Source organism: Carcharhinus amblyrhynchos, chromosome 24 (genome assembly GCF_965287045.1).
Source record: "Carcharhinus amblyrhynchos chromosome 24, sCarAmb.v2.hapA, whole genome shotgun sequence".
NCBI classification, from domain to species: Eukaryota; Metazoa; Chordata; class Chondrichthyes; order Carcharhiniformes; family Carcharhinidae; genus Carcharhinus; species Carcharhinus amblyrhynchos.
In genome coordinates, this window is record NC_137347.1 from 16,015,608 (window position 1) to 16,298,015 (window position 282,408).

General features: G+C 42.0%; 2 protein-coding genes and 1 non-coding gene across 9 annotated transcripts; 2 read left to right on the top strand and 1 right to left on the bottom strand.

Moving 5' to 3' along the window:
* Nucleotides 1-45,887: 45,887 nt before the first annotated feature.
* On the bottom strand, nucleotides 45,888-231,034 carry zmym4.1 (zinc finger MYM-type containing 4, tandem duplicate 1). Of its 5 annotated transcripts, none has more exons than XM_080211717.1 (30): nucleotides 230,968-231,034; nucleotides 221,082-221,774; nucleotides 190,664-191,341; nucleotides 140,894-140,954; nucleotides 130,116-131,063; nucleotides 120,454-120,521; nucleotides 118,664-118,831; nucleotides 117,567-117,645; nucleotides 109,332-109,596; nucleotides 100,070-100,232; nucleotides 97,304-97,516; nucleotides 96,282-96,432; nucleotides 95,257-95,372; nucleotides 92,754-93,017; nucleotides 88,364-88,514; nucleotides 86,558-86,730; nucleotides 83,429-83,579; nucleotides 81,475-81,606; nucleotides 79,507-79,550; nucleotides 79,259-79,403; nucleotides 76,283-76,398; nucleotides 73,302-73,473; nucleotides 69,889-70,098; nucleotides 61,676-61,779; nucleotides 61,338-61,509; nucleotides 60,003-60,154; nucleotides 55,421-55,535; nucleotides 53,719-53,967; nucleotides 52,178-52,304; nucleotides 45,888-50,295 (listed from the first exon to the last, which is right to left on the bottom strand). In XM_080211717.1, exons 2-30 carry the CDS (start codon nucleotides 221,763-221,765, stop codon nucleotides 50,085-50,087), a joined length of 6,282 nt encoding a protein of 2,093 aa, XP_080067843.1. In that variant the 5' UTR covers nucleotides 221,766-221,774; nucleotides 230,968-231,034; the 3' UTR covers nucleotides 45,888-50,084. The 5 variants fall into 5 exon arrangements, with proteins under 5 accessions (XP_080067843.1, XP_080067846.1, XP_080067842.1 ...); XM_080211720.1 differs by having other exon boundaries at nucleotides 79,519-79,550; nucleotides 96,279-96,432; XM_080211716.1 differs by having other exon boundaries at nucleotides 96,279-96,432.
* Nucleotides 231,035-240,780: 9,746 nt separating this feature from the next.
* LOC145358023 (splicing factor, proline- and glutamine-rich-like) lies at nucleotides 240,781-258,146 on the top strand. Of its 3 annotated transcripts, XM_080211724.1 has the most exons (12): nucleotides 240,781-241,537; nucleotides 243,841-244,142; nucleotides 244,458-244,553; nucleotides 244,806-245,002; nucleotides 245,366-245,450; nucleotides 245,639-245,753; nucleotides 246,531-246,567; nucleotides 247,495-247,640; nucleotides 250,097-254,337; nucleotides 256,703-256,754; nucleotides 257,353-257,482; nucleotides 258,055-258,146. In XM_080211724.1, the coding sequence occupies exons 1-9, from the start codon at nucleotides 240,929-240,931 to the stop codon at nucleotides 250,229-250,231; spliced, it is 1,722 nt and encodes a 573-aa protein (XP_080067850.1). In that variant the 5' UTR covers nucleotides 240,781-240,928; the 3' UTR covers nucleotides 250,232-254,337; nucleotides 256,703-256,754; nucleotides 257,353-257,482; nucleotides 258,055-258,146. The 3 variants fall into 3 exon arrangements, with proteins under 3 accessions (XP_080067850.1, XP_080067849.1, XP_080067851.1); XM_080211723.1 differs by having other exon boundaries at nucleotides 250,097-256,754; XM_080211725.1 differs by lacking the exon at nucleotides 250,097-254,337.
* Nucleotides 258,147-271,799: 13,653 nt separating this feature from the next.
* On the top strand, nucleotides 271,800-271,872 carry trnav-cac (transfer RNA valine (anticodon CAC)). The gene has a single exon. It is a non-coding gene; the product is annotated as a tRNA-Val (tRNA).
* The last annotated feature ends 10,536 nt before the right edge of the window (nucleotides 271,873-282,408 follow it).

Sequence of the window (282,408 nt, forward strand, 5' to 3'; positions counted from 1 at the left end):
ATCAGAAGAACATTAAATCCAAAATAATAAGAGATAGACAGCTGGTAAGCATTATCACAGAAAGGACAATCCTCCACTAAATGGCTTATGTGCATGCAAACAAACCTCAAAAGAAATCAGGGACAAAATGAGTTTTTTTGTTCCCACAAAGCAGAGTGGGTTTCGGAATAAACTCCCAGCAAACCAGGTTTAGCAATGTTGATTATCTCCTTTTTTTAAAAAAACTGGCTCGAAAGTGGGTTGAAGGTTACAACAACAAGCAGAAGTGGAAACAATCCTATATTCTGTGTGACCCAGTCCTGTCGGAATGATGGAAATATCATCTGTGGAAAAAGAGTGGTCAGGTTCCAATACAACACAGGCTGTAAAGTGAGATTAACTTCCTGGAGGATTTCACTCAACTGTCTTCAAGGGAGAAATGTTGTGGCATTGTCTATATGTTGTTTAGGAAAAATAAACAAGTTATAAGAGTTGATGTGATGACTCAAATGACTTTTATCAATCTCATATTTTCTGTCAGCCTTATTGGCTTAGTGGCAAGACTCTTGTCTGAGTCACAGAATCTTTACAGTGTAAAAAGAGGCCTTTGGCTCATCAAGTCTGCATCAACTCTCTGACAGAGCATCGTATTCAGGCCCTCTTTCACACCCTATCCCCCGAACCCCACACGTTTACCATGGTTAACCCCATCTAACCTATACATCTTGGGGTATTAAGGAGGAAATCAGCATGGACAATCCACCCAACCTACACATCTTTGAACCGTGGAAGGAAACCTGAGCACCCAGAGGAAACCTATGTTGACATGAGGAGAACATGCAAAGTCCACACAATCAACCGAGCCAGAATTGAACCGGGTCCCAGTAATTAATGGTGTTAACTACTATGCCACCATAACACCCCTAAGGCTGTATATTCAAATTCCAGCCCCAAGACCTGAGCACAAATTTGGACAATCCAATGCATTACTACAAGGCCATAAGACACAAGATGTAAGAGCAGAAATGGGCCGTTCAGCCCATCCAGTCTGTTCTACCATTCAATGATATCATGACCAACCTGATAATTTTCAACTCCACTTTCCCATCTTATCTCCAGAACCCTTAATCCCCTTACTGATTAAAAATCGATCTCATCCTTTAACTACCCAACTTCTACAACCCTCTGCGGTAAAGAATGCCACACATTCACCACCGTCTGAGAGAAGATATTCCTCCTCATCTCTGTCTGAAATAGGTGACCCCCTTACTCTGAGATTATGCTCTCTAATCTTAGACTCTCCCACAAGAGGAAATAACCTCTCAGAACCTACCCTGCCAAGCCCCTGAGAATCATATATGCCTCAATAAAGGTTGCCCTTCGTTCTTCTAAAGCCCAGTGAGTAAAGGCCCAACCTATTCAACCTCTCTTCATAAGAAGATCTGGGATTGAAACTGAAAAATCGGGGAGTGGGGTGGGGGGTGGGGTGGGGGGTAGGATGGGGGAGTCAGCGGGCCAGCAATGGGGGGGGGTTGTAGGGCTGGCCTGTGATCTGGAGACTGGCAGTGCAGGGCTGCTGCGCACGTACTGATCTTGGTGCTGACAGATCGCTGCATGCGCGGTGGCCTGTTCAGCTCCGTGTTGCTGGCCTCCCGGGCAGGAATAGTCCCCACCCCTGACTTTCAGAGGGAACCCTGCCAGGGCACTGTGCAGATTCAATCTGAAAATCCCGCTTTAAAAAAAACAGCAGGAATTACTCCCCTTTTCACGTGAATTGGGAACTTTTCAGGACAATCCCTGCCCTAATTTCTCATCCGAGAGGCTGTTTTGCATGTGACAAAGATTCCAATATGGCATCTGGATGTGAGACTAAACTTAGGTGTTCTTCCAGAGAGTAAGCAGTGACACAGAGGGCTTCCTGCTGTAACGTTCTATGATTCCAGGTAACAAACTATACGGCAAACAAGGGCAAAGTGAATACTTTGAACCAAGTGTAAAAATTTAGTGGAACGTGATAGAATTGATAATTAAATCCAGTACTCAAAAAGGTTGGAATAAAGCTCTATTTAAACAGGCAGACAGAGGAACATCCATCCAGGACAGAATCATTTTGCATTGCCATCACTCCTTTCAATCTCTGGAAGCATTTTATTTCTCTGTTCTGCAATCTCCTGCCAAATAAAGGAATTCATTCTCTCAGATTGCAGTTTATCTACTTAACTGAAGAAATAACAAGCCAAACTCACATAGCGATAAAGGTTGCTATATCTGTAATTGTTAATTTTATAGCCCGCGGCTGGCAATCTCAGCAACGTCCTGTGTAGTGGTATTCAAGGTTAAGTGAGATGCCAACAGTGAACATCATCTCGCAGGGAAGATTTGCTTTGTGAGGGAGTATGACAGCTGCCTTGATATGGATAAAAGTCATAATAAAACCATGACTGGTACTGAAAAAAGGGCATATGGCTGAAAGAGGGCTGTTGTTCCTTAACTCCCTTCATAATTAAAATCCAAGTGTGTGCATGTATCTCAGATAGGACTTACATCTGGGTGGCACAGTGGTTAGCACTGCTGCCTCACAGCGCCATAGACCGGGATTTGACTCCCAGTTTGGCTCACTGTCTGTGTGAAGTATACACATTTTCCTCATGCCTGCGTGGATTTCCTCCGGGTGTTCCGGTTTCCTCCCAAAGGTGTGCTGGTTGGGTGCATCTCCTTCGGTGTATCCGAACTGGTACCGGAGCGTGGCGACTAGGAGATTTTCACAATAACTTAATTGCAGGGTTAACGTAAGCCTACTTGTGACAATAATAAATAAACTTAAACTCGCAGCATTAATATACGCCTACTTGTGAAACTAATAAATAAACTTTAAATACCACACAAGGGTTGTGATTTTCCAGCCTTGCTCATTCCAAGACTGGAAAATCCTGCTCGTTTATTTATTAGTGTCACAAGTAGGCTTACATTAACTCTGCAATTCAGTTACTGTGGAAGTCCCCTATTTGCCACACTGGTTTCTGGTTGGGTACACTGAAGGAGAATTTAGCACGCCAATGCACCTAGCTAGCATGTCTTTCAGACTGTGAGAGGAAACCGGAGCACTTGGAGAAAATCCCACCTGAGGTCAATGGACCTTTGCATGGTCCTGTCCCACCCGCTACAATTCCTGTGTCGAGTGGGATGAGAAAATTCTGCCCAAGATCTTTTCCATCCATCTTGGAGAGCAGGAAGGGTTTCTGTTAAATTGCATATCCCATAGACAGCAGATCAACAGTGCAGCATTCCCACATTACTGCACTGGAGTGTCAACCTTGATTTTGTAAGATCCGGGAATGGGAGTTGATCCCACAACCTCCTGACTCTGAGACTAGAGTGTTACCGACTGAGTCACAAGGCAGGCAGATTACAGTGTTCCCGGTAGCTTAAGGTTAACTGTGTCAACCTTGATTTACCAGATTTAACCCACTTAAAATGAGTGAGTAAAGCATCAGGGTTAAAATAACAGTAATTAGGAAATCTCAGCTCCATTGGCAATGAAAATTGAGGTTAATTCTGGACAAACAATTCTACATTTTCATTGAATTTAAAGAAACTCTTTTTCATAGAATCAACAATGTAGAAAGAGGTCATTTGGCCCATTGAGTCTTCACTGACAATAATCCCACCTAGGCCCTATCTTTTCCCCGTAATCCCACATATTTACCCTCCTAATCCTCCTGACATTAAGGGGCAATTTATCATGGCCAATCAACCTAACCTGCGTATCTTTAGATTGTAGGAGAAAACCAGAGCAACTGGAGGAAACCCATGCAGACTCGGGGAGAATATGCAAACTCCGCACAGACAGTGACCCGAGGCTGGAATTGAACCCGGGGTCCCTGGCACTGTGAGGAAGCAGTGCTAACCACGGTGCTGCTCCACTGTGTTACCGTGCCACCCCATTTTCTCCTCACAAATACAGAAAACCAGTGAATGGTGCAGTGGTTTAAGGGTCCACTCATTTCTTTACGGCAGGATTAATGGTAAGGATCTTATGCTGGCAAAAACGGATCTAGGCTGCAGTCGATGGTCCTCGGCAGATGAATCTCACAAGCTTGCGAGCCAGAGTTCAATCGATGCCTGGGCAGCTCAACTACTTCTGGTTGAGGCCAGTGGAATAAGGAAAAGTTTACCAGTAAATGTGTGGGCATTCCAGAGCAATGTTCCAGCAGAAATTTGTGAACTAACTCCTTATACACAAAGTACTGCCCAGTCTGGCAACAGAAGCTATTTTAGGAAGGGCTCCAGATCAGATGACAATGCACTACTTGAGTTTCATTGTGGCCAAAGTCTCTGGGTCTTTTGAACTGCTTGAGATTATTTTCTTGCAATTGTTCTGATTTATCCATTATTCCCAAGGAACACGGTCAAGGTTATTATTCTCCATGGGATACACTCCTAGCTACCCTCCTCTTTGGCGTTGTTGTTGCGAATGCAACAAATTCCTGTCATCTACAGCATGTTTTGTCAAACCGCTCATCAAATTGTTAACTCTTACGCAAGGCACTCCCAGTCTTCTGTCATCTCATATGTAGCACATACCCAACTGTTTCTGGATGTAACATATTCCTAGCCACCTGTCATCCTCCATATAATACACCATCAGCTGTCTATTACTTTGTATGCCCCATATACCCAACTAACTATTGTCTTCTGTGTAACCTACACCAAGTCATTCGCTATTCTAACATCCTCTAATTTTCAATTATTATTCTCGTCGTAATGTATACAGACATTAAGGCAGCTTTGCAAAAGTATACTGTTACCAGAAATAGGAATTTTACCAAGGATGTAATTCACTCTGGACTTACAAAGGTAGTAATAATAAGCAGTTGTGTTTATTAATTTCATTTTGTGAAATGCCACAGTCGCTTCAGAAATGACTTTCTTTTTAAAAGTATTATTTTTAGGCACTTATTTTTGTTGGAGTTATTCCAACGCACCTCTAGACAAGCTGGTCCCACAACCTTCCTGATCAACGAGAGTGACACTCAGTATTGTAAACAAACCATATCCCATAAAACATTTGTCAAATGAGGTCAGGTTGCAGGTGGATGGGAATGTGGAGCAACTCAGCGAGGCATTAATAAAGTAACTGTCATTGTGGTGTAATGGGAGTACCTATCTGCTTACAAGGACTGGAGTCATTGAGATCTTGTGCAACAGACTAAACCAGAGGGTAACAAATTAGCTGCTCATTTTGCATCAATCCTGATTCCTTTTCCAACAGGCTTAGAATCTCTTCAGTGCAGAAGGGGGTCGTTCGGCCCATCAAGGCTGCAATGACCACAATCTCACCCAGACACTGTAACCCTACATATTTACCCTACTCATCTCCCTGATATTAGGGTTAATTTAGCATGGCCAATCAACTTAACCTGCACATCTTTGGACTGTGGGAGGAAATTGGAGGAAACCCACGCAGGTATGGGGAGAATCTGCAAACTCCACACAGACAGTGACCCGAGGCCGGAATTGAACTGGGGTCCCTAATGCTGTGAGGCAGCAGTGCTAACCACTGTGCCATCGTGCCACCCCAGCTTCAGGATGAATAAAAGTCCTATAAAATATGAAAAACCCTGCTGATTTGTTGTCAGTAGTTTTAGACAGAGGTAAAGTTGCCATGGTCCCAGATCGAGGGGGAGAGCTGAACGGTGGTGATTTAAACCTGAGGGTCATCACACCTCAGGTGAGCTGCAAGGCATTCATGAATAATCTCTGCCGATATGGGGATTGAACCCACGCTGTTAACATCACTCGGCATCACTAACCAGTCAACCTGCAATTTATACTATTGTATAATGTCCATGTCTACTCCATTTCCTTTCCCAAAATGTGATTTAATTTAAATCGAAATTCTCTCCCCTGGTTTTGCTTTATTCATTGAGCTGGATCTGGGCATTGCTGCAAAGGCCAAAATTTATCACCTATCACGTCAAAACAGAAAATGCTGGAAAATCTCAGCAGGTCTGACAGCACCTGCGGAGAGAGAATAGAGATAACATTTCGAGTCTGGTTGACCCTTCGTCAGAGCTGATATTTATTGCCCTTCCCTAATTGCCGTCAGAAGTGGTGAGCCACCTTCTTGCATACGAAGTGGCTTGTTAGGCCATTTCAGGGGCAGCTGATTCAGATGTCAGGATTTTCCAGCCCCGCCGTGGAAGGATGCGCCTCAGGGGAAACACAGGCCAACTAAAAATCTATTGATTTTCAGTGGAACTGGAATATCCTGGTGGCTGGCGGGGCCAGAAAGCCAACCACAGCGCTGCAGGTTTGGAGTTGTATGTGGGCCAGACAAAGTAAACCTAAACCTGTGTGATTTCAAGAAGGAATTAGATATAGCTCTTGGGGCTAAAGGGATCAAGGGATAGGGGGGAAGGGGGGATCAGGAAATTGACTTTGATAATCAGCCATGAACAAAATGAATGGCGGAGCAGGCTCGAAGGGTCAAATGGCCTATCCTGCTTCTATTTTCTATGTTTCTGTGTTTTGAAAGGACACTGGTGAACGAGTTGAGTTTTTACTGCAATCCAGCAGTTTCACAGTCACCCCCATCATTGATACTCGATTCATTTAATTAACCAATTCTAAATTCCTCAGCCAGCACGGAGGCACTTGAACTCATATCTCCATAATCATTTATCCAGGTCTTTCGACTTAGTCCAACAGAGTACCCACCATGCTCCAACTCTCCTATAGATCCTCATCTGCTGCGTTAAGTCTGGCAGTGTGGGTTTTAGCTGCCTCTTTGGCACTTTGTTCAAATAACCATTCCTCAAGTTAACTATCCAGAGAATTGAGTGCTGGCAGGTTCTTTAATCATTTGGGAGTTACACCTGATCCTGCTCTTAACTTTAGCCATCATGCATGCGCACTTTCCAACAAAGATCAGAAATGAGATCAAGAGCAGTACTTTTTAAATTCTTCCCCCCTGTTTGGGTTTATGCGTTGAGGGGCTTGGCCTCCAGAAGTGGTGAGCCACCTTCTCACATACAAAAAATGAGAAGTGATTATTGTTCTCCCCCAGCCCTGATACTGCAGCCAATTGCAGCAGCCCAGCTAAGGGCAATCAACTCAGCACATTCCCTGATTCAAAAGTGGAATCTCCCTGAAAGGAATAACATCCCTTCAAATTACCATTAATGCCTCTACACCTTCAAGTTCAAAATCAAGGCTGATACTCCACTGCAGTACCGTGGGAGTGCTGCACAGTCACAGATGCTGGTTTTTTTAAATAAGATGTTAAACAGAGGCTCTGTCTCCCACTTATTTGGAGAATAGAACATTCTACCACAGTATTTCGAAGAAGCCCAGGGCTGGAATTCCTACCCCACCGTCGCTGCAAGAGAGGATGGAGAATTTGGCGTTCTGTTCACTGCAGCGGGATGGGAGAATTCCGGTTGCGAGTGAAGTCCGAGAATCCAGCCCAGAAGTTTCTCTCTGATGTCCGAGGCAATACATATCCGGTGATCAACATCACAAAAATGGATTGATCATTATTATATTGTCATTTGTGGCACCTTGATGTGGAAATGTTGCCTTGTTTCCCGATATATTACAACATTGACCTGATTCCAAAGGTGGGTGTGAAGCAATATTTGGAGGTTTTGAAATCATGAAATGTTCCCTTACAAATGCAAGTCTTTCCTTTCTTTCCTCTAATTCTAGCTTGAAGCTTCTCAGCTGTTCTCTTCTGTTGCAGAGGATGGAAGATCAGGAACCGTGACTCGATCTGCACACACAATACATTCCCACAGCGCTCTTCACCTCACTCCCAGGAGCACTGAAGAAAAAAGACCTCCCTTACATCCAAAGCTGCAGGAACGATAAGCTGATGAGAGCGAGCAAATTAATAGTGCACTGCTCCTAGTAGTTTACAGGACAATCCAAAATATAAAGGTCGCTAAGATTTGCTGAGGGCCATTCTTCCCCAGAGGGAAAAAAAATAGTCAAACAGGAATATAAGAATACTGATCCGAACTGGTCTTGTATACCTTAAAATGGAACATCAGTAAAACGGGGAAATAAGAATACTGGTCTGATCTGGTCTTGTATATTTTAAAATGGAACACTGGTTAAAATGGGGAAATAAGGATATCGGTCTGAACTGGCCTTGTACACCTTAAAATGGAATACCAGTGAGATGAGGAAATAAGAACACTGATCCAAACTGTATTTTTTCCTTTGGGGTCTATTTTTAAATTTGTTTTCATTTCATTAAACCTTATGAAGCAAGTTTCTTTGGGAATGTGAGCAAATTCAGACAAGTAAGCAGAAGCAGCCCAAAATTGTTTGAACCAGGAAAGGTCAACTTTCCCTCTGTTTACATCTGATAAATTGATTTCCCTCAAAATGGCTGACTTCATAGAGTCAAGGGACTTGTCTGTTTACATTCGAGAAAGCAAACAGAAGTTTCATTAAGAGGCTGCAGTGGCCTATGCTCCATCTAATAGGGGTCAGTGCCAAAGACATGGGAAATCACCAGGCGGGGGCAAAGCTGTTTGCCCTGACTGAACCATTCAAAAGAAAAATGTAAAAGACGGAGCTGGAAAGGGGCTCAGGGATTGTGCTGCCTTTTGTCCCACGTGCATGGTTTTTGAAGCAGGCTGCACAGAAACTTTGCTAATTTAAATGATTGCTGTCTTCGCTTTCAGCCAGTGTTGCAACTTTCCCAAGATCGTGACAAGCTGGCTTGAGTTAAAGTTAGCAGGCGCCACTTAAGTGCAGCCTACATCTCAAGTGCATTGTGGTTACTTCTTGTACTGGAGCTCATTCTAAAAGTCATCTTAAACTGAGGACCACTTAATAACGTCACAACCTGGCAGTAACCGGGCTCCAGAATGTTCTGACACTGCATTGCAGGAGTTAGCAAAAACAAAAGGTGTCATCTGTCCAGAGGAGGCCAGCAGGTCCTCCAGATAAATATTGGGAGTAGGTAAGTAACCATAACGGTCAATGGCGGACATTTAATCCATAGGATCTGGATGCAATGCTGGAAGAAGTTCAAATGCTTCTCAGATTTTCAATCCTATGAATCTTGTAACTCCTTTATCAAATACATATACTATTATAAAACAAAAATTAGTTTGTTGATTTCATTATCTTACCATAATGTGCCTCTTTTCAAATATATTAAGTAATTTCTTGGAGCAGACATTTCTTTTGGTAGAACAGTCAGACACATGGTGACTTGTGTCAACCTATTGTATTTTGGAGATTTCCCTTCTCTCCAAACATTTCTTTTATGCAGGCTAGGTCTAATCTTAGCCTTTTCCCTGTAACGTTCTGTGCTGAATGAACATTGCCCCAAAGAGAACGATCGTCTACATAACATTCCATGGGTAAACCGATCCCACATTCTCCCCTATACAAAATATCCAATAATATATTGGACAAGTAAACCCCAACATCCAGCGCTTCGACCAATGCCAGTGATTCAGCAGCTAGCGTGCTTTTTATGACTCTTTTTATTTTCTCGGCCTCCCAAGCAAATGGATAACACTTTTTTTTCCCCCACCAAGAATATGATGAACCCTGCTGTGTTAGACTATCCATTTCGGAGGTTGGCATGTGAAGCATCACTAGAAATAACCAACCACATATCTTTTGTCTCACCCAAGGCTGGGAACCTGAAAATGCATCTGATAGACAAGGGAATTAAGGGTTATGGGGAGAAAGCGGGAAAGTGGAACTGATCCACTTCAGATCAGCCATGATCTAATTGAATGGCGGGGCAGGCTCGAAGGGCTAGATGGCCTACTCCTGCTCCTATTTCTTAAGTTTCTTTTGCATCGTTCTGAATGTAGCTTTTTAAGTGTTTTATTTGCTTTCAGAATTTCCTCAACTAAAACATGTTTAATCATAGTACTTAGCTCTAACACACTACTGCTAGCGTTAGATTTAGTCTGAGGGCACAACCAGTTCAATTGCCCTATCAAATTTCTCAGTTGTTCTGTTTCTTCCTTGGTAGCTGGATCCTCTTTTGTGAGGATTGAACCGGAGTTCTAGGCATATGATTAAAAGTTTTCAGGATAAGACTGTTGATTCAGTGTCCCTCTTAAATTGTTTTGCTTAATATCCAAATCTATGTATTTAAAGACTCTGAAGCCTGACTTCCTACCTTGAATTTCTTCTGTATTTTCTCAATTACCTCTTGTTCAAAATCAACAGAGCCTCCCACAGGAAATAATTAACATCATGATGAAAATTCCAGCTAGTTTCTCCTTATGGTACCAGTAGAACACTGTGGTTTCTGCCTTCAACTGAACACAACCTGCTTTTAACAAGGCAGATCTAAGGAAAATGCCATACCCCTGACACATCATTCAATCTGTAAACAGACTTGTACAACTTTCAGCGCTTTCTGTCTACATCACGAGCTTCTTTGGGCGATTTCAGAAGAACTTCTCTTTCCACCTTGTAACAATGCAGCTTTTATATCAATCAATTTACACTCGCAGGAATATAATGGCAAAATAGCCAAGAAAATCCTCAAACTTACTTCCCCTGCAGTAGGTGAGTCCAGCCAGATATCTTGATCTGCCTAATCTCTCTTCAAAGCCTCGGGCTACTAATTTCACTTGGGCTTTATACATGGTGTTTGGGAGTACCTTTTTGGTACAGATCTACTGGTGAGATAAAGCTTGCTGTCACCTGTCAGGTACTTCAGCATATACTCCAAACTCTTTCCAACTTTCTAACTCTTTCTGTTTAGCTTCCTTTATTAGCTTATTTTCCAGTTTATTAGCAGCTACTGAAATTTTTTGGCCATAGGACTTCCATTTCTATTGAGAGTTGTAGCTTGTTCTCTAAGCCTCATTCTTATTAAACCAGGGGCCCTACTTACATTTCTGTCCCTTTCTAGACTATTACTGTATGATTTTCTTTCCCCCCCACCATAAGAGCAGGACTATTAAAGTTTATTTATTAGTGTCAAAAGTGGGCTTACTTTAACATTGCAATGAAGTTACTGTGAAAACCATCTAATTGCCACATTCCAGCACCTGTTTGGGTACACTGAGGGATAATTTAGCACAGCCAATGTGCCTAACCAGCATGTCTTTCTGACTCTGGGAGGAAACCAGAGCACCTGGAGGGAACCCACGCAGACACAGGGAGAATGTGCAGACTCCACACAGACAGTAACCCAAACCGGGAATTGAACCCGGGTGCCTGGCACTATAAAGCAGCAGTGCTAACCACTGTGCCACCATGCTGCAATTTGTCCACAAGTTCATGATTTTTTTTCCCTCGGGTCACAGCCACTTCCTGGTTCAGTATTGGACCTTCATACTACGTTTTTTGAGTTTTCACATCTTTACATGAAAAGATAAACCCAGAGGGCAAGATCACGAGCGAGTTCTGTTGCAGAACACAAAGAAAAAGCATTTTGATGCAGCAGCTTACAGAAGCACACTCATGGACACACACAATGAGCTTGATTTATTGGGAATTCTGTCAGAAAACCTGCGCGCATTGTCAAGGAGCATGGAGCGATCTGGCACCAACATAGCACGGGGCTTTGCACAGAGCTTGGAGATGGTGACCAATTACATTAGCACCCAATCACAATGCTTAATTTGAAGGTTGACTTCCACTGCAACAAAGCAAAAGCCACCCAACAACGGCAGGACGCAGATTGCCTTAATAAGCAGCACCCCCCAGCCCACCCTCGACCTGCTGCTCCCCCTTCTCCTGCTCCTCGGTCACCATGTACCTATTGGCAAAGGCTATACCTTCATAATAATGAAGCAGTCCAGCAGACTACAAAGAATCTTATTGTCTTCCAAGCACTGCTCCTCCAGGGGAAGCATTCCTTTGGCATGCCAATGATCTATTGCATTTGGTGACATGGTTTTAATTGCACGTATGCTAGGTGCCTGATTCATAAGCCATCTCATCAAAGGATTGCCCTTGTCACTTGATGAGCCACTCTATGTCTGGCATGATGACTGAAATGTAGCTGACACAGCACACTAAAGTTTATTTATTAGTCACAAATAAGGCTTACATTAACACTGCAATGAAGTTACTGTGAAATTCCCCTAGTCGCCACACTCCAGTGTCTGTTCAAGCCAATGCACTTAACCAGCACGTCTTTCAGAATGTGGGAGGAAACTGGAGCATCTGGAGGAAACCCATGCAGAGACGGGGGAGAACATGCAAACTACACACAGACAATGATCCAAATCAGAAATGGAACCTGGTCCCTGGCGCTGTGAGGCAGCAGTGCTAGCCACTGTGCCACCATGCTGCCCACAGAGCTACCATAGAATGAAACCATTGTGATTGCTGCATCAACCTATATGGTACGTGGCATATGGACATTGAGCAAGTGGAATCCTTGTACATCTCTGAGTTGATTTGTAAGTTTCTACAAAGTTAAGCGTGTGCACTCACTGGCACTGTCAGTGTGCACCATGTTGAAGCCTGCAAGCCTTGTGGAACCAGGGATTACAAGGCTGTATTCAGTGATGTATAAAATGGTAAGACCATCTCCTCTATGTTAGTGGCAGTGTGCCAAGCAACATGAACCAGAACTTTCACTCAACCAATCACAGCTGTGCTCACCACAGAAAATTTTGTGACCCAACTTGGAAGCTCTTGTCATTTTATCTACAGTTTAAAATTCCAGCACCTGTTTGGGTCAATGCACCTAACCAGCACACCTTTCAGACTGTGGGAGGAAACTGGAGCACCCAGAGGAAACCCACGCAGGCATGGGGGAGAAGTGCAAACTCCACACAGACAGTGGCCCAAGACAGGAATTGAACCCGGGTCCCTGGCACTGTGAGGCAGCAGTGCTAACCACTGTGCCACCGTGCCACCCACATGAGATGGGATTATTGTTAGTGTAGGCTCGATGGACCAAATGGTCTCCTTCTGCACTGTAGTGATTCTGTGATCAAAACGGGGCAGGAAATAGCCTGCTGGGAAGAACGATCGTGCAGTGGTTATGGTACTGCACTAGTAATGCAGATAGCTAGACTATTAACTAGGATGAATGAGAGTCCAAGTGTTACCAAGGCAGTTTGAGAATTTGAAATTGGTTGTAAAAGGTCTAAAAATAAAATGGACAGAAACTGTTGAGAGTGACTACAACAATGAAAACCCACCAGAAGATGATGATCTCAGCCCCTCTGGTTCTGATGCTGCAACACAAATACTTTTCATCTCAATGAAAGGCGCAGGAATGACATGAAGGAGGGGCACCATGATTACTCAGAACATGTTTCCACAGAACCAGTTGGATGTAAAAGGTCAGCAGGAAGACAGAGGATCACGAAACATCTCCCCTTTGCTACAGAATCCGGGAAGTATTCTCGCACGGCATTAATCTGTACATAGACACTGAGAGAGATTCCTGACAATGTCACAGCAGTCGCTGCAAATACCGGAACCAATGGTTTCATAGCATTGCAGCTCACTCTTGAGTTTGTGGTAAGATCCAAATTGACCTCAAGTTGGGGCCCCATGTCGAGGAAAAGTGAATTGAAACCAGTTGAAACAGTACCCACATTTAACAGGAACACCCATTGGGGGGCTAGGGGTGGTGGGGGGAGGGGGGGATGCAAAACGACTGGGTGATCCACCCATTTGGCTCCTGATTTGTCACCCAATATGGGCTGCGATGCGTTGGCATTTCAACGTCACTGTGTTCTGATTTTGATAACCTTGCTGGGATATCCTGGGATGCTGAATCCGGTTGGGGTGCATATCTGAGGGTTCGCATTGGCGTTTCTCCAGAATTCCCGCCCGTTGGTGCCTCTCGGAGAAACAATGGGCAGCCGTGTGAAAATGGAGATTGCAGATGGATGTTACATTGCATGCTTCCCAAATGTTGTGGCTCGCAACTACCTCTGTTAGTTTACAAATAAAGCAGTTGACTTGAATTGGGAATGGCTGGAGTCGACCGTGCCCCATCTTGTGTACCACATCAGATGGTCCCATCAAGTATTTGGCAGACTGACTCAGTACTTTCTGTGTGGCTCTGTTTATTGGCAATAATGCTGTGCGTGCACATGTTTAATTCCATTACACCATTGTAAGCGGCTGTAGGCAGTAGTCAGCATCTGCTTCTACTGACTGAGAAAGAATGTTACCCCGCATGTCTTAGCAATGTTCCTTATATCTGTGGTCACGCAATTAGTAATTAAAGGGTCTGAATCATCCTGATCATTTTACTTGTCTGATGCTTGATGTTATGATACCGCTTTGGACTTCAATCCCTTCAGGAGACAAGGAGAAAAAGTACAAGCTCACATTATTCTTAATAATGTTCACCTTCACGATAGCATTGGTACAAGAACAAGGCCTGGGATAGTTCCCGCTCACCCCTAACCAAAGTTCTTAGCAAAGTAAAATGAATTTGCTGCCAACTCATCACCTTTCCACAGCATGTAACGTTCTGTAGCCTTCAGAACAGGAACCCAAGTGTGATTCATCTGGCTAAAAGGCATAAAGCTGACTCGCTGTTGAATAAACAGAATGTGGATAACTAATTTATTAAACAACCATTACTACAGCTGCTACATCCTGACTCATTTCATTCCAGTTAACAACAATTGAAAATGTTAGGTCCAATTTACATTGTACAAGCATTCACATTTCAGTATAAAATGACAAGCTGGAAGCAATGGAACGGCATCATTGGTTTTCTATGCGTGCACAGACCAGTAAGCATGTATGGGTGGGTATCGGTGGCCATCTTGCATTGACAGGGGGACAATCTTACCAGCCTGTCATGTCGGTCGATGGGCAAGGTGAACTAGTAAGATCACGCGAGAGGTGAAAAATCAGGTTTCTCACCTCTCACAATCTTACCAGTCCCAGATTTCCGGCGTGATCAGCCTCGCACTGGGAAGGGTGGGAAGCTAATTTGAATATTAAATTCAAATTTTGATATAATTAGTGAGCCGGGACACAATTGTCCAGGCTCACTTGCCTTAACGGCCTTGTCAACGAAGGTCCTCACCAACGAGGATCACGTATGGTCCCCGTCAACGGGGACTTGACATGGTGGCCTCACTGTTAGTTCAGGAGACCATTGAGGCCCCTGGGTGGTCAGGGACAGGAAGGGGGTGGGGTGGAGGCAGTGGGGCAGTGCCCCTTGGTCAGTGCGTCATGTTTTGCATTAAGTGGTGTAAGGTTTCATTTGTGCCCTTGCCAAAAAAAACTCTTCTGTTTTCATGCTTGTTGGGTACTTGGAATTTTTTTTGACAAGATCACTCACAGTGTTTCCGTGTGCCACTTATCAGATTAGACAGCGTTTGTATCCCCTGTAAGCCTGCTTGTTCTGGTTGTCAAATTGGGCAGTGTAGTGTGAACAAATTTGAGTTGCAGTGTGGGAGCGCAGGGAAGGAAATGTGTTAGTCAGAGTCTGTAAGCAGCTGCAATGTAATTGAGCATGGCGTAAGGCGACTGCTTTACTTGGCAGGGATGTTCCAGCCTCCAATGTTCCTTGCAGTTTTAACTGGCTCGACTGAAACTGTAGGGATAAAGGAGCAAGCAGAGAATGGCTTTCAGGAGCAGTGATGGGCGTTTTTCACCCCAGAGTGGCATTGAGATAGGGCAATGCTGCATCAGAACTCCATAGTAACCTTGCATCAATACGGGATTGGCGCTGAATGCACAAGGTGTATATTTCATGGGCTGGAAGGACACATATCCAAAACGAAAAGACATTCACTGTTTACCATTCTGATTCCTTTTTTTTTGTGTGCACAAAACAACCTTACATAGACAGCATCACTGGTGATTTATATTGAGAGTGTGTGGAGAGTAAGTTGTAGGACTCTCAGGATGGAGAGGGTCCAGAACGCCTGGGGATTGTGAGGGGGGGCAATTGCTGTCTCAGGGGGATCAGAACAGAGGGCAGGATGTTCGGAGGTCATTGGACCTTAAGAGGAAGATGCCCACAGTCAGAAGGAGACTTTTGATGCAGGTCAGCTCCCCCCCACCTCCACTGTCTTTCTGCCCAAAATCCAACTATCTTCATCTGTGCATTTTCCCCTCCCCAAGCTGTCATCTATCCATCACTTAAGGGCTTTAACTAGGACAAGGACAGGCCTCCCCTTTGAGGCCTTGCCCACCCCAATGTAAAATTGTTACCTGGGTGGACGAGAACTTCACACTATCCCCCATACGCTCTCCCCCAACCCACCTCAGAGCCTGCTAGCGAGAGGTGGGAGGAGGTAACATTCTGCTCTAGTTTTTCAGATGTGCAATCACTCTCTGTCCTTATTTCACTTACAGACTCATGATCACAGGGAAACTGTGAGTCTCAGTCCGTGTGACCTGCGGACAAATTCATTGTTTGTGAGGCACTGAGATGCTCAAGAAGAGATTGGTTTGTGGCAGATTATGCCCGTAATTCATGAGCAGGGGAGGTATTGCAAAGCTGGAGATTTCATCAGTTAAACTCAATGCCATGAAAGATAACCATTCAAATATACATCTCAACATTAAATGTTGCCATCTTCTTTTGTCCCATGTCTGTGATCCTCTGTTGCTCTCACTTACCTTAATGTCGCTTGTGTTTTGATAAAGCCTTAAGTAACTTCTTGGTTATATTCCTTGTCTTCTCTGATCACCAGCATTCTTCATATGCCACTTTCACATCCACAGCTTCAAAGGACGTAATGAAGAAAATGAATAATTATATTTCGGACAAAATTCAGAATCTGAACAAGAAACTGCATTCCATGGATATTTAATACATTTTCATTTTGTAGATAAACTGTTTCATTTAGTTGTATTTGTAAAGTTTTCTTTCAGCTGTGTTTTCTATACTTTAATTAATTTCTATTTTTAATAATAAAACTTTGAAATCAGCTACTACCTCTTTCCACACATCATCACTGTGTGCTTAAGGCTTACTTGATTTGAGATGGGACTTCTGAGAGATATAGGGTGGGATTCTCTTCCCAAGCTGGTACCAAAACTAGAAAATCCTGCCCAAGGTCAACAGACTTTTGCATGGTCCACCATAGGAATTGTAGCAGGCAGGACAGGAAAGTACCCCCCATAGGGTAAGATTCTCTGGCCATTCACGCTTGTGGGATTCTCCTGTCCTACTGCAGTGAACTGAGATTTGTCTAACCATCAAATTCTCCATCACCCCTGGTAGCAGTGGCAGGACGTGAATGGTTGGAGAATTCCGGCCTAGGAATTCAGGCACCACATTTTAATTCAATCTTTCCCCAATTAGCTTGAAACCTAGCTCAGCCAGTGCCTTCACTGGATCCTCACAATCGCACATCTCCATGATGGGGTGAAGCACAAACCTTTGCCATGGGGTGGAGGGTCGCCATTGTTAATATTTCAGGTCAGAAAGGTCAACCAGGAGCCAACCTGAGATTTCTGCTTCCAACTAGTAATAGCCATTGCGACCAGAACCACTGCCAACCCCTTTTTACAAACAGACACAGGGTGACTGTTCAATAACTGGGACCAACTAGATTTCAACCTTCTCAAACCACAATTGACTATCTGTTTTCATGGTCTGGTTGAAATGCTTTTTCCCTGCTGAAAGGATATTTTCCACCCCTGCAGCAGACCAGAGAGCAATCTAATTTTCCAGCAGAAAGAAGAGTTGTTAAATCTGTCGGCAGTCATCTGGTAAAAAAAACAATCTGGAACCAGTTTGCGGTTTATTCACAAAACTCAATGCAATGTAAGTGAAGTCCACTTTTCCTCCAGACAGTGACAACTGCATCTTAGATATGTGCCCAAAGCTTTCCCCAATTGCTATCAGCTGTTCTTCATCACAACTAGAAAATACATTCGATTAGCCAAACCATTTGCAACATTAACATGGGACACCATTTCTGCACTGGGTTGCAGCACCTCTCAGTTGCTAAAGAGGCAAAATACCTTCAGGCATTTCTATGTAAGCTGGTCACAGAAATACCTAGTCATAAAAAAGCAATTAGCTCCCATAAATGTCTGGCGGATATCAAAATTCTGGAGTGTAGTAATGACTTCTGATCATACAGAACACAATTCTAGCTTAACATTAACAAATACCTCAATTTGGTGTTACTCATTAATTCTTTGGGACGCAGGCCAGAATCCTAATCAATTCCTCGCACAAGGGAATACTGCAACAGGTGACATGAAAGAGTGAGACAAAGATTTTTCAGTTGCCAAGCGAAGGTCATTCAGCAAGGGAGAGTAAAAATAAGTATAAAATCATGAATAGTTCTATTTTAACACCGGTCCTTTCAGTCACTGAGTTTTGAGAGCAAGGGGATGATTGTAAACCCTTCTGCTTCCCTGGCACACACCAGTGAATCAAACCTGTGTACTTTCATCAGGTGAATGGCCAATCACTCACGAAATCATCAGGGAGCCCCACTGCTGCGTGTTTGATCAAATTGAACTCAATCTATCTTTGAGTGGTTAGTGCAGGAAAGGGAAGAATCTGTGGCAACAGCAACACTATTGCCTTCGGGACAGAATATGAAACAGACGGCACTTCAGAACAGAAACAGACAGTGAGCAATATTGAAGGAATCCAGAGAGATCGCTGAAAGCATAGTCAACTGGTTAGGATTCAAAGAGGTTTGAAAAGATCAAGGAGAAAGAAAGACAAACGGAATGATTGAAAGAGGAGGTTTGAGAGAGTGGAGCCAAATGTTTTGCCACCACTGGAGCAGCACAGTGGCACCGAGGTTAGCACTGCTGCCTCACTGCTGCCAGGAACCCAAGTTCAATTCCAGCCTCAGGTCACTGTCTGTCTGGAGTTTGAACTTTCTCCCTGTGTCTGCATGGATTTCTTCTGGGTGCTCCGGTTTCCTCCCACACTCCAAGGATGTGCGGGTTAGGTGGGTTGGCCATGCTAAGTTGACCCTAGTGTCAGGGGGATTAACAGGGTAAATGTGTGGGATTACGGGAACTGGGTCTGGGTAGGATTGTGGTTGGTACACACTCAATGGGCCAGATGGCCTCCTTCTGTACTATAGGGATCCAATGATTCTATGATTCTATGATTCATTGATGGAGTTGAGTCTGAGAGTCTGTACACGCAGAAGAGCACTGGCTGGAATGTAAGCCTGGAGTTAAATGTGGAGGTGAAGTGTAGCGAGCATCAGAGTTTTAGAAATGCAAATATGGATGTTGAGCTTAATACATTGTTAGACATTGAGTTCGAAGCAAGTGGGACTTAAAGTTGGATAGAGTGTGTCCATAAGAGACTTGTTTGAGTTGGAGTTGGGAATGAAGTCCAGAAAATCAGGAACAGAGACTTTAGAGAAACTGAGCCCATTGTTAGGTAAGTTGTAGCTACAAGGAAGGAGTTTTGCCACAACTGTGCCACCCCAATGGTGGCAAAATCTTTGGCTCCACTCTCTCAAACCTCCTCTTTCAATCATTCCACTTGTCTTTCTTTCGCCTTGACCTTTTCAAACCTCTCTGAATCCGAACCATTTGACTATGCTTTCAGCGATCACTCTGGATCCCTTCAAATCTGTTCTTGGTGATGAAAGAGATGGGATAAGAGAAAAACTAATGATAAAGTCTCTGGGATCGGGTGAGGGAGGTGAAGAGAGGCAAGTAGGACACAAGTGAGGTACCCTCACCGACAGTCTCGGAGGTAAAAAGGGTCTTCACACTTGGTGTTGAAACGAGGGCCGCGATTCTCCCATTGGGGCCCACAACTTTTCTGGCAGGTTGTGGTGGGAGACGTGTCTGTGACCTTGACAGGGATTTGCGCATGTGCCGGGAACGCATGCCCATCTCCCAGGGCTGGCAAACAGTCGCCGGTCAGATCACACTGGAAATCAGTGGAAAGGCAGGTAAGTCATTTAAATCTATTTTTAGTATATTTTAAATATGCATTTTAATTAATTCAGGTCCTGATGGAATCTCCCATCCTGCCAGGTGTATTTCATTCCAGCAGGGTTCAGACTGACACCCCATGTTCAGGGAATTAGCAGGAGACCCCACCAGAATGAAATGGGGGGAGAATCTGGGCCCTATTACCATTACCTTCGGGACTCGAAACGTCAGCTCTTTTCTCTCCTTACAGCTGCTGCCGGACCTGCTGAGATTTTCCGCCGTTTTCTCTTTTAGTTTCAGATTCCAGCATCCGCAGTAATTTGCTTTTATTTTAATAAAAACTGTGCCCTGGTTCCTAATTGTGAGCGTCAAAATACGACACTCGCTATTGAATGTCTAGAACAGCCAGGAGAGATTGTTTTTTTTTTGTTTAAACCATTAGTCAGAAACATTCAATACTTCAGCAAAAAAAAACATGACTTCCTTACTTCGACTGCAGCCACCCAGCAGCAGCATTGTTCATTCAAGCAGGCTGCGGCTCAGCATTCGGACAATGGAAGTTCCCACCAGGAGCTAGTGAGGGGCTGCGAACAGTGTGTGAATGTTCAGTTAGAGAGGAAGCAGTTGCAATAGCCACAATCAATTCTTGTATCCTGAGATTGTGAACTACCTTGAAGTCAGTTTCCTGCATTTCTAAAATCCCCAACTTATCTTTAAACATGCTTGTTGTATTTGTTGTCTTCCTGGGTTTTCGACAGACAGGAGCTGCTTTCACTCGGAGTCGCGAAGGCTTTTGCCTAAGAGGTCTTTTAAAGAGAGCGCTCGTGCAACCATTTTCCCAGGATCTGTCTGCGACATTCCCGCACCTTAACAAGTTATTTCAGTCACAATAACAGTCTGGCTGTTTCTCTCTAGTCGAGATATGGCCCACCTAAGCTTTATAGTTTTATTGCCCTTTCAGTAATCAAGAAAACTGAGTAGCCAACTGGTTCAATTACATAATATCAGTCATTGGGCAGGATTTTCCAGCTCTTTCTGGTAGTGGGGTCTTCCAGTCCTGCTGAAGGCAATTCCTCAAGGATAGGTTTCCCAGTAGCACCTCCACTAAACTATACCAATGGCTATTGACATTGGCGGGACTGAACAATCTGCTAACAGCTAATGGTGGGCCACCTCCACCACTACATGGAAGGGCAAGGAAGGGTGATTGATGGAAAGTCTCTGACATTGAGGCTCAGCGTTCAATGCCAGTGATGTACGTCAGGTTTCAATGCCACTAAATCAGGTAGAACTGTAATTCAGGAACCAAGGCCGTTGTTTTCCATATCTTCCCACCGACGGGATACTTCAGTCATAATGAAGGTGACGCTCTCCCAACCCCACCCCCACGATGGGTTCCTCAGTAGCACGACCATCAAAAAAACGCCACAAATGTCATTGACTTTGGTGGGTCTGGACGATCGTGCCGGTGGCCAATGGCAACCCACCTCCACTGCCAGAAAACCCACGGCAGTTGGGCAGGAAAATCTTTATCCCAATTGACTACGTTATGATTTACTTAGATTTGTTCCAATGAGTTTTAACCTTTAATGGCAGAGGAAGAGCACAAAGATCAAATATCTTTCTCTTTCAGAGCCTTATGGACTTGAGACTAAATCCGGCAGGATTTTATGATCTTGCTCCCGAAACCGTAAAATCCCACCAGAGGTCAATGGGCCTCTCCATTGTCTGTTCTCAGCTGTTCCGATTCCTGGCGGGCGGGATGGTAAAATTCCAGCCATTAAATCTGATTCTCTCTCCGCAGATGCTGCCAGATCTGTTTAGTTTTTCCAATATTTCCTGTTTTTATTTTAGATTCCCAGCATCTGCCATATTTTGCTTTTATTTTATTCTTTCTTATTTGTAACGATCTGCTGGAATGAATTTCCCAGGAAGCATGTTTGGGACCACATTCATGAATGAACTCATTTTTAAAAAATGGCCAGATGTTGTAATGGGATGATGGATTACCATCCTGCAAGAGTAAAATTGAATGGGCTGAAACGCATTTATCCCGATTTATCAAGATGTTCACATATCTCTAGGATTAATAAAAAGAACAAGCACCTTTTCTGGCCAAAGGTCTTTCCAATATGATTTTCAGTCAATAAAGTGCTATTGAAATGTTAACACTGTTGTAACATTCAAACCATTTAAACCTTCTCCCTATAACAAAAACAGAAAAATGCTGGAAAATCTCAGCAGGTTTCAGATTTCAGCATCCTCAGTATTTTGCATAAATCTTCTCCCTTCATTGCATTTGGCTGACAAAGACTGCTGAGAAAAGTAGTTGATAATGAATTACGTGAGTCAGAAATGTTAAGGCAATGAACAAAATTATAATTAATAAAATCTGAAATTATCCAAATTTTAAATCCAGAAATTAGATTACCAGAATTGTATCCTTCTTAGAAATACATTTCCAGTTGTACAATATTAAATAGAGAAATATACATGGCCATTTTAAGATCATTCTCAAACTTGGGTCTGGCCAGCATTTATCACCGATCCCTAATTGCCCTTGAGCAGAAGATGATGAACTTCCTTATTGAACCACCATAAACCATGTGATGAAGGTACTCCCACATTGCTGTCAGGTGGGGAGGCACAGGAATTTTCCCAGGAATCATGAAGGAATGCAAATCTAAATCAGGATGGTATGTGACTTGGAGGTGACAGTTTTCCCATGCATCCTTTGCTTATGTTCATCTAGGTGGTGGAGGTCACGGGTCTGGAATGTTGGAGACGCACTGGCGAGTTACTGCAGTCCATCCAGTAATAGTACACATTCCAGACACGCTGGTATACGCTTAACTCAGATTGTGTCACAGTCTCTTTTCAAAGGAAACTTAAAAGAGGTACACAGAATACTTCATGGACGAGAGACAGAAGAAACAAAACACGACTTTTGGATGAAGGGGGACAACAATGTGATGGGTCACAGGTTCAGAGTTATAAAATATAAATTTAGCGGAGATGTAGGAAATTATTTATCTACACAGAAGTTAAAGATCCACTGGAATGGTTTCCGAGGAAGTGTATTTGAGACTGAACTAATGAATGAACTCTTTTAAAAAAAATCTAGATGTTGTAATGGGATGATGAGTTACCAACCTGCAAGAATAGCATTGAATGGACCAAAAGGCATTTATCAAGATTTATCAAGATATTCAAGTGGGTTACACATATCTCCAGATTAATAAAAAGAAAGAACTTTGTGAACTCAGGAGGTCCCAATGTGATTTTGAGTCAATGAAGTGTTATTGAAGTGTTAACACTGTTATAACGTTGAAACCATTTAAACCTTAAAATAAGAACTTCACCCACAAGTGCATTTGGTTGGCAAAGACTGCTGGGAAAAGAAATTGATTATGAATTAATCAGTGCTTTTACAAAGTAACTGGGTCAATACAGATTGAGGAAGGGAATCAAGGAGAATGTCAAAATTAATAGATAGCAATAAGTACAAACATTCCAGGCAAGATGATTTGTGGTTCAGTCATGAATTATTTAAGGAGTGAGGGTGACTGGCTAAATAATCTTTTTTCATCTCCATTTTCAAACATGCATCGAGTAAAGTTAATTTATTAGTATCACAAGTAGGCTTACAATAACACAGCAATGAAGTTACTTGGAAAATCCCCTAGTCACCACATTCTGGCACCTGTTTGGATACACTGAGTGCATGGCCAATGCACCTAACCAGCACACAACTTTCAGACTGTGGGAAGAAACCAGAACACCAGGAGGAAACCCACACAGACATGAGGAGAATGTGCAGACTCAGCACAGACAATGACGCAAGCCAGGAATCAAACCCAGGTCTCTGGTACTGTGAGGCAGCAGTGCTAACCATTGTGCTGTCTGCAATGGTTTATATGGACCAATGCATCTCTGTGATTATTCTATGACTAATAAATCGCTGTGATATTTATATAAAATAATAAACTCCATGAAACTGCACAAGACTGTGGCCTAAGTGAGGTGATCAGAATAGATAAAAGAGACAATAATGAATACACAGAACAATCTGATGAATAGATAGAATCAGATTGCAACACAACCTATTGGAGAAAAACAAGAGAAACTTACAACAAGCTGTTATTTGAGCACTGAGATTACTGACTTGAAATTCTTTTGGGATTTGTATTGTTTCTCTTATATAATAAATTCTAATTTTGTGATCATGATTTTTAATTTTGTGGCTGCTCATGTTCGGGTCATGCACCGTAATCTCATAGAAACTTATAAAATCCTGATGGGACTGGAAAGGCTAGACGCAGGAAGAAAGTTCCCAATGTTGGGAAAGTCCAGAACTAGGAGTTACAGTCTGAGAAAAAAGGGTAAGCTATTCAGGACTGAGATGAGGAAAAACTTCTTCACTCAGGCAGTTGTGAACCTGTGGAATTCTCGACCACAGAAAGCTGTTGGGACCAGTTTGTTAGATATGTTGGGAACTGGACCTTGCTTTTGTAGGTAAAGGAATCAAGGGATTGGAGAGAAAGCAGGAATGGGATACTGAAAGTGCATGATCAGTCATGATCATATTGAATGGTGGTGCAGGCTCGAGGGGTCAAATGGCCTACTCCTGCACCTATATTCTTTGTTTCTATGTAATGGGCACACAAAAGGATTGTAAGCGAATTTCAGCAATGTCAGACAGCAGATTGCCATTCAGTGTCAAAATTATCAACTTAATGTGAATGGAAGATTGAAATCTCTAATGCTAAATCATTCTTCCCAATGGCTGCCCTTTCCTCCATCACTTTACATATTTGTTTTAGTATTTCCACATCTGCATCTGTCTGGGAAGTCAGGACCTGTTAGTAGGTTACTGATTGTATTGCAACCTTGAGGAACAGGATGCATACTGTTGTGCAAGCAGATGGATGTATGGTAGTAGCATTTCATCAAGTGACAGTTCCTCTGGGAGCAATGCAGCTGAGAGATGGTGGAACTCATTTCTAGCTGTTACCTTTCAAGCCATTAGAACAGGCAAGAGAGGAACTCAGATTAACACCTCATCACAAAATCGACTGGGTGAATTTGTGTCTTTGCTGCCTGGTTAGTAATATTTGCCTGCCCATTACTGAAATTATCAACAGATTTCATATACAGGCTATGGGCAGCACGGTGGCACAGTGGTTAGCACTGCTGCCCCAAGTGCCAGAGATCTGGGTTTGATTCCCAGCTTGATTGACTATGCGGAGTTTGCACATTCTTCCTGTGTCTGTGTGGGTTTCCTCTGAGTGCTCCGGTTTACTTCCATAGTCCAAAAGCCATGCTTATTTGGTACATTGGCCATGCTAAATTCTTCCTCAGTGTATCCAAACAGGTGCCGGAATGTGATGACTAGGGGATTTTCACAGTAACTTCATTGTGGTGCTAATGTAATCCTACTTATGACACCAATAAACAAACTAAGCTAAACTAGTCAGTTGGCTTTTACCAGGTTACTGTCCATAAAGGAATGAAGATGTCAATCTAGCCCAGTACCGCCAACAATACTGCATTCTCTTAGTAGGGCACTGAAGAGTCAGTGTAGACCACGCACTCAGGACTTAGAGGCAGGCTTGGTCTCTCAGACGTCACAGTGCAGCCACTGATATAAACAGACACATCTGAGATTCCTTTGACTGTAAAGCATGGGCATCAGTCCATTTCCTACAATTCAGTAGATTGGTATAGAGGGATATGGGCCAAACATGGGGGCAACTGGGACTTTGCTTAGTGGGTGGCACGGACAAGTTGGGCTGAAGGGAATGTTTCCATGCTGAAAGACTCCAAGACCCTATGACACAGAGTATTCCTGAGGTGGTAACACAGTGGGATGTGATTGAGTTCAGCTATTTTTTCAGTTGTTAACCATTGTCTTCATGTAACTTTATTAATTCTCCTGAAAACACCAGGATTTGTTGTGTATGCTAATGCTGCTCAGTAGAGTTTCCCATCTAATTAAATTCTTGGCTATCTGAAGAAACATTGTTGAGAGGATCAAGCTGCGATATTGATAAGAACAACGTATAAATTTTTGAGCCTGTTTTGCCAGCTGTTTACTGATGTTAAACAGGAGATAAGGACTACTGAAGAAGGTCAGGAGCCTTTCAGATTGGCTGCATCTATAATTGGAGCTCATCAGCACTGGACATTGTAATGTCGACATGAGGAGGGGTACAAATGGCTTCTCCATTACTCCACCCCATGTCTGACCATAACAGGTTTTCAGTGAAGGATTGAGAAGGGTGAAAATATTTTATTCAAATGCCTTTGTTTAACTATTTACACACATTGCAAAAAAAAAGAGTCTGACAGGATTTCTTGAGGTTTAAAAAGAACCCCACCTGGGTGAAGATAGGGAAATATTTACAAAAATAAACTTACACTTCTTGAGCCTTCGCAACCTACATTTACAAATATAAAAACATGCAAAATTTACAAGTTATACGGTAGTTAGTTACTTTCTTATCCAAGTTACAGTTCAATGCTGAAAGGTAAAGAAATTGAGAGGTCACTGTTTATGAGTCCTTGTCTGAGGCAGATTTTTATCCACGATGACCTTGAGATGTCAGGAGTTAAAGCCAATGCATCACAGCAATTGCCAGAAACAATTTATTTTTAATCAATAATCTGTCTCTTCCAGAAGTTAATAGGTTTTGCACCTGATGTTCCGTTTGATGGAATATTCACCATTGCTATGCTGGATTTTTAAACATCAGGAGATAGGATCTTAACTGGGAAGGGGAGAGAAGGGAACTACTACTGCAGGGAACTAAACTGGCAGTTTTTCCAGTCTACTCATACAGTTTACAGCTTGATTGCTGTATTAAGAAGATTTCAAAATGGTTACCTCAATCACATGGCTTTTCTCTCCCTATAATGATTTCAGAAGGTTTTTGTTTATCTGATATCTGAACTGACAATTGCTTTTGTTTTGTGGCCATTGAGGGCTGTGAGTAGATTCTGTATTATCCCAGCAATTAACCCTCTGAATGAGTTATTATCCATCTTGATGAGATAGAAAGATATATCTCCATATGACAATTGTTCTAGCAGTCATTCTGTCTCCATGGAAAAGGAAGTCTTCTAGAGATACAAATACACTGCCCAAGATATTTCAGTGAATCCCTTTGACTTGGTTCTTGACAGCCTCAGGAGTGAAACTCCGGACAGTCATATGTTGCAACATGTCTGAGCCTTTATTGGACGGTGCATAGAGTATAAAAGTTGGCATATGATGTTGCAGTTACATAGAATGTTGGTTAGGCCACATTTGGAATACTGCATCCAGTCCTGGGCACCACACTACCAGAAGGACATGGAGACTTTGGAGAGAGTGCAGAAAAGGTTTACCAGGATATTGCCTGGTATGAAGGGTATTAGCTATGAGATGAGATTGAGTAAACTAGGGTTGTTCTCCGTGGAAAGATGGAGGTTGAGGGGCGACCAAATAGAAGTTTATAAAATTATGAAGGGTATAGATAGGGTGAACAGTTGGAAGCTTTTTCCCAGGTCAGAAATGACAAACACAAGGGGTCACAAGTTCAAGGTGGGGGGGAGGTGCGGCAAGGTTCAATACAGATATGCGGGGACATATTTTACACAGAGGATGGTGGAGGCCTGGAATGCTCTACCAAGCAAGGTGGTGAGGCAGACATGCTAGGATCATTTAAGACTTATCTAGACAGCCACATGAACAGACTGGGAATAGAGGGATAAGAAAGGATGGTCTGATTAGGAATACATGATCAGTGCAGGCTTGGAGGGCCGAAGGGCCTGTTACTATGCTATATTTTTCTTTGTTCTTCGTTCTTTGTTCCAAAAGACATGTTGGTTATATGCATTAGCCATGCTAAATTCTCTCTCAGTGTGCCCAAACAGGAGCCGGAGTGTGACAACTAGAGGATTTTCACAGTAACTTCATTGCAGTGTTAATGTAAGCCTACTTGTGACAATAATAAATAAACTTTAAAACATTAAATATCACGAAGGAAAATCCTAGCCAAAGACTGATAGGTAAATGTGTAACAAAAGGAATGGTTACAGCTACAGAGGAAGAGAAAATTTCAGTTGGAAAGGTCAAATTTGTATTTGATTTTAATTCCCATTTTTTATCAGTTAGCTGATAGAGTGTATCACTGGGTGTCGCATACCAGCGTAATTGGTAACAGCTTGATTTTCTTTTGCCGCAGTTAGCTTCTGGTCGCATTTACCATTCTGGAAATGTAAATATTATGTCATATTGTATCAAGCTAACATTCTAATCTATGATTCGGTTGTTTCAGATCTCTGTGAGACTTTACATAAACAGCAGTGTGTTATTATTGGGGAATTTGCAGCCTTTGAACAGGTTAGCAGGTGGAACTTTTGACTTATTAAAATACAGGCAGTACCCAGCAGGAAAAACAGGTTAACTATCTCAACAATTCAGTTCAAATTGTCCAATGTATACGAGATGGTCACTCTAAAAGAAGATGGATTTGGTACCCATGATGAGCCATTAGAAAATTGGCAGGTTAGGTACATTCTGTGATTAAAAACAGAAAATACTGGATAGACTTAACAGGTCTGGCAGCATCTCTGGAGGGAGAAACCTAATGGAACCTTAACCGAAAGAAAAGTTAATGTGTCAAGTCCATTATGACCCTTCTATGGAACACAGGTATTTTGTGTCTCCTGCCAATTCAAGATGGTCACAAGGATAATTACCAATACTTCTTCACATGCACAGGAAAACAATCATTCTGAGTCTGATATATGGCTTTGAATGCAGCGTTGAGTAGGCCTTGTGGCACAGTGGTAGTGCCCCTACCGCTGGACTAGATGCTCCGAATTCTAGTCTATGCCAGGACTTGTTGGTCACGAAATTGGTTCAGAAGGCAGTTCATTATTTTATAGGCGTTTATAAGGTCGCCCCTCAGCTTCCTACGCTCCAGAGAAGAAAGCCCCAGTCTATTCAGCCCCTCCTTATAACTCAATCCATCAAGTCCCGGCAGCATCCTAGTAAATCTTTCCTGCACTCTTTCGAGTTTAATAATATCAAATCACCCACATGCTTTTCACTGGCCCATAACCTCCGACTAGCAGCTGAAAGCCATAGGCCACCAAAGATAGGTAAGTTTCTTACGCACTTACCTGAAAAATGGCGACCTAACTCTCAATGGGAGCAGCAGCCTTTGGCCTTCAGTGGGACAACTTCCATAGGGTCGAGTTCGGCTCAGGAGAGAATATAAGGATTTCCTGTAAAGGCATGTTGAATTTTTTTTGCTATTTCTTTTAAGCAGTTAGTCCAAATGTTCCTGGTGCATTTAAGATGCCATTTTTAATTTTATTTATATGTTTGAAGATGAGTATTACTTAATATGTATAAACAATCATAGGTCTTGTGAGCTGTTTTAAATTGATGAAACTGTTAATTAAGTTTGCATTATATTACTATGTAACTTTACATGTGTCATGCTTTAAAGTGTTCACCTGTTTCAATTTAGAATATGGAAAGTGAAAATGTAATTGGGAAGAAGGGAGGTCAGAACTTCCAAGAATGTGATTTGGATACCTTTTTGCACGAGGTTGAGCAAAGGAGAGTTCACATTTGTAGAAAATCTAACCCACTTTGGGATTTTCGGCCTCGCTCGTGAGAGACTGGAAATTCCCGCCCAAGGTTAATGGAGATTTCCGTTGTCCGACTCTCCCCCGCTCTGATTCCATGGCAGGCAAGGTGGTAGCATTCCGGCCCATAGGTTTATTATTCTTATTCTTCTGTCTTGTACATGTTATTCATTTATAATTTAAATGTGTTCTGATGTTTCAATAAAGCAGTTGTAGAATTTTGTAAAGTTTAATGGAAAACATTCATTAACAAAAATAACGTTACATATACAAAACTTTGACACCATGTTAACGTGTAAGTAAACACTTAACTTTAGCAGCTGCAGTATGACATCTCAGGCGGAATTTCACCACTTCACTCGGGTAAGGCTCATAAAATCCCGCCTGATGTCAATGGAGAATTCCGTTCTGAGAGCCTCTCCTGCCCTGATACCAAGTGAGGCAGTAAAATTCTGGTCTTCATTTAATTGCTTCACCCTTTCCAAATTTCTTGCAGTAAAGTATATTTTTCTCTTTAACACAACGATCAATGACATTTTTTTTTACTTCAACACAACTGTCCTTTTGTCTTTCTGTACAAGGAGGTAATGGAGGGACAGAGGGATGTTAGGAGGGGAGGGAAAATGGGAAGATTTGGACATATTAATTGCACATTTTACATGAAGTCTGATTCTTCTTTCATGATCTCTGAATTTATGTTGAAGTCTCAAAAGAACTTCAGTGATTCTAAGAAGCCAAGCTGAAAGTGTGATGCACCAGCGATGGTGGAACATGATTCCAGATTTTCAATCTGCACTGGATTCTACAATACCTATCACAGAGATAGTTCACATCAGCTTACAAGAGACATGCACATGTCATTTTAAGGAATACACTTTCCTAAAGCATTTGAAATAGCCAAATTGCATATTTCCCACTGTAAACATATCACTCATTTCACCCTATAGTGAGCGGATTCTAAGGATCAACATTGCATCAGGGAGACTCTTAACATTGGGATAAACAACGTTGCACAAAGCAAAATCCAAATGAACTTTGGCTGAAACTTTCTTCAGACACTTCAAGCCCACTTTGTTATTTATGAAAGTACTTTTTAATAAAATTTACAGTGTGTCATAACAAAGTTGTATAAAAAACTTTCACTTTCTTTGCATTGCAAATATTTTAAACATCTTTAAACATATTTATCAAAATTAACCCACCCAAAAAAGAATGTCTGTTGCCTCTACTCACTGAAGCTAGAATAGGAAAAAAGTGTACAAGTAAATCATTGTAAATACTCACCTATCATCAGGGCAAATTATTGCTATTTTCCAAACACTTCAGCATGGTGCTTCAATCTTTCATCCCAACCAGAAGTTTGAACTTGGCATGCTTTCAGTATGCATGTCCATGCGTTGAGACTTCTGAATTGTCCTGGTGTGCATGTGCACTGTCTCCATAAATCAGGATTTGGGGAAGGTTTTGGCCCAATATGTTTTACACAGAGATCGGTTGGACAAAGTCATTCAAAACTAAATTGAAAATATTGTGCCTTCTTAATTCAATGGGTGGCGTACTGGCACAGTATTTATCACTGCTGCCTCACAGCGCCAGGGACCTGGATTGAATTCCCAACTAGGGGCCCTGGCTGTATGGAGTTTGCACATTCTCCCCATGTCTGCATGAGTTTCCTGTGGGTGCTCCAGTTTCCTCCCACATTGCTCGTTAGGCTGATTGGCCATGCTAAATTGCTTCTTAGTGTTGGGGGATTGGTAGGGTAAATATGTGGGGTTATTGGGATAGGGGCTGGGTGCGATTGTTGTCAGTGCAGGCTTGATGGGCCAAATGGCCTTCTTCTGCACTGTTGGTATAAGTCTCCCAGAGATGTGGCACACACATTTCTAAGAAAAACATTTTGTAGCTCTATAGATAGGTGTGATTAAGTTCACTGTGAATTTGCCACAGAACAAAACAGTACAAATCAGTGCACATGCACAGTGAACACAGTTAACCCAGTCAGATTGTTATTCAATGTCTCAGAGTTGATCCAAAAGTGAAGTACTGCTGGAAATGTGAAATACTGTAAAAATAGAAAATGTTGGAAATACTCAGCAAGTCAAACAGGGGCGCAAGTTAATGGCCAGAATTTTCCAAACCCTGCCACCACCTGGTGGGTCCAATGCTGAGGAAGCAGGCAGAAGGTTCAGTTGAGCCATGACAAGTTCAACCATACTTCTTATTGAAAGATTGTATGCTTTCCTGCTTGCGCTCTAAGACACGAGCAAAATCTCCCACACTTGATGTACATTTGCTAGTTTAAAGTCCAGATTCTGGAGGAAAACATCTATTGTTGGAACCCAATGTGGAAATGAAAATAAACAAGGCTTTTAAATGGAGATTAGTCTTACCATTGTATATTGCACAGTGAAGTCTGAGTGCAATAGAGGATTCTGGGATCTTGTGACAAACTAAGGATGGCGCGGTGGCACAATCATTAACATTGCTGCTTCACAGCACCAGGGACCTGTGTTCGATTCTTGGCTCGGGTCACTGTCTGAGTGGAGTTTGCACATTCTCCCTGTGTCTGTGTGGGTTTCCTTCAGGTGTTCCGGTTTCCTCCCACATTCCAAGGATGTGCAGGTTAGGTTGATTGGCCATGCTAAATTGTGTCCAAAGATGTGTAGGCTAACGGGATTAGCTGAGTAAATATGTGGGGTGATGGGGATGGGGCCTGGGTGGGATTATTATCAGTGCAGACTTGATGGGCCGAATGGCCTCCTTCTGCACTGTAGAATTTCTATGATTCTATCATTCTAAAGCCTCGGTTCAGTACTTTTAAGAAAATGAGACAGAAATATTATTGAAAGAAATATCTGTTGTTCAACACTGCCTTCTTCAATAATTGAGTGTATAAATGGTATTGCCAACTCTGACTGGGTGATGTCATCACATGACCTCTTCCCTTCAACTTCCCCTCCCCACACCCCTGCCATTGGTCATCAAACAGGTGGATCAGCCCGCCTTCCCAAATCTTTTCAGTATGTCCCAATTTAGAGTTTTGAAGATCTGGTTACCTTCGCCAGAGTAGTTAAGTGAGCACAGGGATTATGATAAACAGTTTTTGGTGTGAGTTAGGACAAAGGCAGCAGAGTCTCACATTTATGGAGGGTAGAATATGAGAGGGTAGCCAAGATTGTTTTAGAATAGAAACAAGAAAGACTGCAAAAAAACCTAACAGGTCAGAGAGCAGCTGTGAAGAGAGAAACATAGTTAATGGCCAGAATTTTACTGCCACACCTGCCACAGAATCGGAACTGGCACAGCTACAGAACGGAATTCTCCATTAGCCTCGGGCAGGATTTTATGAGCCTCGCTCGATCGAGGTCGTAAAATACCAACCTGTGTGTTGAGTCCAGTATGACACTTCTTTGGAATTTTTAATCAGGAATCTGAACTCAAAATTTAGAGTATTCAAATCTATAGGTAACAAAACTGTGGATGAGGGTTCCAAAAATGAGGCAAAGCAGAAATGTGTGATGCTAAGAGGTAAAAATGGGCATTTTTAGCAATTGAGTGGATATACAATTGAAAACTCATCTTGGAGGTCAACTATAACACCAATGTTGTAAATAGTCTGGTTCAGATCAGAAAGTATCACCCCATTAGCTAAGATCAATTATTCTCCTGCATTCTCAGCACGGAGCTACTTGGTTTGCAGACAATTTGGCACCATATAAACAGAGCTGACTTTGAAACATACCCCTTACGAGAAACATAATTTAAATACATTTCTTAAAGGGTCAGTATCATCACAACAGTGACTGCAGTGTGCATTGAGAAGATGCACTGCAGCAGCTCACCAAAGCTCTTCCGACAATGCCTTCCAGACCTATGACATCTACCACCTGGAAAGACAAGGGCAGCACATATACATGGGAACATCAACACCTGCAAGTATTCCTCCAAACCACACACCACCCTGACTTGGAATTATATCACCCCATTCCTTCATTGTCACTGGGTCAAAATCCTGGAACTCTCTCTGAGGCAGCCCTGTAGGTGTACCTACACCTCATGGACTATAGTTCAAGAAGACAGCTCCCCACCACTTTCTGAAGGGAAATTAGGAATGGACAATGAGTGCTGGCCTAACCAGTGACACCCACATTATGTGAAAGAATGGATATTTCTAAAAATTCATTTTATCAATTGCTCAAGAATGCTAGTGATTGTGATCTTCAAAGTATGGCGTGCTTGTGAAACAATACCTGGGAACATTGACAATCACTATAGGATTCATCAAACAATTTAGAGAAGGCTTTTCTTTTAAATGTAGCTCTGTGGAATCATTGACTATTCCCACATCTGCAGCTATAATCAGAAAAACTATTTCAAGCTCAGCTTTCAGCACAATACCCACCATCTCAAGGGACTTGGTGCTTGGTAACCAATCATTCATCTAGTGCTTCCTGAATGCCATTGCAGGCCCTTTCAGTTCCCTCAAAGATACTTGACACATAAACTAACTACATCTTCAGTCTTCACTGCATTTTGAAAATCATACATTCTTTTAGAAATTGCTTTTAATTTCTAATTTATTTTGTAGTATTAAATCGACTGAATGGGCGGGATTTTACGGCCTCACTCAGCCTGAAATTTCAAAATCCCGCCAGAGGCCATTGGACCTTTCCATGATCCACCCCCCAACCCGCTCCAATTCCTGTGATGGGCAGGGCGATAAAATTCCGGCCACTGAGTTCGAAACTACTCTGTAAAGATTAACAAACAAAACATTGCTACAAACATTGCTACAGGGGTGGCATGGTAGTGCAGTGGTTAGCACTGCTGCCTCGCAGCACCAGAGACCTGGGTTCAATTCCTGCCTTGGGTCACTGTCTGTGTGTAGTTTGCATGTTCTCCCTGTGTCCATGTGGGTTTCCTCTGGGTGCTCCAGTTTCCTCCCCAGTCTAAAGATGTGCAGGTTAGGTTGATTGGCCATGCTAAATTGACCCTTGTGTCAGGGGATTAACAGGCTAAATGTGTTGGGTGATGAGATTAGAACCTGGGTGGGATTGTGATCAGTGCAGGTGCGATGGGCCAAATGGCCTCCTTCTGCACTGTAGGGATTCTACGATTTAATTTAAATGATATGTTGTTTTATATCAAAACTATTGTTTTATATCATTGATGTAAAATGATATACTGTTGAAATAAATGTATACGGTAACAGAATTATACAAATTATATAATTATACAAGTGCACAAAATCTGAACTCTACTATTCCACAGAACAGTTCCAAAGCCATAACTTCATGTAACATTGTAAGGAAAGCTGCCAAAGAACATGCATTTTGCCAGAGTTAATGCATCCATCCTCACTAAAAGCAATGGCCCACTAAGTCAAGCACTGGCCACAGTTAAATGAGGTGCCATTGTATTGAATGCCCTGTATTTTTAGCTTCTGATTCACATCTCGTCCATCGTTGCGATCAACCCGGGGGGATCTTTCACACAATAGACTTTGTGAATATATTCTAAGCATCTCTCCCATCACGAGAACATTTCCAATGAGCTTCCCTTCTGGTTTTTGTACATTTCAGCTACTTCTAAATTGTCTTACAGTTCAAAGAAATATTCTACTCCTTAAGGACTAGAAAAAACAATGCAATCTGGAGTTCAGGAGGCTAATTAGAATTAAAGGCTCCCAAGGCAATAAATGTGAGAAGATCAGGACAATTCTGTCCAAATCTGCAAAAACATGATAAGAAATTTCAGCTGCTATTAGAGTACCTTCCATGTCATTTCCATATTTAAATGATGGGAAGTTCAATAGCAATATACTTCAGGGTTCAGGAATTAGTATGTATTAATTGTCTCCTGTGGTCTTCAACAACTTAACCTGTCACCTCTGTGTTTGTTCAACATATGGGAGTTCTCTCAACAATTGTAACCTCCTGAACTTCAGTGTTTATTGCTCAAAAATAGGATAAAATGTAATCTTAAAGGGTCAGAAAACAAACCCTTGAGGACCAACAAACAGATCATGATATCCAGCTTTGACAAAGGGTCACCCAGACTCGAAACTTCAGCTCTTTTCTCTCCTTACAGATGCTGCCAGACCTGCTGAGACTTTCCAGCATTTTCTCTTTTGGTTTCAGCTTCCAGCATCTGCAGTAATTTGCTTTTATTTGTCATATCAAGTGGCAGTATGCAATCATTACTAACAATAAGACGAGTTAGTATACTTTCTTTCTCTTGACATTCAATGCCAGTATCCATCACTCACAGCTCAGGCACCCAGATAAAGAATGGAGCTTCCCCAAACAATGTATTTTGATCCCAGCTTCTGAACCTTGTATTGCACCAGTCTGGCTTAAGTGAGTGAATCATGGTTTGAGCCTTGAACTTTCAAGACTCAAACTCAGGGGCAAGTGTGCTATTACCATCCTAAAACTAGCACATCTAAGTCGTCATTTCCTACTTCAGCTGCCCTTTTCCACATGCTACAATTGAACCCAAACTGAGAAATCCCAAGTCCCTTCAGCTAACATGCTCCTTTCAAGGCAACAAGGGATGCAAGGAAAGAAGATTTGGGGCTGAACACCAAGCAGAATATTTCATTTCATAGAATCCCTACAGTACAGAAGGAGGTCATTTGGCCCATCAAGTGTGCACCAACTCTCGGATGGAGCATTTTGCCCAGACCCTATCCCCGTAACTTCACATATTTACCGGCTAATCTTCCTGCTACACATCTTGGGACTCTAAGGGGCAATTTAGCCAATACACCTAACCTGCACATCTTAGACTGTGGGAGGAAACCAGAGCACCTGAAGGAAACCCATGCAAATGCTGCGAGAATGTGAGCCAAAGCTGGAATTGAACCCAGGTCCCTGGTGCTGTGAGGTGGAAGTGCTAACCACTGTGCCACCCTCAGGAATTGGGGAAGATTGTTAATGCCAAGGTGGTTAAAATAATGGTGAGTTGGCATCAACCTGAAAAGAAACCAGAGAGGTGAATATTAACCTCACCCATGTGGGGGGGAGGGGGTCAGCCAGCTATTTTACATGGTACCTAATTCTGCTCTCCACTGAGACTATCCAAATCCATTAGTTGGAAATATACAAGTTTTCTCGTCTGTTCTGAACACTGGGATTGACTAATTCAGCTCAGACCAAGGAATGAATACAATGCTTCCCAGCTCATTATTACACAATGCACTTACTGACCAACTCTTCAAGATGCAAAATGATTTCCACTCCTTGTTATTTTTAAGGAAACTATAGTGTTCATAAATAAGCCAGTAAAGTTTATTTATTAGTGTCACAAGTAGGCTTACATTAACACTGAAATGAAGTTACTGTGAAAATCCCCAAGTCATCACACTCCGGCGCCTGTTCGGGTACACTGAGGGAGAATTTAGCACGGCCAATGCACCTAACCAGCAAATCTTTCAGACTGTGGGAAGGAACCAGAGGAAACCCACACAGACACAGGGGAGAACGCACAGACTCTGCACAATGTCCCAGCCAAGAATTGAATCCGGGTCTCTGGCGTTGTAAGACAGCAGTACTTACCATTGTGCCACCGTAGATGGGGAAAGTGTCCTGCTAAGCACAGGGATCAGGAAAGTAAAGATAATTGAGAATATGAAACTCATTGAATCTGGGAGGAATGTACCCAGTGGAGTGACAGGAAGTGAAGTTAGAAATCCTGGTAGCGATCTCTCTCGGGAATTTTATTGAAGCCAGGGTGACAGCAAAACATCCTGGGAATGCATAACATGATATTCATTTTTAGCAAAGTATAAACATTGGGAATTATAGATTGTGCAAAAAATACCACAGTCTGTAATAGTTGAAGCAACAAAACAGAATCTAATTACATTCTGGCAAAAAAGCCAAGCTTTTAAATAGGGTGGGTGCTTTCAGCATCGGTTTGTGTACTAAATCTCACCAGCAAATTTATTTAATCCAGCCTACAAAACCAGGCCCAGTTCTATTCACCACATCATCACTGAAAAGGACCATCTAACCCATATTGTGTACTACTGCCCTGCTGTAGAATTCAATTGTCTCTCAAACAAATCCAGTATTTCTTTTCAGCGATGAAGAGTCATGTGGACTCAAAACTTTAATTCTTTCTTTAATTCAGTGATCCAAGACAGGAATTGAACCCGGGTCCCTGGCGCTGTGAGGCAGCAGGGTTAATCACTGTGTCACTGTGCCATCCAGATTTGTACAAGTTGGATTTATACAAGATGATAATTTTCCTTGCATCCACGAAGATGATTAAGATTTCTAACCAGGATAGCAGATTAGAGAGCACCTTTCTCTGTTATCGTTGTTGTGTGTCTTAGGTGTGGTGGACGTGGATCTGGATTTACAGCAAAGACTGAAAACCAGAATATGGTAAACTCTTTGTCTGGATGTTACATCAGCTGTGTATAATACAGTCTCAGCAGGAGGCACAGAGAACTATCTCTCTTCATGCTCTGTTGCCAAGTATGTGGGCTCACATTACCTCAGGGAATTCTGCCAGCTGTCCAAACATCTGCCACAGGGTCTCCAAATAAAATGCCCATATGCCCACAGGAGCATTGTCACGACTGTCCTCTCTCTTCCAAGGACTGTGACCCGATGCCTCTGACTCAGACATTATATCCTTCACCTCATCCTCGGGTGTGGTACTTTTACCACATGCTAGAGAAACATGCTAAATGTGCGCTACGTCCCTCTGATGTTCTCGATTCTGTGTTGACTAACTGTATGAGATGCTGCCTCCTTGGACATCACTTCCTCCTGGTGCCTGACGATGCGGATGAAAGAGGTGCCCACAGTTATGTGTGGTGTCCAAAAGTCGATACTTGCATTGAGGAAAAAGCAGGTGCATGCGATACGTGTGCCAAAATTTGAAAGGCATCTCCTGCACCATTATTGCACCCATACATCAAAAGGGTCTTAGATTGTCTACACATAGATTTTGCAGGACCAGTAGAAGATTAGATACTGCTGGTGGCAGTCGAGGAACACAAAGTGACCAGAAGTGATTGAATGAAATTGACGATCACAGAGCAACCTTGGACAAGCTCAATGACGTTTTCTAGATTTGGATATCAAACCAGCTTGTAAATGACAAAGGGCCATCGTTTGTGTCAAGGGACTTTGAAGAGTACTTGGATATGCATGGTGTTCACCATGTAGAGTCTGCGTCCTACCCACCCAGTGATAAATGGGCTAGAGGACCTTTTTGCACAGTCTGTTAAACACTCTTCAGAAGTTTCACAGGGTGGGGAAGTGGTCATTGGTGTGAAGATTGAACCAGTTCTTGAACCTTTATCCCCACCTCCATGCGATAACAAAATGCTCCCCAGTGTTGTTGATGTCTGGGAGACAGTTGCGTACAATGATTGATTTGTTGGGGCCTGATAAGGCAAGACAAATGGTGGAGAATAACCAGCATCGAGCTGAACATACCAAGCTGAGGGTGTTTCAGAGAGGAGACCAGGTTCTGGCCAAGAACTACACTTTGGGGGAAAACGGATTCCAGCTGTGATTGTAGCCAACACAAGGCCATTGTTTTACACAGTGGAAACTCAAGATGAGTTAATGTGGCGGGCAGATCAATTGTTGGTGGCCCCACACCAGAGGTTGGGACCCACCTACAAGCAGAAATTAGCCTGGAATCAATAGCTCTTCCATCCACCTACAAGCAGAAATTAGCCTGGAATCAATAGCTCTTCCATCCACTGAGGGAACTAGGACATTGGTAACTGACGGTGTGGGGGAAGGGGAGCTGAGCCACCACTGGTGGGTTCATCAAGACTATGCTAATCAGAGAGGAACATAAAGCCGGTTCCAGTTCCCAATAAACAACTCCCACGGGATCATTGTCCCCCTGACAGGTTGACTATGTCTACATAAGATGGACATCAGGGTGGGTAACTAACTGTAGACTGTACCATCCTGTAACTAACCTGAGGTTCTTCACCGAGTACCTGCATTATATAAATAGAAAAAAATGCATAATTGAGGTAAATAATTTTGGAATGTTGTTTATATTGTTATTTAGAGAGGAGGAGAGTTATTTACATTGGCACATAGTCCCTTTAAGTGAACATGTCCGGTGACATGCAGTGCGGGGTGAGCTGGTTGGGATCTGCCCTGACTGGGCAGTCAACATTTGGAGCGTGGAGCAAGTAGACTGAATAAAGATCTGTGATCTATGACGCCTGGTTGTGGAGTAGTTCTTGAAGACATATCTCAGTACTTAGAGATTTAACAATATTGGCCAAACAGAGCTAATCAAAATGAGCTCAAATGAGAGATAATAGAAAGGACGCCTACTCGTGTTGCAAATGTTTCCTTAGATATTTTCTGCCTTCCTGTCATGAAATCTGGGTGCATTTTTGCAGGCACCAGTGGTTCCTAACCACTTTGCTGTAACAAACTGGTGGGCTGTCAAGAACCCACTCCCCCCCCACCAAGTGTGCCACGAGAAAAGATTCAAAACTATTCAAAATTCATGCAGTTAATCTAACCTCTGTCTTGAGTTCTGTGGTCAGCATTTCCTTGGCCTGATGAGTCTTGGCTGAAAAAGAATCGCACTTGCACAGTTTAGATTTTTTATGTTGGCCAGGCCCATGCACATGACCAACAGGGCTTGGGGCTGAAGACATAGGCCCCTGGCTCCTGCACAAAACTCAAGAAGGGCTCAAAATACGCTTGGAGGAGCGGGAGAGATTTTAAAAAAATTGGTGAGAGGACGGGAAGAATTTAAAAACAAAGTTCCCAGTAAGGGAAGAAGACAAAGAAAATAGGAGACGCCTCAAAATCTTTTTATGGTATAGTGGTGTGCCATGACATATAGAAGATTGGGAACCATTGGTTTACTCATCAGTACTTAGAACACACGTCCCAAGATTCATGTGGTAGCAACTGTCAGGAGGCTATTCAGCTGCATGAGACATGTTAACTAAGTCAATTGTACACTCAATGCCCAGGTGGTTCATGGCCAGAATGGGCTCCAGATAATGATCAGGAACAGCACCTCATCATTCAGTTAGACATTTTACAGTTTGCAGCCTGACAATATCTTAGCTCCTTTTGCTTCCTTCTATTTTTTACCCTCGGCCCATCCTTTGATGCTTTTCTTGCCCCATCTCAATTTCCTTTGGCCCTGTAAGACAAATCTGCCATTCAATCTCTCCCAGCTTCCATCTGATCACAGATCACCCTTTTATTATTTATCGCCCATCCCTAAATGCCCTTGAAGAGATAGTTAAGAATCAACCACATTTCTGTGGGTCTGGAGTCACATGTATGCCAGACCAGGTAAGGATAGCAGATTTCCTTCCCTTAAGGACATTAGTGAACCAGATGTGTTTTCACTACAACTGAAGTGGTTTCATGGTCATCATTAGACTTTAATTCTGGATTTTTATTGAATTCAAACTTTACCATCTGCAGTGGCTGGATTTGAATCTGGGTCCCCAGAACATTACTCTGGATTAGAAGACTAGCGACAGTACCATTAGACTATCACCTCTTCCTTTGCCCTTGATCAAAACCTATGACGTCTCTAACTTTTCCCAGTTCTGATGAAAGCTCATGGCCCAGTAATGTTTACCATCATAGAATCCCAACAGTACAGAAAGAGGTCATTCAGCCTATCGAGTCTGCACTGACCACAGTCCCACCCAGGCCCTATTCCCCTAACCCCACATATTTACCCTGCTTTCTCTCCACAGATGCTGTCATAACCTGCTGAGTATTTCCAGCATTTTCTGTTTTTATTGCAGAATTGCTGATTTCATTTCCTGTCATGTACCAGGGTTACTTGAGGCAGTTGTTGCCCTACTGTTTTTCTGACAAAAATCTGATGAGTAGCTAGCTGTACCTGCAGTGAGTGAGTAAGAAGGCGCCACAGGTCTTGTGAAGGCTGGATTACAACACTTGGATATTTTTCAGTTCAACTGTGTCTTTGAAATTGTAAGTTTTAATTGTGAGTCATGTTCTTTCAGGTTTCCTTTAATTGAATTTGACCTCAAACTCCCTGATCAGTTTGGCCTCTGAATAAGGCTCGTTATGCTGGAATCCCTGATTATTGATAAACTTAGCTGGGTTCTAATCTCATTTACACGCGCAGAGTTAGGGCGTTTATACTGAATCCCCCTCACTACCGCCCTGCTATGCGGAAGTGAATGTTTGCATTCCAATTTCACTTCTTTTAAAAGCAAACCAAGAAAGCAAAATGCCAAAAACAATGAAAGCACCATTTATCAACCCTCAACATAATGCTTTTGTACTTTGGTGCAAATTGTACAGTGATAGGAGGTTGCTGTGGTCCTATTTTACTTTTGTATTTATACAGTTGTATCCTTGGTTGTAAAGGAAATTCTAAAGATTTGGGTGGCACGGTGGTTAGCATTGCTGCTCCAGGGACCTGGGTTCAGTTCCTGGCTTGGGTCACTGTCTGTGTGGAATTTGCACATTCTCCCCACATCTGCCTGGGTTTCCTCTGGGTGCACCAGTTTCCTCCCACAGTCCAAAGATGCATGCGGTAAGTTGATTGGCTGTGATAAATTGCCCCTTAGTGTCCTGACATACGTAGGTTAGAGGGATAGGGCCTGGGTGGGAGTGTTGTTGGTACAGACTCGATGGGCCAAATGGCCTCCTCCTAGACTGTAGGGATTCTATGATTTCCAGAATATCAAAATCCATTTGTACACCCACCATGTATGAAATTGTGAAATCTGTAATATATGCCGGTGTCATTTATGTTCACTCATGGGAGCTATGTCCTTGCTAAAAAATGGAATACTCTAACTTGTCACAAACATGGCATCAACATTTACTGTACTGTAACCATTCTATGGATCAGTTGGACACAGCTAAATGCTGTGGTCCATGTATGCACACGCTCAGTAGAGCACTTTCTACTAAATCAAGAAAAAAGCGCATTTATGTAACACCTTCACAGCAGTATAACGTCCCAAGGCATTGCATAAAGGTAGGTGATGGCCAAGCAATCTTAGCACTAGACTATTAACCCAGAAACTCAGCTACTGTTCTGGAAAGCTGGATTCGATGAACTGAAGGTGCTGAAGTGTTCTAATACTCATCCTGATTAAAAGGGTGGCACTCTCGCAACTTCCATTGGAGCTGTGTTCCCAACGTTGGATGGCCAATCAATACCAATTTATATCAATCAGCTCCCTACAGTCTCCACACTGGCACATCATTTCAGTTTTCTGCTGAGCAATTGCACCATTACATAACCTACAAAGTCCTGTGTCTTGTGATGCCACGAGGCAGCAGGCATTATACGATAGGACAAACAAGAATTATTTAACAGTTCAAATGATTCCTTTGGTTAGCAATCTAGCATGCCGCATTGTGTAATAAAAACAGAAAATGCTGAAATACTTAATTGGTCTGGCAGCATCTATGGAGAATTAGCTTTTCAGGTAGTGACGTTTCACTAGGATTGGAAAAAAATTAGGAATGTAAGAGATTTAAAGTGCACACAGACACAGAAGGTGGCAGTGTGATAAGAACAAAGGGAAATCTGTGATAGAATATAAAATCCCCACAGTGCTGAAGGAGGCCATTCAGCTCATTGAGTCAGCACTGATCACAATCCCACCCAGTCCCTATTCCTGTAACCCCACATATTTACCCTGCTATTCCTCTGACATTAGGGTCAATTTAGCATGGCCAATCAACCTAATCAGCACATCTTTGGACTGTGGGAGGAAACCCATGCAGACACTGGGAAAATGTGCAAACTTCACAGACAGTAACCCAAGACCAGAATTGAACCCATGTTCCTGGCGCTGTGAGGCAGCAGTGCTAACCACTGTGTCGCCCTGAGTGGAAGAGATTAGAACAGGAAGGGTGAGGGAAAAAGGAGGGGCATTTCCTGCATTTGAAGAGAAATCCAGACTCCCACTGTTAGCTTGACTACAGAGAGAGCAAAAATATGGGAAGCTGAACAGAAATGGCTGAAGGTTCTGCCTGTCATGATGTGGACAAGAGAGTTTGGACAATGTTCAGATGAAGATAAAAGGAAGACATATCAGAAACACTGGTATAGAAGCTGGCATCATGTGGCAGAGATGCAGATACTGGAAGAATGGAATAGTTTCCTCACAAAAAGTGGTGGGAGATAATCAAGGTCGGCATGGAAGTCAATGAACTTGCTGTGGATTTTGGTCAATGGTTTACTGAGACAGAGTTCAAGGAGGAGAAGAGTTGGAGTTGGATCTGGTGAAGATGAAGAAGGTTATAAGTTGGAAGAAAATTTGACATTCTCCAGTTCAGGGTGAGAGCACTAAACGGATTTAAATCAATGAACCTCCTCTGGACAGATCAATGTTCCTTTGCGTAACCCATTACCACTCCGTTTTCCTTTGCACCACAATGGCTGATCAGGTAACCCACACATTCTTGGAGTGTGGGAGGCAACTGGAATACCTGGAGGAAACCCATGTAGACACCGGGAAAACATGCAAACTCTACAGTCACTCAAGACCAGAATCAAACCCAGGACCCTAGCACTGAGAGGCAGCAGTGTTCACCAATGTGCCTACCACTGTGCCACCACGCTAAGGGTGTGAAAGACACTTTATGAATGCAATTTCTTTTTCTTCCTTTTTGTGATTCAGTCTGCACACAGAAGGCCCAGTCTAACTGAGCCATCATGGAGACAGCCATTCCTTAATCACGTTGTTCATGCCATTACTCTAAAATGCCAAGCTGCTGCCGACTTGTACAAACTGAGTCATTTGTCAAAATGATGTATGATAGCATGTCAGGGTTCGCTTTCTGCTTTATCTAATCAAACTAAAAGGAAAACAAGATTGTTTTGCTTAATTACCTGAAATATATATTCCTCTCAAGCACTGAAACACTTGTTAGATAACAAATCCCACCAGGTAAACAGGAAATGTTTGTTAAGATAAGCCTATCAGTCTGGAGGGAGAGGTCAGTCTAAAGCATCGGAAATGGCATCGCCTGCAGGAAGTGCCTGGTGCCATAGTTACTGCAGTTGTATCGTTAAACCTGGTATTTTACTTTTGCATCTAGTTGCTATTTCAAAATGCCTTATCTCAACTTGTCAATTAGGTGGTTAATTAGTTAATTAGCATGTACCAATTAAACAGATATTTGATGTATTCATGGTTAGAGGAAACCATAATCACTAAGCTTGTTTAATGTTTACTGGAGCACTTTGCTGGCCGTTCCCTTTCTGCTCTGTGGCCTTTACGAATGGCTCTTTACAATTAAAACATATGAGAAAACAATAATGATGATAAGGGTTATGAGAACTGCAGGTCTTTTAATGCCACTTCCATCATTTCCCTGTCCTATTCTAATTGTTATTGTTGGCTTTGCTTGTCAGGCGAATGATAGCAAACAGCGAGCTAGAGTGAGGGGAAAGGAGGTGGGGACAGAATGTTTTAGCAGATCTGGCAATAGTCACTGATTCTGCTTTGAAATATTACCTACTTGGGACAACTCACTCTCAAGACTGAACATAGGGGTTGGCAATCTCTACAATTCCTGCTGACGTTATTTTTATTAATTGTCACATGTATTGGGGGACAGTGAAAAAGTATTGTTTGTTTGTACACTATACAGACAAAACGCACTGTTCATAAAGTGTATAGGGGAGAAGGTGCAGGATGTAGTGTTACAGTTCTAGCTAGGGTGTAGGGAAAGATCAGCTTACTATATAATAGGTCCAAAGGTCTGATGCAGCAGGTAAGAAGCTGTTCTGGAAATCGGTTGGTCTGTGACCTCAGACTTTTGCATCATTTTCCCAGGTGAAGAAGGTGGAAGAGTAGGCCAGGGGCATGTGGGGTCCTTGATTATGCTGGGTGCTTTGCTGAGGTAGAAATGTTATTGAATATTTTTTTCAAACTTTACTGCTTAAAATTATAGTGGATGTGAGGGGGAACAGTACACATGATGCAGCATTTAAAAGAATAAACTTGCATTTACATTTAGTGCCCTTCACATTTGTAACATGACCTTGAGAGCAAAAAAGAGCTAATCCGTACACAGCAAGATCCCACCAACATGAAAAGAGCAATTAGGCAAAGGTGCTAAAGTACAAGTAGTTTTTATTTAAAGCCATGATTGTATTAAATGGCAGAGCAGGCTCGAAAGGCAAAATCGTCTACTTCTGTTCCTAGTTCTTACAATTTACCTTTTCTGCCATCTGCTTTAATACCACCTTAAGTTGCAATCCTTTGTTTTAAAATGCCTCGATCCTTGGGGAACGTTGCCATCGGTCTTTCTAGCATCCATTTTTCTCTTTCTCGGCATTACTTTGAGCTGACGCCAGAATCAAGGGCATCTCTGATATCCAGAAATCAATGGCAACAACGAGGCTAAGCAGCCAATCGCATTGAATAATTCTCACAGACAGCAAAGCAGAAAGTAACAAAAAAATTTAACCTTCATTTTTTAATAATGTTTCAGATAGCAAAATAAAGATGAGAACAGACACGAGATTACATTGCAAACTGAAATGTTATGTACAAACTTTAATCTGTGGCACGTATAATAGAGAAAGCTGACAATGTAAGATTAGACGTTTTTTCGGCCAGTTGTTTGTCAGAAATTGTAAACGTAATGTGCTATTACAAACTGAATTACACCTCATTCAATGAGGTAACATTATCAATGTATTTTCAGAAAGTATAAAAATGGTAGATCACATCAATTCAAATTTCCGACTGTGGAGACTTCAATGGTGCACTTTTGCGAAATAGCAGGGATTCACTGACAAATTTTCAATTTTCATGTTTAATTGTGCAGGTGCAGGCTTCGTCATCGGTTTCACAGTTGTAATGACAACAAACATTGATAATTTCCTCATTATTGCAGTAATGAACCCCAGAATTAACATATCAACTGCACAAGGTCTCAGCAGAACCACTTCAAGGCTGTGAAATAATTACAGAATAGTGCCTATGAACTGTGAGAATATCCTCCTTTTCCTTCTAGCCATTCATTCCTTTCTGTGGCTTCAAGTGTAATTTTACATTTAAAGATCATCATCCAAGGTTTTTCAAATCTAGCAGTCTGTAAATTCACTGATTTTGGGATTTTTTCCTCCTCCCTGCAATGTGATGCCAATCATTAAAAGTGGAATGCTCGACCTTTTAGTAATCAAATTATAATGTGGCTGCACATGCTGGAAGATACTGCTGCTTCATCCAACAATAATGAATCATTATTCCTTGAAATGTTAAGCAGCTATGGTATTTAAACACACCTGAGTATAGTAATTAATAAGTCATTTACCTATAAAGAGTAAGAGGTCTGTAACAATTCTCCTGTTGCAAAATAATCTCAACATCTTTTAAAAGGGACTTTCCAGTAATTTATACACGTCTCATTTCCATTACTGTAGACTTAATCTGTTTACACAAGACAAATTTTCTAGTTTGAGGACTGGTGGGATTTACCTTCCTCTCCAGAAGGTAAGACAAGATATTACCAATACCATTCTCTTCAATTTCTATGGAGAATTTTCTACATTAATTTTAACATACATCAGACAAGACCAATTGAACCAGAGACATCCAAGCAGTAATGAGTACAAATGGCTATAGATTAAAAAAAGAATTTTTATTCAGGTAACATAAATATTCACTTATTTTTGTTCATTTTACTATAAGTTGAATTAAGTTTGACTAAAAACTTTAAAAAGGCTCATAAATGACAGCAGCTGAATCCTGTAGTTCTTACTGATAAATATTAAAGGGACATAGTCGTTTGATACAACGTCTTGCACTTTATACTAGGTTTGTGAATAGAAGTGTAAAAAAAATCTACAGCAATGATCACAGAGTTCTTTACCTTTTAGAAGGATTTTTTTTAATATAAAAGGTAGCACTGTGCTAAAACATTCCTGCAGCTCCATGATCCTGGATACTCAGGCTTTTCAACTGGAATTTCAGGTTGTTGTTTCTGGTCATTTCACACATTCAGCCTGCCTGAAAACCACCCCACAAAAAAAAAATAGACTGTGCCCCTTTAAAATGTACTTACAGCACTGTGATATTATCTGAACAGAATTGAATTAGGGAAAAAATGCATTGATTATAAAATAACAGTCACTGACTTTTGGCCATTAAAAGTCATTATGCTCTTCAATGATTAGAAAAGAACTGCTGGTTCTATTTGGAATGAATCTTACAATGCATACAGTTTTATTTAAAACCCGATCACGAGAGGACCATTCACTTCTTGGGTGGTAACATTCAAGAGTTGCTCAGAAATTTGTAAAATACGTCAAAGTCTGAAAACCAAACTAGGTAATTCTTCCCCAACGCCAAACATTTCATCTCATCCTTTTTACTAACTGAAAATGTTTCAGAAAATGTACTTAGCTAACTTTAATTTACCTCCCCTCAGATTTACATGACTTGGTAATAGGCGAGAGACATCCTGCAACATTCAAGATGACCACTTGCAGTCAGATGAGATGATAGGCTAGAAACTCTAGCAATAGGCTAGAAACACTATCCTCTCATCTCTGGGGTCTGGAATTTGACCTAGCTAGGTCCTGACGCTGGTGATGGCTTGAAATTTAATGAATTCAAGCAGTCAGAACCCAGTGCAAGCCCTCAGCACAACAGTGTTCAGAATTCAGCACAAGTTAACACTAAATTAGTACTGTCACATAATGACTGGAAATGGAATATTTACATTATGCATTAGGGATGCTCTTCTAGATAGTGGTTAAGGCACATTGTTGGGACGCTGGAGTTTCACCCTGTATCTTAACCAATGGTTTATCCAAACTGGAGATGGATTACTGATGACACGAGGTGCAAGTGGAAAAATCTTCGGTTTCTCAGTTTAAGCTTTCTGCCAAGAAGTTCACTAGAAAGAAACAAACATAAACAATAGGCAAATCCAGAGGAAAGCCTATGAATTAGGGATGAGATTTTCCTACATTAAGATTAATGGATGAAAATTCACAGGAGTGGATAATTTCCAAATAGCTGCTGTTAGCAAATGCTGGGAGGGGGTGCGGAAATGGAAAATCTCCCTAAATCAGTCAGCTCCTTCAGGTGTTAAACTAAGTTTCAGTGACTGTTCCATCTTTCTAATCCTTAGTAAAATGAACTTAGATTTCTTTTGAAAATTAACTGAAATCAGGTTCACCAAAACACAGTGCCTCAGAATAAAAGGACACAAGTTTGACTGGTGAGTGCTTTCCAGTTCCAAAAGGAAATTTAAGGGTAAATTCAGTGATTCTGAGCACCTATCATCAAGCTGGGCTGGAAAGAAATGAAAATCTGAGATCGGGTACAGCACTGCAATAGTCTAAGTGGAGCTCCTTTGAACATAGTTCGTTGAGACTGTAAATGAATTCACCTGTCAGGTCATTAGTTAAATATATATCCACAGGAAGGGACGGAGAAAATTATAAAAAATAAATAATTTCCTCCTCCACCACTTTTCTACATCTTCTACTTGTATTTTTCAGTCCAGCAGCAGGTATGCTGCCTGGGTTGGGAAATTGTGAGTAAATGATATACTTTTGTTAATAGAATGAAGCAAAAAAAAAATTAAAACTTCCCTCCTAATGGGGAAAAAAACAATGCGTCTAGTTCACAGAATTTCCATGTACAAAACGTCTTTTGCGAAACTAAACTCAAAACTGTATCTAGTGTATTAACTACTTTCAAGTTCCCCATTGTATACGCAAACGGGGAACAGTGCGTTTCTCGGCTAATGTAGAGGTAAAAGGTACTTTCACACAAACGCCTGTTTACTACAATGCAAACTGTATTATATAACAAGGAGTACATTGGGTTTTTCTACAAATGTAATGAGTTCGGAGTATGTAAAGTCTGACCAGGCTTCACATAAGCAATTATTTTATACACAGTAAAGATATAAATGTAATTAAAATGTATGTACAAAAACATCGGCAAGAACCTAAACTTATAACAACATCCTTTTAGCTGCCCATCACCTTCAAAATATACAAATTTATACTCATGTGTACATCTACACCTAAACTTACAGCACACGGATCTCCTCTAAATGAAATGTGAGCACAGAACATTTTAACAAGGGGTTAGTAGATGCATTTCAATGTTATTTTTTTAAAAACAAAAATTTCACAGTTAACAGCAATCTAGGAACTAAACATTGTGTTTTCATTCATAGGTGTTAACATTTAAATGGCGAAATACTGTCTCTATGACCTTCAAACGTGGCTGCAACATTCTAAAGTGGTAGTATTGCCATTTAAATACTTCTTGGCGTGTTCCTTGCGCCCTCTCCCCACCCACCCAGTTTTCCCACTCTCCCTATAAATGAATTTGTTGCATTGGTTTTCACAATGAAAATCCAGTGAATCGGCGTGGGATAAAAACAAATCCACATCACTTGTCTTTAACAAAAAAATATTTAAACCGCAATTGTTTAAAAGCACCAAGATTTCTTGTCAATTTAATTATCAACATCAATTTTTTTTTGACCAGTGTGTTTATCAATCCTCCCTTTCCTGTCCCCCAAATTAACCCACAGGAAGAGTATGCTATACTTTTAGCAGTCTGTTACTCTTCATGGGTACATGCATTCTAAAATTCAGTGCTTAAAAATGGATAAAAATCTAGTTCATTCAAACGCATCTTCCTCTTCAGCATCCTCATGATTGACCTTTGCAAGTTCCTCGTGAACCTCCCTCACCATGAGAATACGAGTTAACATGGCATCCAAAATGGCAGGGTCAGTTGGTAAAGTTGAATACCACATGGGGCTATCAGGCACACACGAGCGTTCCGGCTGAAGGTAGAAAACGTCACTTCTTGACTTCACACTCTCAGAACTATTGAGCAGTTGAAAATACATCTGGTTAGTTAACTTTTTATTAATTATAAAGAACTATTAATTTTTTATTTCAAATAGAATGCCAATATGTAAACATCAATGCAAAAGCAAAATACTGCTAATTCTGGAAACACGAAATAAGAACAGAAACGCTGGAAATGCACAACAGATCTGGCAGCATCCGTGGAGAAAGAAACAGAAATAACGCTTCAGGTTGATGAGCTTTCAGAGTTGAAAAGAGTTGGAGATGTAACCAAGCACGAAAGCATGGTAGTAGGGGAAGAATAAAAGGGAATGCTAGTGACAGTGGAAGGCAGGAGAGATGAAATGACAACTATAATGGCATTGCAAAACAAAAAGAGATAGTAATGGAACATGAAACAAAAGATGAGTCTGGAGGAGGTGTAAATGGGAATAACAAAGCAAAATGCAAAAGATGATAAGATCACAACCTGAAATTGCTGATCAAGTGTTGTATCCAGAAGGACGTAAAGTGCATAAATGAAAGGTGAGGTGTTGTTCCTTGGGTCTGAGTACAAAAAGTTGGAGTGAGAGCAGAGCCGAGTATTAAATGACAGGTGACCACAAACTCAAGGTCACGCGTGTGGATCCGAACAAAATCACCCAACTGCACCCAATCTCCCCATTATCCACCATACGTTCACCACCTCCCGTTGTTAATGGACAACAATTCCTCATTCCTGGCTTAATCCCATTCCCCCAATTTCTCCATATCAGTCACAGTTGTTCTGACCTTGCAGCATTCCATAACAGTGCATCCAACATTTTTTTCTTTTTGCTCAAATAAGAACGCCACCTCAGCCTACTGTAGTTTTCAGAGTCCATTTTATTTCCTGTTTTCACTATTTCTCTTCCTTCTGAGGACCATGACAGGGTTCCCGATGCCCCTGCTTTCCACCCCAAGGTTTCCACATTCAACAGACAATCTTCATTGCACCACCTCCACCACTATACACATCTTCCCCTCTCCTCTCCCTTCCGCATTTCAAAAATCGCATTCCCTCCACAACATCCTAGTCACCCGCCGCACTCCCTCCCCCATCCCACTGTACGTTCCCATGCAAGCTCAGGAGATGTTACATCTGCAATTTTACCTCTTCCCTAATCGTCACCCAAGGCTGCAAAACACTCCATGATAGAACAGCAATTTACTTGTCATTCTTTCAATTTAATACCAGATAACATTCCAGTCTCCTCTACAATCAGGAGCCCAAACAGATATGTTGTAACAGGTTTGCCACACACTTGAATACAATCTCCAAGCACGACCCTACATTTCCATTTGCCAAGCATTTTAAAGCTCCCACTCTGGTCTCAGCTTCCTACACGGTTCCAACGAAGCTCAAGGATCAGCAGCCCAACTTTCATTTAGGTACTTCACAGCCTTCCCAACCCAACACCAAATCTAACAATTTCACGTCATAATCACCGTTCAATTTTTTACTTTTGTTTCTTGGCTTCATTTTCTCATTTTCAATGGCAGCTCTGGTAAATAATCTGCTAATACCATTTACACCTCCTCTCAAGCCATTTTTTGCTTCTGTACTCATTCCAATACTATCCTCTTTTGCTTTGTAACATTATCCATGTTGTCATTTAATGTCCCCTATCTTACACCTTTGCAGAGACTTCCCCTTTTATTATTTCTTCTTTCCTTGCCTCTGAACACACCTGTTTTCAGGTTGATGACTCTTCCTTGAAACCTGAGACATTAACTGTTTCTCACTCTCTACAGATGTTGTCTGCCTCCTGCGTGCTTTAAGCATTTTCCATTTCTATTGTAAACACTGAATTTGTTGCATTTCATATACAGTTAATTTCATCTTTCAAGACAGATTTTACAAAAATTGATAGCATACCATTTAGACAGGTAGAATTCGAAGAGGCGTACTGGACATCTGAGTGGATTATCAGTGTTTTCAGCCATTTCCATAGCACCTTCCTCCTCTTCTTCACTGCGTTTCCTTTTTCCAAATTGCAACTTATCTACATTAGAAACACAAATCAGCAAATACAACATTATCTCTTCTATCCCCATGGCATCATCAGTACTGGGTTTAGACTTGGTTCCTGTTTTTCTCAGCCTATTAACTTTCCTCTTTTGTTTCTATGAAAGATCTCAAAATATAGGGAAAAATTCAGCACCACACTGATTTGACAAGACACTGTTACAGGAATCCCTCAGGCTGCTTGACTGTGATCCTAAAGATAAAAACTGCATATTGTAAAAGCGCATTATGTCTTGTTTTAAATGAATTGTGTGTGTGTTGGACCATGTCACATCTCATCACCATACTCTTTTCTCTGTGACAATACAGACCAATGTCTTGATCTGATGCCCTGAACTGTCAATTAATTGTGTTTGACATTTGAAAGGCGCATTCTTTATCCATCTTGAGATAACTTGAATTTCCATAGAAATCTGGATTCCTAGATAACATTATCAGTTTCTTGAATTTCAGTCATTAAGGAAGATACAAGGGTGCTGCTTCTGATAATTTTCTACGTTGTCAAACTGAATAGAATCATTCCCCTTTCATTAACCTCTGCACAGATGGTTAAATGGGCTGCAGTCACAATAGCTGGATTATTGCACAACCTCTGCAGTTACAAACTTAAGGTTGAAACCACTCAAAACAACATTAAATTTTTGGTGAATACACTATTGGCAAAGCACTTGTGCCACCAATCACTTGCTGTCTGATTGCCTTGTCCGAAGTGCAGTTAACTATTACCTGAAGGGCTACAATTGCAAGAGAATGCACTAGGCCAGAGGATAACAGGACCTTGCATATAAATAGATTACTTCTGCATCATAGGAAATTCTCCACATGAAAAATACAAAACACTGAACAAGGAATCTTCTTACTACTGTAAATACTTAAAATCTTAACTGCTTTAAACATTATTCACTGGACAACTCCACTGTCCAGTGAATGGAGTTCATTGGAGTTATAGCTCCATTGTAGCTATAACTACAAAGCTATAACTTTGTAGTTATAGCTACAAAGTGGCATTCACATTGTACTCCACTGTTTCCTGAGCAACGTGCATTGAAATAATGGGAACAAGTGTGGAAACCCTACTCAGGTTCAGATAGTTCCATTGGCCAATGTAGATTAATGGGTAACTGTAGGATCAGCCACACAGCATTAGAGAGAAGTGTACTGTGAACTGGACAGCTTCAGTTCATGGGTAACGTTTAATTTGCAGGTCACAATTTGATTAACAAGCATGTGGCTAGAGGAAGACTTGAAGTTTCCTTACTTTATTTCAGCACAAACTATTTGGATCATTTTGTGCTCACAAGAACTAGCTGCCATTTTGTGATAGAATTTCACCAAGTGGTGCCCCAATATGCTGTCAAACATTTGGTAAGAAAAATAAAGTATTTTTGTACCTATATCTTTGTCCTTTTTGTACATGGGTGGGAAGAATCGAAGGTAGGTCAGTTTTGTGTTATGTTTCAGAGATTTTGTACATCTCATTACATGAGCAAAAGAAAGCTTCATATGTTCACTGATGCTTTTCAGCTGGAAGTACTTGGTGTTGAAAAATAGTAATGTGTTGAGCAGGACTGTCGGAGAATATGCTCCAAGTTGTTTACACTCCCATAAATGTTCTTCTTCAATTCGACAAAATAACTGGCCTGCAGACAAAACAGTGAGACAGTGAGTTCAGCATCAAGCACGGGGAGTATGCTGTTCATAAAGTAAAATACAGCTCAGGAACAGGTCATTGAGACCTCCAAGCCTGGACCGATCATGATGCCCTTACAAACTAAAAAAAGTCTTCTGCCCTTACTTGGTCCATATCTCTCTCCCTTCCTATTCACGTACCCATCCAGATGCCTTTTCCTTTCAACTTGTTAATGATTCTTGCATCTATCTCAAGAACATACATAGCACCAAAAGAGAGCATCTGGGATCTGAATGAACCGCACAAGGTTATATGTGTGGCATGGTGCTACAGTGGTTAGCATTGCTGCCTCACAGCACCAGGGATCTGGGTTCAATTCCAGCCTTGGGTAACTGTCAATGTAGAGTTTGCATGTTCTCGCCATGTCTGCGTGGGTTTCCTCCAGATGTTCCTATTTCCTCCCACACTCCAAAGATGTCGGGGTTAGGTGAATTAGCCATGCTAAATAGACCCTAGTGTCAAGTGATTAGTGGGGGGTACACATGGGGTTACGGGGATAGGGCCTGGGTGGGGTTGTGGTCGGTGCATTGTAGGATTTTATGATCTATGATGTGTCTTCTCAATCAACCACTTTGAAGGGCCGTGAAATTATGTAATAGTTACAAGCTCAATTACGTGTTGGCAGATAAACTCTAATCAAATTGAGGCATAATGTAGTTCTGGGTTACCATACTGTAACCATCCTGTGAGAAACAGGCCAATAATCCAATCATGAGGTTAACAGAAAACCCAAATCCTTAGTTTTGACATTTGACCATAAAGCCACCACTTTTTTTAAGCAGAATGGTTCACAGTTTTAAAACACATGAATTAGAAATTGGTACTTGGTAATTTATTTTTCCTCAGAAGGGAACAATATCAAAAATACTTAAGATAACTTTCCATGAGTGCATAGTGCTTCAAGGGGTAAAGCAAAACAAAAAGGGCTGAATTTCAAGTAGTCACGTATATAAATGTTCTTCCCCTTTGGTTAGGATTTTTTAGTGTCTCTAGTGACATAAGGCAAAGGGCTATTCGGAAACTCAAATTTGGAAGAAACACACAGTTGACTGAGGTGATGCAGAAATACCCCTACAGGAGGATGCCTGGAAGCCATAAATATGCATCTCCTGATCAAAGGAGTTAACAAAAGACTTTTTTTTAATATAAATGAAACAGTTACATAAATTAATGCATATAACGGAATAGAAAGCGCACTTCTCCAACTCTATGCACGAGAGCCGCATTGCCACTTGCCGTAACTCCCAATGGATTCCATGCTGTAATGTTATGCTGGAGTCTGCCCAAGAATAATGCCAAACTTAACTTTTTATGAAATGACTAAGGCACGCTACAGTTCATGTAAACAGACATATTATCAAAATGGTATTACTGTTCTCAAAATGAGGAGTACAGACACTTACCACTTGGGAGAAGCTGCGGTTGCCAAAATTTCAGAGCCTTCGTAAGTTCAGAGGTGAACTTTGAGTAGTAAAGGTCTGTGAAGATGTTATCAATCCGGCTGTTCTCAAAAATGTACTGAAAGAAAGCAAAACATCTGAATTTTGTAGTTTTCAAAACATTATCTCATTGGTCGAGAACATGAGCTCCCTATCTGGCTTCAATTCTTAACACAATTCCAGGAGGTCAAATGGCAATATTTAACTGACTGAATGGCAGAGGCCTGTTTAAAGCAAGAACGTCTTTAATAGCATTGTAGGACCATTTAAAATTACACATTGTTTGTGTGCTGAAGCTTCATACTGGAACGTTTAACAATGCTGCAGCGATCAATCTCTTGTCATACTCAGTTCCTGCCTAAACTGCAGAGCAAACACAAACTGCAGGTTAAATGATTCCTCAGATGAGGCAGAAAATCATTTGATGAGATACTTAGAGCAGTTGTTTCCAATCCTTTCAGTAACAAGGCAGACTTCAATGAAACAAACAATTCAACGGCACACACCTTTTTTTTCAGCTGAATCGAGTGCTCATTAAACACCCCAAAAAGGGGTAGTGAACTGAAAGTGGCCGATCACATATAAGGAGTAGGGCATAGGGTGTGCTACAATTTCAGCAATCGGCTACAAACGAAGTACTTCCTCACTAGGGTGGCACGGTAGAAGAGGGGTTAGCATTGCTGCCTCACTGCGCCAGGGATCTAGATTCAATCCCAGCTTCAGGTGAACGTGTGGAATTTGCACATTCTCCCAGTGTCCACGTGGGTTTCCTTTGGGTGCTCCAATTTCCTCCCACAATCCGAAGATGTGTGGGTTGGGTGCATTGGCCGTGCTAAATTACCCTTAGTATCAGGGAGATTAGCAGAGTAAGTGTGTGAAGTTACGGGGAGGGGGCCTGGGTGGGATTGCTACCAGTGTAAGCTCGATGGACTGAACGACCCTTCTGCCCTGTAGAGATTCTATGATTCCATTTTGCAGTCACTGATCCTGTGTGCTGGTTAAATCAGCATTCAGACTCAACTTCAGTATAATTCAGTGCAACAATAATTGCTGTTAAAATGCTCATCGGTATTACACATGAAGATAAACCAATCAATACCAAACAGAAAACAAGGAAAGATATTGTGGCACTGTACTATAACTGGTGCCCATACTATATGAAAATGAACTCTTACATTTACCAAGTGTCAAATCTAAACACCAAAGCTAGTTTATTGTAACGCATTGTACAAGCTTATAATTGCAAGACATGAATTTAATTTCACAGTCCTTAACAAGATTTATTTGTTCTCCTTTATGGATTGACATCGCTTTGCATTTCACTAACTCTTAAATATCCCTGCTGTGTACTAAATAATAGCAACATTTTTATTAGGTAGTGACTAGATACAAAAGTTTATATAGGCACGTGAAGAGGAAAAGATTGGGAAGATATAGATCCCTTGCAGTCAGCAACAGGGGAATTTATAATAGGGAATAAGGAAATGATTGACCAACTAAACACCTGTTTTGTTTTTATCTTCATAAAGGAAGACACAAATGACATACCAGAAATGTTGGGGAACACATGGTTTATTGAGAGGGAGGAACTGAAAGAAATCAGTACTAGTGCAGAAATGGTACTGGGGAAATTGATGGGATTGACGGTCAATAAATCTCCAGATCCTAATCATCTGCATCCCAGACTACTTAAGGAAGTGGCCCTGGAAATAATGGATGAATTGGTGGTTATCTTCCAAGATTCTATAGACTCTGTAAACAATTCCAATAGACTGCAGGGTAACTAATGTTTATTTAATTAGGGAGTTAGAGAGGAAATAGGGAATTATAGAATCCCCACAGCACAGCAGGGAACCACTTGGCTCAGAGTCTGGACAGACCACAATCCCACCCAGGCCCTATTCCCGCAACCCCATACATTTATCCTGCTAATCCCCTGACACCAGGGTCAATTTTAGCATGGGACCAATCAACCTAACCCACAATCTTTTAACTATGGGAGGAAACCACAACACCCAGAGGAAACATATAGACAAGGGGAGCAAGTGCAAACTCCACACAGACAGCGACCAGGGCTGGAAACAAATCTGGATCCCTAGCACTGAGGCAGCAATGCTAACCACTGTACCACTATGCCACACTTATGGACCAGTCACCAGACGTTGGTCTTGGGGAAAATGGGAGAGTCCATCATAAAAGATTTAATAGCAGACACTTGGAAAACAATGGCAGAATCAGACAGGGTTAGCATGGATTTATGAAATGAAAATCATACTTGACAAATCTACTGAAATTCTTTGAGAATGTCACAAGTAGAGTTGATGAGGGGGAGCTGGTGGATGTGGTTTATTTGGACTTTCAGAAGACTTCTCCATAGAAGAATTAGCATGTAAAATTAAAGTACATAGGATTGGGGGTGGTGCATTGAGATGGATAGAAAACTAATATTTTCTGAATGGTAGGCAGTGACTTATGGGGTATTGCTGGGATTTAGTTGAGGGATCAAATTATTTAAATGAGGGACCTAAATGTAATATTTCCAAATTTGCAGATTACAGAAAGCTGGGTGGGAGGGTGAGTTGTGAAAAGGATGCAGAGATGCTTCAGTGTGATTTGGACAAGCTGAGTTGAGGGAGCAAATGCATGGCAGATGTAATATCATGTGAATAAATCTGAGGTTATCTACTGGTAGCAAATACAGGAAGGCAGATTATCTAATTGGCTATAAATTGAGAGAGGAGAATGTGCAATGAGACCTGGGTGTCCATGTACACCAGTCACTGAAGAGGAGCATGCAGGTGCAACAGGCAGTAAATGATACATTGGTCTTCATAATGACAGAATTCGAGTACAGGAGCAGAGATGTCCTGCTGCAATTATACAGGGTCTTGGTGAAGTCATACCTGGGAAAACGTGTGCAGTTTTGGTCTCCTTATCTGAGGAAGGATGCTCTTGCTATAGAGGGAGTGAGCAAAGGTTTTCAAGACTGATTCCTGGGATGGCAGAAACGATGGCGAGATTGATGCAGTTAGGATTATATTCACTAGAATTCAGAAGGATGAGGTGGGATCTCATAGAAACCTCTAAAATTCTAACAAGACTAGACAGAGTAGATGAAAGAAGTATGGTCCTGATGGTAGGGGTATCCAGAACCAGGGGTCATAGTCCAAAAATGCAGGGTAAACCTTTTAGGCTGAGAAAAGAAATTTCTTCACCCAGAGAGTGGCAAGCCTGTGACTTCTTTACCAAAGAAAGTAGTTGAGGCCAAAACATTGTATGTTTTCCAGTTGGAGTTAGATATAGTTCTTGTGGCAAAAGGGTTCAAAGGATGTAAGTTTGGCATAACTATAAGGTTCATGGTGGGAGATACAGGAGTGATGCCTGAGGTAGATTCTTCACTCAGAGTGGTTGGGGTGTGGAATACACTGCCTGCTGTGATAGTGGAGTCAGACACTTTAGGAACTTTCAAGCAGTTATTGGAATAGGCACATGGAGCACACCAGAATTATTGGGAGTGGGATAGCTTGACCTTGGGTTTAGACATAACTCGGCACAACATTAAGGGCTGAAGGGCCTGTATTGTGCTGTACTGTTCTATGTTCTATCTATGATATGGGGGGAAGGTGGGATCAGGCTATTGAGTTGGATGAGCAGCCATGATCATAATGGATAGCGGAACAGGCTCGAAGGCCCAAATAGCCTACTCATGCTCCTATTTTCTGTTTTTCTATATTTTATAAAGATTACTCTGGGCACCTGAGTGAAAAGTTGTATTGACACAAACTTTTATTGTCAATATTAGATTGAAACTTTTATTTTGTTAATTTATAGTACCCAAATCCAACAAGTCTGTCAACCTTATACCACACATGATATTAATTGGGAACTGGGTTCTCCAAAACAGCATGTGTTATCACTATAGGGAAAATGGTCACTTTTTTAAAAGTGACGACTGATTTCAAACAATGAGAGTTCATGCTGACCTACACAGGAAGGCTTCTTTTATGAAAACAGAATTGAAAATTGATTATCTCCTCCAGACCTGAATAATTTGGACATTCAAAGTTTCTCATTATCCTTCTCCTGATAAGCTTCTTTGTTAAATCTTTAACCACTGTAAATCTTTGGTTGGCAGTCTGAATACTTTAAAAATTTTAAAGTAAAAATAAGTAGAAAAATTGAAGCCATCTCCTGATGACAAGAGCACGTTACATGGATCTATATTTATAAAGAAAAATCAACCTGTAAAAGTATAAAGTAATGGAGTAAAATCATTCTCTGGTTTGATGGAACATTACTGTAATTTTCCACTGCTTCTCTCGAACTAATTGCAGTTTAATAACAGACAGGTGCAAACACCAGTCAGTGTGACACCAACTGAAGGTCTTCCCACAAGACACAATTTAATACAGTCATCATAAAAAAATACAGGTCTGCATGGATATGTATAACTACATCCCATGTAACACTGTATCCTTTTAAACTGCAAAACAAAAGGCTCCATATGAATTCCATTCAGTTTAGTGTGAATAATATTGTGTAATACCTGCTGAATTCCTAGGCAAAGGTAGAAAATGCTGTCTGGCTCATATTTTTCTCCATTTGGTCGTCGTACTTCTCGAATAAATTGACAGAGTCCATAACTGAGCTCAGCAGCAGTACATGAAAGAATGTCCTCCTTTAGCTTAATTGGTCGAGCTGCACATAAATTTACATGGGTCATCAATAAGATGTCATCACCAATCACAAAACAAACATGGTTACTGAAACCAAGAGATTTGTTTTTTTTAAATAAGGGTACATCTGGGTTATGTTTCTATAAATCTCTAAACCATAAGTTTTTATCTGGGGTGGGATGCTATTGGAAGAAAGTTTAGATTAATGAATCTCCTGGCAGCTAGCATTAGCCTGGATGTTGGGCTGCACCCAAGAGCAAAACCCATGCCCACCACGTGCATCTTGATCAACGTGGAACGACAGTAAGTTCAAGCCTTCTTCCAGAATTTCAGTCCAGTCTATGCGGACACTTCATCAGTGTTTAAAGTCTCTCACTGTCAGAGGATACCACGATAAGTCAAGGTCCTAGCTGTTTATTTACATAAAGAATCTCACGGCACTCTTTCAAAGAAGCACAGGGAATTTTCCCGTTATTTTGGCTAATAACAATTCCTCCATCAACTCTCAAAGTAAATTAACTGATCATTTATCATAATGCTAACTGTGGGGCTTTAGTGCACATTGATAGCATCATATACCCCCAAATGAAGTATCTACATTTCATGCAGTTACTGTGAAACGTTTCAGGAGACCCTGAGAAGCTGAAAACACTATCAATGCAATTTCTTTCTTTATTTGCCTACAGGAAAAGAGGAATCAGAAAAATATGCAATTTCAAGTACTACAGCAAGGTGTGCCATCAGGGTACCAAGCCGAGATTTTGGCATTTGTCTCCAGGGAGTTAAGAGAAAAAAACTGATCAACATTCCACATTAGAAACCTCATTACTCAATTATAAGGCAGGATCAGCAAACCTTGGGGGCAGTTTGTATGCCATTCCCTTGGCTTAGATATGCTAATGTGGAGGCCTAAAAATGTAAAAAGCGAAAATAAGAAAAATATCAAAATTGAGATCAAAAATGACAGGTGGATCTACCACCATGGCAACGGGAAATAAGACTGGAACTACTTGCCAATGGATTAGTTACATACTTTTTGATAGACAATCAGCATATCAACAGGCACATGTTTTAGAAAACAATATACTTGTAATGTTCTCTCATTGTTGTCTTGGGTGATTTACTGAATAATGTGGAAGACTGGCTACAAAGAACTAATTTCAATTTGGATCCATTTGAGGTCAATGCCTCCTCTAACAACTTACATCCAAACCGCAGCTCCTCTGTGGGATCTCCTTTTTCGTTCCTAAACTGTACCCATCTTTTCCAAGCCTTCACACCATACATATACTTTAGAAACAGACCAACTTCATTTCCACCAGGTACAGGTTCCTGTAAAACATCTCTGGTGTACCCCACGATAGACTTCTTCCTTCCCTGAAGGAGTTAGGCAAAACAGCTCGTCAAAAAAGTTTAACGGCCAGAATTAACTAGAATTTGTACTTTTTAATGTGGGTCACTTCCCCAGTGATTAATAAATTTGCTATATAAATACATTAATCAAGTGCTGTAATCAAGCTTGATAACAAAAGATTAAGCTCACCCGTTTCCTTGGTTGTGGAATGGCATCTTTGTTCTTTGCACGTTGCCTTGCCCTGTGCTGCCGAGCTGTTGCCATTCGGTCTCGTCGAGATGATTCAAAGGTAGCTATTCCAAAATATAAGTGAAAAATTAATTTTGAAAACACTATCCAAAAGGATTTTTACATTGTTTGAAATGGAAAAGTAAGCAACTTTCATGACTTGAACCTTCATGGGAAATAGGGTTTGGGAATGATTCCAATGGACATGTATAAGAGCTTCTTTTCTCCTACAGATAAGCAGCTGACCAGACTAAAGGCAAATGATAGTCAACTAGACAAAAATACATAAAAAGAACAGTTAAAAAATTAAAGGTTATTGGGTCAGCCTAAAGGGCATTTGTGGAAGTAATGGGTAAAGCTTTTTCAGTTGTGTGAAAATCACACAACTGTCATAAACTGCATTGGACCACTGGCAGAAACTCCAGAAAAGGTTATGATGGACGTGCAGGCTACATCAGAAATATTAAAAGACTACTTTAATAATAAAGCAAGTAATTTAATACAGATGAACACATTAACTTACGTAAAACTAAGAAGCAGAAAACAGATCAGCAGCCAGCCTAATGAGATCTACCAAAGAGTCCTCAGGGAATTGCACAGATGCTCTGCAAGACCATAAAAATGAAGCTGCAATGGATGGATTCAGACCTATTCGGAGACTGGCCACCAATGCTGCCTGCAGTTGGGATTATTGCTGTTTACTATTCTATTCATACTTAGATATGGGTACTGAGGTCACAATCTGCAAGTTCACAGATAATGCAAGAGTCTGCATCAACGTTAGAACAACAAGCAATGCTCAATTCTTGCAGGCAGATCTTGATTTGCTGGAGGACTGGACTCATGACTGGTAGGTGTTGTTTGATTTGGAAAGTGCAGTTTTATGCATTTGGACAGGGCTAATGTATATCCCCTGCAGGAAAAAGCATTAAAGATGAGAAAGAGAGAGATATGGACAGCCTAAAGCAAAGACTTCAACGGCAAAGGCCTGAAACTATAGCAAGAACGAATAGAATTTTCACAGCAAGAGTTTGAGAGTGGGAGTTTAAGAGTTACTCTGGATTTGGAGTCACATATAGGCCAGACCAGATAAGGACAGCAGATTTCCTTCCCTAGAGGACATTAATAGGGCTGATGGGATTTTACGACAATGATTTCACGGTCACTATAACTCCAGATTTGCTAACTGAATTCAAATTCCACAATCCCATCATAGGATTCAAACTCAATTCCCCAGAGGATTAGCCTGAGACTCTGAATTACTAGCCTGGTGACATTAACACTGCGTAATCACCTGCCTGTTGCTCACATGTAAGATTCAGTCCTAAGATTTAACCAATACTATTCTTTAGACAGCTGTTAGGAGGTTGGGAATAGTTTAGAACAATTAGTTTTCCTGTTAGGAAGCATCTGGTCCTCACTTGGAATAGTTGATATAACAAACTCACTATGTAAAGAATCAGTGAACATGAAACCAAAATCTTTCTAACATATATGCAGCCACACATTTAATTATTTATAATACATTCAACAGATCTAAAGTGATGCCACTGTCAATCACATTGTAGATCAGCATTAATACTAAAGCTACTTATTCAAACATGTAGAATGACACTCATGCACGTAAACTGATGCTTGTGATGCTGCAATCGCATTAACCCGGATCAACGAAACAATCTTCTTTCTGAAGTGAACTCATGAAATCATAATGGTAAGTTAGCAAGTACATATTCAAAATGAGTTCAGTTCAGGATTGATACGTTCTGGACATGAGCAGAGGCCCATCACAAAATCAGAAGTGGCTTCTACAGAGATGGCTTAGTTTCCCAGACTTCATGGTCTTTACATGAAGTTCACTGTTATTCAATAACACTTGTATATCAAATCAATGTCTGTAAGCTTTGAATTATATTATTAAACTTATAAGTTGTTGTACGGGAAAATGGTTCAGAACAATATCAGAAAATATCACAGATCAGTACATTATTACGTGCTGTCTGCTTGTGGTATTGCTGAACTGTCATGTGGTGAACACGGTATCAACAACATTGGTCAGATCTTGTCTGAAATTTGGGTTCAGTTTTCTATTATTTTTAATCCTCATTCCAAACATTCAATTGGATCACCTTCTAAACTCAAGGAAATATAGCCTAAGTTTATTCAATCATAAACACAGTGGCTACAAGAGTAGGGATACTGCAGCAGGTAACTCGCCTCCTGACTCCCCAAAGCCTAACCACCATCTACAAGGCACAAGTCAGGAGTGTGATGGAATACTCCCCACTTGCCTTGATGGGTGCAGCTCCAACAACTCTCAAGCAGCTTGACACCATCCAGGACAAAGCAGCTTGCTTGATTGGCACCACATCTACAAACATTCAATCCCTCCACCACTGATGCTCAGTAGCAGCAGTGTGTACTATCTACAAGATGCATTGCAGCAATTTATCAAAGATCCTTAGATAGCACCTTCCAGACTCACGACCACTTCCATCTAGAAGGACAAGTGCAGCAGATAAATGGGCACACCACCAGCTGCAAGTTCCCCTCCAAGCCACTCACCATCCTGATTTGGAAATACATCGCTGTTCCTTTGCAGTCACTAGGTCAAGATCCTGGAATTCCCTCCCTCGCAGCATTGTGGGTGAACCCATAGCACATGGACTGCAGCGACTCGAAGGCAACTCACCAGCACCTTCTCAACAGCAACTAGGGATGGACGATAAATGCTGGCCAGCCAGAGATGCCCATGTCCCACGAATGAATTTAAAAAATCTGCATTCATCATTTAACCCTTTTAGCTTTGACATAGTTTTGGAAAATCAGCCGTGCACCCCCTTTCTGGGGCTGCTACATTTTTCCTGGACTTGCCTGAATGAGCACAGCTTCAACAATACCGAAGAAGCTCAACTTCACCCAAGACACTACATTCTGCACCCTCTCCTTTCCTTCTCTATGTTTTGTATAGTGTACAAGAAACAATACTTTTCACTGTATACTAAAACATGGGACAATAAAACAAATCAAAGACAAAGCAGCTCATTTGATTGTCATTCCATCTACTACCTTCAAGAATAATTCCCTCCACTATCAGCACACAATGGCAGCAGTGTGTATCACCGATAACATGCACTGCAGCAACTCATCCCTCAACAAAACCTTCCAAACCTGCAATCTCGGATAAGGGCAGCAGATGCATGTGAATACCACCACCTGCAACCTTCCCTCCAAATCAAATACCATCCTGACTGACTTGGAACTATATCGCCATTCCTTCACAGCTGACACGTCAAAATCCTGGAATCCTTTGCTAACATCAGTGTGTATGCACCTATAACACATGGACTACAGCAGTTCAACAAGGTAGCTCACCACCACCTATTCAAGGTAATTATATCAGTTTTAAACTAAAAGGATCAGCATTAAAATACACAGCAGGGCATGAAGTTATGGCACTTACATACTTTCAATTAGAATCAATACAGTGCAGAAGGTGGCCATTTGGCCCATTGAGCCTGCACCACCAACAACAATCTCACCCAAACCCCATGCCCATGTATTTATCCTACTAGTCCCCCGACACTAAGGGACAATTTACCATGGCCAATCAACCTAACTGGCCCATCTTTCGGACTGTGGGAGGAAACCGGAGCACTCGGAGGAAACCCACGTGGACACAAGGATAACATACAAACTCTACACTGTCACCTGAGGCCAGAACTGTACCTGGATCCCTGGCGCTGAGGCAGCTGTGAACATAGAACACTACAGCACAGAAACAGCCCTCTTGGCTGTGTCGATCCATTTTTCTGCCTCGTCCCACTGACCTGCACCTGGACCATATCCCGCCACACCCCTCTCATTCATGTACCTGTCCAAGTTTTTCTTAAATGTTAAAAGTAAGCCAGCATTTATCACTTCATCTGGCAGCTCATTCCACACTCCCACCACTCTGTGTGAAGAATGCCCCACTAATATTCCCTTTAAACTTTTCCCCCTTCACCCTTAACCGACTAACCATTGTGCTACTGTGCCACCCACCTAATGTCAATTAAGGATGCCAGAAAAAGTTAGGACTTGTCAATGAGTGCAAATGAATTTTTAAAGATGTATTCTTTTCTGCTAAAACAACCCGTTTCACTAAAAAATATTTTTTCATATATAGAGTCTTATTCCTTCACATTCTAACTGATGGAGACAAGAAAAATGTAAACAGTCTCTCTTTTTTAATTTTTGCTTTTATCTCTCTTGCTTAATCCTATCTGCCATTGAGGTAACTATTCTATATATTTATGGCTTACATTAGCCTCTATGTGCATCACTAAGGATTATTCAAAGCGATTGGTTAAGGAGGTTAACAGTGTTAGTCATCTTGTTCACATAGATCCCATATCCCCTGTAGAGATATCTGATTTCTAATAACTAACTTACAGCACAAAAATCTACAGAAAGTCTTTGGGCAGGTGTTATCAACAAGCAGGTGCTAATAATTTATGACTAACCACAAAATCCAGGCTAATAATTTTTTTGAGCCTGTATAATTTTAAGACTAAACATGACACGCTTATTTTTAAGTTCCTTTTCTTAAATATTGATGCATTTTAAATTTCCAATTTTCTCCTTATTGTTCCTAAAAATATTAACTAATGCATAGAAACATATATAGAAAGTAGAAGTAGGCCATTTGGCCCTTTGAGCCTGCTCCAGCACTCACTTTGATCATGGCTGATCAAATTCAATACCTTGATCCCCTTTCCCTCATATTCCTTGGATCCCCTTTAATCTCGAGTTATATCTGATTCCTCCTTAAAAATCACACAATGGTTGGGCTTCAATTACATTCTGTAGTAGTGAATTCCAGAGATTCACCAATCTCTGGGTGAAGAAATTTCTCTGTACTTCAGTCCTAAAAAAAGTCCTAATCCTTTATCCTCAAACTGCAATCCCTGGTTCTGGACTCCTTCACCATCTGGAACATTTTTTTGAATTTTATGCATTTTATGAGTTTCTATGAGATCCCCTCTCGCTCTTCCGAACTTCAATTAATATAATCCTAACCGATTTAACCTCTCCTCTTGTGACAGACCTGCCATCCCAGGAATCAGCCTGGTAAACCTTTGCTGTACTCGCTCTAAAACGAGGATATCCTTCCTCAGATGAGGACCTCAAAACTGCACACAATACTCCAGGTGGGGCCTTACAAATGCCCTTTACAATTGCAGTAAAATATCCCCATTCCTACACTCAAATCCTCTCGCTGAGACCACTAATATACCAGTTGTCACCTTTACTGCCTGTTGTAACTGTGAGCTTACTTTCAGCGACTGATGCACAAAGGCACCAGGGTCTGGCTGAGTATCCACCTCTCTCAATTTACACCCATTCAAATAATGTGCTTTCTTATTTTTACTACCATTAATCCACATTATACTACATATGCCCACTCATTTCGCCTGTCAAAATCACGGTGAAGCATCTCTACATCCTCTTCACAGCTCGACCTCCCACCCAACTTTGTATCATTAGCAAATCTGGAGATGATACATTTTGTTCCCTCATCCAAATCATTAATCTATAATGTGAACAGTTGGGGTCCTCGCAAAGATCCCTGCGCTATCCTACTAGTCAATGACTACCAACTGTATTCCTGCTCTTTGCTTTTTGTATGCTAACCAGCACAATGTTATAGCACCATTCCAAAGGTGCACCAGCATTCTGATATTTCATTCAAATGCTTATTCTGTGTGCACGTTTAAACAATAAACGTCTAAGGGGGGGGGGACATGACATCCATGGTTGACGAGGGAAGTCAATGACTGCATAAAAGCAAAACGAAAAGCATACAAAATGGCATATATTAGTGGGAAGCCAGAGGATTAGGAAACATTTAAAAGCGAGCAGAGGACAACTAAAAAAGCAATAAGGGGGGGAAAAGATGAAATAATGTGTAAGCTAGCTAGGAATATAAAAGAAGATAGGAAGAGTTTTTTTCAATATATAAACAGAGGGGCAAAAATAGACATTGGACTACTGGAGAAATAACAATAAGAAACAAAGAAATGGCACAGGAATAGTTACTTTGCACCAGTCTTCACAGTGGAAGACAGCAGTGCGATGCCAGAGCTCCAGGAGAATAAGGGGGCACAGGTGAGTGCAGTCGCCATCACTAAGGTGGTGGTTCTGGGGAAACTTAAAGATCTAAAGGTGGATAAGTCACCTGGACTGGATGGAATACACCCCCGGGTTCTAAAAGAGATAGCTGAGGAAATTGCGGAGGCACTGGTGGTGATCTTTCAGCCACCACTGGAGGTAGGGAGAGTCCCAGAGGACTGGAAAATAGCTAATGTAACACTGTTGTTTAAGAAGGGAGGCAGCAGACAGGAAATTATAGGCCACTTAGCCTGACTTCAGTCATTGACAAGATTTGAGAGTCCATTGTTAAAGATGAGATTGTGGAATACTTGGAAGTGCATGATAAAATAGGACCGAGTCAGCATGGCTTCGTCAAGGGGAAGTCATGTCTGACAAATCTGTTAGAGTTCTTTGAGGAGGTAACAAGGAAGTTAGATAAAGGAGAACCAGTGGACATGACTTATTTAGATTTCCAAAAGGCCTCTAACAAAGTGCCACATAGGAGACTGTTAAGTAAATTAAGAGCCCATGGTGTTAATGGTAAGATCCTGGAATGGATAGAGGATTGGGTGACTGGCAGAAGGCAGAGAGTGGCGATAAAAGGGTCTTTTTCAGGATGGCAGCCGGTGACTAGTGGTGTGCCTCAGGGGTCGATGCTGGGACCACAACTTTGCAACATTAATGATTTGGAAGAAGGAACTGAAGGCACTGTTGCTAGGTTTGCAGATAGTGCAAAGATATATAGAGGGACAGGTAGCATTGAGCAAGCAGGGAGCCTGCAGAAGGACTTGGACAGGTTAGGAGAGTGGGCAAAAATGTGGCAGATGGAATACAATGTGGAAAAGTGAGAAGTTAGAATACAATGTGGAAAAGTGAGAAGGTATGCTCTTTGGAAGGAGGGATGGAGGCACAGACTATTTTCTAAATGCTTAGGAAATCAGAAACACAAAGGGACTTGGGCGTCCTTGTTCAAGATTCTCTTAAGGTTAACGTGCAGGTTCAGTTGGCAGTTAGGAAGGCAAACGCAATGTTAGCATTCATGTTGAGGGCTAGAATACAAGAGCAGGAATGCACTTCTGAGGCTGGATAATACTCTGGTCAGACCCTATTTGGAGTACTGGGAATACTTTTGGGCCCCGTATCTAAGAAAGGACATGCTAGCCTTGGAAAGGGTCCAGGGAGTTCACAAGAATGAACCCAGGAATGAAGCATGTGTCGCATGAGGAGCGGTCGAGGACTCTGGGTCCGTAGTTGTTGGAGTTTAGACGGACGGACGGAGGGGGGTGCGGGGGAATACTGCAAGGCCTGAATAGAATGAATGTGAAGAGGATGTTTTCGCTAGTAGGAAAAATTAGAACCAAAGGGCACAATTTCAGGCTAAAGGGACAATCCTTTAAAACAGAGATGAGGAGAAATTTCTTCAGCCAAAGAATGTTAAACCTGTGGAACTCCTTACCGCAGAAAGCTGTGGAGGCCAGGTCATTGAGTGTCTTTAAGATGGAGATAGATAGGCTCTTGATTAATAAGGGGATCAGGGTTATGGGGAAAAGGCAGGAGAATGGGGATGAGAAAAATATCAACCATGATTGAATGACGGAGCAGACTTGAAGGGCTGAGTGGCCTAATTCTGCTCTTATGTCTTACGATCTACAAGTTATTTACCCACCGAAGATACCAAAGAATAATTTGATCTTGTTTTCATTTGATGTCCAGAAATAGACACTTTAAAGCAAAAGTCAACACATAGCAATGAGTCAGAAACTGTTTAATTTTGGCCTTTCCTACACCAGAAACAATACTTTATGCAATCCAGATTGACATATACTAATACAAGAGGCAACATATTGAATGAAAAAGTTTTCTTGCCACAGGCTTACTGAAGCACAATAGCGAATTGTCACAAAGTACTAGTGAATCTCAAAATTGTTGCAAAGAATTGTAAGATTTAAATATATGATTACTGCTTGGTGGGATGAAGATCTATATTTTATTTTTAAAGGCACAATTACTAAAATACATTTTTGTTATTTGTCTTTACTGACCTATTGATATGTCAGCTTCCAGATCGTCCTCAGGTCCTTCAGTGGGGTGTGACTCTATCTCTGGCTCAGTGGCTGGTGGAGGTGGAGGTACAGGTACAGGTCCAGACGTGATAGACTGCTTCAGAGTAAAGTTGCTCAGTTCGTCCTCCCAGCTATGTGGAGTAGACACAGCCTCTGACTCAAGATCCCCGCTGTATGTGCTTCCCTGATCTGAAAGGAGAACCATATTTATTCGCAATGACTATGTTATCAATTTTCCCAAATGACCTAACCTCAAGGAGAAAAAATACACATTTACAGCCTTTAAGATCCGGTTCGCTTTGGTACACTAACTGTAATGGAGATTGTACAAAGGTCTAGCGAAGCTCAAGTAGCAGCCCTGACGTCAAAAGATCACAACGGCAAGGCCAATTTTGATAGCATCAGGCAGGAAATTTCAAAAGTTAATTGGGGGAGTCTGTGGGAAGGAAAGGGGATGTCAGCTAAGTGGGAGACTCTCAACCAGGATTCAGGGTAAGCACATTCCTCAGAATAAAGGGCAAAGCTGGTAGAAGTAAGGAATCCACAATGACTCGGGAAATTGAGGCCCTGGTCAAGAAGGAGGAGGCACATGACATACATTGGAGGGGGAATCAGGAGGGCAAAAACGGGACACGAAATTGTTTTGGCAGATAAGGCAAAGGAGAATCCAAAGAGCTTCTACAAATACACAAAGGCCAAAAGAGTAACAAGGCAGAGAGTAGGGCGTCTTAAGGATCAACAAGGTCATCTACATGCAGATCCACAAGAGATGGGTGTGATCCGAAATGAATATCTGTTATCAGTATTTACTGCTGAGAAAAACATGGATGTTAGGGAACGGGGGAAATAAATAGTGATGTCTTGAGGAGTGTACATATCACAAAGGTGGTGGTGCTGGAAGGCTTAAAGCGTATCAAGGCAAATAAATCCCCAGGACCTGATGAAGTGTATCCTAGAACATTGAGAGCTAGGGAGGAAATTGCAGATCCCCTAGCAGAGATATTTGAATCATTGATAGCCACAAGTGGAGCACCTGAAGATTGGAGGGTGGCAAACATTGCACTTTTGTTTAAAAAGAGCTGCAGGAAAAATGCCTGGGAACTACAGGCCAGTGAGCCTCACATCTGTGGTGGGTAAGTTGTTAGAAGATATTTTGAGAGACAGAATCTATAGCATTTAGAGATGCAAGGACTGATTAGGGACAGTCAGCACGGCTTTGTAAGTGCAAAATCATGTCTCACAAATTTGGTTGAGTTTTTTGAAGGTGTTATCAAGAAGATAGATGAGGGCAGTGCATTTGTCCACATGAATTTTAGCAAGGCCTTTGACAAGGTACCACATCGTCGGTTGTTGCATAAGGTTAATCTCTCAGGATCCAGGGTGAAGTAGCTAAATAGATACAAAATTGGCTTGATGACAGAAGCCAGAGGATGGCTGTAGAGGATTGTTTTTCAAACTGGAGATTTGTGACCAGCGGTGTGCCTCAGGGATGTGTGCTGGATCTACTGTTATTTGTAATTTATATTAATGATTTGGATGGGAATATAGGAGGCATGGATAGTAAATTTGCAGATGACACCAAGATTGGTGGCATAGTGGGCAGTGAAGGTGGTCATCTCATTGCAACGGGATCTTGATCAATTAGGCCAGTGGGCTGACAAATGGCAGATGGAGTTTAATTTAGCTAAATGCAAGGTGACGCATTTTGGTAGACTGAACCAGGGCAGGACTTACTCAGCTAATGGTAGGGCGTTGCGGAGAGTTACAGAACAAAGAGTGATGAAGGCAGCACTCAGCATGCTTGGTTTCAAGTTGGTTAGAACATTGAATACAGGAGTTGGGATGTCTTGTTGAAGTTGTGCAAGCCATTGGTAAGGCCACACTTGGAATATTGTGTACAGTTCTGGTCACCCTGTCATAGAAAGGATATTATTAAACTAGAAGGAGTGCATAAGAGATTTGCTAGGATGCTACCAGGATTTGATGGTTTGAATTATGAGGAGAGGCTGGATGAACTGGGACTTCTTTCTCTGGAGCATAGAAGGCTGAGGGGTGATCTTATAGAGGTCTATAAAATAATGAGGGGCATAGATCAGCTAGATAGTCAACATCTTTTCCTAAAGGGAGGGGAGTCTAAAACTAGAGGGGACAGATTTAAGGTGAGAGAGAAGAGAATCAAAACGGTCCAGAATGGCAATTTTTTCACAGAGTGATGAGTGTCTGGAACAAGCTGCCAGAGGCAGCAGTCGATGTGGTACAATTTTGTCTTTTAAAAAGCGTTTAGACTGCAATATGAGTATATAAAGAATATAGGTCAAATGAGGGCAATTGGGACTAGCTTAGGAGTTTAAAAAAGGATGGCATGGACAAGTTGGACCGAAGGGCCTGTTTCCATGCTGTAAACCTCTATGACTCTAAGCGAGTTAATTGAGGTACCATTGTTGTTTGTGGATGAATAAGGTCCATTTAAGTGTCAGAAATGCAGCAAAATTAACTATAACCAAATGCATAAAAAATGGAGATGCAGGTAAGAACATCTGCAAGTGAGGATACAGTAAGATTACATACATCATTGGCAGTAGGTGGTAACTCAATAAATTGCCTGCGTCGCATATTAAACAAAAAGCAGTACAACATAAATACACACAGCTAACTGAGAGACTCAGTGATAATTAAGCTGCAAAAAATTGTTTTTTGAATTTTAAATTTCCTTTCTTCCTTCAGTATTATATGCAGACATGTAGGCAAACAATCTATTCCCAAAATTGGCCTGTATCCTGTTCTTGCACTAAGTCATGCTTATCATTGGTCTCCACTATAATCGTTCAACACTAATTTCCCCAAATTCTCCCAAAACCCCATCTTCAAATCCATGCTTATCTGTGTCCCACTCTATCTCTACAATTCCCTCTAGCCTCATGCCTTCTCCTGCACCATCATGAAACTTTTTGGAAGTCCATTTTCTCAACCAAACTTTAATACTAGTTTTTTTCCCATTCCTTTATTGCCTTTTCCCTCTCCTGTGTAAAATCCATTAGAATACAGTTTATATTTAAATACAAGCAACTTTTGTTGCCGATTACTATCATGCTATAACATTTACTTTACTCCCACTGACTTCAATAAGGCTGGAGATGAATTTTTAGCACCCAATTGTCTGTGCACTTGCATTACTGACCTCTGGCTACTTGACTATCAGAAACCAAGAGTTAAAAAGAAAGTTTTTAACTAAACTATTTAAAAAGGCTAAGTTTCTTCAGCTCCCTCAATACAATAGAAAATAAAAAATAGTACTTCTTTGGAATAGCTTTGAATGGATGATACAAGCAACCATCCTCCAATGCAAGTATAAGAGAGATGAATTAGAAATTGCATTTCTAATCTATACCAACCACCATGTGACACTGTTTTCTCTTTTTCCTCCTCTTCTGCAATCATTGCAGCCATTGTTAGAAGATCTGCTTCAAAGGGGTTTGAGGGAATCTTCTCCTTTATTTCCTGGATTGTTTCAATTATTCTGTCTGCACTGTCCAGTGTTGTTGGAATGAACATCGGTACTGGGAGCTGAAATGCAAGGGATTTTTTTTTTAAAATGAGTATGGGACTAGAGTTTCATTTTTGTTATTTGGCCAAGGGTTTCACACATCCAGTTTTTAGTCAATGGATTTCAACAGAACAAAAATCAGGCCGTTTCAATGAGCAATTGCTGATCCGTTCCAGCGTTCAAGTAAACATCTACCCCATGAAGTACTCATTGTACTTTGGCAATTACAAGAGACGGAAATGCTAAAGGAACCAGTTACAAGTATTTAACTTTACCCATTAAATTCTGTTGTTAAATTACTAGATGCGCCAAGTTTTATTTTGAAATATTTCCAGATCTGATTTTATCCGTTCTTGTATCATATCAAGTGTGACACATTGAAGTCTCAAGAAAACACTATTAGAAGTTCCACCAGTAATACATGATGCTGTATTAAGATCAGATTTGATCAGAGCCCCAATTCTGGATAATTTGGTCTCATATTTACAACATGTCCATAATGCTCAGGAGACAATCTCTCAGTGATAAGCACTTTCACGCTAACTAGGACGAAGTACTTGTATTAATAACTGTAAAAAAAAATCCACAAAACTTTGCACTATAATAGGCCACTTATTCTTTTTTAATTCGCTCACGGAATGTGGATGTCTGGGTGGGCCAGCATTTATTGCCCATCCTTAGGGCATTTAAGAGTCAACCACATTGCTGTGGGCCTGGAGTCACACGTCGGCCAGACAGGTAAGGATGGCAGGTTTCCTTCTCTAATGGACATTTGTGAATCAGATGGATTTTTATGACAATTGACAATGGTTTCATGGTCATCATTAGATTTTTTAATTCTAGATTTTTATTGAATTCAAATTTCACCATCTGCCATGATGGAATTTAAATTCAGGTCCTCAGAGATTACCCTGGGTCTCTTACTAGTACAACGACAATATCAATACTACACCGCCTCCCCAGACCTTCAAGCCTATTCTGCCAATTAAAAAGATCATGGCTGACCTAACACTTCTCAAGTCCACTTTCCTGCCTTAACTCCAGAATCCTTAATTCCCCTCCTTATTAAAAACCTATCAATCTCAGCCTTGAAAATGTTGGAGAACTCAGCCTCCACAGCTTCCTTAGGCAAAGAATTACAAACATTCACCACTCTTCGAAGAAATTCTTCCCCAAATCCTTCTTAAACAAGCACCCCTTATTCCGTGATTATGTTTTCTGTTCCTACACTCTCACGAATGGGAAGATCTTCCCAACATTTCCTTCGTCATAACGTGCAAGAATCTTGTCTGTTTCAATTATAATCACCTCTCATTCTTTTGAGCTTCAAGGCGTACAGACCCAACCATTAATCTTTTCTCATATGGCACTCTCTCCATACCTGGGATCATTCTAATAAACTTCTTTCATACTGCCTCCAGTGATAAAAATCTTTCCTCAAAAAGAGACTAAAACTGTATACAGTATTTTAAATGCAGTTATAGTAACATCTCTTACTTTTATACTCCAGTCTCCTTGAAATAAAAGCTAGCATTTCATTTGCCTTTCCTATAACCTCTGCACCTGTATGATGGCTCTCTGGGTTTGATGATGAAGGGCTTCCAAGTCTTTCTCCATTTAATAATCACATTCTTTCTTCCAAAATGAACAATCTCACATTTGCCCACACTGAATTCCATTTGCCAATTTTCTGCTCAATCACTTTACCTGTCAATCTTGCTAAACTATTTACACCAACCTTACAATCTGCCTTCCCTCTCACCTTTGTGTCATCCACAAATTTGGCTACAGCACAATCTCCTCCTTCCTCCAAATCATTCATGTATATTGTGAAGAGTGGCAGTCCCATAACTGATCCATGTGACACTCCACTGCTCATCACCCTCCAACATTTTCTAGCTGACATTGATAGGTCTTTAATCAAACGGGGAATTAAGGGTTCCGGAGTTAAGGCAGGAAAGTGGACTTGAGAAATGTTAGATTAGCCGTGATCTTATTAAATGGCAGAACAGGCTCAAAGGTTTGGGGAGGTGATGGTGTATTGGTACTGTCACCAAGAGTAAGACCTCCTGATCACTACTCACTCACGATTACCAACCTACTGCTTCCCCCTCCTGTAAGATTTACTTCATAACATTTGGAATGCACAGGATGACTGGGTATGGGCCCCCACCTGCAGACTGTCATAGTAATATTTAGTGAAAAAACTCCCATGCTTTCAAAACTTTACTGGAGGACAGCTCAGCCAAAATCTGCAATGTATCAGAGTCTCAGACTTTCTATTGCCTGTGAATTTCAATTCTATATTGCATTAAACTGGCTCATTTTAACTGACTGTGCCATGAGAAACTGCTGTAAATTATATCCTTACGCTGATCTTCTAACATGAATGCGATCAGGCATCATAGTTTATTGCATTCCTGACAATTATTGTTCTGATATTTGTGGTTGGGATGTCATCTAAACCACTTACTTGTTGCTATCCATTACTGCTACAACCTGTTCTGTAGTTCCCACATAATCATTTCTAATATCAAAGGCGCTCTGAAGTGAAGCCTCTTGTTTGGTGCTGTCCACGCCAATAGCTGACCCAAATAGAGATTTCTCAAAATGTATCAAAACTGGCCTGAGAAAGCTCCAAATTTAATATACCTTTAACATTACAAAACATAACTCCAAGAATTCAGTATCTCGAGGTTCAGGTAATGTCTAAAACCATGACCATTACTCCTCAGAATAATATATTACTGCCTTATATTACACTCCAACTTCCTCATTATATGTAAATGGGAAACCTTTTAACAGCCTATCATTTTGAGTTCGACTTACAGGCACAGGCATCCCTATTGGTAATGGTGTAAACTGCGAGTAAAGATGCAGAGGCACAGGAATATAGACTGGCACAGGGATAGGCAACACGATGACTTGTTGTTTCCAATCCTCTTCTGTAAGTAAAACAAAGATGCAAAAGTAGATCGTACCAATAATAAGAACCATGTGCTAATTTCTAGTTGGATACAAAATGTTTCACTTTTAATCAATTCCAGTTTCCTAGCAACATAAACTGTCAATTTCTACCAGCTTATATAGGTGAGGTGATCCATTTCAGATTTTAACACGTCGTAAATTAGATACTACCCTTTATTTAACTCACTGTACAGCCAATTCCAGGGTCACATTTCGATCTGCACAAAATTACAATTAATCACATTACTCTCTGTACAGTCCTATTGCATGCTAAATTCAGCAACCCAAATTGCGTCCACTGTACAAAATCACTGACCTCAGTGTAAATCATTTTGGAGTTAAGTTTTTAGGAAAGAATACTATAGAATTGCAATTTTGTGAAACACTGGCCCAGTTGCATTGCTTGGAACTGTAAACATCACTTACAGAAACAAGACTGTTGAAACTAAGACTTGTACATGTAGATTTTTTTCTCCTATCTCTCATAACAGCTTAAAATAACTCAATTTATTCCAGAGAAGAGGTGAGATTGACTGCGCTCAATATCAAGGCAACATTTGATCAAGTGTGGAATTGAACCCTAGTGGAAGGGATGTCAATGGGAATGGTGGCGGTGGCAGTTGTTGTTGTTGCACTTTCCATGGGGTGCAGTCATACCTAACACAGAAGTTTTTGACTGTTACAGGACAATCACCTCAGCTCAAGGGCGTAAGAATTAGGAGCAGGAGTAGGCCATCTGGCTCCTCGAGCCTGCTCCACCATTCAATAAGATCATGACTGATCTTTTCATGGACTCAGCTCCACTTACCCGCCCGCTCACCAGAACAATTCCTTTCCTCAAATATGTATCTATCCTTGCCTTAAAAACATTCAGTGAGGTAGCCTCAACTGCTTCACTGGCCGGGGAATTCCACAAATTCACAACCCTCTGTGTGAAACAGTTCCTCCTCAACTCAGTCCTAAATCTGCTTCTCCTTATTTTGAGGCTATGCCCCCTAGTTCTAGTTTCACCTGCCAATGGAAACAACTTTCCTGCTTCTATCTTATATTTCCTTCATAATCTTATATGTTTCAGTAAAATCTCCCCTCATTCTTCAGAATTCCAATGAGTATAGCCCAGTCTACTCAGTATCTCCTCATTAGCCAACCCCCTCAACTCTGGAATCAAACTAGTGAATCTCCTCTGCACCCCCTCAAGTGCCAATACATCCTTTCTCAAGTAAGATGACCAAGATTTTACACAGTACTCCAGATGTGGCTTCACCAGCACCTCACTGTTTTTAAACTCCATCTCTTTAGAACAAAGAACAAAATTCCATTTGCCTTCTTATTACCTGCTGTACCTGCAAACCAACTCCTTGAGATTCTTGCACAGGACACTTATGTCCCTCTGCATAGCAACATGCTGCAATTTTTTACAATTTAAATAATAGCCCATTTTGCTGTTATTCCTACCAAAATGGATGACCTCACAGTTACCAACACTGTACTCTATCTGCCTGACCCTCGCCCACTCACTTAGACTATCTATACTCCTTTGCAGATTTTCAGCATCCTCTGCACACTTTGCCACTCACCTTAGTGTCATCTGCGAAATTTTAATACACTACACTTGGTCCCCAACTCCAAATCATCTATGTAAATCATAAACACTTGCGGTCCCAACATTGATCCCTGAGGCACACCACTCGTCACACTGATCGCCAATTAGAAAAACATCCATTTACTCTTTGCTTTCACACCAGGGCAATGAACAAGGCACAATCATTTTTAGTTGCTTCATCAATGTCCTCCCCTCTATCATAAGGGCAAACATGGGGATGCCCACTGATGATTGCAGTGTTCAGTATCATTTGCAACTTCTTCGGTAATGACACTTCCTGTAGCCACTTGCAATATGACCTGGCTGACATCCAGCTCGACCATCTCCAACAAGGAAGAGTTTATCTAGCTATCCTGGATACTTAACAGCATTACCATTATCAAATCCCTCATAAAGGCCAGCATCAACCAGAAACTTAATTCAATCAGTCACTTGAACACTGAGGCTACAAAAGATGGTTTAAAGATGGATATTCTGTGGCAAATGACTCACTTCCCAATTCCCAAAGGACTTCTACCATTTCCATAGAACGATTTGGATTGTGATGGATTACTGCCTGGATGAGTGAAGCTCAAACAGCGCAAGAAACTTGACGCCATCCAGGACAAAGTACCCTGTCTGATTAGTACCAAATTCACAATCTCAACCTTAACACCTTCTGCCACCAGCACATTGTAACTGCAATGATCTACAAGCTGCAGTAATTCACTAAGGTTTCTTCATCAGCATCCTCCTAACCTACATCTACCAACTAAAACGACAAGGGTAGCAAGCGCACGGGGAAACCACGACCTCCAAATTTCCCTTCAATTTACACAACATGCTGTCTTGGAAGTGAACTGTCGCCCTGTCATTGCTGCTGGGTTAAAATTCCACAACAACCTGATCGAACAGTACTATAGCAATAGCTTTACCACATGGGCTGCAGTCATTTTAGAAGGTAGCCTACTAACACTTTCTCATGGGCAATAAAGGATTGACAGTACATGCACCATTTCATATACAGAATAAAGAACTCCAAATTTTGCCCATTTTGAACCATTCATTCCACCGGTCAAGTGAACTGTAGCACAAAGTTTTTGGAAACTGACTGTTTCTATATAGAAATAATAGAAATTTTCATTTAAATCTAATACTTCTTAACAAGTTAGTTCTATGTTAATCACTGCATCTGTACTGAGACTATTAAGGTAGATATGTCTGTGTGTGAACATACATTCACGCACATACTGTACCTGTCTGACAAGCCTTGGTCTGAGTGTGTGGTTTACAGGATGTTGCTTTGGTCTGCGTGATAGGTTTACAGAGTAGTGCTTTATTCTTGAGCACCTTGGGTGGAACAGCAGGTTGTAACCGAATGGGTTCTGTCTGAGTGCTGGCCTAGTTATCAAAAGATTGAAGAAACGCAATGTAAAGACAAAGTTTAATTGCAAACAATTCAGAATAGTCAAATTAAACACAAACCCCCAAACTTCTTACTTACCTCTCCACTAACCTGAGTTGCTGAAGTGGTTTGAGTTCCTCCTGCTAAAAGGAAACAAATAAATCTCAATACACAATCATAGCTGCTTAGATCTGCTGGAGAACACTGCAGAATTTATTCAAATACATAGCTGATAGGTACACAAGGCATACCTTCAACAGTGTAACCTCCTCTGAACAGCTTTCCTCCTATCCTGTCTATTCTTAACATTTAGCCAAGAAAGAGGAGATAGGTATACTTTTACTAGACCTCCAACATTAACAAGGGAAGCAAGATTAAGAAAATTGCCTCTGAATCTGTGGCATAGCTGTCTAACTGCTTGCGTTCACGTGATGTCCTCGACACAGAAAAATACTTCAAGGTGCTCCACTTTGATACAAACAAAAAACGGACAGTGAATTAAGATAAAAGCTTTGTCAAAGAGATGGGCCTCAAGCAGGGTCTAGAAAAAGCTACATTTCAAGGTGCCTAAATGTTTTCTCCACTGCAGGCCCATAGTAGCTCTTCCCCTCAAACAGAACTGTCACTTAGCAAGAAAAAATGCGAACTGGTTGGAGGGCAAAGTCATCAGTGAAACTACTGTCAAGCAATGGGAAAACGATAAAAATACTATGACTAAAAGGATCCTTTCATGATCATAGAGTACATTTGACATACGTCTATGAACATGCACATGAAGAAATCTAATTGTAAGATATCATGCAAAAGCCCATATATAGCAATTATCTATACTCGAGCCCTTAAAAATACAATAGCATTTGTGTTTTTAGAAATAGGGACAAGGTGTACAAACATGAAAAGACTGCGAAATTGCACTTAACAATGGTTAGTGGTGAACAACACATTCCTCAAAATGCATTAAAGCCACCATGAATACACAGTGTAAACCCACCAGGACGATAATAGGGATAAGAAACTATTGGTCAAGATACTGCAACTATTTTCACTGAAGCAAGAAAGTGGGTGAAATACAACAGAACTGTTTTAAATTAGAAAGAGTTTGAATATGAAGATACGACTCCAGTGATTGGGAAATATGCGATGAGGATCAATTTAAAATTGTCACAAGGAATGAATAAATCTCCTTACTCAAAAGAGCTGGTAACAGTATGGAATGTTTTGCCACTTGTTTTTGAAGTAGTTAAATATTTGAAGTAAGTGTAAGCACAAGAAATGGAGAAGTATCAGAGAAATTAGTCTTAGATTGCTTGAGTAAATATTCCATACACATGATGGATGAATAATCTCCTTCAGTGCTCTGTACTTCTACGATTCAATAATGAAGAACACTCCACTCACAATTCAAAGGAAAGCAACTGCAGATACAGGGGAACATAACCTGAACCATGTGATCAAACTGTTTGGGCTTTGCTTTACATTGGTCAGAGTTCATAGTTGTTATCCCCCAATGATCCTGTCAGATATGTCTGTATGGCGGTTAAACAAAGAATCCAGCTAAGATGACTAATAACTCCTCAATGTATCTGGTGGCACTCCTTTCACATAAAAAGGGCATCTGAAAGGGATGCTCAAAGGCCACAGAACCTGTAGAATTGCTTCATTATACTGTACAGGAAGTGGGTTTGGAAGATTCCAAAATTGGCCTGGTGGTTTGGGGATGCAATAAGATGGGTGACTCGCATGAGGATGGGGAAGGAAAGAAGAAATATATAGTGCAAGTCACCTGTTCAGATTAACTGCCTGCATCTGTCCATAAATACTGACAAGGAATCAATGGCAGAGACCTATGAGGTTGCCTGCTTACTTGATAAAAAGATGTATAAATTCAGATAGTCCGTCAGAACTAGGAGAATTAAAAGTCAAATCAAAATCTCTTAAGAGCAGGCAGTTTTAGCTGGGAACTGATCTTCCTCTCACTAGCATTCAGCAATTTAAATTCTCCACATACACAATGCTTTGTTAAAAGATGTGCAAACATTAAGTTTAAGCTCTTAGCAACCTGCATACCATTTAATGTTGTGGTTGAACTAGTAGAACTAGCAGCATTCTGTACTGGCGGGGTGTTGGCCAACGACATTACGTTTGCTATGACAGGAGTAGATTCCTTTCTCTGGACACTAGGAGCATTTGGTACCATTACTGTTGAAAGAAGATAGTGATTGTTTTTAAATCTTTCAATAATCATTCAGTAATGAAACAGAACATTCAATATTGAATAGTTTCCAGTTCACCACATGACACCAACTGAAGCTAAGATTCTGTTCCAAAAGATGCGTAACTTTTAAGTAGGACTATTGCGGTTCTTCACTATTATAATCAAATCAGAATTAAATTTAAGTTCATTTAGGGGATGGATTAAGATGGCAATAAATGGATATTGTATCTTAATATCAATTTTACATTTCAAGATGCCTAGAAAATCAAATTTTAGGGCAACCTACCACTGTATTCCGGTTTTACACAAACACTTCCCCAGTGACACTATTCAGTAAATCAAAGTACATGTCCCTGTTACCATGGGACATTCAATGATATTATGGTTGCTTATTGTGGTTAACCAAGGCAAATTATATTTAAATTCCAGATGCTAGGCTGTTACTGAAGATTTCAGGATTAAGTTGATCGAACTACGGCAGGACTCACTCAGTTAACGATAGGGCATCACGGAGAGTTATAGAACAAAGAGACCTAGGGGTACAGATTCATAGCTCCTTGAACGTGGAGTCACAAGTGGAGAAGGTGGTGAAGGCGGCATTCGGCATGCTTGATTTCATTGGTCAGAACACTGAGTACAGGAGTTGGGGCATCTTGAAGTTGGTAAGGCCACACATGGAATACTGTGTACAGTTCTGGTCACCCTATTATAGAAATGATATTATTAAACTAAGGGTGCAGAAAATATTTACTAGGGTGCTACTGGGATTTGATGGTTTGATTTATAAGGAGACGCTGGATCGACTGGGACTTTTCCCCCTGGAGCAGAGGAATGATCTTATAAAAGTCTACAAAATAACAAAGGGCACAGAAAAAGTAGATTGTCAACATCTTTTCCCAAAGGTAGGGGAGTCTAAAGTTAGAGGGCAGCGGTTTAAGGTGAGGGAAACAAAAGGGTTCAGAGGGGCAGTATTTAAACAGAGTGTCTGGAACCAACTGCCAGAGGTAATACTAGAGGCGGGTACAATTTGTCTTTTAAAAAGCATTTAGACAGTTATGTGGGTAAGATGGGTATAGAGGGATATGGGCCAAATGTGGGCAATTGGAACTACTTAGTGATAAAAATGAATGACATGGACAACTTGGGCCGAAGGACCAGTTTTCATGCTGTAAACCTCTGAGGTGTCAATTCTATGTTCGTGTGTATGAACACTGATTTAGTAGTTTTAATTATTACTAAACATTGGTTGATTCTCAACTATATTACAGCTGCACACGAAAACAAATAATATGTATACACAAAATTTAGAGAATCGTAGCAACTTACTTGGAGGTGGCAATTGTATTTTCAGTCAATTTTACATGATTATCAGCTATTAAATACAATGCCATCAGTGACCGGCATTGGCTCACCTAAGGTCAATATGAAGGAACCTCAAGATTTGATGGTGAACTAATTTTTAACAATACTGCATTCTATTCATCATAGGACAGACACACAAAGCCTTGAGGACTGAGTAAATATGCTGACTTTGCAATCCTGGCAAAGAGCCTCAACTGTCATGAACAATGATCAAGCACTGTGCATGATTTGCCAAATTAGCTTCAACTGGTTTAAATTTAAATGCCCATTCACTTCAACAGCAGGAATTAAGTGCAACTAAGATTGTATCAACTTGGATTCATTGCTAAGAATCAGAGGTGTAGTTAACCCCAGGGAGCAGTTTAAGCCATCCTCTAAGTGACATACACACAACTTTTTTTCAAGTCAACCCAAAAGAAATTTTGTAGAAACTCCATTTAGTACCTTTTCCATCCTGAGGTGCTGTTTCTGTTAGGTGATGTTGATTGCAGAATGTGAGGACACAGTGAAGGTTACAGAAATGTTTGGTTTGTCCATGCCATTTAATGGACTCATTTAGTTTACCTTGACGTTTGCAGCAATCACACTTTGCCATCTACAAGACAAAAAGGTAAAAAAAATCAAAATATCTGACTCCATCTTTAGTAAATGTGCTAAAGGTCTCTGTATGAAGTGTCAACTTTGCAGTGGATGCATAACCTTCTTGAGTAACAAGATTGCAAGTGCAGGCCACACAAGAGGATTTGAACGACTCAACTGACGCCTCAATACAATACTGAAGGAGTGCAATAATGTCAAAGGGGTTGTCTTTCAGATAAAAGAAACCAAGTGAACAGATGAAAGGCATAACTTAATGAATAAAATCATCCCTGGTGTCCTGATGAATTTCCTCCTTTAATCATCAAACAAATCAGCTTGTCATTTGCAAACAGCAAACAATCAGCCACCTCATTTGCCTACAAAATAATAACTGAAGGTAATTAATCAATCATTGGCTTTGATGGGCTTGGAAGAAAAATTAGCTGAAGTTCCTACTCCTGATCACCATCGGGTGTCTTTTCTGAGAATTAGGCTTGCGCGCACATCGAGAATGCAGATAATCTAGTACCATTGAACAGTTTACTGAAATGCATCGTCCAAGGTCAACCGTATTTGAGTTAGAGCTTTCAAAGCTGCCTGTGCCATGAAAGCAAATATCAACTTCAGTCACTACGCTGAAAGAATATGTGGGTGTTTGTGCAGGTGTGAGATAGGTAGCCAGCTGTTCAGAAATAGCCTTATTAGTAATCATGGAATGGAACTGCTGGTGCCATAACAAATTACAGGAGCATCAGTTCCATTCCAGCATGTTCCTAGTGAGCACTACTTTCAATCATCTGCCTCTAGTTAGCTAACTTGCTCAGAATGCCATGAGGTTTATTGAAGCATTCGATAAACCAACCTGTTGCTTCCTGAGGTAAATCCACTCAACTGCATAACTCAAGTTTGCCCCAGCACAAATTGCAAAGAATTGACATCATAAACTATGAATAGTTTATAGCTTCATGAATGAGACAATGTTTTGGGCCATTGTTACATTTTATACAGTACTGATACTATGAATGAGGTGCCACTGTAGTATTGTTCCCACAGTTTACCCAATACAGCTTCAACTTAATGAAGGACAGTGTTTGCTGGAATAGCTTATGCATTACATAAAAGTAGATATTTCTTTGCTATTGACTTCATGGTGAAAACCACAAATCAAAATCATGTGATAGCCTTCATGAAAAAATATACAACTAACAGAGATACAAAGCAAAAGTACAAATCCTGCAGTCTATTAAAATAATTGACATCACATGCTGGTGACTGATTAAAACCTGCTCTAATTATCAGGTAACAATTCTGCACTGGAAAGCACTTTGCAGTGTCAAAGATTTTCCAACATACCTGGATTTTTTATTTCTATTGATTTAAACTTTGGAAATTTGCCAATTCAAGCCAGTTCCAATACTCTATCCGTCTTCAACACGAACTCCAATAAAAAAAAGTAGAAAATAAACCAACTTTTCTTTGCGACAAGTGCTAATTTTTTTGGATGGTACAAGATGCCTGGTAAGCAGTAGGTGCATCAGCACCCTCTGATGGTAATGAGGAGGCATGCCACTCAATTACATTTAAAGGCAGAATTTTCTGTAAAAACGATGGCGAGATTAACAATCCTCAACATAACTTGTGTGCAAATCGGACAACAACTCGAGGCGAATTCACGCCTGCAGTCAAATATGAAAATCCAGAAGTTGCTATTGGAGGTGTTCTGCTCCTTTGTAAACTCTGAAAACAGCATGTTGCTTTCAAGATCATCATTTAAATATAATGAATGGTCTAATGCTCCTATATTTCTGTTATTGTTATGGTCTAAATTACTGTAGTGGAGCTAGTCAATTTCAGTAGATGTACCCTGTTAATAGAATGATAATTAAGATTCCAACAAACTCTCTGGCGATGAAAATATTAAAGTTTACAAGAGAGGAATTTCAATTTTTCAGGTTTTAACTGTTGGAGATACAAAGAACAAAGAACATCCCAGCACGGGAAACAGGCCCTTCAGCCCAACGAGCCCACGCCGCCGCATCTTCCCATACCTACCCTGCCCTGTGTGTATGTGAGTGGAACCCCTAATGTAGCCAGATTCAGGGGAGAATAGTGTCAATTTGGTCCACCAATCAGCCTAAGAGCACATCTTTGGGGTGTGAGAGGAAACCGGAGCGCCCAGAGGAAAACCACGCAACCACAGGGAGAATGCGCAAACTCCCACAGACACAGGCCCAAATCCATGTATCTGCACAGCTAGCAGTGATAGTCACTGAGCTGCCCATCTGCTGGTCCAGGATTAAGCACACACAAAGTACTAGGCCACTCCTGGAACCTCCAAGAGCAGCCCACGCACGACCCACCGTGTGCATGCCCCTCGTTTGACAACAAGGTGGACCGACCCTGTGGAATAAAGAGACAATACGCCTTCTGGAGATTTTCTGGAATAAAAAATAACTACTTTTATCTTCTTCTTGCCCCTTTTCTCTTGCGATCTAATTTTACTTTATCTCTCAATTTTCCTTCAACTTATTTGTAGACCACTTTTTCTGGTGGTTTCTGTAGGGCTCTGTAACTTTACTGCTAAATGCTTGATTTTTAAGACTGCAACTTTTTCCTGACATACTGTAGGGTAGTTATCAGTAACTTTCTGGTATTTCACCCAAGATCCCCACACATGCCTGAAGAATGGAATAACTCCGAAATCCCTACACAACTGTTGCGCATAACTCAGTCTGATTTCAACATAGAAGTTAGATATGTAGAGGGGTGTTATCTAACCAATTTAGGTTCAATGCCCTCAGGGCTGGCGCCACACTCCAGTATGTGTGCCTGGAGTCACAATTGTTTTGGCGACTAAAAGATTTCAAGTGATACAGGAAATCTCAGCAAGTATTTTATAAGCCCAAACATAAATTGAAAAGGAAGATTAAACCAATTCTAAATCAATTCAAATTCATTCAATTATGAGTTACTCAAGTGAAGAGGTCTACCCACCTGATAAAACAGCACAGTAAACTTGAACAAACATTCTTCACTGCAGAATTCTTCTATTTTTCCCCCAAACTGCTGGTTAAGTAGCCGTTTTGATGACTGTGAACAGGAACTACAAGATTTACAGTGAAGTCCCCAACGTTTTGCCAAGTCATGCTTGTAAAGAAGCTTGCAACCTGCAAATGAAATAGCGAAAGTGCGAATACTCTCAAATGAGTATTTTCATGAATACAAAACAAGTCATTTTCTTTGTTGGAATACCTTTGAACATAAGAAATAGGAGCAGGAGTAGGCCATCCATCCCCTCGAGCCTGCCCCGCCATTCAATAAGATCATGGCTGATCTGTCGTGGCTCAGTTCCACATTCCCGCCTTCTCCCCATAACCCTTGCCTATCAAAAACCTATCAACCCGCGTCTTAAAAATATTGAGCGAGGCAGCCTCCACCACCTCAACGGGCAGAGAATTCCAGAGATTCACCACCCTTTGAGTGAAGAAGTTCCTCCTCAACTCCGTTCTAAACCGCGCCCCCTTTATCCTGAGGCTGTGCCCTCTAGTCCTACTGTCCTTTGAGCGGGAAGAGCCTCTCCACCTCTAGCCTCCTATATTTTTGTTCCTTTCCCACTCTCACTGTTGTTGAGATCTGCACTGTGGAAGATTACTGGAGTCATGCCTTTTTTAAGTAAGTTTTGTAGCTTCATTTGGCCCAGTGGATAACTGTTCTGCAGTGGGTCAGCCATGATGCAACTGAATGGCGGAGCAGACTCGAGGGGCCAGTATTATGTGGTACTAATTAATTAAAAAAAGACTCCAGTATGCAGCCCTGCTACTCAAATATAAGCTTATTTACCCTGTAGCTAAATACTTTTAGCACTCCTCTTTTCACTGCCTTTGATGTCTCATACTATTACAACCCAATGCAAACACCTTTCTAATGGGCATTTTTCATATCTCTTGTTGGGAACAATTTTTTCTTACTAACTTCAGACTTTAACCAAGCTTCCAATTTCCTCCTTTTCATCACCTGGCTGCAGAATGGTACATGGTGGCAAGCGGGGACACTCAAGTAATGCAAAAGACAAACAAATAAATGTCTTCCAGGTTTGTAGAGAACTGGAATTATCAGTAGAATAAATCAAAGTCAAAAATAAAATTAAACAATGTTGATTGTCAGCAATTCATAAAGTTCCCTTCAATTAATTTCACAGAATGGGAGAAGTCTCCATTTTATTTTCTGGGGCCTTTTATCCGATGGTATTTTATCTTATGTGATCGATTAATTAATTTGTTGAGAATGGAAATTTGCAAATGATTGCAAAGATCATGTTTGATGGGTCAAGCCTCACTTCTTCACATCTGTTTTATTTTCGTACAACTGTATGCCAGGCTAAATATAATTTGCATTCTAATTTTTCTGAATACTGTATTCAAGATTGTTGACAGCCATGCAGGTAGCATCTTAAATGGAGCACAATGTGCACATTCTGTTTATTGCCCTGACCAAGGCATTAAAATTACTGTATAGAAGTGCAGCTTGACGGAAGCAACAGTTGTACACATCCCTTTTAGCTCAAACTACCGTAGATCCTACAGCAGCAACTTGTCAATTGCAAAGTAGTCTATATTTTTATATATATTATCACATTTTCCCCACCCACAGGAATAAAAAAAACAACCAGCATAGGAACTTGTAATAGAAATCACACCAAACAGAATAAGTTCAGAAATTATTGTTCATTGAAGTTAGCGTAATGCCAAGGCTAAAATTTTAGTTCATTCAGCACCACAATTACTTAAAATCAGTCATTACCTTCACTACAAAATGGCTTGTCAACACTTGAAAACTTTACAGTCTCCTTGACAATTTTTTCTGACCGACAGTATTCACATATTGCAACCACAGAGTTGATCCGTTTGTATTCATCACAGCAAGATTTTCCACAGAACTGAACCATTCTGCCCTGTGAAGAAGTTAAAGTTGACATGCTAGTAAAAGCGGCATCTAATAAAAGTATTGTAAAAGATGAGTGAAAAGTTAACAATCTGACTTATGAAACAGAAAATTCATTTAGGTCCCCAAAAAAAGTTGGTCTTTTTTCTTTAAGTCCCTGAAAGTATTGATTCCTGTTTTGAAAAAGTGTGCCACAATTCCAAATTTATATTTTTTTTGACAAAGTGACAAGGTGATTGGCCATAAGTTTGAATTATAGAATTTTAGAATCTACAATACAGTTTGCAGGAATGGTTATTTGACCAGCACCCAGGCTGACTCTGAAAGAGCTATCTACTTAGTTCCAATTCCTTGCTCCCTGCCCTTTAGAAATTTTCTCTTACAGAAGTTTATCTACTTGCCTTTTAAAGGTGATAATGGATTCTTCTATCACTTACTTATGAAAGGACATTCCATTTTGACAAATGATTCCAGGGAAGAGACACTTCAGATACGAAGAGAGATTGGAAAACCTGGAGCTGGTCTCCTCAGAGAAGGCTGAGGGGACCTATTCCCGCTTGGGAATAAACGGACCTATTCCCGCTTGGGAATAAACGGACCTATTCCCGCTTGGGAATAAACGGACCTATTCCCGCTTGGGAATAAACGGACCTATTCCCGCTTGGGAATAAACGGACCTATTCCCGCTTGGGAATAAACGGACCTATTCCCGCTTGGGAATAAACGGACCTATTCCCGCTTGGGAATAAACGGACCTATTCCCGCTTGGGAATAAACGGACCTATTCCCGCTTGGGAATAAACGGACCTATTCCCGCTTGGGAATAAACGGACCTATTCCCGCTTGGGAATAAACGGACCTATTCCCGCTTGGGAATAAACGGACCTATTCGAGGCAACATGGTTTTGTGTAGGAGAGAGCGTGTCTTTCAAACTTGATCGAGACTTTTGAGGAAGTGATGAAGATGATTGATGAGGGTAGGGCAGTGGATGCTGTCTACATGCACTTCAGTAAGGCCTTTGGCAAGGTCCCTCATGGCAGACTGGTGCAGAAGATGAAGTCGCATGGGATCAGAGGTGAGCTGGCGAGGTGGATACAAAACTGGCTCAGTCAAAGAAGACAGAGGATAGCAGTGGAAGGCTGCATTTCTGAATGGAGGGCTGTGACAAGTGGTGTTCCTCAGGGATCAGGGCTGAGACCTTTGCTGTTTGTAATATATATATATAAATAAACATATGACTTGGAGGAAAACGTTAACTGGTTTGATTAGTAAGTTTGCGGAGGACACAAAGGTTGGTGGATTTGCAGATAGCGGTAAGGACCATGAGAGGATACAGCAGGATATACATCAGTTGGAGACTTGAGCGGAGAGATGGCAGATGGAGTTCAACCTGAACAAATGTGAGGTTATGCATTTTGGAAGGTCTAATACAAATAGGAAATATACAGTAAATGGCAGAACCCTTAAGAATATTGATAGGCAAAGGGATGCTGCGTGTACCGGTACACAGGTCACTGAAAGTTGCAAAGCAGGTGGAGAAGGTAGGAGATAACCAGAGCACCCGGAGGAAATCCTGGAGGAAGGCACACGGCACACTTGCCTTCATTGGCCAGGGTACTGAGTTTAAAAATTGGCAAGTCATGTTGCAGTTTTATAGAACTTTATTTAGGCCGCATTTGGAATATAGTGTTCAATTCTGGTCACCACACCACCAGATGATGTGGAGGCTTTGGACAGAGTACAGAAAAGATTTACCAGAACTTTGCCTGGTGAGGAGGGCATTAGCTATGAGGAGAGATTGGAGAAGATTTGTTTGTTCTCATTGGAGCAAGAGGTTGAGGGGAGACCTGATAGAAGTCTACAAGATTATGAGAGGCATGGACAAAGGATAGTCAGAAGCTTTTTCCACACGGTGGAAGAGTCAATTACTAGGGGGCATAGATCTAAGGTGCGAGGTGCAAGGTTTAAAGGAGATGTACGAGGCAGATTTTTTACACAGAGAGTAGTGGGTGTCTGGAACTCATTACCAGGGGAGATAGTGGAAGCGAATACGATAATGACTTTTAAGGGGCACCTTGACAAGTACACGAATAGGATGGGAATAGAGGGATATGGTCCCTGGAAGGGTAGGGGGTTTTAATTAACTCGGGCAGCATGATCAGTGCAGGATTCGAGGGCCAAAGGGCCTGCTGCTGTGCTGTAATTTTCTTTGTTCTTTGATAGAGGTGTTCAAAATCATAAGGGGTCTGCACAAAATGGGTACTCAGAAACTATTCCCACAAGTCAAAAACCAGAGAATACTGGTTTATAGTGAATGACAAGAGAACCAAAGATGAAAGAGGAAAATATTTTTGACCCAAATGGTTATGAAATGGAATGCAATAAAAACTTAACTGCAGCTTTCAAAAAGGTATTGAATAATTATTTAAGAGAAAATGTTTGTAGGACTACTGGGAAAAGGCAGAAGATTAGGACTAACTGATTTGCTGTTGCAGAGATCAGCATAGGCACAATGGGGCAAAAGACCTTTCTGTACAGTAACCATTCTATGCTTCAAATTTATTAAAATATTTCTCTTCCACGCTCCGTTTGTGCTTTGACAATTACCTTGAATTTTACTCACTGACCACTGTAAATAGCTCATCAAAATTGATCAGGACAAGGCAGTGGATATTGTCTACATGGACTTTAGTGAAGCCTTCGAGCAAGTTCCTCATGGCAGGCTGGCAATATTGCCCTTTGAGCAGGATCCTCATGGTGAAGTGATTTGGGATCTGAGGTGAGCTACTAAGATGGGTACAAAACTGACTTAGGCATAGAAAGTAGAGAGTAGCAGTGGAAGGGTTCTTTTCTAACTGGAGGTCTGTGACAAGTAGTGTTCCACAAGGACCAGTGCTGGGGCCTGTGTTGTTTAAAAGAGATATAAATTACTTGGAGGAAAATGTAGATGGTCTGATTAGTAAATTTGCAGATAATACAAAAACTGGGGAGTAGTGGACAGTGAGGAGGATTGTCAGAAGATGCATCAGGATAGAGTGTGGCTGGAAACCTGGGTCGGAAGATGAGATAATGAATTTAACCTGGCCAAACATGAGGTGATGTGATTTGGAAGGTTTACTGCAGAAGGAAAGTATACAGTAAATGGTAGAGCTCTCAGAAATTATGGCACACAGAGGGACCTAGACATGCAATGCCACAGTTCCCTGAAGGTGGCAACTCAGATAAACAAGGTGGTCAAGAAGACGTAGGGCATGCTGGCCTTCATCTGTTGGGGCATTGAGTATAGGAATTGGAAAATCGTGCTGCAGTTATATAAGACTTTGGTTAGGCTGTATTTGAAGTAGTGTACAATTCTGGTCGCTACACCAGAAGGGTGCTGATACATTGTAAAGAGTGCAGAAGAGATTTACCAGGATATTGCGTGGTTTGGGGGATATGAATCATGAAGAAAGGTTGAACAAGCCTGGATTGTTTTAACTGGAGTGCCGGATAGTGAGGGGACCTGATACAAGTTTACAAGAGTATGACAGGCTTGGATAGAATGGATAGTCAGAATCCCTTTCACAGAGTCAAAGATCAATTGCTCAAGGACATCAGTTGAGAGAGAGAGAGAGAGAGAGAGGGAGGGAGAGAGCGGGGGGGAGTTTAAAAGATACATAAGGGCAAATTTTTCCACAGATGGTGGTGAATGCCTGCTTCCATCACCATCAGGGAGATTAAGATTTGTGAAGTGTTGCTTTGCTTTTGGTTTGGCATCTTCTGAGAATAGGCAAATGTTGCCAAATCGTTCACCATTATCCTGTCCTCAGTTGACATTTGACGTGGTTTCCAGCAGGGTTGAATGAACAGCAGTAAGATAAAGGATTATTTCCTCTTTAGTCTGGTAATACTCAACCCAATTATCAAGCCTTTTGTTTCTGCCTCAGCTGAGATAAATTAATCCAGCACAGACAAGGGATAGAAACTGGGCTTAGGCTGTGTTACCGAACCAACAAACCACTCTTTAACACCTCTTTAGGTGCAACTTGCAAAAAGAAAAGTTGGGGGAGGAGAAATAGGCACATTAAAAGTGAGGGAAAACTTAAATCCATTCTTCAGGGAATGAAACTTTGAACATTCCTACCACTTTCGCAAAAGCTTCAATATGTTCCTCAACTCATAAGAATGCCGATAATGGAGTATTCACCCTTGCAAAGTGCACAGAAATACTAGATAAAAGTTTAATCATTTTGTGTCAAAAGATTTTACCTTGTACTCAAGCAGCTCAGGCTTTGAGGAGAACAACCGTTGGCAATATTGGCATTTCAATCTGATTAGTGTACGAGCCACTGTCACCTGCTGGGATTGTGCAAGCCTCTGTAACCCTGCTGCCGCCGATGTGGTGACAGAAGTTGAAGAAACCACAGAAGCACCAGCCACTACTGAAGCAGTTGATGGAATGTTTACTGCTAACTGACCCTGAGACAGGGGCACAACAGCTTGAGAGCCTGGAGCAGCCTGGCTGAATAACCCCTGTAAGCAAAAGAAAAATTATAGAACTCCATTCTTTTGAAAACTGGATACAAATTTCACAGAACCACGGAAAACAGAAGGAGCAGGTCAGTCATTCGCGCTTGGTCCGCTATTCATTTTGATCGCTGATTTTAAAGGGTATAGATAGAGTGAGTGCAAGCATGCTATTTCCAGAGACTAGGGGAAAAAAAATACCAGAGGACATGGGTTAAGGGTGAAAGGAGAAAAGTTTAAAGGGAATATTGGGGGGGCTTCTTCACACAGACAGTGGTGGGAGTGTGGAATGAGCTGCCGGATAAAGTGGTAAATGCGGGGTCACTTTTAACATTTAAGAGAAACTTGGACGGGTACATGGATGAGAAGGGTGTGGAGGGATATGGTCCAAGTGCAGGTCAGTGGGACCAGGTAAAAAAATGATTCGGCACAGACAAGAAGGGCCAAAAGGCCCGTTTCTGAGCTGTAATTTTCTATGGTTTTTTTTCTATCAAATTCTGATACCATCTTCTCGCCATATCCCTTGGTACTTTTAACCCCAAGAGCTGTATCTAATTTTCCCTTGAAATTACACAATGTTTTGGCCTTTCTGTGGTAGTGAATTCGACAGATTCACCACACTCCGGGTGAAGAAATTTCTCCTCACCAACTTTTTGAATAGCTTTCAATCTATAGTGAAACAAAAACTTTTCTTGTCAATTGCAATTTGATTATTCTGTTGAAGGAGGATGATTATAATCACACTATAAAGCTGAACTTTTTACTTCAAATTATTACTAATGCAAGTTGAAATAAAGTTAACCACCGTATTCAGTCACCACTCATTAAGGCTTTCAGTTATATTATTTCCCAAGATGTGGAGTTGCTGGCATTGGACTGGGGTAGGCACAATAGTCTCATGGGTTAAAGTCCAACAGGGTTATTTGGTAGCTCAAGCTTTCAGAGCATTGCTCTTTCATCAGGTGAGTGAAAAGTTGAATTCACAAACAGGGCATATATAGACAATCTCAATTGCTAGATAATGGTTGGACTGTGAGTCTTAACAGGTGCAGACAATGTGAGTGGTGGAAGTTACAGCAGTGTGACATGAACCCAAGATCCTGCTGAGACCATCTTCATGTGTGCGGAACTTGGCTGTCAGTGGCTATTTCCCAAAATTACGCTTTATCTACGAAGAGTTATAAAAATGTTCTTACAGTTCAACTTCAACATTACTAAAAGCACTATAGTTCCAAGTTCTTTTCATTCAGCATGTGACACTGAGGTCCCTTAACACAATTGGAATTGCACTTTTTTTCCATTCATTCACAGGACTTGGGCATCACTGGCTGGCCAGCATTTATTGCCCACCTCTAGTTGTCTAGAGGGCAGTTGAGAGTCAGCCACATTACTGTGGCTCTGGAGTCACATGTAGGTCAGATGAGTTAAATTAAGTAGATTTCCTTCCCTAAATGACATTAACGAACAGGATAGGTTTTTCTGACAATCTCCAATGGTTTCAGATTCTTTTTTATTGAATTCAAATTCCACCATCTGCTATGGCAGGATTCAAACCCAAGTCCCCCAGAACAACAGCCGAGTTTCAGAGCTGACGAAGGGTCATTTAGACTCGAAACACTGGTTTTATTCTCTCCCCACAGATGCTGTCAGATCAGCTGAGATTTTGCAGCATTTTCTGTTTTTGTTTCAGATTCCAGCATCCACAATATTCTGCTTTTACAATATGGGAGTACCTGCATCACAAGGACTGCAGCGGTTCAAGGAGGTGGATCAATATCATCTATACAAGGGTAGATCAATCAGCACAATAAATGCTGTGCTTACTCACAATGCTCACATTCCATGAACGATTAAAAATAAAGAATGAATATAAAGTAGGCAAAAGAGAAGAGATTGCACTTACTTTTTATTGGTGGAAACAGAAACTCCTTGAAAGAGGCAATTATGATAATTAAGCTGTTACTTAAGCCTCTTGAACATTTGGCCATCAAAAAGTAATAAAATACCACTAGAATTCTTTGAGTAAATCTTGGCAGCAAAAATTAAGAGCAAAAACATGTGGAAAAAATGCCCCTTCCATTTTACTAAGTCATATTGTCTTCTTCAACATTCAATGCAAACACATAGAATGTACAAAAATAGCATGCAGTATACTGTCCCAGAGCTAACAAACAAAGCTGGAAATCATGCTGTTAAGGTGAAAGAAGTTGAGGAACAAAGGAATTTTTTTTTTGAAAAATCATACCTGAAATGATGCCACACAATTATAACTGCAGAAATTCCGAATACTACCATCTGACATAGCAAGGTGATACTGAGGTGTCATCGTCACTTTACAGTAATTGCACTGAACACTGGTACCTAAAATCGAATACAAAACACAAAATCATGTCCAAACATGTCAAATCACCTATAAGCATCACTAAAAGCAGGGAAATATAAAATATTAACAACAGTGAACTAATGAGTAAATTGTCTCAAGTCACCCTACTAAACCCCATGACACATTTACTATCATTTGTGCAATGCAGCACTCACATACCAAGGCCAAGTCATGCATAACTGTAGGAAGTGATCAATAGCTTATGACGTCCTTTTTCTCAACAGAATGTTTGATTACAGAAGACAGGGAAGCTATTCGGAGCACATTATATATTTTAGAATGTGTTTGGTTTAATCTCAACGAGAAGTCAGAAAAATAAGTTGTTTCAACATAATTAACTATAACTAGATCTCTGATTATTCAACAAACCATATTTCACACAATTAGCCTTTTCCAAGTGAAGCTGAATTAAAAGAGATTCATACTGGGAATCCAACTACCTTTAATTAGACTTTATATGAAACTCAAGTGCAGGAAAAGACACTTCCACCAGGACATTATTTCTAATTCAAGTTCTCAGCAATTTTAGCTTCTCTCATCTAATTTAGTGCAATCTGTGTCTCAGTAAAGTGACCTCAATAAAGGCCAACTCCAAAAACAAAAAAAATGCTGTCCCACAAACGCAAGGTTCCTTCATGCTGGTAAAATTACATCTGTCAGATTGCAGTGAGCTTACATCATGATATAATCACACTGACACAACTCAGCATATCTGTGAATCCAAGGGAGATTGGTACAACCAGCAGACGCACAAAAAAAAGTATCTCACTACTTCAGACCCAATAATAGATGGCTTCAAACTTCTAAAATGCTATGTCAAACTACACTTTAAATAACCCAAAACTTCTGAAGATCTTACACAACTTTTGAAGAAATTATACCACTACCTTGTGTAGTCACGACATGCACTCGAAATGCTGAAAGGCAGTTAACTGAGCAAAATAATTCAGCTTTTCCGAAAGAGTTTGTGTTTTCAACCATTTCGGCAGATGATCTCAGACATTTACACCAAGCGCAAGGAGTAATCTTTGAATTTTTCTGTCACAAGAATAGTAAGTATTAGGTATAAAACAAAGATTCAGGCCATTTTATTACTTCATAGAAAAGAGAAGCAATTGGAGTTGTACAATTCATCCATCGACAAGCACTTTTAACTATGAAAAATACTAATAATATGGAGACTGATTCTTAAATGGGAGGGCGGGATAGAGTGCAGAACCAACTTCTTTTGTACAGAAGACTTTTCCCAAGCAGCATACGAGACATTCAATGTGCACTGCAAGATAAATGAATAACTTGAATTGCATCTAGAGTTCTATTCTCAATCCAATTTTTATCCAGGAGTACAGTATCAAGAGTTCGGCTCACCCAACGATCCATTCTTTCTAGTCAGGCTAAACAGTGCAAGCATTCTATGAATGTGGCTTTCAAAGCCTTCACTTCAATCTCAAACATAATTAACTCTCTGGTAGCCCTGTTACTGTTAAAGCAGTGACTCGGGATCACCTTTCACTTGCTGATGCACCTTGAGTGTTTCCCTTTTTGGACACTACAGCCCTGAATTAAATCTAAACAAAGAATGTCAGATGATCATGTGGAATGGTGTAATCCTGTACAACTGAGGTCTGGAAAAGATAGGTGAGCAGTTTACTTAAACTTGCTATGGGGCTTTTGACAGCAGTATTGGAGTAATATTGAACACACTACCCTGCTGTCTATTTATTCATCTAATTCATAGTTTACATGAACAATGGTCAATTTGCAAAATGTCAGATAAACCAGCATTCATTTTACATCCCCAGAATGAGCTCAGTCATACAGATGATAGGAACAGAGGAATGTGTATACAAAAAAGGACATCTGGCATCATGTTAACTAACTGGTCTTGGTGGTTTTAAAGGTAACAAACCTGTTTAAATGAAGACAAACAGGCAGAACCGCAGAATTTTTTACACTGTCCTTCGGTCTGAAGCATGTGGCACTGTGCAGACCCACTGTAACAATAAGCTCCACAGTTATCACAGCAGTTCATAGTGAGATTGTTGGCCATTCGAAACTTGGAGAAACATATATCACTGCAAAGTTGGTGCACAACATTCTGGTAGTTCACTTCATGGCGCACCTGAAATAAAGAATAAAATCTTATGATGCACAATACGATACAGTTAAGAATGTATTGGCGAACATGGCACTACAATGAGCTGAGGCACTGAAATGCTCACCCACAAAAGTGAGCGTATTTAACTGTTCCAAACAAAACTCAATCTCCTCCAGTGCTACCATGTGCCTGAAGCATGGCACAACTTCACAGGAAAAGAGATGATGTTTATACATCATGAATCGCAAAAACCCAGCTTGCAGGTGCAGCAGGTGGTCAGGAAGGCGAATGGGATGCTGGCCTTCATAGCGAGGGGGATTGAATATAAAAGTAGGGAGGTCTTGCTGCAGCTGTATAGGGCATTGGTGAGGCCGCAGCTGGAGTACTGTGTGCAGTTTTGGGCGCCGCACCTGCGCAAGGATATTTTGGCCCTGGAGGGAGTGCAGAGGAGGTTTACTAGGCTGATACCGGAGTTGAGGGGATTGAGCTATGAGGAGAGGCTGAATAAACTAGGCTTGTACTCGTTAGAGTTTAGAAGAATGAGGGGAGATCTCATTGAGACGTATAAGATGATGAATGGGATGGATAGGATAGAGGTGGAGAGACTCTTCCCGCTCAAAAAAGACAGTAGGACTAGGGGGCACAGCCTCAAGATAAAGGGGAGGCGGTTTAGAACGGAGTTGAGGAGGAACTTCTTCACTCAAAGGGTGGTGAATCTCTGGAATTCTCTGCCCGTTGAAGTGGTGGAGGCTACCTCGCTAAATATTTTTAAGACGCGGGTTGATGGGTTTTTGATAAGAGAGGGGATTAAGGGTTATGGGGAGAGGGCGGGAAAGTGGAACTGAGCCACGACAGATCAGCCATGATCTTATTGAATGGCGGGGCAGGCTCGAAGGGCTAGATGGCCTACTCCTGCTCCTATTTCTTATGTTCTTATGTTCTTATTAAGAGAAAACCAACTCAAGACCATTCACGTGCATTGCCTTACTGCTGATTACAGGGCAACAAAAGTTATTTGATAGTCCTTTCAACTGGACCTTTTTTTTGAAGTACAACAAATGCATTCTGCAGTCCATAAGCTAAACAGGATAATCAACAGAGTTACAAACATGATCAAATTAACTTGCAACTGCTAAGTATTTTTCCCACTAATCTTCCAACTCTTATGATAACTGCACTACACAAGTACAGGCGACCAGAACCAACTCCAATGGTAACTTCTTTTAATATGGGTGTTGCTGGCATTTATTGCCCATCCCTAACTGCCTTAGAGAAGATGGTGGTGAGCTGCCTTCTTGAATTGCTGCAGTCCACGTGGTGTAGATACACACACATACTGCTGTTAGCAAGGGAGTTCAAGGATTTCGACCCTGCAACAATGAAGGCACAGTGATATATTACCAAGTCAGAATTCTGAATAGCTTGGAGAAAAATTTCCAGGTGGTGATGTTCCCATGTGTCTTCTGCCCATGGCCTTCTAAATGGTAGCAGCTGTAGATTTGGAAGGGGCTGTCTAAGGAGGCTTGGTGTGTTCCTGCCAACTTCTTGTAAATAGTACACACTGCTGCCATTACTTTGATGGTGGAGGGAGTGAATATTTGTGGATGGGTGCCAATCGAGCCACTGCTTTGCCCTCGATGGAGACTGCTACTGGAGCTGGAATTATTCAGTTAAGTGGAGAATATTCCATTACACTCCCAACTTGCACCTTGTAAATAGTGGGCACATAGTCAGGAGGCATGTTACTTGTTGCAGGATTCCAAGCATCCGACCCTGTTCCTGTAGTCACAGTATTTACATGGTTAGTCCAGTTAAGTTTCTGGTCAATTCTAACCTCCAGGATGTTAATAGTGGGAGATTCAGCGAAGGCAATGCAATTGAACATCACGGGGTGATGCTTATATTCTCTCTTGTTGGAGATAGTCATTGCCTGGCACAAATACTACTTGCCACTGTTGGCCCAAGCTTGCATATTGTCCAGCTCTTGCTACATTTTGATATGAACTGCTTCACTATCTGAGGAGTTGCAAGTGGAGTTGAACAATCCACAATCATCAGTGAACATCCCCACATCTGACCTTATGATGAAAGGTCACTGATGAAGCAACTTAAGATGGTTGGGCCTAAGATACTGGTGATAAAGTTGAACTGATACATGAGAAGCATCTTATGAGACATAAAACATGTCTGCTGGTTCATTATTTAATCATTTATGCCATATTCAGGATAGGCAAGTAAGCGAAAGTAGATCACCCAAAAATTGAAATTTGCTTTAAATTAGAAACTGCAGTGTGATTCTGACATTTCCAATATTTTGCCTCGGATGGTAACCTCATTTCTAAAAGCTATTGAGATGTCCTTACAGATGGTGGGAAAACATTTTTTCCAAGTTAGTCATTTATTTATTTTCTATTTTTAGCAACAGAAAAAATGTCTCTACAGTCCAAAGCATACAGAAGACTGGAATATAATTCATAGTTTCATTCTCAATTCTAGATCAATGAATGAAATATCGTGGAGAACACTGAATAGGAGTGGATCATAAATAAAGAGACAGATATGAATAGATAGACTTACAACAGACACTTTCTGACAAATGCTGCACTTGGTGGTGATATTATTAGTTGCTGAAGCAGACTTTCTTTTCATCTCAAATAAGCAGTTATGGTTACAGAATTCCTTGTATGGTCCCCGACCATCAATCTGACCCATTACTAGGTCCTTTAGGTTCATGATTTCTCTGGGAAAAAATTTACATGACATTTTAAAGAAAATTTAAGCAATTTCTCTAATTTTAAACAAACACATTAACATGCCAAAGATGCCGTTTTCCCCAAAATAATTAAAACAAAATTTCAGTGGTGTTCTTATCTTACACGCTAGCCTCAGAACTTTCTCTTCTACCACTTTGTGTTATGAGCAGCAATTTTAAAAACATGCCAGAAAGATCATGAAACAAAATACAAATGCTGCCTTGTCCAAATAGAGATGAACGAGTCCACATACTGAGTATATGAAATTGTACTAGGTGTGATATTCTAACTGATTTAAAAGTCAGATAGAACTTCTATTCGTTGATTTATTAATTTTCCCTCTCTCATTTGCCAGTTTTCCCCTCCTTTGGCTGGTACTATGGAACAGTCCGTTGTTGCTACAAAAGTGTGGTAAGCAGTTACATTTAATGACCTAAGTTAAAAATTCGCTCCATTACAGCACACAGGTTTGAATGCAAAGTTAAGTGTGGAATTAGAAATCATACCACCTTTGGAGGGAATCAAATCTGTTACTGTTGACGGACTATGTCAACTGACAGCCTACTGCTGATCACTTCCCATTCAATCATTTTGGTTTGAGTCACATTCACCAGGAGCTGCATTGCATCGGAGGTCCCTAGACATGGTTATCACAGACAAGGTCCATGTCTACAAATTCTTTCACTTAGGTTGCGACAGTATTGATGGCATAGAATCCCCAGAAATCAACTTCATTAACCCTGTTACAAGGTTGGGTGGGCTCTGATACCACTTCAACAGCAACAAAGGGTACTCGTTCTTCCTGTCCTCAATGGTCTGTCCTTTTCAATGGTTTAACACAGTAATGCAGTCTCTGCTCTGTTTCAACGCTAGGATTTGTTCAAAGGCTGCCGAACAGAAAACTGTTTCAGCTGAAGAGAGCCTTGCATTTTTTCTCATTTCACTAAATCATTGTCTTCTGAATTGCTGAATCAAAGAATGACCCCACCCCACTACAATTAGCTTTCTATTTACCCTCTGCTTCTTAGCTCTTCATCTCTTTGGCAACCCCAGATTACATGGGCAATTCATAGAAATCATAGAACCCTACAGTGCAGAAAGAGGCCCTTCAGCCCATCGAGTCTGCACCGACCACAATCCCACCCCGGCCCTACCCCATATCCTTACATATTTTACCTGCTAACCTAAGCATCCTAGTACACTAAGAGGCAATTTTAGCATGGCCAATCAACCTAACCCGCACATCTTTGGACTGTGGGAGGAAACCGGAGCACCTGGAGGAAACCCATGCAGACACAAGGAGAATGTGCAAACTCCACATAGGCAGTGACCCGAGCCAGGAATCGAACCCTGGTCCCTGAAGCTGTGAAGCAGCAGTGTTAACCACTGTGCTAGCGTGCTACCTCACATGGCGTGTGGGATTGAATGTCACAACTAGGAAACATATTAACCCAGCTTCAAAATACTCCCCACAACATTTTGCTCTTGAAATGTTGTTGGCTGTACAATAGATAGTATTACTTAGCAAGTTAGCTCAGAAAGGATTTGACATAGTTTGCCACGAGGATTTTCATATGACACTATTTCAAAGAACAACGAGTACCTTGCTTTTATACATTCTAAGACTGTGACCATCAGGAATTTTATTTTTGATTATAAAATCCATGGGATAACCTAACAGAAATGTAATCAAAATTAATTTAGTATAAACCAGGAGAGGGAGGCAGGTCAGCATCACCGTAAAGACACCGAGAGGAGTCAGATGCAGGTCAGCATTATCGTGAAGAGACCAGGAGTGTCAGATACGTTATCACTTTGAAGAGGGCAAGAGGAGTGTGAGGTAGATCAGCACCATGGTGCAGAAGGTGTGAGATGGATTATCGTCACTGTAAAGAGACTGGGAGGAGTGTGAGGTAGGCGATCACTATGAAGAGACTGAGGGGAGCGCAAGGCAGGTCAGCCCCGCCCCATAGTGAAGAGAATGGGAGCAGTGAGAGGCAATGTATCATGGTGAAGAGTCTGGGGGGAGTCTGAGATAGATCAGCATCACAGTGAAGAGGCTGGGAGGAACATCAGGCAAGTTATCACTGAAGTGAGAAAGAGTGAAAAAAAAACAATCATTTGACATGATTGGAAAATTATGCATTGACTGACTGGTGAGCACTGCTTCTCCCTTCTCCGAAGTTAGAGTTGATGAATGGCAGGAAATAGCCAAATGCAATGCAGAGCTCTCCAACACCATCAAGTCCATGAGTGTGGTGAGTACAGGCCATGGAGTTGGGGGGAGTGGGGTTTAGTTCTTCTAACCTTATCTGGCTAACTGTTCTGCTGAGACAGTCAGAACCATCCAAGGTCTTCAACTTGCATTGGAATTTTGAATACTCCCCAGTGCTGTGGCACAAAGTGAATTGCTCATTCATGAGCTGGTGCAGACACAACAGCACGTTTGCCCTGTAGTTACTTTGATTATGCATATTTAGTTCTCTTGATTCCAGAATAAGAGTTTTGGATAAAATATCACTTACATTGTAATTGCCACTGGCTTACAACATAGGCTTCGTTCAGCTAAGGTGGAGGAGAAAAGTCACTCAAAATGACAGGATCAGCTGAGAAGGAAGCCAGTGTTGACATGATGGATATTAAATGTCTACTGGTGACGGAAATGTATAATACAGCAGACATCTGGAAAAATTAAATTCAAAAGATCATCAAAAATGCAATTGGAATTGGAGGTAATTTTATGACATAGGTTGATAATTGTTTGAGAGAAGACAAATTAGAGATAAAGAATACATTCAATTGGCAGATGGTGAATGTTGTTCTCCAGGCCTCAGCTTCGTATGTTTATATACGTGTGTGTGTGGGGGCGTGTGTATCTGCGTGCGCGTGCCGCATATATATGCGATGGCTAGGATGAATGCAAGCTTCCCGGTCTCACCAAGTTAAGAGATATCAGTAAGTTGTGTATATGGAGGTAGAAAGCTGCAACGGACTCAGATTATGCAGGTGACCAAAACTGTTAGATGGAATTCAGTGACATGAAGTGTGGGATCAAAGAAAGAAATAATTCGAATATATTCTGAATGATGATGGACAATGAACTGTGGAGGAAGGAACTGAGTATCAATGTTCACCAATAGTTAATGCACATGTGCAAAAAAATCCAAAGTGACAATGGAATATAGAGCTTTGTCTCAATTATGTTGGAACAGAAAAGCGAGAAATTGAAACTTCTGTTGTGCAAAGCCAAGGACAGGCCCCAGCTGGAGTAGCGTGCTCAGAATTTGGTGACCACATCTTGTGGAAGATATGCTGACCATAGAGACCATAGTGCAGCCTCACCAGAATGATTCCAGGTCTGCACAGCTAAAATTGGAGGATTTGTACACAGTTGGTTTTGTACACTTTTGAGCCAAGCAGGTTGAGTCATAATCTAATCAGTGTTTAATATGATTCCACAGGATAAATACTGAGAAACTACTTCTTCTAGTGGCAATCCAGAACTCAATGTTGGTCCGTTGAAATTTTGAAGACCGAGAGTGAAAGAAAACCATCTGGGCAATCACATCTGCAGTAAAAGCATTTTCTAAAATCTGGAAATGATTCCCTGAGGCACTTTGTTTAATACTCCAGTTACTTCCAAGGTCATTATTTTAAAAATCGCACCGCAGCGACATGGAAACAAAATACTTCTTTTCATCTAAGCTCGAATGCACATGAACAAAAGGATCCTTTCTGACATGCTCCTCTCGCCCATATTCAGTTATAAACTTTTCACTCTTCCTTTTCTGATTAAAGGTATATTTCGTCAAGTGATGACGGAGGCCTTACAAAAACAATGTAATTGGAATGACAGAAAAGGGCATTTTTTCCATAGAAGCTTTGAATATCAGCAGTCTCCCAAGCAAACATCAAGGCAAAACATTTCTGTCAGCTTGACACAAATCACCCGATGATCTTCCTCTTCTTCAGCATATACCGTTCACTCCCAGGATGACAGATAGTGATATCATTGTTGAATAAAGATATTTCCAAAATGGGATGAGACAGAGAGCGAGGCAGAGAGGGCGTGAGCGCGAGGCAGAGAGGGCGTGAGCGCGAGGCAGAGAGGGCGTGAGCGCGAGGCAGAGAGGGCGTGAGCGCGAGGCAGAGAGGGCGTGAGCGCGAGGCAGAGAGGGCGTGAGCGCGAGGCAGAGAGGGCGTGAGCGCGAGGCAGAGAGGGCGTGAGCGCGAGGCAGAGAGGGCGTGAGCGCGAGGCAGAGAGGGCGTGAGCGCGAGGCAGAGAGGGCGTGAGCGCGAGGCAGAGAGGGCGTGAGCGCGAGGCAGAGAGGGCGTGAGCGCGAGGCAGAGAGGGCGTGAGCGCGAGGCAGAGAGGGCGTGAGCGCGAGGCAGAGAGGGCGTGAGCGCGAGGCAGAGAGGGCGTGAGCGCGAGGCAGAGAGGGCGTGAGCGCGAGGCAGAGAGGGCGTGAGCGCGAGGCAGAGAGGGCGTGAGCGCGAGGCAGAGAGGGCGTGAGCGCGAGGCAGAGAGGGCGTGAGCGCGAGGCAGAGAGGGCGTGAGCGCGAGGCAGAGAGGGCGTGAGCGCGAGGCAGAGAGGGCGTGAGCGCGAGGCAGAGAGGGCGTGAGCGCGAGGCAGAGAGGGCGTGAGCGCGAGGCAGAGAGGGCGTGAGCGCGAGGCAGAGAGGGCGTGAGCGCGAGGCAGAGAGGGCGTGAGCGCGAGGCAGAGAGGGCGTGAGCGCGAGGCAGAGAGGGCGTGAGCGCGAGGCAGAGAGGGCGTGAGCGCGAGGCAGAGAGGGCGTGAGCGCGAGGCAGAGAGGGCGTGAGCGCGAGGCAGAGAGGGCGTGAGCGCGAGGCAGAGAGGGCGTGAGCGCGAGGCAGAGAGGGCGTGAGCGCGAGGCAGAGAGGGCGTGAGCGCGAGGCAGAGAGGGCGTGAGCGCGAGGCAGAGAGGGCGTGAGCGCGAGGCAGAGAGGGCGTGAGCGCGAGGCAGAGAGGGCGTGAGCGCGAGGCAGAGAGGGCGTGAGCGCGAGGCAGAGAGGGCGTGAGCGCGAGGCAGAGAGGGCGTGAGCGCGAGGCAGAGAGGGCGTGAGCGCGAGGCAGAGAGGGCGTGAGCGCGAGGCAGAGAGGGCGTGAGCGCGAGGCAGAGAGGGCGTGAGCGCGAGGCAGAGAGGGCGTGAGCGCGAGGCAGAGAGGGCGTGAGCGCGAGGCAGAGAGGGCGTGAGCGCGAGGCAGAGAGGGCGTGAGCGCGAGGCAGAGAGGGCGTGAGCGCGAGGCAGAGAGGGCGTGAGCGCGAGGCAGAGAGGGCGTGAGCGCGAGGCAGAGAGGGCGTGAGCGCGAGGCAGAGAGGGCGTGAGCGCGAGGCAGAGAGGGCGTGAGCGCGAGGCAGACAGCGCGTGAGCGCGAGGCAGACAGCGCGTGAGCGCGAGGCAGACAGCGCGTGAGCGCGAGGCAGACAGCGCGTGAGCGCGAGGCAGACAGCGCGTGAGCGCGAGGCAGACAGCGCGTGAGCGCGAGGCAGACAGCGCGTGAGCGCGAGGCAGACAGCGCGTGAGCGCGAGGCAGACAGCGCGTGAGCGCGAGGCAGACAGCGCGTGAGCGCGAGGCAGACAGCGCGTGAGCGCGAGGCAGACAGCGCGTGAGCGCGAGGCAGACAGCGCGTGAGCGCGAGGCAGACAGCGCGTGAGCGCGAGGCAGACAGCGCGTGAGCGCGAGGCAGACAGCGCGTGAGCGCGAGGCAGACAGCGCGTGAGCGCGAGGCAGACAGCGCGTGAGCGCGAGGCAGACAGCGCGTGAGCGCGAGGCAGACAGCGCGTGAGCGCGAGGCAGACAGCGCGTGAGCGCGAGGCAGACAGCGCGTGAGCGCGAGGCAGACAGCGCGTGAGCGCGAGGCAGACAGCGCGTGAGCGCGAGGCAGACAGCGCGTGAGCGCGAGGCAGACAGCGCGTGAGCGCGAGGCAGACAGCGCGTGAGCGCGAGGCAGACAGCGCGTGAGCGCGAGGCAGACAGCGCGTGAGCGCGAGGCAGACAGCGCGTGAGCGCGAGGCAGACAGCGCGTGAGCGCGAGGCAGACAGCGCGTGAGCGCGAGGCAGACAGCGCGTGAGCGCGAGGCAGACAGCGCGTGAGCGCGAGGCAGACAGCGCGTGAGCGCGAGACAGACAGCGCGTGAGAGCGAGACAGACAGCGCGTGAGAGCGAGACAGACAGCGCGTGAGAGCGAGACAGACAGCGCGTGAGAGCGAGACAGACAGCGCGTGAGAGCGAGACAGACAGCGCGTGAGAGCGAGACAGACAGCGCGTGAGAGCGAGACAGACAGCGCGTGAGAGCGAGACAGACAGCGCGTGAGAGCGAGACAGACAGCGCGTGAGAGCGAGACAGACAGCGCGTGAGAGCGAGACAGACAGCGCGTGAGAGCGAGACAGACAGCGCGTGAGAGCGAGACAGACAGCGCGTGAGAGCGAGACAGACAGCGCGTGAGAGCGAGACAGACAGCGCGTGAGAGCGAGACAGACAGCGCGTGAGAGCGAGACAGACAGCGCGTGAGAGCGAGACAGACAGCGCGTGAGAGCGAGACAGACAGCGCGTGAGAGCGAGACAGACAGCGCGTGAGAGCGAGACAGACAGCGCGTGAGAGCGAGACAGACAGCGCGTGAGAGCGAGACAGACAGCGCGTGAGAGCGAGACAGACAGCGCGTGAGAGCGAGACAGACAGCGCGTGAGAGCGAGACAGACAGCGCGTGAGAGCGAGACAGACAGCGCGTGAGAGCGAGACAGACAGCGCGTGAGAGCGAGACAGACAGCGCGTGAGAGCGAGACAGACAGCGCGTGAGAGCGAGACAGAGAGCGCATGAGAGCGAGACAGAGAGCGCGTGAGAGCGAGACAGAGAGCGCGTGAGAGCGAGACAGAGAGTGTGAGATAAATTTTTAATTGGATAAAGAATACCCAGAATAGTTTTGCATGTGTCATGGCTGTAGGACACCAAGGTAAAGTGGAGAGGTGAGTGCAACTTTTGTTCCAGGAAATACTTCTTCACGTAAAAGGTAACCAAGCAGCCAGAGAAAAGGATGATCAACAGCGAGAACAAATTTAGAAGGACACTGGATTCACACAAGAAGCAAGCAATGAGAACACAAAACGTCAAAGAACTTTATAGCCAATTAAATATTTCTGAAGTTTATCACTGTTGCAAAGTAGGAAATAGGAATGCCAATTTGCACATAGCAAGCTTTCATTAATAGCAATGAAATAAATCCTATTTTAGTGATGCTTGTTCAGGGATAAATATTGGTTAACACAGAGGGAAGAGCTCTGAGAGTCTTCTTTTGAAGACTAGGGGAAATTTTACATCTACCTGAGATGGTTGGTGAAACCTCGTTTTCATGTTTCATCTGAGTGCCAACATTTCCAAAAGTATCTCTCATTACTACAGTGGAATTTAAGACTTGATTTTGTGCTCAAGGCTTTATTGTGGGACTTCAACACAAAATCTACTAAATACGAGCACTATCAATAAGCTATGGCTAACAAGCTAAATCTTTTTGCTGCTGTCTGAAACAAACTTCAAAATTGAGCCCACAATGAATGAAGGAAAAAAAACTTAATGAACTTACAAAGCAGACACGTGAATCTAATTATGCTAATTATTCACTGACCATAAAAAAAAGAAACCGTTTGAATTGGAGTCAAATTATATTTTTCTGTCAACTGGAATTCGTCCAGTTTTCATCTTGGACTCAAGAGCACATGAACTTTATATAATCAAAACATAATATGATGAGGAAAAACTTTTTTTTTACACTAAGTGGTTTGGGTCTCGAATGCACTGCCTGGAAGTGTGTTGGAGACGGGTTCAAATAAGGCATTCAACAGGTCTTTTGATGCTTCTTTGAATGGAAACAATATGCAAAGGTATGTAGAAAAGACGGAAGACTTGGCACTAAGTCATTTGGAGAGCTGGTGTAGACAATTGGCCAATGGCTTTCTTTTGCACCGTTAACACTTGTGTCATTCTGTGAAAGTTTTTGTATTAAAACATTACATTTTCCTTCATACGATACAGCAAAGCCAACATCAACTCATGAATGAAAACAAATCAATAAATAATTAGCATAATTAAATTCACATGTCTGCTTTGTACGTTCAACTTTAAGTTTTTTCCTTCATACATTGTGGGCTCACTTTCCCTGAACTTGAATGAAACCTGTCTAATAGCCAGCCACAAACAGGTCAAAACTCAAGTGAGGTTTCTGGCAAGACAATCTCAAGATTGGTAAGCAAGTAACCAGGGAAAAAACAAGTTACTTCAAAACACCCCTGAAGTGTCTCTTCTCTAATAACAATTATTTCAACAGATTGACTGGTCAACTAATGTTAACAACAATTCAATTCCATTTCAGTTGATCTGCGATAAGTGGCTCGCAAATAGTGGAAATGCAGAAATATTGAATAAGTGAAGAGTACAAATGATGAACCACAAATGTACATTATGTAAATGAAGCAATGCTAAAAACGTTAAATGTAAGAAGAATAATAAAGTCTTTGCTCCTAATTTTGACTGTAAATGCCCAATAAATCAATATACTTCCTGTTTAATGTTAAACAGTGACTTGTTATTGACACTAAACCTAATGGTGCCGTGAACAGACTACATCCAATCGTTTTACACCTTGTTCATTGGTCTTATGTACAAAGGTATTTGATTAGTGTAGCTACTTAGTTTACTATGTCCTTATTTTCAAAACAGATAGCAACTTAAAATACATATGGACACTTCAGCATAATTGGAATCAGTAACCTAATTGAGCAGTTCACATGTAACTGCTCAAAGAGAAGCAATTTGAATCTGCTCTGCAGTCTCAGCCATACCAAACTACTGTTATTTCCGCTGGTTGACTGTGCTTTACTGGATGGGGTTTAATCGGGACTGCTGTATTCACCAATAATAATAGCACCAGCTACCAACCAAAGTGAGAAAGCACAGCTTCTATTTTGCCCAGCCTAACCATTGTTAGATACGTAAATTGTATTTCTCATGTTCACCTGAGAGTTCACAGTTAAAATAAATACGACTTAAATCAAAGGCAGGTCATACTTGTTGCAGAGATAGCAGTTTTTTTTCACAGGAGGAAGAGGTCTTGGAGTAGATGCTGAGAATCCAGTAAGGCAAAGGGTGGAACAGAAGAGTTGGGTTGAACCTTTCCTCTGATAAGCAGTTTGTCCCTTCTTTAGAATCTTCTTACATCCTGAACAAGTGACCCGTACACTCATAGGAGTTGAAGCTGGCTGCCCACTGCCACCTGCAGGTGACTTTGCTGAGCTGAGAGTATTTGGTGTATTCTGCTGCACCAACTGTGATACTGGAATACAATAAGACAATGTCTGAAAATAAAGGCAAACACGCTGGAACAAACTTACAATTGCAACGTGCTTGTGCCTGTTTTACATTCTTTTCTTTAAGTATATAAACACTTCATTTCAGCTTTTCTCCCCTTGCTCCACACACAGAGTGCAGCCTCAGCTGGTGCTTCTACAAAGTAGGAAAGTCTTTTTTTTGGCCTCTGGTAAAGGGTGGCAGAAATGCCTACACTCCTGTCACACACGACAGCAAATCAGCTGCCAATCTTTGCAACTTTCAGGAAAGGTGCCGCCATCACCAAAATAGTTGTGAACAATAACTTCAAAATGACTGCACTAGGTCAACCGCTCTCGAGCAGAGTAAGTGCTGCATAAGCCAACTCAAAAGTGCCATGATTCATATTAAAATGTGACTATTATTGTGTCTTTAGTTTTAAATGTTATGTCTGTTTACACTATAAAGTGTCTGTTTACATTGTAAAGTTTTTACATTAACTGATATTTGAAAAAAAACAGGAGGAAGATATAAAAGGTTTCCAGGAAGCACTTACAATGATTCAGATTTAATGTAAATCAGCGAGGACTTGGGTTTGATGTCAGCTAGGAATGATATGAATTCTACAACGGTTCAAGAAGAAAAGCACACTGTTCCTGATCACCATCTAGTGACTCCAGCTGGAATTGCACATTTGCAGACAAGAAATGGGTTTGGCCCAGTTTTGATGATTCCACAGCTTAAAATCCTGCTGATCTACACTGCCAAAATCTGCAGACCAGCCAATGCCTATGGAACCGCACTCCAGCCAGGAGATGGAAATCAGCAAGGAAAAGGGCTGCTAAATATTTGGCAGATATTTTTTATAAACACAATTGCCTCCATTGATGTGAATATTCAATTTAAAGGGAATATTGGTGTAGAACTAAATACCAAGTTCTTCACAGCAGCACATTTAAAAATTAGGTTTAATTATAAATTGCAATATTTGCTGACAGGCCACATTAAGCAATTACCTCCACAGTGATGGTCCAATTTACTTGGATTCTATTTCATTTGCAATATTTTCAACAGCACTTGCAGTAAACTGATGCCATAATATCATTTTTGCTCTAGTATATAGAAGAGCTGACAGTAATTATATTTACTAAAAGAATTCAGAATGGAGCAGCCTAACTGATAGCACAGAGTTAGGGGATACAAGTTTGAGACGACACTAAGTCAGGAGACTGACCTCTGCACCATCAACCACGTCTCAAAAAAGGATATACTTGAGTTTGCATTTAGTTATGAAGGATAAAAAGGTGGAGGAGAACTGCAGACCTGCCAATGGTGATACGTTCAATGTAAAAACACCTTCTGTACTCACGCACTCAATCTCAGGGCAAATGGCAATAGGAGTGAAGCACCCATGAGTGCGCTCAACTGAGCATGGACATGAATGAAAGGAATGTCCAATTTTACGGTCAGCCCAGTTCTTAAGTGATGATTAACAATGAGTTTCAAGCCTATGATAGTATCCAGGTAATGCACAGGAAACTTAAATGCAAAGGAATAAATTTTATTATATAAACAAATGGTACCAAAATTTCCATTCACAAGAGGAATTGATTTCGAAATGCTTGTTTTATTGACCTTTTTGCTTGGTCCTGATTTTCTGTTTTTTTAATCAAATAAGCTGCAGTGGAAGTGCAAAACACATTCATTGCTGGAATTTTATTGGAAATAACTGGATATAACAGAATCCAAAAGCAAAATATGTGGATGCTGAAAATCTGAAACAGAAAATGCTGCAAATGCGCATCTGTGGAGAGAGAAACAGTTAATATTTCAGATTGATGACCTTCCCTCAGAACTGCAGAAGTTAGGGATTAATAGGTTTCAAGCAAGTGAAAGGTGGTGGGTGGGAAAAAGAACAAAAGGGAAGATCTGTGATGGGTTGAAGGTAGGAGAGATTAAATGCAAAAGGATCCATGGTGCTACACCAAAGGGAATAGTAATGGAAATGAAACAATAATCATGTCGAGAGGCGATGCGAATGGCGGAATATAAACAGCTGCCATTTGAAAGCAAAAAGAAGTGGGGGAGCAGGAAGAAAAACAGTAGAGGAGATCTAAACCAGCAAAGAGAAAGGAAACTAGAATTGGAAAACAACATGGCAGATAAACCAACAGGAGATTTATTTTGGGAAAAACTATATACATAGGACAGTGATAAGAGAGTTGATAAACTCAATGACGCCTGGACTCCAACGGTCAAACAACTGCCTCTCTGCAACTGGCCCAATGGGTCCCATAACCCCTGATAACTCTGTCCAACCACCCACCACATCTCTCCCCCATTCAATTATTTAATGTTTTACAATAACAACGTGTTGATAAATTCTCCCTCAGTCTACCTGAATGGGCACTGGTGCGGATCACCTCGGGGACTTCACAATAACTTCATTGCAATGTTAGTATAAGCTGACTTGTTTCACTAATAAATAGTTAGAATATCACACAGCAAAGGGCGGAGGGGTAGGGAGGGAGAGAAGAGAGAGAGCAACTTAACAGTCTCTCAGTAAGTCAGTCTATCTGGAGATTTTCTAATTCATTGAGTGCATCACAGTTCTTTAATAGGTGTTTTGTTAGTTTCATCTGAAATGACAGCAACCTGCCAGTAATCTCTGATTCCCGCCAGATTGATACTTGGCCCCTCCTCAGGGTTATTGGATTCGTTTCCACTTACCAATTGCTGGAGCCACACAAAAAGGTGTAGCAGAGACAGACTGCTCAATTGACACGATGCATGATTCTCTTTTCCTCAGGTGGACCACGTGCATCTTCATTCTTTTCCCTTGTATGTCAACTGCATTGGACCACGATCATCACAGGAACCCAATTCAGACCAGCACTGAAATTTCTCAGGTAAATTGTTTACCTGTAAAGCGCTCTCAATCCTGATGGAGCCATAGTGCCCTTCTGCATATCTCGTTTTGCCTCCATTTTCCTCTACAAATTTGGAAGTACGAGATTGAGTTTTGTCCAAAGACGACATCTCATGAGCAATTCAGCAGGATAACTTCTGGAATGGCATGAAGAATTGTTCTGTACTTCTGTAGAAAATGGGCTATTCAAAGTTGCTATGGCACAGAGGACTGTTGTTTCATGGCTGATTTAAATGTCTGGAAGATACTTTCAGCTAATCAGTTTGAGGCTAGGAGGCAAGGGGCTGTTCGAACATGTCAAATCCCATTGTTTTGCATGAAGTGTTCAAATTCTTTGCTCAAAAATGCAGTCCCATTGTCAAAGACCACCACTTCAGACAACCCATTTGTGAAATGTCTGCCATAGTTTATCAACTGTGGCTAAGGATGTCTTTTTTATCTTTTAAATGTCCATCCATTTCAACAATAATGAGAATCATGCTGTACATGATGGAGCTGACAATATCAACATGGAGTCACACCCACGGTAAACCTGGCCATTCCCACGGGTGCAGAAGAGTTGCAGGCAAAAAATCTTGCTGTACTTGATACTGGTTGCAGAGTCTACTAAGTCTTCAAATGTGTTTATCAATCTTAGCACACCACAACTTCAGGCTAACATTTACACACTGTAAGATTGTTCTTCGAGTCGGAGCAGGAATAACGATATTGTTTCCCCACAATAGTACTCTTTGCAACTCAACTCATCCCTTTTTTGATTGGAAAAGGTTGAAGTTGTTCGGACTTATCATTATGCCAACCATGAGACCATTTGTTTGACTCTAGACAAAATGGGGTCCCACCTTTGGGTCCACAAATTGAGCTGTTATGCTGATACAGGTATCATGTCCAGAAAGTTAAAGTGAGTACAAATTCTTGAGGCACTTGTGGCAAAGGATCCACAGTGGCATTGTGGATACCTGGTTTATGTTGGGATGTGTCATCTTATGTTGTTAACTGTAGAGTGCAATGTTGAACCCTCGCTGAAGGGATGAGGGAATAGCATTGTCTTCTCTGAACAATCCTAAAAGTGATTTATGATCAGTAATTATCACAGTGCCATCTGTAAATGAAATGATATAACCTTTTTACCCAGAAAATAAGAGCCAAACCTTCCTTTTCAATCTGGTAATAAGCCCCGTCAGCACCTGTTAGTATTCTTTAAGTGCAAGCAATAGGTCTCATTCCATTATCCTCCATCTGTGAGAAGACTCAACACCAAGTTAAAGTCCAACTGGTTTATTCGGTATCACAAGCTGTGATAGTCCAATCTGTGGTACAATACTACTCCAATTGTGCACAGTGAGCTGTCACAGGTCAGCACTATTTCTTTCACAGGATTAAAATGGACCAAGACTTGTCATTACTTCTTTATCTTCATTCCAATGCCACCTTTGGTACTTCCTTAGAGGTACATGCAAATATGCCAGAAACTGGAAAGTTGGGGATAAATTATCCATAATAATTCACCAAGAATGGTTAAAATTCTGATACATTTTCTGGGGGCTGGTGCTTGCTGGAGTGCCTTAACCTCCTCCATATGATGCAGTTTTTGATACAGGCCCTGAATCCCATCCATGTCACTGCAAGCGTTTGGAATGTGCATTTTTCCTTGAGCCTTACCCGTTTCTTTCAATCTTTCCAACACCTGATCAAAATTTACCAAGTGTCCTTCTTCAGAAGTTCCGGTAATTAATACAGTCCAAATAGGCAACTACCATGGGTAGGTCCTATAACAAGTTTTCCATAGTACATTGGAACATGGCACTTGCTAAAGATGCTCTGAATGGCAGCTAATTTTATTGATATAAGCCTTTATGGATATCAATTGTTACAAATCCTGTACACACCTCATCTAATTCTATATACTAATAAGCATGACTCATGTCAAGTTTCGTACAAGTTAACTCTCCAACTGACTTGACATACAGATCCTCAATTTTCAGTATAGGGTATCGATGCAGTTTTACTGTTTGGTTGATTGCTAGCTTATATCATCAGCATATTCTGACAGTGCAATGTGGCTTAACTGGGACGATGGGACAGCCCACTCAAAACTGCACAAGCTTAATTATTCCTAAATCCTGCAGCCACTTTTTGTGTATAAAGCACAGGGTACTGGACGAGCTCTATAGAATTTGTGTACTGCCTCAGGAGCAACTTGGATCTTTGCCTTGACAGCTTGTATCTTGCCCAGTTCATTTTGAAATGCTTGGTACTTCCATTTCATGAAAATTGCCTTCATTGATGCTGAAAACCTCCAATTAATTTAATCAAACCTGAGAGCCGATCTTGGCCCATGAGACTTGGCCTTTGACTATGACGATCAGTAACAAGGCTGATAGATGTTGTTAGGCTACTGGTGCTGCTGTGGTAAGCAGCATCTTCAAAGCTTCTCCAGTGTACATGGCCAGCTTGGCCATTGTGCATTTTAATTTAAGAGGCTGGACCCTACCAATACATCTGCTCTCCTATGATGATGACAGAGGCTCTTCATTCCAGCTTCACTTTTAGTGTTTCGCTGTTCACCGTCAATATATTAACGAGATTGCTCACTTCAGTATTGTTTACTCTGTAAACTTCAGATTCATCTTTGAAGCTGTTTTCTAAACTATGAACCAGAGTTATATCCTTTTTCTGTTAGCCCTTGGAAGGTTTTATTTGGTTCTGTATTTAATCCTAATATGCCCCTTCCTGTTAAAGGCAAAACAAATTGCATCTTTAAACTTACACCTCTCCTGGGGGCTCTCCCCCCCACGTTAGTAGCATTCTTCTGAGTTTCTGGTCTGCAGGTCAGACTCTTTGTATCTGTCCCATTGTGCACACTGCTTTTTGCCTCGAAGCTTTCAGTGTCCTCATCCTGGCACCACAACTCTTGAGGTTTCCCACCAAAGCTGTTTACCTAGCCTAGCTGCCTGCTTTGTAATTCTAGTGCACCTTCAATACTTCCTGTGGCCTGAACAATCCCTAATGTTCTTGTCGAGGTATGTTCTGTCATTGCTAACAGTTTTTTTTGTATGATGAGGAAATTCAAACCACAAATCAACCCATCTCTTAACATTTTGTTTAGTTGTCGATCCAGATTCACATTGTTCTGGTGACTGTCTTAACCATGCCCACAATGCTGCTATCATCTCCCCTGGGTTTTTTGCTGTATAATTAAATCTGTGTTAGTGCATCATCACCAATGGCTTTGGCCGATAGTGTTCTTTTGACCAGTTCAACCTGCTGCTTGAATGCTTTTGTTTTTGAAGCCTTCGGAGAAGTCTGTCTTTGAATTAGATGATAATTCCACAAATGGTTAAAAAGATGGCTTCCGCTTTTCCTCCCCCCACCTCCCAATTTCACAGGCCCTAAAATATAATTGGAGGCATTCTACATATTGGATCCACTGCTCTGTTTCAGGGTTAAATGGTTACAACTTCCCAATTAAAGACATTTTGGCATTCAAGTTGTTTCGCTCATGTTTAAAAGGATTATGATTCAAGGAATCATACAGCAGATGACAGAAAAAAAGTTGCACTCATCACCAATTATAATGATTGCGAGGAATTGACGAACAACAAAGCAGGTAAACAAACTGGAGGTTTATTTTGGAAAAACCATGTGCATAGGACAGTGATAAGAAAGCTTGTAAACTCAATGAGTTCCATTCTCGCAACTATTAACCAATTGCCTCTCCGCAATTGGCTGGATGGGTTGTACGATTCCCACCCTCCCCCTTCCACAAAACACACAAAGGGGTACGTCACACAGAAACAAAATGGTAGCAGAGGAAAAGTTGCTGATCTGTCAAATTAATTGTTTCTCTTTCCACAGATGGTTTCAGACCTGACCATTTCCAGCATTTTCTGTTACACAGCTCAATTCAGTTAGAGATTAATTTGGGCTGCAAAACACCCAGCCTTTCCTCTGATATATTGCTCAGAATTTTAGTCTTCTTATTATTTTCATTCATTGCTCTTATCCCAACACTGGCTTTGCAAATGGAGCACTGATCAGCTTTGACTAGTGCCTTTAACAGCTGTGTAGGGTTTTGGCTGAATGCTAGGCTAAGGCAACAAGGGTAAATGGTAGACAAACATTAGCATGCTTTTACAGTATCATTCTGAACCATGCAAGAGAGAAGTTCAGGAGCTGAAAGACGGTTTGCATTCATTTCAAAAGCTAAATGCTCAAGATTAGCAGGCTACAACTGAGGCAACTTTCATCAAGCGAAATTACTACCAAGCTAATCAGTGCATCAAAACTGCAGTGACAATTATAAATGACCGCAATAAGATAGATGTTGTTCGTATAAACAAAAGGTCACTATAAATAGTTAACAATGAATTTTAAAAGCAAGATGCTTGCATTTCATATAAGCAAAAGATCACTATAAACAGTTAACAATGCATTTTAAATGGAAGGTGCTTACAATGGTACAGAATGCTTTGTAAGCCTCTCATGCAGTCCAGTATAAATTCATCTCCACTAATCCTAACCTGCTTACAATTAAGACAGTTTAAACTAGCAATTCATCATTCAGAATGAGATGCATGGAATACGGACTGCTTTAATGAAAATATGGAAGTATGACTATCCATCTGAATCTTAAATCTGGGTTGCGTTTAAGCAAAGCAGCATTACACTGGAGGAGGGCAGCTGATGAAAATGTGCTCTAATCGTTCAGCCTTGCGATATTTAAAAACAAATCCTCCCTTCTGACTCTTCATTCCTGGCCAAGGTTGGTGTTAAATGAATTTTTAAGTTCAGAAAACAGTAGGAGCGCTTGCAAACTTGCAATTCCCAGGAATTCCCAACAAGAGCGTCTTTTAGAATTTTCACCTATGTTCAGCTTACTGCCCTCTGCAATGCAGCATCATTCAGACTGATGGTGTTCGATCGCACATAGCATTTTTAAAATTGTTTTATTAATTGGAGCTTGTTTTGCCATGCTTTTAAAACACCTCCCTCCACAGAGAAATTTATTGATCCCCAATTCCACAACAATACCACACAGTGCTTACCAAGAGGACTGCCGCTCACCGAGAACACGGCACTGATTCGGATATCGGACTCCTGAGACTTGGAATGTTGGCTATATCCCTGAAATTAAAAAAAACATACTTTTTGCTTTCACACTTGCATCAACAAAGATTACCAGCCTTGCACTTTGCTAATGATTGCACTTCTTGAGCAAAATGATGAGCCAAAAACATGACACGGCTTTCTTGGAGTTACTTTACTTCACCAACATGCTATGCCACTGATGAACAAGTGTTTCAGAAAAATTAAGTTGAACTGACAACATTCTGGTTTCTGGATCCAGCCCAGTTTTTGAGGAGCCTGTGCAGTACAAACATCATCCTTCAATATATATGTCAAATTAATGGAAAAGCAAAATGCTGCAGATGCTGGAAATCAGAGCACTGGTAACACTCAGCAAGCCAGGCAGTATCCGTGGAGTGAGAGCAACACAGTTAATGATGACTTTTCATCAGAGCTCTGATCTGATGAAAAGTCATCCATCTGCAACACTGGCCATTCTGGTTTCTAGCATTTCTGGTTAATGGCAAGTTAATGCCCTGTATAGGTGCTCAGGTAAATCTTGATGTCCCAAGGGCACTATTTGAAAAAGTGCATGTTTTATCCATGTGCTGATGTCAACACATGTTGTCTTCCAAAGCAGATTAACCTCTCTTTGGTGTAGGCAAGACTATGCTGTTAGCAAACTATTGGTCACTTTTACACTTCAAAATAATTTGCAGTATGTGATGTAATTTGAAATATTTCTAAAATAAATTATATGGTGTGTAAACGCAAGTCTTGATTTTAATTGTAGGAGTCCATTATGTGTAATATGTGGCACTGGAGAACCATAAGCAGGGGCAGAGAATGATAGAGATACATGTTTTAAAAATATCAAATTATATAAATTTCCCAGAGGAGTAAAAACTCCACCTATCACAACATCACACTATACAAACCAATCTGGTGAAAGTTTAATTAATGTATTTAAATAGGAAAGCAAGATTTACATTTATATAATACACGACATTAGACTTTTCGTCTTTATTTCGCTCGTTGTTTTAACATTTTGTAATAAAAACAAACTTAACTATACCTGTAAAGAATCAGGTTCATCCTTAACTCTTGCACCTTCTTGTGGTGCCAAGGCTTTCTCATATCCTTCATCCAAAGGTTCATCTTTTATTTTCATACCTGACATAAAACTGGAGTTGGAAGTGCTTTTGAGAGCTTCAGCATGTCGGTGTGAATTGATACTCTTTTCCTAAAGAAAAAAAACATTTCTGTCAAGATTCCTTGAAACAGATTGGACTTCTAATTCACCAGCCTTTCCAAACTCAATCTAGAGCTACAGCCGGAAAGTTGAGAGTCAAATTTGTTATCAATTTTGTTTTTATGCTTTCATCTTCAGAACAGAAAATACCAACACTAACTCATAAGGTAGAAATTTTCCCTTACATTTAAAATGGGTTTTTTAGTTGTACTGCACTGAAGTTTACAAACAAAAACACATTGTAGTGGACTTGCTTACAATAATCACAGCAACAAAATGATCATGGTGACACAGTGGTTAGCACTTCTGCCTCCCAGCACCAGGGACTCGGGTTCAATTCTGGCCTTAGGTGACCGACTGCGAGGAATTTGCATGTTCTCCCCTTAACTGGGTGAGTTTCCTCCAAATACTCTGGTTTCCTCCCACAATCCAAAGATGTGCGGGTCAGGTTGATGGGCCATGCTAAATTGCCCTTAGTATCAGGGGAATTAGCAGGGTAAAACTGTGGTTAAGGAGATAGGGTCTGCATGGGACTGTTATCAGTATATGCTTAGTGGGCTGAATGGCCCCCTTCTGCTCTGCAGGTTTCTACGACTCTATGATGAAAGCTGATAGGCAATCACGTACCTTTGTGAATAGTCTAGCTGAATCTGGAATTATATTTTAAGTATCCTTTTAATGTCCTGATTATGGACTTCTTTGAAACGGTACCAGTAATTCCATGGGAAAGCAATCTGCGTATCAGACTGGCAGCTTGTGTAGTGCAAAGTTTAAATTGGGGTCCTAAATACCTTGCCGCCAAAATCTCAATTCCTTTCAAGTTTGGTAGAGGAATATTTTAAAATGCCTAAATATTAAATTAAAATCAAAAAGGAGCTTACCCTGTGTCTGGTTTTCACCCACAGTCGAATGATGTGCAGATTAGGTTGATTGGCCATGCTAAATTGACCATTAGTGTCAGGGGAATTAGCAGGGTAAATACACAGGCTTATGGGCCTGGGTGAGGTTCTTTTCAGTGCAGGCTTCCTTCTGCACTGCAGGGATTCTGTGATAGTAGTGCCTCCTCATGAGGCTGCTTGGTTATATAAATACTGAGTAGCACTAAATTATCAAATCATTTCAAGTTCGGTAGAGGAATATTTTAAAATGCAGTCACTTTTGTAGGAAGGGCAGCAACCAATTTGCCCACAGTGAAGTCCCACAAACAGCAATGTGATCATGATCAGATAATCTTACGTTCGTTGAAAGAAATATTGGTAGAGGTAAATCCCCTCCTCTTCTTTTAAGTGCCATGGACAGTTTTTATATCTACCTGAGGGGGCAGTAGGGTCTTAGTTTACCATCACATTTGAAGGCTGGCATGCCTGACAGTGCAGCACTCCCTCAAAGCATCAGCCTTGATTTTGGTGAAGTCCTGGAGAGGGACTTGAACCCACAACCTTCCAACTTGAAGCAAATGTGCTACAAATTAAGCCCATCACAGACACATGAAGGAGAGAAAATGATAGGGAAGAGACAGCATATTAAATCACACTGTATATGGGATTTTGGTTTTTAACACAAAATCAAGTATAATGTATTGGGTCAATGATTGGTTAAATACTGTTTCTTACCAAAGGAGATGCTGTTACTGCTGTTATAGTTGCTTCAGATTCAATACCATCAACGTCTTGTGTTTCATCTAAGAATTGCAAAAATGTTTTGTAACAATTTGCACTTTTGTAACACCACATAGAAAAGAAAAACAATCAAGATTTCAACTAGTGCCAAATTTTAGGATTATCTCCCCCTCAGCTCAGTTTTCCCCTCCCTACAAATGACTGCTGCTGTTGACTGTCATCTTGACTGAGATACATAATAATTTCCTTTTAAATGCCATTCTGCACTAATTTTAGGACATGGGAAAATTGTTATATGCTACCTGTACAAATTCCTCAATATTAATTGTATTCCGATACATACTTGATTATTTTCCTATATATTTCCATATATTCAGCCAGAATGAAAACATATCAATTTCATAATATCAACTCAATGAGTATGAACCCACACACATTCTGTGGACAAACCACTCAACGTAGATTAGTAATCAACATAGAACATAACAGTGCAGTACAGGCCCTGCAGCCCTCAATGTTGTGCCGACCTGTGAAACCAACCTAAAGCCCATCTAACTTACACTATTCCAATACCATCCATATGTTTATCCAATGACCATTTAAATGTCCTTAATGTTGGCAAGTCCACTACAGTTGCAGGCAGGGATTTCCCACACCCTTACTACACTCCGAGTAAAGAACCTACCTCTGACATTTGTCCTATATGACCCCTCAATTTAAAGCTATGTCCCCTCATGCTAGCCATCACCATCCGAGGAAAAAGGCTCTCACTGTCCACCCTATCTAATCCTCTGATCATCCTGTATGCCTCTATTAAGTCACTGCTTAACCTTCTTCCCTTTAACGAAAACAGCCTCAAATCCCTCAGCCTTTCCTCATAAAACCTTCCCACCATACCACACAAGATCCTGGTAAATCTCCTCCGCACCCTTTCCAATGCTTCCACATCCTTCCTATAACGTGGCGACCAGAGCTGTATACAATATTCAAGTGCGGCAGCACCAGAGTCTTTTACAGCTGCAACATGACCTCATGGCTCCGAAACTCAATCCCTCTACCAATAAAAGCTAATCACATTATAATTTCCTTTCCCCCAGCTATAACTCGTGCCCTGCAGTATATACCTACCCCTTCTCATAGCTAAAGTAATCGTAACCAAATTGTGGTCACTATCACCAAAGTGCTTGCCTACCTCCAAATCTAACACCTGGCCTGGTTCATTACCCAGTACCAAATTCAATGTGGCCTCGCATCTTGTTGGCCTATCTACATATTGTGTCAGGAAACCCTCCTGCACACATTGGACAAAAACTGACCCATCTAAAGTACTCAAACTATAGCGTTTCCAGTCAATATTTGTAAAGTTAAAGTCCCCCATAACAACTACCTTGTTACTTTCGCTCCTATCCAGAATCATCTTTGCAATTCTTTCCTCTACGTCTCTGGAATTTTTCAGAGGCCTACAGAAAACTCCCAACAGGGTGACCCCTCCTTTCCTGTTACTAACCTCAGCCCACACTACCTCAGTAGACGAGTCCTCATCAAACGTCCTGTCACCATAATACTGTCCCTGACTAACAATGCCACACCTCCCCACCTTTTACCACCTTCCCTGATCTTACTGGAACATCTAAACCCCAGAACCTGCAACAACCATTCCTGTCCCTGCTCTATTCATGTCTCCGAAATGGCCACAACATCAAAGTCCCAGGTACCAATCCATGCTGCAAGTTCACCCACCTTACTCTGGACGCTCCTGGTGTTGAAGCACACACTTCAAACCACCTTCCTGCCTGCCGGTACACTCCCGTGACCTTGAAAGCTTACTTATGACCTCACTACTGTCAACCTCCTGTACACTGGAGCTACAAGTTTCCCATTGATAGAGAAACCTTTAATTCAAATACCCAAGTCTAGTAATCACAAGTGAAGGTAAATAAAAATTAATGGGAGCACTGATTTAAACTCATATGACCCACTGTAGGCACCAAAGTGTCGATGTGTACTCTTGGATACTCCTGTTCAAAATTAAACATTCCACCTTAAAGTGGGGGGAAAAAAGGATGGCATTCGCTATCAAATCTCCAGGTGCTATACATTTTCAACTTCCTCTACCAATTCTCCCATCCACCTACGATGCATCATTGAAGAGGGATCAAGTGAAGATTCCTGAAGTTACATTTTTTCAAAACCCTTTAGACATAAACACAGATCAGCGTGTGGCACTTTCTTTTTTAACTTACACCTCACATTTCTCAATTAGTTTCCTTGGATCAGCCAACACAAAACTTGAGGGAAAATGATTGCATGGGAGCGACTGCTGCTCACTCAGAGAACACGCAAGCAAGTTAAAAGCAGTAAATTTTCCCCTACAGGAGCTGGGAGTTAGACCCACATTTTGTGGTAGGTACCTCCATTCTTCCTTCCTTATATACGGGAAAACATCTAACCTCTACTCATTACCTCACTGATGTCAATGTTTATTCTGTTTTTTTCCAAGGTATTGGAGTCTCTAACTGGTTTCTGAGTTTACACATACTAGGACAGGAAAGTTATTTCTTAATGTCGGGGTGGGGGGAAAACAAAATTAGTCTCTGATTAAGGAGGAGGGAACAGTCAGATAAACTTCAAGGATTGGTTAATGGATTCCAGTTTCCCAAACTTCCATCTGAGTGAGCACCAACACCAAGATGCCTTAAAACTGACTTGAGAATCATAAGCATGAATTCTCTAGAACTACTCCATCTTGTAATAGGTGGTGTACCATCCAACTTTTCTTGGTTCAATCAGAATTTCATATTATACATAAACATTAGGAATAAAGCAACAAATTGGAAATAAAGTAATCTACTCTGGAATGATTGAGTACAGAAAGTAACATGCTCATATCATCCAAGGAAGCAACAATGCAGCTCATCCTTTCATGGTATTTGCATATTCATTCTTCCGTCAATTGTGTACAAAGCTGCAAAGGATACGAATTTGTTTATAGCAGGTGAAAGTTCGCCTCTATGAAGCAAATCAGTTTGCTCACTACTGCTGCTCTTATTTAAAAACTAATGATTTTTGGTGACCGGAAAATGAAGGGGCCTCATAAGTACAACATAAATTAGAAGAAATCTTTATCAGTGTGACATCTACTTGCACTGACTACCTATCAACCTAGTCCAACTAACATACTTTTTGCAGCTAACTAGTGCATTTGCCATGGCCCTGTTCAAGAGTAGCCTAGGATACAGGAATAGAGCAGAACAGTTAAGTAAACTAGATGAGTGATACAGCGCACAGCAAGTTTAAACAGGAATGGAATTTGGTAATTTGCTCTCAGCTGACAAATTCAATGCTTGGGGGTGGGGCAATCTGTCATGGATGTGACTAAGTTCAAAACATGGAACACACAGTTACTGGCACTCAAACTTCATCCCCATCCCTCCAAATGTTCCTAAACATAAACAATATAGCTATGATTCTGTTGCTGGGTTGAACAGCTGGAAAAAAAAGTTGGCAACATCACCCAGACAATGGTCAACAAGACCCAGGTTATGTAAGGTGACAACTAGTCTTGGTATATTGGGCAGGTTTACCCTGGAGTGGACCACTGGCTGTGTAAAAGTCACACACCAAAAACAGAGGTCATTCAATGCTCCGTTAAATTCAGCATAAAGACAACTTTGAAGGTTTAAAGCATCAACACTACTTTGCTTGTCAAATACTTTCACTAAATTGGAGCAGTACCAACTTTTTTCTTTTTATTTTCATTTTGTTCTCCCATTTCTTGTGTCACAAAACAATCCTTAAATAAAAAGCAGCTGGGAAAGACCAGATCCGTTTTATCTCCACAGCCAAAAACAGTTAAGATCTTTTGTCAGGTGTAGAATTTGTGTGGATGGGTATAAGAAACAGCAAAAGGAAAGTCACTGATGGGATTGGTGTACAGACTCCTGATAGTAGCTACACTGCAGGGCAAGGCATAAAGCAAGAAATAGTAGGGGCTTGAGACTTAAATAACAGCAATTACAACAGTCAGAAGCCAAAGTTGACTAAAGTGGAATGGAAAAGTAGGTTAAAAGGTAGAGAAGGAGTGGCAGATTTAAGGAGACCACTCACATCAAAGACAGATTGAGAAAGGAAAACTGTACAGGAAGGATGTACCATCCATGGCTAACTAACAAAGTTAAGGATGGCATCAAATTATAAGAAAGGTATACAATGCTACAAGTCCAGAAGATTGGAAAAATTTTAGAAATCAATAAAAGATGGCTAAGACAATAAGAGGGAGGCATCAGAATTTGAGTGAAAACTACCAATAAATATAAAACATGCAGTAAAAGCTTCTACAAATTTATAAAAAGGCAAAGTGTAGCAAAAATGTCCTTTATAGGTCGAGACTGGGGAATAATGGCAGAAACTTTGAACAAGATTTTGCATCCCTCTTCACAGCAGAACACACAAGAATTCCAAGAACAGTAGAAAGGCAGGGGGCTGCAGAGAGGGAAAAACTTAAAACAGTTATAATTGCTAGAGAAAAGGCACTAGAAAGGAAACTAAGAACTAACCGAGGACGAAAGGGTGACAAGTGCCCTGGACACAATGACCTGCATCCTAGCATGTTGAGGAAGTGACTGCGGAGATAGTGAATACATTAATTGTAGCCTTTCAAATTTCCCTACATTCTAGAAATGGCCCACCCGATTAGGAAAAATTAAAATCTAATGTCACTATACAAAAAGACAGACAGAGAAGAAGAAATAACCGAGAGTTTGTCTAAAATCTGTCATTGGAAAAACGCTACAGTCCATTATTAGATGCAGTAGCAGGACATTTCGAAAATCAGGCTGAATCAACATGGTTTTATGATACAGAAATAGTATTTACATATTTATTAAGTGTTCCCGAGGATGGTTGGATAAAGGGAAACCCGCAGATGCAATATATTTGGATTTCAAAAAGGTATTTGATAACATACCACATAAAAAATTATTGCACAAGATAGAAGCTCATGGTGCTGGTGTTTTCGTGCTCCAGGATTGGCTAACTAAAAAACAGAGATTCAGGATACTGACATTAGATTTTCATTTTTCCCGATCTGGTGGTCACTTTCATGTAGGAAAACAAATTGGTGAAATGCCATAGAGATCAGAACTGAAACCGTAACCATGTATAGCATATTAATTTTGGATAAAGGGACCAACTGTATTGTTGCCAAATTTGCTGATGATACAGTGACAGGTAAGAAAGCAAGTTGTAAGGAGGATAGAAAGAGTCTAAAAAGGAACGAAGATTAGTTAATTGAGTTGGCAAAAACTGGGCAGATGGAGTATAATGTGAGCTGGTCCACTTTGGCAGGGAAAATACAAAAGCAGAATATTATTTAAATGGAGAGACTGAGGAATGCTATAGTACAAAGGGATCTGTGTGTCCTTGTACACGAATCACAAAACATTGGCCAGCAAAGACAGCAAATAATTGGAAAGATAAGTGGAACACTGGCCTTTCTTGCAAGGGGAGTGGAGTACAAAATTAGGGAAGTCTTGTTACAGCTGTACAGGGCATTGCTGATCTGTTTGCTTAGAGGGATGTACTTGCAGTGGAATCAGTTTTTGGAAGGTTTATTTAGCTGATTCCTGGGAATGAAGGGGTTGTTTTATGAGGAAAGATTGAGCATATGACTCACTGGAATTAAGAATAAGAGCTGCTTCTGTTGAGACATACAAGATTCTGAGGGGCTTTTCTTTTTTTTTTAATTTGTCACAAGTAGGCTTACGTTAACACTGCAATGAAGTTAATGTGAAAATCCCCTAGTCGCCACACTCCGGCACTTGTTCGGGTACACTCAGGGAGAACATAGCATGACCAATGCACCTAATCAGCACGCCTTTCAGAGTGTGGGAAGAAACCTGAGGCCCGGAGGAAACCCATGCAGACACAGGGAAAACGCGCAGACTTCACAGTGACCCAAGCTGGAATTGAACCTGTGTCCCTGGGGCTGTGAGACAGCAGTGCTAACCAATGTGCCACCATGCTGACAGGATGTCTCCTCATGTGGGGGGATCTAGACCTTGGGGGCACTATTCAAAACTAAGGGCTTTCCCAATTAAGACAGTGATAAGGAATTTGGGTTATTGGGTATATTCGAGGTTAAATCAAACAGACATTTGATCTAAAAGGGTTGTTGGCAGATGTGGTGACAGACAGAAAAGTGAATTTGAAGTCACAATCAGGTCAGCCATGATTTTACTGAATGGTGAAGCAGGCTGATTTGCTTACTTCTGCCTCTATTTATGATTTTAAAACTTGGGAGTTGTGGGCAAGATTTTAACTCAATCAAAACACATCCAGAGTTAAACTCGATATTTTTGGGAATTTACAGTCACAAATAGAAATACATAAAGAACAGAGGATCAGGAAAGAATAAGGCCTACTTGAGACTAAAAGGGTTACCTGTGTGAGAGGTGGAATACGTGCAAATGGTTCTTAATGAATACTTTGAGGCTGTCTTCATCAGAGGGGAATGAAGAAAACATTCGAGTTCAGGAAGAATACTGGATGGGACAAGCATAGAGAGACACAAAATATTAAGGGGTTTAACATCTTTGAAAGTGGATAAATTGCTAGGCTAGGATAAAATGTACCCCAAGTTAAGTGAAGCAAGGGGGAAAAAAGCAAGGGCTCCAATCATCATTTTGCTGCCCAAGTATACCTCTAACGTATGCTGCTGTTTAAAAAGGGAGAAAGGAATAGCACAAGTCATTGCAGGGCAGTCAGCCTAATTGTGGCAATGGGGAAGAAAAATGCATGTAGATATTGACTGATGTTTAAAAAGACAATTAATCAATGACAGCACGGATTTATTCAGAAAGCTGTGTCTGATTAACACGATTCAATTTTGACATAGTGAGGATAGTCCATGATAGTAACACATTTTGATGTCATTAAGGTGCATTTTAGCCAAATTTTTGACAATGACTCACACAGCTGACTGTTCAGAGAAATAAAAGCCCTATGGAATCCAGGGCAAGTGGCCAACTGGATCCAAGAATCAAAGGTAATGGTCAATTGTTATTTTTGTGACTGGAAGGCTGTTTCCAGTGGAGTTCCACAGGGCAAAGCACCAAGTCCATTACTTCTCATCATACAAGGGTTAATGTTACAAAGTTTTCAAATAATGCATGAAACAGCTGGATGGTTTAGTGAGAAAGAAAGCTGCAAGAAAATATCAGCGAACTGTTAGATAAAAAAAAAGCAGATGTAATGCAATTGAGAGAAATGTAGGGTGCTGCATTTTGGAAAGCAAACAAGGCACAGTAATATGAATTAAATGGTAGGATACAGAAAAGTGTAGAGAGACAGAAAGACTGAGTAAACATCCACAGATCCCTTAACGTTGCAGCACAGGGAGACAGTCATTAAGGAAGCATACAAGATACTTTCCGCTTTTAACTGAGGCACAGAACATAAAAGTAGAGAAGTTATTCCAGAGCTGCATTGAATAGTTAGACAAAAGCTAGGATTCAATTCTGATCACCACATTACAAGAGATTATGTCAGAGATGTTGCCAAGAATGGAGAATTTTAAATAAGGGATAGATTGGCTCAGATGGGTTTTCTTCTTTGGAACGGAAGGCGGCGAGGGAACATTTAATTACTGTCTATTGTAAGGGACCTAGGTAGAGTGAATAGGAAGCATCAATTTCCATCAGCAGACAGATCAAAAACTTGAGAGCATAGATTTAAATAATTAGAAGAATTAAATGGGAATTGGAGAATTTCCTTTGGTAGAGGATGGTATGATTCTGGAACTGCCTGGAATGATGGCTAAGACCAAAACCCTTGTAGCATTTAGAAAGCATGCAGACATGCACTTTAAGTACCAAAACCTACAGGGCTACACATTAAGAGTTGAAAGGTGGATAATTCTTTCTTGGTTGGCACAGATATTCACCTTCTGTGCCGTAAATCCCTATGATTATAGTCTTCTTTACTGCTGATTGAATTTACAAAATCAAATTGAGTTCTGGGGAAGAACTGCTCAAAAAGATCTAAACGTCTTGTTGACATGTTTCCCTCAATTTACTTCCCTCTGTCTCCTCAATCACTGTTTCAAATCCATAGTTCTGATTGATTTAAAAGGTCTATATTCTCCTATTCATTTGTACAGTGAAGCCTCACTGTAGTTGATTGGGCACATGAAAATTTGCTTGAGTCATTGGAAATTCAGTCCTTTATAATGTCGTGGGAGAAACTGTATTCATTCAATGTTCAAGGGCCTTCAATGCCAACTTTTGTCTTCAAAGTACACAGCTGTCTCACATGGACAAAACTCCTCTGTCTACTGTTAAAAACTTAAAATCTCAATTACCATTAGAAAAAGCCTCCTCTATCAACATCTATAGTTTACTATTTCTTTAGCAGCAACAACATCTGGAAACTATCAGTTAATACATTTCTACAATTAAAAAACACATTGGTAATTTATATAGCATCTTTCATGGTCTCGGGATCGCTCAAAGTGCTTCAGAACAGATAGTTTTTCACAAGTAAAACCACTGTTATTATGTGCAGAAGCACTGCAACCAATTCACCTCAGCCACAAGACAAATGACCACACCCTGTTTTAGTGATGTTGGTTGAATCATAAAGGTTGGCACGGTTTGAAGGCCTTTGCCGCCTTCAAATAGTGGCACAAGATCTTTCACATCCACCTGAGAGTTAACATTTCATCCAAAGGGCATCAGCTTCAAAGGTGTAGCACCCTCTGTGCTGAAATGTCAGTAAAAAGTGACATTTCGAGGGAATCCCCTCGAAAGCTAGTGAATTTACTATCAAATAAATCGGTTGGACTAAAACCTGGTGTTGTCCGACTTTTTACTGTGTCTGCCCCAGTCCAACGCCGGCATATCCACATCATGACTGAAATGTCGGCACAGATTATGTCTTTGGAGTGGAGATTGAGCCCACAACATTATGACTCAAAAGGCTAGAGTAGAAAACTTTCATTTTATCTCAGCATTTTCATCTGAATGAAAAAAAGCAAAGGTGCTGAATTGAACATCTTCACTACGTGCTTAATGCTACAAATTCATTGTGGACCAGCTGGAAACAAGTTACAGAATTAAAGGGTTCTCTGAGATCAACTGCTTTTATGTAATACAGTAATAAAACTTCTCTCTCCCCCCGCGGCTACAAATAAACTGAGATTGAGTAAACTAGTTTTGGTAAACTGCACACGAAAGAGCCAATCCTCTGTTTCTACTGAGAGAAGCTAGGCCTCCATACTCTTTAGTACCTTCCCAACACGATAAGCAAATTATGTTAAAGAGGAAAATAGTTTAGAGCCAGTGCTCTCCTTATATGTCATAAGAACTCCTACAGCCAGGTGTTTGATTTTAATCTTGCATTCTATTTATGACAGGACCTCTTACTCGACCCCTAATTTTCACTCCTATCCAAAGCTTTTCGTCCTTGCAAGAACACTGAATAATGTTCAGAAGAAACGATGGCTGACCTTCCCTGCTCAAAACAGAAGCAAAGGCCAAAAATGCAATTATTTTCCGGCTCAAATCAGCTGACGCTGTGAAGTCTAGGATTAGGGTCTGTATGGCTTATGTATCGTAACACATTTGGCAACTGTGCAGTAACAAATTTTTGATACTAACCTGCAGATAAATGTTCATGCTCAGTCACTTTACGATTCTTTTCGTTTCTTCCCTTATCCAGGATCTCGGCTCGCCCCTCCACAGACCCCCTCAGTAGAGAATCAACAACTGTTGGCAAACCATCTTTAATTGCTATCCTTGTCTCTGACATAAAATCTTTCTTGTCTGACCTTTTCATTGGAAATCCAACAGATTCTTTTAGGATAACTGCTTTGCGTGATAATGCTACAGCTTTTTCTCCTTCACATAGAGTAGGCCTACCTCCTCTCAAAATATCATTTCCATTTTCAGCAATATTAAATAGTTCAGCTTCATGCAAGGTCGAGCAATCTTCATTCTCGTTGGACAAAGTTGTTTGGCGAACACCCCGATTCTCATCTTCACAGTCAAAGCGCCTGTCACAATCATTTAATAGCAAATCCTTCTCAAAGCTGTTAGCACCATCTGATGCATATTCATCAGGTTTACTTCCAATTGGCTGCTTTCTACATTTTAGCTCATCGAACTCAGACTTCCTCCTTTTTTCCTCAGCTTCATTAAAAATGCCCTGTCCAACTCCATTTCCTTCTTCAAAGTTATTACTAAGAATAGTTTGGTTACTTTGAGAGTGCTGAACCCCTAGACAGTTCACTGGATCAAAATCAACTTCAGTGTCATCATCATCCCCTAAAGGCACAGCAACAAGTTCACTTGAGCTCATATAGTCATTTTCATCTTCGTCCAACAGACGATGTCCTCTATGTAACAAGGTTTGCTCTTTATTGTTAAAAACATCACTTTGCCTCCCAAATGAGTCACTCTGACCAAAGTTGCTTTCATTCACAGTCACAGACAGTTCAAGTCTTCTCTCAGCTTTGGCTCGACTTGTTGTGCTGAAGTCTAGTGCCTCAGAAGATTCTCTGGATGGAATTGGTTGCCAACCACCCTCCGTATCCATCTCGTCCTCACCTAAGAGAAAAAGCAGAAAGACTTGTTATATAAATGCATCATTCGTTTATATGGAATGCATACATTACAAACAGCATTTCTTCAACCTTCCATGGTGTAACATACAGTTGCCCATGCGGCTGATGGCAATCCCATTAACATCAGCCAAAACCTGGCATGCTGAGCCCAAGTGAAAGTGCACTACAGCTCCCAGAAACTCCCTTGGTCTCAAAGCAGACCAAGCAGCCTCCTGCCCCCAAGTCTGTTCATCTGGTTTATGAATACTATTCAATTGGTATCCTTTACAAGTCCCAGTCCTGCCCTGACTTCAGTCTCCTTCATTACATACATTGTAGTGTTGCTCACTGCTCCAATTCCTAATCTTGCCACCAACTTTAAAAAATGGGACATAATTATTATTTCAATTAAATTATATAGGGCCATAATCTCAGAGCTCCAGGGCAATGTAACTTGGGGGGTATCCTAATGATGTACACATAACATTGTACGCCTGCCCACTGCCACACAACTGCAATCTGTAAGTAACCTCATGGCCCGGCATGTCCCCAACTGAATCACTACCACCAAGCCAGGAGATCAACCCTGGTTCAATGATGTCACAAGATGCCATGCCAGATGCAGCACAAAACACTAAATGAGGTGTCAACATGGTGAAGCTACAGTACAGGGCTACTTGCATGCCACACAGGAAATGACAGACAGAGCTAAGTCAATTAATTGATCAGATCCAAGTTCTGCAGTCCTGTAACATCTAGTCACGAACGGTGGTGGACTAGTGAAACAATTCACTGGAGGGGGCAGCTCCACAAATATCCCCATCCTCAATGATGAGGAAGCATTAAGAGCCCCGACGTTAACATGAAGGTATCCCATAACCCAGAAGAGTAACTTGGAATGCTAGTTCTTAAGAATGTATTCTTTCCAATTTGGTATGTGAGGACGATATGCAAATCAGCGATGAAAGGCCCAGTCTTATTATAACCATAACAAAATAATGTTTATTAATAATAATAATGTGTAAAAGCACACAAGAAAGGCCACAATACAAAGAGGTACATTTATCTCCAGTAATGTTTACACACATGAATTGCTGGAATTAACCCCATGCCCATCTATGCTCCCGAACTCCGAGAAGTATCCCTTGTCCCAAAAAAAATTCCATACCGTATAATTCTAAGATAAATCCAGGATATAGTGAATTATCTTTAACTTAGGAAGCATTCCTTCCATTCAATATAGTTCTTCCTGAAGTTTGCAGATCAGAAGCTTCTAGCCTAGAATTCTGTTTTCTGGGAGAAATCCTCTTTTCAGCTAGGTGTGGCTATGATTGGAATTGTTTTTCTTCTTTCTCCTCTCCACTTCTGCTGCCAGGAGAGCCACCCAGCTACTGATGTACTGCATTCCCCTTTTCACCCTCTATCTAAACAACTCACCTTAGAAGCTAGGTTTTTACCATGCAAGTGTAAATGGTATTTTTATGCCGCCATTTTGAACTCATCTTTTCTGTAGTGTTAACACCTAAAATTCTACACTGTATTGCTCCCCACTTTACTTAAGTAAATGTTAACTCTGCTTTTAAACAAATTCATATATCAAAGCCCTGCCAGACAGCTGCACTCTTACCAACACTTCTTTCATCCCATTTCTCAAAATTTTATTTTATTCAAGCTTCTTTAATCCTTATTTTAAAAAATTCATAAAACCTTATTGGAATTTATTGACAGGAGTCAAGCACATCTATGCAAAGGATAAGGTTGAAGCATTTGCAACCATCTTCAGCCACGGGTGAATGATACATCTTGGCCTCCTCATAAGGTCCCCAGCGTCACTGATGCCAGACTTCGGTCAATTTGATTCAGTCCACGTGATATCAAGAAATGGCTGCAGACACTGAATACTGCAATGGCTATAGGCCATGACAATATTCCAGCAATGGTACTGAACAATCATGCTCCAAAGCTAACTGTGCCCCTAACCAAGCTGTTTCAGTACAGCTATCACAGTGGCATCTATCAGCATTTGTAGAAAATTGCCCAGGTATATCCTAGACACAAAAAGCAGGACAAATCCAATCCGGCCAATTACCGGCCCATCAGTCCACTCTTTACCATCAGTAAAGTGATGGAAGGGGTCATTAACAGTGTTATCAAGAGGTAGTTAGGAATATCCTGTCCACTCATGCTCAGTTTATGTTCCACCAGGGTCACTTAGCTCCTGGCCTCATTATGGCCTTGGTGTAAACACGGACAAAAACAGCTGAACTTCAGAGGTGAGGTGAGTGATTGATTGCCCTCGACATCAAAGCAGTATTTGAAACAGTATGGTGTCAAGGGGCCCAAATAAAACTCAAGTCAATTGGAATCAGAGAAAAACTCTCTGCCAATACAAAGGAAGATGCTTTTGGCTGGAATCCCAGATCACTGCAGGTGTTCCTCTGGATAGTGCCTTAGGCTGAACCTCCTTCAATTGCTTCATCAATGACCACCTTTTCATCACAAATGGGGGTGCTCACTTACGACTGCACAATGTTCAACTCCATTTGTGACCCCTCAGATTCTGAAGCAGTCTTTGTGCAGATGCAGCAAAACCTGGACAAAATCTAGGTTTGGACTAACAAGTAGCAATAATATTTATGATACACAAATACCAAGCAATGACCATCTCCAACAAGAGAGAATCTAGCCATTACTTCCAGGCACTCAATGGTATTACCATTGTTGAATCTCTCACTAATCTCCTTACTAATGGTAATGTCCAGGATTATCATTGACCAGAAACTTAAGTGGACAAATCATATCAATACCATGGCTCCAGAAGCAGGTCAGATGCTAGGAATCCTGTAGTGAGCAACATCTTGACTCCCCAAAGCCTGTCCACAATCTACAAGGCACAAGACAGGAGTGTGATGGAATATTCTCCTCTTACTTGGATGAGTAAAGCTCCAACACACCAAGCTGAACGCCATCCAGTACAAAACACTTGATTAACAGCACTTACACAAGAATTCCTTCAGGGTCACTGGGGCAAAAGCTTGGAACTCCTTCCTTACCAGTACTGTTGGTATACTTACAGTTGGTATACAGTCTGCAGCAGTTCAAGAAGCAGCTCACCAACTTAAGGGAAATTCGGGATGAATACTAAATACTGGCCTAATCAACTTTGTCCACATTCCAAGAATGAATAAATAAAACACTTCTAACTTCTGGGCAACTGCTGTACAGAACCACACGAAGACTCCATAGAAGTCCTTTTGGGACACCCCCCCCAACATATGTCCACCTTTCCTGATGACACTCACCCACCTCCCCTTTCACTGTCAATGGGGGCACCTTCCCGCTTCACTGCAGACCCAAAACTCACCTGCCTCTGCCAGCTAACGCTGTAAAGAAAAAGTCCTTGCCTCCAATGCAACAGCACTCACCTCAAGACCTCTTGAATTGACAACTAACAGTCATTTCTACCTATCGAATGCCAATATGCAAATATTGCCCTTTTCCAACTGTTCTATATTTAACATCGCTGTCAAACTCAGTTTATTTAAGGTGCACCGGATTTTACATTCTGCTGCCAGCACATTTGAGTGGAATTTAACAGATTAAAAACAACTCCCCCAGATTAGCAGCAATGGATTTCCCTAGATGTGTGAACATTTAATTTTCTTTCTAAAATTCAAAAGTTATGCAAATACCATCTGCTCCAGAAACGAAACTGCAAGATAGCAATAATGTCAGGATAGATTTACAAGAGGGGCTTTCCTGATGACCCAGAACACACATTCTGAGACATTCTGGACTGAGAAGATGTCACATTTGAGCTAACTGATAATAGTGCAACAATTAGCTACAGCGCTTTGGGTTAGCATAGGGAAATGTCAGCCACTGTTTCTGCTCTTCACTCCTCTATGAAGCATGGCTGTAAATACCTGTGTGTGACTGTTGAGGCACCAAGAAAAAAAAGTGAGCCCATGATGTCCTCTATTCATTGATATTTTGTTGATGCTTAATACTGCTTGGCTGAAGGATTAGAGGATGACTACCTTCAGCGGAAAAGAGTGTGCCCTTCTGGAGAACACAAAAAAGACTCACTATCTAAGATTTTTTTATCAGTTATAAAATGTATGATTATTTTGTTTCACGCTTTTTCCATTGAAAGACATGTTTCATTAGACTATCACCGGAAACCTTTGCCTTCACCTGCAACTGAGATTCTCCAGTGATGCTGCAGTGAAAAAAGTGTTTTGGCTCAGCACCAAATTTTGCATTCTTGTTGGCAGCTGGAGAGGGGCAAACAAGATTGGAAGATCCCTCCAAAATATTTATTTTTATAAACTGAAAATGTCCAATAAGAATGATACAAGAACATCCCTGTTTCTACTGATGACAATCTGGCATTATGCTATTTAAAAAGCTTTTTTTCAAAAAAAGTTCATCAACTACTTCTACATATACTGTAGAATTATCTGCAGTGTCCTAATATGAATTTTCAGCCTTGTTAGCCAAACAGCTTCCAAGATATTGTATTCGTAAGCAGATAAAGGTCTCCACTTGCATTATTTATAAAGACATAAACAAGCCTGTAGCTGGTAGAACCACGTTACCATCGATATTTTACATCCGACTTCAAACCTCTCGTTATCTTTTTACAGCTTTTCTATTGTGCCTATCATCACACAGCAGGATTAAACATAGTATGGTTTAACCCAAAACACATGTCCATAATTCAGAGAACGGAGTCCAACAGACAGCGCCGAGTCTGGCATGGAAAGAAATGCTGCAAAAGATTAATTTTACATAAATGCAAAGTCTTGGTGAAATATATTCAAAGTACCTTGCAGTAATTACATAAAAATCACTGATCCTTCAGTATGGGTGTCACCATGCATCACCGACACAGACAGCACTAGCAATCTGCACCCATGGAAGCCAACGCCAGCCAAAAAGAAAGAATTAAATCTCATTGTTAGCTTCATATCAGTTTCTTTTTTAAAAAATTCCCAACTTACACAGAATAAATAAAACTTGACAAGATTCCAACATTTTGAAACACTTCTTGTAAAAAACCAACAAAAATCAAAATAATCCAAACATTAGCATATGAAGGATACGTCAAATGTAAAGGTAAATTTCACTTTAAATAACTGCTATGAGAGATATGCCTCAGGCACTCTCATAACTTCCCACACAAAATTGGAACCATGTTCAATCTCATAGCATTCCTAAATCCACTATGAAAGTTTGCTAATTTCCCATTCATTGATTCAGCCCTGAGGGTCACATTCGCCAGCAGACCATCCAATGTCCCCTGACCGATTGCCATTGACAAGGCACATGTCGAGCTATTCTAGGCCCAGAGGCTCCCTTCCCCAACCCTTTTAGATGGTCTGGTGGGCTGTGGCAACATTGAAGAGCAGTTATGGGCATCTTCCAATAAAGAATCCTTTGCCTTTCCTGTCTTCAGCTCCCTGCATAACATACATAGTAACACGGTCTCTGCTCTATTCTCAGAGAGCTGTTTCTACATCAGGATCAGTTCCAATCCTGCCAAACAGAATGGATCAGTTTTCTGAAAGAATATTGCTTACTTCCCCCTTTACACAAATGTTCAGCGTTTTCTGAATTATCAGAAAACACTGGCTGACCTGACCCCACTGCAATTGGCAATCTATTATCCCTTTACTTATCGCCTGTTCATCCCCATGACAACCTGAGTTCACATGGCCACTTCTTGAAATCTAATAATGTCAAACTCGAAATCAATTAACCCTCGTTCAGAATACCCCCTCAGTCCATGATCTTAAAGGGATATTCCACAAAAGAAAATACAGGCTTTCCTCAACATGAGTCATCATGTGATCTTACTGCAGTTATTTCAAGTTGTAGCCTCAGCGCACGATTGACTGCACCTCAGCCACTCAAGAGATTAATGCCTTGTAATAATACCTGCACATCCAATACGCACAATTACAAATATTCTAGAAATTTGTTTTGAACTCAAAGCAAAATAAATATAATTCACCTTTAATAATTTATGCATCATCTTCCAACTATTCAGTTCTGCAAGGGCTGAAGACTGGATTGGAATAGGAAATAGTTTAGGGACCGAATAAAAAGGTTTCAATGATTAAAGATATAGATGCCAAACATGGGGACCGGGAATGCCTAAAAAGCCAGACTGGAGGGAAAATGAATTCCTAAAAGGTTGTGTGGTGAGGACAGTTTGCAGGGACAGGAAGAGATAAGGTCATTTATTGGCAGACCATGAGATAATGTAGGTCAGCTAGCACAGGGATCAAGGATGAGCAGGACACCATGCCGTTAGGATACAAGCAACAGTGGGTGTATATGGATAGTTGAGGCTGGCAGGCCAGCTATGAAAATACTGGAATAATTGAGACAAAGGAATGGATGAGGGTGTCAATACATGGCTGTTAGTTGTATCAAGCGAGGTTACGTAGATACAGGTGGTGCATACTGATTGGATAATTAAGTACATTAAGGGATCCTCACTTGGTGCAGAGGAAAAACGGCCCCCTCATAGACCTGCACCTGGCCAAGTTGGCCATCCAACAGGTCAGGCATTGTGCGATTGAGGGAGTCATCTGACCCCAGCAGTCTGCACACCTCACTACTGCAGCTTCTTTTGCAGCTGTGTTACCCTAGAAACGGAGCATTCAATGTCCAATGGTACATTCTAGGCTTTCCATGACCAACAGACTCTGCTGGGGCTGGGGTGCATCATAACATCCGAAAATAGCATTTTGGTCTAATTAGTTAAACTACCTTTGAAGTTTTGTCTTAGTTACGTGCCCCACCAGTGACTGTCAACCCCGCTCTTTAATTTAATGAATAAATTTATTCCAAGTAAAGAAAGGCTCTGGTTTCTTTCTTCACTTACTGGCATTCATCAATATAACAATGGCACTGGCGATGAACGGAGATGTTTGGAATGGAATTAGATTTTTTTTGCAATAGATATCTTGGAGGCTTAGGAACTCAGCTCAATCCAATAGGATGCCAAAGTTGAGATCAGTCAACCCCAAACTGGGACTGTGGGCTGGAACAGGTTCAACTTTGGAAGCCAGTGTATGAAGTAATGTAGTATCTATTTTTTGTGACGCTCCCAGGTGATTAAAGTGCATGGTCTCTTGGCTTTTTTTTTGCATAGTCATGGAGGCCTGACAACTTAAAAGGCTAGCCTGTGCAAGGATTTTCAGTTTGCTTTGCAATCACTCAGCTTATAGGGAACCTTATTATGATATTTGCAACAAGGGAAATACCATGGCTTTGCTCTTCCTAATGTTTAAGTGGATAAAATTGCAGCCCTATCCAAGACAGAATGCTTGACAAGGTTGACAACACAAAGAAAATGCATGGGTTGAGAGAAATGGAGGAGGAGAGATGGGTGTTGTAAGATGTAACATCGCATCAAGTCTTTGGATGGTTCATCAAGTCAAGGAAAAACATGCAGAGACAGTTCATGTAACAGTGCGAGTATAAGTGCGGGAAGAGAATCTAAAGAATTTAAATAAAGACCAAATTAGAAAGTCTTTGCACTCAATAAGTTTCCATTTATTTAGGCATGACAATAATAATGACAAAGTTTCAAGTTAGAAATTTACAAAGAAGTACGGAACAAAAAAGTTCACAATTCGGAATCACAGTTCAAGTTCACAGTCCATTCACAATTGCTCATAGGTTGCTATTGGTTAAATAAGGAAATTATTTTATTAATTAAAACCAACAAATTAAGCTGTGCAAAGCAATTGGTCCAGCAATAAATCAAGTTGCACAGATCAATACTGGTGAGACTTCTCCAGGTTAGAAACTATAAACTGCCACGGGAGCAAAATCCCTGGTGACAACAGATAGCAGAATGAAGGCAGTTAACATCAACACACAACACTGCATCGATGGGAATATTTTAAGCGTTCTCAAATTCATAAGTAATGTTTTCTAAAATGCCAGATTGTAATGTAATTTTTATTACAAAATCAAACTACTGGCAGCCAAACAGACAACAATTTGAATCAGATTCCAGGGTGTGCCAACAAATACTTTCAGAAGTCCACTGTTGGCAAGACTTTATGCAGACTTTTCAGAAATAAATCTGAGCAGCTATTCATAAACTTGGGCAATTTTTGATGGTTCTCCAACACTCACCTTCCCTTCTCCTGTTTTTTTCTTCAGAAAGGCAAAGACAATTCTAAGTGATGTTGCAATTTCAAGTTTAAATTACTGTCAAGTGCAAACTGTAACAAGAATGTTTCTTCTCAGCAAGTGTTTGAGTTAGTAGGCCAGAAGGTCTTTCATACTTCAATTACCAAATGCTTTGTCCCATCTCAACCAATGCCATAGCAGGACAGTTGGTCTCAGGGCCTCAAACACCCATCAAGCAAAATATCCCAACAGCCTCAAAGTTTCCAGAAGTCAATCGAAAAATACACTCCTCACTTTTGTTACGATCCCAAGGACTTAAAAAAAAAGAAATCCAGAACATTAATGGAAAGAAAATCACTGGACAAGATTTCACTTTTTAAAACTTGTACTGTGACAGACTAAAAATAATTATAATGCAAACATTAACAGGTAAGGGATATTTTTAACAAGAAGCAAATTTCATTTTAAATAGTCAATACAACAGAGATATGTCTTATAAAGTTACAAACATTACTGCCCACACAAATGTAAAACCACGTGCAATCTCAGTCTTTTCAATTTAGCCTCCATTTTGTAGGATTCCTCACTTCCCAATTGTTTTGGCTTTGAGTTGCATATACCAGCGGCCATGTTCCATTTGACACTTGAACATGGTTACCACCAACAAGGTGCCCCCTCTCTCATTCAGGTAACACTGCTGTTTTTGATAAGAGAGGGGATTAAGGGTTATGGGGAGAAAGCGGGAAAGTGGAACTGAGCAGCGGCAGATCAGCCATGATCTTATTGAATGGCGGGGCAGGCTCGAAGGGCTAGATGGCCTACTCCTGCTCCTATTTCTTATGTTCTTATGATGGCACACAATTCCGCTTTGACTCCTTTAAACACAGTGTGATGGGTTTTGTCCAATCCACTTTGCCCTTCTGCTCTTTCCAAAAGTATGCTCTATTTTCAGAGATTTGCTTCAATACACCAGGACCTATTCAAAGCATGCCAAGATGTTCCATTTAGACAGAACCTTGCTTCCTCTTTACACAAATTTTTAGTGTGTTCTGAACTGCCAAATTACAAACACTGGCTGATGTAATCCACTGCAATTAGCTTTGTATTTACCCTTTGCTTCTTAGGTGATCACACTCATGACAATCTCAGATCCTGTGGGAATTTCTTGGACCTAACGATGTCATAAGAATGAAAACCTTTTCAGAATACTGTCCCAGCCTACTTTGGGACATCGCACAAAAATATGTTTCCCAAAGCACATGGGCTATCACACAGTTAGAGTAGAATTTTCACATTACAAATCAAATCAACATCCAGACAGTCCCCCACACTACTTATATACAAAAACTCAAAGTAAACAATGCGAAAGTAAACAAGTGCTCCATAAAATATTTTATAACTGAAGATTAATTTTAACAAATCATAAGTTTTTATATATTTTCCCTTACTTGATGCCCAATCAGTACCCCACAAAGTATATCTGATATTGACATTTCCAGCTATATACGAACCAGTTTTGCTATATTTCATTTAGCAAAATGATGACCAGTTTTACAGTGACCTGCTGACTCTAATTTTACTGCAGAATCTTCATAGATAGAGTTTTAACCTTTTGTAAACAATGTTTTTGTTAAGATGCTTTATCCAAATTCAACACAAAAATAAGACACTTACTAGCATCACCATCTTCTTCCCATGCACCAGGAGAAGCAGCATTGACAAGATAGTCATCATCCTGGAAGCAAAAAATTAATAAAAATATTGGAGTGAAACAATTGACATGTAATCTCGGAATATAACTATTTTGTTTCACTTCTGCCTGGGAGAAATGGCGTTTCTGAAATCCATCTTGAAAATCATTTATTTTAATTAAGTTTTATAAATGATACGCTAAGAATTAAGTATATTGTGTCGTAGTCCTGCACATAATGCACAAATCTTGCATTTGTCACATTGTTTGCTGTAATAGTCACCTCTCTCATCAGCTCAAGTTTATTTAAACATAAATGGAATTGTCAACTAAATGTACCCATGCTGTAGTGTAACATAACATGGCATTTAACAGAAGCACAGGACCCACAGAAATGCAATCAAAAACACACTGTTTGCAAGGACTTTTGAGGCAGAACAGAAACTCTTTTTGAAAATAAAGAAACTACCGTCCAGGGTACACACACAGAATCACAATTGTTACAGTGCAGAAGGAAGCCATTCAGTCCACCGTGTCTGCACTGTCTCTCCAAGTGAACATTTCATCCAGTGTCATTCTTTTCCTCATAACCCTGAAGATTGTTACTTTTCAAATAATCATCTAATTTTCTTTTGAACGTCTCAATTCAACCTACTACACCAAACACTCAGGCAGTGCATTTTAGACCTTGAGTAAAAATGATTTTTCTCCTATCACTTTTGCTTCTTTTGCCAATTACTTTAAATGAATGCCATCTCATTCTTTGAGGAGACAGTGGCTCAGTAATGTCGCCAAACCAGTAACCGTTAGGCCAACTTAATGCACTGGGACACTGGTTCAAATCCCACCACAGGAGCTGGTGGAATTTAAATTCAATTAATAGAAATCTGGAATTAAGATAGTCTCATGAGACTATCAATTATCATAAAAACCTTTCTAGTTCACTAATGCCCTTTGGGGAAGGAAATCGAAAATCCTTACCTGATCTAACTAACATGTGTCTCCGGACTCAGTAATCCAACTGATTCTTAAATTTCCATGAAATGGCCTAGCCAGTCACTCAAGTTGTATCAACCATGACAAAGGCAAAAAAAAAGATAGACCGCTGGCACTGACCTAGGCACCAGAGCAACATTCAGACTTGGGCTGATAAGTGGCATATAACATTCATGTCACAGATATGTCAGTTAATGACCATCTCCAGCAAGACAGAATCTAAACATTTAATGGCATTACCATTACTGAATCCCTCCCACCATCAACATCTTGAGGATTAACACTGACAAGTAGTACAATCAGAATACCCATAAATAATGTGCCCTGAAAAGAGCTCTAACAGCCTTGGAATTCTGAGGTGAGTAACTCACGTCCTGACACCCCAGATCTTGTCCAGCTTCCACAATGCACAGGTGAGCCTGAATAAATGCAGCTCCAACAACTCATAAGTAGCTTAGGACAAAGCAGCCTGCTTGACCAGCAGCCGATCCACAAACTTAAATATTCACTCCCTCCACCATCAGCGCAAGGTGGCTGCAGTGTGCATCTTCTACAAGATGCACAGCAGCAACTCACCAAGGTCCTTTCACAGCATCTTCCAAATCTGCAGTCTCTGCCAACTAGAAGGACAAGAGCAACAGAAGCATGAGAACATCAACTCCAAACTACACACAAGCAAATGCATGCATTAGTTGGCTACTCGGCCTTTTGAGCCTACTGCCTAATTCTGATTCCACAACTCCACATTCCCACCTAGCCCCAATAAGTTTTCACCCCTTGCTTTTCAAGAAACTACCTTGCTCTGTCTTAAAAATATTCAAATTATCAGCTCCCACTGTTTTGAGGAAGAATTCCATAGGCTCACGACCCTCAGAGAAACAAATTGCTCCCCATCTCTACACTAAATGGGTGACCCCTAATTCTTGGCTCTCCTTTAAGAGGAAGCCACCTTTCCACACCCAGCCTGTTAAGACCCCTCAGGATCCTATGTTTCAATCAAGATGCCTCTTATTTTCAAAGTTCCAGTGGAAATAGGCCTACCCTGGCCAACATTTCCTCATAAGACAGCCCTCCCATTCAAGATTATGTCTAGTAAACAATCTTAACATCTAGAGCATATACATTCTGAAATAAGGAAACCAATATTGTACACATTACTCAATATGTGGTCTTATCAATGCTTTGTATAACTGAAGCATAACCCCTCTACTTTCATATTCCAATCCCTCCCAATAAACAATAACATTAGCTTTCCTAATTACTTGCTCTACCTGTATACTAACCTTATGCAATTCATGTATTTGGACTTGGAAATATGTAACCATTCTTTCACTACTGCTGAGTCAAAAATCTTATAACTCCCTTCCTAGTAATAGTGTGGATACCTACACCAAATGGACCCAGCTATTCAAGAAGGTAGCTCATCAGCACCTTAAGAACAAACAGAAATAGGCAACAAATGCTGACTATAGCAGCGACACCCACATCCCATGAAAAAAACAAAACACAGATCATGGATTAAATGTTGATTCCCAGTCCATGCTGTGAGCTCATCACAATCAGGATAGCCACTGGCTGCAGAAATAGATTACAGATGCAGAGGATGCAACAGACCTACATATTGCTATTCATGGCCATATGGCGCTGAATTTGATTGGGCCGTATGAAGGTTTGATTAACATGCCAGAGAAAAAAACAAAATGGATTAAATTCAAGCAAATTACGTAATAAAAAGTATATGATTTAATGTACTAAAAAAGTCAGAATCAGCAAATTGATTAACATACTTCAATTGTACTGTTAATTCTCCCATGAAATCTAAGTGATTGTGCATTAATGCTTTCCTTCACAGCTTCCAATAAGTGTTCTGTAACATTGACATTTGAAAATTCAAAACATCAGCAACACTGGATTGAGGAAGTTGGTTGGTGATTGCTGTCGAAATCATGTGATGAAATGGGCAATGTGCTGACACAACCACACTAACGTTTATCAAGATTATAAGGGGAAATCCTAATTGGTTAGTAGAGATTTTTTAAACCATTAAACATTAAGACACTGAGAACTATCAGCATCAAATTAAATGACTTTAAAATAAACTTATAAGCTAACAAGAAAGCAGTTTACAGACTTATGAAATGCAGTAAGAGATTCAAACAAGTGATTACAGTTTAAAAACACATGCTGATATTTTGAATGTATTCAAATAAGAGTGATGTAAGAGTAAGAATCATTGTTCACTTTAGCCAAAGATTGCTGCAAAGCATCACGGTAAAGAGCATTAGGACAAGCCATATGCTAAGAGAATATTGAAACTTGGGAATATGCAAGGTTTTATCAACACAGTTTTTAGTGACAAGAGTATTCAGAACACTTAACCAGATTTCATGAATAGGGCTTATTCACTGTCCAGATAAGTTGGATGCATGCCCAGACATGGAGTTGTGTGTTAATCTGGTTTGGCAGTGACTGTTAGGGAAACTTATGAGAATGTTCACTTTGAACTCTGTGGCTAGCGTCTAAGATTAGTAGGCAACAGAGGAAGTGGGGTTAGCCAAGACAGGAGTTAGCATTCAGATTCTAAGGACAAATGAAATACCATTATGCCAGAAGGTAAAATGCAATTGGTTAAAGGATCTGACAGGTATTACTGAAAACGACTGAGTTAAAACTAATGAAAGGCATGAATAATTAATAGCAAAATCTATAATTGGTTTGTTTAGAATTGTATATGCTGGAATTGATTGGACAGGTTTAGCTGCTCCATCACAGGAGTTATCCCAACCCTCTGATGTCTCCTACTAGCAGCCACTGGCCAAAATAAAGATTATATCTTTAAACTGAGACACTAGCTTCATGAGTCTTGTAATGTCTGAAATTTCTGACATTACCCGGTCATGTTGAAAACCCACAACAAAAGTGTTGGGGAATTGAACAACTTTACCATTTTGAACACTCAGTGACAGCATCACAGACCAATAGCTCAATATAAAACCCTCAATGCACTGCCCAACTTACCTTAACACCCTCCCCACAGAAAAGTAACTGTGACATTTATTATACCAATTATTATGACCACAGTAAAAGTGTCCATCTATCAACGACGTAATGAGTTGACATTGGTGTTGGAATGTCATAAGATACAGCAGGATATAGATCAGTTGCAGAAATGGATGAAGTAATGGCAGATGGAGTTTAATCCAGGCTAAAATGTGAGATGTTGTACTTTGGGAGAAAAAACGTTAAGGGTGAGGATATAGTTAATGGCAGAATGCTGAACAGCACTGATGGACAGAGGGATATTGGGTTTCAAGTCCATAGCTTCCTGAAAGTGGTCACACAAGTAAATGGTGTAAAGAAGGTGTAGGCATGCTTTCCTTTATTGGTCAGGGCATTGAGTACAAGAGTCCGGGTGTCATCTTGCACCTTTATACAACTTTGGTTCGCCACTCTTGAGTATTGCTGGGAAGATGTGGTGGCTTTGGAGAGATTGCAGAAAAGATTTAGCAGGAAATTGCCTGGATTAGCGGGTATGAGCTATGAAGAGAGGCTGTAAAAACTAGGGTTGTTTTCTCTGGAGCGGTGCAGGCTGAGGGGAGACCTGATAGAAAGTCTGTAAAATTATGAGATATAGATAGGGTTGATGGTCAGAATCTTTTTCCCCAGAGTTGAAATGTCTAATGCTAAGGGACATGCACCTAAGGTGAGAGGGGGAAGTTCAAAAGAGATGTGAGGGGCATGATTTTCTTTACAGGGACAGTAGGTGTCTCGAACGCACTGCTAGGGGTGGTGGTCCAGAAAGATACAATAGGGATATTTAAGGGACTTTTAGATAAGCACCTGAATTTGCAAGGAATAGAAGGATATGGACAAAGGGCACGCAGAAGGGATTAGTTTAATTTGGCAACATGTTAGCCACAATGTGGATCGAATGGCCTGTTCCGATGCTGTACTGTTCTATGTTCAAATCCATTTAGAAATAATCCATAATTTCATGCACCAGCCCCATGGCCCAGTCTGAATTAAACGTGAACCCACATCTCACCAATCAGTTGCAAGGATATTCATTTGCCGCACTACCCAATTCTTTCCTGCAGTACATAAGTTTTAAAGCATTTCAAATAGTAGCAGTTCCCAAACTGTAGGTCACCACCCCCCAATGAGGTTGCAGAAATAGCTTTTGTTGTCATAAGTGTCGGTCATGGACTATGGATAGCTTGGCAAGTACAGAGTATTTTAAAACACAGATTTTCATATTCAAATGATCTATTACACAGTTGAATATTACTATATTGCTTTATTGCTACTCTGTTTTTGCTGATGTCTGGGATCATATTAATTTTCAAGTGGTAAAATGGGGTCACACTGAAAGCTCGTTTGGGAAGCACTGTCATGGGTTTTTCCAATTTGTGATTAAATGCATTGAATTCTGATGAACAGTGTGGTCTCTTGAATATTGAGATAAAAATGAACAATCTGCATTTCTGAATGAAATAAAGGCACCTGTTTTTGACTTTCACGTAAATAGCTCAAGAAATCGAATTGAAGAGGCCACAAGGAGAAAACCTCAGTGATTTTGCAAGTAGGTAGTCCAGCTCAAAACCAGTAAGGTTGTAAAAATTATTTAACCAGTGAACAGTTATTTCAATCTTATTGTTGTAGTGCTTTAATTCTGGCACCACACCATTAGCAGATTCAAAAGCAACTGGGATCATCAGTGCCTTGGGCAGTTAGGGTCAGATCTTTCTAATAGACGTGAGCAGCTGCTGTACCTTACTTTAAAGGAATAAAGGGGTTCTGTTTTGCACCAATTCATTAAATATTTAATACTAGGACTTTGCAGCAAGAGATACAGCAATAAGTTCATTACAATAGGGACTAGTTCTAAGAAATGTTTGCAAGATGTCCCAACAGTTGAAAGGTAAATCCTTGTTTAAGACCAAAAGGTTCACAGTTGATCCCCGGTTATCTTATAAAGAAGCTGATAGGAGATTGCGATGCTAACAGTCTACATACAGTACGCTGACTGGTCTGCAGCTTGAATGTTACCCTCTGCTAACAGATCCAGACAAGGAGCCCTGGAAGTAGTCCAGAAAAGGGCCACACAGCCAATCCCAAGTGTCCAATTCTGAATTTTGAGGCAATATTACAAATCTTGGATAGAGCAGCCTATTTGAAGGATGATTTGAGAGACATTAAAGACGTGTGATAACTACAGGATTGGGAAACATTAATCCAGAATGTAATGACAACAGGTAAATTGCAACCAGTGTCAAGAAGCACTTCTGCAAACAAAGGTTGACCAGATCTTGGAAGTCAGGCAATGGAAGAGAATTTCACCTCACAGATGCTGCTGAATCTTAATCATGGTTTCTATATGGATTATATTAGATCGGGCAAACAGCCATCCTCATCTATAATCATACTTGGGATGTTGACACGAATAGGTCACAGGATCCCTGGGCCAGGAAGGGGAAACTCATCAAGGCTCTCATACAAAACCCCCTAAAACCCCTCATTTTACATGATTATATACAAGCGGTAAAGTATTACCTTGGAAGTTAGTCGCTGGTGGTTTTTTTTGATTTCCAAAAGTTAGTACCAAACTTGCAAATAAAAAAAATTGGTTTGTTTTAATTCAAGGAATAGAATACACATCTTTCATCATTCTCCACTGCATCACATGATTTAGGGCAACAATGATTAAATGGTTCCAAATCCAAGTCATATCAATTTCACTAACCTTAGAATTACAGCCATTAAAATTGGCCTCAGCATCCAGTACAAAAAATACATTATTCTTGAGTTCTCTGCCCAAAGGCAGGTCCTCAGCAATCATTTGCCTAACCACGGTGAAGAGTTATGATTTTGCTACGGATAGGACAAGGAGGCAGGTCCCTAGTCTAACTCAGCTAACACACGAGATTGCTCATGCTAATCTAATCCACACATTGGTCATCTAGCCAAATGAGCAAACAGCCCATCACACCATCCCCGACCAAAAGATGGCTTATAAAACAATAATTAACTGGAACTTTCACTTTTGTTCATTATGTTGAACAGAGAGCAGAAGCGTGCTTATCCATGATGCCCTTATAGATGAGCAGAAAAGTCTGTCCATGCTTATACAAAAGCAATAACTCCTATGATGGATCCCAAGGTTGCTGGCAATCCTGGAATTCAAGCTCCAAAGTACAGCACATCTTTCAGTGTTCAGTTACCAGAATCGAAAAAGCTAAATATTTGGTGAAGAAAAAAGTGCTATGGATTGAAATACTAGTTAAGCAACAGTTAAAATATTGCATTCAGTCTGGTCATTGCATTGCAATAAAGCTGTGATTCCACTAGAAAACATAGGGGAGATTCATGAGAATTTTACCCAGAATTGAGTATCTTAGCTGTAAGGTTAGGCCAGGATTTTCTTATTTTGGAACTGAGGAAGCGGAGGGGAGATTTAATTGAGGTGTATGAAACTAAGGTGTTTTGTTAGAGTGGACAGGACAACCTATTTCCCTTTGCAGAGAGATCAACAAACAGGCATCATAAATCTAAAGTAATTGGTTGAATAGTAGTAGAGGGGAGTTGAGGAGAAATCCTTTAACTCAAAGGGCAGTGTGAGCATGGAACTCAATGCGTGAAAGAGTGGTAAAGACAGAAACCATCATCCAATTAAAAAAAACTTGGATATGCATCTGAAGAGTCGGCTCCTACAGCGACAGGCCAAGAAGTGTGATTGGAGAGTGTGATTAGGCTGCTTAGCGATTTTTTCAACCGGCACAGAGACAATGGGCCAAATGGCTTTTTCAGTGCCATGAATTTTCTACATTTCTAAAAGCTGCATTACATTAAATAAAACAATTAAAACTGCAGAAAGAGGAAGAAAGGAATGACCAGAAATGAAACAGCAAACAAATGGCCGTCTTTTACAAATCAGTGAGTTGCTTTGCTTTCCAGTCTCAACAAAGCCAAGAATTCATTCATTTTCAGCCTGGTTGTAAATATAATTGAATAGCCTTGTCACATTTTAAATTATTTCTTCTCATATCAAGCACAAATTTATATTCTTGATCAGTGTACAGGTGAGTACAGCTGTCAACTAAGGATTAGTAGTGGCACACCTGTCTTAGTTCCAACCCAATCATATATGATCTTGGTCAAGATCAGTAACATTGCTTCTAGAATCCTAAAACCTAGTAATTTACGAAAATAATTAAACCACAGGCTTCTCAGATTGATCCAAAATAATTTTTACTGCACCAAAATCAAAGAGCGTGAATGCCATTATTACACTATCTTAAACAGTTATGTTAAAGATATTAATAGCAAATGAATATAGATGCTTGTACTTTAAACTGACTTCTAACTTAACTTTATCTGAGCACTGTTTCAAAGGTTCATATTAGGGCTAAGATTTTTTGGGATGTCCAATCACTTCGGGCAAGGTTGCCCCTTGAAATCTACTCCAACTGTCCCACAGTTGTAGATTCCCAGTTCAACACAGGCATCATCAGTATCTTAAGTGAAGCCACCTCAGGTTTCCTTGATCTAGTATTAACTCTGGAGTCCTATACCTAAGCTCATTCCCTCTCTCAGCTTCACTATCCCTCGGATCTCAACTCACCATCAGGAGACAAGTTTCAAAGCTCAATTATTGGTGTCGCAAGCACGCTTACATTAACACTGCAATAAAGTTACTTCAAAAATCCCCAGTCGCCACAGTCCGACAGCTGTTTGAGTCTTTCAGGCTGAGGGGGAAACAAAGTACATGGAGGAAACCCACACAGGGAGAACGAGCAGACTCTGCACAGTCATCCAAGTTCAGAATCAAACCTGGGTCCCTGGCGCTGAGAGGTAGCAGTGCTAACCACTGTGCCCCATCAATAAACCAGAGTTTTAAACTCTTCTAGCCAACATACAGAATTTCAATTTAACTCTGTATTAAAGGGATGTTTCCTCTTATCAGCTCGTTTTAAACCAAAAATCAAACTGTTTGAACGCAGAACTACAACCCTCGACCTACTCAGCCTTGCAATTAGTTTCTGGTTGACATTCTCTCTTTTTCCCTATTGGTTATCTCCCAAACAACTTGGTCACAACATCATTTACTGGAAGCAAGCTTTTTATCAAAAAATCTTTCAGATCAATCTCATTCTTAAAGGGACTATCACCTCATCACAAAACAAAGTTTGTTCCCCTCAAAAGCATATGGGACATCATACACTCCAGAGACTTGAACGCATAGTTTAAGTGGACATTACACATCAGATGTTAAGCCTAAGTTCCATTTGTTCTCTCACGTAAGCATGAAACATCAACACTTTTGGAAGATGAAGGGGGAGCTCTCCTGGTGTCCTGGCCAACACTAACCTCTCAATTAGCACCACTGATCATCATGCTATGCATGGAAGCTTGCTATGTGGTACATTGGTTGCCAAATTTCTCACAGCACTTCAGAAAAAATGTCATTGACTGTAAAGCGCTCGAGGACACAGGACTCCTACAGTGCAGAAGGAGGCCATTCTGAACATCTATTGTGCACCAACTTTCCAAAGGAACATCTTCCCCTAGCTCCCCCCACCCCATAACCCCTTGCATGTACCATAATCAATTCACCAAACCTACACATCTTTGGACACTAAGGGGTAATTTAGCATGGCCATTTCACCTAAACTGTGCATCTTTGGATTGTGGGAGAAAACCCATGCAGGCATAGGGAGAACTTGCAAACTCAACAGAGTCACCCAAGGCTGGAATCAAGCTCAGGTCCATGGCGTTGTCAGACAGAAGTGCGGACCACTGTGCCACCCTGAGATCATGAAAGGCGCAATATTAAATTCTCTCTTTACCATGAACAAATTATTTAAAGCTTACATATGGACCTAAATTATAGAATACAGTTTCCATTAATCTTAAAGTAGACTACATTTAATATTAAATAGTAGTCTGTTTTATGCTCAAGAAATCACAAGTGTTCATTTCCTTGTAAACAGGGAGTTTTGATTTTAGATGTAGATTGCTTAATCAATTAGATATTTCTAAAGACTATATCAATTCAAATGTATTACCATATAAATATAATTGTGTATTTGCTTACATTTTGGCTAATAGATACGTATCTCTGGTTACTTGTGAACTGAATAATTACTGTAAACAATTATTGAGATGAATCTACTGGGATTCACGCTTGCATAAACATATTTAGATTTTACATATGCTACATTATCAATTACATTTACAAACATAATATTAAATTTATTTCCAAAATCCTCTATTTTTAACATGCCACTCTGGAAAGTAAATTCACTTTAGTAGAAGACTGTTTAATCCAGTAAAAAGGTTAATGCACGTAGCATAATTGTTAATCCTTTATTTCCACCACTGTGAAAGGGAAGATTACAGGAAAAGTACAGCTGTGGTACAGCAGAGAAAATGGTCCATGGATGGGGGAACCACAGTGAAACAGTTTCTTAAAAAAAAACCCAAAAACGCAACAATAGCGTTTATCCAAACGACCACTACCAACCCAGAATATTGCTATCGGAGAATAAATGTCCCACAGTTAAGACACCAGAAAGTTAAGTACAATAGCATTCAGTTGCCTTATAAAAAAAGCATTCAAAGTTTGGTTTTAAAAAATGAATGACAAACGGACTAAAGTTTTCATCCTTTTAAAGTTTGGATCCAAAGATGCACGCAGCTCGACAAATATCACAAGACAACTGTAAAATAAATGGGCTAACCTGTGCTTCAAAACAATGTGCCGGAGTCTGGAGGAATAAATCCTTCTCTCTCTCCCAAGACAAAAGCAGGACCACTTAGCATGGGCCACACTGAGTCACTATCGCGATATCCAAGAGCCCCACATACAAAAGTTCCACCTGGTGTCATTTAGAAGATGTTGTAAAAATAAATTTTAAAAAGGGGGGCAGAGGAGACCCTGCGCTCTCCTCCTCCTCCCCTCCCACCACCCCCCCCCCAACCACCCACCATGCCGCCACTCAGTCCAGATTTTAAATGTGCAAGAAGATGCAGCCAGCATTATTTACTCATAGAGGAGTAAATAATGCAACGAGGCGGATTCAAACTTGGGGGAGGGGATGGGGACTGGAGCCTCCCCCCCCTCCTCCTCTCCACACAGAAGGCCTCGCATGTGTCTCTCTCTCTCTCTGCCGGACTGACAGTGACTCTCCCTCCGCTCTCTCCCTCCCCCCGGCAGACCACTCGCCTCAATGCGGTCTCCACCCCCGACCCCCCCACACACGGCTGGTTTCCATGTCTTAGCTTTGAGATTTGTTTCGTATGTTCCCTCTAAAATTTAGGGGTTATAATGGCGCCCAGGGGGGTGGTTTGGGAGGGGGCGGGGACGCAAGGCCGCTTGAGCCCTTACCGTGCGCGGCGAGCCCATGCACCGGGCGGCGCACAGCTCCTCCTGCTCTCTCCGCTCCGCCATGTTGGTGGCACCAACCTCAGAATGTCACGCACGGCCAGCGCGCGCCGTACGCCCTGACGCTCCGCTCCCCGTTGCGTCACGCGCACGGCGGTGTGGTGACGTCGGATGGGCGGGGACCCGGGGGGCGGGGCGGGGCAACAAGATTTCGCGAGACCCACCTTCCCGCCTCTGGGGGGAGGGGGCGCTGGAGGCAGAGGGAGGGGAAGAGGGAGGTGAGGGAACTAGCATGTGAAATTGAAGCCAGCCACAGATGCTGGGATTGTCCCAGGGTGGTCAAGCTCCTTCTATCCATCTCTACCTCCCTCTTTCAGGGAGGGCACAGAGGGATAGTGACCCAGCAAGGACAGATGGATTTTTTTTATCTAGCTAGGACGTCAGGGGCTTGGAGGGCTGAAGGGCCTGTTCCTATGCTGTACTTTGTTCATCCGTCCCTCCCTCCATCCCCATCCTCCGTCCATCCTCATCCTCTCATCTAACTCTCCCTCCATCCCGTCCATTCATCCCTTTCTCCATCCCATCCATCCTATCCCTCCAATCATCCATCCATCCAGTCTGTCCAATCCATCCATCTAGCCATTCCTCCCTTCCAGCATCCATCCATAACTAGCCAAAGTCCATGAGGAGCACAAGGCATTTAAAGAAAAAATACAATCATATAAATTAGAAGCAGGGGTAAGGCCATTTGGTCCCTCAAGCCTCTTCTGTCATTTGACAAGATTATGGCTGATCTGATTATGGCCTCAGCATTGTCATTCCTCCCTCTGTCCAGTTTCTGATATTTTCCACCCATCCAGATGCTGTGAGGTTGTTTTTGCTTGGGGGAGAGTCTAGGACCAGAGGGCATAATCTCGAGAGTGAGGGGTCACACGTCTAAGACAGAGATGAGGAGGAATTTTTTTCTCTGAGAAGGTTGTGAATATATGGAGTTCTTTACCACAGAAGGCTGTAGAGGCTGAGATAGACAGATTTTTAATCAGGTAGGGAATCAAGAGTTATGGGGATAAGGTGGGAAAGTGGAGTTGAGGATTATATCAGATCTCATTGAATGTTGGGGCAAATAGGATAAATGACCTATTTATGCTAAAGTAAAGTTTATTAGTCACAAGTAATCATTAACACTGAAGTTACTGTGAAATTCCCGTCGTCGCCACACTAACGCCTGTTCAGGTCAATGCATCTAACCAGCATGTTTTTCAGACTGTGGGAGGAAACCTGTACAGATAATGACCTGAGCTGGGAATCAAACCTTATTCCCTGGCACTGTGAAGAGCAGTGCAAACTAAAGTGCCACCTGCTCCTACATCTGGTGGTAAGTCCTTCTGTGACCTGGCCTGTTCTTTCCTGATGTTGGACCTTGCATTGCCACAGACACCCAGTCTCTCACTGCACCCTCTCCAGTGGTCACATTTGCTCAATTTTCACTTTTTTCCTTCAGCTAGAAGGCTTCAAGATGCTGAGACTGATTTGCCTTTGGACAAATTCATGGATGCTGAATGCATTCAAATGAGTCTTCTGCTGGGGATAGAAAGAGAGAGGGAGGATTTGAGGAGCAGATCACCTGTCAACCCACCAATGACACACATACACATGCTAGGTCTTCAGTGTCACGAGGGAAGACTCCGATCCCACCTATGCCCCCCGAAGTTTGAATTTGCATAGTTGCAACAGAAGAGTCACTCAAAATCTTGAATATTTTTCTATCCACTGATGCTGCCAGACCTACTGAGATTTTCAAGAACTTTCTATCTCAGATCCCCAACATTCAGAGTGTTTTGCTCATCATGGGTTCTTCGCTCTGTGCAGCTGATTTCAAGAACCCTTCAACAGAGTCACATTTCAAAAGTTATAATTCTTTTCTCATCAGGCATGTAGTTCTCACACCCACACAGAGCAATCCTCCATACTAGGGATTTTGCAAGTTACTTTTTTGGGTGCAGACTAACGTTGGGTGTCCTCCAAACTTCATTCAGTAGATTGATTGTGGAGCGTGCAATTGTTAGCTTGTTTTGATTTCAGTGCTGCTATACCTATAAATGTGTTGGGTTCCCGAAAGACTGACAACAAGGACATAGAACAAACAGTACTTCCTTCACTAGCTAAGCAGCTACTTCATGCTTGTATTCTGCCCACGCTCCTGGGGAAAACTCTCACACTCCCAACATGTAACCTTATTTATAGCTGCACCATCACACGACCATTGTCTACATCTTTCCCATTTCACTGGGACAACTGGTGGCATGAGATGTAACACTGTGTGGGAACAGAAACTGTGTACAGACCGTTTTGTAGCATACAAATTAAACAGGCTAACAATCCATAGTTATTTTCATGTGATGAGGCACGGATTTAGCTGTTGCAGCTGGTGCACAGCTCATCGTGTCTCCATTATCCCCTCCTCCACCCATCCTTTTCATTGTAGAAAGGTGAAATTCTAGACTGGGTGGTAATATAGTCCTGGAACCAGGTGTTCATTTTTTTTTCAGGCACTCTTAGCTTGTGGTTACCTCAGTTGGTGATGTTGTGATCTTTCTCAGTCTTGTGTCCTCTGTGGACGAATCAGAACTTTCCATCAGTGTGCTCGGTGGGTGCAGGGTTCACTGTTGACCCCTGGAGGATTCTGTATGTCCACTGGTGCAGGGGACATGTGTCATAGGTCGGATGACTGGAGTACTGTGATACCTGTTGGTGCTGGTTTCAATACTTGCAGGAGGTGATAGTGGTTGCATATGAAGAGGGCACCCTCTTTGGATACCATTTAACTGTTGTCATGGTCACGTGCAGTCTGAATCCTAACCATCTGAACAAATGTTAAAGGGCTGTGGGGATCTGAATCCTAATTTATTTTGCTTCTCAATCAGCATAACATGAGGGCATCATTCACTTTGGTTTGAGGTTTGGACTGCAGCAGAGCCTTAGTAGTAGGAGTGGTGGTCCTGGTGCACATGGAAAAGAGACAATGCTGTGGTAGATTTCACAACCTGAAGAGTTCAGCATTGTCATCTGTGCGAACCTGTGCACATTTCTCTTGCCGATGTTCAGCTAAGCTTGGGGAGATGATGGTAACGTGGTTTAGCAACCCAGAGATCCAGAGCAATGCTCTAAGGACTTGGGTTCGAATCCCATCATGGCAGATGGTGAAATTTGAATTCAGTAAAAATCTGGAATTAAAGGTCTAATTATGACCATGAAACCACTGTCGATTGTCTTAAAAACTCATCAGTCTCACTAATGTCCTTCAGGGAAGGAAATCTGCCATCTTGCCTGGTCTGGCTTACATGTGACTCCAGATCTACAGCAATGTAGTTGACTTGTAAATACCCCTCTGAAACAACCTAATCGGCAAAATTGCCCATCCAGCAACACACACATCCTTGAACTAATAAAATAAAATTGCGTACCGCCCGTTGCGCCAGACTGTTTGACTGTGAACACGGGGCTGCTCAAAATCCCATGTATATGCAAAGTTTTGCAATATAATGGTGCCAAATTGGCAAGTATTGTCTGTCATGCATCTCTGCATGATGCTGTGTCGGGCATGTATCTCTTAAGCTTGGTGACAGTGTTACTCGTCATGTTTGGCAGGTAGTCAAGTTCGAACTACCCGGAATACACATCAATTATGACTAGGTGTTGTTTGCCATTCCATTTGAGGATGTCAGCTGCTGTGAAAAACCTTGGGACATCCAGGACCCCGAATAAACGTAGCACTTCTTTTGCCTGAAGCAGCTTGAGTGCACTGGGCAAATCTGGAAACTTCCCTTCCCAGTTCCATCCAGAAGTGATTCTTTGGCCCCGTATCTGGTTGATTCCAACCTGGGGTGCCTCGGATGAAGTTGTTGGGTTTAATTCCTCTGAAAAGAAATAGAAAAGATGAATCGCTGGTCATGCAGTATCAATTCATCCTGTACAGTAAGTTCATCGTTGTGGGGAAGCTCTCCTGAGGATTCTGGCCAGCCCCTCAGGATGATATTCTGTTGTTTGTATGTAATGTCCGATTGGAAGACATCTTTGAGTTCCATGCTAGAGGACAGTACCCTCAGGTTATGATGTCTATGCCTTTCTCACAATCTGCCTGGTCTATAATAGGTAAGACAACTCTGAAGAGGGCAACGGTCGTGTACACCTTCACAGACGATGCTGAGATTGTATCATTGCTGCTTTAGCATCAAGCATTGCAGCTGTGCAGATGCATTGTGAAGATGCTTATTCAAGATAGTCAGGCAATAGGCTCATTATCTGTTTCAACAGTTGTAGGATGACCGTATATGAAGTCATGAAATTTCTGACAGGTGAAGGCTAAGGCAAGAAGTTCCTTTTCAATTTGTGCATAACAAATCTCAGTGACAGTGAGGGCTCTTGAAGCAAAGGCTATTGGTCTGCCATTCTAGATGCGGTCTGCCAAGTCCAGGCGGGGTGGCATCTGCTGATATAAGTACAGGTGCTCGAACATCAAAGTATTGTAGCATTGGTAGGGCTGTGAGTGCCTGTTTGAGTCTGTTGAAGACCACTGTATGAAGCTTTTGCCAGCACCATTTGATCTCCTGTGGAGAAGTTGACAGAGAAGTCCACCTGGGTACTGGGGTCTGGTACTGCGTATGGGTCTAGATCCTGTAACATTTGATTGGCCAATGCATTACATTTTGCTTTAGTGTCAAATTTTACCTTCAGTCTTGGTTGCTGCAAATCATACTGTGGGTGGCGAAGATCTCACCCTTTTGTGTAACAATGTCAACAATCTCGCAATAGAGTAGTTTCACTACTTTGGCTGAGCTCCAGTTCCTTCATCTTGCTGATGCTCCTACCCATGGGGGAACCAACCAGCTGTCGTATTGCTGATGTCAGAGGAAGGCTGCAGCATTTAGTGAAGTGATTTCACTTTCCACATTTGTTGCATTGGGGGTGTGCAGTTAACCCAGGTTTGTAACTGGAAGAAAGCAGTGGCCCTGCTCTGTGCAAAGGGCCGGGATCATCCCCGGATGGAGGGTATTAGAAGAAGAAATGTTTGTCTGTTCTGTCCATAGGAGAAGATTTTAAATATCAGTGTTACTGGAAAAGCAACGAGATCACACACATACACACACACCCATGTGAGAGTGTTCCAGTGAACTGAGTGTGAAAAGAGCTTTAACCAGTTACACAGACTGAAAAAAAAACACCATTCACAGCGTGGAGAGACTGTACACATGTTCAACGTGTGGACAAGGCTTCAACTAATCATCCAACCTGGAGAGACATAAGAACAACTGCACCATGGAGAAATCATGGAAATGTGAGGACTGTGGGAAGGGAGTCAAGTACCAGTCACGGATGGAATATCATCAACACACTCACACTAGTGAGAAACCATTTCCTTGCTCCATATGTGGGAAGGGATTCACTCGCTCATCTGACCTTCTGAGACTAAAACACACTCACATTGAGGAGAGATTGTTCACCTGCTCCATATGTGGGAAGGGACTCATTAATTCATCTAATCTTAAGATACGCCAGCGAGTTCACACTGGGGAACAACCATACGCCTGCTCCGTGTGTGGCAAGAATTTCTCTCAATTATGCCACCTTACTGTACACAAACTGGTTCACACTGATCAGAGACCTTTTAAATGTTCTGATTGTGAAAAACGTTTTAAAAGCAAACGTGAGGTGTTGTCACACCAACGTACCCACACTGGGGAGAGGCCGTTCACCTGCTCCAAATGTGGGAAAAGATTTGTCATATGTAAAAAAAAGTGTTCTGTTCTGACTGATATCAACTGTAGTTGGAGCAGATACTACTGCGACTATTATTGTTTCCCACCTAAGATGTTTCTTTTTTGATTGTTCATTTAACACGCAGATGCTAATTGCTATTTGTAATGTTAGATCTTTTTCTTGCAACAGCTGTTTGCAGACTAGAATGCTGTAGATCCTGCAGACTATTCGATCTCTGACTGTCTCATTGGTGAGTGTGCCAAATGGGCATGTCTTTGCTAAGATTCTTATTGTGACCGTATAGAATTGTATTGATTCACCTGCTCTTTCACTTGTTGAATTAAATGCCTCCTTGTCATTGATTATATCTTTATTGGAAGACAAATACTCTCAAACATTTTTTAGAATTATTTCAGATCCTAATTTTCCTCCTCCATTTGAAAAACAAACAACTCATTTTTCAATAGTCTCAGGCTCCAATAAATTTAATAAGGTGTAGGCTTATGCCTTTTTTGCCTTTCAGATAATGCAGCACCACAATAAACATTGCCAGTCCTTTTCAAAAGTTTCCCAACTGTCTGCAATGTTTTTAGAGGTGAGTAGGATGATGCAATGAAGTCCTTGTGCTATACTACCAACGTATGACACCATGAAAATGTGTTGGGTTCCCAAAATGCTGATACCAAGGACTTGTAACAAACAGCAGTTTATTCACAAGGGGAGCAGCTACTACATGCTTATAGTTTGCCCCAGCTCCCAGGGATAGCTCCCACATTCCCGACTCTTTTTTGCAGCCACATCATCACATGATCACTTGGTCTCCAATTCCCATTTGTTGTCACTCAATCTCGGAAATTGAAATTGATCTATATTCGCAATGGTTGCTGTCGCTGTGAATTCTCATCAAGTATGTCTTGTTGTTGTTGTTAATGCTCAATCTGAATCTCAGACTTGATTTTCTCAGCTCTTCAGCCATCATGAATAGTTCCTGCTTGTCTTTGGCCAAAAGGATGGTGTCATCAGCATATCAGCTGTCTCCAGATGTTGTGACCTCCAATGCTGCCCCCAAGATGTTTTGAGAGAACAGAGCCGACTTCTTTTATGACTTTTTCACAGTTTTACCAACCCCAAAACTAAACAGAAGTGTCCCCTTTCACTTAAGAAGAAATTAAGTACAAAACCGAAGCAGAGCTTGTAGAGGTTTCCTTGATGGCACCGGACATCTCAAAGTGTTTTATAGCCAATGAAGTACTTTTGAACCGCAGTTACCATTGTAACAAAAGAAATGCAGTAACTAATCTGCGCTCAACAAACTCCCACAAATTGTAATATATTTTTTATTATTCATTCATGGGACATGAACATCTCTGGCTAGCCAACATTTATTGCCCATCCCTAGTTGCCCTTGAAAAGATAATGATGAGCTGCCTTCTTAAAATGCTGCAGTCCGTGTGCTGTCGGTTGACCCAGAATGCCATTCGGCAGGGAATTCCAGGATTTTGACCCAGCCACTGCAAAGGAATGGCAATATATTTCCAAGTGAGGATGGTGAGAGGCTTGGAGAAGAACCTGCAAGTAGTGGTGTTCCCATATATCTGCTGCCCTTGTCCTTCCAGCTAGAAGTAGTCATGTGTTTGGAAAGTGCTGTCTAAGGATCTTTGGTGAATTGCCACATTGCATCTTACAGATAGCACACACTGCAGCTATTGAACGTCAGTGGTGGAGGGATTGAAAGTTTGTAGATGTGCCAGTCAAGCAAGCTATTTTGTCCTCGATGGTGTCAAGCTTCTTGAGTGTTGTTGGAGCTGCAAGTGGGGAGTATTCCATCACACTCCTTACTTGTGCCTTGTAGATGGTGGACAGGCTTTGGGGAGTCAGGAAATGAGTTACTCACTGCAGTATTCCTAGCCTCTGACCTACTCTTGTAGCCATTTTGTTTATATGGCAAGTCCAGTCAAGTTTCTGGTTAATGGTAACCACAAGGATGTTGACAGTGGGGGATTCAGTGATGGAACAGCATCGAATGTCAAGGGGCAGTGGTTAAGAGTGTCTCTTATTGATGATGGTCATTGCCTGACATATATGTGGCGCGAATGTTACTTGCCACTTATAGGCCCAAGCCTGGATATTGTCCAGATCTTGTTGCATTTGAACATGGACTGTTTGAGTATCTGAGGACTCATGCTGAATGGTGCTGAACATTGTGCAATCATTGGCAAACATCCCCACTTCTGACTTTATGACAGAGGAAAGGTCATTGATGAAGCAGCTGAAGATGGTTGGGCCTAGGACACTACCCTAAGGGACTCCTGCAGAGATGTCCCGGAGCTGAAATGACTGACCCTCCACAATCACAACCATCTTCCTATATACCAGGTATGACTCCATTCAGAGGAGAATTTGCCCCTGATATCCATTGACTCCAGTTTGCTAGGGTTCCTTGATGCTACACTCAATCGAACGTGGCCTTGATGTCAAGGGCTGTCACTCTTACCTCACCTCTGAATTCATCTCTTTTGTCCATGTTTATACCAAGGCTGTAATGAGGTCAGGAGCTGAGTTACTCTAACGAAACCCAAAGTGGGCATCATCGAGCAGGTCAATTCTGAGCAGGTGCTGCTTGATAGCACTGTTGATGACCCAACACCTTACTGATGATCGAGAGTAGCCTGGGCAGTAATTGGCCAGGTTGGATTTGTCCTGCTTTTTGGTTAGAGGATGTACGTGGATAAGTTTCCACATTGTCAGTTTTGTAACTGTACTGGAAGAGCTTGGCTAAGGGAGTGGCAAGTTCTGGAGCACAAGTCTTCAGTGCTATTGTCGGAATGTTATCAGGGCCAATTGCCTTTCCAGTATCCAGTGACTCCATCCATTTCTTGATATCACGTGGAATTAATCGAATTGGCTGGAGACTGGCATCTGAGATGTGGGGGACCACTGAAGGAAGCTGAGATGGATCATCCACTCGGCACTTCTGGCTGAAGATTGCTGCAAATGCTTCAGCTTTATCTATATATCATTAATATGATAATGACCAGACAAGCTGGTGCTTTGTTATGTTGACTGAGGGATAAATATTGGCCACGACACTGGGGAGAACTCCCCTGCTCTTCAAAATAGTCACATGAGATTATTTGCATCCACCCAAGCAGGCAATTGGGACATTGGATGAATGTCTCATCCGAAATATGATGCTTCCAGCAGTGCAAAGCTCACAGAATACTGTACCAGAATAACTTGAATTGTATGCTCGTGTCCTGGAGTGGGACTTGAACCCAGAACTCTATGACTCAGAGGCAAAGTGTGCGACCAAGTGACTCAGAGGCAAAGTGTGCCGCAGTTGACACACTTTGCAGTGACTTAAAATATTACTTTTAACTGTTCTGTTCACTGCAGTGTCCACCAGTGACAGTGGGCCATAGGAACGTGAGCAAACACTTCTGTTCCATCTCTGGTGCCCCCAAGTAGAGGGACACTACGGAAGAAAGTGTTCACTGTACTCGGAATTGCTTTCTTTCAACAGTTTTCAGTTACTCTCCTTGATTTAATCATGCACTTCAGTGTTTTAGGCTGTTTCTTCAAACTTTCTTCAATATTTTCAGTATTAGGGAAAAATGGCAATTCTGATCATTAAAAAAGTGAAAGCAAAATGATAGAATTGATCTTCATTATGATAAATGTGAACAACTAATGAATTAATACTTTTGAGTTGTAGAGATGGTTTTATATACTTGCTCATATTTTTCATGTTAATCCAACCATCATTTAGATAACCTTGTACTGAAGTATTAATTAGCTATTGTTTCAGAGGTAAATGGTTTGAGTAAAAATGATTTGTTACTACATTACACTGTGAAAAATATATAGAAATTGGTCCTATAATTGATAAAAATAAACTTTTTCATTTTGATTTTGGGTTGTGGGTGTCATTGGGAAGGCTAACATTTGTTGCCTGCCCCTACTCGCCCTTGAACTGACTGGCATGATAGGCCATTTCAGAGGACAGTTAAGAATCAACCCCTTGGCTTGGGGGTCTGGAGCCACATGTAGTCCAGACCAGGTAAGGAGGGCAGATTTCCTTCCCTGGAGGGCATTACTGAACCACGTGGGTTTTTATCAGCTTATTGGTTACTCTTACTGAAATGAGCTTTGCTTTTTAATCCGAATTTATTTATTAATTGAATTTAAATCCCCAAACTGCTATGATGGGATTTAAACTTACGTTATCAGAGCATTAGTCTGTGTCTCTGAATCACCAATTCAGTCACATTATAATTAGTGTGCATACTTTAAAAAAAAATCAGTTTATCCAGAAAATAAATCTAATTCTGCAGGAGTGTTGAATTACATATCTGAATAACATTGAGATTAAAGAAATGTAAGGGCAAAAATGAACTGTTAAATAGGCAATTGCAGCTGGTTTTAACATGCAGAAGCCAAAGAAGCAAATCCATATGTTTCCTAATCAGAAACCATGAATGAAGTATGCTGTTCGTTGTTTGCTGAAGTCCAGGTCTGAGTTGTCCGAGTCAGGCGGCTCTGACCTATACAAGAAATCTACGGAGATCCACCAAAGATGCCAAAAGATGTACCAGACCATGCTGGAGTCCCAGGCTAGCTACATGGACTCCCACCAAATATGGCAAGGTCTGCAAGGCGTAACAGGCTACAAGATGAAACCATGCAGAATTGCCGGCATCAATGCACCGGCTCCCTGATGAGCTCAATGTATTCAGTGCCCGTTTTGAGCAAGAGGCAGTGAAAGCATGCCCTCCAACCCAGAAGCCTCGGCCAAACTGCTATCCGAGGTCCCATTGCAGACATCAGAGCAGCCTTCTTGAAAGTCAGCACACAGAAAGTGACTGACCCGAATGGGATATCCGGATAAGCAATCAGATTCTGCGCAGACCAGCTGGCTGGGTGTTGGAGAAACTGACAGTGGGTTAGATAAATTTCAAATAATCAGGAATTTAAATCACTAGTAAAATATGAGCAATTAGTGAAATGCCCTCAGATCAGGCTCTCAGTCTAACAAGGGAACTATCTACATGAAAACCGCATGAACACAGTAAGAACTTCAAATAAGTATTAAATTTGAACAAGTATTTCTGATTTAAACATGTATTTTGGTATTTTAAATGTATTAGCTGTATTTTTAAAAGGAACTGCACGTAAGCCAAAGGCAAGCTGCTGTGAGGGATGATGGGATGAAGCATTAGCAGACAGAACCACGTTCTTTGGAATAACGGAACCACAAAATGTGCACGTTCTTAAGAGCAAAAGTTGCTAGCAGTAAGGTTCTCAGAGTCCCTTTATGAATAGGGTTGTTTACGCTGTTCAGATAAGGCACATCTTCTCAGACATGAGAATGTACATCTGTCTGGTTCGGCTGTCGACGCAAGCAAGAGTTGGTGGGAACATTAACTTTGGGCTTTGTAGCTAAGCGTCAGGGGTTGCTAGGCAATAGGGGGAGGAAGCGTCCAGATTCTATGAATCCATGAAATTCCATGATGTCAGAGAATAGAATGGCTAAGGTATATGACCATTGTTAACAGTGGTTTGTATATATATTAATGATGATTTGTTCATGATTTTCGGAGAAGTGGAAGGAGCAAACTTGAGAAATGCATAATTGTTTTGACGGATGTATTGGAATGCTCAAAGCCTTCCCTTGTAGTAAGGCATTGGACTGCCCAATGTTTATGTCTCCCTTCAATCATTGGTCAAATAAAGATATGCCTTTAATCGGGACACTGGTTTTCATGAGTCTTTGTGTTGGCTTAAAATCTGGCGATACCTGGTCTCCAGAGAACCTTGAAACACTGGGGTATTCGCAGAATCTGAAGTTCCTATCTGATTCAAGAAGATGACCATCATCCCTATACCAAAGAAAAGTCAGGCAGCATGCCTTAGTGACTATCGCCGGTGTCTCTGACATCCATTATTGTGAAGTGCTTCAAAAGGTTCATGCATGAATCAATTCCAGCCTCCCAGATTGCTTGGATCCACTACAGTTTGCCTATTGCCACAACAGGACCACAGCAGACACCATCTCCCTGGCCTACACTCAACCTTGGATACCTGGATAACAAAGACACGTATATCAGACTCCTATTTATTGACAACAGCTCAGCCTTCAACACCATTATTCCTACAAAACTCATCTACAAACTCTGTGGCCTGGGGCTCGGCTCCTCCCTCTGCGACTGGATCCTAGGCTTCCTAACTTACAGACTGCAATCTAGTAAGAATAGGCAACAACACCTCTGTAATCATCCTGAACACCAGTGCCCCACAAGTCTCTGTCCTCAGCCTCTTACTATACTCCTTATACATCTACAATTGTGTGGCCGAATTCCCCTCTAACTAAATTTCAAGTTTGCTGATGACACCACCATTGTGGGCTGGATCTCAAACAATGATGAGACGGATTATAGGAAAGAGATGGAGAATCTGGTGAACTGGTATTTGTCCCATTCACAATCTGCAGATCACCAGTGCTAGTAAGGAATACAACAGTTCTCGTTAAGGTCTCTAATACCAAAAGTCAGCAAATGCAGCTGTTAAGAAATAACTTGCATCTGTATAGCACTTTATCATGTCTGAAAAAAAAATGAAATATTTCACAGAACAAATTATTTTGAAGTGGAAAAACTTGATGTAGTATCAAGGTAGAGAGCAATATCACAATTAATGCAAGATTAAAAGCTGAAGACAAGTTCTGAGATTCACAAGACAAGGGGCAATAAACCTGTACAATTGAATCAGGATAAGTGGTAAATTGCAGACAAACCTACAAAGCAGCGAGGGTCATAGGAACTTGAAGTCAAGTTTAGAAGGAGGAGATGTAGAGACATTCAAAACTAAGGAACTGCAGATATCTGCAGAACTAAGCAACAAAGTCTGGTGTGATTTAGTGGAATACAAGAAACTCAATGGTTAAGAGACACTGTAGAACTAAGTGAACTGGAAGAAACTATAAAAGAAACCAAAGTAGTTTCAATTATTTCTAATAATGTTTCATAGTTCTAAGTAAATGAATAAAGGGAGAAGCAAAATTAGTGAAAAAAAATTACAAATGTCATGGTCATGATAAAGGTTGTGGTGAGATCCACTAATGGAACTAGGGAGATTTTATTCCCAGTACCACCTAATGACAGTTCCCAAAGATGGATGCATTGCCATGTCGCATGTCCAGAAGAATGCATTTTGACCAAGATATAAATACTTTTTTCTTTTTAATTTTAATTTTCCCTCTTGCTTCACATTCCTTGTCATAGCAAAAGTCTATATTTATTGCTTCCTTGTCCTGAACTTTCTAATGATGAATTTCATGCTAGAGCTATTTGAATGGTTTCTGAATTTTCCATCACAAAGAATCCCTTTATCTTTTTCAACGCTTACGATGGAGTTAGGATTATCTAGCTAACTAACAAATTCATATCTTGACTACATGCGAATCGTTCTTTGCATCTGAGCGGGTAATTATATGTATATGCTTTTTGGCGCAGGCTGTTTAGTTTGTTTAAGATTGAATGATTGTCACATTATTACAAAAAACAAAAGTAGCAATCCTCTACATTAACAACAGTCTGATGTTTAAGTTGATCTCAGAACACATCAAAGTCTAGATATTACAATAACTGATTAACAACATAAAGCCTTGAAATTTCAACAGACATCTTCTAAAAGCTGGCACTATGGAAAAATCTTAAAACACTCTACTGCAGGAATTTTATTCAGTGGTTAGATTGGGAATAGTTCCTTGCTCACAATGAGCAGAATTATCATGTTTATTTAAAAGGACATGAACATTATTATTCTATTCTTATGTGTTCTAGGAGATTTACCATGGCTTTATAGCAATGATAAGGAGGAAGATATATTATTTTGTAATGCCAGGTACATTATGCTATGCTCAATGTAATGTATTATAATAAAATTGTTCTCCAATGTCTTAGCTCGTGAACAAAAATACTTTCTTCCTGTAATTATCTCTTTGCTTTCCACCCACTCTCTTTGTCTTCACTTTACTTATATTCACATTCAAAGTGAGATAATCTAAATATAAGAAAATGTGATGCCGAGATGAAAAATGGGATGTGGAATAAAACTGTGCACTTGTCACATTTGTCATAGCAAGGATGAAATGTGGGATTGGACTCACTGGGGGTTTCCTGCGTCAGCACCAGAGAGGTGAATGCACAAGTTTGACAGCACTGAGGTAGTAGGTTGTGAGCCTGACAGTTCTGGTTTATATAGCTGCAACAGATTTATGTAGAGATGATGGGCTGAATTTTCCAGTCCCTTCAGCGGTGGAATTTGTTGCGGTCAGGAGTGGAAAATTCACAGTGAGGCCAAAAGTCAGACTCATTCTGATGGAAAAACAAGTCAGAATTTTCCCCTCACCACTTTCATGGCAGGATGATGGTAGGTTAGCTTGCCCAATGGTCAATGTCAGGAATACTATTTGCAAGCATTAGCATGTCATGAATCCTCATAAAAAATACAACTTGCTTGAATCATGTTCCTCCTCCCCATGCCGTGCCATGCTAATCGGAAATTAGACCAGTCTAGATCACTACCAGATATAAGTGGTGTGCAGCTGTCCACCCTCACTCCACTTCTGAATTTGAGGTGAGTACAAACGTTACTATGGCCACAAAGGCCTCTGGGGAATCATTTATAGATCATCCCATGGGCCTCATGGAGTACAAGTTTCCTTATTGAGCGAGCGGGTGCTTGCCCAATTGGATGCAGTCAGTGGGGGTTTTTAAGCCTATTACTTTACCCAGACGTGAGTTGTAGATCTCAAGGTAAAGACTACTTTTCAACCAGAGGATTGTGGGTATGCATTGCCTGGGATAATCGTCGAGGCTGGAACCTTACAGCCATTAAAAAAAATTTGGATGAGCCCTTGAAATATCATAATATTCAAGGATATGAGACAAGTGCAGGAAGATGGGATTAGCAAAGCTTTAATGGTAGACATTGCAGACTCTTTGGACCAAAAGGTCTTATCTGCACTGTAAAACTATGACTTTATCACCTGACTATAAGCCAAAGGTAGTCATGACGTGGATGTGTCAGACTTTTTATTATAAGCCAAAGGCACAGCCGTTTCCTCTGGTGCACAATAAAGGGTGTTGGTGGTGGTAAACTGGTGTTTGGCTGCATTATTACAATGGTTATTACATTTTTTTCTTTCTCTCTTTCCTTCCGGACAACTTCCAAAAGTTAAAAATCTTTACTGATAAGAGAAAGCCAAGGTGCCTCTTTTCGGGAAACCTGAGTCCTGTGACACTAGTAGGGAAGAACACCCAAATACTGAGTGCATGCACTATTTCTTCCGTGCTAACATTGAAGGAAACGAAAAATAAGAAGTGATATTGTTAACAGCACGCGGGCCCGAATGTGTGCTAACTAATCTGACCCACCTGGATACCCTTGAGTCACAAACTTTTAATGAGCTCATAGGCCTGGTGAAAAATCACAATGACCTGAAGGTCCCTGTAATTTTGCAGAGATATTGCTTCAACATGGGGAATGTTCCTGGGGAATCTGTCACTGAGTTCTTGGCTAGGTTGTGGAAACTAGCGGAATACTGAATTTGGGCCGCCTCTGAATGAAATGTTGTGGGACAGATTGATATTTGACATAAATGACCTAACCATCCAAAAGAAGCTCTTAGTAGAACCCAATTTGGACTTTATAAAAGCCTTTAGAGTAGCCTTCTTGCGTGAGAACATAGAAAAGGGGGCTCAGGAACTATAAGGAACGTCAGGCATCAATGTTCTCCAATCAGTCCCTCACCATACAGTGGCACAGTGGTTAGCACTGCTGCCTCACAGTGCCAGGGTCCCAAGTTCAATTCCAGCCTCATGCACTTTCTCCCCGTGACTGTGTGGGTTTCCTCTGGGTGCTCTGGTTTCCTCACACACTCCAAAGATGTGCAGGTTAGGTTCATTGGCCAAGCTAAATTGACCCTACTGTCAGGGGGATTAGTGGGGTAAATGTATGAGGTTACGGGAATAGGGCCTGATTGGGATTGTGGTCGGTACAGACTCAATGGGCTGAATGGCCTTCTGTTCTGTAAGGATTCTATGGGATTCCAATGGAGGGAGTTGTATAAATCAGCTATTAAATGGCCTCTTTCGATATTGGAACCCTATGCCACCATCAGACAGGCAAAGAAAGGCAGTTAAGACCCCAAAAGTATGAGAGAACACACACCAGAAAGGTGCACTTGTCAGATGATGGCTTATTGCAAGCACTGTCAAGGGACAGAGTCATGGCTGAGTTTCAAACGGGCAAAACACATACTACCTAGGCCGAAAGCCAAGGCCAGTACCTGAATATAGCATGCAAGTATCCCCTCTTCCAGAGAGGGGGACACCACAACTGAATCGTATTGTAACAACAAAAGTCACGCCATAATGGTGGAATTACTAGTGAATGGTCATCCCTTGAAGATGGAGGTGGACATAGGCACTGCAGTCTCCATTATGGAAGAGCACATGTATAAGCACCTCCAATTGGCATCCAACCCCTGAGGTTGGAAGATAAAGGCCAGACTAGTCACCTACATGGGAGAACCTTTACAATTAAAGAGCACTGCAATAGGCCCAAAAACTTATAGGCAGCAATCAGCTCATCTTCCACTCTTTGTTATACAAGAACACGGACTAAAACGTATGGGGAGGGATTGGCTCCAGCAGATTCAGCTGAACTGTTGAAGATCATTAAGCTTGGTGTGGGGGTACCGTATGAAGTTGTCAATAGGTACCCTGAAGATTTTCAGGAGTGCTTGGGGAAAATAAAAGGAGCCAAGGCCAAAATCTAAATTGACTCTGCACCTTGGTACTTCAGAGCCAGACGAGTCCTTTACTCCATGCTGGAGAAGGTGGAAACTGAACCAGGGCACCTTGAAAGTTTGGCATAATAAGGCCTGTACAATTTGCATTATGGGCTGCCCTGTTGTCTCTGTTCTTAAGTCCAACAAATCAATTAGTCTTTGTGGGAACTATAACCTAATAGCCGATCAGGTTTCCAAACTCAATAGGTATCCTATCCCTGGATCGAAGCTTTGTACATTAAGTTATCAGGTGGCAAACTGTTCTCCAAGTTGGAAATCATCCACACCTCTCTTCAACTTGAACTAGACAAATCCTCCCAGAAATATGTGACAATGAACACACAAAAGGGACTCTGAGTATATCCAATTGCCCTTTGGTGTCTTGGGGTGGCATGTGGTAAGCATTACTGCTTCACAGCGCCAGGGACCTGAGCCCGATTCCCAGCTTGAGTCACTGTCTGTGTGGAGTTTGCACGTTCTTGTATCTGTGGGTTTCCTCCAGGGGCTCCGATTTCCTCCCACATTCTGAGATACATGCTGGTTAGCTGCATTGACCTAAGCAGGCATCGGACTGTGATGACATGGGGAATTTCACAGTAACTTCTTTGCAGTGTTAATGTAAGCCTTACTTGTGACTAATAAATAAACTTTACTGACAGGGTGTGCCTTCTTCCAAAGAGCTATGGAGAACATCCTTTAACAGCCACCCAAGGTAGCAGTAGACATAGATGATGTCTTGGTCACAAGGGCTACAGAAGAAGAACATCTGCCCAACCTAGAAGTCATCTTGCAGAGATTTTTCAAGGAAGAAATGCATTTTCCATGTGACAATAACCTATTTAGGCTGCTGAGTAGAAGGCAAAGGGTTACATCCAGTAGAGGATAAAGTAAAAGCATCAAGGAAGCACCATTCTCAATGAACACCATGGAGTTAAACTCGTTCCTAGGATTAGTCAATTATTATGTAAAATTTATTTCAAATTTGGCTTCTGTGCTGGCCCTTACTACAAAAATACCAGAGAAGATCCTGTGAAGCTCTACAGGCAGAGGCTTTTTATAAAGTTAATGTCAGTTACTGGCCCTTTTCAACCCTAAACAAGAACTTACGTTAACTTGTGATTCTTGTACAAAGTTGATGCCGTGCTGTCACATTGTTGCAAAAACAGGACAGAAAGATCAATTGTGTATGCCTCCAGGACCCTTTTAGGTATGGGTCAGAGGTATTGTCAAAATGAGAAGAAAGGGTTGAATTTTTGTGAAGAAATTCCATCAATGTGTCTACCATCGAAAACTTTTCAGAGTTTCCAACCATAAACCCTTATTAAGCCTCTTCAAATAGGACAAGGCAATTCCCTCACTCAGATACAATGTTGTGCCTGGTTGGCACCATTTAGCACAGCTTCAAGAAGAGGCCCAGGCTGAGGACCATGATATAAACATGCATGATGTGCTTATGATGGTCAGAACCCAGCTGAACATTTAGTGAGTGGAAACCTTTCCTGTTAATGAACATCATGGTCCAGTGGAGCCCCAGCAAGACCTTGAGAATGAAGAGGTCAGGCCCACCCCACAAGGGTCAATTGAACATGCCTCTTTGGAGATGAACAAGAGACAACTACACATGTCTACACTGTCAGGAGGTATGGTGGCTCATATTTGCCACTTTCTGCAAAAAGAGCCAATGTGCTGCACAGACTGGAGAGCATTCCCTGCGAGTGCCCCTGAAGGTCACCACCACAATCAGTTTTTACTGCGGCTTGTTCCAGGGATGCACAGGGGACCTATGTGGCATTTCTCAGTCCTCAACACATAAATTGCTAGGGAGGTGGCAGATGCTCTCTACAGTAAGACTCATCATTATATAAAGTTCAATCTGGATTGAAGCTCACCAGGCTGCCAGTTCCAGGGTTTTGTCGCCATCTCTAGCTTCCCTGGAGTACTTGCTGCAATCAAATCATGTGGATTTGAGACCTCCATGGCAGCAATCCCTGATGTTCATTAACAGGAAAGGGTTCCACTCACCAAATGTTCAGCTGGTGTCCAACCATCACAAGCGCATCATGCATGTTTGTGTCAGGTATGCTGGGTGTTCTCAGGATTCATACATCCTGAGGCACTCCCAGCTTCCTCTAATATTATCATAGGACCCCTATATTGCAGAAGGAGGCTGTTTAGCCCATCAAGATTGCACCGTCAACAATCCCACCCCAGGCCCTATCCCCATAACCTCACATATTTACCCTACTAATCCCTCTGACCTACGCATCCTGGAACACTAAGGGGCAATTTAGCATGGCCAATGCACCTAACACACAAATCTTTGGACACTAAGGGTCAACTTAGCATGGCTAACCCACCTGCCCTGCACATCTTTGGACACTCAGGGACAACTTAGCAGGGCCAATCCACCTAACCTGCGCATCATTGGTCAATAAGGGGCAATTTAGCATGGCCAGTCCATCTAACATGCACATTTTCGGACTGAGAGAGGAAACTGGAGCACCTGGAGGAAACCCACACAGACACAGGGAGAACATGCAAACTCCACATAGACAGTGACCTAAGCCTGAAATTGAACCCAGGTCCCTGGCGCTGTGAGGCAGCAGTGCTAACCACTGTATTGCCCCTACTGCAATTTTCTGGCAGAAAAAAAATTGAAAATTCACATTTTTGGTGGGAAATGTTGAAAAATTCACATCTTGGTTGGAAAAATATTGAAAAATTCACACCTACAATGTACTATCATCTCTTAACTGGGGTTTGACTGAAGGGGATAAAAGGGGTTACTCACAGCAAGCGTTTTTAGCGCCAGCCAACTAGCTGGAAGTGTGATCATGACTTTCACTTTTATAACCCTGGGGGCTGCGGGTCAGAAAGTTATATATGAAGGATTGTGATGCTTACAAAATGGCTGCTTGGTGATCAGAGGTACCCACTGAAATGATGGCTAATGACACAAATGCATCATCTCCAAAATGCCTTGGAGGAAAGATATAATGCCCCAATGCTTCAATAAGATCCATCATAGACCAGACCATTGGCATCCTGAAGATGTGCCTGTATTGCACACTCTTTCCACAATCACTTCAGGATTGACTTCCCTTGGTGGTACAGGTAAGATCATTCATCCTCTTCCTGCTCTGCAGTGCTCTCCAGAGAGGGTATTCCACATCATCATGGTCTGTTGCGTCCTGCACAGCTTGGCATTTCAAAGGGGCGATCACTTGCCTGAGGGAAACATGGAGGAGACTGAGAACTTCTCAGACAATGAAAATATGGAAGGGCAGGAACCTGAAAAGAGTGATGATGGGGAGCTTCCATATAAGGATCCAATGAAAGCCATAAGGTGCAGAAGACACGTCTGTAACACAGTCATAGCCAGAAGGAACAACGTGCAAGCAAGGGTAGTACCCAAGAACATTGCTTCTGTCCCTCAGTCGCATGCCAATGATCTGAAAGGTCTTTACAATCGCTAACATTAAGAGAAACGCCAGCACTGGTCCTTGACCTCCAACCTTTGGAACAGTCAGCAGCCTAAGCGGTATATAGCCATTCCGGGAAATGAAAGGCAGCACATCAACGCCAAGCCTGCATCAGTTGGAGTTGAAGCAGTCATGGCCTCCTGAATGAGACATTTTTGCTGCCACCAAGGTATGCACATGGCTGGAGAGACTGCCATGGCTGCAGGTCTTGTGCTTTCGCACAAATAATAAAGACAACTATTTGATGATGGACAACTATTTGATGATGCGTGGTAACCCTTCTCATGGAGACCTTGAGGTGCCTGCATGTTGAAGCCACAAATCAGACAGAACGCAGATGGACTCCACCATCCTTCAATCTAGTCTGTTGACTGCCTTTCATGATTCTGTTTTGATGTTCCGCTGCCTGTCTTTGCATCTCCTGCATGTTTGTGATGTCACTTCCAGAGGCTTATTGTCTGAATTGTTCCAGCAGTCCTCCAAATGCCTGAGACCTGGGTTATAACTGCATCCATATGCTGTGAAGACATGAGGTGTTCCCCAGAATGTGACGCCCCAAACCTAAGCTAGATTGATGACACACTGGGCTATGTGTCTCTGCACTGGTGGAGAATGAGGTAAAAGTTGTGACTTCATGAATCGTAGTGGAGGACATGATCCTGTATACATCAACAGGGGTGAAGTAAAAAAATTTCTAGGTGTCCAGATCATCAAAAACCTGTCCAAGTCCTTCCACACTGACACTATATTTAAGAAAGCCCATCAACACATCTACTTTTTCAGGATACTAAGGAAATTTGGAATTTCTGCTATGACTCTCACCAACCTTACAGATGCATCATAAAAGCATTCTTGTTGTATTAAAGCTTGGTATAGCACGTGCTCTACCCAAGGCCACATGAAACTATGAAGTCCAGTCCATCATGCAAACCAACCTCCCATCCATTGACTCTGTCTACACTTCCCGCTGTCTCGGAAAAGCAACCAGCATAATCAAGGATCCCATGCACCCTGGACATACTGTGTTCCACCTTCTTCCTTCAGAAAAAAAATACAAAAGTCTGAGGTCAAGTACCGACTCAAGAATAGCTTCTTCCCTGCTGCCATCAGACTTTTGAATGGACCCACCTTATATTGTTGATCTTTTTCTACACCCTAACTGTGACTATAATTCCACATTCTGCATCTTCCCCTTTCCTTCTCTTTCCAGTATGCTTTGTCTGTATAGCGTGCAAGATACAATACTTTTCACTGCACACTAAAAAATGTGACAATAAATCAAATGAAATCAAAATCTTCTTCAATTGTCTCCTTATCATCTTCTTCTGAGGTGGCCTGGGGCTTGGGGCTTATGTGCTGGTCAGTCTGGACCTGCTGTTGCCTATAAGAGAGAGAAGATAGATTTAGTTCATAAATGACCTGAATACATTACATGTCACTCACTGTGAATGTCAGAATGTGATCAACTCACAGAGGGCTCATCCATACTGCCTTGCTGGGAGAGGCCGATATCACCTTCATTACATGGAGTGATCTCTGTCCTTCTCTGCCAACTTGACAGCATCCTCCTCGAATTTGGAGAGTTCTTGGATGTTGCCATCCCTCCTCCAGTCTGGGAACTCTCCCTCTTGTGTGAAATCTTTGACTGCATGAAAGAGTATGGGATATGAAGTGATGGTGCAGAGGTTCTACTGTTGAACCACTCTCTACACCCCCCACCCCCCCACCACCCCCATATCCCAGTTAAATGCTGATTGTGCAGCATGATACTGATGAATCGACTTTCAATGCCGGCACGTCCCCCATTACTATTGTGTGAAACCCTGACCTGTGTGCCACTGAATGCATAGTGCCATTCTGATGATGTGAAGTTGAAGAGAGCTGAAGGTTGACTTACCCTGGCAGTGCAGATAAGATCGTTCATCCTCTTCCTGCACTGAATAGCATTTCTCTGGTAGTTATCTGGGGAGCTGACCTCCTTCACAACTGCCTCCCAGGTCAGTGAGGTGAGGTTGATAGACATGCTGGATCCATCGCTGGGACAAAGAGACACCTCTAATTAAAGCCTCCAGGAAGTTGTGGCATGCTCTTGTTGCTTGGGGTCACCTCCAGAACTTCTGACCCTGCAGCTGGGCTGCACAGAGTAATATATGTGTGTGTGTATGTTCAAGTGCCATTTAAATATGATGTCAGAAACTTTAACCTGATGAGGAGACAGTAGGCAGACGAAACAATGCACGACCCGCCCCATGATTCAACAAGCAACTTGCCAATGGATAATGAATGAGGTTTCAAGCAGAAAATCTGACATGAGAACTGAACTCACTGATCAAAAGGAAATTCGCCACTAATCCCACCTGCCACTGCATTTAGTCTCTGGAGCAGAAATTGCTGCCCATTGAATTAAGTTTATTTATCTGGCTTTTGGAAAATAAATATCCTGCTCTCTTCACATAAATACCACAGATCCATTTTCCAATTCAATGAAACACCTGGCCATTTTAATGAAGCCATCATCTCCATGGTGATGACCTCCCTGCAAACAGTTGGGGAGCAATCAGAGCCAGAGGCTGCATTCCCCAAAGAGGAAGCCATGTGTGGGAAAGGCATCCCCTACTGCCCCAACAATCCAATTGGAGGAGCTTCCCCTTCAATCCTGGAGCCTGCTGCTTTTCCCTCTCTGAAACCTCTCATTATTTGTACACCTCTGGTCTTGAGGCACCTTCCTTTTCCCTTACCTGCACCAGCAGTGCCCACCTCTCCTGGTGGGGCTGCCCAGGTTGTCAAGCTCCTTGACTGGGCTGACAGCTTTGGGAGCCTGCCTTCCTTGTTTGTTAAGACGGCAAGTATGGAGGTGGTCAATTAGAAGGCTGCCTCCAGGAAGATAGCTTCACCACTCTGACTCCCAGTAAGTGCGGGCGTGCCAGTCCCATTTGGTCTCAAGATCAGAATCCCGAAGCCCACGGGAAAACCTTGCCGGAATAAAATTATTTCCTTTCCAAGTGAAAATGCAAAGCAAGGGAACATAATTTTAAAAGGCTGGTGGAATTCTGGAACTCTTTAACCCTCCTTTCTCTCCACCATCCAAAAAGCTGTTCATGTTACGGTTAGAACAAAGAACAAAGAAAATTACAGCACAGGAACAGGCCCTTTGGCCCTCCAAACCTGCACCGACCATGCTGCCCGACTGAACTAAAACCCCCTACCTTCCCATCCTATTCATGTATTTGTCCAGATGTCTCTTTTCATGTATTTGTTCAAAAGACACTATCGTACCTGCTTTCAGTACCTCCCCCTGCAGCGAGTTCCAAGTATCCACCTCCCATCACCCTCTGTGTAAAGAAATTTGCCTTCTAGGTATTTGTTTCTATGGGTTCCACAAAGATAATTGCAGCCTCCCCTGCCCTGGAGACCCCTTTCTTTCCCAATGCACCCTCCAGAAATTCTCTTTTCACCACATGCCTGGAAGCTGACTGCTGTACTAGTCAGCTGTAGCCAAAGGACCACTTTGGCAGCTGCCCTATGTCCACCTCCCAGCCCCCCATCCATTGACGCTGTCTACATTATCTGCTGCCTCGGCAAAGCAGCCAGCATAATTAAGGACCCCACATTCCCCGGTCATTCTCTCTTCCACTTTCTTCCTTCGGGAAAAAGATACAAAAGTCTGAGGCCACATGCCAACTGACTCAAGAATAGCTTCTTCTCTGCTGCTGTCAGACTTGTGAATGGACTTACCTTGTATTAAGCTGATCTTTCTCTACTCTCTAGCTATGACTGTAACACTACATTCTGCACTGTCTTGTTTCCTTCTCTATGAAAGTTATGTTTTGCATGTATAGCACACAAGAAACAATACTTTTCACTGTATGTTAATAACATGTGACAGCAATAAATCAAATCAAATCAAATTAAAAATCTTACCATTTTTTAAAATCATTCTTTGAGACATTGGTGCCATTGGTCAGTATTTGTTGCCTATCTCTAGTTGCACTTGAGAAAGTGGAGATGAATCTTCTTTCAAACAATTGTGGTCTACGTGGTGTTAAGTTATTGCCATGGTGCTGTTCAGTGGGAAAGTCCAGGATTTTCACCCAGTGACAATGGAGGAACAGTGATGTGAGACTTGGAAGGGAGTGACTCGGAAGAGTTGTACCTAAACATCTGCTGTCCTTGGTCTTCTGGGTGGTAGAAGTCTTGGGTTTGAGGGATTTTGTCGAAGAAACCTCTGTGACTTTCTGCAGTGCAATCCTGTAGATAATTCACACTGCAGGCACAGTATGCCACAGTATATATTGATAAACTGCAGTCTTCCCAAACTGGATCTGTGAAGGGTCTCCAGGGGCCCACAAAAATGGCAGCTGCCAAGTGACCAGCAAATGCTGGTTCAAACATGCAAAGTTTAGAAAGAATTTGAGAAATCAAATAGGCTAATCAGAGCAAGACCTTTTGGAGCACTGGATGCTGATATGCCGACCAGTGCTCCGAGAGGCTTTGCTCTGATTGACCCACCTAATTTATTTGATCTCACTATTGCTGGGAATAAAAGCCCATGGCCAACAGCGAAAATCAAAGCTGAGGTAGGAGACAAGCTAGTCAGACGCAGAGAATAGGCAGCAAGAAGCCTTTGAAAGGCAGAGGTGGCAGCAGTGGTAAAGCAAGGCAGCCAGGACAGGTGACAGTGGCAGGGAGAGGCAGCATCAGGGAGAGGTGGTGGCAGCAGTCGCAAGGAGAGATGGCAGTGGCAAGGAGAGGCAGCGATGGCATCAGTGATGAGGAGAATCGATGGCAAGGAGAGGCAGAGGCTTGGCACACAGGCAGCAGTGAGGAGGAGGCAAGGCAGTGGCAAAGCAGTGAGAAGGCAGCTACACACCAGGGACGCAGTGCAGTGAAGTGAGAACCAGAGGAGTGATGAGGACAAGAGGGGCAGCGCAGGTGTGTACTATTTTGGAATAGAGGCGTTATTGTTAAGGGGCTTAACCAGTGCGGGCAATGCGAGGGGCCTATGCAGCTGACAAACATATTTGCGACTGTTTGCCTCTTCCTATCTCCAAAAATCACAGGCTCTGAGTGCCTCACTCTGTGTAGTAGTATCTCATCACTCACTAGTGCTAATTGGGGTGTGCTACTCATCAATGAATTGGTGGCTAAACAAGGGCAACTCAAGGAAGTGGAAAACAAGTGATGAAGATGGACCACTTCAAGCCATCGCTGGCAAACAATCGGGGTGTACCACTCACTACCCACATCAATTGAAGTAGCAGCAGGAAATATGTGTAGGATTGATGAGAGCTTTCTGTCCTTAGGATTCATTCATGCTGGAGACCAGGATACACCTGAAGCACATGTGTTGTATGCTGCAAAATATTACACAACAGTTTAATGGTGCCAACTAAACTCTGAAGACATTTGGAAACAAATTATCCTCAAATAAGAATCAGGACATAAAGTTTCTTCAGGAGAAAATTTTTTTCCCTGATGAGCAGTAAATCCATGATGGATGGTAGGATTAGCGAAGACTGATAATGAGAATGCAACTGAGGCATCCTGTACAGTAAGTTACCACATCACACTTGTGGAAGAAGCCCATACAATTGGCGAAATCTTGATGAAGTCTCATGCCAAAGACATTGTAATTTGTCCATGGTAGATGAGGCAGCAAGTTGAAAGATTGAGGCCTTTAGAGAAAAATTGGCCAACCACATGCAGATGAAACTAGTCCAGTTTAGAAAACCTAGTGTGTATGGACGATTTGGGCTGAAGGATCTGTTTCCATGCTGTATATGTCTGTGACTCTAGCTCTGCAACAAGACTGTCGGCTGCCAGATTCCAGATCTTGCTAATGACATTGAAAATCAGCTGGTCCCTTGTCTTAAATGCTGTGCAGCATTTATTCATTGCAGTTTGGTGAGTCCACTGACATGTCGGGCTTGCAGTATTGCTTGTATTTACAAGCTACGTTTTCAGTGACGTTATTGAGGAGGACATGCTGCTTTGTGACCCCCTGCAGAGCAACACCACTGGTGAACAAATATTCAACTGCGCCAAAAACTTCATGGAAAGAAATGGAATTAGTTGGGAGATGTATGCACTGATGGCACCAGGGCAATGGTCAGGAAGACAGCAGGTGTTGTAGAGCGGATCAAAGCTATAGCACCACGCTGCACAAGCATTCGGTGTCTTTTACAGGCATGCACTCACTGTTAAGAAGATGCCTGCACCTCTTAAAAAATATACTCAATGGAGCAGTTCAAATTATCAACAGCATTAAAGCTTATCCAGTGAAATTGAGACTGTTTAAAATTCTTTGCGACAAAATGGGTCATGAACTTACAGCGAGCGTGCAAAGGTGAGGTGGCTATCTGGAGGCAAAGTATTTGTGCGACTTTTTAAGCTTCGTCATGAAGTCTTGGTATTTTGTGTAGATCAGAAATGTCAATTCTCAGAGTTGCTGACTAGTACTCCATGACTTCTGAAACTTGTATATCTCGCAGATATCTTTACAAGGCCAAATGAAGTGAACCTGTCACTCAGAGGCAGGGATATTACTGTCTTCACTGCAAGAAATAAGATTTCATCGCTGTTGAGGAAATTGTGCTTCTAGACTTTATGCATTCAACATCTTTCCCATATTGAAATGCTTTCTCTCTGAAGTGAATTCCACCCCCGAGAAGAATATTTTCAGGGACATTACATAGCATCTTTGTGGCTTGCACTCTTCTTTGTTGGAATACCTCCCTGCATCAGACGAGCACAATATGTGGGTTTGCAAACCGTTTGCACTGACCATCTGACCAGATGGCTTATCAGTACATGATTAGGAGAGCCTGACTGACCCGACTTCTGACTCCACACTGAATCAACGCTTCATTGCACTATCGTTGATGAGTTTTTGTAGCGGCTTAATGCACGAGTATCCTAATGTGGGCAAAGAGAATAGTTTGTGAGCTTCTTCCTTTTGCCGCAACATATTTGTGTGAAAGTGGTTTCTCCCGATATATGAAAAAAACAGACTGAATGCCACACCTGAGATTAAAATCCAGCTCTCCAACATTACTCTTGACATCAGGCGGATGTGTGTGCAAGTGAGTCAGCATCATTCCTCACACTGAAGACAACAGGTAAATCAGCCTTCAGTTGTTAATAATGTTTTATTGGTGATATGTGCATAGATATGGCTGGAAAAGACTTGTTTACATTTGATATTTGTGTTTGCACATATTTCATGGCAAAAAAGGGGTACTGACATTATGAGAATGCTTGGGGTTCTCAGATGTTCTTGGGAGGTCACTAAGGATTCCATAGTTTGAAAAGTTTGGGAATAAAATTTTGAACACGTGGTCCGTTTTACCTGGATGGTGTTTAATTTCCTTTGGGGACGACCTTACCAAAAAAATTCAAAGTGCTGAACGAGTGTGAAAACAGGAGAGAGTTGTACCCATTTTTCAGCGAACTCTCAGGTGGAATCTTATGGCCATTAGTCCAAAAAAGAGGTAAAGTGTTATTCACGCCAGTAAAGGGAGTGGATGGAGTGTGTTCTCACCAGAAAGCCAGCTGCTCACACTAGAGGGCTCCATTGCGCAAGCATCGATCTCTCAACGTACTTTTAAATGTAGTCAGTACACTTGAAATTTCTCACTCCAGATATCAACCACCTTGAATATCACACACCCATTCCCAATTGCAGGGTGCACAGCTCCCCCCTGCCCTCCCCACCTTGGGCCCTTCCCCCTTCATGTCCCTCCCTCTCCCCTTCACACCCTTCCCCTTGGCACTGCCTGGTGCCAAATGGGCAGTGCCAGGGTGCCTGATAGGCAGTACCAGGTTGGCAGTGCCAGGGTGCCAGACTGACAGTGTTGGGGTGCCACTGCCCTAGGGCCACTGCCTTCCCCTGTCCCTCACCTATGGGCATCAATGGCCTCCAGTCCCACCGGCAATGGGGACCATACTCGATCCTCGCCGGTGATTACCTCCACCAGTGAGGCCTTTAATGCAAATGAGCCCGGATGATAGTATCCCAGGCTCACTTGTAATATTTAAATTACAGTGCCAGTAAGATCACGAGAGATGAACCCGATTTTCCGCACCTCTCGTGATCTAATCGGCAATCACGAGCCAGGAAGATCGTCCCCTTTGTGTTTAAGGAACCACATTGATCTGGGCAAAAATATCACAAACCCAACTTGAATCTTGTTGGTAATGGAATGGCTTTGAGAAGTCTTGAGGTGAATCACTCGTCCACAAAACCACAACTGACCAATGCAGATAGCCTAACTATTTTTTGTGTTCTTTGTAAAACCACAGGAGTCAATCAGTAAATTGTTACATCACTAAATAAGTGCTTCTGCCAATCAGCAATTTTTGTTTTCAGTTGATGTGGGTGGAACACTCCTTGTGAGCTAATTAAATCCAAAAAAGATTTTTTTTGTACCATCACAGATTTAGTGAGAGGGAGAGAGACTTCCTTCTGGACAGTCAATTGAAAACATCAGTCACAATTCACTGCAGCTCAATGAACTCAAGCAGCCTGTAACCAAAAATCAGTGCCATTTTCTGCCTAAGTGCCTGCAGGGATGTATGAAGTGATCATCCTCTCTGTATTTCACTCAGTGTCAGCTGTGTGTGTGAAAGTGCATAGGTTTTGACGGCTATTTTCTTTTTGTGGTTTGGAATGGATGGTATATCTCTGCACAGTGATCTGTTGCACTTGCTCCAACTTTTTCCTATCTACCAGTTTGGCATTGAAATGAAACTGCAGCATTTTGACTGCTGAAGTTCAAAGATCAACATTGTGAAGATGAAGACAGTTGGTACGAAGACCAGAGGTTTCAAAGAGTGGACAACCCAACACCGTTAATATCAATTGTGTTAGTGGAACAGAACTGAGTAAAGCAGCTTAAGAACTTAAGAACCAAGAACAGGAGTAGTCACTTCAACCCCTCGAGCCTACTCAGCCATTCAAAATGATCATGGCTCATCTTGCCTCAGCCTCAACTCCACTTTCCCGCCCATTCTCCATAACCCTTCAACCCATTACTAGTTAAAAATCTATCTCCCCCTTCTATTAACACAATGTCCCGGAATTCACCGCACTCTGTGGTAGTGAATTCCACAGATTCATCACCCCTTGGGATAATTAGTTTCTCTTCATCTCTGTTTTAAATTTGCTATCCCTTATCCTGAAACTATGACCTCTTTGCATACTTTGGATCTGTCTTCACGAAAGAGGACCCAAATAACCTTCCAGAAATACGGGGGGGACAGAGGGTCTAGCATGAAGGAGGAACTGAAGGAAATCCTTATTACTCAGGAAATTGTATTGGGGAAATTGCTGGGATTAAAACCCGATAAGTCCCCAGGGCTTCATGCTCTATATCTCAGAGTACTCAAGGAGGTAGTGGCCCTAGAAATAGTGCATACGTTGGTGATCATTTTCCAGCATTCTATAGACACTGGAAGAGTTCCAATGGACTGGAGGGTAGCTAATGTAGCCCCAGTTTTTAAAAAAGGAGGGAGAGAGAAAATAGGGAATTATAAACCAGTTAGCCTGACATCGGTGGTAGGGAAAATATTGGAGTCAATTATTAAGGATGTAATAACTGAGCATTTGGAAAGCGGTGTCAGATCAGTCCAAGTCAGCATGGGTTCACTAAAGACAAATCTTCTGGAATTTTTTGAGGATATGACCAGTAGAGTGGACAAGGGTGAACCAGTGGATGTTGTGTATCTGGACTTTCAAAAGGCTTTTGACAAGATCCCACACAAGAGATTAGTGAGCAAAATTAATGCTCATGGTATTGGGGTAATGTATTGATGTGGATAGAGAACTGGTTGGCTGACAAGGAAGCAGAGAGTGGGAATAAACGGGTCCTTTTCAGAATGTGACTGGTGGGATAATATTGGGTTCAGTGCTGAGATCCCAGCTATTCACAATATACATTAATGATTTGGACTAAGGAAGTAAATGCAATATCTCCAAATTTGTAGGTGACACTAAGCTGGGTGGCAGTATGTGCTGTGAGAAGGATGCTAAGAGGCTGCAGGGTGACTTGGACATGCTGGCTGAGTAGGCAAAATACTTGGCAAATGCAATATAATGTGAATAAATGTGAGGTTATCCACTTTGGTGGCAAAAATAGGAAGAAAGATTCTTATCTAAATGGCAGTTCAGGAAAAGGGCAAGTGCAACATGACTGGGTGTCATGGTGGAACAGTCGCTGAAGGTTGGCATGCAGTTACAGCAGGCGGTGAAGAAAGTTAATGGCATACTGGCCTTCGTAGCAAGAGGATTTGAGTATAGGAGTTTGGATGGCTTGCTGCAGATATACAAGGTCTTGGTGAGGCCACACCTTCAGTATTGTGTGCAGTTTTGGTCTCCTAGTCTGAGGAGGGACATGCTTGCTATTGACAAAGTCCAGCGAAGGTTCACCAGACTGATTCATGGAATGACAAAACTGATATAAGAAGAGAGACTGGATTAACTGGGCTTGCACTCACTGGAATCTAGAAGAATGAGAGGGGACCTCATAGAAACATATAAAATCTTAATGGGACTGGACAGGCTAGATGCACAAAGAATGTTCCCAATTTTGGGTAAGTGCAGAACTCGGGATTACAGTCTAAGAATAAGGGGTAAGCCATTCAGGACTGAGATGAGGAAGAACGTCTTCACTCAGAGAATTGTTAACCTGTGAAATTCTCTACCACAGAAAGCTGTTCAAGCCAGTTCATTAGGTATGTTCAAGAGGGAGATGGATGTGGCCTTTGTGGTTAAAGAGATCAAGGGATATGGAGAGAAAGAGGGAGTGAGATATTGAAAATACATGATCAATAATGATCATATTGAATGGTGGTGTAGGCTTGATGCACTGAGTGACCTACTCCTATTTTCTATGTTGACCTAGATTGCCGTATAAGAGGAAGCATCCATTCAACATGTACTTTATCAATTCTTTTATCATCTACATACCTAAATTAGACTTGCTCCCATTCTTTTAAACTTTTGAGACCAAGGCCCTAAACTGTTCAATCTCTCTTTATAAGTCAAACCCTTCATCTCTGGAATCAATCCTGTCAACCTCCTCTGAACTACCTGTAATGCTGCTATATCCTTTCTCAAATAAGGGGACCAAAACGGTACAAAGTACGCCACGTGTGGTCTTATCAATGCCTTGTATAGTTGTAGAAACACTCCCTTACTGTTATTCTCTGTTCCTTCAGCTATAAAGGCCAAAATTCCATTTGCTTTCCTTATTATCTGTTGTATCTGCATACAGTTTTTTGTGACTCATGCACAAGGAGACACAGATCTCTCTGCACCTAAGCACCCCAAAGTATTTGTCCATTTAGACAATAAATTGGCGTTCTATTTTTCCAAGCAAAATGGATAACTTCACACTTATCCACATTAAACTCAATTTGCCATATTTTGGCCCACTCACCCAACCTATCCATTTATTAATTTCTTATTTCCTTATTGCAACTTACTATCCCGCCTGTTTTAGTGTCACCTGCAAATTTTGCTATAGGTCCTTCTATTCCTGTGTCCAAGTTGTTAATATTTTGATTGCAAATAGTTAAGGCCTTTGGCACCCCACTAGTTACTTTCTACCAACCAGAGAAAGACCCATTTATCCTGACTCTCTGTTTTCTGTCAGTTAGCTAGTCTTCTAACCAAGCAAATAAATTACCCCTAAGCCAGGTGATCTTATATTGTGTATTTACCTTCTGTGCGGCATCTTATCAAATGCTTTCCTGAAGTCCAGATATACGACATCTACAGGATCTCCACTATCCATTTGGTTTGATACGCCTTCAAAGAATTCTAGCAAATTAGTCAAAACGATTTTCCCTTAACATTTATGAAACAAACTCGTATAGTTTCCTACTTTCTGCCTCCGTCTCTTTTTGAATAAGGATATTACATTAGCATTTTTCCAATCCACTGGAACCTTTCCTGCATCCAGGGTATTTTGGATCCACTATCTCCACTGCCACTTCCTTTCACACCCCAGGATGTAGGCCCTAGGGAATTGTCTGCCTTCCATTCCAATAGTTCGTTGAACACTATTTCCCTACACATATACATTTCCCTACACATATACATTTCCCTACACATATACATTTCCCTACACTACTGCCACTATAATGATGATGATTTTTCTAAATTCCCCCCTTTCTATTCCCTCTGCATTACCTGTTACTATTGGGATGGTATTAGTGTCCTCCACCGTGAAAACTGAGGCAAAATATTAATTTAGCTTCTCCGCCATTTCTGTGTTCCCAACTATTAACTCCCCAGTCTCATCCTCCAAGGGATCAATATTCACATTTGCGACTCTCTTCCCTTTTATATACTTATAGAAGCTTTTGCTATCCTTTTTCACAGTTTATGCTAGTTTTCTTTAATAATTTATAATTTGATAAAATTATAAATTGCTGAATTTCATAATTCTTTGCTCTCTTTATTAGTAACCCTTTGTTGATCTTTCAAAGTTTCCCAATCATCCAGCATGCCACTGATCTTTGCAGTGTGGTATATCTTGGTTTTTGTCGTTACGTTGTTTTTAACTTTGTTAAAGCCATGGATGTTTTTTGCCCTGCTTACATTCTTTCTTCCTCTCTCGAACATATTTTAATTGGGAGGAGATTTTAAAGTCCAACGGGATCGGGTATGGAGGAGAAAAACATGTCAAGTGAGAGATGGCTCAGTCTCCCAGGTTGGCTCAATGATTCTAATCATTGAGCAGCTAAAATCTACAAGCACAGAAAGGCCAACTGCAACTTGTTTTGGACTTGTGGAAGGAATAATGATTAGAATCCTGACTTCTAATTGCCAAGCATCAATTGCTTCTGAGAGTGTGCATTCATATTAGGTGACGACAGGATCCACTTCGGCTGTTACGGTCATCAATGAGTAATGGTCACTTGAACAAGATACTGAAAGAGTGACTGGGTCATAGAGTTATGCCTTCGATAGATGCACTCGCTTTCAGGAGAGGATGGGGTTAAGATGAATATTAGACTCAGAGGTTTACAGAAGCAAACAGGCCCTTTGGCCCAACTTGTCCATGCTGCCCAGTTTTTAACCACTAAGCTAGTCCCAATTGCCCAAATTTGGCCCATATCCCTCTATACTCAGTTTACCCATGTAACTGTCTAAATGCTTTTCAAAAGACAAAATTGTACCCGCCTCTATTATTACCGCTGACAGCTCTTTCCAGACATCACTCCCAGAGTGAAAAATGTGCCCTTCTGAACCTTTTTGTATCTCTTCCCTCACACTTAAACCTATGCCCTCTAGTTTTAGACTCCCCTACCTTTGGGAAAAGATATTGACTATCTAACTGATCTATGCCCCTCATTATTTTATAGACTTCTATATGATCACTCCTAAGCCTCCTACGCTCAAGTTTCTCCTTATAACTCAAATCATCAAGTCCCGGTAGCATTCTAGTAAGTCTTTTCTGCACTCTTTCTGGTTTAATAATACCCTTTCCATAACAGGGTGGCCAGAACTATATACAATATTCCAAGTGTGGCCTTACCATTATCTTGTACAAATTCAACAATATGTCCCAACTCCTGTATTCAATGTTCTGACCAGTGACACCAAGCATGCCGAAAGCTTCTTCACACCTTGTCCACCTGTGATTCCACTTTCAAGGAGCTATGAACCTGTACTCCATGTGTGGCTTTACCAATGCCCTATACAATTGCAACAAAACATCCCTATCCCTATACTCAAATCCTCTTGCTATGAAGGCGAATACACCATTTGCCTTCTTTATTGCCTGCTGTACCTGCATGCTTACTTTCAGCGACTGGTGCATCAGGACTCGTTGAGTATCCACCTCTCTGGCTTCTGCTATCTTCCCCTGATGAGCCATCTCCCCCAACAGTATCCAAAACAGTACATCTGTTTTGTAAGGAGATAACTGCAAGAGACCCCTGCACTGCCTTCCTACTCTTCCTCTGTCTGATGATTACCCATTTCCTATCTCCCTCAGTAATTTTTTTTATCTGCGGTGTGATCAACTCACAGATGTGCTATCCACAACTTTCTCAGCATTAGATGCTCCAAAGTGAATCCATCCACAGCTCCAGAGCTGTCAAGCGGTCTAACAAGAGCTGCAGTTGGACAAACTTCTTGCATGTGAAGAAACCAGGGACACCGGAAGAATCCCTGAATTCCCACCTCGCATAAGAGGAGCATGACACAGTTCTGGGATCTCCTGCTATGATTTAACCCCTAAATTAACTTGCAACAACTACAATGTCAAGACAAAAAAGGAGAAAAAAGAAAGGAAACCTACTTACCAGTCACCAGCCAATCACTTACCTGCTAGCTTAATATTGGCAAGAAAAAGGAGAGAACTAGATAATGTATCATCAGATGGGAAAGTTGAAACAAGACTGGACAAAGGACAGGAAAGAATAGCCGGGAAGACACAAGTAATACTTTTGTGCTGTAGTTGTGTTTGGAACAATGTCACACAATGAGGTGTGTTTAACCTATTCACCATCTAGGGATTCATCATTGGTAATAATTGCAACACACTTCCTAAAACAGAAAATGCCTTAGGTTCAGAGCCCACATTTCAAGTAAAAGTGTCCAGGACATGCAGTCCTCACAAGAAGTCTTATCCGATAACTAGAATCATGACGCAGAGAAAAGTTAAAGAAGGAAACACAGGCTAGAAATAATTTTCATATTCCTCATCTTTCGAACCACAAGCACAATTTCCCATTTATTTTAAAGGGGCTGAAAGGGAAAATAAGATAGAAACCAGGTCTCAACTTGATGTTTTGCTGGGGGCTTTGCACAAGACCATGATCAGGTTGGACTCACACTGGTATTATCAAAAACTGAAACTGAATGATGTGCAGTGTCTTAGTGTGATAAATAGACTGTATCACTAAACTTTAAAATGTGGGTTCGGGTTCATGATCTGGGAAGTAATCCTCTTGCCCATGATGAACAAAATGAGATAAAATATGTAGATGAGTCAGTCAATATATTTTTCTGATATTTGAAACGGGATTCCTTCTTTCTTTTAGTCAGAGAATGATGCATTTTGTGGGGTAGCTAAAGAGAGTGGAGGGGAAAAAAGTCTCTGCAACAGCTTTGCATAATTAGGGAGATAGGATAGCTCACTGAAATAGATTCTGGCCTTTCTCCTTGGGACCTAATTTCAAATCCAACCCAAACAGTGAAGGTAAAAGTCTCCCCTGTAAGCTAGCTATACATGACTTATAAGAAACTAGTCTGCGCAGTCATGAGTTTCTGCATAAATCTGCCCCAAATTTCAGTGTTAATTAGCAACCTCTTCCTGTGAAGTCATAGAATTGTTGCTGTGGGATACTAAAAAATGTCACACTTGTGCAGCAGGAGTAAATTACTACTGCTATTAGCGATGGGATCACCCTAATTGGCTTTGTGTTAGCACTCTTGCCTCTGAATCAGCAGCTTGTGTGAAGAAAATTTACCAAGTAAGTTCTCTGATTACTTTTTATCATTTTTAAAATCAGTTTCGTGTGCTACTCTAACCTCCTGGCTGAACATTTTGCTCTGGTGTTAAGGGCCTGAGATATGAGAAAATGGGTCAATTTGTTTTTTTCCCAGTGAAAACTCAGGTCAAGTGAGAAATCTCATGGCTCTTCTCTGCATTGCCTCCATCAGCTAACAGCAGACCACACACATCACTCCAGATATGGGTTGACCACACACTCTCCAGTTTGATCAGACCTTCCTCGGACATATTATTCTGTTCTGGCTATGAGTTAAACATTCCACTGACTTTATCGATTAATGTTCTACATTGTTACTATCTGTGGAACATCGAGTTTATTCAGACTCCGAGGCCTCTAGAAAATCCATCAATTTTAACAACTTGAGTGAAAATGTCTATTATCCATTTTTCCTTCCCCTGTGCTTGTCCACATTAAATTTCATCTGTTATTGTTTGGCCCACAATTGTGCATCTAAATACATAAATTCCAGCAAAGGTCTCTGTAGAAAGTTCAGTATTAAGTCAAATAAATTCACGGATCAGTGACAGATGAAGAATGGTTACTTGGGAGAGGTACCAAGTTCGGTAGTACTGTTCATTATTCTCAGTCACCGGCTTTAACAAAGGAAGAAAAAAATGGAGAAAAACAATTGTATAAACTTTGATATAAACGGTGGTGGGTGAGGGGTTAAAAAGCACTAAACATTGATTTTGTTGCTTTCTAAACCAGGAATTTAAATTTTAAAAAAAGTTCCACACACAGTTTAGTGCAATTTTAACTAGGGTATGCTTTTTCAAATAGTGGTATAGATAGTGGATGCCTTTTTGGGCCCTTGCTTTTTGTTGTTTCCCAAGTGATTTCAGTTAAAAGGTGAAGTACCAGCAGTGTGCATGGGAGACCTGTGCAGTCATTGGCAGGGGAAGGTTTTCAGTAGTGAAAGCTGCTGTAAGTTGACAATGCAGCAGATATGGGCAGCCTATAAAAGAGGCTCCTGCACAATGAGGAAGGTTCTGCATCATGGACAAAACTATCGCTAACTTAAGACTTACTGAGAGCACAAAGGTATTTTTTACATTTAAATTTCATTTGTAGATGTTTGACATGACATTGCTTTCACATTATTCATGTGTGCAGCATTGCTATTTGTTGAGACTATCTTATTCAGAGAGCTAAATGTCCCGGTGTATGGCATGGCACAGTGGTTAGCACTGCTGCCTGACCACACCAGGGACCTGGGTTCAATTTTGGCTTTGGGTCACTGTCTGTGTGGAGTCTGCACATTCTCCCAATCTGTGTGGGTTTCCTCCAGGTGCTCCTGTTTCCTCCCACAGTCCAAAGGTGTTAGGTCGGTTAGCCATGCTAAATTGCCCCTTAGTGTCCCAAGAATTGAGGGTTAGGGGAATGTCATGGTAAATGCACAAGGTTATGGGGAATGGGAGGTGGAGGGAGGAATGATGCATTTTTGGAGAGTCGGTGCAGACTCAATGTGCTGAAAGGCCTCTTTCTGCACTGTGGGGATTCTACGGTTACAGGGTAGTTAGGAATATTTCTTTATTTTGGAAGTAACAATGTTGTGTTTTTATGTTCATTCTTTATTGAACATTCATTCTTTCCGATTGCATTGCTGCCTCACCACGCCAGGGACCCGGGTTCAATTCCAGCTTGGGTGGCTGATCCTGCGGAGTCTGCATGTTGTTCCCCTGTCTGCGTGGGTTTCCTCTGAGTGCTCTGGATTCCTCCCACAGTGCAAAAGACATACTGATTAGGTGCATTAGCCGTGCTAAGTTCTCTGTGTATCCAAACAGGCGCCAAGTGTGGCGACTAGACAATTTTCACAGTAACTTCATTGCAGTGTTAATGTGTGACTAATAAATAAACTTTAATGTTGCACTTACCAATCAGTCGGACTTGGCTGATTGTACAGACTAAGCTGTTCCTCCATGCATTGTAGAGGACAAGGTCAAAGATCACTCTCAGTAGAGATAACTGAAATGTTGTAGGTGAATTCAAAGCTCTGCAAGGACTCTGCAAGCCAATACCCTGAGATGAACCTACATGGGGATAGTACTGACATTTTTTAGACCCCTCATTTTCTTACCTTGATTGACTGTTCCCACACTCAGGGCATGCCAGGCTCTTTACATTTTCACTCCTCCATACCCCCGACACCACCCTTGGATTCCTCTTCCAGTCCTCCCATCTTTCATTCCCCATTCCACACCCCATGCCCATCGCTAGCCACAATGACTGCCTCTTCGTTACTGACTCCAAGCAAGCTGCCATTCTCATGCTTTGCTCCCTTGTGCCACAAGGGAAACTGCTGACCTCAGAAGCAACCACACCAAGTCAGCTATTGTGAGCAACCTTTAAACGAATCTGAACCAGATGTCACAAGATTCTTATATGCTGCTGACTTTGTCATGAAGATAGGATGTGGTTGCAAAATGTTTTAATACGACGAGTATTCATTCATAAAGATATTACAAGTAGGAACCTGCCACTGGATGGCATGAGGCCTGACCCACCACAAATTAATCTATATCTGAACGTGCCACTTGAAAAGCAAATTTCTGGTCCCACCTAGTTAAGTCACTCTCCTCCCACCTTTCCTACTTTGAGGCCCTAGTAACCACGTCACCCCCATCCACACCCCCCGCTCCCTCCCCCCCACTGTTTTCCACCACTCCATTCCCCTCCCGCAGCACTGCCACAATTCTGATTTTGTGTGGATTACTGTGCAGCACTAACTGGCAATGGAAGCATACAGTACCTTGTGTCTTGTTTTCAGAGCAGGATGCAGATGAAGGCTCTTGAAGTTTTGTACCTCAGTATTCGGTGGATTCACAATTTTGTCTTCACTTACTGAGTGACAAATGGATGGGTCTTTGCTGTCGATTGAAACTGAATCAAGGTTGCCTCTGCATTCAATTTCTGAACTCCTGTCCTTGGTAATGATTCTAAAAGTGGGACTCATGTTTAAAAGGGGAACATAGTCAGGAGACCCTGGGACAAATGAGATCTGCCCCGAAAAGAAATGCTGGCCACATATTTTAGAATGGAATGTTGGTGTCCACCCAGGATTAGTGACCCGTATAGCTCTCATCAAAGATGCTGTGTGTGCTTCTGATTCTCGAATAACAGCGAACCACCGTACATGATTGTCCTTGCCATGACGGTTTGGGCATCCAAGGATAGAACAAGCGCTCTCATTGGCAGTTGTACTAAGAGCAACAACCTTTTTGGCAGCAGGTTTTTTAACCGGAATCATTGCTTTAGGGATGAGGCCAAACTTTTGACAGCGAACTCTCTGAAAGTAGGGCCTGTTTCCTGAGATGGAGAAGCCATGGGGTCGGCACAGATCTCGCAGTTTGCCTTTTGAGCTTTCCTTGACTTGCCGGGCAGTCACTGATGTCTGGTCTGATATATTGACATGAGTCATTGTGTAATGCTAAAGAGAAAGAAAATTATAACTGTCACAATTAAGGTAAAGAGGGATCTGTTCCAACAGGACCATTAATCAGTTGCAAATAATTGTGATTAATTGTACATAACAGATAGTGACATTTCTTTTGTTAATCACAACAAAAAGAATTTGGTAAACCTGCATCATGGGATAGATCTTGGTTTGTGTGATAGTATTAAAAGGGTAGTAGTGAATTGGCAGTCTATTTTAGATGCCTTCTGATCTTCATTTCAATTGAAGCCAAATCAGAATAGATACAACAGGAGTTGCAAATTCACTATCACCCAATTTATGTTATAGCACACAGTCACAAAATACTCCCAATTGATTGGTCCTATTACAAAATACTATGGGTCGTATTTTAAATTGTGATGCTGGGAACTTAAAAATGACTTACCACTCTGTTTAGGACGGCACTCTGTCTCCTTTATGCTCAAAGTGACCTTTCTCTGGATGGCCAGAGGATCCACATGTTTCAATTTAATGTGCAAATTGACAACCTATGAGGTATGTTGGGTCCTAACTGCAATTCTGATGGATACAAGGCATGCACACTCTGCCCAATATTCTGGAGCAGCACAGCAGGAAGGGTACCAAGAAGCTAAGAGACCAGGAGGGGCAAAAACATTTCCCCTTCCACAAGAAGGTTGGCTAGAGTTTTGGTTTCCTTTCACTTTGCCATTTCACAACACTACCACCAACTCAAGACTTTATCCTGCTACCCAGGTCATTTTCTGGGCTACCCGATATCCTGCCCTACAGCCAACAAGCTACAATGGACTGTCTGTTTGACCAGTGGCATCATAATGAGATCCAGACTCAAAATGGACCAGGCCTCTTTTTTAATTTATTTATGGGATGTGGGCACTGCTGGTTAGGCCAGCATTTATTACCCATCTCTTGTTGGCCTTGAGAAAGGGATAGTGAGCTACCTTCTTGAACAGCTGCAGTCCCTGAGGTGTGGGTACATCCACAATGCTGTTAGGAAGGAAGTTCCAGTGACTGAAGGAACGGCAATATATTTCCAAGTCAGGATGGTGAGTGACTTGGAGGGGAACTTCCAGATGATGGTGTTCTCAGGTATCTGCTGCCCTTTCCTTTCTAGATGGTGGTGGTTGTGGGTTTAGAAGAGCTGCCTAAGGAATCTTGGTGAGTTCGTGCAGTGCATCTTGTAGAAGTGCTGCCACTGCTTGTCAGTGGTGTAGAGATAGATTGCTATCCTTTCCACAAACAATCAAGCAGGCTGCTTTGTCCTATATGATGTCAAGCGTCCTGAATGTTGTTGGAGCTGCACACATCCAGGCAATTGGAGAATATTCCATTACACTCCTGACTTGTGCCTTGTTGATGGTACTCAGCCTTTTGGGAGTCAGGAGACGAGTTACTTGCTGTAGGATTCCTAGCCTTTCACCTGCTCTAGTAGCCACAGTATTTATATGACTAATCCAGTTCAGTTTCTATTCAATGGTAACCCCCAAGTTGTTAATAGTGAGGGATTCAGCAATGGTAATGTCATTGAATGTCAAATGGGCAACAGTTAGATGCTCTCTTGTTGGAGATGGTCATTGTCTGACACGTGTGTGTCGCGAATGTTACTTGCCGCTCGTCAGCCCAAGCCTGGATATTGTCCAGGAGTTGCAGCATTTAGAGATGGACTGCTTTAGTATCGGATGACTCCCAAATAATATTTAACATTGTGCAGTCTTCAACAAACATCTCCATTTCTGACCATATGAAGGAAAGAAAGTCATTGATGAAGCAGTTGAAGATGGTAGAACCTAGGACACTATCCTGAGAAACTCCTGCGGTGATGTCTTGGAGTTGAGATGATTGACCTCTAACCACCACAACCACCTTCCTTTGTACCAGATATGATTCCAACCATTAAAGGGTTTTGATTCCCATGGACTCCAGTTTTGTTAGGGCTCCATGGTGCCAAACTTGATCAAATGCTGCCTTGATGTCAAGGGCAGCACCTCATCTCACCTCTGGCATTTATGTGGTAGATTGAGGAACCAGCTAGTGCACACTAACGATAGATTTAGTGCCATCCCCTGAGGAGAATTTGGCAACGGGGAATATTTAATTGGGTGATGAATGGAGATCCACCTTCCTACCTCTGCTCCTGTTTGTCCAGGGAAGTAAAGCTTGTAAATGGCCTTCCTGGATGGCCTTCCCATCTTGCCACCAAATAAAAATGTTAAATAGGTAACTAATACCTGTTAAGATCCCCATTCCATCACTGCTGGCATTCACTCAGCAGCAGGCCAGGGAGTCACCATGCAGAAAGCCCTAAAAGAAACCTGGTCATGATTAAAGGCACTCGCTACCTGATTGAACAGTCTAGCATCAAGAAAGTGAAAGGCGGAGGGTGTGCGAGGAGCCAGCTCCCTCACGATTGCAGCTGATGCCTGCTCCCCACGGCTCTCATTCCAGCAGTGGCCTGCATCCCCAGACAATCCTGAGCCTCGGATACGTGCTGCCAAGCAATGGACTGCTGCCACCCTCTGGTTTGGTGGCAGCTCTCAAATAGTGGGGTCCTCTGTCAACCACCATCCCCTTGCCCCTACGAGAAGGCCTACTGAAGTGTCTGATTTGGCCTTTAATTCAGCAGGCCTTCCCAAAACCATGCACTGCAGGCCTCTCTCTGGTTCTCCAGCTGATGGGCAAAACCCCCATCACCTCCATTAAATATTGCCCTACTGATCAGCTAACCAATATTTAATACCTACCTTTTTTTTTGTCAAGGAAAATTGAACATTGTTGGTAAATCCAACTGCAGATAATAATATTAGACCAAAGATGCAGCAAAGTTCATTACAAAGTTGAAATGCAATAGAACTATGGCTGCCATGCTACTCAACAATATAACTCAGCTTCATCCGCGAAACAATGATGCTTGTGTTTGTGCAGTCATGTCTTGTATCCAGTGTGGATCAATCACATTCCAGATATCAGGTCAGTCTGTCTCACTATTTTTAACAGTCTGTTAGCTTGCGATGGATTTTTCTGATCTGTGAGCAGAAATTTACAAGCAGGTACGATTAATCTCCAAAGTACAGTTGGGGTTTACATGCTGCTACAGTTATTTGGATCTGCCTAATTAGATCACTTTCCCATTAGAATTATTTTAAAAAAGGAGGCAGGATAGGTTAAGCACAGCCACATTTTAGTTGCTAGAACAGGGTCTAGACTACCTGCAGAGCAAGGGAGATCCACTATTTTTGTTATTAAGTGTTCTCTCCCATACAAAACCCTGGTGTTTTCGAACAACCAACACAAGAACAGCTTCTTCCCTGCTGCCATCAGACTTTTGAATGGACCCACCTCGCAGTAAGTTGATCTTTCTCTACACCCAAGCTATGACTGTAACACTACATTCTGCACTCTCTTATTTCCTTCTCTATGAACAGTATATGCCTTGTCTGTATAGCATGCAAGAAACAACAGTTTTCACCGTATGCTAATATTCGTGATAATCATAAATCAAATCAAATCAACCTAAACCTGGTTCTAATTTAAAAAATAGTAAATACTAGGAATTCTTTGCAGGTGTGGCAGAATCTCTAGAGAGAGAAACAGATTTAATTTCTTCAGTTCTGATCACTATGTGATAATTTAAGTGCCTCGTATTTTCCGATCTCACAGTATTTTACCTTTCTCCCCCATTTAAAAAGTTCTTATTTAAAGGATGAATGAATACTTGGAGGACTTGAAGTTCAAACTTGTCTCTACAGTCTTTCTATTTCTTTGGATAAACACGAAGTTGAAAATCACTTGCTTTGTTCCCCTGCCTCCTTTTCAGTTTGCTGAAGCATTGCTTTGAGCTGCTTTAGCAATATGATGGTTTATATGCATGATTATCCTGTTATGAATCGCACACTGACGCAAAGCAGTGAAGAACAACCTAACTTAGTTTAGCTCACAACTAGGCCGTTCTTCACTATAAATTACTCCCCAATTAGAACTGAAATCTCCTCTCCCTGGAAGAGATTTATTTGTGCAGGTGCAACAATTGTTAAACCTTGTTAGAGGGAGGTCTTGCCTTACGAATCTTGTGGAATTCTTTGAGGAGGTGACAAAAACAGTTGACGATGGGAGAGCCGTTGATGTCTTCTATATGGATTTCAGTAAGGCGTTTGACAAAGTCTCTCATGGTAGGCTGGTAGAAAAGGTTAAGGCGCATGGGATACAAGGTCAGGTAGCTAGGTGGATTGAGAACTGGCTGGGTAATAGGAGACAGAGGGTAGTTGTGGAGGGGACCTTGTCGGGCTGGAGGCCAGTGACCAGTGGTGTGCCGCAGGGCTCAGTACTGGGACCTCTCCTCTTTGTAGTATACATAAATGACTTGGAAGAGAGCGTAGGTGGTGTGATCAGCAAGTTTGCTGATGACACCAAGATGGCAGTGTTGGCGGGTACTGAAGTGGATTGTCAGGTGATACAACAGGATATAGATAGTTGGTGCATTGGGCAGATAGGTGGCAGATGGAATCTAATCCTGACAAACGCAAGGTGATGCATTTTGGAAGGAATAATGCAGAGAGGAGCTATGTGATAAAAGGTAGACAGATTAGGAGTATAGAAATACAGAGGGACCTGGGAGTGCAGGTTCACAAATCCATGAAGGTTGCGACACAAGTGGAGAAGGTTGTTAGGAAGGCTTATGGAATGCTAGCCTTTATAGGAAGGGGTATAGAGTATAAAAGCTGCCGTCTAATGCTTCAGTTGTATAGAACGTTGGTTAGACCGCATTTGGAGTACTGCGTCCAGTTCTGGTCACCTTACTACCGGAAGGACGTGGAGTCTCTGGAAAGGGTGCAGAGGAGGTTTACCAGGATGTTGCCTGGCATGGAGGGGCTGGGTTACGAGGAAAGGTTGGAGAAACTGGGACTATTCTCCTTGGAAAGACGGAGATTGAGGGGGGACATGATAGAGGTATATAAGATACTGAAGGGAATAGATAGAGTCAATAGTGAGAGACTGCTCCCTAGACTGGGGACAAATACGAGAGGTCATGATTTAAGGGTGAGGGGGGGGAGAGGTATAATTTGGATGCGAGAGGAAGGTTCTTTACGCAGAGAGTTGTGGGGGTATGGAACGCGCTACCGAGTAGGGTGGTGGAGGCAGGAACGTTGGACTCGTTTAAGGCTCAGTTAGATAGACACATGAGTGAAATGAGGATGGAGGGTTATGGTAGGGGCTACTAAATAAGGTTAGAACCTCGGGAGACACCGGAAAAGCAGACTTGTAAGATTAACGTTTTTGTCTTTTTATTCCACAGGTGGAGGTCCACCTCGTCGTCAAACGAGGGGCATGCACACGGTGGGTCGTGCGTGGGCTGCTCTTGGAGGTTCCGGGAGTGGCCTAGTACTTCGTGTCGGTGTGTGTGCTTGATCCTGGACCGGTAGACGGGCGCCGCAACAGCTCGGTGACTAGCACTGCTAGCTGTGCAGATACATGGATTTGGGCCTGTGTCTGTGGGAGTTTGTGCATTCTCCCTGTGGTTGCGTGGGTTTCCTCCGGGCGCCCTGGTTTCCTCCCACACCCCAAAGATGTGCTCTTAGGCTGATTGGTTTTACCAAATTGGCACTATTCTCCCCTGAATCTGGCTAAGTTAGGGGTTCCATTTGTAGACACGCAGGGTAGAATAGGTGTAGGGTGATGCGGCGGCGCGGGCTCGTTGGGCCGAAGGGCCTGTTTCCCGTGCTGGGTTGTTCTTTGTTCTTTGTTTGGAATCTGTTCTTATCAGTAAAAGGCATGTGTACCCATCTGTTGTTTTACTCCTGGAAGGAGTAGTAACAAACCAGAATCATGAGGTAATAAGCCGTGGATAACGAAGGAGGTGAAGGAAAGTGTTAAACTAAAAGCGGAGGCGTTTAGAGTAGCTAAGAGTAGTGGGCGAGAAGAGGATTGGGAGAGGTTTAAATGTCAACAAAGATTGACAAAGAAGTTGATAAAGAAGGGTAGGAGAAACTATGAGCTGGGCTAGCGCTTAATATAAAAATGGATAGCAAGAGTTTTTATAAATATATAAAAAGGAAGAGGCTGGCTAGGGTGAACGTTGGACCCTTAGAGGATGAGAAGGGGGACTTAGTGGTAGGGGATGGGGATATGGCTGAGGTCTTGAATAACTTTTTTGTTTCGGTCTTCACGGAGGAGGACGTGAATAATTTGCCGGGTGTTAGAGATGGAAAGGTGGTAGGACTGGAGGGTCTCAATGACATTACTGTTACTAGAGAGGCAGTGCTCAATAGACCGGAAGGGCTGATTGTGGACAAATCCCCAGGACCGGATGGAATGCATCCGAGGGTTCTGAAAGAAATGGCGGAGGTGATAGTGGATGCCTTGGTGGTTATTTTCCAGACGTCGCTGGATTCCGGGGAAGTGCCGGAAGATTGGAAAACGGCTAATGTTACGCCGTTGTTTAAGAAGGGTGCCAGGCAAAAGGCAGGGAATTATAGGCCGGTTAGTTTAACGTCTGTTGTAGGTAAAATGTTAGAATCTGTCATCAAGGAGGAAATAGCGAGGCATCTTGAGGGGAATTGCTTGATAGAGCAGACGCAGCACGGTTTCGTTAAAGGGAAGTCGTGTCTGACAAATTTACTGGAGTTCTATGAGGATGTGTCTAGGGTGGTGGATAAAGGAGATCTGGTGGACGTGGTCTTTCTTGATTTTCAGAAGGCGTTTGACAAGGTACCTCACAAGAGGTTATTGCAGAAGGTCAGGGGACATGGAGTTGGGGGTAGGGTGTTAGCGTGGATAGAGGATTGGTTGTCAAATAGGAGGCAGAGATTGGGGGTCAATGGGTGCTATTCGGATTGGCGGTTGGTGACTAGTGGAGTGCCCCAGGGGTCGGTGCTGGGGCCTCAGCTATTTACCATTTATATAGATGATCTGGAGGAGGGAACCGAGTGTATGGTGTCGAAATTTGCTGATGACACCAAGATTGGTGGAACGGCAAATTGTGCGGAGGGTGTGGAGAGTCTACAGAAGGATCTAGATAGGCTGGGCGAATGGGCCAGGAACTGGCAAATGGAATTTAATGTTGGCAAGTGCGAGGTGGTCCACTTTGGTACGAATAATGGTAGGAAGGATTATTACTTACGTGGCGAAAAACTGCAGCAGGCAACGGTGCAGAGGGACCTCGGGGTCCTCGTGCATGAGTTGCAAAAACCCAGCTTGCAGGTGCAGCAGGTGGTCAGGAAGGCTAATGGGATGCTGGCCTTCATAGCGAGGGGGATTGAATATAAAAGTAGGGAGGTCTTGCTGCGGCTATATAGGGCATTGGTGAGGCCGCAGCTGGAGTACTGTGCGCAGTTTTGGGCGCCGTACTTACGCAAGGATATTTTGGCCTTGGAGGGAGTGCAGAGGAGGTTTACTAGGCTGATGCCGGAGTTGAGGGGGTTGAGCTATGAGGAGAGGCTGAATAAACTAGGCTTGTACTCGTTAGAGTTTAGAAGAATGAGGGGAGATCTCATTGAGACGTATAAGATGATGAATGGGCTGGATAGGATAGAGGTGGAAAGACTCTTCCTGCTCAGAAAGGACAGTAGGACTAGGGGGCACAGCCTCAAGATAAAGGGGGGGGGCGGTTTAGAACGGAGTTGAAGAAGAACTTCTTCACTCAAAGGGTGGTGAATCTCTGGAATTCTCTGCCCGTTGAAGTGGTGGAGGCTACCTCGCTAAATATTTTTAAGACGCGGGTTGATGGGTTTTTGATAAGAGAGGGGATTAAGGGTTATGGGGAGAGGGCGGGAATGTGGAACTGAGCCACGACAGATCAGCCATGATCTTATTGAATGGCAGGGCAGGCTCGAAGGGCTAGATGGCCTACTCCTGCTCCTATTTCTTATGTTCTTATATATTCTATTTAGATTACCAGGTTACTGCTTTTAGAATTTAGCTGAGTTTCTCAGCTTTTAGAAAATGAAACAAAAGAATTGGTGCTGCTTCTAGCCTAACCAGTGATTCATAAAGCTTTAGTATAGCTACCTTGCTTTTGTACTCTCTGGCCGGGATCTTCCTAACCCCGCAAAGGCAGCTTTGAAGGCAGAGCAAGATGGGAAAGTTCCATAAAATCCCACTGGTATAGCTCACTGATGTGATCCCGCCTTTGGGGATTTTCCCAGCTGCCGCTGGAATCAGCAACCTTACCTGCGTGCCTCCATGGACAATCAACAGATTTAAGGTCTCAATCATTTTCTGGCAATACTGGAATTTTCCCAACATTGCATGCCACCGCACCCCCCACCCTCCCCTCCCAACTCCACCTCCCTGCTTCCCCGCAATGTGTTGGGAAACCAGCAACACCTCAGAGACGGTCACTTAGTGGAAGGTTAGGTGGCCATTGGAGGCTAATTAAATTTCTAACAGGGAGTCACAAGGCTCAAAGAGATCCAATTATGCTCGCAGGCACTCTTGTAGAGAGGTTGCCCAGTTTTAGAGTCATTTGTGAGTACCTCCACTTTGAGGCATCCTAAAAGTCTACCACATTTTCAGGATTACCCACCTGTCCCAGTGGGGCTGTCATCTGGACATTACTGCGGCTTCTCCTATTGGCCTTCCCATCTCCTACTTCCTGCTGTCCTTAACTGCATACAAATGTGGAGGTGACCTGCTAATTGGCTGTCATCCAGAAGACCTCCCCTGCCAGTTCACTGCTGAACCAAGCAAGGTCAGTAACTAGAAATGGTCCCAATGTGCAAAACTTTAATGACAGTTCCACTCTATGCCACCTTCGAAGATTTCCATACAAAAATCCACAGGTCTCACTGCTCCTGCATCCACTGCAATGCAAAGTCCACCATAAAAATCTAAAAAGTACTTGACAATAATTACTTAAACTGCACTGAGATAGTGAAAGATCAGATCACTAATATGGAGAATAGTGCGAATAGATCTGAAGCAATGCAAATGTTATTCCAACGTAAAATTGATCAGGAAAATGGAAGCTCCATTTCCCACATGCAGACCCCAAAGAGGAGAGCAGTATGGAGAACCCTTTTTGGCGCAGGAAAAGAGTCATTGATCTATAGTGGTACTGGACTCAGGATTTGGAGTAAATCCACGGCTGCTGATCCCCTCTGCAAACTCTGCCCAGACTTGTTTGGTCAGGCAGATGGATCTCTTCCCCCCCCAACTCCTGCAGCCTATAGGTGAATCTGCAGAACAGCATCACTAAATCGCAGGACAACCAGGGTCTTCCCTCCATCATGTCATCTCCCTGTTTCCCCAATTGGATTCAGCAATGGTCAGATTCTGGGATTCCTGCATTGTACATTGCTTAGCCTCGGTGGGGTGGGGTGGGGGTAGGTTTCTTTGATCCTGCACTGTTCAACTCTGGGATTCCAGGAGGCTTCAGGGTAGAGGGGTTTACTCTGGAGGAAGTGCCCATTCTGAAAAGCCACTGTTCCAATTGGAGCACACAAAGCTAGATAGATTATATGTCTAGCAGTTAACAGTGGTGGTAGCAATTGCCTACACATCAGGTGACACCAAGATTGGTGCCTCATGATCCATCCCTACAACAGCATTGGATGGTTCTAGCCACACCAAATGATCTGCCAGCGTGGCATTTCTTCCATATGCAATAATGGCATCTACTTCTCAAGCTGTTGCAAGGCTTGTGCCAAGCACACTCAATTTAGCCCATCATCTGCAGATCCTGCTTCTAATCTATCTTCAAATACTTCCACAGTGTCAGTATCTGGTGACTACGAGTGTGAATTGAAGTGATGGTGCTGTGTGTTCACCTTCTCTGCCTTCTTGATAGCCCCTACTGCCTGGCCAGGCAGTACCTCTTGGGTATTGGAAAACAAATTGGTGTACTGATTGCATTTTAATCAACCAGTGCGGATTCATCATGCATCAGAATCCCCACACTGGCTTTTGGGGACTATCCAATTAGCTTCCCTGGTCCTTTTATGCTTGACAAAAATTAATTTTCCTTTTGATGGGTCTCATCAGGGAAATAAGCTCAGACTTCAACAAATTATTCAGTGAACTTTAAGTTTGCTCATTGTGAGCATGCCAGGTACTGTTTCTTTGTTCTCCTAACATGTGAACTCCCATGTTCTAAATCGCAAGAGTGTCCCTTAGAGACACAATTTCCACGCCAGTGTTTAAGTAGTCTTTGTACGAGGTATCAGCTGCAACTAATTGAATGTTCCAAGGTTATTGAAAGCAGGGATCCTCTGTGATGGGGCCCACAGTGGAACCTGTATTCCAACAAACAACACAGATATTGCCATATTTCACTCTAACTGCTGGATATCTTCCACTAATTAAGTTTGAAATTTTACAGAAGAGAAGCCTTAGGCTGCCCGGTCCCTCTGCTTCAGCCTTAACAGTTGAGCTTGTTTCCTGATTCAGTCCTTGAGAAAGAGCAGCAGGGGGAAGGACACTGACAGTGTTTGATGGCTGTGCCTGGCTTGGTGCCAGTGACATTGCAATGCTTAGGCAGCCACATCCCACTTTAAGTCTGATTTTGATTATAACAAAGCTTAAGTTTTTTAGCCAAGAGCTAAAATGTTTTTTCCAATAACCTTGGTGACATGCCTTGGTGCCACGGTGGCACAGTGGTTAGCACTGCTGCCTCACAGCGCCAGGGACCCAGGTTCAATTCCCAGCTTGGGTCACTGTCTGTGTGGAATCTGCACATTCTCCCCGTGAATGCGTGGGTTTCCTCTGGGTGCTCCGGCTTCCTCTCATAGTGCAAAGATGTGCGGGTTAGGTGGATTAGCAGTACTAAATTGCCCCTTAGTGTCAGAGAGACTAGCTAGGGTAAATACATGGAGTTATGGATGGGATTGTGGTCGGTGTGGTTTCGATGGGCTAAATGGCCTATTTCTACACTGTAGGATTCTATGATCCATGTAAATCGTTGGAGAACTGTTTCCATGGACAGGTCAAATCGCTGATGAAATGAAACCAATTTTTTTCGCTTCCTGCCATGTTTGGATTACCAAAGTCCAGGTCCAGTAGTTAACTGCAAAAGCCTCAGCGGTTGTTTTCCGGAAGTAGGATATTGTTGGACTGTCACCTGAGACAGCAAAAAACACCGCTCCACTGAAGGACCCTGAGCAGGCCAAATCTACTGTCCAGATTTAATCATAGACAAAAACAGAGGTGCACCTACTACAATAACCCAACTTAGACTATATAAAATCAGTTATTGTTACAACTTCTGTCAGTATACCTTGAAAAACATTGGGCCCATGTTTTGTTCTTGTGCCCAACGTAAAGGGTGAAATTGCGCAAAATGGGCTCGAAGGGCCAAATGTTTTCCGTGTTGTGACCTGATAGAGATCTATAAAATTATGAGGGGCATGGACAAAGTGGATAGTCAGAAGCTTTTTCCCAGGGTGGAAGAGTCCATTACTCAGGGCATAGGTTTAAGGTGCGAGGGGCAAGTTTAAAGTAGATGTACGAGGCAAGTTTTCTACACAGAGGGTGATGAGTGCCTGGAACTCGCTGCCAGGGGAGGTAGTGGAAGCAGTTACGATAGTGACTTTTAAGGGGCGTCTGGACAAATACATGAATAAGAAAGAAATAGAGGGATATGGTCCCCGGAAGCTTAAGGGGTTTTAGTTCACATGGGCAGCATGGTAAGTACAGGCTTGGAGGACCGAAGGGCCTGTTCCTGTACTGTAATTTTCTTTGTTTTTTTTGTTGCAAATTGGCAGCTGATATTTCACTGTACCTGAAGATCACAGCATAATAGTTCAAACTCTTGTTGGAGATTAATTTTCCACTCTCTATCACTTTTACCTGGTTTGAAATCTTGGGAATAGTTTCCAAGTCAGTTGGAAAATAGACCGTGACACAGTGAAAAATGAGCTGCCCATTCACCATGAGCTAGTTTTGTACTGCTGAAAAGACTGTCTCCACGTAAAGAAAAGTTGTCTGTGATGGAGCATTTTCAATTTTGCATCAGATAAAATTGGACACCGATTCAGGTCCAGACCAACTTCTAGGCCCCAAGTTTAAATCCCAGCCATAAAGTTTACAAAACTGCCCACTTGAAAAATGATGTAATTAAATACACATTACAGAAGCTATCTGGATTGTTTTTAAATTCCAGCTTTGGGCTTCCCCGACGGCTGAGAGACTTAATGAACAATGTGATGTGAAATGAAATTAAGAAACGGGAGGTGGAAACAGTAAGGGTGACCAACTTTTATGAAGTAGGAGATACTTCGACTATGGGATGAGGACGCTGGGAGGGGGTGCTGATGACCGTGAGTACGGGGTCCATGAGGGGGGACTGTGGTGAACATGATAGATGGGGATGCGGTTTTCAACCAACACGAGAAGGGATGGGGAGGGGAGGTTTTGAGACTATAATAGCAGAGGTGGGTTGGCTCACTATGGGTAATTTAAAATCAACTAAAACTTGCTTGTTTAGTCATAACATTAGTATCTCGCTACAGACTGACTCAGTCACTTAAAATTCCATTCAAGTCACTGAAACTCATCCTGGAGACTCCCAGGATCAGGCTCCCACAAGCTATCCTTGAAAGACGTGCTGATTAGGTGCATTGGCCACGCTGAATTTTCCGTCAGCGTACCCAAACAGGCACGGAGTGTGGCTACTAGGGGATTTTCACAGTGACTTCATTGCAGTGTTAATATAAGCCTACTTGTGACATTAATAATTAAAGAAACAGACAAAAAGTGACCCTTAAGTCTAACAGAATAAATAATCAAAATACAAGAAAATCCCTTAAAATCCAGGGCAGTTAGTTGCCCTGGGGACAGTCCAACAAAGCTCGAGATGGCTGACCTATCTCTGGGAAGTAGCTGTCACAGAGGATTCAGGTTTCTCTTGCAGTGATTGGGGTCCAAGTTTGAAGATTCCTCTAGTTCTGACATCAAAGGAGGCTTTAAGCATTGACAACAGTACCTGGACTTACTGTTCCCATCATCCTGAGGCCTTTGAGGTTTGTCCTGCACTGTATGGTAGCTCCTGGGGTTGGTGCACATTGTAGTGACTGCTTCAGCCACTATATGGTGCGCACTGGTCTCTTATGGGGTTTCCTGCCCTCAGTGCAACAATAGTTGTCTCTTAGAGTCATAGAGGTTTACAACATGGAAACAAGCCCTTTGGCCCAACTTGTCCATGCCGTCTAGTTTTTACCACTAAACTAGTTCCAATTGCCCACATTTGACCCATATCCCTCTATACCCATCTTACCCATACAACTGTCTAAATGCTCTTTAAAAGACAAAATTGTACCCACCTTTACTACTGCCTCTGGCAACTCGTTTCAGACACTTACCACCCTCTAAGTGAAAAGAATCCCCCTCTGTACCCTTTTATATCTCTCCCCTCTCACTTAAACAAACGACCTCTAGTTTTAGACTCCCCTAACTTTGGGAAAAGATGTTGATTATCTACCTTATCTATGCTCCATTATTTTTTAGACCTCTATAAGATCACCCTAAGCTTCCTATGCTCCAGGAAAAAAGTCCTAGTCTATCCTGTCTCTCCTTAGAAATCAAACCATCAAGTCCCGGTAGCATCCTAGTAATTCTTTTCTGCACTCCTAGTTTAATAATATCCTTTCTATAATAGGGTGACAAGAACTACACAGTATTCCAAGTGTGGCCTTCCTAATGTCTTGTTCAACTTCAACAAGACATTCCCAACTCCTGCATCACTGTCCTGGACAATGAAAGCAAATATGCCGAATGCTTCTTCACCACCCTGTCCACCTGTGACTATACTTTTAAGGAGCTATGAACCTGTTCTGCGAGATTTCTTTGTTCTATAACTCTTCCTAATACCCTACCATTAACTGAATAGGTCCTGCCCCAATTCGATCTCCTAAAATGCATCATCTCACATTTATCTAAATTAAACTCCATCTGCCAAGCATCGGCCCACTGGCCCAATTGATCAAGATCCCATTGCAGTCCTAGAAAGCCTTCTTCACTGTCCACTATGTCTCCAATCTTGGTGTAATCTGCAAACTTACTAACAATGTCCCCCAAATTCTCAGCCAGATCATTAATATAAATAACAAATAACAGTAGACCCAGCACCAATTGCTGAGGTACACCACTGGTCACAGGCCTCCATTTTGAAAAACAACACTCTACAACCACTCTTTGTCTTCTGTTGTCAAGCCAATTTTGTATCCAATTGGCGACCTCACCCTGGATCCCGTGAGATATAATCTTATGCAACAACCTACCATGTGGTACCTTGTCAAAGCCCTTACTAAAGTCCATATAGACAATGTCGGCTGCACTGTTGTCATCTATTTGGTTACCCCTTCAAAAAACTCAGATTGGTGAGACATGATTTTCCAGTCACAAAGCCATGCTGACTGTCCTAATCAGTCCTTGCCTCTCTAAATGCCTGTAGATCCTGTCTCTCAGAGTACCTTTTAACAACTTACCCACTACAGACATTAGGCTCACCTATCTGTAGTTGCCATGCTTTACCCTGCAACCCTTCTTAAACAGAGGCACACCATTTGCTACCCTCCAATCTTCAAGCACCTTAGCTGTGGTTATTGATGATACAGTTATCTGCTAGGGGCCCCACAATTTCCTCCCCTACCCTCCCACAATGTCCTGGGATACATTTCACCAAGTCCTGGGGATTTATATACCTTGATGCACTTTAAGACTTACAGCACCTCCTTCTCTGTAATATGTGCACTCCACAAGACACCACTATTTATTTCCCCAAGTTCCCCAACATCTATGCCTTTCTCAACAGTAAATACCATGTACTAATTCCCCTATCCTACTTAAGTATTCATTTAGGATCTCACCCATCTCTTGTGGATCCACACATAATGACCTTGCTGTTCCTTCAGAGGCCCTACTTTCTCCCAAGTTAGTCTCTGGCCCTTTATATATTTAAAGAAGCTCTTTGGATTCTCCTTTGCCTTACCTGCCAAAACAATCTCATGTCCCCTTTTTGCTTTCCTCGTTTCTCTCTTAACACTACTCCAACAACTTCTGTACTCTTCAAGGGATCTAGTTGAACCCAACTGCCTATGCATGTCATACGCCACCTCTTCTTTTCAACCAGGGCCTCAGTATCTGAGTCATTCGGGGTTCCCTACTTCTACCAGCCTTGCCGTTCATTCTAAAAGGAATGTGCTTACCCTGAATCCTGGTTAACACACTTTTGAAAGCTTCCCACTTACCTTTGTCTGCCAACAGACTGCTGCAATCAACTTTTGAAAGTTCCTGTCTAATACCAAAATTGGCCTTCCCCCTAATTTAGATTTTTAACTTTTGGGCCAGACCTAAAAATCTCTATAGCTATCTTAAAACTAATGGATTTATGGTCACTGGTCCCAAAGTGATCCTTCGCTAACGCTTCTGTCACCTGCCCTTCCTTATTTCCCAAGAGGAGGTCAAGTTTTGCCCTCTCTCTAGTTGGGCCATCCATATGCTGACTGAGAAATTCCTCTTGAATACATTCAACAAATTTCTCTCCATCCAAGCCCCTAATGCTATGGCTGTCCCAGTCAATGTTGGGAAAGTTAAAATTATCATCATATTTTTCTTAGAGCTGTTTGTAATCTCCTTACATATTTGCTCCTCAATTTCTAGCTGATCATTTGCAGACCTGGAGTACAATGGTCTCAAAGTGATCTCTCCCTTCTTATTTTTCAATTCTGTCCATCTTTACTCAGTGGACAGGATTTTACGACCTTGCTTGGGCGATTCTCATAAAATCCTGTCCAAGGCCAATGGAGAATTCCGTTCTGCGGAATCAGGGTGGGTGAAGCGGTAAAATTCCAGCCAGTGGGTGAACCCCCTCGGATACCTCCCCTCTCAGTACTACTGATGTTCTCCCTAATCAAAAACACAACACCCCCTCCTCTTTTACCTCCTGTTCTATCTTTCCTAATGCATCAGTACCTTGGAACATTGAGCTGCCAGTCCTGTTCCTCCCTTAGCCATTTTTCAGTAATAGCTATAATATCCCAGTCCCACGTACCCATCCATGCCCTAAATTCAGCTGCCTGGCTTTTAGGCCTCTTGCATTGAAATAAATGCAGCTTAATCTAGACTTCCCTTGCTCTGCCCTGCTTTTTCAGTTCATCTGTCTGGTCATGTTTTGTACACTTTTCCTGTGTTTTATTCCCCTTAGCCTGACTGGACCCATTCACTGAGTTCTCCACAGTCTCTGTACTCTGTAGCCCCTTTTGATTTTTGACTTTGGTTTCTCTGCCTTTAGTTTCTGTCCCCACTTTACTTGCCTTTGACTTTCTGCATCGGTTCCCATCCCCCTACTGTATTAGTTTAAACTTTCCCCAACAGTACTAGCAAACACTCCCCCTAGGGAGCCCTCAGCTCTGACAGCAAGACTTCCAGAGGCACACCTGAGATTCTGGGAGCCTTTCCAGGCGCTGAACATCTTTCCCATTTTTTGGAACATTTTGACATATTGTTGTTCTTCATCCTCCAGTTGGAAAAGTGTTGCTGTATTTAACAGGCTGCAGTCATTTAAAGGGTGTGCCACGACTGTATTTCCCTCCCTCTCACTATTTCTAAAAGACACTCTTTAAAACAACAACCTCTTTAACAAAGCTTTAGGTCAGTTAATATTTCCTTAAGTGGCTCAGTGTGAAATTTTGTTGGATTGCATTCCTATGATGCACAGCACTCAAGGTGCCATTTAAATGCAAGTCCTTGTAAAACTATCAAGTGCATACTGCAACTTCAAACCAACCACACGTAGCGATTGGAAGCCTGGAAGGAAATAGCATTGGGTTAGCAGGAGATTCTGCTCCATTGCTAATCTGCCATTGGGAAAAGATTTTAGCCCTCAAGGAGCAGAATTTTACACCACTGAGCCTTTACCCACTCAGCCTCTACTTCTAGGCTGGCGGGCAGATGATGCTTCAGGGAGGGAAACGCAAAATTAATTTTTTTTTACAATTTGGGCACAGGAAAATGTCTCACAACACCAGGTTAGAGTCCAATAGGTTTATTTGGTATTACGAGCTTTCGGAGCGCTACTCCTTCATCGGGTGAATTACAGTTTGGCATAGTGGTTAGCACTGCTGCCTCACAGGGCCTAACACTGCTGCCTCACAGCACCATGGACCAGGTACAATTCCAGTCTTGAGTAACTGGCTGTGTGGAATTTGCACATTCTCCTTGTGTCTGCATGGGTTTCCTCTGGTTTCTTCCCACACTCCAAAGATGTGCAGGTTAGGTAGATTGGTCATGCTAAATTGCCCCTCACTATCCCAAGATGTGTACGTTAAGATAATTAGCAGAGTAAATACATGGGGTTTCGGGGATAGGGCTTTGGTAAGATGCTCTGTCAGAGAGTCAGGGCAGACTAGATGGTCCGAATGACCTCCTCCTGCACTGTAGGGATTCTGAGCAAAAATAAAATAAATTCATGAGCAGAGGGTAAGGAATGGGAGTCGTGAAGGGTGCGATTGGAGTCTCAGGGGATAGACTTGGGGGTAGAGGGGGTGGGGGAGTGCCTCCATCAAAAGCCCTCTTCTGACTGGAGGTATCCTCCCACTAATGCCTGGTGCTCTCTGGACCTCCACCCAAAACAGCCTCGAGCCCTCACCTCTTATACACTTACCATGCCCCATCCATGCCAGCTCATGCCTTAACCCACTTCCCCCCATACCCTCCATGCCAACCTATGCTCCCACCCATCCCATGGCTATTTATAGTGCCTATGCAACTTAATACCAACTCCTGACTATGCCACTGATCCCAGTGGTCCCTTGTACCTCCATGCCAACTTAGTGTCAACTGATGCCAACTCCTGACCACCTTACAGTCCTTTGTCACCCTATGCCAACTTACTGCCAACTCATGCCTACCCATGCCCCCTCACCCACCACTTTTTTGTCTTTATGCCAAGTCACCCAGTACCTACCATAGGAAGGCTTCAGGAGCGATCCTGTAATTAAATAAAATATGTTCCAGTTGTCTGTTTATGACTTCAATATTAAAAAAAACACTCACATGAAACTCCATCCAATATATTTAAGTTTGTTCATATACATTTCTTTAAGCACTTAGTCCTTTATGAAAACAAACATTTGTATTCATAGTCCCACTTCAAAGACTTAATAACTACTTGGAGCATTCAATCAAACTGAATTTACGGGCCCCCACTGTAATAATAACAGGCTGTGGAATCAGTCATGAAGCATTAATCCCAAAATTAAAAACCTCAGACTTACATTACCAGAACGCTAGTGAGGTGGCAAGCAGTGATTTTATTTTCAACTGTCAGCTGTTTATTTTTCAAAATTTTAAAGAGCTGGAAATTTAAATACCTTTAACAGCTTGACAGTTCCAATGAGTTTATCTATTTTTTTAATGCATATTCATGCCTACTTTTTACAATCTCAAAGGCGTTCCTGACTTTTCTCAAAGGGCATTTACCTCTCCTAAAGGACTATCTGGAGCTCTCGTAAAAGGGTAACCTACCCTTCCAAATAATTCCAGTAACTTTAGACCTTCTGCTCATAGGTCTAAAGTCCACAAGTCATGTTTTGAACATCCTATTAATGAAAATTGTAACTTTTGAATATTTGCATGTGCAGCTGTCTCCGTAAACCATTAATATGCAAACAATAACTCACCATGTTTCTTTGCCACCTACCCTGATGAAAATGGCAGCTGCGTGATTTGAGGGCAGAACTTAATGAATCAAAGCTCGACTGCCATTTTGACTGAAGCGCTGACCTCTACTGACTCGCCAAAAATTGGGCCCAGTGTCCAACAGACTATTCGTGCAACATTGTCAGCACTTTGAAACCTTAAGAGACCTCATAGCATCCACTGTAGTTCCCTAGTCAAGGAGTGCTGGGGACAGCAGTAGCTCTCCTTCTACCACTTAGCCAAAATTATCTGTTCTGTCATGGATCAGGAATACGCACCTTCCTTATCTGAGAGACTCAGCACAACAGTGAGCACGGTACATTCAGCAAATGGGAAAGTTCCAAAACTTTAAGATCAGCTGAAACTGATTTACAGGAAAATGCTCATTTTTCATTTATCATTTGGTGCAATAGTTTAAGTCAGGGCTACAAACCAATTTGTCACCGCTCAGAAATGTTTCATATTTTAACTGAGCTTTTCATTTTAGACAGGAAAAGTGTAGCACGTTAAAAAAAAAGATTAAAAGGCAAAGTAGATTAATGCCATCACCTGATGAATTTCCAATCCCAACCCATAGAAAGAAATCATAGCACGTTATCTACTTCTCAAAAGGTTAGCTCGGTGCAGTGGAAGCAAAGGATAAATTTCCTCAGGAAAAAATAAACTTTTATTGGGCTCTTAGTTCCCAGTGTTGTTCAGTTCAGCAATGACATATTTAGAGCCAAAGTGATGATTTTCAGAATGAGACCTTGTGAAAATATGCACGTTACGTGACTTGCACCAGCCCGAGTTTCCATGATCTTTTGTGTCAATTCTGCAAAACCTGGTCTGCTTGTTAACAGAATGCAAGTTTCCTGAATTTATGCAGGTCCCAACTGGATTCTATATTTGCATCCAAAATTTTAGGCACAGTTCAAAGACGTATCTCTGATGTCAGAACACTTTGAAGTGTTATTTGCTTTTATTTCTCCTCCCTATGAACTGCTTTGTATTTTTTGTATCTTTGATACCATCAGAATTGCATTTTCTTAAATATGTTGTGTTTAACCTGCTTGAAAGATGGTTTGAAGGCTTCATTTTCATGCCCAAAGAATAATTCGACATAAGTTCTGTGCTTTCCCTGGACAATAACTATGTATCTAATGTCACCTTGTCCACACCAATGTTTATGTTTGATGCATGCCATTGAGATTCGCAGGAAATCTCAGCACAGTTTTCTGTCAGCAAGATTGATGTAAAATCAGGCATTAGTTGTTCCATAATTTTCTCATAAGTATGATGCAAGAAACTCCAAACCATTTCTGACAAAACTTTTAAGAAAATACATTGTTTCAAATTTATATGTTTCTCACTTCACTATAATTACATTTTACCAATCGCCAAAATGTTTAAGCATGACTTATTATTCAAATTTTAAGTCTATGGGCAATAGTTTACAGCTTTGCTCATCCCGAAACTGGAAAATCCCATCTAAGGTCAACTGACCTTCCTATGCTCCGCCCCTTGCCTGCTCCAATTCCCATGGTAAGCGGGCTGATAAAATTCCGGCCTTTATGTTTTAGAATGCATACTTTGAATCAATATTTTTGTTTCTTTTTTACAGAAGAAAATTTCTTGAAGAGTGCTCATTGATGTTGTGAAAGCATCTGGTCAGAGAGGAACAGTCTCTACCAAGATAAATATGATGGGGAGATGCTGGCGTTGGACTGGTGTGGGCATAGCAAGAAGTCTCACAACACTCTGAAAGCTCTTGATTCCAAATAAACCCATTGGACTTTAACCTGGTGTTGTGAGACTTCTTACTGTACTAAGGTAACTAAGCATTGAAGAGTGAACATTTTTAACTACATTTAAGATCAGAAGAAGTTAGACTGATACTGGGCTGATCAATCCTCATGTAAGTTTTGGAGATAGGGAAAATTTTCTGTTGTAAACAGAGCGAGCACATACCCTCAACCCTTGATTTTGCCTTTAGTACAATGATTCACATGCACCAACGCATTAAACTCAAATAAAAATAGACCAGCATTATCAAAAACGGTGACAGTTAAAAATAACATGTAACTGTAAAATAGCCCTAAGTAGGGCCACTGAATAAAGCTGTATTGCTTTAAATCACAGGGTTCCAGTGTTTTTGTTGGTGTTTTTTGGATTATTTGGGACAAATCAGGTTTTTTTTTGAGTGAAAATGGAAATTTAACTGTTTCAATTATGATGTACAAAAGCAAACAGTTACAATGGAAAATCAGTGATTCACACTTTTTTCCTTTTATGAGATGTAGATATCATGGGCAGCATTTGTTGCCCATCCCAATTGCCTTCAAACCAAGCGGCTTTTAGCACCATTTTAGAATCAACCACATTGGTGTGGGGATGGCAAATTTCCTTTCTAAAAGGACATTAATTAATGAGATGAGTTTTTATAACAAGCAATGATAATTTCATGATCACCATAACTGAGATGAGCTTTATATTCAAGATTTTTGGAATTAATTTCTGGAATGTGGACAGCATTAGTTAGTCTAACATTACTGCCCATTCCAAATTGCCCTTCAGAAGGTGGTACTGAGCTGCCTTATTGAACCGCTGCAGTGAGTGTAGGTACATCCAAAGTGCTGTGAGGTAGGGAGTTTCAGGATTTTGGCCCAGTGACAGTGAAGGAACGGCAGTATTCTTCCAAGTCAGGAAAATGAGTGACTTGGAGGGAAACTTCCGAGAGGTGGTTTCCAAGCTTCTACAGTCGTTGTCCTCCTAAATGATAGGGGTCATGGGAGGTGCTGTCAAAGGAACCTTACCGAGTTCCTGCAGTGCAGCTTACAGATGGCGCACACTGCTGCTACTGTGCGTCAATGGTGAAGAGAGTAAATGTTTGTAGATGAGGTGCCATTGATGTGGGCTACTTTGCTCTGAATGGTGATAGTGTTTTTAGAGCTGTACTCATCAAGGCAAGTAAAGAGAATTCCATCATTGCAAACAAATGGGTATCAGTAGACAGGCTTTGGGTGTCAGGTGGTGAGTTACTTGACAGAGGATTCCTAGCTTCTGACCTTGCTCCTGCAGCTGAAGATGGTTAGACCTCAACACTTGAAAAACTCCTGCAGTGATGAGCTGGAACTATGATAAATGACCTCCAACAACCACAACCATCTTCCTTTGTGGCAAGCATGACTCCAGCCAGTGAACAGCTTTTACCCTGATTCCCATTTGTCTCCAATTTTGTGAGGGTTCCTGATGCCACACCCAGTCAAACGTTGCCTTAATGTCAAAGATAATCACTCACTTCACCTCTGAAATTCAGCTCTTTAGTCTATGTTTGAACTAAGGTTGTAATAAGCCCAGGAGCTGAGTGACCCTGGATTTTGGCATCTTACCGAAACATTACTCATGCGATTACCCAAAGTTCACCAGCATTGCTACTCTGAAAGAAAATATTGTGAACTATGTTTGATTTGTTATTACCTGCAGAGCCTTCAGTGACAGTAAAGGGTCAACTACAATCTCAAGTTGTTAGATGAGAAGTGAGGGAAAAGCATTGCTCATTTTAACAAGGAGATCCAGCGTTAGAATGTAATTATGCCACAAGTGAGAAATGGGTACCAGCCATAGCTTCAGCAAAAGCAGGTCTAAACACTTCAAACCAGAGATTAACTACTTTGATGACACCATGCTGACCAATTGTTGCCATCTCAAAATGATCTGTCAGAATCAGAAGTACTGACTTCTTTAGCCTATAGTGTTGTGAATACTATACTGAAAACTTAGTTGAATCTGAGTTGCTTTATGATTGTGTCTATGCCATGTAGGAATGAAGGACAATTAGTTCCAAGGGAGAAGTGTCTACTGAAGTTCAAAATCATACTTCTAAGTTCAAGGATAGCCAAATTCCAGAATATCATGTACAACCAAAGACGAATAGGTGTTCTCCTGACTGGCTTTCTGATTGACTGCATATAATTATAAACGGTGCCTAGTAGTGTCTAGAGCATTACTTATCCTTCGTATAACATCCTACTAATGTGTTCTCATGGCCACAAAAGCAAAGGGAGAAGAATGTTATATATTTAAGTAATTGCATGGTTGCTTTAAGAGCCAGTCACATGATATGATGGTGATATCATTAGGGTGTTGTATAGACTGCTGTTTTAATTTCAGTTATACTCTGTACCGGCCAAAGCTCTTAAAATAAACACTGTTGTTGTTAGTTTGAATTTATGTGTGCAAATCACTTTTTGTTTTGAAGTATTTAAAACCCACCACCGTTAACACAGTTAGGACATTACAGGGATGCACATGTGGCCAGAATTGGAGGCAGTGACAGAGATAGTGTGGGGCCAAGGCTGTAGAGGGACTTGGAAACAAGGATAAGCACTTTAAAAGTGGGTTGGGTACTACTGGACTGTCAGTATAGGGAAACAAATATAGAGTGATGAATGAATGGGACTTGGTGTGAGTTAAGATTTGCCAAATTTAATGTAGGATGGAAAACGGGATGCTGACCAAGAAGCACTGGAATAGTGAAGACTAATGATAAGCAAAGTCTGGGTAGGGATTTCAGCAGCAAATGAGTTAAGGTGGGGTGGAGCTGAATGATGTAATGGAGATGTCATTTGATGGTCTTTGTGATGGAGTGGATTATGTGGTCAGATAAGTTTATTTCAAGGTCAAATTTGACTCCAAAATTGTGTGCGTAGTATGAGGGGCTGGCACATATTATTGTGAGACTGAGTACTGTACCAGCCGCACATGATCCACACCCAGGATCAGCTGACTGTTGGACAGAGCCATGTGTACCAGCAAGCATAGATAAAACTCTAAGCTTGGACACTTTACTATATGTTTGTAAATAGTTCTAACAGTCAATGAAGACTCTCAGTTAACCTATGTCTGACTATAAAAACTTCTCCAGATGTATTGAACTGTGACCACATCTTTCAACAGTGAGTGATTTATTTCTGCCTCAAGTGGTTGACAGAGAGAGGAAGGCACCAATGGCTAGGAAATGGAGCTTATGGCTAAAGCCAAAGTGACTGGAAAAGCACTGACACACACACAGACACACACACACACACACACACACACACACACACACAACTGAATGAGAGTTTTCCAGTGAACAGCCTGTAAAAACATCACACCATTCACAGCAATGCAAATCTCTGCATGTGTTGTGTGTGTGGACGAGGCTTCAACTAATCACTCAATATGGAGAGACATGATGTTATTGACACCACAGAGAAACCGTGGATATGTGGGGACTGTGGGAAAGCGTTCACTTGCCCATCCAAACTGGAAACTCATTGACGCTTATCGACGCATTAATGATAACAAACAAGAAAGACTTTCACTGCCTGGAGAGTGGAACAATTTCAGAATCTCATTTGCAAAACTAACCAGAGACGTTATCTGAGAGAGCTTCTGCTCTAGTCACAGCAACAAATGGCAAATTAGCACCAACTCTTGCACAATTGATTTGCTATAAAATCTGGATGCAAGTTTTTCTACAAAAGTATGTTGTTAATTATATTTGTTGAATACCATCCAGGAAAAAGCAGTCAGTTTCATTCACCTTAAACATCCATTTCTTCCACCACAAATACATTAAAGTATTCAGCAAAAGTAAAAGACAGCCAAAGCAAATGCAAGCTTCTAGTACTATCAGAATGTGGATTACTGTCAAAAAGACAAAGTTAAGGGCATTCTATCTGGATGCACATAGAAATGGCAACAGGAAAATGATTTGAAGATGTGATCTGGTTGTCAGTGCAGAAACCTGGTTACAGGGTGACCAGCACTGGGAACTGAATATTCATGGATATTTAGGAAGGATAGGCTGAAGGGAAAAGGAGGTAGGATAGCACTATTAATAAGGAACAAGATTAGTACATCAGTGAGAGAGGGACCTCAGATCGAAGGATCAAGATGTAGGATCAGTTTGGGTGGGGCTAAGAAACAGCAAGGGGCAGCAAATATTGATGGGAGTTGTCGACAGGTCACAAAGCTGTCGTCGTACTTTAAGCTTGGATATAAATCAGGAAATTAAAGCTGTATTAACATTTGTAATTCAGTAATAATCGGCAACTTCAACTTACATGTAGATAGAGTAAACCTAATTGGCACTTATGCTATGGAGGATGACTCTCTGGAAAGCATATTAGATGGGTTTCTGCAGCAGTACATTGAAGAACTAATTAGAGCTCAGGCTACTTTAAATTTATTATCCAATGAGAAAGGGCTAATTAATAAACTTGCTGTAAAGGATCCATTAGGAAATAATGATCATAATACGATCATTACGATAATTATTACTGCCAGCATAATTAAGGACACTATGCACCCCGGAGATTCTCTTTTCTACTTTCTTCCTTCAGGAAAAAGATATAAAAGTCTGAGGTCTCGTACCAACCGACTTAAGAACAGCTTCTTCCCTGCTGCTGTCAGACTTTTAAATGGACTTACCTTGCATTAAGTTGATCTTTCTCTACATCCTAGCTATGACTGTAACACAACATTCTGCACTCTCTTGTTTCCTTCTTTATGAATGGTGTGCTTTGTCTGTATAGCGCGCAAGAAACAATACTTTTCATTGTATGTTAATACATGTGACAATAATAAATCAAATCACATCAAAATCAAAAGATAAAGTAAAACTCCAAGGTTGAAAATGATATAATTTATTCTGAAACTTCGGTCCTAAATCTGAACAAAGAAAATTATGAATATATTCGGGACAATTTGACCATGGTGGACTGGGAAAATACCTTAAAAGTTTTGATGGTAGACCAGCAATATTAAAGCTAATATTTAAGTTGTAATACATGGTCTACAACAAACAAATATTCCTCATGAACACAAAAACCCAACAGGAAAGGTGAATCAAATGTGACTTAGAAAAGAAGATTACATAAGATCAAAGGAAGTGGCTTATAAAAGATTGTTAGAAAGAATGGTAAACCCAAGGATTGGGAGCAATTTAGAATGCAGCAAAGCATAACCAAAAAACTGATAAAGAGATAAGAGAGCATGAATGCAAGCTAGCAAGTAACATTAAGGTGGACTGTAAAAAATTTAGCCAGAGGGCGGGATTTTATGGCCTCGCTTGTCCCAAAACCGTAAAATACTGCCCAAGATCAATGGACCTTCCCGTTGTTCACCCCTTGCCCCCTCCAATTCCCATGATGGGTGGGGCAGTAAAATTCCGGCCTTAATATTTAAAGCATGCAGGTCTTTCTAATGATACACCTGTGAATTTTTGTTATTTGTTCATCTGGTGTCTGCTAGTTCCTGGATTAACACTCCCCCTCTGGGGAATGCTGTTGCCATGGCGAGTGCTGCTGCTGATCCACTGTATTTGTTGGGGAGCAGTTGATTTCTGGGACTAATGATCATTGTTCCAGTCCACGATCATCCTCATCACCGGTGCCCCACAAGGCTGTGTCCTTAGCCCTCTACCATATTCCTTATACGCCGATGACTGTGTGGCCAAATTCTCTTGATTTTCAAGTTTGCTGATGACACCACTGTAGTGGGTTGGATCTCAAACAATGATGAGACAGAGTACAGAAATGAGACAGGCAATCTGGTGAACTGGTGCAACGACAATAATCTCTCCCTCAATGTCAACAAATCGAAGGAAAAAGTTATTGACTTCAGGAAGCACGGTGGAGAACATGCCCCTGTCTACACCAATGGGGGCGAAGTAGAAATGGTTGAGAGCTTCAAATTTCTGGGTGTCCAGATCACAAACAACCTGTCCTGGTCCCCCCATGCTGACATTATAGTTAAGAAAGCCCAACAATACTTTCTCAGAAGACTGTGGAAATTTGGCATGTCAACTACAACTCTCACCCTCATCTTTTACAGATGCATCATAGAAAACATTCTGATTGTATCACAGCTTGGTACAGCTCCTGCTCTACCTGTCTGCAAAAACTACGAAGAGTCGTGAATGAAGCCCAGGCCATCATGCAAACCAAGCTCCCATCCATTGATTCTATCTACACTCCCTGCTGCCTCTGACAAGCAGCCAACATAACTAAGAACCCCACATATCCCGAAGATATTCTCTTCCACCTTCTTCCATCGAGAAAAAAGATACAAAAGTCTGAAGTCACGTACCAACCGACTCAAGAACAGCTTCTTCCCTGCTACCATCAGACTTCCGAATAGACCTTCCTTGTGCTAAGTTGATCTTTACCCTAGCTATGACTGTAAGACTACATCCTGCGCTCTCTCTTTTCCTTCTCTATGAATGGTATGCTTTGTCTGTAAAGAATGCAGGAAACAATACTTTTCACTCTATACTAATACGTCTGATAATAAATCAAATCAAAGTCATCGCTTCTTCTTCGGTTATTGGCTGTGAAGGAGCAGCTTCTCCTGTTGCACATATGTGTTTGTGATTGCGATGATACATCTCATCTTTCACTTTCACCATGTGTGATGGAGGTGACAGCTGATTTCCATAGGCTCCAAGTTGCCAAATGGGCTTTACTTTTGATGAGTGTGCTGAAAATTTCGACTCTGACAATGATTTGGCAGCTCCACCACAGTGAAATTTGGCTTTCTGTTGTTTCACTTTGATTTTGTCACTCATTCCTTTAGTACTTCAGTTTTGTGTGTTTTTTTTAAGCTTTGAAAGAGTGGTGTGGTGTAACATTAGTCGCTGAACTGGGCTTCTTTCAATGCCATTGGTAGGTATGTTCCTCCACTCCAGGAATACCTTGGACACACCGGTACTGGATCGATTCATTTTGTTAATAATCATTTTAACAATTTTTGCCACTCCCTCAGTCTTTCATTTGTCAGTGGATCGTGTGGGGATGTGTAGAGGTGAAGTTCCCAAGATTCATTAAGTGTCTGAATTCCTCACTGATGAACTGAAGGCGATTGTTGCTCATCACAATCTTGGGAATGCCATGATGACTAAAGTCTGCTTTCAGGCATTCTGTGACCTCACTTTTAGTCATTGATGTTTGCTTGTCTACTTCCCATGATGTGGAGATGCCAGCGTGGGACTGGGGTGGGCACAGTAAGAAGTTTCAACACCAGGTTAAAGTCCACAGTTTATTTGGTAGCAGTGCTCCTTCATCACTTGAGTCACAGTACATGGAGGCGAAGTAGAAATGATCGAGAGCTTCAAATTTCCAGGTGTCCAGAACACAGATTGGCCTCTCTGGTTTTCTGATACTTGTCTTGTGTACATCTCCCTTCTCCCCTTTTCATCATTGGTGACAGTGTCTTCAGTCATCGGCGTTATTCTTTGCAACTTTCTTTCTAAAATTTTATCTTTGTAGTCCACTTCCAGCCTTTGAAAGCCTGCATATGACTCAACACTTTGAACCAAACCTTTTGTCACCCATCTTAACTTCCCCACAAAAGATCACAATCTGTTCATGTCTTCAACTGTGGGAGCACCTGACAAGTGCAGGTTGATTTTATTCTTAAATGATGTAAGTTAATCAAAAACATCCCATGTGTGTTTCTAAAATAATATTGAGACATCAGGGTAATGGGCCAAGTGTAAGATAATGCAAGACATCAACAAACGATTTGGAAAGAAGATAAAGTAAATCTAGCAAAAGTCACCTTAAAATTGGAGATGAATAAAATGAAGATACAAACTCAATCATAATCCCAAAGCACACAAAGTTCACCATTTCACTCTTTTGAAACAATATGGGTTCACAAGTTCAAACCTGGGTTGATATTTCTTTCCTTCTCTCCATTTTAGCTTAGAAACATTGAAGCCACTGATCAAACAATACAGTCAAACTGATTTGTAAAGTTTAGCATGAATTTTGGTCTGAATACATTTTATCCTCCATTGAAGTGAGAGATGCAAGGGGTAGTTTCGTTATCAGTTTCAAAGTCTTCCTGCATGACTGAGACACAATACAGATCTCTGAAGTTTGTCCGAACATGGTCCTTACACCAGTTGAGATGGGTGATGAGATAGGGATACATCTGGCAGCTGGGAGCCCCAGAAGTAAAGATTTCCCAATGACCTTTAAACTTTTTGCATGAGTTTCCTGGCTGCAGCCAGCCAGAATGAGAGTGAGTGAAGCAGACATTGTTGGGGGTGAGGGCTGCCAGTTTTGAACATGGCTGATGATGCTGTCATGAAGGGGGAAGAGTTACTGGAGAAATGGGGGGTTGGGGAAGTTGATGGTTGTGGTCAGCCGCTGGTGAATTTTGGGGAAGGAATTGCAGATCGGAGAGATGTTTGCAGATTGTAGGCCCAGTCAATGGGTGGAGTGGGAGGGAACGGACGCAGTGCCCAATTCGTAGGGGAGAATTCAGTTACAGAGTCCAGGTACAGGGGGCTGAGGATCAGTTTGTTCATGGAAAGGATGGGTGGGATTTTACAGCCTCGCTTGTCCCGAAACAGTAAAATCCTATCCGAGGTCAACGGACCTTTCCATGGTCTGTCCCTCACCCACTCCAATTCCTGTGCCACTCGGCAGAATGGTATAATTTTGGCCGATCAGTTCAATCACTGCATTGTGTGAGTGGACAATGGTCCAGAATAACAAGGGAATAATCTTGCTCAGCTGGAAGGAAGAACTCAAATTCCTTCTCGCTGATAAACAAAGCTGAAGAGTCACTTTGCTGAAGGATCCTATCCTTCCAGTGCTCTTCAGCTGATGAGTAATTCCAAACTCCAGGAAGCCAAGCCTGCAGGCATCAAAAGTAATACACCTGTTGAGCTGGAGGCACACAGCCTCACTAAAATATTTTAGGGATGAACCTGCCTGCTGGAAGCAGGTTAACTATCCCAACTACCACCACACATCCAACACCCACCCTCCCATCCCAAATCCATTCAGTTGAAACTGCGCGTGTTGGAAAGGGGTTGGGATCCAGTTCCAGATTTTTGCATTTTGACCCCCCTGAAACCTCAATCCCATTACCTTGGAGTATTAAAATGCTTCCCAATGTGTCCAAACCTAATCTTCAGGAAAACATCTTCTGTGACAGTAATCATCCTAATACACAATGTGAGCTTATGAATTTAAGACAAAATTTCACACAACTTTGTTGCATGCTCCTGCATCCATTCAGAACACCTGTAATAATTCTACCAAGATATCAAACAGTTTCACAATACCTTGCTTTCTGCTTCCTGTGTTTCAGACAGATAAGGATCCTCAGGAGTTGATTGAAGCAACGCTCTAACTGAAGAATTCATACTTAGATATTGGTTTGTAAAATCAAGATGAGATGGACCTGCAACATGAGGTGAAGAGGTTTTGACGTTGCCCTTGTTAGTCAAGTCCATGGCCTGCTCTGAACTGTCTTTTGGCCATAAGGTGGAATGTGGTGTTGCTGCTTTCGCTATAGGGTCCATGTGTAAATGCGGAATGTAGTCAGGAGAACTTGGCTCAAAAGACAGCTGCCCACAAGTGAAATGTTGGCCACAAATCCGAGAATACATAGTTGGTGTCCAACCTTCTCTTGTGAGCTGGATTGCTTTTGTTATGGCTGCAGTGTGACTTCCTTTTTTCCTGATGACAGTGAACCACCGAATATGAGTGTCTTTGCCCCGGCGACTCCGGCATCCAGCGACACTGCAACAGTCTCCATGGCTGTTTGAACGTGAGGTGGGTTTTTGAACAATTACAGATTTTGGATCAATGCCAAGCCTTTGACACAGAACTCTTTGAAAGTATACCCTTGTTCCTGAAACTGGAAGCCCATATTGTTTACAGAGCTCTCGTAGTTTGGCTTTTGGGCCCTCCTTGATCTGTTGAATGATGACTGATATTTCCTCTGATGTATTTATGTTAGCCATTGTGTAACGCTGAAAGACAAAGAATTAACATAGTTAACACATTTGCACTGAGATGAAAAATTATCATGACCAGTGTCCTGTTCGGCAGTAATTATGATACAGTCTGACACTAAGATACAACTCAATGACGTCACTCCTATGATCATTGAGTATGTGAAATGGAGTGGGGCAGAGGATCTGCTGGTGCAGGATCTGCAACTTAATTGGTTAGAAAGCAACGATTTAGCCTACATCCTATTTAATTTAGACATTGAACCTACAGTTAGTGCAGGCTTGATTGATGAAGTATTGGTGATTGTTTGGGAGAAGGAAAACATGGTGGTCCGAGTCCTCCAAGCAGTGACAATGGTCATTGGATTGCCGCTGTGATCAAAACCCTCCTGACTAGGCACTGCTGCGCATTTCTTCCAATCCTGAAATGCACAGCGCAGCATCCATAGGGAAATTTATTTGGAGCAGAGTAGAGTTGGGGGAAGACAGGACAGTTTTCCTTTTGCAGCCATATGATAGGTTTAAATGTCCAGTCTGAATGTTAGTGAGTGGATGAATGAGTCAGTGGTAAGAGGCGTAAAGTTTTAAAGTTTATTTTATTAGTGTCATAAGTAGGCTTACATTAACACTGCAATGAAGTTATTGTGAAAAGTAAGTGAGTGCCCAGGTAGTAGAGTCTAGTGGAAAGCCAGGTTGGGTCAGAAGGAATAGTCAGGTCGGATCAGAAGGTTCGTTAGGTGATCAAGAGAGATAGTCACAGTTGAATCAGGAGGCGTAGTCATGGTCAGGTCATGCAGAAATCGTTGGGTGGTTGGGGCAGGTAGTTGATTCATATTTTGTGGGAAGGAGGGGGGACAATTTGGGAAAACTCGCCAAGAGCACTCAGTGCCTCTTGTGCAGCAGAGTGCTTTCCAGCTTTTGGTTAGCAGGGAGGTGTGGTTGGGCCATGAGAGGGGGAATGGAAAAAGGGCAGATGAAAGCTGAAAGCACATCTACTCCTCACCCCACGCCCACCCTCTTCGTATTAATTAGGGCCCTCCACGTGGCCTCCTGTCCCAGTGACTGCTGATGGCGTAAGGTCAAAGGTGATGTTAATACACGTAAAGAAAGAAAAGGTGGGTCCAGTGGAGGTGAAAGTGCAAAAAGCAAAATCATCAACAACTGCTGTTCACAAACAATAAAATCCAAAAGAATTTTGGATAAATATGGAGGCAGAAATTTATGATCTGAAATTACTGCACTCGGTGTTGAGTCCAGAGTGCTATAAACAGTGGCACAATGGTTAGCACTGCTGCCTCTCAGTGCAGAACCCAGGTTCAATTCCCTGTTTGGGTCACTATCCGTATGAAGTCTGCACATTCTCTCCGTGTCTGAGTGGGTTTTCTCCGGGTGCTCCAGTTTCCTCCCACAGTCCAAAAGACATGCTGGTTTGGTGCATTGGCCATGCTAAATTCTCCCTCAGTGTACCCAAACAGGTGCCAGAGAGTGGCGACTGGGGGATTTTCACAGTAACTTCATTGCAGTGTTAATGTAAGCCTACTTGTGACACTAATAAATAAACATTAAACTTGAGGAGCCGTTCCTTGAACTTAGATTGAACTGCATTGGAACAGGATAAGAGGCCAAGGACAGAGAGATGAGTGGGAGTGGGTACAGAAGATAAAAATGATTGGAAGGGAACCAGAAGCTCAGGACCATGCCTGAAGATTGAATGGAAGTGTTGCACAAAGTTATTATTCAATCTGTGTTTGCATTGTGAGCACCGAATGCAGGTAAATCATTCACCTGAAAGGAACAACTGGGGCCTTGGATGGTGAGAAGGGAGGGGGTAAAAGGTGTTACATCTCCAGTGCTTGCATAGAAAGCTGCCATGGGAAAGGGAAGGGATGTGGGGGAGCATGATTGATGAATAAACCAGGGCATCATCCCTCCCGAATGCAGACAGTGGAGGGGAGGGAAGATATTTTGTATGGTGGCAACATGCTGGAGATGCTGCATTGATGACAGTTCCAATGGTGTTGTCTGCTTTTGACCCAAACCCCCAAAATGTCATTATCTTTGCTTCCAACTTCCAACCTTCCTGTCATTTTAATTCTCTGTTCTATTCCTACTCTGATTTCTCTGCCCTTGGCCTCCTGCATTCCATTGAATCTATAGAGTCCCTACAGTGCAGAAGGAGGCCATTTGGCCAATCGGGTCTACACCGATCACAATCCCACCCGGCTTTATCCCCATAACACCTTGCATTTATCCTAGCTAGACTCCCTGACACTAAGGGGCAATTTAGCATGGCCAATCCACATAACCTGTACATCTTTGAACTGTGGGCGGAAACCAGGACACCCGAAGGAAACCCACGTAAACCCGGGAAGAATGTGCGAACTCCACACAGACAGTGAGCTAAGCCGGGAATCGAACCCGGGTCCCTGGCGCTGTGAGGCAGCATGAACAAAAAGCAAAGAAAATTACAGCGCAGGAACAGGCCCTTCAGCCCACCAAGCCTGCACTGACCATGCTGCCCGACTTAATTAAAGCCCCTACCCTTCCAGGGATCATATCCCTTTATTCCCATCCTATTCATGTATTTGTCAAGACGCCTCTTAAAAGTCACTATTGGGGTTAGCATGCTAATCGCTGTGCCACCATGCTGTCCACTCTTCCAATGAAGCTCAAAGCAAGCTCCAGGAATGATACTTCGGGGTGAATTTTCTCGGTCTGCCCACCACAGGAATTGTAATCGGCAAGGGGCAGACCATGGAAAGGTCTATTGACCTCAGGCTGGATTTTCCAGCTTCCAGCACAGCCAGAAAACTCCATTCTTCATCTTTGGATTAAGCTCTTTGCAGAGCTCCTGACATGAGTTCAACAACTTCATACGATAACCTTTTCCCCCTTTTTTCTGTTTTGTTGTTTTTGACTGGCAGCTGATGGTGACTATTCTGCCTTGCTCATTTCCACTTCCTCGAGTGCCACCTTTGGTTTCTTTGCTTGTCCCATTACCATCTCTTTTTAGCCGACACCATCATCCCTTTCAGCATTTAATCTTTCCCTGTGATGCAACTTCCCTTTTCATTGTTCCTTCCTCCCCCTCCCCTTTCTCTGCTTTTGCACTTGCTTAAAGGCTGTCACATTTCTAACTTGTCCCAGTTTTCAAAGATCAGCAACCCGAAACGTTAACTCTGTTTCTTTGTCCACGGTTGCTACCTAACCTGCTTCCAGCACTTTCTGTGTTCACATGAGTGTTTAACATTGTGTCAAATGTCTGTTCCATTTTAATGATCCATGAACTTTATTGTGAAACTCCATCATTCAATCCTTCCAATTTTTGACTGCTACTTATAAAGTGACCTTCTGCCTTGCAAAGAATGGACGATCCTTCTAGGCCTCTTTCCTCAACCAAATCAGTTCAAACATGGCCTTTACTCCAAAGCTACCCAGGTGCGTGGGCAAACTATTTAAATCCACTGGTATTTACCCAACAATGTGAGAAATTGCTTAGGTATGTCTTACCGCAGAAAGTAGGCCAATGAATGCAACATTTTCATTAGACTTGAGAAAATTACTACTTTACAGGTAATTTGGGCCTGGATTCTCCTGAAAAAAATCAAAGTGCTGCCACCCGCGGAAAAAAACGATATGTTTTCTGCTGGTGCTGGCAGTGCTAACCAGATGGGACTCAACCACTCTTCGGTTGAAAAACATCCCCCACATGAAACATGCTGGCAAGCTCAGCTTGACAGAGATAAGGGAGCCCCGATCTCAGAGTACAGTAACAGGCTTCTCAACATGGCCAAAGACTTGAAAAGGTTAAAAGGGGAATGACATCGCATCAGGGAAAAGACTTTCACCTCTATCTGACAGATCATTGAACCTGACATGCTGCCAGACACATCTAAAGGTTTCAAAAGTGAAGACTTCTAACTACAACTTGATATACTGAAAGAGAGTTTAATAATTTTCATAGTGACAGAGGGAAGTCATGCCTCATCCCTTGGAAAAGGCCCCCAACCTCAGCCCCTCCAGCCACCTGCCTTGAAACACCCCTTCAGCATCCCGAAGGTGAGTATTGAGAGAGAACTTAACTCCCTGCTTCCCCTCAGGTGTCCATGGTGCCTGGTTCTTGCTCTTTAAGACCTGCACTAATTGCAGCTTGTGTGACTTCCTGCTTGGTGGGGGGCGGGGGAGAGAAGAGGGTTTAAAGCAGGAGGCCTATGAATCAAGCTTCCAGCCCAATAATTGTATTAAAATGCATTCAAATAAGACTGGGCCAGGCGCAATGGGCCGGAAGAGATGCAACAGGTTAGACACCCAGCGAGATTCTCGTTTGGGCCCTCATGCCCCATTCAATGGGCCACTGCAAATTCCAGCTGGGGCTAGTGGCCCCTGAGAATCATCACCATTATGAATATCTACAGAGTAATTGCATGATTGTTTCAAATTTCCACACAAGTATATTATGACTGAATGGTATCTATAAAAGCTGTTGGCTCAGCCACAATAGAACAAAATGGATAGCTATGAGAGCAACGAAGATCCGTGAGTAAGCATTGGGTTTCAGCCAGAGATCTGAAGTCAGTTGAGCTGAGAAGGAGGATGAGGAAAGTACAAACTGTCCAACTTCTGAGCAATGAACAAAAGCCTGAAAACAGAACCCTGAAATGCACGGTCAAAGCTGCAGAATCAGAGGACATCATGCTCAAATTGTGTACTGCTCTGATTAGGCCACATCTTGAGCATTGTGTCATTTTCTAGTCAACAAGGCTGACATCCGAATCATAGAGTAAATTCAGGGCATAGCCAAGAGGCTGACCCTGAATATAAGAAAACTGAGCTATGAGAAGACAGTACAGAGCAACTTGGGCTCTTCAGCCCTGAAAGGCAGTGCAGTAGAAGTCTCATGGGAAATTAAAGGATAAAGGAAAATTAGACCTGGGAGAATATTTCAAACCAGATTGAGCCATAGTGCTGGAGGCCATGAATATAAGATTGTCACGAATAGATTCTCAATAAGGTAAAACATTTCTGTAGACACTGGTTCTAAGGTAGACCTGGTAAGAGTTAAGATGAATGACACAGATGAGAAGCTAGATAAGTACATGAGGGAGAAAGAAATCAAAGCTACGCCAATAAGCTTAGATAAAGGAAAATATTCTGGCATAAACGCCAATGGTGCGGCACGGTGGCACAGTGGTTAGTATTGCCGCCTCACAGTTCCAGGGACCCGGGTTCAATTCTCGGCTCGGGTCACTGTCTATGCAGAGTCTGTACGTTCTCCCCGTTTCCTCCGGGTGCTCCAGTTTGCTCCCACAGACCAAGAAGACATGCTGGTTAGGTGCATTGGTTGTGCTAAATTCACACTCAGTGTACCCGAACAGGTGCTGGAGTGTGGCAACTAGGGGATTTTCACAGTAACTTCATTGCAGTGATAATATAAGCCTCCTTCTAACACTAATAAGTAAACTTTAAGTATAGACCAGATGGATCAAATGATGTGTTTCTATACTGTAAAATCTATGTTAAGAAAACTCTACCATGAAGGCGACCTATCTAATCTTATCACCCCAAAGGATATTCCCTCCTATTCAATATCAAGCAATTATACATTTATCTGATTATATCTATTTACCATCAACTATATTTGTATCTGTAGAAAATGCATAATTCTAGTTCCTGGACTAGAGTGAAGCCTATTTATCATCAAAGAATGGTGTGAGGAGATGGTACTTGAAACTCTTTGTAGCTGGATCATAAGAGCTTCTTATGTGGCTGTGAAATACTGTACCAAGTATGTCAGGAACATCTAGACCTCAACTTGAAACATTGTTTTGCATTCTCCACACATACAGGCAACATTTCAATGGTATTTAATACATAATATAACAGAATGTGTTCTGAGCTATTTGAAAAATGTACGTTGTATTCCTAAACATTTTCCCACTGAAGGGACCTCATGAATTGACTTCATGAATTACACAAATATCCCATTAAACATGGAAATACTTAATACTTATTTTGTGTGAATCCACCACTGAACATGGTAAGTTGGAAAACATTTTCGCTCTCTGAATTGTCTCTTATCTTTTCATGTTGTTAGTTATTTCTGTCTTCTTCAGTTTCTGTCTGTCTTTTGTCCTTGGTTTTTCTGTCCATAATCACCTTTTTGCTGCTTCTCTTCACATCCTTTGGTTTTCTTCAGATGGGAGCTGATGGTGTGTTACAACAGTCACTGCAGGATGTATTTGTGTTGGAAATTACCAGGAAAATATGGCCCTTGGACATATCACTTCCCTAATTGCTTGAGATTCTTCCTATCAATTTGCATTCAATATCTTTTCCTTGACACCCAAATCCAATAATGACCTGAACACAATTCCTCACAAGCTACCAGTTAAATTCCTTTGTGCTCTGTTTGGATTTTGAAATACAACAGGACTACATGTTTTATCTGGCTTGCTGTAGCCATGTGATCTCTGCCATGAGGGAAGCTCTCTATAAACTTCTTTTTGAGATCCATTCATTGAAGACCTACAATGAGAATATATATCTGTCTTTGAACACAAAATATGACATCAGGAGTAGGCAAACAATAGAGTTTTGAAACCCTGGAAGTATTGCAGAGAAGACAACTCAGAAAAACACGTAAAAATGTTCAAATCTGCTAAAAAGCTGCTGAGAAAAGGACAAGGAATCATCAAGAATTCAAGCACAGATGTACACAAGGCAGTCCTTGAGTGGAGAAACACACTGACTCAAGGCATGGAAAGTAGTCCAGTCTAAAGACTAACTTCACACCTCACCCAAAATACTCTTCCAGCTGCTACTGAAACCAGAAGTAATAACACATGATAAAATCAAGGTGAAATGGCAGGAAGTCAAATTTCATTCTGACAAGCGTGCTACACCATTGCTAGAACCAAACATTGGCAAACCAGTCAGGGGACAAGCCTTCAATGCTTTCAACAGGATTCAGCCTATGTGGGAACATTGGACAGGCGTAGAGAAATTGTTACACAGTGGAAATGAACAAACCAATAGATCAATGCAACCACCAGCATATATGAACAACTAGCAAAGTTGTTCCCTTACTGTAGTAGGCTGGTCAGGAAGATAGGATCTCACCAGCTGTACAGACTACAAAACAACCATCACTCCCAATAACGGAAATGGAACAACAACAGTTAACACAACAATAAATGCCACAGGAACATCTTCCAGATGAACAGCCAATGGTAATGCACCCACATAACATTAACAGACCTGCATAATTTAAGGTGAATGCATGCAGTTCAGGTCCAGAGACTGACAAATAGACCCAGCAGTTGCTGATGAAACATGTATTTTGTGGGTAAATTGTGTAACTTGCAGTCACAAATGATCTTGCATGCAAATGTATATTCTGTTCATTAGGAAAAGGGGGGTGTTTTGATATTCTGTTCATTAGGAAAAGGGATGTTTAGGTTTTGAAATGCAACAGTACTACATGTTCTATCTGGCTTGCTGTAGTTATGTGACTTCTGCCATCAGGGAAGCTCTCTCTAAGCTGCCATTTTAGACCAGTTCAATAATGACCTACAATGAGAAAGCACTACTGACTTTGAACACAAAACTTACTTCTTATTTGTTGCTCTGTTATCAATTACCTCACCCTTAATTTTTCAACCATGCTTCAGCATTCCCATTCAATCTCCTTAAAAATGGATGTTTGGTAGTTAGAGATCCTTCACCATTAACCAGTTTCCCTCCTACCTCTTCTTATCTGTTTCCCTCAAAGAGGTTTTATTTGCTTTCAAAATTCAACTTGTTTTCTTAGATTATATTAGTGTGGAAAGAAACTGCCATTCATTTGCATTTCTCCTTTTTTCTACCTCAGTTAAAAATCAATGGCAAACATTTCAGAGAGTTCAGAACTCCTGTCTTGTATGTAGCTTTTTGGGAAGACGTAAAATAATTAGCCTTTTTGAATCTCTGTGTTTCTCTCTGTCCTTGTTTGATGCCATTCCACAGCACTAGAATAGCTCCTTTACTTTGATCGAGCGGCCAACATTCGCATGGTAAGTTGACAATAAACAAAGGTAATGCTAAGACTGCAAAGTATTGGTTATCTTGTAAGTAAAATATGTGCACTATTGACAGTCCAGGCCTGTGCAGAGGGTATAGAAGGGATTCACTCAGATGATACCATTGATAAAAGGTTTTGGTTAAGAAATTGCAACTCTTCTCATTGGAACAGAAAAGGTTCAAAGTTAGGAGTGTGAAAAATTATAAAGGATTTTGCTAAGGACAGAATATGTTTTATTTATCAGTAATTCAATAACTAGAGGGTATTAAGATTTTTAAGATCACCATGAAAAGGAACAAAGGGATAAGTTATGAGAATTTATTTTGCATACAGGCTTGTTGCAACTTGGAATGATAATGGAACAGAATCCATAACACTGCTTAAATGGAGTGGCAAAATATTGAAAAATAGTAAATTTAAAAGAACATCAGAAGTTGGAACAATGAATAACTCTTTCAAATGCATGTATAGGAGTGATGGACAGAAAGCCTGTTTTAAAATTCAATTAATCTATTTTAGCACAAAAGATATCACTGACAAGCTCCTCTCCATATTTTAAATATCACACCGTAGAATCTATATAAAATGCATGCTGCCAAAATGCTCCTGACCAGTAAGTTTAAAGAATAAAACATGATAATCAGGAATGACTGATACATGTTAGTTTGCGTGCAAATATCTTGTTTTCTAACCTTTAAGCATTGAGGAAATTTGAGACAACCTTTTATAGGTTCCTTTTCTATTCCTTTTCATCCCCTAGAGCTTTCAATTAGTCATCCATTATTTATAATACACACATGCCATATCCCTTTTAGGAGGCCTACTGTCCATCTCTGAACGGTCTGAGACCAGAATGCAGTTTAAGGATCATTCGGCACTACAGTATTTGCAAAATGAATAACAATTTTTTTTTCCTTTTATGTTTTTAAGCCACCTCTCATGTTGATTTTTCTTTCAGTACAGCCTATTCAATTTCTGTACCTGCAGCCCATGACATGAACATGTCAAGAAAGGCCTCTTCCTGACTTCATTCTAAAAAAATAATACCACTGCAGCTGTTAACAATGCAAGAAAACACACATGAAACATTACAGTGCATTTAGTTTTAACATCTGATCCTGAAAGATTGCAGCACACATGCTTGATGCTTACCCTGTTGTTTGAACCCACACACAGTGAAGCCAGGCATCCAAGCTGACATAGAACTAATCACCCAAAGAATCCCACAATGCAGTAGGGGTGCTGTAAACTGGGTTACTGCAAATGCTGAAAAAGCAGGGACTCTCATTATACATCTCAGGATGTAAGAACATGATCCTTTTAAACAGCTAATGCAATGCCTTTCGATTATTTCTTTTTTGTGATAATTCACAAGAAAAATTAAAATCCCAGTCTTTCCAAGGAAGTAAAGCAACAATTTAACAAAATTTAAAGGATGGAAAAGGAAATTAAAATGACCAGATGCATCTTTGTGCATGATTTATTTGGGCTTGGCGCTTGAATTTTTTTTCCCCTCTGTTTTTGCTTCTGCCCTGTCCTCACTGCTACATCCGACATCCTCCTTTAAGCCAAGAATGGAATAATCTAACTGGAAGACCTTTTCCGTGTTACAATGATCACCTTCCACAGTTACCTTACTGTCGGATTTATTGAAACAGTACTGAATATAAAGGAATGCTTATATTTTGATTTGTCACACAAAGTGGAATGTTTGATCTTACATGTTTAATTTCTTCCCAGCACCCTTATATAAGTCACCTTTGCACCCTGTACTGTGACATCAAAAGCAAAAATATTGACTGATTTTGATGTGATTTAGTTCATCATCTTATGTTGTGCAAAAATGAAAATGGTTTGCCAAATACTGTCCAAGAATATGGCACCTATTAAGTAACATCGAAACAGAAAAAGAGATGCCTGCAGTTTGAACTATATGTCTTTGAGCCTATCATTCTACTTCATTAATTGTCCCAACACCAAAAATGCCACCAATAAAGAGAATCTCCCTTTCTGACATGTATGGAAAAGGGACATCTGCCAAAAGATGCCAGGCAGTTGTACTGTGCCCATCCAGTGATCCACCCCCAACTCTCTGCACAAAGACCTGAACATGCCTCACTTTGACTGATGGTTAATGCAGATAGCAGAATGATTTCCCAAAGGACAACAGACGCGAATTGCACATCAGAAATTTGTGAATATGAGATCAACTATAGCATAGGGCTCCACCTCAGGAGCACCCATTCACACTGGCGTGCCCTCATTAGCTCTACATGATCAACAGATGATCAGCAGCCAGTGTAGCTCAGAGGTGGGCAAAAAGGTGGTGGGATGGGCACCTATCCTATTTTACGTGCCCCATCCCACTACATGAAAAACATTTACCAGGAACATGTAAAATTCAGCTAGCTTTTTTTTGTCATTCATGCTCAGCACCAAAAGAAAGACAAAGTTCCTATTGGTTCCTTCCACCTTTGAGTTCTAAAACAGGCATAGTGGGCATCTGATTGCCTATCCCAACTGAAAAATATTTATGGAGTAAAAATTCATTTCAGCATTAGAAAAATTGGGCAGCAGCAGCTGAAAGGAGCAATGGTTCCCCCCGAAAACCCCTGAATTAAAGTCCTTCAAAGCTGATAGACAGTCAAAAGTCAGAACCTCTCCTTTTTTTATTCATTCATGACATAAAGAACAAAGAAAATTACAGCACAGGAATAGGCCCTTTGACCCTCCAAGCCTTTACCAACCATGCAGCCCGTCTGAACGAAAGCCCCCTACCTTTCCGGGGGACCATCCCTCTTTTTCTGTCCTATTCATGTATTTGTCAAGACGCCCCTTAAAAGTCATTATCATATCTGCCTCCCCCAGCAATGCGTTCCAGGCACCCACCACCCTCTGTGTAAAAAAAAACTTGCCTCATACGTTTCCTCATAATGTTGTAGACTTCTACCAGGTTGCCCCTCAACCTCCATTGTTCCAGAGAGAACAAATCAAATTTCTCCAACCTCTCCTCATAGCTAATGCCGTCCGTACCAGGCAACATCCTGGTAAATCTTTTCTGTACCCTCTCCAAAGCCCCCACATCCTTCTGGTAGTGTCAAGACCAGAACTGTATTCCAAGTGCGGCCTAACTAAGGTTCTATAAAGTTGCAACATGACTTGCCAATTTTTAAACTCAATGCCCCAGCTGCTGAAGGCAAGCACATGTATGCCTTCTTGACTATCTTCTCATTTCAGTGACCTGCGTATATGTACACCCAGATCCCAATGCCTATCAATACTCCTAAGGGCTCTGCCATTTATTGTATATTTTCCAACTGTATTAGACCTTCCAAAATGCATTCCCTCACATTTATAAATTTGTTGTTTGTAGATGTGACCATCACTGGTTGGACCAGCATTTATTGCTCATCCCTAATTGCCCTTTGAGCTGAATGATCATTGTTGAGGGAGATGGCAAGATCTAGAATGGACAGCATATTGACAAACTCTCTCAAAAAAAAGGCACACAGGAAAGTGTGATTTCTGTGCTGCAAAGGTGTGAACAGAATGCCAGGGCAGAGAAGCCTGAAAGAAATCAAAAACAAAGGGGTGGATTTTATAGTCAGGGGAATAATTTTTGATTCCAACCCCTCCCTCCCAAACTCTGCAAGGAAAATAGATTCCAAACTGACCGACTTTCATTAACGTTGCTTGCAGCGATAATATGCTGTCATCTGCCTTAACAAAGGTGGATTAGGGAACGGATGGTGGGGTGTGGAGGGGAAAGCAAGTGAAATGGTATGGATTGGTTTTGGAGGCCAGATGGGGAGGAAATGAAGGGATGCAACATCTTGGTAGATTGGCTGCCCAGATGTGTATGGGACACCCGCCAAATGATTTGCCACTCCCACGTCCATCCCATCTTTCACACAGAGTTGCTTAAAAATGTCCTTCCCACACTTGCCTGCCTGCAACTACCCACCATTTTATGGCAGTGGACATACAAACAAGGAGCATGAATAGACCATTCAGCCCATTGAACCTGCTCCGCTATTTAATAAGATTATGGCTGATTTGATACTAACCTAAAATCTACATCCTGCTTATCCCCTATCACCTCTTGTTTACCAAGAATCTATCCACCTATGCCTTAAAAATATTCAAAGACTGCTTCCATCATCTTTTCAGGAAGAGAGTTCCAAAGACTCATGAATCTCTGAGTGAAGAATTTTTCCTCCATTTTAAACGGGCGACCCCACATTTTTAAACAGTGAGGCCTATTCTAGATTCTCCCGTGGGAGGAAACATCTTCCCCATATCCAGCTTGTTAAGACCTCTCAGGATCTTATATGTTTCAATCAAGTTGCGTCTCCAGCAGATACAAGGCTGGCCTGTCCAATATTTCCTCATAAGACAACCCATCCATTCCAGTTATTAGTTTGGAGGCAGATCAAGGGCTTTTGGTGAGTAGGCCACTTAATGCCCTCACTATGCCCAAGAATAGGTGGGCTGGTGAGTGCCTTACTCACTTACAGGAATTGGTGGTTCAGAGGGTGGGCAGGAAGGTGGTGGGTTAGTCACTTGATGTATCTTACACGCCTACCCGCCGAGCAAAGACAGGCCTGGCGAGGGACCATAAAATCCAGCACTGAATATAATTAATTTTGGGTATGCCATAGATAAATTTTGACTGCAGTGGTGTCTGTTAATTGCATTGGCAGATCCCTTGTGCTTTATGTTCTGGAGTTGACTCATATTTCCCAATAACTACATATAACTCTGCCAAAGTAAACAATGTCCCTCTTGACACACGACTAGATACCATAAACTCACACACATCCCCAGGTGTGATTGTTTACATTGCTGAGACAATGTAGATCAAAAAGTTGGTTTATATTGCAGCATGTACCTCCTTTGAATCAGAGAATGATGCAAGCCGAGGAACAGAGGGATGTGGGAAATGGCAAGGAAAAGGAGTTGAGGACAGCATAAATCAGCCATAATTGTACTGAATGGCAGGACAGGCCTGAATGTACCTGAATGATACATTCCTGCTTCTATTTCTTGTGTTATTATGTGTTCTATGTTCCCACATTCCCTTTAAAATTGTACCATTTAGTTTATGACTGGTAGGGTGGCACAGTGGTTAGCACTGCTGCCTTATTACGCCAGGGAACTGGGTTCGATGCCCGGTTTGGGTCACTGTCTGAGTGGAATTTGCATGTTCTCCCCGTATCTGTGTGGGTTTCCTCCAGGTGCTCTAGTTTCCTCCCATAGTCCAAAGATGTGTGGGTTAGGTTGGCTGACTATGCTAAATTGATCCTAGTGTCAGGGGGATTAGCAGAGTAAATACGTGGGGTTACACGAAAAGGGCTTGGGTGAGATGTGGTCAGTGCAGTCTCGATGGGCCGAATGGCCTCCTTCTGCACTTTAGGGTTTCTATCCATTTCTATCCATATTGCTTCCCCTCAGTCTTCTATCAAAATCCATCACTTCACACTTCTCCATATTAAATTTCATCTGCTACCTTTCTGTCAATTTCATTAGTCTGTCTTCTGCCCACTTAATCAGTCTATATGCCCTTGAAGTCTGTTACTATCTTCCTCACAATTCACCATATTTTTGTGCTCCAGATCATCTTTGAAATTATGCTTTATATACCATCTATAGGTCATTAATACAAATCAAATGTAAAAGTGCACCTCTGTAATATTCCATTCTGTAGTGCAATGTTCACCATATTATCTGCTTTCAGTCTCTCAATTTTGTATCCATGCTACTACTGCCCTTTTAGACTGTGTTTCACTTTTAATAACAAGTCTGTTATGTGGTACTTTATCGAATATCTTTGGTAAGTCCATTTAAATATCAACTGCACTGCCCTCATCCACCTTCTCCATCAACACACTAACAAAGCAACAATTCTTGGCATTTTTAGACTTCTCTTCAAGTGTTTCCAATAACAAGACAAAACAAAGGCATATCATCCTGTTACAAATGACAGTTTCTATCTGGGAAAACAGACATGGATTTTATGGCCTCGCTTGTCCCAAAACTGTAAAATCCCACCCATGGTCAACGGACCTTCCCAAGCTCCATTCCTCACCCACTCTGATTCTCATGGTGGGCGGGCTGGTAAAATTCCAGCTATTATATCTTAATACCTAGCTAAGGTCAAGACCTGCCTTCTCTTACTTTTGTTAGACATGACTGACCCTGGACATGTGTTTTTCCTCAGCATTTTGTCAATTCTGCCCGAGGAGGTGAAATCTCACCAGATGACCCTGGCAGCCCCCATGCTGAACTAAACCATCTCAACCAAAATTATGAAGGATCACTAACCTCCAAAAGCCAGAGCACCAGTCAGGCAGCTGAGGCTTAATTTTAACCCGCTAAACCTGCGGCTTTCAGGGGAAATTACAATATTAGCTGTATAACACTCAATCTTTTTGTGCCACATTTGTGCCCTTTTAATATGTGCATTTTGCGCCCAACTGGAAACCCTTGACCCAAACTGCAGACAGCCATGTTAAAGTGCAAATTTCAGGATTCAATAACACCACATTGACTACCTCAATACAAACCCCTACAGTGCAGAAGGGGCCCATTCGGCTCCCAAGTTTGCACTGAAAACAATCTCAGCCAGGCCCTATCCCTGAAACTCCACATATCCACCCTATTAATCCCTCTAACATACATATCCTGAAACACTAAAGGGCAATTTAGCATGACTAATCAACTTAATCTGCACATCTTTGGAGTGTGGAAGAAAACCAGAGCATCCAGAGAAAACCTGCACAGACATGTAAGGAATGTGCAAACTCCACACAGACAGTAATCCAAGCTGGGAATCAAATAAAAGGTTTCTGGAGCTGTGATTCACCAGTGCTGCCCACTCACTCACTTGATAAGCTATCTCTGGATGGAAAGTGTTAAAATGGCCAGGGCCTCATGTTGATCATTCAGTGCAAGCTGTTGCTCCGTCTGTCACCCTTTGCCCAATTCTAAACTCTTTCTGAGTATATATTCTGATACATATATATTAGAATACATGCTATACATTATATTAATATATTTAATATTCTAATCAACATGTGCCAGCCCCACATCCTGTGAATTTAACCCATTGAGAACGACATTAACTTCACTGTTACATTTTAAAGACATATTACACTAAGGCTCCCCAAGGGAAAAATGCTGAATGTGATTTACCTTCCATAAATAAGGCCAAATAGTATTAGAATTTAGAAGGACATAGAGACTGATGAATTGGGCAGGACCATGACAGATAAAATTAACTAAGAAGTCTCACAATACCAGGTTAAAGTCCAACAGGTTTATTTGGTAGCACAAGCCACTAGCTTTTGGAGCGCCGTTCCTTCATCAGGTGAGTGAGTGAGTGTTTACCCCAGTCCAACACCAACATCTCCACATCATATATAAAATTAAGACAGAGAAGTGTGGACACAAGAAATAGGAGCAGGAGGAGGCCATTTGGCCTTTCAAGATTGCTCTACCATTCAGTAAGATTATACTGATCTTCTACCTCAACTCCACTTTACTGCCCCAATCCTTAATACCTTGAATAACTTAGTATCCAAAAATATATCAATCTCTAACCTGAATATACTCACCAATGGAGCATCCGAAGTCCTCTGCAGTAAAGAATTTCAAAGATTCACAACCATTTGTGTGAGGAAATTTCTCCTCATCTCAGTTCTAAATGGCAGACCCCTCATTCTGAGACTGCTTAGCTCTAGGCTGCTAGGCCTAGCATCTACCCTGTCAAGCCCAATATGAATGCTATTTGCTTCAGGAAGGTAATCTCTCATTTTTCTAAATTGTATGGAAGATAGGCCTAATGTACTCAATTACTCGTCATGGAACAATTCAGTCATCCCAAGAATCAATTTAGTAAACCTTCATTATACTCCCTCTGAATACTAACAATTCCCAGTTTCCCATCTCTTAAAATTATTCTGCTTTTCTGCCTAAGTGGATTCCTTACACATTAAATTCCATCTGTCACATTCTTGCCCATTCATTCAAACTGCCCTATTCCTTTCTAGCCTCTTTGCATCCTCCTCACAGCTTACTTTCCTGCATAGCTCATTATCATTTGCAAATTTGGATATATTTCACTCAGTCCTTTATTCTAAGTCAGTGAAGAAGTTTAGAAGGAAGAATGAAGAAAATTTGAAAAGGACAGAGAGACCTGGGAATTCATATACACAAAACTTTAAAGGTGGCAGTACAAGTTAATAATGTTGATGAAAAACCAAATCTTGGCCTTCTAGATTTAGGGGGCAGAGGCATAATTTTCCCACATCACCCACCATGGGAATCATAGCCTGGGGGGGAGGTGCAGATCATGCAAAGGTTCGTTGACCTCCAGCAAGACTTTTCAGTCTTGGGGTGAGCGCAGCTGGAAATTCCTGCTCAGGGAGTACAAAAGGGAGGAAGCTATGTGCAATTTTTATAAATCACTAATTAGGTCTCTCCTGCAGTATTGTGTGTAAATCAGGGCACCACACTTTCAGAAGATTGGCAAAACTTTGAAGAGCATGCTGAGGTTTACTAGAATTGTATTAGGACATCAGATATGTGGAGAGAATGGAGAAGTTGAGAAAGTTAATGGGAAATTTAATATAAGTGTTTAAAATTAGGAAACAGTTTGGCAGCAGATTTTTTATTTATTCAGTCCTAGGATGCAGGCATCGCTGGCTGGACCAGCATCCATTGCCCATTCCTGATTGCTCTCGAGAAGGTGATGGCAAGCCACCTTCTTAAATCACTGCAGTCCATGTGTAGTAGGAACACCTACAGTGCTGTTAGTGTTCCAGAATTTTGACTCAGCAACAGTGAAGAAATGATGATATAATTTCAAGTCAAGGATAGTGTGTGACCTGGAGAAAATCTTGAAGATGGTGGTGTTCCCAAATATCTGCTGCCTTGTCCTTCTGGGTGATAGATGTCACAAGCTTGGTAGATATTGTTGAAGGAAGCTTGGGGAGTTCCTGTTGTGCATTAGTAGATGTTAGCAATGCTGCCACTGTACATCAATGGTGAAGGGAGAGAACGTTAAAGGAGATGCAAATCTAGCATGTTGCTTTGTCGTAGATGGTGCTGAGCTTCTTGAGTATTATTGGACCTGCGATCATCCAGGTAAGTGGAGAGTATTCCTGTAGGTTGTGGACAGATTTTGGGGAGTCATGAGACAAGTTACTCGCCACAGGAACATGCTCTTGTAGCTGACAGCATTTATGTGGCTGGCCCAATTCAGCTTCTGTTCATTGGTGACCCCAGGATGTTGATAGTAGGGAATTCAGTTACAATAATGTTACTTAATGTCAAGGGAGATGCTTAGATTAATATAGGAGATAGGTATAGTCTGGAACTTTTGTGGCTTGAATGTTATTTGCCACATATTAGCGCAAGTATGAATATTGTTCAGGTCTTTCTGTATTTGGACATTTGGCCTCAGTAACTGAGGACTTAGGAATGATACTGAACATTGTGCAGTCATCTGCAAAATGCCCATTTCTGACCTTCTGAAGGAGGGATAGTCATTGATGAAGAAACTAAAGGTGGTTGGGCTGAGGACACGACTCAAAGGAACTCCTGCAGTTGCGTCCTTGGGCTGAGATGATTAACCTCCAATAGGTACAACTACCGTATTGCTGAAAAAAGGGACTTGTTTTGTCAAAACTTTTTGACTTGTACCCATTAGAACAGTTTACAGGAATACTAAATGTAAAGGGAAGAATAATTTATACTACATGAAAATTCTGACTAGTAGGCAAGTGAACTCTTATTGACAGAATTGCTATTGTTCCATTTGGTATTCTTGTGAATCATTCTGATGGGTGCAAGATGAAAAATTTCGACCAAAATATGTATCCTTTTTCTGCAATATCCAAGTTTTGTATCACCAACTGCAACTTATCTTCTAAAGAAGTATTAGACTCAAAATGGTAACTCTATTTCTCTCTCCACAGATGTTGCCAGACCAGATTTTTTTCCAGCATTGTTTTATTTCAGATTTCCAGCACCTGCAGTATTTTGCTTTCATTACAACTATTTTTCTGCATACATGACTCCTAGGTGAGCCTAGGTAAGATGCCCTTTCGGAGAATCATGGAATACCCACAGTGCAGAAATAGGCCATTCAGCCTATCAAACCTGCACTGATAACAATTGGACCTAGGCCTTATCCTCATAACCCTACATACTTACCCTGACACCAGGGCAGTAGGGGATGGCCAATCTAACCTGCGCATCTTTGGACTGTGGGAGAAAACCAGAGCACCTGGAGGAGACCCACACGAACAACATGCAAGCTCCACGCAGCCACAGAATTGAACCCAGGTCCCTGGTGCTGTGAGGCAACACTGTGGCACCATGTCACCCCGAGAGTGGGGGTAGACTCAATGGGCTGAACATTCTCATGCAGCACTGTGGGGATTCTATGGATGTTGATTAATTTAAACAGTAAAGTGATTAATAATTTGCCAGGCAGGAAGAAACAAAAGAGCCTTCAAAACCTAACTGGGTGGTATAATGGGAGAATTAAGGAAATAGATAACATGGTATTAATTGGAAAGAAGTATGGTATTAATTAGAAAGAAGAATCTTTATTTCTCAGATAGCAGAGACCCTGATATTTTGATTGGAAATGCCCATGTACCTCCATTTCTCAGATAAAAGAGACATGTATATTGTAATTGGAAAAAGTATGAACCTCCATTTCTCAGACAGCAGGGAAACTGCAAGAGCCTCAACCCCTCCCCCTCCTCCACAAGAAGCAATCCTTTGTCTGAAAGCTGCTGCTATCTTATTGGTTGACTCCCAGCCACTGAAGGCGCAATGTGGCTGATTGACAGGGCATGTGGCCAACCGTGTTCGAAAGATGGTCACGTGAGGCTCAGGACGGGCCAATCCGCTGGATGTGGAGGCGGGACCCGGCCGAGGTATATAAAGAAGCGGCGCCCGCCCTAGCTGCCACCCGGCGCCATTTTGTGTACTTCTTCACGCTGACCTTTTGCAGTCGGTTTAACCGGGACAAAAAGAAGGGGAAATTGAGCCCGGAGGGGAGGAAAAGAAATTGAAACAAATTCCACACACAAGCAAGATGTCTCGGGAACGTTTCAGGAACCGTACTGGGTTTCAGAGGAGGGGCGGCATGAGCCCTCCGTTCCGGGGAGGAGGCGGCGGCGGTAACCGCAACAACGCTCCCAACCGTCCCAACGGAGCGGGTAACGATGCCGATGCAATCAAGCAGCAGCCGCCGGCGGGCTCAGGCCCCAACCAGGGTCCCGCAGCGCAGCAGATCCCACCTCAGAAATCGCTGGGCGGCAAGTCGGGCGAACCCGACAAGAAGAACGGCGAGGCGGCGGCCGCGGCCTCACAGACGGGCCGGGGCGGCGGCGAGGGCAAGACGCCGCAGGGCTCCGGCGGCGGTTCCGAGGGCCGCGGGGGCCAGGGCCAGCAACAGGGCCAAGGGCAGTCGCAGCAAGGCCAGCGTGATCTCAAGGGGGAGAGCGAGCAGGCTGTGCTGCGGGCCCAGCTCTCGCTGCTCAGGAAGCCGGGCGAGAAGACCTACACCCAGCGCTGCCGCCTCTTCGTCGGTAACCTGCCAGCCGACATCACCGAGGAGGACTTCAAGCGCCTGTTCGGCAAATATGGCGAGCCCGGCGAGGTCTTCATCAACAAAGGCAAAGGCTTCGGCTTTATCCGCCTGGTGAGTGAGCGAGCGAGCGGCTGCCCCTAGCGGCCGGAGCTGGCAGCGTCTGTGCGCGCGCTCCCCTCCCCCTCACCAGTCCTTGTGCGCGCGCGGATCACCACTCCCTGTGCGCCCCCACGATGAGTGCGTCACCGCCCTATCAGCGCGGGCTCCCGCTGGGCGGACCCGTGCTGATGTGACGATGCGGGCGTTGGACTGGGGTAAGCACAGTAAGAAGTCTTTCAACAACGAGTTAGAGTCCCAACAGGTTTATTTGGTAACAGTAACCATTAGCTTTCTGAAGCTCTCAGAGCGCCACTATTCCGCACCCCCCTCCCCTTGCACTAAGCCACCTTTTCAGGCAAATTGCTGCCTGTGCTGCAATCTGACATAATGAAAGCTGGACACAGTGGTTATCACTGCTGTCTCTTGGTGCTAGGGACTGGGAGGTTTGATTCCCAGCTTGGGTGACTGGAATCTGCACGTTCTCCCTGTGTCTATGTGGGTTTCCTCTGGGTGCTCTGGTCTCTCCCCTCGATCTAGTTAAATGTATTGATCCGAACGAGTGCTGGACCATGTCGACGAGCGGAATTTTGCAGTAACCTTGTTGCAGTGTTAATGTAAGCCTTGTGATTTCTTATAAATAAACTCCACGTGCCATTTGGTGGGTTTGGGATGAAGACAGGAAATTCTAGAAAACCTCAGCAAGTCTGACAACATCTGTGAAAGAACATTTCAAGTCGGGGTGCTCTTTTTGTTGGGGCTAAGCTTTGCTTTTTTTGTCACAAGAACATAAGAAATAGGAGCAGGAGTAGGCCAACTAGCCCTTTGAGCCTGCCCCGCCATTCAGTAAGATCATGGCTGATCTGTCGTGGCTCAGTTCCACATTCCCGCCCTCTCCCCATAACCCTTAATCCCCTCTCTTTTATCAAAAACCCATCAATCTGCGTCTTAAAAATATTTAGCGAGGTAGCCTCCACCACCTCAACGGGCAGAGAATTCCAGAGATTCACCACCCTTTGAGTGAAGAAGTGGGCTTGTATTAACACAAGTGAAATTGTTGTGAAGTTCCCCTAGTCGCCACACTCTGGCCGTGCCTGTTAGGGTATACTAAGGGAGATTTTAGCATGACCAATGCACCTAACCTCCACGTCTTTGCGGTGTGGGGGAAAACCCCACACAACCACGTGGAGGATGTAGTCCACACAGTGACCTGAGGCTGAAATTGAACTCTGGTGCTGTGATGCAGCAGAGCTAACCACTCTGCCCAGGGCCCTTCCAGTAGCAATCTTGTCCTGTTTTCTTTGTCTATATTTTCTTTAGCTATGCTGAAGGGTCATGCTGACTTGAAATGTTGGCTGTATTTTCTTCACGGTTGCAGTCAGACCTGTTGAGATTTTCAAGCATTTTTTTGTTTTTGCTCTGCACTGTGCCAGCTTGGCTGGCTTTCCCCTGCCTTCCTCCGCCTCCACTGCACCACATTTTCCATTAGCTAAAGGCTGCTGTGCTGTAGCTCTCTATCTCCCAGTGATTTGATCTGCTGTTGACATGTACTGGGGTGCAGTGAAAAGTCTTAAAACATACAGCACATAGGCGAGGCGATGCATGATATGGTGCTGCAGTTGCTTAGCATGAACAGAAAGATGCCATTAATATACAGTAGGTCCATTCAAAAGCCTGACAGCAGGTAAGAACAAAGGGTTGGGGATAAGGTGCCCCCTCATATACTCGGCATGAGTTTGTGTGGGAAGCAAGTAAAGAGCACACTTTGGTGCAGAATGTTATAGCACAGGAGGCTGTTCAGCCCATTGTCTGTTCACTCTCCAAGGAACAATTCATCTGCTGTCCTGCCATCATTCCCCACATCTTTGCGCATTCCTCCTTTTCAGCTGTTTAGAAATGTAGAGAACTTAACAATAATGAAGGCTACTCCCCATTGTGTATGTGCAGCTTAAAAATGCACCATCCAGCACACCTGGTCTGTAGCCCTAGTGGTTATGGGGCTTAAGTGCATGTTCAGACGCCTTTTTAAAGCAGTTGAGGTTTCTGCCCCTTCAATTTCAAGTGTTTAACTGCTTTTATTGGGAGCATCTGATTTCCTGCTATCACTCATGGTTCTGCGTACTTTTGTAATTCTCATTTCTTGGTGGCAAGGTTGTATTTTTTAAATTCTTCAAATGTGACACAGGGCATTTTTCTGTTTATATTTAAATGCACTAAAATATGTTGAGTTAGCTTTTTAGTTGAACAAAATTGGATTTGCCAAAAAACGAATGGATGGAATGTGCTATTCTCATGAGCCTTTTGTCTTTTTCTCAAAGGAAAGCAGAACTTTGGCTGAAATAGCCAAAGCTGAACTTGATGATACGCCCATGAGGGGTCGACCTCTTCGCATCCGTTTTGCTACTCACTCTGCAGCTCTGACTGTCCGCAATCTCTCTCCTTACGTCTCCAATGAACTGCTTGAAGAAGCTTTCTCTCAGTTTGGTCAGGTGGAGAGGGCAATTGTGATAGTAGATGATCGTGGCCGATCGACGGGCAAAGGCATAGTTGAATTTGCAACAAAGCCGGCTGCAAGAAAAGCTCTTGAGCGATGCAATGAAGGAGTGTTCCTCTTAACTGCGTAAGACACTGAAAAATACTTGTCACATTTAATTCAGTTAGAAGTAATAGTTTTTTTGTCAGATTAAGTATAATTTTTGCACGATTGACAACTGCAACTTAAACTTCTAGTAAGGCTGTCTGCACAACAAATATTGATTAGTCAAATTTTATATACATTATAGATATTAATATTTTTGGAAATTGATTGTTACATTAGAATTGTTTGACTGCATTTTGTTCCAGTTCCTAGCAGTCTCCTGCAGCTACATATTGCAAGAAATGGCAAAATTTATATTGTACATTTTACTCACTTTAAAGTTGGCTTGTCTTTTAGGTCCCCCCGACCTGTAATTGTGGAACCAATGGAGCAATATGATGATGAGGATGGTCTTCCAGAGAAACTTGCCCAGAGGAATCCAATGTATCAAAAGTGAGTTTTTAATTTTACTTCTATGGGATTACAGCAGGGGATTGATCTTACTGACTTTGGAACTTGTGTAAAGCTGAATCACAACATAATTTAGTCATTCCACAGCTTACTTGTATCAATTTGCATTAATTCAATTGTGGAATGAAGTTTCAGAATCACTTTAAATAGTATGAATTATAAATAAATTGGATATAGATAATATGAATTTTGTATGTGTCTCAGCCATTTAGTTGATCATAATTAAATTTGCAGGGAAAGAGAACATCCTCCTCGTTTTGCTCAGCACGGATCATTTGAATTTGAGTATTCCCAACGATGGAAGTCTCTTGATGAAATGGAAAAACAACAAAGAGATCAAGTGGAAAAGAACATGAGAGAGGCCAGAGATAAGCTGGAAAATGAAATGGAAGATGCATACCATGAACACCAGGCCATGCTGCTGAGGCAGGGTACGTTGGTGTGAGAAAATCATTGAATAATACTAGTTAAATGACTTAAATGTAAAACCTGGCATTTTGAAACATGTATTAGTCAGTTAAATTAGATTGCCACCCTCTTGGAAGTATGGTAGGGTATTGGCTTGGAATTACAAGTTTTATACGTTTTATTGAGTATGTTATCGTAATTCATGATTGACTTAACAGTTTTTAACTTGCTGATCCTCCATTGCCTGCCAAGTGTTGAGGGGAATGGATTGGTGTATCAGATGTGTAGTGTGTTAATTTGCGGTATAACTTGCTGCTCAGTGCTGCACCTGTACTGGTTAATGGATTTTTAATTCAGTTTTAAGAAACTTGTGGACTTTCATACAGATCTTATGCGCCGCCAAGAAGAGCTTCGTCGCATGGAGGAGCTTCACAGTCAAGAGGTTCAGAAGCGTAAGCAATTAGAGTTGAGGTGAGAATATTTTGAATGCCTGTGGTTTCTTATGGAATTGTGGTGCTTTTCAAAGCTGAGTTTTTTTTTGACATTTGAGATGGACTGGTCCTGAAATATTGGTATTTTGCTGCTAGCAATTTGGCTTGGATTATTGTCTTATCAGTGAGGTTTAAAGTTTTCTAAATGTTTTCAACTAAACCCACCAGGCAAGAAGAAGAGCGCCGTAGAAGGGAGGAGGAAATGCTGATGAGACAACGGGAAAAGGAAGAGATGATGAGGCGCCAGAGAGAAGAGAACTTCCGAATGGGATACATGGATCCTGTGAGTTTAATTCAATGAACAGTCATTTGTGATTGCCCACACTGAGCTATCAGGCTCTTGAAATAATAAGCAATAGACTACTGCAGTCTCATTCCATTGGGAGAATCATCATCCACAGTTCCTGGTGTTGGGGATGACTTCCAATCTGGTACCAAATGTGATTTCAGACGCTGCCACAATTGGGAAAGGTAGTGTTTGAGGAGTTAAATTGGTGGGTTATTTGGAAGTTTGTGCTCTCCTTGGCACCTCTGCGTACACTTGTGACTGAGCTCCGAACATTTGCTTTGGGAGTCTGGTATCAGGCATAGGAATGACATGTCCAGTCAAGTGGAACTGATTTGAGTGATTAGCACCATGGCACTGAGTAAGCTGACTTTTCCTTTGCAACAGTATTTGAAACAACTTGCAAATACACTACAGGTGTACATCAGTAATTGTTGTGGGAATTGATCTATTCAGTAGTTCAAAATTGACTCAAATTAACATGTACCTGAAATAACTTGCAGACTTTTGGTTCTGGGTGTCTTTCATTTTTTAGTTTGTGGGTGATGATTAGAAGCCATGAAACTAGTTCCATGGTGCTGGGAAGAAAGATCACATTACCTGACCATGAAATTTACAGTTGACATCAGCTCTTGGGACAGCCCTTTCAGAGCTGTGCCACAATATCCGATTCAGAATTGGTTACTGTCTAGTGAACTAGTTGCCTGAACTAATAATTCAGGCTTTTAAGTTGAATGTTTGGTCTAGTATTAATTGACTTTTATTTCTCTTCAGAGAGAACGTGAAATGCGTATGGCTGGCGGAATGGCAGGTAAGATGCAAATTTTGCTCTTGGATTTGAGGCTGAAATGGTGAAACTGAATTTGTAATGGTGCAATACTAATTTTGTCAATAGCATCTAGCAAGTGTCATTTTAAATGGTTTCTACTTTAATCAGATGCCCTCATTGGTTTGGCCTGTATGTTGTGTTGTGCTGCTCATGATGTTTATAGAGGAACGTTCGTGTTAGCTTGCACGTCCCTCCAATATAAAGTTGTATGTCGTGCATTTCTTCACATGCAGCTTTGTAGACTAGAATCCCCACAGTGTAGAAGAAGGCCACTTAGCCTGTCAAGTCTGCACTGACAACAGTTTCACCCATCCCTGTAATTCCACATATCCACCCTACCAATCCTTCTGACATCAAAGGACAATTTAGCATGGCCAGCCCACCTAACATTTTTGAACTTATTATATAATTTTTAATAGAACTTTTGGCCAAGCTCATTAAGGTCTGTTAACCTGCTTTCTGAAATCTGAATTGTAAGCGAGTGAGGTGATGCGTGTGAAAAGCTCTGATTACCTACGTTTATGTAAACACAAGGGCACATCTGTTACTCGAAGGTATAAAGAAACCTTTTTCCTTCCACTGGTTGGAAGCAACAAGAACCAAAACAAGGAATGATGTACTGTAGAAATTTGCTCCTTGATGCCCCATCATTGTTTGCAGTTTTAATTATTCTACATTACAGTATTCATTTCCTACCCTATGTTGTAATATGTTATGTGGCAAATGGCAAAAAATGTGTTAATGAGCAATTTTCCATTGCAGACATGGCAACCTATTCCAATGCTTATTTTGATGCTGTCCAGAAAGCCCTCTACTTCTAAAATACAGAATCGTCTTGCCTACGCAACATTTCCTTTGCTGTCTTGCTTTAAACACAAATATAGCTTTAATGCATATTCTGAATTTCAGAACAGTATGCTGCTACAAACCAAAGCTTCCCGCCAATGGCAACGATGGGTTATGAAGGTCACAGTGCAATGAGTAGCCCTGGAGGACCAAGTGCAATGACTGGACAGATGATGGGCAGCACTGGAAACACCACCGACATAGCAGGGGTAAAGTGTACTGTAGTTCAGAGTGAATGCTTGGATGTGTGGTTTGGTTGTAAAGTGAAATGAATGCGGGTGACTGATATGAAGGGGGGGTTGGGAAGACAGCTGTATTAGTGTATAGTGACTTGTAAAAGCTTGAGCTAAAGGACCATTGGGTGGGAAAACTTTGTTTAGCTGAAGTATCATTATTGGAACAAGTACTAGAAGTAGCTTGAAAAAGGCTGCAATACAAAGCAAAAGCAATTCAGTGTGGACTTTGCAGAAGGATTCAGTTTTAAGAATTTCAGAGAAACGTGCACTTCGTTGTGACATGTTAATCTGTCCATTGCAGATATTGAGACTAATCAGACGTCTTAACATCTGATCACTTATGGTCGGTCTGTTGTATAACTCCTGAAGTCTAGTTGTGTCAACATTTTAGTCATCACAAGTTTGTGCTTCAGTGAAGTGATCAAGAACGTGCATAAACTGCAACAATTTGCAAAATTGCATGTTGTCTAACTATTGAAATAACTATTTGCTTATCTAACCTGGTTTGCCATCCAAAATGACACACTTACAATTTGTGCAGGTAACAGTTTGTGTGCTTGGGGCAGGCATACTGAGACAGATCTGGTTTATAGTGGGGGGGAAACGGGTTAGTCTTCCCAAACTGTTCTGGGGTTGGTAATTACTGGATCACGTGCATTTAGACCAGACTCAATATGTAATTACTTTTGTAGGTGATAGGGTTCTTCAGGGATTGTATGTAGTAAAATATTTGAGATGCTACAAATAGGTTTGATTGTTCTATGCTAGTCAAACATTCACATTTCTGTTCTACAGGAAATTGAAGTAAATTTCCAGTTTCCTGAACCAAGGCTGGCATTTGCAACTGCTAGTAAAAACAAATCTGGACCAGTGTTCATGTGTTTACAATGAGCAGTATTTTAATCAAAATAAGTGAGGTAGCATTGTAATTGCAGTAACTCTATTCTAAATTGCAGATATCCTTCCATTTGAGATGGGCAGCTGCATAGTTTTATTACAGCATGGGAGAGCCGGTTGTCCCATTGAACCTGTGCTAGTCGAGCTGTTCACCTAGCCGTCTAATCATTCCCCCATATCAACATGTTGTTGGGTCCTTTACAGTGCAAAGAAGTGGTCAATTTTAAATGTTACTATTATCTGGATGACCTAGGTGGCAAGAGAGGAGGGAGGTGAAAACCAATTGCTTTGGTTATCCTTAGCGATTGATAGCAAAAGATTTTATTTTCTGAAAAGCTCAGATCCTGAAATTCTAAAAGGGATAATCAGTATTCGACTAGTTAACCAGTGCTGCAACATTAATACTTTTGAGACTTCAAAATTCTCTGGTCTTGTGACCATTTTTGTCAGCCTTATTTGGGCTGACAAATGAGCCACGATGAAAGTTGCTCCTTAGAGTGAATTGAGGGAGGGTTTGAATGCCCTTCCTTAGCACAGCTGTGTGCCATTGGTCATGGCAAACCCACTTGTCCACCCTCAGTTTTTTGAGGTGTACTGTGCAAGTGGTAATATGATTTAGGTATTTTAAACTGAAAATTGAGGAAAATGTCCTGTAAATTTTCATGCACTTAATGGGTGTAATGTTTTGAACAAATATACATTTTACCCAGTTAAACTTGAATGGTAATGCTGATCCAGTGTTGTAGTACTTGTGCTGTATCATAATTGTAAATTTTAGTTGCCTATTAGAATAGGAATTTTCAGTAGTTGTTTCCTATGATATTTGAAGCCAGCATACTGTAAAGATAAATCACTTCTAAAGATTGACCTTTCAATAAAAGAGGCAGAAAACTTATTCTCAGGCCAACAGTAGTGGAAGTTGCATAGTTTTGTTCTGACAAAACTATTGATTCAGCAAGTGATGATTACGCTTTCTCTGAAAACTTCACAGAACATGTACTACAATACTGGCTCGTTAGTCAGATTGCATTAAATGGGGAAAATGGTGGGTGGGAATAAGTCGGTTACTTGTGACTTCCATTAAGGGCAGAGGCTATTTTAACTTGGTAGTGTTAAAGCTCTGCATCTCTGACAAACTACATGATGTGGCGATTGCAATGGTAACATAAAGGTGCTTATAGGTCCATGTCAGACATTTGAATGCATTCCTGTGCTGGTAATAGTGGTTTGCTTGCACTACAAGCAGAATAGCCACTGCTCTTAAGTTATCACAAGTCATGGGAGGATTATACCCACCTTGGATTCCTCCATGTACCGATCAGTAAACTAATGAACAACTTGCCCTCTTTTTTCTTTTTATGTACCTGGTACCTGTGGATCGCCCTATTCCTGGTTGTAATCGACGAACATTGACTGCGGATGTCTTCCTTCCCTGACCTAAATGTTACACATTATACGCACTTTCTCTCGTGCAACTTATATGGACATTGAATGCTACCATGTATGATGAACTTTAAATTCTCTTCCAATAGCGTAATGACCGCTTTGGACAGGGAGCCCCAGGTCCAATGAATGCTCAACCCCCCCGTCCTATGGGGCCTACTGGGCCTAGTTTTAGTAGAGGCAGAGAAGAATATGAAGCAGGCGGCAAGAAGCCTAGATTTTAGAATTCACAACCCTTGAGTGCATTCCAGATATAGTCTTTCATTTAGACATGAACTCTTCATTCTTGCGTTTTTTAGTTGGTGGCAAAGTTGCATTTTATGCCTATTTAGATTTGTGTATTGACAACTTTGTAAACTGTAACACGTCACGCTGGCACATTGTGAATGTTGAATTATGTCAAGCAACAGTGAGAGTGCAAATAGGCATCTTTTCCCAGTACTTCGACTGTACGCTGAAGTGCCATTAAATCTAGAAAGTATGCTCCATGTATTTTTTGTTCTGAATTGTTCTAGAAGCATGTTAAATTGTGTAGGCTAAATGCCTGTTTTGAAATGGTGGCATTCTGTATTTTGGTGCGTCTTTTTAAATTAAAACGCATTCATAGTGTTCATGATTTGAAATGATTTGTTTTTAACCACGAGCAAAGTCGCAGCATAGTTGTGGCAACTTGTCTGCTTCCTTAAGTGAGACCAAGTGTTGCATTTTACTAACTTCTGCAAACTCTTGTGTATCACTTAGAGTTGTTGATTGCAATAAGGTAAGAATTCGATGGAAATGGGGTGCACAGAAGACTTGGCAGTCCTTGTGCTTATGTGAATCTTATGTTGTACCAATTTTTGGCCTGAGATCTGCCAATTTTGATTTAAATTGAAGTACACAACCAGTGTCCTGTGCACAATGGAAGATGGGGTGCTGTTTTAAAAAATCTTCCTGTTTTCTGTTCTAACTAGTGATATCAATGTCTGGGCTCACTTACATCTGAATTGTCACTCAATTGGATTTGGTTAAATGGAAGCTTTGTTTTGCATTCCAAATTATTCTTGTTTTTGTGGTTCTAGTTTTGGACACAGGCTGGACTGTTTTAACATTGTATTTGTATAAGTTTTTTTCTTCCTAGAAGTCTTTGTGGCAGTTGATTCTGCAGACAAACCCAGTCAATGCTTGGGTTGGAAATGAAATCTACTGACAATGTTATTGACTTTTGGAGATTCCAATTAACTTGAGGTTTGCATGTTCAAAAATAGGTATTGGGAGGACGAGAGGGAATTATTGCAGTTAGTGCTTCAAAGGATGTTCGTGTTTTGACTAATTAATGCAAAGCACACTTATTTCAAATGTTTCCAACTTCTTGTTCTGTTCTCAACTTATTGAAACTTTTCTCATCTGAAAGTGACCATGTGCTGAGGATCTATGGTTATCAGCAATATCCTGTGCATCATTCCAAGTGACTTGACTTGCATGTGAACCTAGGTTGTGGCAAAGTTTAAATCTTAAGTGGAGCTTTTGGGGTTTTTTACCTGCACAACTAACAGTCAAATGGGGTTCCTGACTGTCTTCCCTTTCCAGCCCATAGATGTTGATCTCTTATTTTTGGCCCACACACACACACACAGACACAGACACACGACTGTTGGTTTGCACAGCCTAGGCATTGAATGTGACATTTATTTGTCCCTGACTCAGTACTTTGTGCACTTATACATTAAGCCATCTGCTGGACTTGGCCCATGATGCAGGGATGTACTGCATTTTTGCCTTTAGACTTGCAATGGATAACTTTGTTACCACTTCCCTTGGGTTTGGAAGGGAGGACTCAGGTTTTCCTTTAGGGCTTTGTGAATGTAGTTAGTATTACAGCTATCTGCTATTATATCTTTGATTTTTGAGTATCCTCACTAGAGTGCCACATCTGGTTAGAGCTGAACGTAAGCGTCACTGGTGATGTATGCAATTCTGAATATGAATTTGGAGAATTTTGTATGATCTATTGATCATCAACTCAAATTATTGCAGTATTTTTCCAGAATGCATGCAATAACACAATATAACCCACTTGATTAATCCATTATCAAACTTACTGAAATTCAGTATTGGTGGATAAAGTAGCAATGCAAAACTTCCTCCTGTTGCCATTAGTACAAGCCTGTTAAAACTTTACTTTGCAATACCATAAAATCGACTCAACACTGGTTAGTGACAAATGGAATATCCTCTTGTGGCTTGCTACCAAATGGTAATGGTCATCTGGCTTGAAGTGCCACAGATGTTGTGTGGCAGCCATTAGCGGTGGTAAAGTCAGATTTCTGCTCATCCCAGAAAAATGAACTTAGTGCTAGGCTTGTAAACCAATACATCGAGTCTTGTCAGATTCGCAGCAAGAAACCTGGGGTGGCGGTATCCCAGTTCAATTGCAAAGTGAGCAATGTTCATAGATGGTGTTTTGATGGGAGTAGTCTCAATGCATCAAGGCATGCTAAAACCATGTACCCAGCATATTGTTAACATACCAAGGAGTGCTACATGTGTTGAATTGCAAATTAGTACTTGGTCTTATGCCAACAAAAATATTTGTGGAGCTAATTGGGAGTTGAGTAACTTCCCTAGTTAGGATCTTTCAAGTTTTACCAGGCTGGTTTGATGTAAAACTGGGACAGGACCTTAAGGTGACAGGACTCTTGAACAGTCGCCTTGCTTTTTCATTTTAAATGAACTTCATATCTGGTGAATGTTGATCACTGAAAGGTCTACAGTTTGTGATCCACAAAGCTTTCTAAACCTGCTGACCCACCTTGGTCCCCAACTGATGACTTGTGAAAACTTGACCTAGAGTTGTTGAACTGAAAATTTTGGTCCTAATTTGCATTCCTGAATGGAACTGGCTGATGGGAAAATCTCTAATTGGAACCCAGTAGCAACATATGGGAGATGCAGATGTACCCAGTAGGAATGAATATGCATCAGCATACCTGGACTCCGACTTCTGTATCTTCTGCCTTGAGAAGCTGAACAGCTTCAATGGGTAACTGGAAGCCAAGCAGTAGCATGCAGTGCCAACAATTAATTGCTGCTTTAGCATTGTGATAATGGTAAGTGTTAAAACTTATTTGTGTGGGGGTTTCAGAGGTGGGTGGGGGAGGGGGCGTGTTCAAACATAGAAGCAAATCCACTTCTACATGGTGTATATTTGCCCATAGATGCTATTCTCCAGTGAGGGCAACAGGGTTTTTTATTCAATCATCAAGTTTGAAATTAGAGTAAATATTGCAATCCAAGATCAGATGTTCTAAATTCTGGGATGTTGGGCTTAAACCTGGTTAAGTGCTGATTGCCTTAATGATTTGAGCTAGGCTTAATTTTCACTTGACATTCAATATTTTTGTTTAAATGCCATTTTAGCAAATAGAATATAGGATTTGACAACTGAGCTTGCAAATGTAGAAAATTTGCTTACTGGCAATATAAACATGCAACTGATAAATTATCTTAAGTGAGTTTGTGGGGATTTGAATAAGCAACTACTCCGGTTTGCTGTTGGGTATCCTTTGCAAGCTTACAACTTTATTATTGCCATTCCCTTTGGCAAATTGTTGAATTTGAACATGGGTTCCACAATAATTCAATAGGCTTGGCATATTCAGCTAGAGGTGATAACCAGGTTCCACCATTTTTTAAATCTGAAAGTTGGTAGATTTCATAGTTTTGTGATGGTATTTGTAGCTAGAGGTTTTTGTGAACTTTATTAGTTCCTGTTTGGGGATTTTACCAGTACTTTAGGCTGCGCAGGCACTACTTTGAACTGTTTTTTGAAATGGCCATTATATATCTTTTTGAATTGCCCACGGTGTTGTTAGATTTTTAAAAATTAGTTTTGAGGTTAATTAGCAACACCACCATCTTTAAGTGAAGGTCCCCTTATTTAAATATATTTCACATCTATGAACTTGGTTTATGGTATCAGCTAATCTGGACGCATATAAAAGGTTTAGATGTTGCTATTTAGGCATGTAGGTTCTGATTTGCAATGCCCACTAAGCCTGGGCACAACTTGAAATAACTTGTCTTCCCCAGTATTCTTCAGTGGCAGTTATAACAGTTTCAGATTCTCAGGTTACATGGCAACGCATCTGAGTTACAAGCCAGCAAGCGGCTGCTGGCTGCCAGTTGTGCTGCACCCTTGCAAGTAATGCCGCTCTACAGTGAATAAATACAGTCAGCTTGTCTGCAATACATTGCATTGAGGATCTGTAGTACTGCAAATGGGATTGGGCAGTAAGACCTGGAGAATAGTATTCCTGCTTGTTCTGCGGTACACAAAGACTGCATACAGGTATGTACAAATAACTTGTTAACAAATGTCTTTCAGAATTTCTTAAGATGAGTAAAATGGTTCAGGCATCACCTTCCTGACAGTGGAGTTACAGTGCAGCACTTTATATGGTTGGGCTGTTACTGGTTGGTATCAGTGGTGTGTAATGGCCCACATGTACAGCTAGTATGTGCAGTTTTTGAATACTGCTGCATCACAGCAATTAAGACTTCTGTGGCATCTGAATTGTCAACAATGGGTAGATGCGCCTTCTGTCTTGTACCTTTTTTGAGTTCAAAAAAACTTGTGACTTAGATTGTGAATAGGAAGGTTGTAGTTTAGTTTTTAAATCTGCTTTTTGACATGCACTGCACTTTCAAGCTTTGCCAATAACATTTATAAAGCAGCACAATCTATCTGTATATAGAGAATAAATGTACTTATAGGCCATTTAGCACCATAGGTTATATTTGCCAAACTAAGTGGCATTCCATGTTTGGGCAATTGTCTGCATTGTAAAATGAAATGGGAACTTGCTTGAATTTTGGGTGTTGTGGGAATTAGAACCACTTTCACTTTAATTCTGCCTGCTCTTGAATGGGCCTTTATCAGACGCCTACCCCCTCAAGTGCACATAATTATTACATGGTGATTTATTGTATTTGGGTTCTTCTCCTGTAATTGTTATAGTTTGGAGATTAGTGGAATTACTTAGTTTTACTTGTACTAAACCAGCATTGTAATGACTGTAACCATCATTAATCTTGGTCCTTTGAGTTATTTGACTTGACATCCCCAAGACCAGACTTTTGTGCACATGCTTAAGTGTATGTAGAAAGATCTTCATGGGAAATCAGTACTTTTACATATAGTGCAAGATAATTAGTACAAAATATGATGCACTTCCAGTGCAACTTTACTTCAAGTGTATATGCAACTAGATGGAAAATAAATGTACAATGGAATCCTTCAGTATCTTGATAGAAATTAAGTCCTTGTTCCAGGCTTTGACTTGATGCCCATTTGTTTATCTAGTCAGGACTTCTGACTGGCAGCGATATGTATAAATATAATTGAAATGTGCCATAGCAGAATCGTATTGCTTTGGGCTTCCTTGAGCTAAATTGATCTTTATAAATGAATCAATCAGCAAGCACAACTTGATCAATGCAATGCAAAAAGTAAGATGACTTGTGTTTTCTTCTTGGAAGACAAATGATTCACCATAAGTATTGGGCATGACAGTGGTGAATCGCCATGCTCCTGAAATTGCCTAGGGAGGAGAACACCAAGTCTTGCTGGTGACTGCTTTGATGGAAGAGATGTGAAAATTATGGTCCAGGACCTGATGCTGTTCAGGTCCTCAACCATTTTAAAGTTCTTTGTCCTGCTGCAATGCCAAGATTTTGACACGGTTCCTTTTCAAATCTGTGTAAATTGCAGCTTGTTCCACAGGTCTGACTGCAAGATGAGCTCTTGCTGCAGGTCTTGAACCTGTAACACTTACTTTTGTATTCCACTTCTGAGGGATGTACTGGCCTATGTCAAATTTTAGTAACCTGTAGAGCGAGCAACTAAATGATTTTTCTTGTGTAAATGCCATCAGTGGCTTGTCCCTGGAGCTGAAACAATTTTATTTCATGTTACACTGGATTTGAGTGGGATTTGAAACTTGGTAGCAAAGTGTCTGCACTGTATTCCATCTAAATTCTCTTGTACATGACTGCATTTGCAGCACAATTTGGCTTCAAATTTTGCCTCTTAACATCTGTTCAGAAAAGTGATGCCAGAACATAATAGGGATATGTGGTGTATTTTCCTTCAGTGTTGCAAAATGGGTTAGAATCATGTATTCTAAGATCTGGGTGTAAATTCCCTTATGCACGTGTGCCTGTTTGGGCATTTTGTGCCAGCTTGGTCAACTTTAATTGGCCTGTCCAAAGCTTTAGAATTATTAATCGTAAATTTGTTTAACCCTTTATGCTGAGACTATTTTGCACAATGCTGTCCTATCCTAGGCAAAGCTTGGCTTAAAGCACAAATCCTTGTTTTGCATCCTTTTTATAGTATTGCCAGACTAGTCAGTCAAAATGTACTGTACTTTTCTGGTTCAACCACAAACATTTTAAGTTTGAGTGAATTGTGTACAGGCCCATAGCTCTTGCCTTTAGCTTCTCAATTCTATCCCCATTAAAATGTAAATAGTTGCAGCACCACAGAGGCTGTTTGAGGGTTCAAGTCAGCCTTTCTGTTCCAGATCTACACCTGGGATAGATTTGCATGGCAAGATTTTCTGATGTAACCTGATTTTGGGATGTTGTAAAAAGTTCACGTTTGCTGTGTATGGGAGCTATGAGCACTTACTAACTTGATGTATTTTCTTTAGGCATGGAAAGAGCTTGATGCATGTTGAAAAGCTGTCTGCACTAAAGATGCAAGTAAGTGGCTATTTACCACTGTTAGAGCATATTTGAAGCATTTGGGATAAATCATTTTACTGGAAGATAAAGTAAAATTCTGCTTTGAGTTGATATTTTATGCAATTTCCATGTTTACTATTTTCCACTTGACCTCATGAAGATAATATTTGAAAGCTACAAATTTTTGCAGGTCTTGTCCAAGTGACACTCCACACCCATTCAATCAGACCTCCGGGCAGGAAGAATTTTCCATTTTGTAGCCATGTTTAGTATTACGCCACAATTTGAGCTGAACCTAATGTTCACTGGAGCAACATTGGCCCATTCTCACATTGGACTGTGGGATTCAACTTTGATCATTGGCCATATACTGAATTTCCCTGAGACATCCATTCCTGGTTTTACCACAACCATTCATGCTAAGTTAGCTGAAGCTTTGAAGAGATTAACTTCCTGTTGATCTGTAATTGCTCCAGACATATAAATTGCAAGCACAGAACTTTACTGAATATATCTGAAATACTTGAAGCTAAAATAGCTTGTTCAGCTGGGAAATGATTTAGGTGGGTTGTCTAAAGGGTTACATTTCCTAAATTGAGTTTGATTTCATTTGCAGCTCCTGTGAAATGTGACAACCAGAATGTTTTGCATCTGGTCAGTCACCAGAAGGTATAAAATGGGTACCCATAAAGAATGTGCCACAGTTAAGGATATGAATGGATGCCTCCAAGGATATTTCTGAACATGTAGGTATTCAGTCTTGTTTTTCTCTCGTCTTTGCATTCACAATTCATATAAATTGCAGATTTGCCTGCATAGATAGGTAGATGTTAAATTGAGTTGTTTTTGTCTTGTGTGGAATCCAGTGGCACATAGTCAAATCTGCAGTTTTGAGCATTTTGAAAGCAATGATATCTTCTATTTGCATGCCTCACCAGTTTGTAATTTTAAGGTGCCCTGAATATTAGTTGGTAATTAAGTAATTTGTAAAACTGCCAAGCTATGCTATTTAATGTCAGCTAATGAGTATTCTTGACAGCAGCTTTTCAGTTGAAGCAAATTGTTTTAAAGCATCCAGTTGGACATAATATATTTGTAGTGCTTAGCTGTCCTGTCTGAAACTTTAAAACAGTTAAAGTTGACTAAAGCAGGTTTATCCATGAACATGCAGTTAGATATTCTCCAGCAAGAGGTAGAACTAAAATAACTTAACTTTGCATTAGGTGATTTCAGATATAGCTGGCAAATCATAGCTGCATGAAGGTGATCAAGTGTTTAAAATGAACAAATCCTGATAGCAATATTTTCTTTTTCTTAGGGTCATGGATGAAGGAGAGAACTTGATGTTCACTGCCTGGACAATTGATAATCACTATTCTATACTTTTAAATAAAATGTATTTTGATTTGACTTTTCTGTTTACATTTATTGAATCAAGAAATGTCCACATTATGCTTCAGGTCACCTTACAATGCCCTTAAAATGCTGCATCTTTTATCTGGAATTATGGTTAGCTAATTGGGACAAATTAACAAAGGATTACTGCTTCAATCTGGGGAGATAATCATGAAACTGCCAAGAGTGCTCTGGGATAGAGGGCAGTTTAAATTGGGTTATAATTTTGCATGCAGTTTGGGCTAATAAACAATCTTCCTAAATATTTGGTTAAATTAGATTTTCTTTGGGGTAAAATTGCTATTTGATTAAGGAACTTATACTGATATGTTCCTTATTAGCCAGTACATGTGACTTTCTTTGTGGGTAATTAAATGTGATGTCCAATATGATTTTGGATCTGATTTCAGTAAAAGTAGCACCAGAGCAATGCTATTGATTAATACAGTTGTGTTAATGACATTTATAAATTCATTTTTCCTGGATTAATTTTACTAGTCATACATAGTGCTGAAGCTGAAAGTGATGTAGCTCTGTTCTGAAGAAGCTTTAATACAAAAAGCAAATAAAAATAGCTAACAATCATATCTGGAAAAGAAATGTTAACCTGGAAATAGTCTAATTATCTACTGGAAACCTAGAGCTGATGGCAAGCAGTGAGGTTTGCTGTGTAAAGCTAAGATTAATCAAAGTTTGGGTTTAGAACTTTTATACCTTCCTGAGCACTGCTTTCCAATTTTAATATGTAACTTTACAACTTTTCAAAAGTACATTCCACCATTAGGCATAATTTAATACTGTCTTTTGAAATAATAGTGTTTTTTATATTCCTACCTTGCAGAAGGAGGCTAAATTGCAGTATCAAATTCTGCCTCAAGTTTTTTTTGTTTAAATTTTCAGTTCTGCCATTTTCAAAGGCATGTATACATAGACTCCAGATATCATCTTGTGCCTTCCCTTAAATTGTACCATTTGGCATATTTCATTCTCGCCTCAGTTTTATCTATTTTTGTATTCCTTATCCCATGCACTTCAGTTAGCAAGCTTAATATGGTGGTATGTTAAAGTCCTTTTGAAAGCCCATGGATATCTACACTGCTCTTACCTGATAGAAAAACTCATTGGTCAAATATGGCATGTCCTTAAAATTGCTGATACTGAACATTCATCATTCATGACAACTCCCAACACTGAAGCAGTCCATGTTCAAATGCAACAATATTCAGGCCTGGGCTGACAAGTGACAAGTAACAATGAAGCTACACACATGCTATGCAATGACCATTACCAATAAGACATTACCACTGCCCCTTGATGTTAAACAGTGTAACCATCACTAAATCCCCCAATGTTGACATCTTTAGAGTTACCATTGATCAGAAAGTCAACTGGACTCACCACAAATACTGGCTACAAGAGCAGGTCAGTGGCTAGGAATACAGTGGTGACTCTGGCACAAGTCAGAAATGATGGAATACTCCCCATTTGCCTAGATGGGTGCAGCTCCCAACAACAGTCAAACCTTTGACACCGTCCAGGACAAAGCAGCCTGCTTGATTGGCACTGCATGTACAAGCATTCAATCCCTCCACCAATGCTCAGTAGCAGTGGTGTGTACTATAAAAGATGCACTGCAGTAATTCACCAAAAGTCCTGAGACAGCACCTTCCAAATCCTCAACCACTTCCATCTAGAACAAGGGCAGCAGATCAATAGGAACACCACCACCTGCAAGTTCCTGTCCAAGCCACTCATCAACCGGACTTTGAAATATAGTGCTTTCCTTCAGTTGCTGGGTCAAAATCCTGGAATTCCTTTCCTAACAGCACTGTGGTTCAATCCACAGAACATGGACTGCAGCAATTCAAGAAAGCAACTCACCAGCACCTTCTTGAGGGCAACTAGGGATGAGCAACAAATGCTGGACAGCCAGTGATGTGTCCCATGAATGAATGAAAAAAGTTGTCCAACTGGTGCTTCTAGACGGCCCGGTACTCCTACCAGTATTAATCTGATACAGCTTAACAGTTTCCCAGTACATCCTTTCTGCAAGAATAAAATGTTTACAGTCATGTCTAGGGAGATGCAGATGTTGAGCTGGATGTGTGGAGTGATGGGCAGTATCTATTGCCAATACATTAGGGGATCAATGAAGGCAGCACATTGGCACAGTGGTTAGCACTGCTGCCTCACAGTGCCAGGGACCTGGATTTGATTCCCAGCTTTGGTGTCAGTGGAGTTTGCATATTTTCTCTGTCTGCCTGGGTTTTGTCTGCGTGTTCCCACAGTCCAAAGATGTATGGGTTAGGTGAACTGGCTGCGCTAAAATTGCCACTTAGTGTCAGGAGGACTAGGTAGGATAAGTGTGTTGGGATAGGACCTGGATGGGATTGTGGTTGGTGCAATTGATTGGCTAAATGGCTGCCTCCTGCACTGTAGGGTTTCTGATTGTGGAAGTATCAGAAGTAGCTGAGAGAAGACTAAAATGGCATGGTCATCTGTTGCATCGAGGAAAATGTGTTAACGTGGTGGAGATCAAGCTGCCAGAACAGAGGACCTGAAACCGTGGAAAGTTGTGGCATTACATTTAAGTGCAACAGGTTTGGTGAACAATTCTGCAATATTGTATAACAATGTGAAATGGGAGAAGCAAAAGTGCATTCCATTTTGATTTTCAATTGCTTTGGTGTTGCCTCGACTTCCAAGTAGTGCAATATTATAGCTTGTTTTTCTGCAATTTCAACCTTCTGACACTCACCTGATGAGCTTTCGGAGCACTGCTCCTTTGTGATAACAAATAAACCTTTGGACTTCAACCTGATTTTGAGAGACTTCTTATTGTGTTCACTCAGTATGCAATCTATCTAGCCTGGATGACTTGGCCAATTTGTACTGTTAACTTCTAGTACTTCTTATTCTCAATGACTTCCTGTATCCCAGCAACTTGCTCGCCATAACCTTGACGAAATCCCTCCCTGGTTTAAACTTAGAATGCCTGCAGTGCAGAAGGAGGCTATTTGGCCCTTCGAGTTGGTATCAAAAACAATCCCACAACAACATATATTTACCCTGCTAATGCCCCTGTTTAGGGCAATTTAACATGGCCAATCAACCTAACCCACATACCTTTGAACTGGGCGTAAACCGGAGCACTTGGAGGAAACCCATGCAGACGTGGGAGAACATGCAAACTTCACACTGGGTCATCTGCTGTTGTGAGACAGCAGTGCTAACCACTGCCACTGTGGGGTCCCCATTCAAAGTATTCAATACTTGCTGTGCCTACTGTCCCCTCAGTGTTGCTCCTCTGATCCTTTTGTTATTAATCTGCCTATAGAAGACCTCTGAATTCCCATTTGTAAGCTGCCAATCTCTTTTGATGTAGTCTTCCTCTATTTCCCTTTTCACATTATTTTCAACCTAAAATTTGCTTTTACTATCAAGCTGATCTGTCACATACCTTTATTGGTTAATGTAGCCCATTCAGGCAGCTATGGGTTGCTTGCTTTCCCTTTCCTCTTTTGTGGCAGTGTACCCAAGCTGTAAACCCACATTTAAAAGTCACCCAATGCTCCATTACATTTTTACACCCCTGTCTTAGATATCGATTTTTATCTAATCCAAAGGTAAGGAAACTATAATCACTGCTCCTGAGATGCTTTCACCCACCCCAGTGACTTTTTCCACTTGATCCATTTAATTCCTCAGGACTAAATTTAGTTAATACCATGTTGGGCAAAAATTTGTCCTGATGCTGCAGAAATTCCTTCTCCCCTCAGTACATCACAATCCTATTTAATATTGGAGTAGTTAAAGTCTTCCAATATGATTCTTCATATAGCTCAGTAATTTCTTTACAAGTCTTTCCACAGTTTGGTGGTCTCTAAAGCATTAAGGCTTTTATTTCCACCTAGTAGGTGACTCAAAATACATTATTTTCTCTCTAGCACTGATTGACCCTTTGTCAAAACTCATTTTTACCTTCATGGATATCTTTTACCCAGGAATATTATGCATCCAATTTTTTCTGCATTCCCTCCTTTTTGGGCCGAACTCAGTTAATACCAGGTATTCCCACACCTGCAGCCTAATTCTCAATTATATCATATTCTGTCTCCCAGTCCTCTATCGAACTCTTTGTACTTTTTGACCATGCCTTGGTGTTCAACCACTTGCCCACTCAGCCTCCTGCTTCAATTTCAATTTTACTTTACAGAATTTTAAGCATTGTTGCCTTTGAGAAAGTGGTGGTGAGCTTGCAAGACGATTGGGTCTAGCTCTGTTCAGGTGGAATCTATTCAGCTGAATAGAATTCCTACAACAGAGATTGTGTCAATTTTCCAGGAGTACAAAGCCTTTCCTCTTGTCATTCATTGAACTGCCATATCCTTCTATTTTACTCTTGTTTCTGTGTGCACGATTAAAAATGTGCAAAATAATGTTTTAGTCACAGGTGTACATTTATACATTCCCTCAAGAGGATCTAACCATTACTTCTTGACATTCAATGACACTTCCATTGCTGAATCCCTCACTATCAACCATCCTGTGGGTTACCATTGGTCAGAAACTGAACTGGACTTGTCATGTAAACACTGTGGGAGGAAGAACAGGTCAAATGTTAGGAACCTTGTAGTGAGTAACTCACCAACTGACTGCACCCCACTCCCCCCATAACTCCCATCACCCACCACCACCAAAAAAAGCCTGTTCATCGCCTACAAGACACAAGTCAGGAGTGTGATTGAATACTTGCCTGGATGAATGCAACTGCAATTGAAGAGGCTTGACACCATCCAGGACAAAGCAACCCACTTGACTGCTACCCTTTCCATAAACATTCAATTCCTCCACTACCAATGAGCAGTGTCTATCATCTATAAGATGCACTGCAGGAACTCATCAAGTACCTTAGGCAGCATCTTTCAAATCCAGGACTACTATCATCAGAAGATACCTGGGAACATCCCTACCTGAAGTTACCCCTCCAAGTCACTAATCATTCTGACTTGGAAATATATTGCTGTTCCTTTACTGTTACTGGGTCAAAATCCTGGAATTCTCTCCTTAACAATGCTGTGGATGAACCTTCATCTCAGGATTTGCAGCCATCCAAGAAGACAGCTCACCACCATATCCTGAAGGACAACTAGATATGGGTAATAAACGCTGGCCTTGCCAGCGATGCCTACATCCCACAACATGAGTTTGAAAAAGTATTAAATCACCCTACTTTCTGAGAATGGACAATGGAAAAGTCAGCAAGAACTTTTGGGGGCAGTGTTGTTCGGGTGCAGCATGTAGAAAAGATACAGTACTCATTTTACCTTTGCATTGCATCTGTAATTTAGGAGTTTAGGAATAATTTAGGAGAAATAGTTTGAGCAATTCAGGAATAAAATTGCTTATTTTCACCTTTAGTTGCACATCTTGAGTAATTTTTCAGCTCCATGTTTTTAGCATTGCGCCTTGCTTACTGTAAGCATATACCTGAAACCCAAACATCAAGCGTACAAAATTTTATGCTTGGGCTTTGGGCTCATGAATTAACTACCAGACTACCAGGCATAAAAATGTGGTCATTAACTGGGCATGGGAATAAGTCTAGTGCCTGATGGATAAGCCTGAGGTAACACATTATTGGGCTTTGGTGTCAAACCAGTGGGTTGAGTACATGAAATAGCCATTCCCTGACAGCTCACCAGAGAGAAGGCCACATGTGGGTTATTGCAATGTCTTCAGCTGCCCTTAAGGAAGTTATTAACAGTGACCAGGAGAGGGCTTTATTGGCTGGAAGCATGAAAAGAATGGAGTGCAGTGGTTGTGAGAGGGGAAGAGGTTTGTGATTATTGGGCTGCATTAAGGAGGGAGAAGAGCAGTGGCTGGTGAGATTTTTATATGGAGGCAACTATCAGGGAAAAATTTTGAAAAATCCTATCCTTTCTTGTGATGGCCTACACTCTTGTTAAGATGTCTCTGTCTGACCATATAGAACATACAGTACCAAAGGTTGTAACTTGGCCCATTAAACCTGTACCAGCTCCTTAGAAGAGTAATTAAAGTAAGTCCATTTCTCACTCTTTTTCCTTATCCTCCATTTTTTCTCCTTCAATATTTATCCAATACCCGTTGAAGGCTACTGAATCTGCTTCCATGACTATTGTATTTTTTCTTCATGTTTCATTTATCAATGATCTTAAATTGTTCAGGTCACTGAAATGTTATCAACTCTTCAGCCATTGGAAACAGTTCCTCCTGATAATCTAAACCCTTCATGATTTTACACACCCTTATCAAATTTTCTCTGAGCCTTCTCTGGTACAATGATAGTAACAATAGACTCTCCAGATTCTATACAACACCGTAGTCCATAAGTTCATAAGATATAAGAGCAGAATTAGACCATTTGGCTCATTGAGTCTGCTCTGCCATTCAATCATGACTGATATACTCTTCATCCCCATTTTCCTGCCTTCTCTCCATAACCCTTCAACCCATGACCAATTAACAATCTGTCCAACTCCTCCTTAAATTTACTCACTGTCCCAGCATCCACCACACTTTGGGGTAGCAAATTCTGCAGATTCACAACCCTTTGGAAGAAATAGTTTCTCCTCAACCTACTTTAAATTTGCTAGCTGTTACCCTAAGACTCTGCCTTCTCGTTCCAGAGTGCCTCACAAGAGGAAGCATCTGCTCCACGTCTACTTTATCCATACTTTTTATCATCTTGTATACCTCAATTTGATCTCCCCTTAAATTCCAGAGTATAGGCATGAACTGTTCAATCTCTCTTCATATGACAAAATCCTCATCTCTGGTATCAATCTAGTGACCCTCCTCTGAACTTCTTCCTATACCATTACATCTATCCTCAAATGAGGGGACCAAAACTATGCATAATATTCCAGGTGTGGTCTCACCATAGTAGTCTCTCATATAAAGAACAATATTGCAGATGCTGAACATTTGAAATAAAACAGAAAATGATGGTGTCACCAAAGCAGTGGGTTGAGTACACGAAATAGCCATTCCCTGACAGTTCATCAGAGAGAAGGCCACATATGGGCTATTGCAATGTCTACAGCTGCCCTTAAGAAAATTACTAATGGTGACCAGGAGAGGGCTTTGTTGCCTGGAAGCATGAAAAGAATAGAGTGCAATGGTTATGGGAGGGGAAGAGGTTCGTAATTATTGGGCTGCATTAAAGAGGGAGAAGAACAGTGGCTGGTGTGATTTTTATGTGGAGGCAGATCTGGCAGCATCTGTGGTGAGAGGAACAGTTAACGTTTCGAGTCCATTTGACTCTTCCACAGAACTAGAAAGGTCACATGGATTCAAAATGCTAATGCGGTTTCAGATGCTGCCAGACCTGCTGAATTTTTCCAGCAATTTCTGTTTTTATTGCTGTAATCTCTCATCCCTGGTATTATTCCAGATAAACACTTCTGTCCCATTCCAAAGCCTTCACATCCTCCCTGAAGAGTGGTGCCCAGAATTGGACAAAGTATTCAAGATTGGATGAAGCCATTGTTTTATATTGGATTATCATTACCTCCTCTGTGCCTCCATATTTTCCTGAAGGCAATTCCTTCAGCAGCTGAGGCACAAAGATCTTTACTTATGCAAGTTAGGAACCCAGAACCAGTTTCAGGCTTGGGTGCCAGACACTTTTTTTAAAAATGCCTATCCCAAATAGTAAATTGAGCAACTCCAGCTCATGAGGGTATCTGCCTGACGGTTGGGTGCTTCGGAAACCTTTTGGCATGTCAAAAGCAGGTGATGAATTTTTAGAGACAATTTTAAATGGGCAAGATTAGAAAGGGAATTAGGCAAAATTAAAAATAAGCAACACATTGAGTAGCTTCCAGTAGGAAAAATGGCTTCTGTTTCAAGTCCGGATCTTTTTGGGACTGACTATCTTTCTGTGTAGCATTTTGTGTTTTTTATTTCAAATTTTCAGGCTATTTTCTTTTATCCTTACAAGCTTCCAGTTTTTTGTAATACATTCATAGAGCGCAGAAGGAGACCATTCAGCCCATCAAGCTTACACTAGCAATAATCCCACCTAAGCCCTATCCCCATAACCCCACACATTTACCCTGCTAGCCTCCCTGACACTCAGGGGCAATTTAGGGGCTAATCCGCCTAACTACACACCTTTGGACTGTGGGGGGAAACTCACACAAACACAGGGTAAATGAAAAAAACTCCACACCCAAGGTGTGAATTGAACCCGGGTCCCTGACTCTGTGAGGCGGTAATGCTAACAACTGTGCCACCGTGCCGCCTTATTCATGTTTTGCAAACATCCCGGGTCCATAAACTTCTTTTTTAAGAAAATTCTATTTCTTATGAGGAAGTTGATAACTGCTCTACTAGAAATATTTAATATACTAGCTCATGTGTAATTCATAAGATCTTTACATCAAGATTAACTTCCGCACTGTTGAACATCAAGTCATTATTTAGATAATGAGTTTTGTTAAATATTGAAAAGGCAATTTCTGTATGTACACTGATAGCAGTGGCATACTGCCTCAACACACTTGAGGTTGTTGTTATTAACATCTCACATTTCTCAGCTCCATCCTATGTCTTGTTCCCACTTCCTCAATTCTGTAAAATACAAGTCAAGGCTTGTTTGTTTCACAGCTAGCAGAATTTGCAGAAGAACAGAACATGTGTTAATTCACACCTCAGATTTGGTATCATTCAGAAGGCTGATCCTGATAAAGGCAGATATGGTTTGTCAAAATCATACAATCCTATAGTGCAGAAGGAGACCATTTGGCCTATCGAGTCTGCACTGACCACATTCCCACCCAGGCCCTATGCCCACAACCCCATGCATTTACCCCAGCTAATCCCCCTGACACTAATGGACAATTTAGGATGGCCAAACTACCCAACCCGCACATCCTTGGACTATGGGAGGAAATTGGAGCGCCTGCAGTAAACCAATGCAGATATAGGGAGAACATGCAAACTGCACACAGATAGCAACCCAAGCCAGGAGTTGAACCTGGGTCATGGTGCTGTGAGGCAGAAGTGTTAACCACTGTGCCACCCTGTCTGCTGTCTCCTGTCTGCATGTTTCAGCCTGGAAACTGGAACCACAGAAGAATACATGGACGGCTGCAAAGACAACCTCTGGGACAATTGCCAGGTGACTCTGTTCAGCACACACTGAGGATCATTGAGAAAGATCATTTTTTTTTACTCTGCATTCTCTCTGCTTACACTGCGAACTTGCCCAAGTGACCATTCCTTAGATGTTGGCCTGGGCAGTTGGTTAATTTGAGTAGGTGGAGCTCTTTAAGTCCAATCCTGAATCCAGGTTAGGTGTGCTCTCCAACAGGAAACTCTATCTGATGCAATAATCTAATTCCTCCACCACCACCCCCCCCGCCCCACTTTCTCATTGATCTAGGGGTATTGAGACAAATTATAGTCTCTCTAACACTGCTTAGGTGTGCTCAGTAAGAATGAGCGTTTTAACCTTTTTATTTACTCTTGGGATGTAGGTGGCTCTCACAGGCCTGCACTCATTACCTATTCTTAGTTGGTTTGAGCAAGGGGTGGTGGGCTGCCTTCTTGACCTGCAGTAGTTCCTCGTACTGATAGAGTTCCCACAGTGCTATTGGGTGAGGAGGGATATTAACATTCAAGAAATGGTGATACATGTCCATCAGGTTGGTGCATAGCCCGGAGAAAATATTTGTGATGACGATGTTCCTGCAAAACTATTGGATTTACCCTTCTTGATGGTAGAGTTAACAGGGGAGAGGGTGCTATTAAAGTAATCTTTATGAGTTAATGTAATCACCCTCTAAATCATCAATCCTATGTGATTGAATGAATGGAAAATTTCTTCTTCTAATTGCTCCATTATTGGTGGCCATGCCTTCAGTTGCCAAAGATTCAAACTCTGGAATTCCTTCCCTACACATTTCCACCTCACTTTCCTCCATTTGGACTCTTTTACATCTTCTTTGACCAAGCATTTGGCTACCTGTGGCCAATATCTCATTCGTTGCTGAGTGTCATATTTTGTTTCATCATGTTCCTTTCTTCATTCTCAGTACTACAATTAAACAATTTTCCAAAGCTACTTGCCCACCCCATTTGGGTAAGAGTCAATTATTATAAATATAGTTTATATACCTTGACCAATAACATTTGCTCCTGAACATCATGGGGCTATGTGATCAGTTCCAGGACCTTAAGGGTCTTCGCTCATAGTCTCCTGATGCTTACCAGACCCTCCTTTATCTATGTTCTTGCTTCAGTGAGTATTCCATTCATTAGGACTGTTTGGAGGCCCCTGCTAAGACCTTGATTTAATGTGTATCTTATTCATTAGGACTATCTAGAGACCCTGATAAGAGTTGTTTCTCCCCTTTGCTCAGCAGCTGCATCGTTCTGAGGATTGTGGTTCTTTTTACTTAACCATGTCCCATCATGCCTCATGAGCATTATGCATTTAACAAAGACACATGCTTTTAATACAGAATATGTTTTCAAAACAACATGTCTAAATACTCTAATAGTGGTTATATGTGTCTCTATGCAAACAATATATTTCAGACACTTTGGGGACGATTTTACCATCACGTTGTGCCTATTTTTGGGTATTTGTGACTGGTGCCATTTTATGAGCGCCAGATTTCCGGTGTGGTCAGTCTCTTGCCGGAAATAGATAAGAGGCAGGTTAATGCATGTAAATTTATTTTAATGCTGTTTTACATCTGCTGAGCGAGCCTGGTGCTCAGTCATCTGGGCCCAATCCCCCTTTATGATCTCGCTGGGAAAGGTTCTTGCCAGCGAGGAATAGACATGCTCCCAATGAACACGCAGGCCATTGAGGCCCTGGGCAATGCCTACCTTGCAGTGCCAGGGGGCAGGGCTAATAGGAGAGTGGGGGGGGGGGGCAGGGAAAGAGAGGTGGGACTAATGGAGGATGGTCTAAGGTGGGGAAGGGGCTAATGGGGAAGAGGCCCATTGCCACTCTGCACGATCAGTGCGAGGGGGTGGAAATGAGAGGGGGCCCACTGCCATTCTGCAGGGATTGGTGGGAGGTGAGCAACTGTTCTGCAATCGGCAGCGGGGGGCAGTTGTTCTGCGAATGGTGGGGGGAGGGGACAGTGGGTCCACAATCGGTGGGGGGAGGGCGGTGGATCCACGATCGGTGGGGGGAGGGCAGTGCGTCCGCGATTGGTGGGGGGAGGGCAGTGGGTTCGCGATTGATGGGGTGGGGGGGGGGGTCTGCAATCGGTCTGGGCCGCTGGGGAAGGTGGCGGGGGCTGCATCTGGGACCACGGGCCCCCCCCAGTTGCAAGAGGGGGAACTGCTTCAGTCTGCCTGCAGTAGCAGGGGCCTGACAGCTCTCTTTTTGTCTGTCCCATGTTGGGAACCCAGCTCAGGGATAAACAGGATGCCAAGGTCGGGATCAATCTGTTTGAGCCAAGAGTGTGGCTGAGAAGAGGGACGGACATAATAGGCAGAATCTTACCATCATTCACACTGGCGGAGTTTTCCCATCCCACCACAGTGAACCGAGATTCGGCTGGCTGCCAAATTCTCTGACTTCGCTTCAGCATGAATGGCAGGTAAGATCACAACCAATAGCTAGATTGCAACAAATGAGGAAATTCCTGGTGATCTGTTGACTCTTTTGGAATCAATAGTTAACCAAAAGTCTGAATAATTGGAACATTTATCTCTCGGTTGATTTTTCTTTCCCTTCCAGTGTTTGTGTTTAAGCAGACACCACTGACAATGGTACTGAGATTACTGTGTTGGGAGAGATCAAGTTACAGCCCAGAATTCTCTCCATTCATGTTCATGAGGTAAATCTGTGGCTGAGACTCAGTGATTTTTATCCCTGTTTCTCTTCTTCACTTCGGCAATCACTGACTCATACTGATGTATGTATATCCCTACAGTTCCCCAGTGTTTTGGCCAAGTGTTCGTTTTTCATCTGTGTCCAGACAAAATGTCAAGAACAGCTTGCATTTGAAAAGTGTCTTTAAACATAGAAAATGTCCTAAAGGCATCTCAGATGAAGGGGAAGAAACAATAGTACAAAGAACACATGATTTTTTTTAAAAATTCATTCGTGGGACATGGACAGCGCTGGCTGGCCAGCATGTATTACCCATCCCTAGTTGCCCTTGAGAAGGTAGCGGTGAGCTGCCTTCTTGAAACACTGCAGTCCATATGCTGTGGGTTGACCCACAATGCCGTGAGGAAGGCAATTCCAGGATTTTGACCCAGCGACTGCAAAGGAACGGTGATGTATTTCCAAGTCAGGATGGTGAGTGGCTTGGAGGGGAACTTGCAGGTGGTGGTGTCCCCATGAATCTGTTGCCCTTGTCCTTCTAGATGGAAGTTGTCGTGGTTTGGAAGGTGGTGACGAAGGATCCTTGATGATGAGGAAATTATTTGATAGTGGGGCTGAAAAATAATGTTGTCAAATGGTCACTTATTGGCATTATGATTTAGGAGCTCTGCTTCCTTGCGTCGCTACCACAGCCCCCCGATCCACAATTTATTTGTGGACACCAGTTATAGTTTTTCCACTGTGAGCGCAGCCGTGATCAGTTCATACTGGCATTTGGTCACTACTTAACCACTAAAGGAGTGAAAAATCTTTGATAAAATTTTAACTAACACAGAACTATTGTCTGTTTTCATTGTTCTGTAATGGCCTTAGCAGTCATTTGAGGTCATATGTAGCATATACGTTGTTTCCCAACATTTAATGGTCCATTTCTATCTCTTTTTAGTTTGATCTGAATAGCATAGCATGCAACCCTGCATCCACAGGGTGTCATTGTCTTATTGAAAGGGTTATACAAGCTCCATTCCAGGAACTTGCTACACTGAAGACTCTGAATATAGACTCACTAATAGAGTCAAAGGTCACCTCTCCGAAGCACCCAAAAATGGTGTGTGAAATTGAATATAAATGTTCCTCTATGTCTCCCACAAAGTCTCATTGTGCTGCAAAAGGCAGCTGAAGACAGGAGCAGAGTTGAAGCAAAAACAGAAAGAAATGGAAATAGTCAGCTCACCGAGGCGCCTGTTGAAGGGAACACTCATAGAATCCCCACAGTGCAGGAGGAGGCCACTTGGCCCATTGAATCTGCACCCACTCTCTAATTCAGTGTCTTACTCAGGCGCCATCCCCATAACCCCACGTATTTACCCCACTAATCCCCCAAACCTACACATCTTGGGACACTAAGGTGCAATTTTAGCATGGCCAATCCACCTAACCTGTACATCTTTGGACCACGGGAGAAAACTGGAGTACCTGGAGGCAACCCACACACACACACAGGAAGAATGTGCAAACTCCACACAAACAATCACCCAAGGCCAGAATTGAACTCAGGTCCCTGGTGCTGTGAGGCAGCAGTGCTGGCCATTGGATTTCAAATTGCACAATCCCTGTTTACAACTGGAACTGATCAAACATGGACTTGCATCTTCCCCCTGGAGTGTTACCTTGATTGTCGAGCGCTGGCAGGATGTTCAGTTTTTGTTACAAATTTCCAGCATGTTCTCTGGGCGCTCCTTTACCACACTCACCCACACTCCTGAAACCGGTGGCTTGACTCAGTACAGTTCCTCTTGGTTTCCCATCTGTTTTCCATAGCTGTTTTTGTAGTGTAGTGGTTATCACGTTCGCCTCACACACGAAAGGACCCTGGTTCGAAACTAGGCAGAAACACTGTCGGATCATTCTCATTAAGGGTGTGCAAAGTCTGCATGATATAAGCTCATTGCTCAACATTATAAGGAATGGCACAATGGTTAGGACTGCTGCCTCAAGGCGCCAGGGATCCAGGTCCAATTCCTGGCTTGGGTCACCGTCTGTGTGGAGTTTGCACCTCCCTGTGTCAGGGTGGGTTTCCTTTGGGTGTTCCAGGTTCCTCCCACAGTCCAAAGATACGCTGGTTAGATGCATTGACCATGCTAAATTCTCCCTTGGTGCATCCGAACAGGCGCTGGAGTGTGGCGACTAGGGGATTTTCATGGTAACTTCATTGCTGTGTGAATGTAAGCCGACTTGTGACACTAATAAATAAAGTTTACTTCACTTTTACATCAAAATGCCAAATCCTGAATGGAATGCGCATTGGTAACATTGGTAACATGGGACGTTTTGTTGAACATAAGAACATAAGAAATAGGAGCAGGAGTAGGCCATCTAGCCCTTCGAGCCTGCCCTTTTATCTTGAGGCTGTGCCCCCTAGTCCTACTGTCTTTTTTGAGCGGGAAGAGTCTTTCCACCTCTATCCTATCCAGTATACGGTGCAGAGGGATCTCGTGTACAATGTACAAGACATTGGTAAGGCCACACTGGGAATACTGTGTACAGTTCTGATCACCCTATTATGAAAAGGATATTATTAAACTAGAAAGGCTGCAGAAAATATTTACAAGGATGCTACTGGGAATTGGTTTGAGTTATAAGGAGAGGCTGGCTAGACGGGGACTTTTTCCTCTGGAGTGTAGAAGGCTGAGGGGTGATCTTATAGAGGTCTATAAAATAATGAGGGGTGCAGATTAGCTAGATAGTCAATATCTTTTCCCAAAGGTAGGGCAGTTTAAAACTAGAGGGCATAGGTTTAAAGTGAGAGGGGAGAGATACAAAATTGTCCAGAGGGGTAATTTTTTCATACAGAGGGTGGTGAGTGTCTGGAACAAGTTGCCAGAGGTAGTAGTAGAGGCAGGTACAGTTTTGTCTTTTAAAAAGCATTTAGAGAGTGACATGGGTATTATGGGTATAGAGGGATATGGGTCAAACGCGGGCAATTGGGATTAACTTAGGGATTTTAAAAAAAAGCAGCATGGACAAGTTGGGCCGAAGGGCCTGTCTCCATGCTGTAAATCTCTATGACTCTATGACTGTGAGAATAGTCACAGTTAAGGACAATCCTGTGTTCAATCTCAAGCAGCAGCTGTGAGTGAGAGGGAAACCATTCAGGAGAAGGAACTTGGCTGATGTTTTATTTTCTGACGGCTAAAGTGGCAGTCCTGGGACAAAATCAGAGCCTCCACCCCAGCCCCAACTTGTTTGCAATCTAACTCAACATGGGTTAAGGATTGGTTACATTGAGACTTTCCAGGTCTGTTTGCCTCAGTACCACCCCACACGCTGCATAATCCACCCGGGAAGCTCTGGACAGAGTAAACTTTCTTAATCTTACAGACGTGAAACTGGATTTGAAGGGTAAAAATTTCAATTGACAAAAGTGGTCAACAGCAAAATACTTCCCTTAGTTAGTTCCTTTCTTTATGTTTTCATAAAATCATGTAATATTTTAACAATACAAGGTTTTGAAAATAAATAAAAGCATGATGAATTGTTGCATGTAGTTCTGTGGTTGTATTAATAGATTGTACTGTTTAAGATTGTAGGAATAGAAATAAGATTTTTTTATGCACTGCGTGATACTGCACTTTAACAAAAAAGATCTGTTGTCGTGAATTGAACTGTGTGTTTTTTCAGTAGCGAGTCAAAGCTGTGGCCATCTACTTGTAATGGATTTTGGATTGCTGCAGACTGCACTCTTGTGCATTAATTGAGCCTTATTATATCCCGCAGCAGATGGGGAGAGATGCAGGGCTAGTTCTTTGTCTCAGAGGACATCTCAGTGATGTCGTGTAGTTCCCATGGAAACATGCAAGTTGAAAGCAAATTAACTGGAATGATTAGGGATTGGACAGTGGTGTGTATGGAAAGTAATGTCACTGCTCCTCACAATAATCAATTCAGGATCAGCTTGGAGGATGTAACAGCTGCTGGCAAACTAAAACATTGAAACTTACAACGTTGTTTAGCTTAGTGTGCCTGTGCTGGCTCTTATGAAAGAATTGTCAAATGTAGCCCCCACAGCCTGGTTTTAATTTTATTTATTAGTGCCACAAGTAAGGCTTACATTAACACTGCAATGAAGTTACTCTGAAAATCCCCTAGTTGCCACACTCTGGCACTCAGGTGCACTAAGACAGAATGTAGCATGGTCAATGCACCTAACCAGCACGTCTTTTGGAGTGTGGGAGGAAACCGGAGCACGCAGGGGAAACCCACACAGACACAGGTAGAGCGTACAGACTCTGCGCAGACAGTGACTCAAGCCAGGAATTGAACCTGTGTCCCTGGTGCTGTGAGGCAGCAGTGTTATTTAAAGTATATTTATTAGTTTTTCGAATAGGCTTACATTAACACTGCAATGAAGTTACTGTGAAAATCCCCTAGTCGCCATACTCCAGCACCTGTTCAGGTTCATTGAAGGACAATTTAGCACGGCCACTGTACCTAACCAGCACGTCTTTCAGACTCTGGCAGGAAACCAGAGCATCTGGAGGAAACCCATGCAGACATGGGCAGAATGTGCAAACTCCGCACAGAGTGACCCAAGCCCTGGTGCTGTGAGGTAGCAGTGCTAACCACTGTGTCACCATACCACCCATATAAACCCATGGGTTACTCTCCCATAACCCTGCAAGTTCTCTTCAAAGGCATGACCAAGTGTCTTTTGAAAGTTTCTGTGGAATCTAATTTTGTCACCTATCAAGTCATGTGTTCCAGATCATAGCACTGGTTTGCTTGAAATCATTTCTTTTTATTTCCTATCCAGTATTTTGTCAATTACTTTAAACCTTTGGTTTACCTTTCATTCCCAACTCACTTGCTAGAGGAATCAATTTCTCATTTTACTGCTCATGGTAATTCAAACATGGGGGGTGAATCCAGTTGAGGTAGAGGGTGAGTTCCAGAGGGCAAAGGGCAGGATTTTGTTCTAAGTTGAGTTGTTTTGCTGGAAGACCTTTCTCAACATCTCTTTGAGGATGTGGTTCATCCTCTCTACAATCCCACTGGACTGAGGATGGCAGGCCATATGAAACCTTCAGTTGGTGCTAATATATTCATCACCATCTGCATTACCTGGGCCATGGATCAGATTCTATACTATGGGGGAGACCCCATATGGTGAACACGTTGTATTCACAGATCGCTGTAATTTGGCAATGTTGGTCCAAAATGGAAAAACTTTTATCCGCTTAGTAAAAATGTCCACAATGACCAAAATGTATTTACCACCTCCCCCCCGCATCTTTACAGGTAGTGGGGTGCCAACATAATCTATGTCCGCAGTCCTGCCGAGTGTGTCTTAATTGTCCTTATCATCTTGGCATACTTGTTGGGGTTGTTCTGGGCACAGATAATACAATTTTCAACATAATGTCATCAACACAATCCCTTAATTCTCTCTGCAGTGGCTTTGATTCCCTGATGGCCTGGACATCGTGACATTGATGGATTATCTGGTTTTGGTCTTGGATCGGTACAGTGTACCATCTGTCTTTAAGGACAAGTCTGTCTTTGATGGTCTGTCTGTCCACCCATTTACAATAGGGCATGGGGTGTGTTTCCTCCTGTATTTGCTTTTAATTGTCATTGCTGCTCTGTGCCTGTATAAGACCCTTGTCTTTACTTTGGCTCACAGTGATCGTGTCTATATGTTCTGCGCTAGAGGGATGCCATGGTTCTCCCCCATGGGCACCCTGTTTGGCCAATTCATCCTTGGCCCTTGTGTTCCCAATTTGGTAAGTTAAATGATGGGCCTTAACATTAGTAATGCCATAAGCACGGCCTTGGGCAATCTGGAAAATTTAAGCAGGGGTGCAGGCGGTAAACGTTTTCTGTCTGCCGAGACAAATCCTCTAGCCTCTCACAGTGGCAGGAAGTCAGTTAAAATGTTGCAGACATAGATGCTGTCCGAGTGAATGTCCGTTGGTGGTGGGAACTTGTCAGGGTAGCTGCCCACATAGGCTACACACAGTAATAAGTCTGACAACACCAGGTTTAAGTCCAACCGATTTATTTGATAGTAAACTCACAAGCTTTCGGGGTTTGTCCCTTTGTCAGGTGAAACTAACGAAGGGGCAAACCCTGAAAGCTTGTGAGTTTACTATCAAATAAATCAATTGGACTTAAACCTGGTGTTGTCAGACTTATTACCATGTTTACCCCAGTCCAATGCCGGCATCTCCACATCATATAGGCTACGACAGCTGGGTCAGCAGCCACATCGGTGAGCTTTAGCACAAATTCTACCAGGAGTTTACCTCTATGGTTCTCTCTTTCTCTCTCCATGTATCACACCATGTCTTTTGGTGTCCATCCGCCACCATAGAGGATCCATCTACAAATATTTTTATGGATCTCTCTGCTCCCCATGTTTGCTTGAGTCCTTCTCCGTTTTGTTATGGCTCAAATGATCCCATGGGATCATTTGCTGCCTCTAGCTGACACTCGTGGGGTTCCCTGCCCTAACTCAGGTTGTCGGCCAGGAAGGTGGGCAGCTTGGTATGTTTTACTATAATGCCCCAGCCCGCAGCATCAGGGTTCAGCACGCTGTGCGGTTTGGGCAGACCACTGCCATTTTTAATTCGACCATCCAGCAAAAGTTGGATGGAGCTGCGTTCTGTAAGAATGGTTAAGGGATTCAGGCCAATGATCTAGGCAAAATGGTTTACCATCCAGAATACGATTAGCAAGCGCTTCTCACACACAGTATGGGCCATATTCAACCTGCCTGTGTTTACAAAGCTCAGAACATATTGCCCAACATTTGATGTGATTAGAAGTGTTTTATTAAACAATCCTAATTGTGCTAAGGACTACTCTAATAACCACTTTAAGATTATCAGTCAGGTCTGCAATATAGCTCACTTGTGTGTGCTGAAAACTATATACATTTGCACCCATGCCCTGTCCATTGCAAACAAAAAGATCATGTCCATGCATTGCATGTATTCTACTAAACAAAAGCTTTAGATAGCTATTCCTTGGTTTGTTTCTCATGGTAATGCATTGACCATTCAGACTTGACTTGCCTGACTTTAATTTAGTCAAAAGCTTGGTAGTTAACTGTTCCCTGGTGCATTCTCCATGGCAATGTTAATAGCAATCAATGCATTTGCCAACTAATTAGTACACTTTTTCAAGCAGCATAAATTTTTGTTCCCTTTGAGATTTGGTATTGTGTTTCCTCCCATAATCCAAAGATGTGCAGGTTAGGTGGAATGGCCATGCTAAATTCTCCTTTAGTGTACCCAAAGTAGGTGCCAGAATGTGATGACTAGGGGATTTTCACAGTAACTTCATTGCAGTGCCTACTTGTGGCTAATAAATAAATAAACTTTACTTTATTCTCTTTACCTGCTTGGTGCAGGACCGCGATTGCCGCCTGTAGATCTTTACACTGTTCTGCAAGCTTGGCTATGTTTCTCTGGGCTGTATCCATGATCCCTGACCTCCTGCTCTTCCTTCTGCTAGGCCTTCTCAAACCAGGCCTGAAACTGCCCCATGTGCAGTAGGTTTGCTTAGCTGCAGTGTCTGTCAGTTCCCTTCGTTCCTCTCAACTGATGGGCCAAACCTCCCCAAATGTCTTCCTGTTCTAGCTCTGATCTTACATCTGTTTCTGGTGTCTCTCCTGTCCCGCCGCATATCCTCTTCGACTTCATCTTGTTAATGAGGTCCATTTTCTACCTCTCTGAACTCTGTACACATTAAACTGCCAATCACCCAGCTTTCTTTCCTGGTTTGCACATCAGCTGATATTGTAAATGCTTTCCCCTCCACTGGTAGGTTTTGCCCCCTTCCAAAACCACATTCCTATCCTGGATCTCTCTTTCTTTGCAAAACTTCCACCAAATCTCTTGCCTTCCTATCCTCTCCTAAGTCCATGAATTTGTTGTTGCCTCCAAAAACCATGGTTTTTCCTTTGATGCCAAGATTCAATATCCGGTTATTGCCAATGCTTCAGCACAGAAACGGCCACAATCAAAGCCACAAATGTCATCTTCTGTGACCCTGCTGCATGCTCGCTCTTCATTCACTTTGACCTCTCTGTAATGGTTGAGTATAGCATCCTTCTCTAATGCCTCTCTGCCACTGTCCACTCGGTGGACTGTCCTTGCTCAGTTCCGGTTGTAATTAAACATCTCAAACGATGACTTTTCTCCCCTTCCCTTCCCTACACCTCCAAGGATCTATCTCTCCTTGCGTTCTCTTTGTCATATACTTGTGACCTTTGACAGCATTATTAGTAAATGTGTTCGCTAAGACATGGGGGGGGGAGGGGGCGTTGGTGACACATAAAAGCTGACGGGCGGGTAGCCCTCCGCCTTCCTGCACATCTTGACCCCATTCTCATAATATGTCAAGTGGATGAGGCACCCACCAGCCCACCTGTTCTTAGGCCTATTGGAGCCCTCCAGTGGCCAATTTGCCTCAACTGCCATAATAACATGGGCAATGCAAGGTGGGCAAGAGGAGGAAGGCTGTTTTCTCATCAAAGCTGGTGAAAGGTCAGGAAGAAAAGGGGGGAGCACTTTTGGGGTTACCCTCTGTGCATTGGGTGTGCCCTCCCTGAGATTCTACCTTCCCTCTGTGCCTTCTACCGGACCTCCAAAACCTGTCCCATCCACCCCTCTTCCTGGGGGTGCTTGATCATTTCCCCTCAAAAGATCTGGGACTTAGAATAGAATCCCTACAGTGCAGGAGGTGACCATTCAGCCCAGCAAATCTGCACTGACTCTCTGACAGAGTATCTTACGTCTTCCCCACCCTACCTGCATAATCCCAAACAGGCCCACAAAGATCAAAGATGGACAGCAGGTAAGGCTGGATTGGGCAACAAGGTGGCACAGTGGTTAGCACTGCGTAACCCCAAACATTTACTATGGCTAATCCATCTAACCTATACATCTTCAGACACTAAGGAATAATTACTTAGACCGATCCATTTAATCTACACATAGTTGGACTGTGGGAGGAAATTGGAGCAGTCGGATGAAACCCACACAGACACGGGGAGAATGTGCAGACTTCACATAGACAGTTGGATTTGAACCCGGGACCCTGGTGCTGCGAGGCAGCGGTGCTAACCACTGTGTCACTGGGCCACCCAATCCAGCCTTACCTGCTGTCTTACTTTGATCTTTGTGGGCCTGTTTGCAGAGCCCACTACTGAGTTCTGGCACTGCTGAGGCTGCAAGAGCTGTCAGATTGACCAGTTCTTGATGGTGCAACTTCCTTCCATTGACAGGTAGAAGTATGGCTCTCTGACGGTTAGGGTGGCCTGCAGTGTAATATCGCTGTGGGACAGGCATTTTTAAAGTCAATCAGTTTGCTGATTTTTCTAATGGAGGGGATGCGGGTGAGGTGGGGACAATGGTGGACAATTAAATGCCCACCCACCCCACCACAGTAAAATTCAGTCCGCTGTTTCTGGTTGAACTAGACAGCTCTCAACCTGGAAATCCTATTCGACTCTAGAGCCCAGTTTAAAACCTACACCGTGTCTGTCATCTTGTCTGCTTACTTCCGCATTTGGAACATCGCCTGCCTCTTTCCCGTCTCAGTCATGTCTTTGTCCCTTCAAAACATGACCATTTGAATTCACTCCAGGCCAATTGCTCATTCGTCACGATCTTTAAACTACAGCTCGGCTAAAACTGCTGCCTGTATCCGATTGTACACTTAAGACCCACTCATCCATCATTCCTGTTCTTAGAGACTTACAAAGGCTGCTGGCACTCCAATTTAAAATGAACATTCTCATGTTTAAAACCTTTCATGGTCTGGCTCCTCTCTGTCACCTTCTGCAACCCCACAGTTCCAACCCATACAAATGGGCGGTACGGTGGCACAGTGGTTAGCACTGCTGCCTCACAACACCAGGGACCTGCGTTCAATTCCAGCAAAGTGTAGAGTCTGCACATTCATCCAGTGTCTGTGTGGGTTTCCTCCAGGTGCTCTGGTTTCCTCCCAAAGTCCAAAGATGTGTAGGTTAGGTGCATTAGCCATGCTAAATTGCTCTTTGGCGTCCCAAGATGCAGGTTAGATGGATTAGCTATGGGAAATGTATGGGGTTACAGGGACAGGGTGGGGAAGAGACTCTGGAGAGACACTCTGTCAGAGAGTCAAATAAACTTGATGGGCCAAATGGCCTCTTCTACACTGTTATGATTCTGTAAGATGTAGGATAAGGTAAATACTGAATCTAACAAGAGTCAGAGACTTGGGAGAAGATGTTAAACATGTAAATAAACAATCCATGTCATTGGTGGTGTAAGCTCACATAACAATAGACGTGCTGAGAGATAGTTCTATCTAGAGCTCATCCCAAACCTGTGTTGTACATTATTGATAAGATTCTTAAAGTTAAGATTCAGGTTCAGTCGGCAGTTAGGAAGGCAAATGAAATGTTAGTGTTCATGTTGAGAAGGCGATTATACAAGGGCAGCGATTTACTTCTGAGGCTGTATAAGGTTCTAGTCAGACTCCATTTGGAGTATGGTGAGCACATTTGGGCCCTGTAATTAAGGAAGGATGTGCTGGCCTTGGAAAGGGTCCAGAGGAGGTTCACAAGAATGATCCCTGGAATGAAGAGTTTGTCGTATGAGGAACGGTTGAGAACTCTGAGTCTACTCATTAGAGTTTAGAAGGATGAGAGGGGATCTTATTGAAACTTACAGGATACTGCGAGGCCTGGATGCAGTGGACATGGAGAGAATGTTTCCAATAGTAAGAACAACTCGAACCAGAGGGCTCAAGCTAAAGGAACAATCCTTTAAAACAGATGAGGAGGAATTTCTTCAACCAGAGACTGGTGAATCTGTGGAACTCTTTGCCGCAGAAGGCTGCGGAGGCCAGATCATTGAGTGTCTTTAAGTCAGGGATAGATAGGTTCTTGATTAATCAGGGGATTGGGGTTGTGGGGGAAAAGGCAGGAGAATGGGGATGAGAAAAATATCAGCCACGATTGAATGGCGGAGCAGATGCGAAGGGCTGAGTGGCCTAATTCTGCTCCTCTGTCTAATGGTAAAATTTACTGTTTATTAAACATTCAACCAACAGCCTCAGCTCCAGCACTACCTGGAAATCCCGACCCCTGGGCAAACTAAGCTAAGATGCACAACAAGTACAATAAGAGGAGTGAGCCGACCAGAAAAGGTTCACATTTTTCAAATAAAGCAACATTTACACAGGGAGCCGTGCTTACTTACAAAAGTAAGACTTGAAAGTAAGCCTTAAGCCTGTTGATGGTCTCCGCCTTAAGTTATTGGTTCTTAGTTCATTCCTTCACTTGTTATACAGCCTGTCAACACTTTACACATACTGACTATATCTAATCACCTCACCAATCAGCACTCGTGATTCCCTGTAAAGACTTGTTACTCAGCCAGCCCACACTGCACTACACTGTCTTCACTTATCCGTTGACGTTCTGATTATCTGAGGTTGCCGTGACAGGTGTACATGACAGCCTCTGCAAGATGTGCTGGATCATTGACACAGATACCACCATCACATGTGAGAACACCACCCACCAGGGTACACGGTACATACTCATGTGACTTGGCCAACATTATCTACCTCATACGCCGCAGGAAAGAATGTCCTGAGGCATGGTACATCGGCGAGACCATGCAGATGCTATGACAATGGATGAACGGACACCGCGTGACAATCGCCAGGCAGGAGTGTTCCCTTCCAGTTGGGGAACAGTTCAGCAGTCAAGTGTATTCAGCCTCTGATCTTCGGGTAAGCATTCTTCAAAACAAACAACGACACAGAATCACCGAGCTGAAACTGATAGCCAAGCTCTGTACACATGAGGATGGCCTCAACCAGAATCTTGGGTTCACGTCACACTATTTGTAACTCCCACCATTTGACCTGGGTTTGCAAAATCCTACTAACTGCCCTGGCTTGAGACAATTCACACCTCTTTAACCTGTGATTATCTCTTTCTCCACTTGCATTGTCTGTATCTGTAAAGACTTGATTACCTGAAAAGACTCACGTTCCAACTTGTAGATCTTGCAATTGTGTCTTTGCCTATATATAATGTGAGGAGTCTCACCACACCAAGTTAAATCCAATAGGTTTATTTGGTAGCACGAGCTTTCGGAGCGCTGCTCCTTCAACAGGTGATGAAAGAGCTGCGCTCTGAAAGCTCGTGCTACCAAATAAATCTGTTGGACTTTAACCTGGTGTTGTGAGAATTCTTATTGTGGCCACCCCCGTCCAACACCAGCATCTCCATATCATATATAAGCCGCATTGTGAAACCTACCTCTCCACTCACCCGATGAAGGAGCAGCGCTCCGAAAGCTCATAGTTCCAAATAAACCTGTTGAGCTTTAACCTGGTGTCGTGAGACTTCTTATTATATATCCT

Bases quoted from the DNA above. Each gene is read 5' to 3' on its own strand.
- zmym4.1 (XM_080211716.1), bottom strand. From the start codon at position 221,765: ATGGCTAACATAAATACATCAGAGGAAATATCAGTCATCATTCAACAG. The intron at 100,233-109,331 runs GTATGACCTGCC...ATTTTTTCCCAG, and splicing joins AACTGCTATCTCTGCAACAA to AGAAATCATGAACCTAAAGG. The intron at 88,515-92,753 runs GTAAAATCTTTT...ACTTCTTCACAG, and splicing joins CTGAGCTGCTTGAGTACAAG to GGCAGAATGGTTCAGTTCTG.
- LOC145358023 (XM_080211723.1), top strand. From the start codon at position 240,929: ATGTCTCGGGAACGTTTCAGGAACCGTACTGGGTTTCAGAGGAGGGGC. The intron at 245,003-245,365 runs GTACGTTGGTGT...ACTTTCATACAG, and splicing joins GGCCATGCTGCTGAGGCAGG to ATCTTATGCGCCGCCAAGAA. The intron at 245,451-245,638 runs GTGAGAATATTT...TAAACCCACCAG, and splicing joins CGTAAGCAATTAGAGTTGAG to GCAAGAAGAAGAGCGCCGTA.